General features: G+C 44.0%; 1 protein-coding gene across 2 annotated transcripts; it reads left to right on the top strand.

Annotated features, from left to right (window-relative positions):
- Positions 1 to 52,398: 52,398 nt before the first annotated feature.
- PPM1B (protein phosphatase, Mg2+/Mn2+ dependent 1B) lies at positions 52,399 to 254,141 on the top strand. Of its 2 annotated transcripts, none has more exons than XM_085612778.1 (6): positions 52,399 to 52,577; positions 113,220 to 114,079; positions 155,577 to 155,694; positions 174,122 to 174,233; positions 182,233 to 182,290; positions 206,629 to 207,777. In XM_085612778.1, exons 2-6 carry the CDS (start codon positions 113,234 to 113,236, stop codon positions 206,878 to 206,880), a joined length of 1,386 nt encoding a protein of 461 aa, XP_085468904.1. In that variant the 5' UTR covers positions 52,399 to 52,577; positions 113,220 to 113,233; the 3' UTR covers positions 206,881 to 207,777. The 2 variants fall into 2 exon arrangements, with proteins under 2 accessions (XP_085468904.1, XP_085468905.1); XM_085612779.1 differs by lacking the exon at positions 206,629 to 207,777 and adding an exon at positions 252,314 to 254,141 and having other exon boundaries at positions 52,405 to 52,577.
- Positions 254,142 to 288,358: the final 34,217 nt, after the last annotated feature.

The following is a 288,358-nucleotide window of genomic DNA, read 5'->3' as shown; positions in this document are numbered from 1 at the left end:
TGGAGTGGGAATAGTAAATTATTGATGGTCACTGTCCAGCACCTACTCTAATTTTTTATAGACTGGAGTGGGAATAGTAAATTATTTATGGTCAGTGTCCAGCACCTACTCTAATTTATTATAGACTGGAGTGGGAATAGTAAATTATTTATGGTTAGTGTCCAGCACCTACTCTAATTTATTATAGACTGGAGTGGGAATAGTAAATTATTTATGGTCACTGTCCAGCACCTACTCTAATTTTTTATATACTGGAGTGGGAATAGTAAATTATTTATGGTTAGTGTCCAGCACCTACTCTAATTTATTATAGACTGGAGTGGGAATAGTAAATTATTTATGGTCAGTGTCAAGCATCTACTTTTATTTATTATAGAGTGGAGTGGGAATAGTAAATTGTTTATGGTCAGTGTCCAGCAACTACTCTAATCTGTCTGGTATTTAATTTAATTAAATTACATTGATATAGTAGTTATAAAAATATATTTAAGTGAATATTATTTGTATTGTATGTTTATATATTGGATTTGTAGTAATTAATTCTATATTTATAGTTTAGGATAATATATACATGTAACCTTTTAATTTGATATGTTTGGAATATTTAATATTATTATTAGGAAAAATATATGAATATTTTGTATTGGAATAATGGGTAATGGCATTCTGTAATTTTATAATATTGATTGATTTGTAATTTTTTATAAAATAATTATTCTATATGTTAAATATTCATAATAGAAGATTAATATTAATAATCAGAGAAACACAATTCATAAGACAAGAACATGGTTTTTATTGTAGTTTTTTAAATTTGTTATTGTTTATTCATTTGAGTAAGATCATTCAGAAATAGTATTATTTACATTGTAATTACATTCAAACATATTGAATATAGGTCAGAACAAATTTTATGTACATTAAGTATATTTTCAAACATTTTTAAGTAAATTATAAAGATTATTAATAATGTTGTACAATGTAGTGTTTTAAATTAAAATTAACATAGCAATAGGTTTTGTAAATCTTTATACAAAACTTTTAACAAATATTTTCATATATAAACATTTTAATATTTGTAGTACAAACATGTTATACCTTTTTTATTAATATTAATATGTAAAATATTAATATTAATTATTTTTACAATGTTTTCGAAACAAACATCTTTTTAACATAAATAAAATTTTAGCATTTATGCAAAAAAAAATTTAACAATTTTTCATACATTGTTCTGTAGTATTATCTTTTTAGAAATTATAATAATAAATATTTTAAATTTTAAAATATTTATTAATATAATTTTACAAATTAGGAACATTTGTTGACAATTTGTAGGTAAATTAAAAAAATAGGTATAGTTTTTACTAAATAATATAAAATATTTGTGTGTGAATTTACTGTTTTACCTGATTTATTTAGGGCTTTTTAGTATAGTTAAATGTTTTATTATGTTTTGGACACTCTATTTTGTAACCGGGTAATGTTGTTTTGGGTCATTTGGTTTGAAGGGAAGCTCGCGGTTGGGAGTTACTTCGCGTCGTGAAAGGTAAGGTTTGTTTTATGTGTTTTAGATGGTTTTAAATTTACTTTTGAGCCTAGTTAGATAATGTTTAGTGTAGCTGTACATATATTAGTTATATTTGGAAATGTTATGTGTTAGAGTTGCGTGTTGTGTTTTTACGTGTTTTTAACGATGTGTAGGCATGTTTCGAAAGTTAGGTTTAAGGTGTTTAATGTATATTTAGAAGTGTTTTAAATCTAGTATTATTGTTAGTACGTGTTTATGTGTTGTTTTATGTGGGTGGGAATGTCAGTTGCTTTGTTTTTACTATTTCTTTTCTAGGTTATTCGTTTCGGATGGACTCTTTTTTTTTTTTAAAGAAGTGTGTGTTCGTTTTATTGAACAATATGGTTTTTACACTACTTTAAATGTTTCGGTTTTCATGGATCGTTTTTTAATATTTTTAGCTATTTTCGGGTTTTTCATGGATTTTCGAAGGATATTTGGTGAATGGCTTATGGATTTAATCGCCAGTTGTATTTTTGCATTTTTTTTTGGGAACCATTTTTTTAATGTTTGGATTGTGTAAGCAGGAAATGGATTTTTCAGACTTTGGAATAAACGTGGTAAGTTAATTTATTATTATTTCTTGTGGGTGGGTATTGTTTAATATTATTGTTCATTTTTATTTTATTACAAATATTATTAATGTGTGTTAATATATTTTTGACAATATGTATAAATATGTTACACACAGTAATTATTTTTGTAATAAGATACATATATTTTATGTGTTTGATATTATTGAAAATGGGTAATTAGTCATTTATTTGTATTTGTACTTTAAAGAAGTGTTTTAGCTATGATGTTTAGGTATTCTAGGCCTTTGGTAGTAGGGTACAATTTTACTTGTTGCTCTAGATATTTATACATTTGTTTAGTTTGTTTTGAGGTTTTTGGAGTTAGCTGAGTTATGGATTGTTCCATTCGGAACTCTTGATAACTCTGTTCTTTTTGTAGGCATGATATAAATCTTTCTAGTGTTGGTTTTGTTCTGCCTGTTGATTGTAGGAAGGCGTTATGCCATCCTTCAACTGCGTTATTAGTTTTGGATTCTCCATTTAAGGTGCTTCTGTATACGTTCCACCAGGGAATTAAGAATTTAGGGTTTCTTCTGTGGCCAGATCTATGTAGTCTGCCGACCCATGTATCTTCGAAATAGTCCAATAGTGAACTTAGTTTTTCTTCATTTTGTTTGTAGAAGGCGCTGTCTATTAAAATGTTGTAATGTTCTGTTACGTCTGTGTCAGGTACATAAGCTAGTGCTATGAGTTTTTTTATTTGATATGCAAAAGATGAATTAGTTGCATATTCAATGCTTAGGGCTGATTTTTGCATGTGTCTCCATAGGCATTGATTAAAATGATAGTAACAGCCTTGTATGGAGGTATGGGGGTGTGTTTTTAATATAGAATTAATCATTGCATGTTCAAAATCTAGGATTATTTTTTGTGGGGAAAAGTCATTTGTTTTTTGTTTTATTATATTTAATAGTTCAGTGTATGTGGAGTTATGTTTGTTTGGTAATAATGTGTAAATTAATGGTATATTGCAATTGTGATATATGACATGTATTGTATATAGTTGGAAAAATGGTTTGGGACATATGGTAAAAGTCCCATCCATCATCCAGTTATGTGATTCTTGTAGTTTACAGAGATTTTTAGCTGTTCCAAATATTATTATTCTTTTGTCATTGTTTTTATTATCAAAAATGACAAATGGTTCTTTGTTGAAAGTTATACTTTGTTCTGGACTTAGAATAACTTCACTGTATGTGTGAGGAATTGGGGTTGAAGTAGTAGTGGTTTTTTTAGTACGTGCAATAGTTCTTTTGAGTGAAGTTACAGATGGCATTTGTGTAGTAGCAGTTTTAGGAATTTTGGGAAGCTGCTCTTTTAAAATTACACTGGTAGGTTTTTGAGAACTTGTGCTAGCTTCCTTTATAGTTTCTAAAGCAGATCTGACTTCGATTTCAGTAATGTTTGGTGGGTGGTTATGTTCTCTAGTGTATAGTACTGTTGTTTGTCGTGTTGTAGCACGCCCATAGCACTTATTAGAGTAGTATTTAGTGCATTTCCAGTTAACTTTTAAACCATACACTTTTTCCTGTGTGTAAGTGTACCCCATATAGCATAGTAACATTTTTCCCTTCTGGCTTGTTATGAATTCAGCTCCTTCAGTCATTTTGATGTAGCTTTATCTATGAAAAATATATATTATAGTTATTATTTATGATGTTATATTAATTTTCAGTAGAAAAAAACAAGATTTAGTTACTATATACTTACAACGTTGGTTTTGATGTGTTTGAGTAGAATGCTCCTGATTCTTTATTTGTGGGATTTTCCTCTAGTATTTTCTTTGTCTGGAAAAGAAAAGGAAATGTGTTGTAATAATTGTTTCTATATTTTTATAGGGAATGGTTAGGGGATTTGCAATTGGGATTTAATTAGGGTGGTATTTTAATCTATTAGTTGATTTTTGGTTGTGAAATACTTACTTTTTAGTTGTATCTTTTTTGGTGCTGTTCTGTATTTTCTTAGTTTCTTTTGGAGTTTCCTGTAGTGAAAACATGAAATAGAAAGAAGACATTAATTTATTTATAGTGTATGTATATTGTAATTACAATTTATTCTATTTGAGTCTTCATGAGAATAATATAGTTAACTTACTTTTGATAGTTTTAAACATTTCCTGTATGTTGATTTTCTTATATCTGTAGTTGCAATCCAGTCGATTTTCCTCTTCATTCAATTTCGTTTTTTTGGTTTTGGACTGTGAATGAAGTTGAACTTCTTTTTATAGTGCTTTGGATGTTGTAATATGTGTTTTATTGGTCAGTTTGAATTCGGAGTGTTTTTATTGGTTAGTTCGAATTTTTTTTTTTTTTTTCTGGTAGTTAGTTTCCTAATAAGGAAAACGCTAATTAGTGGTTTTGTGGTGTATTATTCTATATGTATTTTTCTAAACATTATATTATGTATTGGATGCATGAATTGATAAAGTATAATTTAATAATATAGTTGTTTAATGTAGGAATGTTGTTAATAATGTTTTAGTAAAGAGTTAATTATTTAAATCCATTTTTAAATGTAGTAAATATATAATTGTTTAATAATAATTTTGTGTAGAGATAAAAGACATTATTTGGTGTTTATGTAGTTTGATTTTAGGTTTTCATTAAATGTTATATAGTCGATATTAGTAAAATGGAGATATTTTAGTGGTCGATATTTTAGTTTACGATATTTTGTTATGAAGTATATGTATATTATTGAGCATCGATATTTTAGGATTTCGATATTTGTGTTGCCGATATTTTGTGTACCTATATTTATGTAGTTCGAAATTGTGTGTTCGATATTTTTGTAATGTTTTAAATAAGTATATGATGTCGATAATAATGTGATCGATTATTTTGTATCGATATATTTGTAGGTCGATTTTTTGTCTTTCGATATTGTGTCAGTGATTCATTCAGAACATCTATCTAAAGGAAGTTATGTAAATATCCCCCTGTATTGAGGCCGTTCAGCATTCTAGTATCTAATGTAAGAATGTATTGTGATTCCAGCTGCAGAAATTTCTTTTCTCTATTCCCGCCTTTAACTGACTTGGGTACTGAGTCAATTACAAAGTAACTTAAGTCTTTAAGATTGTTCTGATGTACAAGTTTGAAATGGCTGGCGACAGGATAGTTCGAATCAGAATTGACTACAGCTCTGTTGCAGTATACGATTTAACACTTCAAATTTCGTGCTGCCCACATATTTCAGGTCGCATGAGCATGGCAATACGTATACTGCAAAGTCTGTTTTACATGTGAACATCCCTTTGATCTTAATGGGTCTGGGTTCACAAGCTGTAGAATATTCGGTAATGTTTTTTCCGAACTTGCACGCTCGGCATGAGCTGCATTTGAAGAAACCTGTCCTCTTTGATAACCAATTACTAGAGACTAACACTTCTGGACTGGTTTTGACAAGTGCATCCCTCATCGAGGGAGCACATCTAAATGTCAAAGAAGGTTGTTCTGGCAAGATTTGAGACAATGCCAGATCAGTCAATACTATGGGCCAAGTTTTTAGTATGATTTCCCTCACTTGTTTTTCCTGGCTACTACAAGTGGTTATCAATCTTACCGTGTCATTCATTTCGGACAGATTACCCAACCTCTCAGAGTCATTAGAGTTAATGTTGGTAGTGGTGCTCTGTAAACATTCCTCTCTGGAACGACTATTAGCCCTCTCCAAAGCAGCCTTTAGATCTTTAATTTTGTATGCTCGAGCACTAAATCTCTGGAGAGATTCTGTCTGGCATTTTTGAAGATCTGTTTCTGAACTGCAAATTCTCCTTATCCTTAAAAACTCTCCATACGGAATGCTCCTAATCAGATGCCTTGGGTGGGAGAATGCTGGCATGTAGTACAGAATTGCCAGCCGTACTTTTTCTATGGAGTTTGGTATTGATGACAGCATTCTCAACATAAAGTTCAACATCTAGAAACTGTACACATTGGTTGCTTATGTAAGCGGTGAACTGCAGATTTAGCTCATTGTTGTTAATGGTTTCTACAAAGTTTTCAGCCGATTCAACAGTACCCTTCCAAATGACAAAGACATCGTCTATAAATCGCCACCAATGACGTATATGGGCATCATACACTTCCTTATGGGTGGTCCTAAGGACATGCTCCTCCCAGCAGCCAACGTGTAGACATGCATAGCTGGGGGAGAAGCATCCCACCATCGCCACTCCTCGCAACTGTTGATGAATTTCCTTGTTGACAATAAAATAATTGTTCATAAGGCATAGCTCAATCATTCTCAACAGCATCATATTATGTTGGTAAAATTCAATATTGCATTTGTTCAAAATATGTTTCACTGCTATCAAACCATCAGGGTGACGAATGCTTGTGTAAAGGGAACAGATGTCCAATGCAATAAATAGACACTCCTCATTCCAAGTCGCATTCTGTAATTTACCCAAAAAGTGACCCGTATCTCTGATATAAGAAGGCAAGTTCTCCATAAAATCGTGTAAAAAGTAATCCACATATTTAAATGTTGGTTCTAGGATACTTTTCTGGGCTAATATTTGTCTCCCAGGAACAGGTGTAATGTTTTTATGGATTTTGGGGATAAAATAAAGTACCGGACTGATCGGGTGATCATTTAAAAAAAAAAAAAATATTCATTCTTACTCAATAAACAAGTTCTTTTCCATTGAGCTAGTTCCTTGAACACCAAATCTCTGATTACTTTGAGGTCATTAAAGGTGGCTTTTCTGTAGCACGATGCATCATTTAGGTGTTGTTCCCCTTCCTCCAGATAGAGAGCCCTAGGCCATAACACGATATTGCCCCCTTTATCAGCTTTATTGATATCACATTGCCATGATTTTGGAGTTTGCGCATTAAGTTGGTGTATGGTTTTTCTGAATATTTTCTATATTTCATTTTATTCAACACTTTGTGGTTAAGCTTTTTTAGATCTTCAATAACACAGTCACTGAAGGTATCTGTTGCGTCTTTTGGCATTAAGGGGATAAAAGTCAAAGGGGGACGAAACTGACTTGGAGAAGGACTGCTACCACGAATTCCCATCTGTTGGAGCTCATCTTGTGTGGAGCTAATGGTGTTTTCATCATTTTGGGCCAATTAATGTATCGTCTTTAATGAACTTATATCTGACATCTAAAGAGAAGCGCTTATTAACCCTATACGGCACAATGGCGGATGCAGCTTCAGTTGCTTTATTGAGTTTAAAGTGTTTGAGGAGCTTCAATATACGTATAAATTTGAAAACATCGACCCGTGTTTTCACGTATTTGAAACCATTCACTGGACAAAATGACAATCCCAGTGACAGCAATTGGATTTCTGCAGTGGTAAGTTCTATGTCAGAGAGATTAATGATGGTGTTGTCTGTCCTGCTGGAACTGTTTATTGTTGGGGCCACCTCTTTGCTCTTCCCCCTCTCCCTCTGTTGTTGCTTACTGAATTTGCGCCTTTGCTTCCTGTGTTGGTTCCTCCGTCGGTTTTCTTCGTAGGATTTTGTGGCTGCAATGTTTGGTAGCGGTCCTCAATTAAAAAAATCCAATTCCTCTGATGGTGAAAAATTAGTATGCAACTGTGCTTGCAAGGTACTTGCTGAACTATCATCCGAATCAGTACTAGTTCCTGCAGAGCTCATATCTGTGTCTGATAATAGAACCTCTGGTTGCCTAGGTGCTGCAATATCAGATGTTTTAGAAGCGAGTGCTTGTCTTTTTACTGTGTCGAATTTTCGTGAGAATATAAACACTCTGCCTGTCTCATAGTCTCGCTTATCGCGGGCAAGCTTGAACACCTTGCACGCTTTTATGGTCTCTTCGTGTTTCTTTAGGCGTACGTCTATTTCTTCTCTGACTTTTGTAATAAGTTCTTTTTGTTCATGGGCATCTAGTAACTGATTGGTTTTCTCGATTACTTTGAGGATGTCAATCCTGTCTATTTACGAGTATTTGATAAGAATAGAAACCATGTTCATTGACGCTTCTAAGTTATTCGTGGCCCATTCTTTTAACGTAAGCGGGTTGGGGTTCTCGAATGATGGTGCTATCAATACCCTCAAGCCTCGCGGTACCTGTTCCACTTCTTTGTACTTTTCTAGAGATTTTTTCTCCCACCATTTTGTAAGCTCCGTACGGAGTAGTTTCTCCAAACTTTTAAGACGTGCTTTGACAACCATATTGATGGTGATGTTGCTGTTTTGTCCTGTTTGTCCTTCCTCAACGTTTGGTAAGTTAGAAAATAAGGCATCAGCTACGGCCTCCCTGTCCCACAGCTCGTCTGTTGTAGACATAACGATTAATTGCCTTTTGCTGTATTGATATGTACTCAAGTGGCTGTTACTTTTATTCGTGCAGGCTACGACAAAATTCCAAGCACGATCCCTTCCACCCGCAAATTCATATATAGCAAGCCTGATTCCGCTTACCGCTATGGAGTTCGGTTGATCCTTCGGCGTCCTTCGACTCTGTGAATCTACCAAGACTCCGTAGGGAAACCACGGAACTCCGCTGCTTACACGTATTCACTGCGGGGGGCTGACCCAAAGAATACTCCTTCCGGGTTAAACAACATTCGCGTCTGCGATGTCGGCAGCGTGTCGGTCGGCCACTGTTTGGAGGGAGGGTCTGTAAAAACTAAGACAACCGCACTTCGTTGGAATTGATATGTACCACAAACCTGTAGCACCAAATCTTCGACGAAAAACCAGGTACGGACCTCCGTTGTGCAAAAAATAATCAAGTGCTTTATTTTTATCTTCAATGGCAAAAAAGACACATTAAATCGAAATCATGTGGCAAGTGCCCAGCATTGCGCGTTTCGACTGCGTTGCTGCAGTCTTGATCACATGACACGCCGGGGCATTTTGAAACAATATATAGTGGTTGAGTGACATTACAATACGCCCCTCCTCTTGTTCAATAGAGCTAAAAGACATACTTCATTTGTGTGGACCGACATCTATAACATTATAAGTATTAGATATACAGGTTAATAATTAAAGCATACAAGATGTTTTTGAAACCTTATACTATGTCATAACACAGGAAAAAACTCCTGATAATTAATGCTATTGCTTTGTTGAAATACATAATATACAAACAACCAATGCTTTACTACAATCTAATCACAAAACTGAGGTTATCCTGGATGTGTCTCATAAAAGGCAGAATCTAAAAAGAACATCTAAGATACAATCTACAATTCAATATTGGATATCAACATGATTAGCTCTTATTAAGGGGAGGGTCATTTAGATAAAGTGCAAGTGCAAAAATAAATAATTATTAATAAATGCTCATTTGATCACATGACCACAAAAATTAAATAATGATGGGAGCCAAAGATATGCCTTATTGACATATAAATAGATAAAGTGCGAGTGCACTGTAAACAATAGAGGAAAGTACAAATTGTATTGCAAAATATATATACAGTCACGAGTATATATATATATATATATATATATATATATATATATATATATATTTATTTATTTTTTCACCAAAAAAACCATAGGTTTCAGGCCTGATATAGTTAGGAATTAGCATTTAAAAAAACCTTAGAAATTCACTGAAAAAACAATAGGTTTTAGGGGTGTTATAGTTAGCTGGACATTTCACTCGAACAAAACCATTGAAATTCCTCCGATATAGTTAGTTGTACTAACTACATCTTGCGCGCCCGCAATCCACTGCTGATGATGTCACATATTACATAATTCATGACATGGTCAGTGACATCACTGATGACATCTCAAATGACATCACTGATGACATTACTGATGACATCATCCAGTGAATGTTGTTTGGTTCGTTATTTAAATATGTATTATATATATATATATTAACTTTAAAAACCATAGGTTTCACACATGTTATAGTTAGGTGGATATTTCACTCGGAAAAAAACAATGAAATTCCCCCGTTATAGTTAGTTCAGATAACTATAACTCGCGCGCCCGCAATCCACTGCTCATGACGTCACATATTACATCACTCATGACATGGTCAGTGGCATCACTCATGACATCGCTGATGACATCATCCTTGTGATAGAGTGGCGGTCGGGCGAGTTATAGTTATCTGAACTAACTATAACGGGGGAATTTCATTGGTTTTTTACGAGTGAAATATCCACCTAACTATAACATGTGTGAAACCTATGGTTTTTTAAGTGAATTTGCAAGGTTTTTTAAATGCTAATTCCTAACTATAACGTGTGTGAAACCTATGGTTTTTTCAGTGAATTTGTACGTTTTTTTAAATGCTAATTTATTTATGTATTATTATTTTTTTTATATATTTATTTTACAATAAACTACGTATTAAAATTTTTTTTTGGGGGGGGGTTTTCACCGCACCCCGCGAGTTAAAAAAAATAAAAAAAAATTCTGCCTTCGGGGTCCTTCAGGGACCCCCTGACAAAAGCTAGGGGGTCAGGAACTCTCTACCCTGCCCCCTTTTCACGTTCGCCACCTTCCTTTTTCACTCTCGCACTGAAAACAAACAAAATGGCGGCCGACACTTCCTGATTTCGACCGATTCGAACGTTGACTAACATGTAACCACCAATCAGAATTACGCTCACGCACGTTAGGGTGCTCGCACGGTGCGCGCACCCTGCGCGCGTATAGATATTGTTATGCTTTTAAATGCTATTTTCTCAGGCAATACTGAACAGATTTACACCAGACCTGCAAAAGGCACTTCCTTGACCTTATGGCTACCTCTCTGCCAAATTTCAAGTAATTCTGTTCAGCCGTTCGGGCTGTAGCTGCGTCTAAAGGTCCTATGGAAAAATGCATGGGGAAAACGCGTTTTGGGACCCTCCTTTTTTCTCGGCCCCCGCTTGACGAATCACCCCGAGACTTTCAGGGTAGAAGCTGAACGGAGCGCCCCATTAGTTTTGGCACATGGCGTATTGAGGAAAGACTCAATGGACACACCCGTGATATTAATATTTTCCCTGATGTACTGCTACCAGCCCACTGGGGTATGATTTTACGGACTTCCAGCCCCACAATGCATCATTGATAAAGGTACTCACCTGTGATTGATTGTCTGTTATACGGTCATATATATATATACATATAGCAATTTGCATTGAAGAATGGGTGGATATATAAATATCTGGATGGAGGATTTAGTAGCAGTGTGATTGACAGTTTACTTGACTAATTTATAGTGTCTCACTAAATATATTGGATAGTGACAAAACTGTGTGAATATCTGTATCACTTTGTCAGTTGTTGTGTAAACTGCTATTATACTATTGATTAGTTAACTGAGTATTTGTATGGGAGAGTGAATGTGTGTGTGGTTCGGTGGGGGGTGTGTGACTGCCCAAAGATGTGTGAATAGTTGATTCAGTAGGTATCTGAAGTTAAAACTACATGTTATAACAGTTTTTTTTTTTCAAAAACCTTTATTCAACAGATAAAGTCAGCACACGGCATTTTGCCTACAACCACTGCGGCCCGGCAGCATAGCATAAGAGCAGGGAGATAAAGAGGTACACAGCGAAGTGCCAACAACTCGAAAGGGCCGGCCGCGCAACAGTATATAGGGGTTTCGCATTGTATTAGAACAAAGATATTGTTAGTCAATAATAAAAAACAACAACGAAAAACCCCATCCCAAACTAACCTCACGGTAAGAGCAGTAGTCCGAGAATGGAAATCTCAAAGCGATCCAAGAAGCATCTTGGCCAATAGAACTTAGTCTCAGATTCGGAATTGCTACAGTGCATATCTCCACAGTATCATTATCAGCTCTGTAAGCGGTCTTCCTGACACACCAAAACCTCAACCGGTCACGTAAGTTCCCCCCCGTCCCATCGCCCAGCCAGCCGCTACAGGCAGCCCGGCTCCAGGTAGCCACAAGAGCAGCGGGTAGGCTCGCCAGCTCAGGATGTCTAAAGGGGCCCCTAGTCTCTCCAGCCAACAGCAGTCCCCGAGGGTCTCAAAGATCGTCCGCCCCACCCCGCGTGCTACTCAGTCTCTAATACAGTCAGGGAGGGGGGGGTCGCCTCATCAGGCAGCAGAGGGTTCAGCAATAGGTACGTCTTGAAAGGGCCCCACATGTACCGGGGTCGGAAGGAGGTCAGAGTAAAGGGCAAGCAGGTCTTGCCAAAGGATCATTGTTTCTAGCCAATCTTTAAATTTAGGTGCCCTTCCCCACCTACAGGCCACTCTCCACTTGGCGAGAAGAAAGCAAAGCGAGGCAAACCTCCTATGAAGCACTGGAAGTTTTTCCATATACCCCAAGATGCCCATCAGCGGAGTCGGCGGGAGCGTGACCCCCAGCATTTTCCCCACCGCCTCAAAGACCTGCTCCCAATATAACTGAAGGGCCGGGCAACTCCAAGCCAAGTGCAGCATATCAGCACCATCTGTCCGGCATCTATCACATCTAGCATCCTCCCGCAGCCCAAACCTATGCAATCTAGCAGGGGTGTAATAGTATCTTTGCAGGAACTTGAAGTGCGTGATGCGCAACCTGCCACTAGCAGACACCCTCTCAGTCTGTGTACAGCAGTAGTGCCATTCCAGGTCCATGATGTTCTGTTCTAATTCACTATCCCATCTAGACTGAGCAGGGCCATGCGGGGTGCCAAGCTCGACATACATAGATCTGTATAGAGTGGACACCAAGTGGGAAGCCGTTTTCGCGCCCAGCAGGGCATGTAGCTGAGGGAGCACCGGCGGTTCATGCGGGATGTCCGGCGTACAGGCCCGCATTCCTTCCGGCAGACAAGCATAAAGAAATGTCTCCATCCCAGTCGGGGGGGGGTTCAGCACACAGCTGCTGGAGGGTAGCAAATCTCCCGTCCTTGTACAGATCCCCCCACGTGCATGTCCCCCGCTGTCGCTGGAATCGTTTAAAAACACCCTCCTGTAGAAGGGTCAGCTGGGGATGAAATGCCAGCGGCAGGCGGGGGGAGTAGACCATCGGGGCCTGCGCCTTGCGCGCAATCCAATTCCACGCTCGCACCGTGCAGTCCACAGTTGTGGGATCTCGCTCGTGCCGCGCCGAATGGAGCAATATCGCCCCCTCCAGCGGGACAGGCTTCACCAGCCAGTGTTCCGTGGCCACATGGGCCGTATATTTCGGGCCATGAAACCAGTAGTGCGCATAGTGCGCCTGCGGTAAAGTTCGAAGTTAGGGAGCTCAAGCCCCCCCAGCGCATAGGGACTGGCCAGCGTCTCCCAGCTAATCCGAGGCTGTTTGCCACCCCAGACAAGGCGCAGGAGTTCCGTCCTCAATGTGGAGAAAAAAGTTCGACCCGGATGATAGGGGATGTTCAGGAAGTAGTAGAGAAATTTGGGCAACACAGTCATCTTAATCAAGGATATTCTGTCGACGATGGACAATGGCATAGCTATCCACCTTGTTATGGAATCGCGTAGTGCGTCAATGGCTCGCCCATAGTTATCTCGGATCAGCTCTTCCCGATCTAAGGTAACATTCACCCCCAGGTACCTGACGGAGGAGTCGCACCACTTCAAAGGAAAGTCAACCGCAAAGGGGACGGCAGCCGGAGTGAGGGGCAGGATCTGAGATTTTGCCCAGTTAATGTGTATGCCGGAGAGGCCTCCAAAGCGTACAAATTCCCGTAGGAGCGGGTTGAGGTTATTCAGCGGGTCTTTTACGTACAGAGTAACATCGTCCGCATACAGTGAAATCAGAATGGGGCGCAAGAGGCATCTCAGGGCTTTCTTCTGATGGTGTTGTCGTACCCTGGCCGCCAACGGCTCCACCGCAAGGGCGAACAGTAGGGGCGATAATGGGCACCCCTGTCTAGTGCCCCGCGACAGCGATATCGTCCGAGACGTGTGGCCATTAATCTGAACGCGGGCCACCGGGTCAGTGTAGAGCAGTCTAGTCAAGGCGGAGAAGCCAACCGGGAATCCCATGCATCGGAGCACCGCATGCAGGTAGTCCCACTCCAGCGAGTCGAATGCCTTGGTGGCATCTAAGAAGATAGCCGCCAACGGCAGTTGCGGGGCTACCTGCTGGATAATCGAGAAAAGAGTACGCAGGTTGTGGGATGTGGAGCGTCCGGGGATAAATCCCGCCTAATCCGGCAGGATTAGTTTATCCATCAGGAGATTCAGGCGGTTAGCTATCATTTTAGTGAGAATTTTACTATCCACGTTGATGAGGGACAGTGGCCGATAAGAGTCACATTTCCCGGTTTCAAAATGGACAGGATAAGGGCCTCTCTCATAGTGGGCGGTAGTGCCTGCGTCTCCTGCGCCTCTGCATACACTTCCCGAAGAATGGGGGCCAGCTGGTCTATGAACAATTTGTAAAAATCGCTCGGCAGCCCGTCCGGTCCAGGCGCCTTGCCAGACCGCAGTTGGAGGACTGCCTCTTTAAGTTCCTCATTCGTAAAGGGGACACATAGGAACTCTCTCTGATTATCTTCCAAATATCCCAGCGTGATTTCTCCAAAAAACTGCGGGAAATCCGCCGCGTTGATCCCCTTTGAGCGGTAAACCTCCTCGTAAAAGTCAGTGAAGGCCTGCAATATCAGAGCGCTATTCTTCTGGCAAGTGCCGTCTCCGTCCTCCACCTCTAGTATATAGTTAGCATATCGAGGCTGCCTGATGTCCTGTGCTAGGGCCTTCCCTGGTCTCCCTCCCTCTCCGTATCGACGCACCTGGGCGTACTTCCCTCGAAACCTAGCCTCACTGTCCGCCGTGTCTGTGTATTCAGTCAATAGCTCCCTCATTTTGGCCCTGCCCTCTCCATTGCCCTTCCGCCAAATATCTGCTTCAAGTTCCTTGATCTCCCTCTCCAACAGGTGTAACCTTCTGCGAATATCTCGCAGTACTCCAAAGCTCTTGGCCATGCATACCCCTCGTATGGTGACCTTGAACGCCTCCCATAGTGTGCCCACATGTGCCACCGATCCTCTATACCGTTCGAAGAAATCTGTAATTGCCTCCCCCAGTTCAGTCCTAAACACCTCGTCTAGCAACGCCTCCAGGGCAAGTCTCCAGCCTCTGAGGCCGGTAGTCAAAGTCGGGACGTCGACCGTCAAGCATACCGGGGCATGGTCAGATAGGGTTCGAGCCAGGTGAGTGATGTTCCGCACCCAAGGACATACGCCTCTGGACCCAAGCCAGTAGTCCAGCCGCGACCAAGACTCGTGCATTGTCGAATGGAATGTCCCCTCCTGTTTACCTGTATGTCTGTGCCTCCACAAATACACCAGCCCCCCCAACCTCCAGCAATCCCCTTAATGCACCCTGGCTTCTCGTATAGTGATGAGGCATGTGTGAAGAGCGGTCCATCGTCGGGTCAACGACTGTGTTAAAGTCACCCGCCCAGAGTACATGCGTGGCCCCCACCGCAAGTATCTGCCCCCACATTACATTCAAAACATCCGGGTTGTCAATGTTGGGGCCATAATAGCTGACGATAACCACTGACTGCGCGCCCAAAGCACCCCATATCATGCAAAACCTGCCCTCTCCATCACTCCGCGCACCTGAGCATCTAAAAGGGGTTCCCCTCTTAACCAAAATGGCTGTACCTCGCGCATATGTGGAGTAAGCAGAAAATATCCTATCTGAAGCCCATCTACTACCAAAGGTGGGAGGAGTTCTAGGCTCAGTGTGAGTTTCCTGTAATGCCACTATGCTGATGTCATGCCGGTCAAGGTAAGTAAGTATCTGCCGCTTCTTCCTGGGATCCCGCAACTCCCTTACATTCCATGATAAAAGCTTCAGGCTCTTTCTACGATCGCCCTCTATGAGCATGAATCAGTGCACCGGAGGCGCACCCTCCCGAACCCTCCACATGGTGCGTCAGTCTCTACAGTCTCGCGCAGTGATGGCATGTCAGTCTCTGTAATGCAATGTAGCGTCGCTTTTGAAGTTGGGCCAAGGCTACTGCTAGCGTATTACGCTCTCTCTTCCCCGTGAAACCCTCCCACCTCCCTCCCTCCCGTCATCCCCTCCCACAACGGTGCCCCAAATGCGCCGGAATACCCAAACCCTCCCTCCTTTCCCTCTTCCCAGAACATACAGCAAACAAATTCAAACAGTTGAATGCCAACAAAATAAGAGTGGTCCAATCCCTAGACTCTATCTAGTTCTAAACTTTGGAGTACAGGGGACCTCCCTCAGTGGGGCGCCAGAGTGCTTCCGAAGCCCTCGTGTCCCACCTTGCGGTAGGACTCTCTACCCCCACCCCAGTTAGGCTGGTACGGAGGAGGGTCAGAGTCGAGGGTGCCCTCCCCAATGAAGCAGACACCTTCAAGCCCAGTGCAGGCAAACAGTCAGGCAGCTGTGACAGGTACGTTCGAGGCGCAGCCCTCGCTACTGCAGGGTGACCCTCAATTCAGCATCACATATAGTCTGATAAAGAGAATTACACCATGTACTCATCTGTCGCAGACAGCTCAGGCCCAGTGCTCTCTCATCCCAGACAGGATTCCGGCAGTCCAGCGAATCTCAGCAGCTTCGTCCATACTTCGTAGCAATAGTTCTGTCCCAAGGCGCCCAGGAGATGTCCTCTCCCCCAGCTCCTCCAAGGTGCACAGCAATGGACCATTATGGCCATTCCAGATTCTCCAAGAGGTGGATGCATAATATCTAATCCTCGACCATGGGCGAGCTCGAGCCCGAGCGTCCAGCATTGTTTCCGTGTGGCGGAGACGGTCGTCGCAGGGTCTTAATGAAGTCCTCCGTCTGTTGCGGGGTAGTGCAGATTATTGTGCGGTCCCGGTGACGTATCCGCAGCTTGGCCGGGTAGAGCAGCGCATATTCAACGTTCGCCTGGCGCAATTTCTGTTTTACCGCTAAATATTTCCGCCGAGCCTCCTGGACCGCCAGGGTGAAATCCGGATAGACGGAGAACGAGTTGCCGTCGTATTGCAGATTCGGAATTTCTCTCGCCCTGCGAAGAGCCATATCTCGGTCTCTATAGTTAAGCAGTCTTGCCACTATAGGTCTCGGTGGTGCTCCAGCCGGAGAGCGCGGGCCCAGCGCCCTGTGTGCCCGCTCCACTATCAGGTGCGACGAGAAGGATTCAGCGCCCAACGAGGACACAAGCAGTCTCTCCACGTAGTCCTCCATCCTCCCCGTGGCCGTGGACTCCGGTATACCCACCAGGCGTATGTTGTTTCGTCGACTGCATGCCTCCAAATCCTCGCTTTTAGCCGCAATTGCCTTGTCACATGTGATACCCTCTAGGGGTAATGAGTAATGATACTCTGGAACAGGTGGGTCTAATTTCTTTATTGTTCCAATGTTCAAGACACACTACAGGGGGTTGCTACGACGTCTTCCTGCTTGGCTCGTAGTCTCCTGGTAGGGGTACCACTGGCTTAGTCTCCCGTCCGAATCTCCAGGGCGATAAACCAAAGGAAAAAAAAAAGAGCACGGGAACACACTGGTGAGATGAAGGACCTTATAACGGAAGCGAAGCAGGGTAAGGGGAGTGAAGGGTCACCGGGGATGCCACCACGTAGTACTCAAAATGAGAAAAGAATCTTCGTAGGTGAAGGTGAAGGGACAAGTTTGAAAGAACGCTACCGGTGTCCAACCACTCACGCCCCTGTGACCACCCCAGCTCAGCCCTACCCAGTCCCTCCCCGTGGAAAAGCAAAACCCAGGACTCGGTCCCGTACCTTTCCCAGTCACGCTCCTCCGGGAACGTGGCTGGGCGAGTCGCGTCTCCGTTGGCCTCCTGGCTTCTTCGGATGCTCGACCTCAGCTTCCTCGATCCCTCCGCTCGTTTTCTCGCCGTCTCCTCCTCTTCCTTCTCCTGTGATTCCTCTCCGCTCCTGCTTCCTCCACCGGCATTCGCGCCGTATTGGCCTTCCGGGTTCTCTATACAGGCCAGCACCTCTCCGGATTGGACTGCTGCTGTTGACGTGGTTGTTATGGGCTCCTCCCACAGGGAAGTCCAGTTCGGGTTAAAGGGCCCGCTCTCGTCCTGTGGCCGGGGTGGAAACGAACAGTCATTATCGTCTCCACCCCGTTCCTCCTCCGGAGTGACCCTGTGACAATTCCCTCCTCCTGGAGTACCCCGATCGGGGGAACAAGGGAAGCGGGAGAGAAAGTCTACATTTCCATGATGCGCCCCTTTTCGATGCCTAACGTCTATTTGAAAAGGTTGTATGGCCAGAAACCAGCGGAGAATGCGTTCATTATTGCCTCGGTTCCTTTGTAGCCATGTGAGGGGAGCGTGGTCTGCATACAGTATGAAGGGTCTGCCCTCTAGGTAGTATCAGAGTTTTTCAACCCCCCATTTGACTGCCAGACATTCCTTCTCTATGGTGGAATATGCTTGTTCCCTGGGAAATAGCTTTCTGCTGAGATAAAGAAGGGGGCGCTCATGGCCATTCTTGTCCGGTTGTGACAGGACCGCCCCTATCCCTATACCAGAGGCGTCAGTTTGTAAGATAAAGGTGTTATTAAAGTCCGGGGTCACCAGTACAGGGGAGGTTGTTAGTGCGTCTTTCAGGGATTGAAAGGCCTGGGTTTCCCGATCGGAAGGGGCTTGTAATCTGGGAGATGTGTGTGTCTTGCGCAATAGGTCTGTAAGGGGCCCTGCTATGGTAGCGAAGTGGGGAATAAACCTGCGGTAATAACCGACTAAGCCTAAAAAAGCTCTTAAGTCCCTCTTGGTTTTAGGATAGCGAACTGTATGGATGGCGGTCACTTTCTCAGTCTGGGGAGCGATGTGTCCCTCCCCCAAGAGATACCCCAAATAACGGACCTTCTGAAAGGCTACCCTTGATTTCTTTGCGTTAACATGTAACCCCGAATGTCTCAAGCTATCAAGGATGTTCCCTAAATGGAGCAAGTGTTCCTCCCAGGTCTTACTGAACACCACAATGTCATCGAGATAAGCCCCTGAATACTGTAGGTGAGGGGCCAGGAGGGTGTCCATGGCCCTTTGAAAGGTGGCCGGGGCTCCATGCAACCCAAAGGGAAGGACGGTAAAGTGGTAGTGGCCGGACGTAGTGGAAAAAGCAGTTTTTTCCTGGTCGGCTGGGGCCAGTGGTATCTGCCAATAGCCCTTGGTGAGGTCGATGGTGGTTATATACCTGGCCTCACCAAGGCGTTCTATGAGTTCATCTACCCTGGGAAGGGGATACGTGTCTTGCTTGGACACTCGATTCACCGCCCTGAAGTCAATACAAAACCGGATGCTACCATCCGGCTTGGGTACCAGGACGACAGGAGAACACCAATTGCTGCGAGAGGGGACTATAACACATGAGGCCAACATCCTCGCGACTTCTTCTTGGAACGCGGTTCGTCGGGCTTCAGGTATTCGATATGGTTTTTGCTTAACCACTACTCCGGGTGGGGTGGATATGCAGTGTTCTGCCAGGGAGGTCTTCCCCGGCTGATCGGAAAACACGTCTGAATATGTCAAAAGGAGAGAGCGTACTATAGAGAGGAGATCAGGATTGATGGGAGTCTCCATGACTGTGTGAGGTAGGGGGAAACTGCGGACACCGTATGGTCTACGGAAGGAGGGGGTCCCAACCATTTTTTGAGCAAATTAATATGGTACATTTGTGTCCTGGTCCGGGTCATCTGTAAGATGTATGTGGTTTTCCCTATCTTTCGGACTACCTTGAAAGGGCCTTGTCACTCCTTTTTTAATTTGTGGGTGGACGTGGGTAGTAGTACCAGCGTCCAGTCACCTACGCTCAGTTCTCTCCACTTAGTACCCCGGTCGTAAAAGGTTTTTTGTTTGGTCTGTGATACCAACAACTGACTATGGGCCAGTGTTCTCAATTTATGTAATCTAGTTTGCAACTGTCGTGTGTAGTCAAGGAGGGCTTCTGCCTCTTGGAGGCCTTCATGCTCCCAACTATCTTTGGTGATTTCAAGTAAGGTTCGAGGTTTGCGGCCAAAGAGTAGCTCAAAAGAGGAGGTCCCCAACCTAGATTGTTTCTGACTAGGGTGGATTGCTGGCCCTACCCTGTCCCAGGGTGACCAGAAGTTGGGCATGTCCCTCGGCGAGTTTTAACAGACTATCGGCTTGACTCTGGATTACCGAAGTGAATACTGTGCGATCCGCCTCGGCCTGACTAGAGGACTTTTCCACCGCCACTCGAGTTTGGCTTGGCCCTCCTTCATTTGATGGATAAGGGCCTCCATCCTGTTTCGGATGTTAGGTTTTACCAGCTCCTATCTGGCTCGCCACTTGTCACATGTGATACCCTCTAGGGGTAATGAGTAACGATACTCTGGAACAGGTGGGTCTAATTTCTTTATTGTTCCAATGTTCAAGACACACTACAGGGGGTTGCTATGACGTCTTCCTGCTTGGCTCGTAGTCTCCTGGTAGGGGTCCCACTGGCTTAGTCTCCCGTCCGAATCTCCAAAGCGATAAACCAAAGGAAACAAAAGAACACAGGAACACACTGGTGAGATGAAGGACCTTATAACGGAAGCGAAGCAGGGTAAGGGGAGTGAAGGGTCACCGAGGCTGCCACCACGTAGTACTCAAAATGAGAAAAGAATCTTCGTAGGTGAAGGTGAAGGGACAAGTTTGAAAGAACGCTACCGGTGTCCAACCACTCACGTCCCTGTGACCACCCCAGCTCAGCCCTACCCAGTCCCTCCCCGTGGAAAAGCAAAACCCAGGACTCGGTCCCGTACCTTTCCCTGCCACGCTCCTCCGGGAACATGGCGGGGCGAGTCGCGTCTCCGTTGGCCTCCTGGCTTCTTCGGATGCTCGACCTCAGCTTCCTCGATCCCTCCGCTCGTTTTCTCACCGTCTCCTCCTCTTCCTTGCTCCTGTGATTCCTCTCCGCTCCTGCTTCCTCCACCGGCTTTCGCGCCGTATTGGCCTTCCGGGTTCTCTATAGAGGTCAGCACCTCTCCGGATTGGACTGCTGCTGTTGACGTGGTTGTTATGGGCTCCTCCCACAGGGAAGTCCAGTTCGGGTTAAAGGGCCCGCTCTCGTCCTGTGGCCGGGGTGGAAACGAACAGTCATTATCGTCTCCACCCCGTTCCTCCTCTGGAGTGACCCCGTGACACACCTTCAGCAGTTTGTCCATTTGAGCCATTTGTCGGGCCATTTCAGTGGAGTTGTCCTCAGTGGCGGATATTCGCTTTTCCGCCTCTTTGATCTGCTCATCGTGCTTGTCCACCTTGAGCACCAGAAAATCCAGTCGGGTGTTCATAGTGTCCATTTTCCCAGAGAGGAAATTTAGGCTCTGCTGCATTGCAACAAGCATGGTTTTTAGTTCGTCACTTGGGGCGGTCGCAGGGGAGGTAGACGGCCCCGGAGCGGGCACCTCCGCCTCCTCGGTGACGGGTCGCGTGGTCGCTTTTTTCTGGTCAAAAGGGAGCCTGGACTGGCGCGCCTCCGCTTTACCCATGACGATAGCCCCTCAGGCTGCGCTCCCGGTACTGGGCCGCAGTCCACGCCCACCCAGCCTCACCTCCGCAGCGACTCCACGAATCCCCGTCCCAGTCGTTCGCCACTCACCACCGATCCGTAATGCTGCCCCACAATATGCGCTCAGTCAGTGGAGGGCCGGGGGAGACGACGCGGTGTGTACTCTTCTATATGTAGGGGGGGAGTGCAGAGGTATCCTCCAGCAACACCGTCCGCAGGCCGGTATCTCAGTTATCTCCTCTCAGCCATGTGTTGTCGCCCGGCAAGCGAGCAGCGCCTCCAGAGGTCCCCAGGGGGAGGCCGCTCTCCGCGCCGCGGGTTCTTCCTGCCCAGCATAGAGACCAAGGCCCACCGGCGCAGCGCAGGCCCGCCAGGTAGCCTCCTAGGCAATTGTTCTCCCGCAATGTGCGTTAACCTCGCCCTGCGCCGCGAGCGCCAAGCGGCTACTTCTTGTATACCAGTGCCCCACGCATATCAGTCGTGTGTTCAGGGGTTGTGGGTTTGTAGCCTCGTCTCTCAATGCACTGCTAAAAGTCCCCCGCCACCATAAATGTCCGCCGCTCAGCGCTCACCGCCCAGCCAGCATCGTCTCCCCACTACTCTCCGATCTCGGCGTCCAGACAGCGTAGAAACTCACCAGTCTCAGCCCCCGCGATCGCCAAGGCACCTCCCGGGGCATTCAGCTCCGCGCCGCCGCTCCAGCCGCGCCTCAGGAGGATTCCCCGCGCTACCATCCACCGGTGCTGTGTGTGTAGTGTTCCGTGCGCCCACAGTAAATTCAGACAGCTTAGGGTGCAACTGCGCGAGGGACATCAGCCACAGGGGGCCCGGCAGCAGCACTCAGCCCATCGCCTCTCATTACCTCCACAGTTCGTAGGCGGGCGCCTCCTCCGCGATCAATGTAACAGGCAGTTGCCGCCGGCAGGCCTACAGCCTCGTGGCCGCACCGGCACTAGAGTAGCTCACGCAGCCGCAGCAGTCATCCGCCAGTGAGGAGCGCCTCCCCCCAGGTCAGGTCCGGGCCCGCTATCTCCTTGGCAGATTAACCTGGTGCCACCAAACTTGCAGCGAGTGTTCTCACGCCTTAGGAGTCCACTTTGTCTCGCAATGTACTCGCAGGCGAGGGGTCTTAATGCGGATAATTGACGAATCTCAGGGTCGGGCGTCCAGAGCCTCACGTCAGTGCGGCCATCTTGGTTCGGCGCCACCTAGCGCCCCCCAACATGTTATAACAGTTGTTTGGGTGAGTGAATATCTTTATGGGTGTGGCGATGAGCCAATATATGTCTCAATGCTACATGTCCAACAAACTAGAAAAATAAAAGCCAGTGTATGTGTCAGTTGTTGTATATAAATAAGTATACATAAGACTCAGTGATTATAGGGATAATTGTATAGTTGTAATAGTGTTTTTATAACACACTAAGTATGAGTTATTATCTATATGAATATATGAAGTGGTGTTTTTATAAGTGTATAGCTAAGTAAAAGTAAGTATGATCCATTGTTTGCATAAGTGAGTAGGATGACTTCATAAGTGATTAGGATGTGTGCTGGTGTGTAATGTCGATATAGGTGTATAAGTATATTTGATAGTGTTCTATTGATCATTGACAGCATGTATGAGTGAATCTATAGGTAAGTGATTAGATGTGTGTATAGATCTAGGAATCACTGAGTGGGTGTTTAGAAACTTGTATTCGTGTGTCAATGGTTTTCAATCTGGCACTCTCTATTTTACAGTGAGTGATGAAAGGTTATACTAGTGTATGATGAGGTGTATCTGATTGTCACGTGGATGATGTAATTTGAGATGTCATCTGTGATGTCACTGACCATGTCATGAATTATGTAATATGTGACATCATCAGCAGTGGATTACGGGCGCGCGAGATGTAGTTAGTACAACTAACTATATCGGAAGAATTTCAATGGTTTTGTTCGAGTGAAATGTCCAGCTAACTATAACACCCCTAAAACCTATTGTTTTTTCAGTGAATTTCTAAGGTTTTTTAAATGCTCATTTCTAACTATATCAGGCCTGAAACCTATGTTTTTTTCAGTGAATTTCAAAGGTTTTTTAAATGCTAATTCCTAACTATATCAGGCCTGAAACCTATGGTTTTTTCAGTGAATTTCAAAGGTTTTGTAAATGACAATTTTTAATGTATTAATTGTTATACTGATTTTTTTTATACTGATTTACTACATTATTTAAACTGTTTCTTTTTAGATATTTTATTTTTTTAATTACATTATACATTACAATACAAAATATACTTTCTCAGAATGAATTACTTTAGTTTAAATACTTTGCAAATAGGCAATAGACTTTTAAGTACAGTAGTTACAGTTGTTGTAATGGGCAACACAATTTCAAACACAAAGCAACATTGAGCTCAATGTGACTTTCTAGTCAAATGCAATTAGTTACTTTATGGATTACTTTTCTAACCACAGGACTGGATGCTAGATTCTCCTGTAAACAGTTGAGTAAAAGTGTTTTGGTTACAGTAGTGATTTTTAAGGATTATTATTGTATTTTAAAAGTTGACACTTAGAAAATTTTTCACATAGAATCACCAATGTTATCCTATGGCGGAAAATTCACTTAGCAGGTAAGTACTGTCATCGTTACTTTTTCTTACACAGTGGTGGATCCTGGATCCAGCACAGGTGAATCTCCTGTAAACAGTTGAAAGAATGTGTTTAAGTCATACAGACGATTTTTTAGGAATATTTTTACTTTGTGAAAATAGACACTTAGAAACTTTTCTGCTGAAAACCACACAATGGATTCCTATGCAAAGAAATACAAGTTACTGGTAAGTACGCTTAGAATTACTTTTCAGGGTCAGTGCTGGGCTAAAAGATGCAGCCCTGGGTTCTCTCCTGAGAACAGGTGAGTAAATCGGAATTCGTAGTCCGGCTGATTTTAGAGGAATATTTGTACGTTTCAAAAATGGACACTTAGAAACTTTTCTGCTTAAAACCACACAATGGATTCCTATGGAAAGAAATACAAGTTACTGGTAAGTACGCTTAGAATTACTTTTCAGGGTCAGTGCTGGTCTAAAAGATACAGCACTGGGTTCTCTCCTGATAACAGGTGAGTAAATCGGAATTCGTAGTTCGGCTGATTTTAGAGGAATATTTGTACGTTTCAAAAATGGACACTTGGAAACTTTTCTTCTGAAAACCACACAATGGATTCCTATGGAAAGAAATACAAGTTACTGGTAAGTACGCTTAGAATTACTTTTCAGGGTCAGTGCTGGGCTAAAAGATGCAGCCCTGGGTTCTCTCTTGATAACAGGTGAGTTAATCGGAATTCCTAGTTCGGCTGATTTTAGAGGAATATTTGTACGTTTCAAAAATGGACACTTAGAAACTTTTCTGCTGAAAACCACACAATGGATTCCTATGGAAAGAAATACAAGTTACTGGTAAGTACGCTTAGAATTACTTTTCAGGGTCAGTGCTGGGCTAAAAGATGCAGCCCTGGGTTCTCTCTTGATAACAGGTGAGTTAATCGGAATTCGTAGTTCGGCTGATTTTAGAGGAATATTTGTACGTTTCAAAAATGGACACTTAGAAACTTTTCTGCTGAAAACCACACAATGGTTTCCTATGGAAGGAAATACAAGTTACTGGTAAGTACGCTTAGAATTACTTTTCAGGGTCAGTGCTGGTCTAAAAGATGCAGCCCTGGGTTCTCTCCTGATAACAGGTTTCCCTGCTCTCGCTTCAATGAAGCAAAGCAGTTTGCAATGGCAGGGTGGGAGTCGCGAGGCTCCCTCCCTGCCATTGCAAACAGCAGTGTCCCGGGGGTGGGCCCCCCGGGACACTGCAGAAGCCGGCCCTGGGGGCTGGCGGTCCCCAGGGCCAATACAAGGCTCCAGGAGGGGGGCCGCATGGACCCCCTCCAACATGTACAAGTTGCCCTGGGGGGTGGCGGTCCCCGGGGCTGGGGGGGCCTGAGAGCCCCCCACATCAAATCATTATAAGCCCCGGGGGTGGCAGTCCCCAGGGCTGCGAGCCCCCCTACCTATGGTAACGAAGCCCCAGGGGGGGTGACGGTCCCCGGGGCTGCGGGGGGGCCGTGAGCCCCCCCGCATATACAATCTTGGAGCCCCGGGGGGTGGCGGTCCCCGGGGCAGTGTGGGGGGGATTGGAACCCCCCACACACTTTATTTTAAATTATGCCCTCGGGATTTGGCCCTGGGGGTAAATTAGAATATTCAGTGCGGGAGCCCGCGTTGATTTTTTTTTTCGGCCGAAATTCGCGCTGGGTGCGCGACTCTCGCAGATTTTTTAAAAACTTTTTTTGGCCCTGGGGTTCCTTGTGAAACCCCCTGAGCAGGCCTAGGGGGTCAGGGTGTTTCTACCCTGCCCCCTTGTCGCATTTTTCGCATTTGGTTTTTAGGTTTCTAGTGCCTCGGTTCTACCGAGGCACAAGATGGCTGCCAACACTTCCTGATCTGGAGTGTTGACAGCCAATTAGAATACAGCTCTTTTTTCTCGGCCCCCGCTTGACGAATCACTGTGAAATTTTCAGGATAGGAGCGGACCGGAGCTGGCCAAAAGTTTGGAAAATTTTGCAAAGATTCGTCAATCGGCGCCAACGTTATTCCAAATAGAATGTTGCGGATTTCCTATGGAAAATAGGTCCTAACTAGATCTACCTACTGGCAACCGCCAGTGGGTAATATATATACACACACAAACAGAAACCTGTATGCCTAGTGGCAAACTCAATTCATATACATTGCAAGAGCAATATTAGTAATGTTGCCATCTAGTACACATGAGTACATACATATATACATACATATTTACATATACATACATACATATTTAACCTCTTCAGTGCCCATGACGAGATAGTCTCGTCATGGAGCACGGTTGCGCTGTGCCCATGACAAGACTATCTCGTCATGAACCCCACCCACTAGTGCAACGCCCGGCACAGGAGGGGGAAAGGGCGTGGCACTGAAGGAGTTAAATATACATACATATATACATATACAATACATATACATACACCTGCACATATATATATATATATACATACACACATATATACACATACCCATATATACACATACACACACACACACAAATATATATATATATACTCCAGTTCCAGTCTCCCCAATTAGAAACCGCCTCGACACAGGGGCTTAAATCGTTCATTCGTTTAAGCTGTCACACATCGGTGTGGCCCCTTGCCCAAAAACTCTGATTAGAAGGATCCCCTACGGGAAAACCTTGAGAATACAATGTAATTGCCAATATTTGGAAGAGAAAGACAGTGCCATAAAAGCTGTGAAAGCCAGATTTAGAGCAAGGGGCTACACAAATACTTGCATAGAAGAAGAAGGGCCAAGGCCAGGACGACAGCTAGAGAAAAGATACTGTTTAAGAAAAGAAAGACACAGAAATACCCGGTAAGTGACTCGCATTTTAGATTAGTCACAACATTCAGCAGACAACAAGCAAGTATATGCGCCATCTTGCATAAGTGCTAGCACCTTATCAAAAATGATCCAGTAATAGGCAAAGTTACACCACGCTGACCTGGAATTACATTTAGAAGAGCAATATCAATGTGGCAGGCATTGGTAAACTGCAACTTGGTGGGCCGTACTGAGGAAGGTGCAACATGGCTAAGCAGGGAACCAGGTTTCCTCAAATGCACAAAATGTAGAGCGTGACTATTTGGTAAAAATATCTCACCATACAAAACACGCTTATCACCATATCCTAGTAAAATCAAAGGAAAATACACATGCAAAACAGAGTTTGCAGTTTATCCTTAGGACCCTCTCACCGCCAAATCCAACCTCCACCAGGGAATTAAGGCCGTCGCAGACTGGATGGAGGATAGCCGCCTTAAACTGAACACAGACAAGACGGAGATCCTCATCCTCGGGTCCAACCCCTCAAGCATGGGACGACTCACGGTGGCCCCGACCGCCCCGGCCCCCATTGACCACGCAAGAAACCTGGGAGTCATCCTCGACTCGAAACTCACCATGACCAAACAAGTCAACGCAGTCTCCTCCACCTGCTTCAACACCCTCTGCATGCTCCGCAAGATCTACAGATGGATCTCGACAAACACAAGGAAAACAGTCACCCAGGCCCTAGTCAGCAGCAGACTCGACTACGGAAACGCCCTGTACGCCGGAGCCTCGTCCAAGCTCATCAACAGACTGCAGAGAATCCAGAACGCCTCTGCACGCCTGACCCTCAATGTACCGCGCCGTGACCACATCACCCCCCACCTGAGGAACCCTCACTGGCTCCCCGTCGACAGGAGAATCTCCTTCAAGCTCCTGATCCACGCACACAAGGCACTCCACAAGACCGGACCAGCCTATCTCAACAATCGGCTCTCCTTCTATGTACCCAACAGGAAACTCCGCTCTGCTGACCACGCCCTGGCCACGGTTCCGCGCATCCGCAGAACTACTTCCGGGGGCAGATCCTTCTCCCATTGCGCCGCCAGGACCTGGAACACCCTCCCCCTCTACCTACGACAAACCGAAGACCTGCTGTCAGGAGACAACTCAAGACCTGGCTCTTCGACCAATAGCAGCAGCAGCACCCCCCCCCTCCCCCCCCCAGCGCCTTGAAACCCTCACGGGTATGTAGTGCGCTTTACAAATGATTAATTGATTGAAAGATTAACATGGTTTTAATCCACACTTTGTTCACATAGGGCACATTTTAACACACTAGTCTCTAACACAGATACACTTCTGCCACTGGGGCTGAATCGCATGCTGATGCAATTAAGATATACTGTACTTACGACTAGGAAGCATGTTATTAACATTAAGTTTGCCAGTGTCACACAGGTCAAAATAAATGGTACTTACCACAATTACACAGGCATAACCTTAATATCGTCTTAGGCAATATTATGATTATCAGCAATTATTTACTACAAATCCAAATTGCTTCTACCACGCCATTATAAAGACTGAATTTCATACTAACCAAAACTATGGTATTTGCGTATACACAACAATGGAACGCTTACCAAATGGTTTAAATAAGATGCTTTGATTTAAAATGAACTGAAAATCACTAATCATGTTATGCAGTGCAACAATGATGGATGATTTATTGTATATTTTGTAATCACGTACTGCTCTGACAATATTGTGAAAAGAAGAAAGGCTTGTGTAATATTGTGAGTATGAGACAAAACCAGTCTGTTTTCACGTGTCACTAATTGCATGTAATGATTATAACAAACAAAAAATGGTTGCAATTGCGCCTCGGCATCAGTGAGCAAGGCTGTTTACTGCCGAAACACGTAAAATGGTAGCCAAACATAGAGGAATGCAAACAACCACATGCGTCATCGTTCTTTAAGTGTGAAGAAATATTGGGCATTTTACAGACGTTTGCTGGGTTCGAAGAGGCGCCGTACCCTTTGGTTTGGTGCGCAGCAGCAGTCAGCAAAACGTATTGGAGAAGGAACATATATATCTTACCTACTGGAAGTTAGGACCATGTTTCCATAGGTAAAGCGGTATCATTTTACTTGGGAAACTGAGGGAAACGCTGTGTGGTAGGACATTTGTGCCGGCCCAACGATCCCACAACTTTCCCACACAGAGGAAAATGTGATTTTTTTGTGTGCTAAATTTAAGGTTTGCAAGGGATTCTTGGTAGGAAAATTATGAGACCCACGCAAGCCACATCTCCCTGGACTTCCCTGGGTGTCTAGTTTTCAGAAATGTCTGGGATTGGTAGATTTCCCTAGATGGCCACCTAGCCCGGGGCCTAAAACCCAGGTGCCCCCCTATTCCAAAACCAGGTCATTTTGTGATAAGTAATTTTTATGTCTCCACAATACGTTTTGGACCCTTCCCTGCCGCGGGCACCTGGTCCACCCACAGGTGTGAGGTACCATTTGTATCGGGAGAGCTGGGGTTTCCCACACAGAAATTTGAGAAACATTTTATTTTTTTCAGCTAAATTTGAGGTTTGCATGGAATTCTGGGTAGGCAAACATTGGGGGTTCACGCAATCCATATCTCCCTGGACTCCCCCAGCTGTCAAGTTTGTGGGTTTGGTGGGTTTACCTAGATGGCTGCTGAGCCTGTGACCAAATACCAAGGTGACCCCCCTTGCAATAGGGGGGTCACCACAGTACGATTTGGACCATTTGCTGTTGTGGCCACTATGCCTACCCACACAAGTGAGGTACCATTTTTATGGGAAACCCTGGGCGAATGCTGGGTGATAGGAAATTTGTGGCAGTCCGTTGATCCCACAACTTTCCAGGGGATTCTGGGTAGAAAAATGTTGGAAGATCCAAGCAAGCCACACCGCCCTGGACTTCCCTGGGTGTCTAGTTTTTAGAAATGTCTGGGTTTGGTAGGTTTCCCTAGATGGCAGCTGAACCCGGGACCAAAAACACCGGTCACTCGTTTTGTGATAGATAGGTAGGCACCTGTGTTTTTGGTCCCGGGTTTGCAGACATCGAGGGGAACCTAAAAAACCCAGACATTTTTTACAACTAGACACCCGTGGGAGTCCAGGGAGGTGTGGCTTGCGTTGATCCCCCAACATTTTCCTTCCAAGAATCAGCTGCAAACTCCAAATTTAGCTAAAATTCATGTTTTCTCTAATATTTGTGTGGGCAAGTTGTGGGATCACCGCACGGCACAAATTTCCTACCACTCAGCGTTCCCCTCATTCTCCCGATAAAAATGATACCTCACTTGTGAGGATGGGCCAAGTGCCTATGACATGGAAGGGTCAAAAACGTATAGAGATTGAAGGGGACCCAAAGCGGGTCCAAAAGTTTATATGTTTTTAGGCTGACGCTACTTTGGGCCCCCACACAAGTGAGGTATCATTTTTCTTGGGAGACCAAGGGAATGCCGTGTAGTAGAAAATGTTATGCCTGCGCGGTGATCTTACAACTTACCCACGCAGAAATGTGAGGAAAATGTGACTCTGTAAATAAATTTGATGTTTGTGGGGGATTCTGGGAAAGAAAACGCTGGGGGATCCATGCAAGCCACACCGCCTGTCACGATCCACTGTGGTTCCTGTAGATTCGAGTGAAGCACAAGGGTTCCACCTCACGACGTCCCCGGCTCTGGCTTACAGAAACACAGAGTACCAGGGCAATCAGGCGAGGGAAAAGGAATAGGATGGGAACAGCGGGGATTGGGAGTCCTGAAATATAAAGGAACAAAAGAACATATAGAAATGACCACCAGTCAACCTACTCTCATTTAGGTCTCACTAGAATGCCTAACAAATGTGCCACATCAGTCATGCCACTGCACCTGCAGCTTAGCCTCAACAGATAGCATTAATCCCAAAACGAAAGGACACACCCCCTCCAACACCAGCAGGATAGTTTTAGTCCTTTCTCCCTCTTTCTCCCTTGTTTGCTTCCCCCAGTATCAAATGGTATTGCTGAGCGTTTCTCTGGTTACCTCTCTTTTGCCTGAACCCCACGGTTACTACTCTAGCATTATCAGCATGTAGAGGTTAGTGTTTTCCGCTTCCAGGTAAGAGCGAGAGCGAAAGTAGAAGCAAAGTCACGCAAGCCCCATCACCTCACAAGCTTTGTTTTGTTGTGCAAAATATACAGTCCCGAACAGGGCAGCCCCTCACTGATCCCGGTGATACCTGTATCCTTACGAGAGTCCCAATGAAGCTGCCTCGATGTCCGTTAGGAAGAGCTCGCTCCTAACCTCTCTTCAATCCTTAGTTCTTGAAACGCGGCGACGCTTACGTCAGCGTCCCGCTGTGGAGTTCCTGGAACACGGAACCAAATTTCCGTGTACCTCCCGTCGGCTTCCTACCATGACAGGGTACGTGCCGCTCGCAATGATGTCGTAGACGCTGGCACCAGCGTTTTCCTCGTTCCACGAGGGGCGTCTTGTCCAACTTGAATCCAATAACCAGTATTACACGCCTCGATTGGCTCTCGACCCGCGTATTTACCCGCCTTGGCCATGCCTTCTTACAGCTGGGGATTCTGGGTGTTGTAGTCCTCCTCCGGCTGTACCTTCGGTAGGAGCACTTGATCAGCACCTGACACCGCCAGCCAAGAGTCGGTACACGCACACCACCATCCACGCACACCACCAGCCAAGCACCATTGTGCACACCGCCAGCAAAGCGTCAACCATACACACCACCAAGCAAGCGCCATCCTTGCACACCGCCAGCCAAGCAGGGCTGGAAACAGCAACCAGCCCTAGCAGATTGCTCCTCGACCAGCCCATGGAGGGGCATGCTAGTAAAAAGCACCGCTCCTGATTTTGTTACTGGGGCCCGCTATTGCAGCACTGCTGCAAAACCGGCCCCCAGTGAAAAAACTTCCCCCCACGGCCATAAAACCAACACCACTTCTCTGGCCCACCGGTGAAACTCAGTGCCCGCTATGGCCAGTCCGGCCCTGCAGCCAAGCACCATCCATGCACACAGCCAACCAATCACCGGTCCACTTACACCGCCAGCCAAGCGCCACTCCACGCACACCACCATGCAAGCGACATTCCACACACACCGTCATCAAGCACGAGTCCATCCACACCATTAGCCATATGCAGATCTGCACGCGCCGCCAGCAAAATGCCAGCCAAAGGTCAGTACACACAGACCGTCAGCAAAACTTCAGTATACACACACACAAACTCTCCCTAGTTTCTAGTGGTTTTCTGCCCCCGCTTGGGTGCAGATGAGAATACAAATATCACTGAAACAGCCAAAATGTGTGCCTACAAAAAGGGAGCGACCCTTGCCTATGGGGCTTCTCACTGGCTTGCCCATAAACGTATCCCTGGTGAAGATTAGGGGCTATAGCTCCGATCTGCATTCTGGGGGGCAGAAAGCCTTTTTTGGAGGTGGGGGCATTAGCAGCCCACACCCCTATGTATAAAAGAAAAAGAGAAAAGAACCAGGTGCCTAATGGACTCCACCCCTTCCCCCCGGGGGGGTGCAGATTAGGGACTATTGCCCTAATCTGCCTCCTGGGGTAGGCAGAAAGGCTGTGGAGTTTGTTTTGGGGGGTGGGGGCATTGGCATGCCCATTTTGGGCAGCCCCTAGGTTTAAAAGAAAACCCTATCCCTGGTGCCTAGCGGGCTTTCTGCCCCCCTCGGGGGCAGATCAGGGGCTAATGCCCCCATCTGCCTACGGGGGGCAGATAGACTGGAATTTTTTTGGGAAGGGAACATTGGCATGCCCATTTTAGGCAGCCCCCACGCCTATGTAGTCAGTCAGTCAGTCAAACAAACCACTTTATTCGGTTAGTTAAAACCGTAAAAGTAAAATTCAGATAACCCAGTCCACAATAAAAACATTTAAAATCCGAATTACAACATATGAGCAATTACAAAAGAAATATTACAAATTTAATTTCATAGGCACATAAAACCCCGACAACCATTAGCATATATATAGACAAAAAGAATACTGCATTAAGGATATTTTCAAGAACAGGCAGCCAAAAAGGAAAACAACGATCATGTGTGTACAATCGGTGCTTATATAGCGTTTATCATAGGGTACCTTTTTTTCCTGAGACGAACGGCTGCTACTAAAAAGCTTGCGATATTAAATTTCTCCCGTGGATCATTCAGCATTTGGAGATAAATTAGAGCAGGTTTAACCTGTAAAAAACCTTTTTCCCTTAAAATAGGAACTAGAAACTTCCTGCGAATCACAGTGTAATGGTCGCAAAACATTATAAAATGCATAGTATCCTGTGGTGAGAAGTTGTCACAGGTACACGGACTCAAATCATCTTGCCTACTCCATCCTTGTGAGTTACCTAGAAAGAAGTGAATTAGATTAAAACGGAGCCTGGTTAAAAGCAAGCGGTGGAAGGGTTTAATAACAATTCTCAGGTAAGGTTCAATCAGAGGGGAGGTTTTCAACAAAAAAATAAGCCTTTACTGAAGGTTTCGAAAGCTCCCGCTCCTCACGCTCCACCAACAGAACATTCAAGAATTGGGTTTTAACCCAAGTCAGGTCCTCTTTTTTTATCGTATCCCCTGAATTAAAAAGATCTGGGCGCCCCAGTTTTAATAGGGTGTGCTTAACATGATAAAGCCACGGGATACTACTAGCTTTCTCCAAAGTGACGCAATCCCTAATAATCTGATGGTTCAATGTTAAGTCTAGATTAAGCCAGGTCTTGAGCCAACAGACCACCGGGGCCAACATCATCAGATCTAACCCCCAATTCTTGATGGATAATAAAAATTGAAGTTGATTGGGGGACTGACAAGAGGGTACGCAAACATTAATTTTCAACTTTCTGAACCCCCTCCATAGGCTTATAACCCCAGATGGCCGAGCCATACAAAGCAATAGCCAGGCATTTAGAACTATAGCTGTTGAGCATAGCTTCAATAGGGCTGGCCCTCAAACGCCTTGCAAAACCATAAACAGCAGCCGTTGACCTAGCCATCGCACTTATTTTAATTTACTGTTGGGGGACCCACGACTCCCTCTCATCGAATAATACGCCCAGATAGGTAAAAGAAGACACCCTGGACACCTCTGCACCGACACAATCGAAAGATTTTACTTTTCTGTTTTTCTGGCCCATAGTCATAATATGTGATTTACCTATATTGACTACTAGGTCTAAAGACTTCATATAGGCCCCAAAGGCAGCCAATAACCTCTGGAGACCTAAAGCTGTGCGGGCTAATAAAACAGCGTCGTCCGCGTAAATAAGAACAGGGATACCCCTTCCCACCTGCTCGCGGAATGTCTAAACTAGCCGAGTCTAACAATTTATCAAAATTATTAATATATAGAGTAAAAAGTAAAGGTGCCAGAATGCATCCCTGACGAACACCTCTTCCATTTTTAAAGTGCTTCGTGCATTTTCCTTCTTGGTTTACCCTGACTCTTGTAGAAAGATCCCTGTGTAAATCTGCCAAATAATAAACTAAACATGGGTCCAGGCCCATGTCTAGCAGAATAGACCACAGCTTTGATCTGTTGACCAGGTCGAAGAAAGGTCCATAAAGGCCATCTGTAATGTACCCGCTTTGGCTATAGTATATTTGCCTACAGTGAAATGTAAGTTAAGACATTGATCCAGGGTACTTCTACCTTGTCTGAAGCCATATTGAAGATTAGTTAGCACCTCATTTTCATTCGCCCATTCTGTTACCTTAGCTAAAATCACTCTCTCATAGGACTTTGACTACGGAGTCAATTAGGGATATTCGTCTATAACAGCATGGATACCCTCTCTGACCCTTTTTAAAAATTGGGATAATAGTAGATAACAACCATGAATTAGGGAAGCCCTGACGGCTAGACACATTTAAAACATTAGTCAGTATTTTGGCCCAAAACTTTGGATGAAGTTTATATAAATCAGCCGGAACGGCATCTGGGCCAGGAACTTTGTTACTGGACATTTGCAATATCGCCCTTTCTACATCCTCTTCAATAAAAACAACGGGAGAGGAAACCCTATTATCCTCTAAACTAACAACTGACTTCGTAGTAGCGGTAGGCGCATAGATTGCTTCAAAGTGGGAGAGCCACTGGGTTTCTGTAATATTAAATTCTAAAGGTGCGTTCTCCAAACCAGAAAAAAAAAGTTTATTAACAATGGCCCAGAATCTGGAACTGTCTTTAAGAACCTCAACTGATAGTAGGGCGTTCCAAGCCTCCTCCTTTATTTCATTATTACGTGTAGATACGATAAGCTTATATTGTTTTCTAAGCATGGCTATATGAACCTTGTCTCGTGGGACAATTTTCAAAGCTAATACCAGATTACGGGGCGCCCTTGACCAGTTACTATCGAACCACCTCTTAAGTCTCCTCCCTTGATCCCAAGTTCTCCCACTTTCACCCCCCATCTTATCCAGGTTCCCCAGAAGGCCACAAGCTTTATCTAGCATAAGTATAACCGAATTGTGATCACTAAAAGGGGACCGCCTGGCATTGTAGAACATAACCTGGGATAGTATACTAGGAGAGATGAATATGTAATCGATAACAGTATCCCGCTCTCGAGCTTTAAAGGTAGGAATCCTGTCAGCAGGATCACTAAAACTCAGTTCAAAGAGATCTACCACAGCCAAGAGCTCCTCCAGGCATTCCCCTTGATGTGTATGCTCAAAATGGGAAGTCTAGGAATTTGCCGGCCCTAGGGGATCATCTACTTGACAATTCAAATTGCACATATGAATATTAAAATCGCCCACAATTACAAAAGAATAAAAAGTGGTTTGCTTTAATCTATATTCTTCTAAAAAACATTTCATTTGACATAGATGTTGATTTATAAAACAACTCTCTCCAGAGTTATACAAATTAACAAATAACATTTTAGAAAGGTTAGGGGCTGTGACTTCAATTGCAAAACAATTATGGGACCCCACCTCCACCCTCCTGTAAGTGCCCATCATCATTAGTGAAAATAGCATTAAAAGACACCCCTTTGCGCTGCCTGCAGGAGAGGGACATGCTGGGATGCTGTATGATTTACATCCATCCACCCAGAAATGTCCTTCCTTGTCCCAAGTCCCCTCTAGACTAATTATATCATAATTTCTCAGAAAGCCAAGCCACCTATCGTCATCTCTTTTGTTTCTAAGTCCCGCAATGTTCCAACTAATGATCTTACAATCAAGAGCTTCGTTTAGAACTGTTTCCTGTCCATACTGAGTTTCCCTGGATAGGCTCTGTTGTCACCGGGGTGGCTCCAGTCAATCATTCTCATCTAAATTAGCTAACGGGAAGAAATCTTTTTTTTTTTTTCTGTTTTTATTAAATTTTATGCAAAACCAACCAGAGACAATGACATACTATGCATATTGATGACATTCCTGTGATAATCAATAATAACCTGCACCGTACCATGGCAACATACAAGGATGACCCATCAAACATGTACAGAACCGGAAATGCATGACCAGTTTCAACATATTATTCACCCCCCCCCCTGCTCACAAAAAGCAAAGCTCTAAGTTCAATATAGGTCTTACTGTACGGGCCCGTAACCGCGATGCGCTCGATTGGCCAGGGGAAGGAGGTTGCTGCACATCGGCGTCAGCGGCCATGTCCGGTTCAGCCAGGTTTGTCAGTCTAGTCTGATATAGGGCCCAGAAGTTCTTTGGGCGATTACGAGGTGGAATCAACTCACTATAGTTTTCCGTCTCGGTGCAGCAGTATGTCATATCTTTGGACCACTGTGTTATCGTAGGTGCGGGCCCCGAAGCCAGCATACTGCCACACATCTATTAGCTAACGGTGGCGTGTGAAGGGGAAGATAACACTGGAGAGCGTATTGGAGGTTTTAGAGTTTTTATTGCTTTATGCACACGTTTTCTTATGGGGGTGGGTCGGTAATAAGGTTGGGGAGTCTCTGTGGCCCGTTCTCGGGGTTCCTTCCTTCCCGCCGTGATCCTTCCTCTCCCGGGTCCTGGTCCAATACGGGCCGGCTTGGTCGTCTGAGGGTAGCTTATCGCCCAGGATCTCGGAAAACACAAAAAGAACCAGAGGTGCGTACTCTGTCTTTCCTTGATAGTGATAGGGAAGGGGGTGAGGGAACACTTTGTGCACAAGGGGTCAAGAAGCATGTGACTGGGTGCTCAGGGAGGGTTGTGATCGGGATTTTCACCAGCACAGCAACTGTAAGTGCCCAGACGTCCCCTTATCGCCCCCCCCCTTTATGGACGCCCACCCTTTCTCCCCACCCAGCCCGTGAAGCGCTCGCGTACCTGCGAGAGCCACGCTCCTCCGGGAACGTGGCTGGGCGGCTCACGTGTCGTTTGCCTCCTGGCTCTCGTAACAGCACCGCGTCCTCGCTCTCCGCTCTGCTGTCCGAGGCTCCCTCCTCTTTCTCTGCTCCTCTGTCCAGACTCTCTTTCTCACTCTTCGTTCCGTCGTCCTCCTCTCCTTCTCTGGTGTCCACGCACACAGGCGGTAGCGCACTTCCTGGTATATCAACCCCACCTTCTTCTTCGTCACTGCTGTGGGCGGGGCTGTACGCGAACCCTTTCCAGTTAAAGGAACGGTGTCCAGTTTCTTCCTGCATGAAGGGTGACTGCGCTCCCGAGGGGAGCCACTCAGTCTGCTGATGGGAAAAAAGAGGGGACAGCGTGTCGATCACCTTGGATGACCTGCCGGTTGTTTTCTCGTTCGGCTTCGCCCTATTACACACCTCCCCCCTAGGAATCCCCCGATTGGGGAGAGGATTGCGAGTGAGGTAATCTGCACTTTTGTTCTCCGAGCCTTTCCTATGCTGTACTGTAAATGAGAATGGCTGGAGGGAGAGGAACCAACGCATCACTCTCGGATTCAGGGAGATGTTGCGGCTCACCCACTGCAAGGGAGCGTGATCGGTGAAAAGGCTGAAGGGACGGCCCTCAAGATAATACCTCAGCTTGTCGACAGCCCATTTTATCGCCAAGCACTCTTTTTCAACAGTGTGGTATTTCAACTCTCGTGGGAACAACTTTCTGCTGATGTATAAGATGGGATGGTCGGTACCTTTCGGGTTTTGTTGGGAGAGGACAGCCCCAATGCCATAGTCAGAGGCATCGGTGTGAAGAACGAACGGGCGGGAAAAGTCAGGTGAGGACAATACGGGACTGGTGGTGATCACTCGCTTCAAGGCATTAAATGCTTTCCACATAGCGGGGGAGGGCGTTAGTAGGGTCTGGGACCTCACGTCTTGTTTGAGTGTGTCCGTGAGCGGGGTAGCTATCTCTGAAAACTGGGGAATGAAGCGATGGTAATACCCTATCAATCCTAAAAATCCTCTCATTTCTTTCTTAGTTCTGGGAAATGGGGTTTCCGCTATCGCCCTGACCTTTTCTATTTGGGGCTCTATCATGCCGTGTCCCAACACGTATCCTAGGTATCTCACCTTGTGATATCCCAACCGGGATTTTTTTGCGTTCACGTGTAATCCCGCCCGTTGTAGGGCCTCTAAAATGGTTCGGAGATGGTGCAAATATAGTTCCCAGTCGGTGCTAAAAATCACGATATCAGCGAGATAGGCGGATGAAACGACTGGTAGTCACCGAGCACGGTATTCATAAGGCGCTGGAATGTTGCGGGGGATCCGTGTAAGCCGAAGGGCAATACCGTAAACTCGTATAGTCCGTCCGGGGTGGCAAAGGCGGTTTTCTTTCGGTCTTCTTCGCGTAAGGGTACCTGCCAGTACCCTTTGGTTAGGTCTAAGGTAGTGATGAACTTGGCGTCTCCCAACTTCTCGATCACCTCATCAATACGTGGGATGGTGTAGGCGTCGAACAAGGAGATTTCATTCAGGGCTCTGAAATCCATACAAAATCGCGTACTCCCGTCCGGTTTTGGTCCCATGACGATGGGGGAGGACCACTCACTCCTCGAGGGCCTTATCACCCCCAGTTTCAGCATGGTCTCCACTTCTTTTTGTATGGCTGATCTCCTGGCCGCTGGTTTTCCCTATAGTCCTCACCACTTTATATGGCCCCTTCCATTCCGCTTGGAACTTCTTGGTGGATGAGGGAAGGAGGACCAGAGCCCAATCACCGATGTCCAATCGTCTCCACTTCTTGCCTTTGTCATAATAGGCTTTCTGGGTCTTCTGGTTTTTCTCCAAATTGGAGTAGGCTAAATCTCTCAGTTTTCCTATTTTGGACTTTAGGGCTTTCGTATATTCGAGCATCCCCCTTTCCTGTTCGCCTTCTTCCTTCTCCCAGGCCTCTTTGGTCATGTCCAGGAGCGTCCGTGGTTGTCGTCCGTACAGCATCTCGAATGAGGAGCATCCGAGACTGCTCTGTCTTTGTCCCCTTATGACGTATAGGGCCAAGGGGAGGAGTTGATCCCATTCTTTTCCGTTCACCGTCAGCATTTTCTTTAATGTGGCTTTCAGCGTCCCGTTATACCTCTCCACCAGGCCGTCGGTTTGAGGATGGTAGACTGCCGTACGGATCTGCCTTAGCTGAAGAAGCCCACACACCTCTTTCATTAAGCGGGATATGAACGGAGTCCCTTGATCCGTTAGGATCTCTTTGGGGAACCCTACTCTGGAAAAGAGTTCCAAGAAGCGCTCTGCAATGAGATGGGATGTAGGGGATTTTAAGGGGAACGCTTCGGGGAGCCTGGTAGCGTAGTCGACGAGCGCATACTGGTTTCCCCTGCGGGTTTTTGGCAGGGGTCCTATGAGGTCCATCCCTACTCGTTCAAACGGGGTTCCTATGATCGGAAGGGGCTGGAGAGGCGCCGCTGGGGGGCGATGGGTGTTTTTTTTTTACATATGTCACAAGCCTGGCAGTGGGTCTTGATATCCCTGTATACCCCAGGCCAGTAGAAGTGGCGCAGCACATTCTGTGTGGTTTTTTCGCTTCCTATGTGCCCTGCTGTTGGAAAACCACTCCCACACTTTCTGGCCAGGCTCCAACTCCACCGGGTGAGCATTGTGGTCATACCACGCCTTCATTACTGCTTGGCTGGCTTCCAAGTTGTCAGAAGCTTGCTTCCACAACTTAGCCATTTGGCTCCGGAAGGCCAGCATGTAGCTCACCACATCCTGGGGAAGCTTTCTGGGAGTTCTTTCCCATCCGTCTCTCACCAGGTTGAGAGGTCCACGTACAGGGTGCCCATACAGAAGCTCGAAGGGGCTGAAGCCCACTCCCTTCTGTGGCACTTCCCTGTAGGAAAAAAGTAAACAGGGTAGGAGGACGTCCCATTTCCTCCGCAGGCTTTCAGGCAGACTTCTGATCATGCCCTTCAAGGTTTTATTAAACCTCTCCACCAGACCATTGGTCTGGGGGTGGTAAGGAGTTGTGAACCGGTATGTCACTCCACACTCCTTCCACATTGCCCGCATATACGCTGACATGAAGTTGGTCCCCCTGTCGGACACAACTTCCTTGGGAAAACCCACTCGGGTAAAGATTCCCATCAGGGCCCTTGCCACAACAGGTGCTGTTATGGTCCTCAGAGGTATTGCCTCTGGGTACCGTGTGGCATGATCCACCAGAACCAGGATAAACCGGTGACCAGCTGTAGTTGGCGGATCTAATGGACCCACAATGTCGATGCCCACCCTTTCAAAGGGGGTGCTAACGATAGGAAGTGGTTCCAGGGGAGCTTTCAGCTTCACTCCTGTTTTCCCACTGGCTTGGCAAGACACACATGTCCGGCAGTAGGTATCGGACGACACTTTCATCTGAGGCCAATAAAAGTGTGGGACAAGACGGGCGAAGGTCTTGTCTTGCCCCAAGTGTCCTGCCAATGGTATCTCGTGAGCCAACTCCAGAAGGAAGGCTCGATAACGTTGAGGAACTACCAAGGCTCGTGACGATCCGTGTAGGGGTGCCTTGGGTTCACTGTAGAGGAGGCCATCCTCCCAGTAAACACTGTAGTTCCCTTCAACGTTCCCCGCTGCCTGGGCTTCGGCCTGTCGCCTCAGCCCCTCAAGGGTAGGGCACTCCCTCTGGCCCTGGCAGAATTCCTCCCTGGACGGGCCTCCCTCCACGTGCCACTCGGCCGGGATGGGTAGGTCCTCCAGGTTGGTAACGTCCCCCACCGCAGACTCCTGGTCCACCACCTCCGGTGGCCTATCCGTCCTACGGGGTGGGGACGCCGAGGCAGGCTCCTCCTGTCCTCGGTTCTTCCCTTGACTGGCAGCTGGCTGGGCCTTTGTTCCAGGCTCCAGTCGAAATGAACTCCCTCTTCGGGTAGTCGTGGACCTTGTGCTAACACAGGCCCAGTCAGGTGTACCCAGCATCTCGGTGTGAGTCCGGTATTCCACCTCCTTCCAAGCGTTGTGCTCCATGTCATTCCCCAGCAGACAATCGACTGGCACGGCAGGGCTTACGGCAACTCGAAGTGAACCTGCAACCCCCCCCCATTCAAAGGGAACCTCGGCCACTGGATAGTGGCCTGTTCTGCCGTCAGCCATCGCGGCTGGGTGGAGTACATCGGGAATTACCTGCTCTGGAGACACCAGTTGGCTACGCACCATAGTCATACTGGCTCCTGTGTCTCTCAGAGCCTCCCCTCTTTGGCCGTTGATGGTGACCCATTGCCCATACTTTGCGGTATTTGCGGGCACCTGGATCTTAGGAACCATCTCCCGTTCTCCCAGGGACACTAAAGTGACACCCGCCCACTCCCTTCCCTTAGTTAAGGGCATCTCCTCCCCGAGCACTACACTAGCTACTCCGGGGGTCTTTCCTCCAGTGGGAGGGGGTGGTCGTTTCAAGCACTTCGGATCTCCTTTATAGTGTCCAACGCCACCGCACTCATAGCAATGGACAACCCTTGGCTGCTGACTCTGGCCAGGATTAGGGTTTCTGGGCGGGTTAGCCTTAGGGGTGAATCCTGTTCCCTTCCCTTGGAAGTTATTTTGGGGGCCTTTGGAGAACTCCTTTTTCTTTTCCCCTCCCTCTTTCTTCTGGGGGGCGCCCTGTCCGGCCTTTTGAGTATCCCCTCCAGTCCCCCTTGTGGACACCCGGGTACTAGCCCAAATGTCCGCCTCCTCAGCAAGCTTCCGGGGACTGGTCAGCTTGCTATCCACCAGGTGTTGCCGCAGTTCAGGGAAACATTTCTCGAGCAGGTGTTCCTTCAGTACTAGGTCAAACAGCCCCCCGTAGTTCCTCACTTCACTGCCCTGAATCCAACCTTCCATTGCCTTCTTTGCATAGTCCAGGAAGTCCACCCAATTCTGCGTGCCCAGTTTGTGACTACCCCTGAACTTCTGTCTGTACTTTTCAGGTGTTAGTCCAAACTTTCTGATGAGCGCCAGTTTCATGGTGGGGTAGTGGGAGTGGGAGAAGAACATGATCTGCTCTCGAAAGGTCGTCGGGACAAGTAGCTGGTGGGGGTCTTCCCTGTTTCCTTGTCTGTATAATAGTCCCTCCTTTGTAAGAAAACGAGGGAATGATGGATTGGGGTTATCTTGATCTCGGTGAGCCTGCTCCCATGCATTGCCTAGTGAGGCATCGTTCGCCTGTGCAAACTTAAAACTCCTGTCCAATACCCAGGGCTCGGGGTGGTCAGAGTAGAGAGGGGGAAACCAGGGACCGACCTCGTGCCCCGTGATGCAGCCTGTTGTTGCAAGGTTCTAGTGAATAAGTCCAGAAACTTGGGGTTGTCTGTTCCCAGGATAAGGTCTTCCGGTAGGGACTCTAGCACTCCCACCCTGGCGGAGCAAAGTAGGCCGTCGGGCAAGCCAATGGGTATGATGGCAACTGGGTATGGTTTGATGTCTCCATGCACACATCTGACGTGTACCTGCGTGTCACAGAGGATCTGGTGGGATCGTACAAATTCTCCCTGTACAACGGACTGTCGACAACCTGAGTCTAGTAGGGCTTTTAAGGTCTTCCCATTCACCCGTACACTTACATGGAATGCACTCCCCAACTCGGCGGTATAGAGGATCGATCTGGGGACGTAGCCGACCTCCATGGGCTCCTTCGCCGTTTTCCGTTGTGGGCATAGTCGGGCGATGTGGCCCCAGGCCCCGCACTCGAAGCACTGGGGACCTCTAAACGTTGGCACTGCTGGCCGCGGAGAGGGAATCTTTGAGGGTTCTGGGCGGTTTTTCCGATCGTATCGGGTTCCGGTGGGGCGGTTTGGCTTCTCGGTTTCCCATGCCGGTTGTTTAGGCTGGGCCCGAGCATAGGTGGCAGCCATTTCCATGGCTTGTCCGGTGGTGAGACGAGGGTGTTGGCGCAACCATTTTTGGGTATTATAGGGTAAGGCTTCCAAAAACTGTTCTAGATATATCCAGTCCATTATGTCTTCTTTGGTACTAGTGGCTGGTGTCAGCCATTTATCGGCGGCCATTTTTAGTCTGAAGAACAGCGTTTTAGGGTTCTCCCCCGGTGTGCCTCGTTCTTTCCGAAACCTTAGCCTATATGCCTCGGCGTCTAGTCCTAGGTGGTCGAGGATCACCTTCTTGATCTCAGCGTAGGGAGTCACTCCTCCCGGATTGGCCACCTGATATTCCTGTGGTGTCGGGACCCCCTGTGTCCGTAATGTTTCGTGTAAGCCCTCCAATTGGGCAGTCACCGTTGTTTTGAATGTCTCTCTATCGGCTTGGGCGGATGTCAATTGCTGTTCCACGACCCAGCTCAGTTGGTCCTGGCCCTTCACCAGGTGCTGAATAAGCGAGTCCATCGTTGGGGTACAGATGGCTAGTGTGCCCGCATTCTCCACCAGTTGTGATGGGGAAGATAACACTGCAGAGCGTATTGGAGGTTTTAGAGTCTTTATTGCTTTATGCACACGTTTTCTTATGGGGGTGGGTCGGTAATAAGGTAGGGGAGTCTCTGTGGCCCGTTCTCGGGGTTCCTTCCTTCCCGCCGTGATCCTTCCTCTCCCGGGTCCTGGTCCAATACGGGCCGGCTTGGTCGTCTGAGGGTAGCTTATCGCCCAGGATCTCGGAAAACACAAAAAGAACCAGAGGTGAGTACTCTGTCTTTCCTTGATAGTGATAGGGAAGGGGGTGAGGGAACACTCTGTGCACAAGGGGTCGAGAAGCGTGTGACTGGGTGCTCAGGGAGGGTTGTGATCGGGATTTTCACCAGCACAGCAACTGTAAGTGCCCAGACGTCCCCTTATCCCCCCCCCTTTATGGACGCCCACCCTTTCTCCCCACCCAGCCCGTGAAGCGCTCGCGTCCCTGCGAGAGCCACGCTCCTCCGGGAACGTGGCTGGGCGGCTCACGGTGTCGTTGGCCTCCTGGCTCTCGTAACTCGTAGACTGCTTCCTCTCGTGGTCTCGTCCTCCGACCTTCTCTCCTCCGTCCGGCGTCCAGCACCGCGTCCTCGCTCCCCGCTGTCTGAGGCTCCCTCCTCTTTCTCTGCTCCTCTGTCCAGAATCTCTTTCTCACTCTTCGTTCCGTCGTCCTCCTCTCCTTCTCTGGTGTCCACGCACACAGGCGGTAGCGCACTTTCTGGTATATCAACCCTGCCTTCTTCTTCGTCACTGCTGTGGGCGGGGCTGTACGCGAACCTTTTCCAGTTAAAGGAACGGTGTCCAGTTTCTTCCTGCATGAAGGGGGACTACGCTCCCGAGGGGATCCACTCAGTCTGCTGATGGGAAAAAAAGAGGGGACAGCGTGTCGATCACCTTGGATGACCTGCCGGTTGTTTTCTCGTTCGGCTTCGCCCCATTACATGGCGCCATATCAATCAAGTGACGGACAGCCTTGGGGAGTGGTTTTGAATACCCAATTAGGGCCACTAATGGGTCAGGGACTAGCGCCAGCTCCGTGATATGATTGATTTCTGTGAAGACCAGACCCCAGAAGTGGGCAATCCCGGGCATGTCCAGGCCAGGTGGAAGAAATCTGCAACCTGCGCCAATCTGCAACATGCGCCAAGACACCCACGGGCAATCGCTGCGCTTAATAAATTGTAAAAAATAAATAAATAAATAAACCTGTTCACCGCACCTTTCACATATGGGCTTGTCACGTAATCCATATCGATCTAATCGTTCCGGGGTGTAGTACACCCTGTTAAGGAATTTGAAATGGACCAACCTGTGCTGGCCATTCAATGAGACCCGTTTTGTGCTCATACAACAGTAGGACCACTTGTCATCCGTAAGGTCAACCTGCAAATCGTGTTGCCAGGCCAACCTAGGTTTCGTGTAGTTACTGTCCCTGGCTGTCATAGATATATGATATATTCTAGAAACCATTCTAGCAGGTGTTTGCGCTTTAATGACGGCCGTGAGTGCCATCAACTCAGGGGGCTCCACCATATCGTCGCCCAACAAGTCCTTGAGGGCATACCTAAGCCTGTGGTATTGAAATTGAGCCAGGGGTGTGGGGGAGGCCTCATCGCTCAACATGTCAGTCCAGGTGCGTACTGTCCCATCAGTGAAGAGATCCCCTATAACCTGGACGCCTAGAGTCTGTAACGCAGCTATAACGCCCCTATCTCTGTACGGCACCAGCCACTGACACCACTCCAGACGGGCAACCGGAGACTACAGCAGATTACCCGCCTGCATAGACAGTAAACATTGCCAGGCATGTGCGACCGAGTGAAGAGATTGAGAAATCTATTTTTTTTAAACTAAACTATTTCCTTCTTAGTTCCTCTCAGTGATCCGGGGTAATAGTTGTTGGGCAATTGCTGGTCTCTGTCTAGACCTATCATGGCCGTGCTCCTGCCTAGAGCTTAGTGGGAAAGTATTGCCACCCTGGTTAGACGCTATAGGGCGAGGCCCGCAAAGCCCTGATGCCTGCCTGCCTGTCCTTCCAGCCATACCCAAAAATTCGGCAAGCTATATCTATTTGGTTGAAGTTAATGACGATACAATCGCCCTCAACCTCTTTAGGGCTATAACCAACCCACCCCACACGTCTAGCCATTATTATATGGGATGAAACCTTGGGACTGCCATTACAATACTGATCACACCAGAATTTGGTTTTCCGTAGCAGATCCATAGTGGATTCACAACGGTACTCTCCAAGTGGGGGAACCCCTGTAAGAATGGCTACCAGGGGAGTGGCTTCCGGGAGAGAGTAAGTCTACAGCTATTTGTCCTACTAATAACTTCTTGAATACCTTGCCCACCACTATTAATCAATGTCTTGCGGATGGGCAAAGGGCTTGGGTGTCTCTCTGATTGACGGCAGGTACTACCCCCCACCCTGTCTCCCCAGGGATACAACTGATTTAATTGGAGAGATAGCCCTTGCCCTCTCCATTAATTGTATTGGGCTAACGGGGCCCTCCTCTCTATTATTAGTATTAAGCTGTGTTTGCACCTGGGGAGTTGTGTTTATATTGGAGACTTCACAGGCAATTACATCCCCCCCCCCCCTAAGTGGGCTTCAAAGCGCTCAATTTTCCTCAGGATACACTTAACACAAGTACTCAATGAGACAGTAATCTCTTTCGTAATGTCTTTAACAATGTTCGTGAGTATAGACTCCAACCGCGAGCTAAGAAACTCCTCCACGAATTTCCGACCTCCAATTAAGTCCATAACTCCGACCTGGGTGAGGGTGCAATCAGTAGTTACTTGTCCAGGTTTGCTTGACCTTTTTTTCCCCCTCTTTTTCCGTGTTACTCAACTGAACCCTTTTTAATGATGCAACCACGGGGCGTATCTACCTTAGTCACTCTTTCTGCTCCCCTTTCCAATATCTCATCATGTGTGGACCCTTCCCCCTGAGGCCGACTTGGTTATCAACACACATGGCTCCAAGGGAACAGGGTTACTGGGACCGTTATTAGGTGACCCCTGACTCCCTGCGTGGTCAGGGGTCAGCTCCAGTTCAGCCTCCGCATTTTCAATATCCTTGTTCAGGGCTCTCACCACAGAAGTTAGATAAGATATGATAGAGGGAGAATTCCTTGGCATTCTGGCTTTAGCACACCCCATATCCCTACTGCAAGGTTGTTTTCGCTTACCCATAGCAACTGTCGAGAACCTCGGGGTTAGGGGGGTAGCCCAGCCCAGACTCCTTCAGGCTTTGAAGGGCCCGCGCGCGTCCCGCGCTGCGGGAGTGCCTGCCCGCAAGCTTTTCAAGCGGCGCTGTGCGCCAGGAGGGTAACGTCACCTTCCGCGCTGCGCACACGCTGGGTCTGCTGGGGGACAGAGTCCCACCCCAGCTGCGTTGTTACTTTGCTGGCTCCCCCGACTCCCGATGTAGGATGCGGCTCGTTGGCAAACTTTGTTGGGGCTCACAAGCCCTGTTCAAACACGTCCCCTATATACATTTTTTTAAAAATCCCTGGTGCCTAGTGTGCTTTCTGCAGATCTGAGGCTATTGCCCCATCTGCCTCCGGTGGGGGGCAAAAAGACTGTGGAATTTTGCAGGGATAAGGGGCATTGGCATGCCCATCTCGGGCAGCCCACACCACTAAACACAATAAAAAGAGAATCCTTGGCATCTAGTGGGCTTTCTGCCCCCCCCAGGGGGGGGGGGGAGGGGCAGATCGGGAGCTACTGCCCTATCTGCCTCCAGGCGGGGGCAGAAAGACTGTGGAATTTTGAGGGGGGGGCATTGACATGCCCCTCTCGGGCAGCCCTAACCCCTAAATACAATATCTAAAATAAATCCCTGCAATCTAGTGGGCTTTCTGCCCCCTCCGGGGGGCAGATTGGGGGCTATTGCCACGATCTGCCCCAGGCAGAAAGACTGATTTGGTGGCTCAAATTATTTTGGGGGGAGCAAATGCCCTTACCCACCTTACATCACCGAGACCGGTCTACTTGCTGCTACAGATGACATCCGCACTGTCCTCCACCTAGGCCACATCGCGGCCCTGATCCTACTCGACCTCTCTGCAGCCTTTAACACCGTGTCCCACCGCACACTCACCGGCAGACACCACGACGCCGGCACACAGGGAACCGCCCACGACTGGCTCCGCTTCTTCCTCACCGGCAGAACCCAAAGAATCAGACTTCCATCCTTCCTCTCCGAACCCACAGAGGTCAACTGCAGAGTACCCAAAGGATCATCGCTCAGCCCTGCGCTCAACATCTTCATGGCCCCCCCGCCGCCATCGTCAGACAGCACGGACTCAACATAGTATCCTCCGCCGACGACACCCAGATCATCCTCTCCCTTACCAAGGACCCAATCACCACCAGACTCCGCTTCCAGGAAGAGATGAAGGATGTTGCATCCTGGATGAGCAGCAGCTGCCTGAAGCTCAACTCGGATATTTGAAGTCCCTTTCCTTTTGACAAATACTCCCAGTCAGAAATAAATGACAAAAGATGTTAGTTATGGCCCATTACAGAGTGGCTTGCTGCTGATCATTTGATTTCAGCTTAAAACAAAGCACTTCTATCAGCATGATGCTTCTTTTAATGAAACCCTGGCACACCATCTGGGAACAGTTAAGGTCACCCTAGGGAGGGGCTTGCCCCTCACTTTGAAGATTCCTGCACCAAGGGGAATAGGATGTACTTTATGCACAATAGGTGTGGCATCTCGTTTTAAATGGAAAATATGTTCAAACCAATTAAACACTCTACCCCTGTCTTGAAATACTTCCAAGAATGTGCGCCCAATGGCCTCAACCTACCCATTTTCCTAAGAACCACATAATTGTTCACAGACAAAACAGAATGATGGGACTGTCAGCACAAGGTTTCAAAACCAAACCTAATGAGGCTAAATCTTGCCATACAGCAATATCATGGTCTTTGATGGCCACATATATCTAAGTATTAGTAGTTCTGCCAAGACAATGACTCAGTAAAATATATTAAATGCCTCAGGGTGCACATCTGTTTTACTCAAAATAATACTTGGACTCTGTAAATTAAAGTTGCAGCTGAAATTAATGTGAGGAGCGATCGTCAATCAGCCATCATCAGCAATTTTACTTGATCCAGACTTGCATCGCACCATGGTCCTTTACCTTTAGATAAGCCAGAAAGATTTGGCTGTTTCAACAGTAAATACCAATTTGGAGAGTGTTGAACTGCATGCATCTGTTTCAACATCAACAATGCTGATTTCACCTGAATGTTGTTGCTTTTGCAAATGGACTGAAAGTGACCTATTTTATTACACAAATATCAGATCTTCCTTTAAGCATGACAGTTATAATAATTTCCTAAATGAGATCTAGAACCACACCTATAGTAATTCTATATGTATTCTCTTCGTAGACTTCTGAAAGTGTTGTCTCTATGAGACAAAACACACAGCATCTGAACCCTGTAATGTATTCACTGTGGTTGAGTTCTGCTCACTATTCATCATCTTGCTAGATAATATTGACTGTGCAATACCTTCAGGTAAATCTATGACCTCTGTGAGTGATTCCTACAACTAAGCAGATGTTCCTGTATCTTCTCAGATGGACAACTAAATATGATTTGAACTCTATTATACACATCTACACGATTTTCAAATGTGCAAGTTGACGCACGTATCCCCAATGCAGAATTGTACTCTTTTGCACTTTCACCTGAAGTCTGCATTCTTCTGAAAAAATGATGTCTTTGAGCATGATGCTCGGTTTTTTGAGTACTGGTTTTGCAACCTAGAGCTTGTCTTGACATACTCATTCCACCCCCTAAACTGTATGTGCATACTATCTACCTCAGGCAGATTATCAAACCCCTGTTGTCCAGCGTGTCCCAAGTGGCTAAACATAATTGCCACCTTCCTGAGAAGTTCACATTTTATAGCATCAATTGCACCTAAGTGATTCTCAAATATATGCAATCAGTGTTTCCATTCAATCAGTGGTTTAAATTGCTTGTTGAGAAGTGGTTATGCTATTTTTGTCTTGAATACTTGGAACTCAACTGTTGACCTGAACAAAGGTTATGAAAATGTTTCAAAATTGTAGAAATTCTCCACAGTATTCATTTTGTACTGAGGAACATTTTCCAGAAAAAAATCAAAATGAGCCTTTTTTCTTCTCTTCAGGCTTGTAATGAAAACTACACGTTTTAAGCAGTATTATGCTGTGATCTGAAATTATTAATGTTAGACTCTTATCACATTTAAAGAACATTGTGTTTTTCCATGCTGCGGTATACGCTTGTACGTGGTACATGTTTTAAAATAACAGCAGTGCGCCTCTGTCACAATATTTGTAACTTGATTTCCAGGTCAGATTGGTATGATTACAAGAACACGATGGCAGACCAGACTTCACATGTTTCTTGCGTACTTGATGTGTTGCACAGAACGTATACTACGTACTGTGTAAAGGATTCCTGAAAGTGTCGGGCACTGTTGAAGCCTGTTATCTGTTGCTCATGCTGATGCTATGCAGGCAGGGGAAGCACGCCAACTGGCCGATCACAAATCAAATAAACTACTCCTAGTAGGAAGTAATTAACTTCCAAATCCTTAGGAGCAGAGTGTCTTCAGCATTTCCAAATTCTCAGCGGCAGATTGTTATAAGCAGTTCTTATTTAGGAGACAAAAGATTAGAATGTGCCACGATCCCCTGCTGAACTTTTACATCATTTATTTATTTTTCCTCCTCAGTCAATGGGTCACGGCTGCACTTTAAGCACACTGCCAACTGTAGCAAGGGATCACAGACGCAGATGTGAAAAATCCAAGTTTATTTCCAGGAACAACCACAGCTGAGCATTCAGCGGAAAGTGCCAACAGCAACTGCCGAAGCAACGTTCCTGTAGACTCTCTGCGCATAGTGTTCCTGACTCCAGAACGTGGAATCATAAACAAACAATAAACAAATAAGTATCCTACTCGGTAAACATTCTACAAATGTTCAACCATCATATCAACATTGCACTCATATCAAACAGTCTCCCACGTTGCCATATATCATTCCTAAAACTTCGGGATCATCCCTATCGTAATTACCATTACTCGTATATCCTCAGTACCTCCACGTTCAGATAAAAAAACGTTAGCCCTATCTGTTTGTAAGACGTCCCCACCCTCAGAATCCAAAGTGAATGGAACCTTACAAGTTTCTTAAAACGTATCTCATCAGATAGGTCTTCCTCATGATCGCTTGTATCTTCACAGTCCCAGTCCTCATAGCCCCATCTTTTTACCTCCTCAGACTCTGACTCCCTCTTTACGTCCACCCTAAAATCAAGCCCCTATCTCAGTCTTACCTAGCAGCCTAACCTTCAGTCTTTATTCGGACATCCAGCTTGAAAACTCTCTGTAGACACCTGTGTAAATGTTTGCCCCATGTCACCATGTATTCCACACCCACGTTATAACTTAAAAATTGGAGGGTAGGTTCATTTATATTTGACTAACGGCTTAAACAATGATTTGAAAGCCTAAGATTGGAATATGTTGTAGTAAGTAGTATTCCTGTGAGTGAGACCACACATTTCCAGTATCTTCACCCTTCGGATCGTTTTCTTTTCAGGCCACTTTAACCTTGTCCTGCGCCGTCTCCCAACTCTCAGATCACCGACCTCTAAACTCTAGGCTACGTAGCTAGTTTCTCCTTAGTCCCTCATAGCCAATTTCTCCTTAGTCCCTCATAGCCAATTTCTCCTCAGTCCCTCATTGCCAATTTCTCCTCAGTCCCTCATAGCAAATTTCAATTTCTCCTCAAGCCACCCACATAATCAGTCTCGCATTAGAGGTCCCAGTTTAATCACATACTACATACACTACGGTAACTTCTGAGACTTATACGCCCCCTCCCAAGTTTCAACATTTCCTCAGACCTCCACTCCCATCCTTTCCTTCAGCCAAGGTCAGTATTCATCTGCCATCCATGCTTCAGCGTTTTATTGGATCCACTAACTTTAGACTCTCCTGAACCCGCCGGTCTTCTCCGTACTAGGAGAAGAGTATGTGGGGGCATGGCTAAAGGTGTCAACCTTGGAACTGGAGAACCGAATTCTAGCCGCCTCAACATCTTGTGATGCTCGGTTAATGAATTAATGTCCCGGTGCCAACACAAATTAATGTCTCCTCGTGCAATGTAACTGGTGTGCTAAAATACCTTGAGTTTAAACTATATAAAAGTGCCCATAAAAACACGAGGGTTATAAACTCACAACCTATTTCTATCATCGGACATCCAACAGCTTTCATTTTCTCTGTCGGTCCCCCGTCTTACCTACGTATAGCCTTAGAAATACCCCTAAACCTCTCCTCGGCTTCCCTATCACTCCATCAGGTGTCTCAGGCAAGCACGCAGCACGCTACCAGTTGGGGGAGGGGTCATTCACTGACAGGAACGCGCTTGAGTTGCGTCACACAACAGCAAACAAGCCCCGGACGTACTCTTTGCACCCGGCAGTAGAGGTCGTTGTACCAAAACTACACTCTAGCTTTGATCTCCGCTCTATGGTTGTGTGCAGCTGTAGCCCGCCCCTCCGCCCGGTTTTTCTCCAACTGAAACCCGAAGGCTGCATGACATCATTGAATAAACAAAAAGGGGAGGGTCCGAGAACGGGGTCAGCGCGCCTGCGTTGTCCTTGACGGTTACGTACTTGTCACGTGACACAGCGTCGTCGCTAGGTCGTTTCCTGTGATGGGAACTAGTCGCGACCGCCGACCCCGCAGCCCCCGTGTGAGCGGAGCGCCGCCCGCTGCCAGGCCCACTGAGCCCGGGAGCCGCCACGAGTCACAGGTGAGCTAGAGTCCACGGATTTCCAAGGCCGAGCGATATCCGCCCCACCTTCCACCCCAGGGGAGGGGCCCACTTCATCGCTGTCACTCTGATTCCCTACACGTCGGGCCCTGCGAGGCAGCGCTGTCTCTCACTGGTGCCAAGCTCATCTACTGTCTCTCAGTACGAGTATCAGTGTCTCAGGCCTCAGGTGAATTGTCATATGTGGGAAGGTGTCAGATCCGCCCAGGCCGGGACCTCTGCCCTATCATTCTGCTTTGTCGGTTGAGGTTTGTCACTTTCCTCACACTGAAGTTCTCCCAGTCAGCAAGCAGGGTATCAACGTATATGGCAGTTGGTTAACCATACGAGCTATTATGTACCATTTCCAAAATGCTTCGTCTCTATTTGCGCCCGTAGATTGACTGCCAACATCTGATTTTACCCTGTTATTCGAGTTGACCTATGCAGTGTGAATTCAATTGATATACTCCCAAACAAGCCCGATGTTGGATGCTTTTCTTCAGTGTGTTTATCTGTACACGGACGGTCAAGTTCTATATCTAGGGAAATAATCTCAAGTGTACTGCCCTGCGCATACATCTAACTCTTCAACACGTGCTTGACCTCCTGGTTTTACCCTGGTCAGTATTTAGCACTGTGTGTGGTGGTTATCCATGTATGCCAGTTTCACATCACCAGCCACTATTGAATAAACATTAGGAAGAATTGCGGTTAGAACGGGAGTGAGACACGTTTATTTATCCACTTGTGCCAAATGTAAGAATTTTTACTATTAGCTGATGCTGTGCATTTTATTGCCAATTCGCTTCTCCCGCGGGCGCCCACTGCCTGGTCTGCCATCCAGCACCCTTCCTGTAATCACCATTTGTTAACAGTGGGCGACTTAATTGATGAAAGAAGCCCAGGGTTTTGGTGCGCTGTCACAAGCTGAAATAGTGCTAGGACTCGTGATACAGTACCGCACTGAAGTTGGCAGCAGTGTTGTCATCCTGTCGCAGCCTCTGAATACAGTTCTCTTGAGTCTGAATATGAGCTTTGTATGCAAAAAAACGCGACACCTGTTTCTTCTGTCCCTTTTGGTTTTTCTTGCTCTCATTTTGCTGAGAGTTTTTAACTTCATATTTTGGATCAGGAACTTGAACGTATACATAATGACTGGTTTACCAAAAAAGTAGTAAATCTGTACCTATACTTGTACTTTATTATTAACTGTACAATGAATTAAACTCATTACAGTAAAAGTGCTCAACATGTTGCGGCTAAAACAGATGGTTAAAAACTGTTGTTTGTAAAACAAATTTTGATAAAAGAATTTGCCTTCCCTCCCCAATTCTACCAAAGTCAATCTTCCACAGAGTTTGTTTATGGAGGTGTGGCTTTGGCAGTCCAGAATCCCGTGTTGTTCTATGAGGATGGCTAACATTATAGAGCTGTGATTCATTCCCATTGACCTCTGATCCATTAACCATGAGAGGCACTTTCCTGGAGGGGATGCTGGAAGTGTAGAAAGGCATCAATACACGGTCAAGATCACCTCAACATTCTTTCGCTGGTGTACTTCTCCAGAGTTTTATTTCGTTCATTTACTGTTTATAGAAGTATTTCTTCTTCAACATCAGAATACTTATTTCGCTTGATTAAAACCCTAAAAGTACACACAATAAAATCAAAATACACACATCATAAATAGGCACTGAATAAATACTCATTAAAATCTTACCGGTATAACATCACAACATACAAATAATAAAAACAGATCTTGCATGATACCAATTTTCTTATATATTTTTTAACTGCACGTCTCTTCCTGGCAGCAGCAACTAAAAAGATTAGCAACACTGAAGCATTCCAGGAGGCTGGTTAACATTTGGAGATAAATTAGTGACGGTCTTACTTGCAGAAAAACCTTTGTCTTTTAGTAATGTTACTATAAAACATTGACGGAGGGAGCAATAATGAGCACGCAACAGCAAAAAAATGCATTGTCCGGAGTAGAAATATATCGCATGAACAAGATTACAATCCCTCTACCTTTTGCCACCCTTGTGGTTCTGTAAGCAAGCAATGTAGGAAATTTAATCTGAACCTCTTTTGTAGGAAGCAATGATAAGGGATTGTAGTTTTTATGGCTGATTTTAGACCTTTGTACCAATTTTAAGAAAGCCTTCATAACGACCTGTGGCCCAAAAAAGCACAGTATTAACTCAATAACTTCAGGCTCCGAACATGTATTATGCACTTGCACGTTCCCATATCTGGGCATAGTATTTTCTGATAATGGCTCTTTGGCAGCTCATGCTGCCACAGCAGAAGTACATTTTTAAAAGCCACTAATTCGATCTTGAGCCTTCCACAACCCAAACAAGCTGAGGTAGTATTATCTATAATAAAAATGTATTAACAGTGTATTCCCACTGCCACATATGGCGCAGAAGTTTGGGGTTTTACAAATTGTAGCGGAATCCAGAGAGGGGAAAATAGATTTAGTCAAACTTAGGGGCCCACATTTCCTCCCCAAACTTCGGGTGTCATAAGGAATTACATTTGTATTACATAAAAGATTTTATTAGGTCCCGTCCCGCTATATTCTGGCTAAAAGTTTGGCAAAATCCAGCAGCAACCTTGACGAGGGATATTATAGCAGACTGTCTTAAATGTGACAAGGGAAGGCGTTATACCCTGGCTTGCCGCTGTTAGAAAAAGTCTAAGCAGCGTGAACCTAGAGCATATCTTTCTAAACCCAACTGACCAAGAGGGAATAAATATAAAGGTCCTTATGGGCGCACTATATGAATCTTCTAATATTGCAAGATATGCCACAGAGCTCTCAGAATCATCAGTTGCTAGGTATATGTCGTTAGTGGATGCTAATAGCCCCCGAACCTATATGCCATCCAAGTATCTTTTGAAGAATATAGGTCATTGGGAGAGAAATTTGCTCTTTCGCCTCTGGGCCGGCACTTTAAAATATTCACTTTGCTTTGGGATTTAACATCAATCTCGAGCAAATGCCTTGCCCTTGTGGCATTTGTAGCAATCAAACAATGTTACACTTTTTATTTTTCTGCAACTTTTATCAAAAATACACTAAACAGTATCTGATGTTTGAGTACATGTGGATATCTATCCAAATAAGCTTCTATTATTGAATAAAAAGTCAAGTTTATTTTGGAGCCTGTACTACTAAAACTAACATACTGGTATTCAGCCAACTAAACCGGGTCTTGTATATACATGCATCCCAAATTCTTTATTCCCCTCCTAAAGTTAATCTTTTATTTGTGCTCACTTCTGTTTTTTAAGTATCATTTTCATATTTAATTTGCTCCTTGTTATAATTGTTTGCACAGCTTTTGGATCATATCTTGCTGCTGACTTACTTTTTGTGATGTGTAAAGTACTCAGATGCCAACTATGGTCTCTTTGCACTACTCGTTTTAAGAAAAACTGAAAGTGATGACATCCCATTTGAAAGCTAACTGCATTTTTAAATCCTTTCAAAACAGATTTCCTCCCCCCCCCCATTATGTAGATATTATGGGTGAGCATTTTGCGTCTTTAAGCCTAAGTTAAAGAATGATCGGCTGTCTGAGACGGAGTCAAGAATTATGACAACTTTCTTTTTTTTAAAGAAACCGTGTCTGTCCCACCCCCATTAACCTTTAACCAGACTTGTTGAAGTGATCCCAGTCTTCTCATTTAACTTAAAAAGGCTAACTGGTCATTCAACACATTTTAAGATCTGCACATTTGTCAATATCATCATTTATCTTTATTTCGGTCACTAGGACCATAAAAGAATATAAAATAGTACAAAAGTTATAGACAATAAAATACAGACAGAATTCTAGTAATTATAAACAAAACACAGTTAAGCTAAGATCGTCACGGTAGTTCATTCAGTTGAGAGGACTTAAGGCAGTGCATACGAATGATCCACATTGATGTTAAAAATTTGGCAACAGCAAATACAGTTGGGGCAGAAAGATCTGTTTTCAGTATTCTGAAAGCTCGAACATGCTGTCTAAAACCCAGGTTTCTAAGGAGAGGGCGAAGCCAATAGTTCCTTGGTCTTTGGTATGCTGGGCAAAAAAATATAACATGGTGATCCGTCTCACACGTATGCGCGCAAGCGGGACAATGAGCTGTGTGATGGGAGTGTGGCCAAAGAACCGTGTGCGCCCTAAGGGGGAGAGTGCTATAACGCCATTGCATATATAGCTTCCTGATTATTGGCAGGCCCATGTCATCAAAGAGAAGCTCTAGGTGGTATGAGTCTTTGAAACCCAAAAAGTGACCAATTTGGGACCCCTCCCGCCGTCTCGTGAAAGCAACATTTAGGTTGTATTCATAGTAAGCCATCGATATGGATTTTCTTGAGACCCTGGGGCAAGCAGACGCTGGGTTGTACCACAATTCTGGTCTACCCAATGACTCGCAAATATGCTTGATGTATCTTAGCCATGGGATTTGTATATTTTTACAAAGACGCAGGATATCTGTCAACTCAGCTCTATATTTGGAAAGATCTGGCGAAGACCATATTTTACACCAGAAGGTTAAGGGTCTAAGACCCAGCTCCTCTGAGACCGGTCTCAGACCCAGATCCAAACTGAGTGGCAAGAGTGGGGTACTAGTTGGTAGAGCTGCCATTTGCCTGATGAAATTATTTTCCGTTACCTGCAGCTTCTGCCCAGACGTGTGACCCCATATTTCAGCTCCATAGGTCGCTGCCCCTCTAGCCTGGATTTTATAAATTTGTAGACGGGGGGCGAATGGCTTGTATGTCAATCCTTTGGTCATCCTGGCAATACCACCCACCGACTGAGTCAGTTTCATGTTTGCCTTGATTTTATGCGAATCCCACGTCATAAACTGATTAATTACTACCCCCAGATACTCAAACGTGTGAACCCGCTCCAATCTGGAGGACCCTATAGAGGGGCACGCACGCGTTGTGGAGGGCCGGTTGAAGATCATGTACTTGGTTTTTGCGGCATTAATCTCCAATCCGCGATCCACACAAACTGGCGAACCCGTCCAAAATTCGTTGTAAGCCCATGGGGGATTTGGAGAGCAGCAGGGTATCATCCGCAAACATAATAGCGGGGACCCTGCTGCCATCCAACTTGTGGGCATCAGTATTGCTCACCTCATTGAGATGGTTTATAACCCCGTTGACAAAGAGGCAGAACAATGTCGGTGCAAAGACACAGCCCTGTCTAACCCCCCTGTCAACGGGGAAGGCGTCCGAAAGGGTCCCTCCTCTTCCACATCTTACCCGGGCGAAGTTTCCCTGATGTAATCTCTTCAAGATTGATAAGATGTCAGCGGGAACCTCAAGGTCTGATAAAACAGCCCATAATTTATCCCTGGGGACTAGGTCGAAGGCGGCACGCAAATCCACGAAAACCGTGTATATGCTGCCGCCCTCAATCAACACAGTCTTCCAATATAGAAGAATCAAGCGGAAGATTTGGTCGATAGTAGAAATGCCTCTGCGGAACCCTGCTTGGTATGGACTCATGATCGCACTCGCCTCTATCCAATCCTGAAGGCGATTTAACATAAGTCTACCAAAGATCTTCTGGGGGACATCAATAAGGCTAATAGGTCTGTAATTGGCTGGGAGCAGAGGGGAACCCTTTTTGAAAATTGGGACAATCTCTGCGCCCAGCCAAGTACCCGGCACAGCCATGCCTCCCAGGATGGCATTAAAGAGAGTCATAAGGTAGGGCGCCCAAACATCCGGTTCTTGCTTGAATAGGTCACCCGGCATACCATCCAAGCCTGGTGCCTTTCCAGATGCCAGCCCAGCAACAGCCGCTCGCACCTCTTCCATTATGAACAACTCCCCATTCCCAGCGGGGCAAGACAATTGGGTAGAACTTACCCTGTCGTCCTCCGGTAATTTGTAAAGGGACTGGAAGTGCTCCTGCCATACCTTAGCTGAAATGTTAGGTTGTATGGCGGAGGCCAGCTCCTCCGAGCCTGTGTTAACACATCGCCAAAATTTGCGCGAGTCCCCCCCTAGCCAGGAAGGTGGTGAGTTTTGCCCATTTTTCGTGTTCCCATTCGCTTTTGGCATTGGAAGTCAAAGATTTGTAAGCTGATCTCCTTGCCCTAATTTCCACATTTCCCTTTCCCTCTTTGCTTGCGGCAAGCACTGTTATACCAGAGGGGGCCGGCGGTTTTACCAACAAGCCTGCGTGGTTTGTTGGTTAAGCATTCGGCAAGGGACTTGACAAGGTCACCGTGTATCTGGCCTAGTTGTGTGTGTACGTCCTGGGTGGTGTCTTTCAGCTTGAGTGCCTGGACCTTTTCGAATATGGGGATTACCTGCACATAGAGCTTAGGTATCTTCTCGGGGTGGGAGACTATTGGCTCCCATTTCACTCTACGCCTGTTGTTCTCAACAACCAGGCTCTCCTCAGAGGACACCCTTTGTTTCCCCCCTGGCCTCCGGCCCAGGATGGACATAAACTAGTTCCAGGGCATTATGATCACTATCATCCCTGGCAGTTACCCAAAAGTCTGATATGCGACCATGAGGTCAGGGGAACCAGGACAAATCGAGTCGTGATTCTCTGCCCACTCTATTGAAAGTGCATTTGGAAGGAATGTCGGAATTAAACCTTCCATTGCAGGCCCGGAGGCCATATTTCAAAGTTAGGGAAGTAATTTGTAGGGCCAGAGGAGACTACGTTCTTGGGGCCGGAGCCTGAGAGGGGGGTATGGACCAAAAAAGGTCCTCCTCCGAGGCCAGCCCTTCCAGAGTATCTGTGAGGGGCTCGAAGTGGCAATTGAAATCGCCACCTATTAAAAAGGGGGTACCCGCAGGAATTTCATTAAGGGCAAGCACAAGCTCCGCAATTTTGGGCGACTCCTGTGTAATGTTCACTGGCCTAGAATAAACATTTATCAACAGGAGGCTTTGGGAGTTAGGCCATTCCAACAGTACAAGTAGGATGTCTTCCGTATTCGACGGGAGAATAGCAGCCCTGCACCCCAGGTCAGTAGCCACCCATATTGCAAGGCCGCCATTTGTCAATAGTTAGCTGATGCATGGCTTCTGAAACTGTACTAGAAAGAGCATTGCATTCTGGTGCTCTCACATTCTGGGAAGTATTTTGGAGACTCCAGGTAGACGTTTGGCATTTTCCAAACCAATGGGCATGATGGCAACCAAAACACACATTGTTTGAACTGGCTAGATAGCGAAGCATATGAACTTTAAAACCATGGTTGATAGTGTTAACCTCTGCAACAACTAAAGGAAGATTGCAACTGGTAATATTGAGATCCCTGAGTTTGGAGGCCAGGAAGAATCCACATCTTTCAAAGGCTGTAATGATGACTGTTAACAGCAGCACACATGTTAAACTAATTTTAAAGCAGTGATATTCCCCATAATAAGTGTTCCAACATATATAGTAAAACTCTTGAGACAATAAGTGATTTGGTGCGTCTGGCCTGAAGCCTGCCTGAAAGTCACATATTGTTGTTCTTTTCAATGGGTTGCTAACAGTAGGCACTTAGTGACCTTTCTATGAACATTAACCAATTAGAAATTTGCTTGACATTTGATACTTTATTAGTTTTCTAAATGTTTCCAATGTCCCTTTCAAAATTCATCAGCAATAAGTATCTCAGTAATGCCCATTTTTTTTTGTCCATGAACATTGTGGCAAAAAGTGAGGCAAATGAAGGACTATTAGTACAGAAGTTCAAACCTCAGTTTTCGCTCACTCACAATCACTTGTTCGGATCAGCTTTAGACCAGCTCAAGGTGTAAAGAGAAATATCATGAAAGCTTGCATAGAGAGATGTTATCAATCCAGTGAGAGCTTACCAAGGCAGTAGTAGTGGGGAGAGGGAGGGAGGAGGTCTTTTTGGGAGTATATATTTTGTAGTTGCTTTAGTTGATAAATGTGGGCCAGTGACTTATCTGACATTTGTGCAGAAAGTGTTAATTTACAAGCATTAACCCAAGTTGTTCAGCAAGTCCTGTGCAAACACTAATCCCTGTTTCCAAAAAGCGTGTCCTCACTTGTTGAGAGACTAAACATGACTATCTCATATGAAGAATGGATGAAAAGCTTCTTTTTGGTATAATCTGGATTCTATTACCCTCTGTCATGGCTTTCTTGTTCCGTGATAAACTCCGTAACACTTGAGGTTTACTGTGGAGGAAATAATGACTCCCGGTCCTGAAAGAGTTAACTTTTTGATAGGTAACCCATCAAATTGTTAAGTTGTTTAATGGGTCTGGCACCATTCTTTCCCTAACCTTAAACCTAAAATATGTTGGTGCATATGTAATTAATTAATAAACAAAACACTGCTAAAACAGAGGTATGGTTCTGGATAAAACTCTCAATCGGTGTACTTCAGCAGTTATTATACACAACTTTTGCATATTTTTGGATTTTAATAGGCTTGAGTACTTCAAACCTCTGCACAGACACGCCAAAGAAATCTGGGACCTCCTCGACACACTCTCTCCAGACATTGCCTTCCTCACGGAGACCTGGACTAACGCTGCCTACGTCCCCTACATCGCCACCGCCATCCCCGACGGCTACAAGATCGAGACGTGCCCAAGAAAGACCCTCCGCGTCGCCCTCGCCTACAGACCCCCAGGACCCTGTGCCCATTTCACCAACACCATTGCTGACCTCATCGCACCCCACGACATTGACTCCACGGACTAAATACTCACCAGAGACCTGAACTTCTATCTCAACAACTGCAGCGACCCAGACTCCACCACCCTCCTGGACAACCACGACAACCTCGGACTGAAGCAGCTCGTTACCACCCACACACACCCTAAACCCCATCTCTGCAGGAGGGACAAAAATCCACTTTAGCCACACCTCGCAGCCCCTATGGACAGACCATCACTGTGTACACTTCTGTCAGCACCACTGCCGCACACAAGGTCGCCCCCCCCCCCTGCCCGACAAGAATGAACTGGAGCAAGGTCACAGAGGAGCACCTCAACTCTGCCCACGAGCACCCCCCCCCCCCCCCCCCCCCCACCACGACCGACGGCAACTCTGCAGCCATGGAACTACACTGCTGGATCACCAGCTGCGTTGACCAGCTCGCTCCCCTCCGCCGCTCGGCAGACCACGCCCTCCTGAAGGCGGCTTGGTTCTCCACCACCTCCGAGAAACAAGACGCTCCTGCTGACGGCTCGAGAAACGTTGAAGAAACACCGAAGACCAATCCACCTACAAACTCTCCATGACCGAATACCACCAACTTATAAGAACCAGCAAGAGGACCTTCATCAGAAACAAAATCCTCAACGCCAGCAACTCAAAGGAACTCTTCAACATAATCCAACAGTCCACCCCCCCCCCCTCCCCCCCCCCCCCCCCCCAGCGACGTCATGGACATCACACCATGCCAGCCTCCCCCCTCCAGCAACGACAGCCAGCCCACCATCACCACCTGGACACCACCACGGCCTTTAAGAGCACTCACTCGGGAGCCCCCACAGACAGACCCCTGCCTGCCTCACATCTTTCACAGAGCCGCTGTCACCAGCGCACCCGAACTACGCCGCACCATCAACGCCACCTTCCTAGCCGGCAACTTCCCTGACGACTGGAAGCGGGCTGAGGTCAAGCCCCTCTGCAATAAGCCCTCGGCAGACCGACAGACCTGAAAAACTATCGGTCAGTCTCCCCCCCCACCCCCACCTTTCACTGCCATAGTAGCCTTGAGATTTTTCAAAACTGAGCTGACCAATTTTATTGAAGACAAAACCATCTTCGACTCCTCCCAGTCCTAATTCCGCAGCACCGAGACCGCCCTCCTCGCCGCCACAGGCGACATCTGCATGCTACTCGACCAAGAGCACACCCGGCCCTCATCCTGCTCGAGCTCTCTGCTGCCTTCGACACAATCTCCCACCTCACTCTTGCAACCAGAATCCACGACGTCGGGATATTTGGATCCGCACTCTACTGGATCAGCTCCTTTCTCGCTGGCAGAACCCAAAGAATCAGACTCCCTCCCCATCTCTCCAAACCCACAGAGATAAACTGCGGAGTACCCCAAGTATCATCACTCAGCCCCACACTCTTCAACATCTACATGGCCCCCCTCACCACCATCCTCAGCTTAGTATCCTACGCCGAACTACACCCAGCTCATCCTCTTCCTCACGAAGAACCCCGAAGACTCCAGACTCCGCTTCCAAGAAGGAATGAAAGACGTTGCAGCCTGGATGAGTGACAGCTGCCTGAAACTGAACTCTGAGAAGAGAGATGTCCTCATCCTTGGACCCTCCCCCACCGCATGGGACAGCTCATGGTGGCCCTTGGAACCGCCCCCCCCTCTCCTCCCCACCCTGACGGACCACGCCTGGAACCTCTGCATCATTCTAGACTCCTCCCTCACCATGACTCGCCAGACCAACGCCATCGCCTCCACCTGTTTCAACACCCTCCGGATCCTCCGCAAGACCTTCAAGTGGGTCCCACCCGAAACCATAAAGACCGTCACTCGCGCACTCATTACCAGCAGACTGGACTACGGAAACGCCCTCTATGTGGGAATCAGCAAAGCCCTGTTACAGAAGCTCCAGACCATCCAAAACACCGCAGCCAGACCTGCCCTCTGCATCGCACGAAATGAGCACATGACCCAACACCTGCAAGACCTCCACTGGCTCCCTGTCGAGAAGAGAGTAACCTTCAAGCTACTCGCCCACGCCTACAAATCCCTGTACAACACCAGACCCAAATACTTAAACAATGGAATCTCCTTCCACACACCCAAGAGAAACCGCTGACCTTGCACTAGCCGTGACCCCTGCGCATCCACAGAACCAGAGCAGGGGGAAGATCCTTCTCCTCTGTCGCAGCCAAAGCCTGGAACAAACTCCCAGTCAACATCACACTCTTCCCCCCCCCCCCCCCCCCCCTCTCCTCAATGCACACCTTCATGAAGAACCTCAACCTGGCTTTTTGGCCGAACCAGAGCTGCACCCTCCCATGCCCCTACCTCCCCAGCGCCTTGAGACCCTCACGGGTGAATAGCGCGCTTTACAAACCCCTGATTGATTGAAACCATAACTTGCCTCTAGCGTAATTGTTTTTTTGTTCCGGCTGATTTCTTTGTGGTTCTTTTATAATGCACTTTAGTCACATGCTGTAAGATCAGATTATTCATAGCTGGGCTTGACTGCTGCTCCTAACTCTTGGTACTTGTGGCCTTTGGCTCTCCCTTTCTTGTGATTTTTTTTCCCCCTCTTGTTTCTCTATTTCTAAATGCCTCATATCATTATACATATTACTTATGGACCTAGTTCTATACCAGAATTCCACCGTAAAATTCCAAAAGATTTGATGGACCTAGCAGCAAAGGTCTCTCTTTCCAATAACAGATGGGGCGAGCGACTATGCAATGGACAAGAAAAATCTAGAGCAGGGTTCTCCAACCTTTTTGGTAATAAGAGCTACTTATGGTCAGTGAGAACAATCGTGTGTTACTAATATTAGTGTTGTAATATTGACATCTAACAAGATTAGTTTATTAGCCACCATATGGAGAATTGCCAGCAGTAGTCACCTCAGTGCATCTGGCACTATTGCCAGCAGTAATGTAAAAATGCTTTTATCTATGTGGAATAAATGAAAAAACATTTAGAGTGCAGGGCTACTCCGGAGAGTGACCTGGTGCGGTAATACGTAACAGCCATTGCTGGAACTCCCCGTAACCAAGTTATTAATAGTAATTTAAAAGGCAGAACTGCACAGAGGAGACCTACTTCCAGGTAGGTGGAGAGCTACCAGAAGCTGACAAGCTACTCGTTGGAGAAGCCTGATCTAGATGTCCTTTTTAGGTCTCGCATGGTGTCTGAAGCGAGAGATAACGGGGGGGGGGAAGGAGTGTGAGCAGTGGCATAAGGAAACTTGAGCCCGTACCCCTTGCTCCCAGCCGCCGCCCATGCACAGTGCCAGGGGGGAGGGGCCTGGAGCGCGGGGGCTATTGCCACGCCACTGTGTATGGGGGGCAACTGGACAACAGCAGTGTGGGCTGGAAACAAAAAACAGCCGATGCTGGGCAAGTCTGACCACTTGTGTTTCTTGGTGGGGTGGTCAAAGTGGACAGTGGCAATTTCGCGGCCAGCGTTGTCCAGGTCATAGCACTTTTTTGTTGTTGTGAGGGAATTACAGACGAAGGAAGGCAGGTGAGGGGGCATTGTGCACAACGGGAGGAGGGCGGCATGGCGGCTTTGGGGCATCACGGACACAGAAACGAGGACAAGGCTGGTGTGTGGGGGCACCACAAACAACGGAAGGTGCGAGAGGCCATCGACATCACCACAAGAAGGGCGGGTGGGGGCACAGCAAATGCGCAAGAATCACAGAAAACAGCAGGAGGGAGGGCGTGTGGGGGCAAGCATCTTGGAGGGCAAAGGGGGGGGGCATAGTTCGCGAGCAGGTGTGAGCAAGCATCGGGAACAAGGGAAGGCCAGAAGGTCGGGAAGAACACGAGGAGCCAGTTTGGAAAAGAAAAGAAAACCACACACACTGGTAGAGTTAGTTAAACACAAAGAGCAAGCATTGAAAATGCAATAGGTCTCGCCTTTAAGATAAAGCCATCTGCTTTGCTAATGGTATTGTATAGCAAAGCAAATGGCTTTAACTTAATAAAAGGCGAGACCAATTGCATTTTTGATGCTTGTTTTCTAGTGCCAGTAAGGAGAATTTGTTTTTAACCTTTCATTTGTAATCTCATGATAAGGACCACACTAATATTAACATGGACTATAAAGGTGCCTACAGGAATATAAATAACAATGGCTTGACAAATGCACCATGTTCACTGAAGCATGTGTTTAGAGTGTACTGAAATTTGTGATATACATATTAGCTCAGTTATAGCTTTCCCTACATAACTAACTGAACCCAGCTCTCCAAAAACCGATGCTGCAAATGCATATCCTATATTGACCACCAGAAAATGAGTAGATTGATTGCTCCAAATAAGAGAAATAATAAACTTGGTGATCGATCAATTCATCAAGTTAAATTTGAGCCCAAGGGAAAGCAATTTGACAGCAAAGTGAAGATCTCCCCCACACAGGACACAGTATGACGTTCTGATCAAATCAACCTATCCACCTCTTCCACTACTACCTCAGTACTTTATCCTCTTGACAGTTCTTTCTGCAATACGTTCATGGATGCTACTGGAGCATTGGGAATTAGCACAGCAACAGCTCTTGGACCACCCAGTTAACATGCATAATATTGAATCCCGTTTATTGTTTTATAGACTTTATTGATTATTTTTTTCTTATCCCCAGATCCCTCGAAGAAGCTGTGTTGAATAGATTGCACATCATAGACATGTATGTGTTGCAACTATTACATTACTTAACTCCTAAAACATGTACTTTGGGAATCCCATGATTACATAGGATGTTGACAGACTAGTCCTTATTATTTCTTGTGTTGCATTTGCTGGCTGCAGTGTAGTAAGAATAGTTATTGATAATGCTGACAAGCTATGAGTAATAGATATTGATGTAGTCGCCTGTGCCCTAGGAAAGTTTGTAAATCACCTGAGGCTTTACCTGCTCATGCCCATGGTTCAGGAACAGCCAGCTCCCGACCTATAAGAAATTTCAGACTGCTCAGTAGGCTCGTAGTAGATGCTAAACAGATAGTTGGGACAAAAACTGAGTTAGGGATGATAATTAGTGACTGGTCTAAACAGGAAAAGGACAAGCAAACCATTGCACTACAAACAGCAGGCCTTGGTTACCTTCTGAGTTTGCTGATTCCCCCTCAACCTGAACGTCGATGGTTGAGGGAAGAGAAATGAGTTTTCAATACAGGACCTATTTTATACCAGCAGGAAGCACCCCACAGCATTCATAGAAGGGCAGCTAGTAATAGTATGGCTCAGAATGCAACTTCGTTGACAGTAGTTATCTGGATTATCTATGGGTTGAAATAATAATAGATCTAGCGTGGCAACCATTTTATTTCACAAAATATTTGATGTTTCCAAGAGACATGGGCCATCACTGATGACATTATGAATGGGTATATTATATATTAACGTTTTGTAGGTGTGCACAGACTCAAAAGGATATTCTAACCATGCAACTATCGCTTCTCAATACTTTCAGCTGCAGTATGTAGGTTTGCAAAAAGTTGTAAAAATTAGGGCATTGCTAGAATACAAACCCTGCTATGAGTCAGGGCATAACCAGTCTCTATTTTCAGAGCTCTGGTTCAGTGAGAATGTTGCTATAATTTGTCACCTAACTGCATGATGCCAAAGGGACAGGACAAGTTCATTTATGAAGCCTCATGTCTCATGGGCAAGCAGATATTTTATAAAATTTCAAAAACCATGAATCCTTCTATTTGTCACCTTGAAGCAGGTCTCGCACTGCATTCATCAGCTGCAGCCTGGCATTTAAAGGAACTTGAACACTATAACATGTAAACAAGTAGATTTTTTGGCGGCCTGCATAATCTGCATTTTCTTTTAATATCTCCCCATGGAACCTTAGCCACAGTAGCGCCCTGCCAGAAACAGTGCTGATTTTGATGTATGAAAAAAGTAAGAATAACATTTTTCACTGCTCGAATGATGGCCTGTGGCCTAAGATTCCTGAATGGTCATACTTGTTCCGATGGTCTGGCTAAATTGACCTATAGAGTGGCCATGTTTTCTAGTACTGTCGATTTGGTTAATGTAGAAGCCTGAGCAATGATTCAGGATATTATAATTATAACTCTTTCCAACAGTGATTATAATTAGGGCTCCCGGTTTTATGGTATTTATTCTTTTGCCATTTCCGTCTGTATTTATCCATATTTATTTTTTGGGCACTTTTTCTGTATTTATCCACATTTATTTTTGCCACAAGTAAAAGACGACGCTACAGCTAGTATTTTTCCACATTTATTTAAATTAACAATGCATACATGCGCTCACTTAAACTAGTGATTTGTTGTGGCTTTAGCAGTGCTATAAATGGCCAGGTACTGAGTAATTTCAAAAGGAGAGTACCTGTGCTTCTCAGTTCTGCTATAAAAACACTTTAGGATAGAGTACAAGCACTTATCAGGAGTAAACATGTGCCAGCGCTTCTGTATTTCCATCTAAAGCCAGCTAGAAATCTGCCTTCAAGTGTCTATGGTTTTCACACAAAGTACGCAAGGTTACCTATATTGCTGTTTGTGTGTAGATAGACAGATAGATAGATCCCAAGCTACACGCCATGTCCTTTTGATACATATATATGTATCAATTAAAGACGTGGCATGTTGTTTGGGAGCGCTCTGCTGCCAACAGCTCTTTTCAAAACCCCGGAAGGGGAGCGTCTGCTCCTTCTCTGCTCATAGCTGCCAAGGTTTCAGATTGGACTATCTCTACCTGCCGGCCTTCTTATCGCCTCACACCTGGCCGTGAAACCAAGCACCCTGCAGCTATGCCCCTTCTACCAAACTCCCGCCTAAACATTCGAAGTCCATACAATGACCACCATGACTATCTGGATAATCATTAAAGTGGCAGGACTCAATTCATTCTGTGAGGTGGCAATACATTTGATTTACAGTATGTTACTGAACTGTGTATTTCTTCTGAATATAGCAGTTAAATGTTATTAGGTTAAAGCTTATAAACACAAGTTAAACGACCTCACGTGATATCGGCTCTGACCTGTAGATCAAGTCTTTAATAGCCAGCATGGGCAATTCAGCCTTCATCCTTCCCAGGTCGTCTAATTACGTACATTTAAATTTAGTATCATTACACTGGGCTACGATATAACCATGCATTTAGAGCGCTTGAAGGAGCAACTATCTCGTATGAAGATGCATCAAAAAGAAGTTGTTTTTTTATATATATTCGAATCAAATCCTTACTCCGTATCCAGCATTGCTTTACTTCTTTTTTTTATTTTTTATTCTTTAAAAGCTACATACCGCTGGCAAACTGGTTGGGGAGGGGGGGGTGATGCATCCATTTTATATCCCTATCCATAGGAGATGTTTATAAAACCCACATCAATGGTATTATTTTTTTAGCGACTCTGGAATGATGAAAGACTGAGCTGACCCCGCTGGGGTGCAAAAGTTTATCCTGCAGTCTTTAAAAATAGTGAAATATCCCGATATATCCTACTGTGCCATTACTTCTTGAATTAGTTCATTTCACATTTTTAAGCATTTTTCCCTTACCTAGCAAAAATTACCTCCTACAACAACTGTTTCTTCTTTTCCTGTATTGAAACTAGCCCTCCCTAGGAAACGGGAAGAAGTGGTACAACCTCATGTTACCAACCTACTTAAACCTGCGCTTGCCTTTAATATTTCTTGTTGCTAAGCCTACAAACCCTTCACTGGATCCATAAAATCTTTCAGGGATGAGAAGTTGGCCAACTGTATGTCCAGGCCACAATCACACAACACATTCTGGGATGCTCTGATAATTACAAGGTGACTGATGGAAAATAAAAGACTAGAAACACCGTTTTTAAAGATAAATGTTGAGTCCTTATAAAAAGGTACAAAAAAAAGATGTTCAGCCAGAATAGGAAGTTTACTGAGACCAGGAAATCAAACACGCTTCCACCCACCCTTCTTCTCTTTTCCGACTTGTCAGATCTGCTTTGACTAATGCTAGCAATTTTACCAAAGGTAGGCCATTGCAAGATTTTTGTGACCGCCTGAACCATTCCTTTTATGCTCCTGTTCGAAGAGCTGGGCTTGACCTCTTTAACAGATTCAACCTATGGCTTCCTCAATATCAGTACGATTATTTGGAGGAAACGGTGGGCCTTTAGTATTGCCTCAAAAACACCTAAATCAGAAGGGCAGACATTTGTGATTGTGCGGTTGCTATTGCGTAGTTCCCATGATGCATGTGCCTGCTTTAGGAGCAGTCCCGTGGACAAGACTCTGACAGTCTGCTTTAAGCGCAGGCCTGCGTGTTGTTTCCTGTGTCTGTTTTTAAAGCGGGCCTGTGTGCGTGGTTCCCTGTCTGTGCCCGGGGTCCGCCCCCTCGGAGGGCCCTCCTTTGTCCTTGATCTCTGTGTGTGGGAGTGACGGCGGCGGTGGTATTAAGTTTTTTAGTGACCCTGGAATGATGAAAGACTGAGTTGACCCCGCTGGGGTGCAAAAGTTTATCCTGCAGGCTACATCCAGTGTTATGCCCCATAATAGCACCTTTCTTCTGTCTCCTCCTCCTATCTTTAGACGCCTGGTGCTGAGCGTGAATCAGATGCACAGCTATGTCGGTCCAAAGCTCTCACGCTGCCACGTGAAATGTATGGGTGTGAAAGAACAAAGCCTCGTTAACAAGTAAATGGTCTTTCAAAAGACCTGTGAAGTACTCTGGTGCGGCTGTGTGCGTGCCTGGGAAGGAATTTCCAGCAGTAGGAAGGGGGCGTTGCTGGATTCGAGCACGGCAGTGTGGCAACATTTTTTTAGTATTTTGCCGTTTCTAAATATAAATACAGACAAAGGAAATATAGATTTCCGTCTGTATTTATATGTAGAAATCCGTAAAAACGGAAAACCGGGAGCCCTAATTATAATCCCCTTATCACTTTCTTTACTGACTTAAATTTTGCCTCACCTAGTAGTAAGCTCACAAGGTCTCTTATCCCTGCATCTAGGATGATTAGGAGGCCGCTTAAATAGTAATTAGAGATAATTTCCACTCTTACATCATTGGAGATGATTAATATTCATATTCAAAGCTTGCTAACTGTCAAGGATGCAACTCTGTAACCAGTTTGAAGTAAAACATCTTGAAGGTTGTTAGGTGAGGACCAATCCCATCGCTCTCATGTTGACTAAAAAGGATTTAAGTGCAGTGGCACCCTCTGCTGATTTAGCACCAGAAGTGAAGATATCCACCTCTGCCTCCAGTGTCATCCATCATACTCCTCTTGCAGTGGTTGTGGACAACACAGGTCTGAAATGCTTTCTGCTGGAGATCAGCAACTGCTTGGTCACTGGGATGTGAAGACCTCTGTCCTCTCCCCCTACTCCTTAATGTATCCCAACGAAACACAATCTGAGGTTGTCTGAGATGGTAAAAAGATCGATCACGTATTGGTCTGAGATAAACATCCTGCCTGAAAAGTCCAATGTTTAGACATCTGAAACTTAGTGAGAAAATGTCAAACAAAAATTAAATCTTCAGGTTTACTTGACCTCCTTTTGGGAGAGGGAATTGTCTTGGCAGGACGTACAAATATTCAGCACTGAGTTACTTGTAAAATTTGGAATAATTTTGGGGGTAGAGGGGTGCAGCGCGAGCGGCAGCTTGTTTCTTACTAATTTACTTATCATTAAGTGTCCTTCACTGGCATAACATTCACTGGCAAATGCCCTTATGAAATCTCTAACCATGAGGTGTTGACCATTCTGAATGCCAAACCTCCCCTGGCTGGCTTAGACAGATTAATCAAAATATGGATGCTTACCCCATGGATTCAATTCTAATGCCTCAATTCACTGTAACCACCACCGCTTAGCTGATCGATACCATTTAGCCATGTTCTCAACCAGGATATGTCTTTTGTGTAAAAGCCTTGGACCTACCCATGTTCACTGTAATCCTCCAAGTCACCAACTTCAGTGAGCCATCCAAAATCAGCTGAGGGGAGACTGAATTTCTCTCGGAATGCTCTGGAATTGGGGCAGAGGGATTGGAAAATCTCCGGATATGTCCAGAAGATCCGTTTTGGCTCCATGGTGGCATTTGCTCACAGTTATTAACTTTGGATAGATCTTCCATTTTCTTAAGTGAGACACCTTAGTCTCTTCAGGGCCTTTAGTAGCCTTAGAAATATTGTCTGTTTTGAGCAGACCATGAGTCCCATGTACCTGGCGACCTCGCAATAAGACCTGTCCATGAGGAGCATTTTCTTTAGTTCCATCTATATTTGCTACCTTTCTTGCTGATCGTTGAAATGTCTCTGCTTTGGAATCCATCATGAATCCCAATAGACTGACTAGAGACTTTCTACAATTAATCTAATTTATCATGAAACCAAAGTTTTCAAGAAGGCAGATTGTGGTGGTCATGTAAACAAGACATATTTTAGTCCACCAGAATGTTATCATTTAAGTAAACTATTAGACGGATTTCCCTGGCTCTGAAAACCCCATTACTGGTGAAACACCAATGAGGCGTAACAGGACGACCATGAATTTGAAGATCGTATCCCTCCATGCGATGTGGAGGAATCTGTAGTAAGAGGAAAAAAATGTGAACAGAGGTATGGAAATTGTCCCCAAGGAGGTGGATGCCACCAGTTTTAAATTGTTGGTAGGTCAACCATCTGTTGAATTTTTATTAGTCCCCAGGCTGCAAACCTTGCCCCTTTTTGCTAGTAGAAAGATATTGCTCAAAATCCTTTGGGATGCAAAACCATTCATACTATGGCTCATTTTCTTTGCATCTCCTATAGAAAGATATTGCTCAAAATCCTTTGGGATGCAAAACCATTCATACTATGGCTCATTTTCTTTGCATCTCCTATTTCCTGCTTGTCTCCATCATCTCCGCTTCGGAGAATGACTGGTGTAGGGCCCTACTCTTTTTCAGAGCTGTAAAATTGAGGAAACCCAGTTTTCAGAACCCAAGTATCTCTGGTAAGGAATTTCCATATTCCCTGAAGAAGGCTTCCTAGACCTGTCTCCAGCGTCTCAGAAGAGAAAAATGCATAATTCTTACTGTTGTAACCTCTTGGGATATTTGCTGGTTCTATGAATGGTCCCCAGAATCAACAACCTTTGCTGGAGTTCTCCAATAGAAAGAGTCCGCCAAATCACCTTTTAATCTTAAAACTTGCTACCTCTCCTCTCGCTCTGTCCATATTAAGAACATTAGTTGGCCACCCAGCCATTCCACAGCCCCTACCTCAACTTGTGAAAACCTTAGTGCGCAAGATCTTTTTCATGTTGGCCTGGGGCTTGCCCACTAAAGTAGCTATGAATTTCCCTCCAAGAAAGAAACCTCAAAGACGCTGCCCTGATCCACATGTCCCGCTGCAGACCGGTAGCATGTCACACAAATTCTGTTCGATCTTTTTAAGAAGAGAGCACCCATGCTTAATAGACAGTGCAACATTTGATTTACCTGAGAAATAGTGTGTTGTGCTCACCCTGATAATATTTTAATGCAGTGAAACTCCTGGTAGTATTGGCCATCTCCAGGATCATGTTTGGAGGATCCAGGATGTTCATGAGTTTGTGCTTGCGTTCTCCAATGACCTGTCCAGGCTGCCAGTGTCCTTTCCTGTGAACCAGTGCTAGAAGTCATACACAAACTCCCTTTGTGCAGTGTTCTTATAGCTGGTTGTCCAAAGAAGCTGTTGCTATAGTCTTCTGGGCCAGGCATTCTCATCAAACACATATGGGGAATCCCGTCTTCTGTCTAGGCTTGGCTGAAATTTTAATTACGCCAGAGTAATTTTGCCTTACTCTTCTGTTGTAATAGCACAGTTGTGGCAGTTTGCAGAATTAGGACTGATTTGGCACACACATCCTACAGCAGGAGCACAGGGACAATAAAATTACTGAGCGCAAATGGTTGCTTGGGTTCATGTTGCATTTAGAGCAATTTTATTAAACTCAAAATGGATCTTCGGGTCCATTTTGCAAAATAGGGTTTAATGCTGGGTTATACTCCTCGTGTTATATCACATATTTACACAACTGCAAATTAGGCAAGCTATGCCCACCTATACTTCTGTCCCCTCGTTTGTACTAGTGGCCTCCCCATCAGGCACAACTTTGTTTGCAGTTGCCAGAATCTCTAGATGCCCTCTCCTCCTGGTTTGTAGCATAGGGCATAATGATATGGAGCTCCTGAGGAATGCTGCTCAAAGGCATATACATTATCCATAGGACCCCTTTTTGACCTTGGCCTGTACTGAAGTCTGCTGCCGCCCTGGGAATTAGGGGGCCTCCTGGCCCAATAATTTGTTTTTTCTCTTGCAGAGCTGTCCAGGCAAGCGAGCCACTATCAGTAAGAGCTTGCAGGCCCAATGGTTTCCGGCCCTCATAGATGGTCTTATGATTGGATGTGTTAGGGGTCTCTGAAAGACCTGGCAGGCACCATTGATACATTGCTTTCCTGCTCTTTGTCCTTAAACTAAGCCTAGGAGAATCAAAGTCAACCATGGGCCATTTCCACTGTGCATGAAGAAATAGGACACCCTTTTGCTGCTTGGGTAGGTTGCTTCCAAGTGCCTAAATCTTACCATACTGACTGCCTTGGGCAACACAGGGACCTCTTATAAATGTGGCTAATAACCTTTAACCAAAAATAGCTAATTCATACCGTGCCTCAAGAACCAACATTTCCTGAAGTAGCTCTTTGGCAAATCAGTAGACCTGCACCAAATGTGATGTACTGGTTCACACTAATGAGTGCTCCCAAAACAAAAAACTGAATGCTTCATGTGGAGGAGTAGCACCACCCCACTGTCCGGCCCAACACCTCACCCACTTTGAACAAAGGATCTCTACCTCATTGGATGCACTGAAGACGAATCGGATGACCATTGTGACAATTGATCGGGCACACCAAGCAAGGCATAGGAATAAAATGCAGAAACACAATAAGTTATATAAATTGTGCCCTACCCTGAGACCTCTCGATCCCTCTTGCACGGCTTTCCCACAAGGGGTGTATTCAGAGAGAAACTGGAACAATTGCAGAAGTGTTGGCCTAATCAGGAATAATTCAGAAGAGGCAATAATTTATCTGGCCGATAAGCAATGAAGAAAGAAGCACTGCCTTTTCTAGGGGATAATGTACATTGACAGGGTCATTGATTAGTTGATGTTTTTCTGTTAAGTGGACTTTTTGGAATTGAATATTATTGTTATGACTGCAGAGTTAATAAAGGAGAGATAAACGCATAATCCTTGCCTACTACCCAGACAGAATTTTGCAGCTCATAGTTAATTCAGCATGAGAAATTGACCTGCAGGGTTAGATTTTGATTAGTTGTAATGTTGGCCTGTTTTAAATTATTAAACCCATCCTCCTGAAGGTCAGGTGCAGTGTGTAGCTAGAGACCTTCCATATTCCTGGTTGCCCTTCTTTTGTTCATACCTGATCTCTCCGTGGGCTAAAAAGCCTAGAAGTTGGTATTTTAAAGGAAGGGAGTGAAAATCACCTTCTACGGTCTGTCTTCCATTTCCTTTGAACTGGGAGTACATGTTTTAGACAAGTGGAGCGAACGCCAGTTTGGGGATTATCATAAATTTGATTGGGATGCATCAAAGATGGGGATGTTGTAATGAAAATGCTTGTAGTTGAGGAAGTTACTATCATTCAGTGCATTATACTAGGTATTCAGATAAACATTGATACATGGTGAGTGGATGAACCTGATGATTGGGGGGGGGGGGGGGGAGTTGATGATCATTCTCCCTGGTAAATCAAAATTTAAAGCAAAATACATACACACCTTATAGAGATTTTATTCGTCTCCCTTCACAAAACCAACTTGCTGCATCTTTTACTTTTTCAAATCCATCTTGATGTGATATCTTTTGTTGGCTCCTGGTTGCCAAACAAGTACATACATAATTTTCATACGATTAAGGTTTCAATCCATGTGTTTAGCATTTCTGAGACCCCCACAGAAGTATACGCAAAACCCCATGGTGCACATTTTTGTTTAAGTATCATGGAGTCAAAGATACAGCATTTTATATTATCTGGCTGGCTAAGTCAAATTGGCAAAATTAAAGCTAGACTTGGATCTTCTCCTCACCTTGGTGTCGACCATGTGTTTAAAAAAAAAAAAAAAAAAAAGTTTTAATAACTTTATTTAGCGTTTTCTAGAAAAATAATAGTACAATACAGTGAAATATATGCAGTCATCTTGCAACAAAGTAATATGGAAGGTACAATCTAGGTAGATAGGCATATCAATATAAGCCATCAGTGCGAGATATCAAAAAATAAAAACAAAACTTTCCTGCCCCTTGTCGGTTTTAATCTCCGGCGATGGGTAGATACCTCTCATTAAACCTTTCGCCCTACTTTGTGGCCTGATCCCACCCAGGTTCAACCTGTAATCCAAAAAGCACAACTATGCGGTATAATGAAAACATTCAACAAACGTGCTGGCGAGGTTTACCCCACTCCCGTAGGTACTATGCCTTGTACCATGTCTACCATGTTAATCTTATCAATTGTATAATTTTGGACAAGTACAAACACTTTGACAAACTAGTTTTAATGAGATTATTTGTAGTTCTAGGATGGTCTTATACCTCATTTCATTCAGTTTGCATGTAAGATTTTTTCATAAGGATTAAACTGACAAAAAGGAATTTTTGCTGTTTTGTTTAAAAAACAAATAGTTATGTAAGTGACTCTCCAATGCCATATTCGTAAGGCTAAAAAAGAATTAAAGAATTTGCCTCAACTTGCTTCTGCAGCAATTTGCCCAAATTTGAGTTGTGCACCCACATGAGGAATGCTACTGCTCAACTTAAAACCTTCCTTCACTGAATGTATTTCCAGTTTTTTAGCAGCTTAGTACATACACCACTGAACCATATCCATTTAAGTCTGATATTGTTAGACTGTTCCGTTTGTATTACAAAATCCTCTAATTTCACCAATGACCCTCAAAACATTTTGATTTAAATGTCTTCATCTGAATCGTCTAATTCAGTCCTATGTCTATAGCTCATCCTAAATATAAGTACATGACCCATTCTATTCCCCCCCTCCTCCCACTGCTTCACTCCTTATGCATAACAATTAACATTTGCCAAAGATCTTTACCTTTTTTTTTTTTTGTTCGATTGGTTTTCACAAAGCTATCTCTGTTGAAATCTTCCAGCCTAAACAAGTCTCTGAAGTGTAATTGCAGTACTATCTAAAAGAACAAGGTTGTATGTGTACATCAGTATGTTGCCAAATCAGGATCCAGTTGTGGGGCAAAATGCTGAATCCCTGTCGGAGCCATTGAGAGATCGGAGATGTACAAAGTGAACAGCAAGAGGGACAGAATACACCCTTGTCGTAAATCATTGTATGTCAGAGTTTTTCCTGAACAGTTTCTTCGTCCACGTAACTAAACTTTCACCCAAGTATTTGGGTGAAAACCTTACAGCAGTCAGAGAAGGTTGGGGCTATTCTTCAGTCTCACCTAAAGCCAATAAAGTAAAACTACTTTTAAATTTCAAAGTTGACCCTTGTTAGTTATTCCTTCTATAGTATAGTTATATGGCTTGTCTATTATGCTAAACTAACCTTCAAATCTGCCACTACATTTAATTGTTTTACGAAGAAAGTGCAGGTAGCCCCACTTAGACTCTTTATATTCCTTGTTAAGTGGTACTCTGAGTTCTGATATTTTTCTTGAACTTTTAGTTCCAGTGGAAATCATTCGAAGGGTGTATCTTTATATTTTTGTTAACCCCTTTACACTTTTTTCTTAAAATTCTACCTGTATTAAAACCTTCTCGGCTGCACCTCTTTGTGACCCAAGTAGAAATGCCAGGAAAGCAATCTAGAATCTCAAATTGGGTCTCAATTTTTGCTGTGCAGGAGAGAGAAGAATTAGTCCATTTTAGGCTGATTTGCTAGGAATGTTGCTACCTATCTGTACTGGTTTCACCCCCAAAACTACTCTGCTTGATGCACTCCCAGTCAAGAGAAGTCAGAATCCCAACAATAACGTGGAACTTTTCAGCTTGCTGCATTGAAAAATGTCTGGTTATTCAAGAGGCTTGGAAGAAGTTTGCCCCCTCTGTGCTTGAAAGGGTGTTCTGAGAGCTTGTTGCGTTTTAGTTTCTTGTTCACCATCTGCTGGATGTCCATCCCTCTTACCTTGGTGTAGCTTGCTTGCATCTGTGGGGCGTGAAAGAAATCCAGGTGACCAGCTGCATCTGGACATTTCTACAGCCTGTTTTTGTAGAGTTTTTCTAATGTGCCCACGGGGTGCTGCAAGTCCTCAGGACAAAGAACAAGCATTTACAATGCAATGGTCTCGGCATTGGTAAAGTTAGAGCTATTGGCATTGCTCATGACATTATTTTTGTTTATGTTTTTGTTTTTAAAACATTTAAAGTAACGGCATTGTCATGAGCAATGCCTATAGCTCTAACTTTAACAATGCCGAGACCGTTGCGGACAGGCTCCTGCCTGGGTAAAGGGCTGGCGTGCCAGGTGTCAGAGGGGCCCCTCCGAGTAGGGACTCTGCTCTTGCTGGACGCCGAGGCCCTGATATGTGGCTGGCCAGGCCTTGCCAAGCTCCGCACCAGTGCTTACAGTCTGCAAGAGGGCGATGCGAGTTAAACGCTCGCTGCTGACATCTTCAGTGAGCTTAACTTGTGATTTTGCGCCTCAAAAATGCCAACTCAACTTTTCTTCATCCCGATGTCCTGTAAATTGAGGCTCATGATACTGGAAAATAGAAACCTCTTCTATTTAAATCACGAATGTCCTCGCTACGAGTGGTCCGGTGTTTGAGACATTAATAACTGTATCCATAAATTCCAATATCAAGTTTTTTTCGATTTATTGGATGCCAGGACTAACGCCCGTTACGAGTTTTGCCCCGAAATGTAACAGAATGTCGGTGACTCTTTCTGCAACAACATGTTAAGTGGATGAAACATTTATGGAAGCAGTGAGTATGTAACGGGTGCGAAAAGAGAGAGGAAAGTCATAACTCCGGCATGTGCGAGAACAGGATTTACCACGTCTGTAGTAATTATCCACTCGTCTATGAAGCGCTATATGAAAACAGGGTGTCATGTAGGCGCACCAGCCTGGCAGGGCTTTTCCTGCAGGTCAAAGTGCGTGCGGATTTCTGATGCTTCCAAGCGCATGCCTGGCTCTCAGCTCTGCCTCTCGCAACCCATATTGTCCCAGAAAACAAACATTTCTCCTTGGAGATTATAATGTTTATTTTACACTTGGCCTTCTCTACCCCCCCCCCTCCCCCCTCAGTCTGACTCGCTCCTTTACCACGCTCTGCGAAATGTTAACTTTAATTGCGCGCGCCCGGGATCGCAGCCCTTCATTTTAAAGTTCTACGCTTCGAAAAACGTGGCTGCGTTTAAATAAGATTAAACATCTCTGCGAGAGCGTTGTGAATTGGATCAGAAACGGCTGAACGGGTGGGAGCCGGGGTGGGGGAGGTGCCTGCTGGAGCGGGGAGCGGAGCATCTCTGCGGTGGGGGGCGCGGATCAAGGAAAGTGTCGAAGAGTGGGGGGTGGGTGTGTGGTGGCGCCAGGACTTTGCAAGGCACGAATGAATTGCTAACCCATCCATGCAGTTGGAACCCCCACAATGAACGCCTGCTATTCATTTAAATCAATTATTTTCGAATTTGGCACCTCTTCCATAAATGGTGTACATAAAAACATCAGTGTTAAAAGAGTTCACCCAGACTGTCCGTGTAAAAAGCAGATGTTTCCCACACCGCGTCGGCGTGATTTTTCCCTTTTTAAAATTGGATTAAATCAATGCGTCGGTGTTTTCCATTAATCTAGTTACGGCTTGTTTGGCTGTTCTTCCGCGCATGTGATATAGACGTTTACACTGTGTTCCGAAGTGACATTAGCAGCAACAAAAACTCGCCAGAATTCAGCGCGTCCAGTAAATTAAACTGTTTAACACATGTGGTTAAAAATAGAGAGCGTTGCAATGTTTTTCCTTCTTGTAAGAGAACCATGTGTCTAACATTTTGCCGGGTTAAATATAACAAGGCAGAGCAAAAGGCACACCACTGCCTTTCTCCGAGGCAGAGCAGAGCAGAAATGCCTCGGAGAAAGGCAGCCTCCTTTTCGGATTCGGGGGCGTGTTTTGCTGTTGTCTCCTCCCTGAGACTTTTCGCAAAAAAGACGCCCCCCGATCCGAAAAGGACGGGGCATGATTGGAGTGACGGGACCTCTTCTCCAATGGCTGGCCAGCATTTACGAGGCCAGCCAATGGAGAATAGGGCAGAAGAGGGGCGGGTTCAAGCCCCTCTTCTCCCAAGTCATTAAATCTCCGGACTTCCGGTCTGCCGACCGGATGGTCCCGAGACCTAAAAAAGGAAGATAAATGTTTGCCTATTTCTGTAGACCTAAACTGATGTTCTGGAAAGCTTTTCTGCTACTTGAACCGAAGATCTAGTGCCTGAGGAAACTGTCTTAAAGTTTCAAGACTTAGCATCAAGCAAAACGACCCTAACCAGGATTAAAAAAGAAAAAATCTCTGGAGGAGTGGATCCGGATATCTAAACTTCTAGAGAAATATGCTTTACTTATGTGGCTTAATCTTAAGAACGTTATCTGTCTGGCCTTTTACTGTGACAACTCATTCGATCTTGTGAAGTCTTACTCTGCTGGTGTTTGCAAGCTTTTAGGAAACTGGGTCAGTGTGTATTTTTGTGGGCAGAGGTTTCTTCCCTGTGATTAGATCTTTGAAGGTTTCATCTATTTCATGCATCTTCTGTAATTTGGAGGGTGTGGGGGCTGAATAGTATTCATTTGACTCTACGTTTTGGGATGAATCTTTTGCTTTAGGTTGTTTGGTACAAATAAAAGGTAAACAAATTGCTAATTGTGGTTACTTTGTTCCAAACTTTTTACGATGAATTTCTTAACCAGGAAGGAAATCGGAAAGCATATGAATGAAGTAATGAAATGTGTATAAAGTAATAAACCTAAATAAGAGACAATAGACATGTATAATGTTTATGGTTGATTCAACTTTTATTTCAACCTAATGTGTAAGGTTTGTGCCATTTTCAATTTTTTTTTATCCCACCCCCAACCTCCCACTGACTCATAACGAAGGTATCTATTCCACTGAAGAAAACATCCCATAAAGACATGCCAATCTCCTGTTAGCAGAACATGAGCCAGCCTAAACCTTTAACAATAATTAACCCCTTCACTGTTGGCTTTTGTTTTTTAACATGCCTATTGGTTGCCTTATTTGGGGCATTGCATCAATGAGTCAATCAGTACTTCTTTAGTACCGTTTATAATTGATCGCATGCCATTGAAGAGAGTGAAGAAAAAGTAGTGGTCACACTTGTACAGTACTTTGTTTACAGTTGGGTCATCAGCTCTTTTTTTAAAATTAAAGAGAGAGAGCAGTTAATATAATAGAAAACCGTTTTTCTTGACTGAATCTCCAGGCATATTATCTGTTTACTGTGTAACAGGCATAGGTCATCATTCAATTTGTGGCTTAGCGAGGGAGTAGAGTCGAGGCAGACTTTATTGAAAACAAGTCCTCAAACCTAGGGCTTTGTGCAAGGTGGCAGTGACAATACAACTCCCTAAAAATTGGGCAAGTGTTTTGAAAATGTTCATGTCCTGTAGCAAACAAGTGGCTACATTTAATGTTTTTTTTTTAATACTAAGCAAATAAAATTGAAGCCGATCAGAAGAATATGAAAACTATTGCATTTGTTTTAATTGTTTGTAGCGGACTGGGTTGTTTTCCAGATGCACCATTGCAGGGTTAGAGTGGCATCAAGAGGGGAAAAATTGTGATTTTCAGCTGTGACATAAATGTGGTATAGTTTGCTATACCACATTTACTAAGACTTTTTGTTTAGAGAAAGAAGGAACGTCTGTACAAAAAAAATCACTTTTGCACGCATGCCTTTACTCGTAGTAATATATATTTTAAATAATTTGTACATAGAGGTAATTTTAGGCTAAGTTTCAAAGTTTAGGGGCAGTGGTATAGGGAGGTAATGGTAAATGTAGGGTGTAAGGATAGATAGTGGTAAGGGAGGTATGGGTAATTCTAGGGTTTGCGACTTAATATTGGTAAAGGAAAGCCCCCAACTAAGAGAACCTGAAATATAAAAATGTATATATACTTGTTTAACTTATCTTTCATATACTTTTATTGCGTGGTAAGAGCAGCTTGGTAATGGCCAACATTCTGCCTCTTTCTAGTTCTGTATTAATAATGCTGGGACAACTAACATTGCCATTAAAACGAATGTGCTCTCTCGTTCACACATCCACCTGCATACAAAGATCAATCAAATAGATGGGGTTGGACACCTGTGCTTCCTTCCAAAATTGGGTTAATCAGCCTATTTTTTTCATATATGGACCGGTCCAAGCAATATGCAGCTGGCCTCCTGTATTGTAAATGTTTTTAATCTGAAGTTTATTAGATTTGGATGTCCTAATGTATTGTGCAGTTGTACAATAAAGCACCCAAATAGAATAAAATTACATGTGCCTTGAGTTAGTGCTGCCCCTGAGGAAGGAAAATAGAAAATGATAGATTTTTGCTCGCCAAGAAGGTGTAATTAATATTCCTGCTTTGCTGTTTTTAAGCCTCGCCTACTAGACAGCTCATGCAGTGTCTGTTGCGAGACGTATAATCAGATTGCCTTGGCCTTGAAGCAAATTCCTTGGTTACCATTGGTTGACTTCATTGCTACTGCACCCTGACGGTGTTGTTCCTCCCACCTACTTTGCCCCCCATGTTCTCTCCCCCATCCCCCAATGCTCGTGTTGCTTTCACTACCACCTGATTTCCCCCCAAAACACTTCAAATGTTTAGAAAATATTTGTATTTGCCAATGCAAGTTGGATTGGCACATAAAAAGGCCATGTCACTTTATAGGCACGTGCCTGCAGATTGATGTAATAGTTTAAAAATATATATATATTAGTCATGTTGTATTCTCTGCACTACATCCAGGAATGCTGTATGGCTGAAAACCATCAACAAAGCCAATAGGTGCCAAGGATAAGACCAATTGGCTTTGCCAAAGCTTGTTCCATAATGTAATTAAGTGGTTTCACTTTAATTGATGAAAGATACGAATGTGCTTGTTTACTCCTCCATTCCCAGCAATAAACAGTTGATTATTAGAAAAAAGGTTACCCATTGTTTCTCGTGAGTCTCCCATGTCCCTTATGGATTGGCATCTAATATAATTTAAGATTTGATAATGTGATGAGACTTGTCCTGCTTGGCCATCGTTTTCTTTCACAGTATCCAATACTGGAGTTTAGTCAAACATAAAATCTTTGACGGAACTCTTATTGACTGCATATACTTTGCCTTAACTGTTTTTGTGCGTGTTTTTTAAATTTAATCAAGCGGTAGGCCAAACTCTGTACAGTTAATTCCAGTTCTCATCTGCTTGAATGCTAGCTATGTTATATAATTTCACAACGCTTCTATTATTTTTAGTGCGCCATCCAAACGTTCTCACTTGATGGATTTTGTCCCTTTTGGCGAAGGGAATATATTTAGGTATGCAGCTCTTCAAATGTAAGTGTTAACTTATCACAACAGTGCTTTTCATCTTGGATGAAATTCTGTACAGTACAAGTCTTCATAAAAACATCTTAAATTGAGTACAGCTAATCGTACAGCTATCCCTGCCTCACTAGTAGGCATGTACTAATTGTTTAAACTAATCCGTGTTTTGGTTTCCTGTGGCAAATAAAATTATAAATAGTGCTGTCTCGTACTGAAATATTTTGCCTGTAGATAGCAGTGGGTGGTCTAAAATGAGACAAAATTGGAACTAGCTAGCTCATAATAGGGTTTGGAAGCTGTCCCCATTTTTTTAAGACCACCCTCTGCCATCCTGTGTAATGGGATATAGTTTTATATAGAGCTCTAATTTTATCAGAGAACCAGATTCCTAAAAATCACTTGGGGTGTTGCAAATAGCTCACCTGCTTCTTATCTAGAAGTATGGCCAAAGAGGATTTACTTAAAACCTAGGACTTCTTGATATCACTCCGATAGTCACCTTTAATAAAATTGGGGAAGGAGTTGACATTTCCATGATCGAGCTTTAGGGACCTACCCATGTTTTCTACGTAATTTGTTTTGCCATACAGTGGGACAGGGAGAATTTAAGCCAAATACATGCCAATGACGAGAAGTTCTCTGAATGTGTGGAAAGGAACAGGTGATAGTGGTCACGTTTTGAAGGTCTTTCTGGTTCACCTTTTGAAACAGCAGGTTTGATTAATATTACCAATGTGGAGTGATCTATATACCTGAGATGGGAAGGCACACCCATCCTTTACCAAATAACAAATGGGTGTTCTCACCCCACTGTGGAAATATGGATTTTTCTGATCAGTTATGTCCCCTATCTTGGACCCCAACGGTTTCATGTATGAATCACAAGTACATGTATGCTCCCTCCAGTTCCAGTTATGAAGACGCAAACCCATGTGCGTCCACCGTCAACATGTCCTCTTTCAGATCCGCCATGAATAGGCCGGATATTCCATTCCTAAGTATGAAAGGCCACCGGCTTTATATGGTTCACTTATGCCATTTTACAGTCCAGGCAAGTAGGCCCTGATTCTGTCATCAAGCTTTTCTTGCTTTCTGCCTCTGAAGCTCCAGTCTGAGCCTACATCTGTGACCATGAACTTTGTCTCATTCCCTGCGCGGCTCACGAAGCCTGACATCAGCCTGTTGCCTGCCAAGAAACTGTATTTCACCTTCGAAATTATCTGCTCCGTTCCCTGCCCAATGCATTCCTGTCTAGTAGTTTCAGTAAACATTCTTCCAGCTACCGAGCAAAGGCCCGGCTTCTCTGTCTTCATGCAAGTAATTCATAGCCCTGTTACTATGGAAGATTCCTGCCCTCGCATCTAGTGTAGACACTTAGACGCTTGTACACGCACTAACAGTCAGTATAGTCAGTATAGAATAAGATTCTACTCTAAGAGACCTCTCTTCTGGATAACATAGTTCTTTAAACATAGGATGTTAGATATGATTTGGGATTAGGTTGACTTGACCCTCCAGACTTCTGTCGCCACATGTGGAGCTAAATGTCAAGTCCCCTCTACCCCCTAGTTGCACGTCAATCCCACGTCATACTGCTGCGCGCGCATCCCTGCCAAGTATTTTTGCTGACATTGCGAAATAATTTCATAGGTCCACCCATATGTGACATCATAACCAATGACGTTTTCCTTGTTACACCCAATTACGCCTCCTTCAGCTACGCATGTGAAATGTTATCTTTGCTATCAATTGTTACGCCTCTTGCATTGGCCTCACTGTAATGCCTATTGTATAAAAGTGAATAATTATCAATAAGGTATGTACTTCACTTCCTGAACCTTCGAGGTGATGGAACCTGGAGCAACCGATTATAATCGACCATTGGAATAAAGCCCATTCCGAACCTCTAATACCACGGATTCTGCCTCTTATTTACTGAGCTATTTTATTATGTTTCTGTATCAAATTAAGTCCCGGTAATTAAATTATTTACCACATGAATGGCGCCCGAACAGGGACACTTTCTCATCTCACGCGCCGGTGGTGCGTTGCAGGCCCGGTCTCCTGCCACAGCTGGACGGACAACAACGCGTACCAGCAGGATTTCCTGTATCTCCCTCCGGTCAAGCGGGGGCGACTGAGGCTGCGATCAACACCCAGACGAGGCGGTGAGAAGTGCGAAGTATCCCGACCAGAGCCTAGCTGAGAGAGCAAGATCCGAGGTATACAGAGGCCCACCAGTTTCCGAAGTCCCGAGTCGAGTCCAGTTTCCGAAGTGTTCGAGTCGAGTCCAGTCCGGTTCAAATTCAGTTCAGTTCCGTTCCGAGGCCTTCCGTTCCGAGCTACCCGGTGAGTACCATTACTGGGGAGGCGTTCTGGCGTGCACATAAGTTGTGCCGGTCCAGACGGGTTTGGGTACACAAATCCGGTCTGCACTGTTTTAGCAGTGTATCTGTACTGTTTAGCAGTACATCTAGTATATCTAGTATATAAATTCAGAATAATTCAGTTAATGCCGAGTATTATGTTCAGTAATTAAGTTTCCTTAGATCGTATCATCATTGTTGCTCAGTTAAATGTTAAATGTTAAATGTTTTTAGTACGTTCTGCATATTGTGGTATGAATGACTGTTCATTATTGTGATTACTGTATTAAGTTTGTTCAAGATCAAGTATCAGATCAGTTCTCAATATGCCGCTCTTTTCGAAATTAAGACAGATCACAACTAGAAAAGGGGTACTCGAAGAAGCTGTTCCTATTTCTCCTAGGGACACTCCAGGGTACTTCATGTATCATAAACACGGCTTAGACGCTATATTATTTCTTGATTTATGGGTAGACTACACTAAGGAATTACCAGAAAGTCAGAGGTGGCCCGTGGCTGGGACCTGGGATGCAGAGTGCATCGTGAAAGTAGAGGAAGAATTATGGAAAAAGAAAGCTAGACAATCACAGAAAGACGCCATTGAATTATGGCGTAAAGAATCGTATAGACGTACAGAAAAAGCACGTAGACAGGAAGAGAAGAGTAAAGAGAATTCAAATGAAGTCCGAGAAAATCTATTAATTGAAGAAGGTGCACGAGTGAAATCAGAACAAGTAGACAGACAAAGACATGCCCTTATGAAGGGTATGTATCCCCTTCTGGCCGAGGGATTACCTAAGGCTACTGCGGGGATACCAAAAGACTTGCCACCCCCATTATTTCCAATAAAGGTACATCCCAAGGGGCATCCTAGAACCGCAGAAGATGTTTTTCTTTCCTCATATTTAGATGACGCAGCTCCCGAGTACGCTAATTCCGCCCCACATAGACCACCTGCCAGGGAGGTTCAACATCGAGATCCAGTATCTATATCTCTACAGCAACAATTTCCGACACAAGTTCCGGCAAGCACATCTGTTTCCACATCTGTTCCTACAGCTACTTCCATAGCTGTGTCCACGCCTATAGTTGCTGTATCGCGTTCAACGAATCCTTTCATGCCCGATACCCCAGATGGGGCTACGGGAGGTGCTACCAACATTTTTTCTACGCCACCCAGAATAAATAAACTTACCTTTCAAGAGTCAGCACATTCACGTACCCCCAAACTCATAAATGCCCGTACGCTTAAGGAACTTCTTATAGATTGTAGATATGACCCTGTGCCCGGAAAAGAGGACGAAATGACCCTGGCATCATTACGTATCAGACGAGCTGCGGTGTATTTAGGGAAGTTACCAGGAATGACTATGCATCTAGATAATATATACCATTTTGTCCAAACAGGGCGAGATTCTGAATGTATTAACAGAGCTATGGAATACCAGAAAGTGGAAATACAGGGGGAACTGTTACGTTTCCTCATAAATTGTGTGATCAGAAATCAAGACTGACCGGGGGTAGACCCGGAAGCAATGCAAATTCTTACCAGATGGAGCCAGAATATATCAGAAGGGAGACATGATAAGCAAAACTGTATAATAGCCATGTGCCGAAAGATCCGTAAAGAAATAGAACGCCTACACGAAGAGAGATTAGCGGTAGACCAGTTTGAACAAAATGAGGAGGAGGAAGGATCAGGACTGCCCACAGGACAGTCAGAAACCATAGCCTATGTAGGTAGAGGAAGATCTTGTAATAGTACCAGATGTCTTACTGACCCGATACGTCCGATATGTCTAGAAAATAACAGGAATTTTCAAACACCTATAATAAATATAAGGTCCCCCGAGCATTCGTTCCAAGCCGCTGACAAATTACTGCGAGAACGAAGGGGTTATCGTTTTCTCGATTCTATGGATGAACAAGAATTAGCCAGGTCAGCCGTTCATTGGGTTGACAGTCCCGGAAAGTATGATGATGATACAGTAGCACACACATTCTTGAATCTCACCCCAGATGAACAGCGTTTAGCTGGGATTTATATGATTCAACAACTTCTTATACTATATAAAAGCCAACATTCAGATCCTGGTCCCTTACCTGATATATTGACTGAATTACTCACGAATAGATGGAGAGGTTCAGGTACTAAGCTAATTAAAGAAATACTAGAATCAAGAAAGCAGTACATTCTTTTCGTATGTCCAGAACATGTTTCACTGCCCATCAAGGAAAGAACCACGTATTACATGGACAGACAGAATCCCTTACGAGAAGTACACCCAATAAAAGGCGAGGACAATGAGTTTAAACGTGTATTTGTATATACGCCCATATCGAAAATAGAATTGTTAGAAATGAAGAAAGTGGTACCCAGTCATGACAAAGACCCAGCGGGTTTCCACCGAGAAATTAAAGACATGTTACTCATGGGAGAGTATACCTATCCCGACATTATGACCATATTAAAGGTATTGATGCCTGCTGGCATTTATGAAAAACTCAAGGAAAAAGAGTGGGAGGTGGGAGACCAAAAGATAGACTGGACAGCATTAGAAAATGAAGAAAAGGCCCGAGGTCCAGGTTCGGGGCTTGGGGACAAAACTAAAGCACTACCAGGTTTACTAGTACAGGTACTGCCACGTTTATTAACCACGAAAAAGGAAGACTGGGGTGCAATTTCAGCCTGTAAACAAAAGCAAGATGAAGACACTAGTGATTTCTATGCACGATTTGAAAAATGTTTTGGTATAAATAGTGGCATAAAAGCAAGTAGCGAATCATACCCACATCTGTTTGTGACAAAATTAGTTGAAAATTCCTTGCCCCAAGTGAAGAATAGAGTATTAAAATTCGAGAGTACCTGGCAAGGTAACACCCCATCACAAATGTTACAAATGTTACAGTATCATCACAATAGAATTAGAGAGGAACAAGATCATGAACAAAGACGCATGAAAGACACGAAAATGAAAATGCTAGTCTCCCAGACAGTTCCAGCTGAAGGACATAAAAAGGGTACGGCACATTCCGGTGATTCAGCAGGACCTGTAAAAGGGACATGCAACTATTGTAAACAACCAGGTCATTATGTACACGATTGTCCAGTCCTGAAGCGTAATATCGCCACAGGTATTACAAAAGAAAGACCACGGCCATTTAGACAGGATCAGAATGAACAAGGAGCCTCGCAGCATGCACAGTCCATGCCAGCTCCACAACAGTCTATACAGTTTGTGCCAGCTGCACCTGCGCTGCCTGTTGCTGCCACACAAACCACGACACGACAGCTGTACCAGACCGCACAGTATGACTATCCTGATTATCAACGATATGCATGAAACAGCCTAGAGAGGGAAGTTGACTTACCCCTTATCGAGATCCCTGTAGACCAAGAAGGACCTTATGTACATAGTGAATTATTAGGTCAAGACAGAAAATTTTTACTCGATACAGGGGCAAGTCGAACAACCATAAAACGTAGTGAAGTTCCAGGGGCACCCCTCTCAGGCTCACAGAATATTTCCCTTGGTTTTTCAGGAAAACCTATTGTTAATGAAGTATCACAGCCTCTTCCACTTACGATAGGACCCTTGACCAGAACTACAGATTTATTGCTTACTAAATCATGTCCAGAAAACTTGTTAGGTATAAAAACACTGAAAGCTCTAGGAGCTATAATATGTTGTTCTCCGGAAGGAGTAAGGTTGTTTTTACGTGATTTCAAAGGTCACTATGTGTCTCGAGACATGGATCCCCGACTACAGACTTTACCTACCCATCTATGGGCACAAGGCCCTACGGATGTTGGTTGCATGAATATTACACCATATCGAGTTACACTAAAGGCAGGAGTGGTACTACCACGAATGCGGCAATACAAGTTACCACCAGATGCTGTAGTGGCTTTACTACAAATCCTTGACGAGCTCATTGCCCAAGGAGTGGTTGTAGAAACAGACTCCAACGTATGTAATTCACCGATAATTCCGATTCTTAAACGAACAGATCCGAAGGCCCCGCCAGTATATCGATTGGTTATTGATTTGCGCGAATTGAACAAATGCATTGTGCCACAATTCCCTGTGGTCCCAGATATCTCGTCATTACTGACAGCTATTGATTCCGAAGCAACATTCTTTACTGTAATTGATCTCAAAAATGCCTTTTTCAGCGTCCCAATAGATCCGGAAAGCCAATATTTGTTCGGATTTAGTTTAAATGGACGTAGCTTCAAATTCTCACGCGCACCTCAAGGATTTACAGAAAGCCCCAGCATCTATAGCCAAGCACTGAAACGAGAACTCGACAGTATCCACATGCCAGTTAACACTGCCTTGCTTCAATATGTCGATGATCTGCTGATCACCGCTAGAAGCGAACCCGAATGTGAGAAAGCATCACTGACAGTTTTACAATTTCTAGCCGAAAAGGGGCACAAGGTGTCCCCTTCTAAGCTGCAATTCTGTGTCCAGCGAGTTGTTTATCTTGGACACTCGCTGTCCAAGGAGGGAAGGCAGCTTACACCCGACCGCATTCAGTTAATAGCTAACATGCCAATACCCAAGACACAAAAGGAGGTACGGGCTTTCATAGGCCTCACTTCATATTGTAGGCAATGGATCACTCAGTATGCATTTCTAGCAAAACCACTCATTCAATTGACAACACAGGAGGCAGCCACATTGACTGTTCTCCCTTGGACTCAGGAACATACACAAGCTTTTGAAAGCTTAAAGACAGCCTTATGTCAAGCACCTGTTTTAGCAACACCATGTTACAGTAAACAGTTTACACTCTTTGTTACAGAACGCGAAGGCACTGCCTTGTCAGTACTCACACAGGAACAAGCAGGAGCACACAAAGCATGTGCTTATTTTTCTAGTACATTAGATCCAGTAGCTCAGGCTTTGCCTGCATGCCTAAAATCAGTGGCAGCAACCGCTTTAGCAATCAGACAAAGCGATGCCATAGTGTTAGGACATCCATTGACAGTACAAGTACCACATGCAGTGGAGGTTCTTGTGAATCGAACGCAAACACAACATTTGACTATAGCAAGACTTACAGGGTACGAACTAACACTGTTTCAGCCACATATAGAAATCAGACGTTTTAACACATTGAATCCTGCCACACTTTTACCTGTAAATGGAACAGACCCACTAGCTCATGACTGTATTGATGTTATTACAATCACGACGAAACCCAGACAATACTTGACAGATGTCCCATTGTCAGACCCAGACCTGACGTTGTATGTAGATGGTTCATGTATGAGAAAAGGTACAGGAGAACTAGTGGCCGCTTACGCAGTCACAACAGACACTGAAATCATTGAAACAAATTGCATAAATACCTTGTCCGCTCAAGCAGCAGAGCTTGTCGCTCTGACACAAGCCTGTATTCAAGCCACAAATAAAAAAGTCAACATATACACTGATTCACGTTATGCATTCGGAGTTGTACATGACTTCGGCGTGCTGTGGCGAGAGAGAGGTTATTTAACTTCTCACGGTGCCCACATTCAGCACGGACCCCTCATTCATGCTTTATTAGATGCAATACATCTACCCACTGCAATATCAATTATGAAATGTAAAGCTCATACGAAAGTTACTGATATCATTTCTCAAGGCAATGATCTAGCTGACAGAACAGCTAAACAGACTGCTCAAACTCAAACATCCAACATGACAAAAACAATAGTCCCGACGCCAACACATTGTATGACGGTTAAAGATCCTACTCTTGACGTAATTGATATACAGACACATGCTACACCAGACGAAATAAAGAAATGGACTGAATTAGGAGGGATCCAAACGGATCAAGGTTGGTTGATGAAGGAAAAGTCTGTGTGGTTCCTTCCTGATTCAATGGTCCAGGTTATAATTAACACTGTACATAGTCCAGCACATCTAGGAGAAAAAGCTATGCTAGACAGCATTCAACACATTTGGTTCAATAAACATTTACGAGCTGCAGCCAAACAAAAAGTTCGTACCTGTATGATCTGTTGTCAGTTCAACCCAGGAAAAAGCGTTCCCGTAGAACAGGGTGGATTTCAGCCTCCTGATCACCCTTTTGAAGGCCTCCAGATGGATTATATCCAGATGGAACGATGTCGAGGATTCAAATATGTTCTCGTAGTTGTTTGTGCTCTTTCCCGTTGGACGGAGGCATACCCGGTTTCAGATTACACGGCCCCGACTACTGCCAAACAGTTGGTTCGAGAATTCTTCCCACGATACGGTTTGCCACGTGTTGTCTACTCAGATAACGGCCAGCCGTTCTCATCCGAACTAATGAAACACGTTTCACTTTTGTTAGGCTATCAGTGGAAATTCCACTGTGTCTGACACCCCGAAGCAGCAGGTCTCGTAGAAAGACATAATCAGACCCTGAAAATTAGATTGTCCAAAATATGCAGAGAGAAAGGTGTCGACTGGGTAGTAGCGTTACCAGTTGCACTCTTTTACACAAGAATGGTAGCACACTCTCGAACAGGGCTATCCCCGTATGAAGTGATCTTCGGCAGACCACCAAATATGTGGGGGACGCCTATACCACGCAAAATAACTGATATTGACTGTAATATGCTGACAGATTACTTGGCTTCCTTGATGTCTGCACTACAATCTTGTCGTTCACAGGTAGCTGCAGCTTTTCCTGACAACACTGAGGTGAAACCCCATGACGTAATTCCGGGGGATCTCGTTTTAGTGAGGAACTTTGATCGAAAGACTCAGCTGGATCCTAGGTGGAAGTCACCGAAATTGGTCTTGCTCACCACAAGGACAGCCGTGAAGATCGAGGGCAGAAAAGGCTGGATACATTCAAGTCATATCAAGAAATTTCATGGACTACCATCGGACGTAAACATCACACCTTGTGTGTCTTCACCCATTGACTCAAAACTTCCTTTTGTTGAAAAGAGTAATTCCGAACTTTATAAACTAAAACTCAGGTCCAATCAGTCAAGCAATTTGATTGTTTAAGTCCTCTCCGAGGTGAAGCGGTTGAATTGTCTCTGACATGTATCCCTTGGACCTGAATAGAGAATGCACCCGAAAAATGTTGAAACGACAGGCGTACTGTAAATCACTGCGTAGTCATTGTACAGTGACGTTATTAATTTTGTTTTCCTTAAGTCTTTTAATAATTACTGCAAGTATATTGTTGCATATATATTATCCTATTTTTAGACACGTTTATAATGTTACTGCTGAACATTCTTTTAGTGAATTACCTCCGCTTGAGTTGTCTTATAGATTTGCGCTGCGCAATAACACGTTTATTAGTATGTTACATCATTCCCATCAGGTTAGCAATGCTACAAATTGTTGGATATGTGGCCGACTCCCTCCCTATCAGAATTATAAAGAAATTCTACCTCTCTTTCCATACCCGTTCACACACAACGGCTCCTGTGGAGCATGGTTTAGCTTAATCAATTCCCTAGATTCGAATTCTGCAGTTTATCAAGATAACTGGGTATGGGGAAATTTGAATTTAGTTTTACTTAAGGTCTGCTATCCTAACAAGGAGGGATTTCCCCAGAGAACAGGAACTGATCTAGAAAATGAAGTGTATGGATTAGGTAATTTTACGCTTAATCTTATGATCCTAAATGTCGAATCCGAAGCTACTCCAATTTTGCCCGCTATGTCAATATTTCCAGTAAAAGGTGAATTATGTGTAAAAAAGAATGGTTCCATACATATGGGCCATAGTAGATGCACCACTGTAGTAGAATTTAGTGATCAAGGCAAGTCTACATTTAGAGCTTCCCGCCATTCCTATTTCATATGTGGTCAGACGGCATATGTACGTTTGCCTCTAGATTGGGATGGTACCTGCTACATTGGATTTCTTTTGCCGCCTGTTTTTCTAGCTCCTCCTGATTATCACAGAAATACTCATTTCGTATATACTAGAGTAAGGAGAGATCTCCCGATAGTCGATTACACTGAAACAGCATGGGAAAAATACACAGATTTCAATAAAGGTCTCTTTCCCTATATAGGTACAGTTACTAATAGTAAGCTGATACGTAGATTAACCAGAACCCTTGAAGCAGTAGTGAACGAAACTATTTCCGCCTTAGGCAATTTAACAGAAGAGCAGTCTGCTATGCGGATTGTTGTGCTTCAAAATCGTCTTGTCCTTGACGTCATCCTGGCCGATAGGGGCGGAGCTTGTAGGGTCATCGGATCAAGCTGTTGCATTTTCATACCAGAAAATTCGCCATCTGTATATAAAGCCATAACTCGCCTTCATAAGATTGTAAGCCAGATACACCAGAATCCAGGCACCTGGACTTGGTCCGGTTGGTTTTGGAATGTATTATCTACCTTTGGATGGAAGGTCCTATCCTTCCTAGGTATTGGCTTTCTCATACTATTCAGTTGCTGTCTATGCCTACAATGTGGACCAGCGATTTGTGGTCTGTGTGCCACATCGTGTGTCCCATCACCAAGATTTCATTCGTCCCAGAAGAAAAAAGAAGAACAAATGATGCTATATGAACAGATCAATGGATTGATGAAGATTGATATCTCTTGACGGGCAAGTAGGGGACAAGGAGGGAATGTGGAAATATGGATTTTTCTGATCAGTTATGTCCCCTATCTTGGACCCCAACGGTTTCATGTATGAATCACAAGTACATGTATGCTCCCTCCAGTTCTAGTTATGAAGACGCAAACCCATGTGCGTCCACCGTCAACATGTCCTCTTTCAGATCCGCCATGAATAGGCCGGATATTCCATTCCTAAGTATGAAAGGCCACCGGCTTTATATGGTTCACTTATGCCATTTTACAGTCCAGGCAAGTAGGCCCTGATTCTGTCATCAAGCTTTTCTTGCTTTCTGCCTCTGAAGCTCCAGTCTGAGCCTACATCTGTGACCATGAACTTTGTCTCATTCCCTGCGCGGCTCACGAAGCCTGACATCAGCCTGTTGCCTGCCAAGAAACTGTATTTCACCTTCGAAATTATCTGCTCCGTTCCCTGCCCAATGCATTCCTGTCTAGTAGTTTCAGTAAACATTCTTCCAGCTACCGAGCAAAGGCCCGGCTTCTCTGTCTTCATGCAAGTAATTCATAGCCCTGTTACTATGGAAGATTCCTGCCCTCGCATCTAGTGTAGACACTTAGACGCTTGTACACGCACTAACAGTCAGTATAGTCCGTATAGAATAAGATTCTACTCTAAGAGACCTCTCTTCTGGATAACATAGTTCTTTAAACATAGGATGTTAGATATGATTTGGGATTAGGTTGACTTGACCCTCCAGACTTCTGTCGCCACATGTGGAGCTAAATGTCAAGTCCCCTCTACCCCCTAGTTGCACGTCAATCACACGTCATACTGCTGCGCGCGCATCCCTGCCAAGTATTTTTGCTGACATTGCGAAATAATTTCATAGGTCCACCCATATGTGACATCATAACCAATGACGTTTTCCTTGTTACACCCAATTACGCCTCCTTCAGCTACGCATGTGAAATGTTATCTTTGCTATCAATTGTTACGCCTCTTGCATTGGCCTCACTGTAATGCCTATTGTATAAAAGTGAATAATTATCAATAAGGTATGTACTTCACTTCCTGAACCTTCGAGGTGATGGAACCTGGAGCAACCGATTATAATCGACCATTGGAATAAAGCCCATTCCGAACCTCTAATACCACGGATTCTGCCTCTTATTTACTGAGCTATTTTATTATGTTTCTGTATCAAATTAAGTCCCGGTAATTAAATTATTTACCACACCACAAGGGCAATCAATCGTGTTTGCTAAGTGCGACTACTCACCCGTTACGGTCTCAAGGCACTGGAGAGGTGAGGAGGTGCAGGTTCCAGTCCATCAAGGAGGCGGTGTGTCGAAGAGCCAAGTTTTGAGGTTTCTCGTGAAGATGGAGAGTGATGTCTGTCTGAGGCGGAGTGGTAGGGCGTTCCAGGCTTTGGCCGTGAGGAAGGAGAAGGAGCGGTCTCCTGATCAGGTGTTTCTGGCGTGGGGGACCACGGCGTAGGAGAGCTGGGATGATCGTAGGGTCCTTTAAGGTTCATGGAATTTGAGTCGGCTGGTCCCGTGTTGTGGAGGGCTTTGTGTGCGTGGGTGAGGATCTTGAAGGTGATTCTAGTCTTGATGGGGAGCCACTGGAGTGTACGCAGGTGCTGGGATATGTGGCAGTGTCTTGGCAGTTTGAGGACCAGTCTTGCGGTGGTGTTCTGGATGTTGTGTAGCTTGCGGTGAGGTTTTTGTTTATTCCGGCGTAGAGTGCCTTGCCGTAGTAGAGTCTGCTGGTGACTAGGGCGTGAGTGACGGTCCTTCTGTGCTCTAGGGGGATCCATTTGAAGGTCTTGCGTAGGAGGCGGAGGGTGTGGAAGCGGAAGGATGCAACGGAGTTGATCTGGCGGTCCATTTTGAGCTTTGAGTCCAGGATGATTCCAAGGTTGCGTGTGTGGTCCGTGGGGGTAGGTGGGCTTCCGAGAGCGTGGTCCACCAAGTGTCGTTCCAGGCGTCGGGGTGTGGGCCCATGATGAGTACTTCTGTTTTGTCGGTGTTGAGTTGTATTATATTAGTTGTAGGCAGCTGCTTTTCATCCATTTGGCGACCGCTTCCATGCCTTCTTAAAAGTTGCGTTTTGGCTGCGTTTGGTTCGTTGGATAGGGAGAGGATGAGTGTGGTGTCGTCTGCGTATGAAACCATGTTGAGTCCGTGGGTTCTGACGATGGGGGCGAGCGGAGCCATGTAGGCATTGAAGAGCATGGGGCTGAGAGAGGACCCCTTGGGGACTCCGCAGGTGGTTGGTGTAGGGTCCGAGAGGAAGGGAGGGAGTCTGACCCGCTACATTCTGCTGGAGAGGAAAGAGTGGATCCAGTCGAGGGCCTTGTCCTAGATCCCTGCGTCGTGGAGTCTGCGTGTTAGGGTGCGGTGGGAGACTGTGTCGAAGGCTGATGAGGTCGAGGAGGATGAGGGCTACTGTTTCTCCTTTGTCCAGTAGGGCGAGGATGTTTTCTGTTGCGGCGAGGAGGGCGGTTTCTGTGCTGTTTTTTTCCTGAAGCAGTATTGGGAGGAGTCTAGGATGTTGTGCTCTTCGTTGAAGGTGGTGAGTTGGCGGCTGATGTCTTTCTCAATGAATTTTGGTGGGAACGGGAGCAGGGAGATGGGTTTGTAGTTTTTGAGGTCGGTGGGGTCTGCTGAGGGCTTCTTCGGGAGGGGGTTGACCTCTGCGTGTTTCCAGTCGTCTGGGAAGGACGCGGTTGATGGTGTGGCGAAGCATGGGTGCGATGGTGTCGGTGGCTCTGTTGAAGATGGGGTGCGGACAGGGGTCTGTGGGGGCCCCGGAGTGGTTTGACCTTATCGTCTCCAGTGTGTCTTCGGGGATGAGGGCTGTCCAGCTGCCAATCGTTGGTTTCAGGGTGTCGAGTGGGGGGGGGGGGGTGACTGGTGTGGGTCCAGTGTGTTGGTTGTCTCTGTCGAAGTTGTAGATGTTCTTGATTTTGTGGTGGAAGAAGGCGCTGAGTTTGTTGCAGAGGTCTTGTGAGGGAGGAATGGCAGGTGAAATGCTTTCTCTGCCTCCAGTAGCAGAATAACTACTGTTATCTTATTCATGTAGTGATAATTTACCACTTTCAAAACTCATTCTGGCCTGCATGGATGAGTGTGAGAACCTGAGATGCAAGCTTGTTAGCTAAAATGCTTGCCAATGTTTTATAATCGCGGTTTAATAATTCTAGAGGCCAGATTGTTTCTCGTTTTTTCAGCTTTTGGGAAGGTAAACAGTACCCAGATTTAATTGAAAGAGAAATGTCGCCACCTGCTACTAGATGATTTGGCCATTTGTTTAAAGGGCCGGCCATTTGTTTAAAGGGCCAACCATTTGTTGAAAATGTTATAAAAAATTCTAGGGCAATCCAACATTTCACATGTCTTTCCACTTTGAAGACTAGCTATTATTTCTGAAATGTCTTTGTCAATGAGAGATTGAGGATGTCATGTTTTCGGAAAAGTAGGAGATGGTGAAGCAAAACTTTAATTTATTAATTCGAAAGTGGGAAATGATCTGATCTGCGTAGTGAACATCTTACTTATTAAAACATTTCTTTTGTCTTCTGCATTGCTGAACCTCTTGTAAGATCAATTCTTTCCTGGACCTTGTTTCTTGCTTTCTTTTGCTGACCATGCTATTGGTTTTCCCGCATGTTCTTCCTCTTCATACTGTTTCTCGTCTGTGGTAGCAGAATTAACAATATTCTGGTGGACTCACGCCAGGGCTCCTCCAAAAGCTTTGTCCCTTCATTCGAAGCGCCCCCTGAGCCTCCAAACTTTGCAGAAGCTCACAGGACGGGACTGCCTATTTTGTTTGCATGGGGCAGGCACTGACTGCTCTTTAAAGTGACTGTCGCCGGCTCCCTCATGAAGCAGAGTAGCTGGTGCCCCAGGACCAGATCATCCTCTGGACTGTTGCACCCTGCCTTCAGCGCATTTGGACTTGTGCATGGGTGACCCCCCCCCCCCCTCCCCCCCCCCAACCACTGAGTGACTTGTGGGTCTGTGAGCTGGGAGGAAGCTGCAGTGAATGCAAGAGAGCTAGCCAGAGTTGCAGCAATTGGAGTTGTAGGCAGTGCTGTTTTTCAAAATAGCCATGGCTGTGCAGCCAATTGTAGCCAAGCAGTTAGTGCACTAAATGCCTGGCGGAAAACAGAAGAGGCCGGGGTTAGGCCAAGGTGCCTTGTTCCTGCAGCGGAGCCTACTGTTTACCGGTTTTACTCCTTACTGGGGCAGGACTACAGCTGGAGGCTGTAAGGAAGGAGCTCACTACAGAGACCAACAACCTCTGGGCAAGAGATGGTCCTGCCACTTAGCTGTACACAATCACTGTTGGTGCTACAGGAGGAGCTTACTGCAAGGACCAACAGCTGCAGGTCGAGAGGTGGGTCCTGCTGTTTTGCGCCACTTGGGCACATGTAAATCATTGCTGGTGCTGCCCGCAGCGCTGCCAGGTTGAGGCTAAGCCAGCCCCCCCCCCTTTTTATTTTTATTTTTTAGTCCTTGTTTTTCTTGTAACTGGAAAATGTACTTTAAGGTACTGTCAGTCCTATGGTCTATGCAAAAAATATGATCTATATATTTTGGTACTGTTTTACTTCTTTACTTTGCTTTTGAGCATATTGATCATCTCTTAATAATCACCAAGCATGATTGAATGAGATTCTCTAGGTTGCTATAACTAGGGACAGAGGGCCTTATAAAAGCTCAAATCTACAACCAGCAATTTGTTCTAGAGATTTCATAATGCATGATTAGCAAAGTAGTTGCCTTACATTTCTTTAACTGGTAAGTATATATTTTTAAATGGGACTGTCTGTCCCGCACTAGTGTATTGTAAACGTTTTATTAGATGTCACTATAATGTTTGTATTGTGTTTCTCAATAACCAATTAAGTAACAAAATACCCGTAGCTGAATTAGTTTAAAAATAAAAAAATAAATTCTAAGTTGCCTGTTTAGTAGGCCAGAAGTTGTGTCTAGACCCAGAACTAGACCGTGTACTCTACTGCCTGCTGCAGAGGTAGGGTAAATTGTACCAATCCAAAATTAATGAATCCCAATTAGTCTAGCCAATAGGTTGATCAGAAAATAGGCAAAAGGAAGGTAGGCGACAAACCAGCGGGAGGACTCGTAGTACAAAAAATATAAATAAAAGGCACTGGTCTACAGAATAATTGCACCTTACATGAAATGGGTAACTTAATTGAAGTGGTCGAACAAATACTCCATGATATTCCCACTTGCTCACAACCTACAAACAAAAAAAAACTAAGATCACAAAGCTATTTCAAAAACTCTGGTGCTAAAATTAAATCACTTAATTCCCCACTCTTCAAGAAAGTAGTAGCACTGATGCAGATGGCAGGGGCTGTAGTGCATCCTAATTCCCAGGGATCACATTCCAGTTGTATACCACAAGAACCCCCAATTATCTGCTCTGATTAGTATATCTGAAGCGAAACCAGCAACCCAAAGCGAAATCTCAAATCATCCCGGCCCCTCAATGGGGATGTCAACGAGTTATGAGAAACGATCAATATGTAAAAATCTGAGATCAAAGAGTTGAAATCTACACTAAATGTACCACTCAAATATTGTCCCCAAGAAACTCAATGGAAGAAGTAGCCTCATCCCCATCGATGGTGAACTTCTTTAATGGAGGAAGGTGTCAGAGCTAGAAAAGAACACGCAAACAGGAGATAGGAGGGCAAAGATTAATGCACGCAGAACACCCACTTGTTGGACAAAGTACAGAAGCTATTGTAAGTCGAGGATCTCCTACTAGCAGTTACGCAATCACTCATAAAGTCACCAAATATTCCACAGGCGATGTCCCCAGTATTGAAAAGGCCCACCGCCACTCGTGGTCCTTCACAACACTCTCCAATCTCAACAATCTAGGATACCACCACAAGATACCCCTTCTGCAGCTTAGCCTCAGGACAAACTTGAGGATGGCAGATACAGGTTAAATTCTATCTTCCTCAGAATAGCTTATAACCGGTCGGATGCTCAGTAAGTTCGAAAACTTCCACGCCTGTCCAGAGAAAAAGGGAGATTTCCTTGATTAACAAAGCAATTCACTGGATAAGAGGGTCTTAATTTCAAGGATTTAATTAATCCCGATGTGCATAAAGCTGCACGCCTTCCATTGCTACAAGACAACACATGGTACTTTTAATATTGAAATCAGTCACACTGTCCAATAGGCTTCCGAGTGGGACGGGTATGCTCAGACCTGAGTCCCGTGCTCTCCATGCCACTGGAATCAAGCTATCCTGGCTGAAGAGGGGCGAAACCCCGAAACCGGTCCTAGGATGCTTGTTTCCAGTCCAGGGAGGACCTGGCCTGTCAGTTCGGGCTGGACTGTTCCCATGGGGCACAGGGTCAAGACTGATTTGCATATGGCTGGGTCCAAACTGGAATGGCATGGTGAGCAAAAAAACGATGGATTTAGGCCCAGATCTCTGTACTGGGGTGAATGTATGACATTGCTCTGCATTCTGTCCATCAATAGTTCTTTTTACTTCTGGCACTAGACGCCTGTACTAGCCCAACACCAACTTCAGATATTCAAAGTCAAAGCAAGCTTTATTCGGTGCAAAATATACCACCATAAAAGCATTCTAAAAACAAAACCACCATCACAATTTGAAAAGGAAAATATAGAGGCGAATTTGAAACAGCATAAGATCATACTCTATGAATAGAGCAAAATACAGTACAGGTTTGCATGATATAATGCTAATAAGCAAGATAGCCTATAACTTTTATATACAAAAAGTGCTAGTGCATATCCCAATATGGGGTACAGTGCAAATTGGTCGGGGTACCCTGTATCGTATAGGTACAGAAAGTGCGTTGTGCCATCATGTCCCTGTAAACAATACATAAGATAACTACATAGTCTAAAATGAATGTGGACAGTGCAAGATATTAGGTGCCCCGGTGTAATGCACTGGACATAAACATAAAGTGCATTGTGCTGTCGTAAATCCTAATGGGCAATACATGAAATAACTACATACATTCTTCTGGCTTGTGGAGTAACAATGCTTCTAGATATAATTCTCCTTCTTGTTGCCATTAGTATAACATTTTAAAATTAAAAATTAAAAAATTGATTTGTTAGATAAAATTTCAAAAAAGATTCATTCTGCATCTTTGATCACAAAACACAACAATTGTATCGAGGAACAAGGAATTAAGTGTAAGTTTAACAAGCATGTTCAATGCAATAGGTCTCACATTTGCGAGAGTTTAAGCTATTGGCATTGTAAATGACAATGCCTTTTATTTACCTGTTTTGATAATGAACACATAAATAAAAGGCTTTGTCATTTACAATGCCAATAGCTCAAACCCTTGTAAATACGAGACCTATTGCTTAGAAAGTGAAAGCGTGCATGGCGCGCTGAATGTTGAAGGAAAGCATGCCGTGCCTGCAGTCGTAGAAACTCATTAAAGAAAATAGTGCTTACAGACCAGGTGCTTTCACGTTCTTTGTTAAGATAAAGCTCTATAAAGGTTTATATGATCAGCCACAGATCAGGTAAGTATGAGTTATTACCAGCCTGTGTTCAGTTTTGTGTTAAATGCCAGGTGGGTTATTGGTGACTGAGGGCCAGAGAGAAAAGTGGGGAGAACTCCACCCTCAAATGCCATGCGTGAGTAAATTCAACGTAAATGGGTTGGACGTTGGTCCAGGGTTAGGGGGTATACATGAATTGGCGGCATAAACAATTGGCGGTTGAAGTTTGTGAACTAGTACCTGTATTATAACACTAGCAGCGGTTAGACGATAGGGGAGAATCAACAGATGCCAGATTCCGAGATTAGGCTTTGGTGGTGTTGAGTGATGTTGAGGTGGTGGTGGTGGTGGTGACTGGTGCTGAGATGAAGCTGAGGTGATGCTGATTGATACTTAGGTTTTGCTGAGTGATGATGTGGTTGTGTACTATTGCAAATACGATGTTGAGTGATACTGATGTGGTGTTGAGTGATGATGTGGTGCCGAGTGATGCTGTGGTGTTGCTGAGTGATGCTGTGGTGTTGCCGAGTGATGCTGTGGTGTTGCCGAGTGATGCTGCGGTGGTCTTGAGTGATATATTATAACTGCACAGTACTGTAATGAGACCGCTGGAGAGTCTCCTTGTTTCCTGTGTAGTTTTTACATTCTGCAGGCCAAATAGGAGGAAAATGGAGGATCAAAAACGAAAGAGAAACAATGGAATAAGGAATGGCAGATGAATGTCAAGTGAGAAAGTGATTGAAAGAGAAGAGAGAGTGAGAGGATAGAGGAGAGAGAGATAAAGAAAGGGAGAGAAAGTGACTAAAGGAGAGAGAGAGAGAAAGGGTGTACATAGAATGAAGGGTGCTTATGTCGCCTTGTCCTGTATTAGCTGCTTGTTTCAGGAGACCGCAGTGCACGAGGGAATAACAAATGCTGTCGTTTTAAAATACCCCCATGTAACATAGAATGCGTGAGAATAGATAGCTTTTAAAAAAAGTTTGCTAAATAGATTACTGCCTTGAGCAACTACAAAAAACTGTTATTTAATGATTATAACTATACAGCGCTGTAATAAGACCGCTTGAGAGACTCCTTGTCTGGTGTGTAAATGTTTACAACCTGCAGTCTAAAGAGGATGAAAGCGGAGGAGCAAATACGAGCGAGAGAGAGCATGGAAGAGGGAATGGCAAGTGGAGCTCAAGTGCGAGAGTGAGTAAGAGAGAAGAGAGCGAGAGGAGAGAGAATAAAGGGGATAGAGAGATAAAGAAGGGGGAGAGAGTGAATGAAGGGGTGAGAAAGAGAAAGGGGTGAGAGAGAGAATGATGGTCTAAAAAAGAGAGACAGGAGAGTTAATGAAGAAGAGAGAATTAGAGAGAGGAGAGGGACAAAAAGAGTGGGGGGTTGAAATAGAGTGAAGAAGTAACGCGGCAAAAGTAACATCCAATTTTGCTTTGTCCTTTGCTTGATTAATCCCCCCCCCCCCCCCCCCCAAAAAAAACAGGGTGAGACAAAAATACAGTTAATTAAAGATGACCATTGTTTGTAATGCAATAATCAATGTAAAATCTGCACTGCACACTGACATTTTCTGTTACAAAATTGAGCCATCAATGCAGCAAAGTCTTTGTAAAGGGCTACTACAGGAGTCTAGCGGCCCACGCTCTCTTCTCACTGCTGACTAACAGACTGGACTGCACAGCAAGCCAAGCCTCTTCCAGCAGCTGTTCACTCGAACGCAATGTGTAGACCAAGAACCCCATCTGACTTAAGGCCCTGCTCGATCAACTGGTAGAAAATAGCTCGAATGAATGAGTACTGCCTAAATCTGCAATTTACTGAGACAGAAAACCCACTCAAACAGCCCCACAAAACTTTTACTGGTCCAGAAACACCGCTTATGTAGAGCCTACACAATTCTTTTACGAATCGCAAGAACACCGTCTGTGTCTACAGACAGATCAGGCTAGCTCAGAACTAGGATTAAAACCAATTTGCGATTGGGACGAGTTCAAATTTGTGATTGGGACGAGTTCAATACTGCGTGAAAAAAACAACCTACTAAGTAAGAAGCACACGGTCACTTCCACGCCCAATCTCAAACAAGTTGAAAATGTGCAGGATTTTCTACCAATTCTGTTGCCGGTGCAAATAAATATTCTTTGCCATCCTAGCGACTGCAGGCCATGTGGGGAAAATAGTGGCAACTTGATAAAATAATGCTTTTGACACAGTTGCGACTATGCAATTGTCAAGAAGGATAGCAATGTATTCAATTTGCGATGGGGGCATAACTGTTGGAGGGAAAATTAAGGCTTTTTTTTCATCTCATGGGAAAAACGGTACGCTCTGGGTTATTCCGCGGTTGCTAGGCAGAGCTAGAAATTTTCAAAAATAGAATGTATGAATTCGATTCTCTGTGCTTTTGGAAACCAAGGGGTTCATCCAAGTAGATAGTTTTAAAATCCAAATGACTCAGATACAATATATATTTAGCACAAGCACGAACAAACATGTACATGTATTTCCTATTATGGAAGTGGGGTTATTTTACCAGGTTTTAAGAAGATGCACACTTACCCAGGTAGCAGGACCTCTGATAGGGTGGGCGACACTCCCCCCATAGTCTCTGTCCAGGCTGCGGGCGCCGAGTTGCGTCAACATGGTGGGCGACTCGTCGATGTAAGGCATAGTCTCCCCGACCCTTCCTGCGCCAGCTTCTGCTCCTTGGGCCCATATGCGTTGTAACCCTTGGTGCCGTAGTTGAAATTTGCGAGGCGGAACAAGAGAGGCCCGTGAGCGCCTTCGATGAATACCGGCAAGGAGGGACAGGAGGCAGGCGCTGGGCGCCGTTGGTGGGCAGACATGGTGCTTGTGTAGGGGGGTGGATGAGTAGAAGAAAAGGGATGAGAGGGAGAAGAAAGAAGGCTAACGAGAAAAGAAGAATCGTAGAGAAAAGAAGCAGAGAATGAGATAGAGCATAGCAAAGAAGCCGGGGGCAGAAGTAGATAGAACGGTGTTAAGGGAGAGGCACGAGGAGAAAGACAGCTGGGGGGAAGAGAACAGCAAGAAAGAATGAAGGGAGAAAGCGAAAGTGAGGGGGACGCGAAAGTGATTGCGTGCTGCGGAGGAAAGACACACGGCGCTGCGCTCGTGCACGTTTACTGAAGCTTTAGGCCACGGCAGCACTTTGAAAAGCCCGTATACAAAATGTCTCGGCCAGACCAGCGCATGCGCTGGATCAGGCGAGACCTAGAAATTATTAGCCAGATTACTTCATCTGTAAGCATTACATCACAAAATAGTAAAACCGCACATTCTAATAATTCCAGTTTAGCAATAAGACAATCACTTCACAGAGCTTTTTTTTAATGATTTTGTTTTGGCGTTTATTCCATGCACAGCCTAAGAACTTTGCCACCCCACAGACCAGCGATGGAGTACCGTCTGTTTTTAAAATTCGGAGGGCGACTAGATGCTTTGTTGTCCCAAGGTTTCTGCAAACTGGTTTTAACTATCTGGCCCTTGCCAATTTATATGCGGGGCAGGTAAAAAGGAAATGGGCAATACTTTCCTCTGGGGCAGGGCAGCATGGGCATGATTTTGAGGGGGATTTTGATGTATTCCATTTAGCTATGAACGAGTTTAAGGGTAGGGAACCTAGTCTGAATTGGATATACAAGGTTCTATCTCTTGGCACTTGAATGAAGTCCATGTATGGTTCAAGACAGCTATATTGTTTGTGTGAGAGGTACTCCTCAGTTAGTTTCCCCTGATGGAGGGTTCTCAGTTCAAGCCAACCGCCCTGACCACCTCCGTGCCAAAAGAAGATGAAGAATCCCCTTTGGTGTGGAAACTGACTAGACAACCTATCCTTCAGAGTATGACCAACAATGACAATGTAGACATTCTGGCCACTGAAGGCATTACAACAAGTAGTGATTGTTCAACCATATCCCAAGAAATGCCTCTTAATGAGGCAATTGAAATTAGTATTTATCAAGGTTCCCAGAGAATGGGTACTCGTACTCCTGATTAAAATAATTACAACCTTGTGGAATATATGGAGGACTAAACTAAACTCTAGGACCCCAAATGTTTATTGACTCTACAGGTATTATTCTGCTTCAGTAAACCTGGTCATTTTAACCAGTTGATTCACCAACATTAAAACTTTCAGATTACCATTCTGAGACTTCCACAGAGTACTCCACTCATCCCAATAAGAATGGCCCTCAAACTGAAACCTATAGGAGCCCAGATTAAAATAAAGCACATCCTTTATTGGCTCCGGCTGTGGTCATAAGAAGAGTTTTAAAGCTATAGGATTAGTCTCCAGGATATACCAAATTGTTGAGGTGCTTCTAGATTACCATGGTTAACCTATATTAAAACATGTCTGACCGATCTAGGGTTTAGCAACCTGTGCAATAAATAACACTAGAGCCATTACCATGTCTTCATGCAAGTTGGTCAAGCTCTGCTTTTGGGCATCTGTATTGGGGAAAATGCTTCAATCTGCAAGGCACATTGACCTCTTAATTCTTTGCAACGAAACCTGACTCCAAAGTCCATCTCGTTTTGGATTATATTAATCACTTATTTTCTGTGTCGCTTTTCTTAAAGTTTAGACAAAGGACACTGCCCATAACTGGCACCTGGAGAGAGCCTCCACCTAATTCAAAACAATGTCTTGTCTGCAATGATGTCATTGAAACAGAGAAACATCTTCTGTTCTTTTGCACAGCGTACATGATGCAAAGGATCAGTAGATCTTCGAGAGTCCACAATTACAGAATTGCTCTAATGATATGCACATACAACAATGGAATTCATATTGTCTTTTGTTTCTGAATACCTTGAATCAGTCTGGTACATAAGGAAAAGGACAGTTGAACAGGCCCAACAGATTCAACTCCGATATGACAGGACGGTGATCAGAATTTATTGGTTGATTCGTTTTGCGATTGCATTCTTTAAAGTTAGCATCATAGTAGGAGTTTCACTTGTGAGTATATTGTCTTATAATCCTTCTGTTTACCAGTAATTTAAGTCTGTACTAAAGATCAATTGGGATTTACACTTATAACAGCCAATACAATTTCATCCTACTCGTTTTTTGTATTCAACCGAAGCCTTAGCCTTTTTGTTTTATTGTAAAATTGCTGCATAAGGCATGTTGTCTGTCTATGGGTTTTGTATACGTCCACTTTTTAATTAACTGTCCATGGAGTGTATACGACATGACATTGTGACGTTGACAGTATTCTGTTTTTATGTAGCTGCTTTTCGGGTCCCTCATGACCCTTTCCCATTTTAGTTTATCCTTGGATTTATGGGTTTAAAAAAAAGCATGTTTACGAGATGACAGTCACGTTCTTAAAGAGGAAAGATGTGAATCTTGAATTCATGTTTTGTCAAAATACCACCTCTGAGATGAAGTTATAATTCGGGGAGAGCTCAGCCTAACAATGGATTGATTGGCCATGCACCTTCAGTCGTTCACATTTCAGGGAGTGTACACAGTCACTCTCTAAAGTGAGAGGTTTTGTAACTGTTCGGTGGGATCACAGGATACAGAGTCCCAAATCACTAGATGTCAACCAGAAATATCCTGTACCCTCATTACTGGAAGAGTATCTAGGTTTTCTCTCACTAGTCTCCAAGGTGATGCTCTAAATGGGTTCTTTTGTGACCGCACACACCCTGTTGGTGTCCTGATTCATTATGGGGTCTCCTCCTGATCATTATAAACCTGGATGGGCTCAATCGTATTTGAGGAAGCACTTTTGATACTTTCACCTTGCTTTTGTGAGATCAAACCTAAGAGCACCCTGGTTTCCGTTTAATGTTGGGTGCCTCCGATAGGTTTAAAAAAACTAGTTGATGTGGGTGTTTCAATGGGGATGTAATGTCCTCACACCCCATTATGCGTCTGCATGTTTCAGTTCACTTCAGATGGGCACTCCGTCAGTACAGTTAGTCCTAGGTACTGAAAATGCACATCACCAGTGGCTGAGACTATTCAAACATTGTTTTCTTTTCTCTCAATGTTTTCAACTGTGGTCAAAGCAGTTGTGCCTGTTGTGACAGCAGATGTTGTTGTTTTTCCCTGCTGTGTGGTTTTATTTGTGGTCAGAGCTGTTCTGTACCTTGCTAGCAACTGTTGTTGTTGCTGCTATTCTGGTCATTGTGGCAGCTGTGGTCCCCTGTTGCTGCTGAGATCCCTGCTTAGGTTAAAGCGGTTGCTTCTGTAATGGCAGATGTTGCTGCTGCAGTCCCTTTCTATCGGTTTCTGCTGTCGACCCTGATGTGGTCATTGCTGTTGTCCCCGTTGTTTTGGCAGCTTTGTTTATTATACTTTTCCCTGTTGATGTCAGTGATTTTGGAAGCTTAACTCACTGCTGTGCTTTTATTTGTTCTATAGTTGTTGAAACTATTATTGACTGATCACAGCTGTTGCTGTTTTGTGTACATCCAAGGTACCTGTTGGCCCTGCCTTGTTAGCAGCGGCTGCAGGGGTTGTCTCTGCCATGGTGGCAGCTAGGGTTGCTGCTGACAATACATGCTGTTATGACTGATGTGGTGTAAACAGTGGTCTGTGTTGTGGTTACAGCTTGGTTACTATTCTTGCACCTGCTGTTGTCCTAACTTTATCTAAGTGGTTCCTGCTGCTGTTGCTGTTGCTATGCTGTCGCTCTTGCTATGCTGTCGCTCTTGCTATGCTGTCAGCTATGGTTGCCCTTGCCATGGTGGCTGCTGTGCTTGGTACTTATGTAACAAAATGTTACTGCATCTGTAGAACCGGCTGTTGTGCGAAACATCACTGGTGGCTGCTTCTGTAATGTGGCAGGTTCTGTAGTGCAGACGTTGAGAGGAATTATTTTTTAACCCCTTCCCCGCTCATGACGGAACCGTTCCGTCATGAGCCACAGTTGCCGTGTGCTCATGACTGAACGGTTCCGTCATGACACGCCCGTTGGCGGCCGCTCCGCCTACGTGGCGCTGTTTCCCCGCCTGTGCGGGGGGACAACGCAAATGGGCGGAGTCATGACGGAACCGTTCCGTCATGAGCACAGCTCAACTGTGGCTCATGACGGAGCGGCTCCGTCATGAGCACCGGCCCACCGCGCTGCCCCCCCTGCCCCCCCAGCGCTGCAGCGGAATGTCCGCAGCAGCGAAGGGGTTAAACCTCCTTTGCTAGAACAAAAAAAGCAATGCAAATTGAATAGCTGCTCAAATTGACACTTTTTTGCTAGTATGTAAGTTCTGGCAGAGAACTAAAGCGGACTCTAGCAAGACCTCAAAAGTAGCAGTTTAACACAGCAATTTATTAAAACAATAGCTGCAAAGTAAGCGGAGCTTCTAAATCATTTAAATTACATGCCTGAAAAGTTAGCTGAATTTTAAAAGGATGTACAGTTGATTTACTTGTGAGGTATATTGATTGAATAAAAAATGTAATGCATGTAAAAGGTGGAGTAGAAGCATGCCCATATGCTTTGGAGGGCCATCTTTTGAACCATTGAGGCAAATGATATAAATTTATTACCAGCCTAGATACTTTTAATTTTAACATTCGGTATCAAATACAAATTGAGGGAAGATACCATCACTTCTCTACAAACAGCTGCATTTTTATACTTCTCAATCGATTCTGTTGTGTAAATGATAAGGTCTTACTTTGGTTCAATGATCTTGGAATTGACTGTTGGTTTTCTGAAGACTTCTATTGGCATTCAATAGACCCGCCGTGACTCCATCTACAATAGAGCGCTCCTCTGTACAGGCACATCGACGTTTCTACTCGATCTATACCCTACTCTCTCCACTCCACGTGAAAGGCAGATTAAGCCCTAGACTGACTGGAGATTCATGTATTTAGGGACAGATTTGAACATTTTTAGATACCTTTTGTACTGTATATAGTTCACTCACAGCACCGTGTCACTTTTAGATCACCTAATCTCCTGCAAGTTATTCATGTACCGTTTTTAGGTCTCGCTGAGCACGCGCTGCTCTGCGAGACATTTAGTAAGTGGCTTTTGAAAGTGCCACCGCAGGCTTTTGGTGGCCTCAGGCTTGCGTGCACCCGAGCGTGCACGCGCGCAGCCGCCATCTGTCTTTCCTCCGTCACACAACTCTTTGCTTCTCCCCCTCCACAGATCGCTTCTCGCTGCCGCTCGCGAGTGGCCAATGCTTGCATCACGCGCGACCGTGTCACTTTCGCGGCCGTGCGGCCAATGCTTGTTTCTCCTGTGCCACTGCTGGTATGTGTTGCCTCAGTCCGCTGCTGCAGCAATGGCCAACCGATTCCATTAGCAGATGTTATATCAACTCACCCTCCTGGAATGTGTTGGGAAGAACTTAAAACTTGCCACATGCTTGTATTTGATGATTTTTGGATCTGATGTCTGTTTTGCATTCAGTGTATGTGTTGTGCGGTGGGTTAGGTGCAATGCATGGCTTTTGTTGCGTCACCAGTGCTGCTTAACCATCCGCTCTGCTGACACCACCTAAAATTCTGGCTTTGGAGTCATTTCTCTTGCTTCATTTAGCAAGTGTAATCTGTTTGTCGCGGGCTATTGGGTTTTTATGCATTGGGGATGGTAGATTGCCGCTTATGAGCACTTTCCACAGCTTCTTACGCTGGTCCTAGTTATCCCCTTTGTTCGCCATAAGTTGGCAGGGTAGGCGCAGACGTGAGTCCCTTGCTCGCTTTGCCACTGGATTCAAGCAAGCCTGGCTGAAGACGGCTGAAATGCCAGAAACCGGTCCTAGGAAGCTTGTTTCCGGTCCAGGGAAGACATGGCTTGGCAGTTCGGGCTGGACTGTTCCCATGAGGCACAGGGTCAGACTGATTTGCATATGGCCATGTCTGAACTGGGGTGGCAGAGTGGGCTAAAGAATGGTGATGGATTAAACCCAGATCAGTTGACTGGGGGTGAGTGCTTGCAATGTTCAACACTCCGTCCATCATTTCCTTTGGTTTTTGCTTTGTTCGCCATAAGTTGGCAGGGTATGCTCAGACGTGAGTCCCTTGCTCACTTTGCCACTGGATTCAAGCAAGCCTGGCTGAAGACGGCTGAAATGCCAGAAACCGGTCCTAGGAAGCTTGTTTCCGGTCCAGTGAAGACCTGGCTTGGCAGTTCGGGCTGGACTGTTCCCATGAGGCACAGGGTCAGACTGATTTGCATATGGCCATGTCTGAACTCGGGTGGCAGAGTGGGCTAAAGAATGGTGATGGATTAAACCCAGATCAGTTGACTGGGGGGGAGTGCTTGCAATGTTCAACACTCCGTCCATCATTTCCTTTGGTTTTTGCCTAGTTATCCCCTTGAGGGCCATGAACGGCGAGCAGTGAGGCAGCATTACTGTATATGGGTGCCGGAGGCTTCCACTATCAGCACTTGTCAAAATGCTGTTATTCATACGAAGCGTGTTTCCCACTGTTGCGACGTAGCTATGTTCAATCGTGAAACTGGCGCGTGCCCTCTCGGCCCCTGTTTATTTCTCTGTTTGATTGTTCACGTTATGGACGGATCACAACCCATCATCAACATAAAACAGCAGAAGGCTAACTGTGAGTAAGGGGATGTTTTTCACTTAAGGGATCATTACAAACACCTGGTGCTTCACTGTATTTCATGCCACTCAGAACCCCTTGGTGAAAAACGCTGCTTTTTTCACAGTGAACCGTCTAAAATTCTATATATTTATGGAGCTGGGGATCATCACTAACAATGTGCCAGGTCTTTGAGGGCACCTTTAAGGGGCCCCAAGTCGCTTCCAAAAGAACGTTAACAAATCCATACTCTTCGCAGTAAAAAGCATTCCTGGGTGATTATTGAAATGAGATGACTAAGCAACGCGTGCAGCTGAAATAAAGCGCCCCGGGGGCTGCATTATTTAGATCTGTCAAAATACTGTAAGTTGTCTCCATTATTTCTGGAGAGTTGAAAAAAAAGTAATTCTTAATTAAATCGTTTAGTTTGGTTTTATCAAGCTGTCGTGTGGCCCTTATCAAGCTCTGCAAGTGGCAGTAGCATATTGCAGGCCTCTCTGCCAGCAGTGTTTATCTTAATTAAGGCTGTTCGTGGAAATGGGTTCGAATTTTTGAGAGAGTGGACAACTGCGACCATTATTAACCGCCATTCTCAGCTCCACGCGAGCTTCATTCAGAAGTAAGCATGCAAAAATGTACGTGAGAACAAAGTGAATATTGAACATGTAGTAGCAGGGAACCTTCAATAGATGTTACGTTGTGACATGATATAACATTGATTGGTTACTACGTCAAACGACCACTCTAAAGTTACGAACTACAGGTCACAGTCCGGTGTCAGCAGCAAACGATTAACTAATTGGCTGACCCGGAGGTTTTTTTCCTTCTACCCCGCCCCCCAAAACACTTGCTTGAAAAAGAGACACACCTGCAAAGCACTTTTCGACCCCCCCCCCCCCCGTCCTGTTTGTTTCTTTTAACTGTGTCATTTCGCCCGACTTTTTTTTTTTTTTTCTTTTTTCTGTTTGCAGGCAAGCATCACACGTTTGTTGTGCTGTCCATTACTTTTAGCATGCTGAAAAAGTCAATGTTTCGGTTCATAATGTTCGTTTTTAAAAAAAGTTTTATTGGTAAAGGTTTACCCAATTACAAAGCATTATTCTTCCAGTGACAGCACTAAGTATAACCACTGTGGTACAACAACGCCCGAAATGTGTGTTGGTAATCCATGTACAACATTAATTACTTCACTGTGTAATAAAAAAACCTTGTCTTGCACAAATCATTACACTGGTCCACAGTAATCTTTGTGCAATACCATTGGAATTTAACAATGATGTTAATTGGAATCAGACTCCATATCCAAATTTGGTTAGAAACGTAGACCTAAAAGCACACACAAGTCACATCACAAATATGCACACAACAATCCATTGCACTACATTTGAAAAAAGCACCCGCAAATGCACATCACTATTAAAACAAGCATTGGCATAGCCAATAGGTCTCGCTTTTGGGACCTTCTAAGTATTTAGTTATGCAGCACAATATCCTTGGTGCAACAACATAAACTGTTGCATGGCTAAACACTTATAAGGTTCCAACGGCGAGACCTATTGGCTATGCCAATCCTTGTTCAATAAGTTTTTGATTGCTTGTGACAGCCATACTATATCACCACACTAACTGTAAATTGGAAATAGAAAAAGGTGATAAAGCTGTCAATATATTGTCTTTTTTGATTAATTCTCAACAGGTGTGTTCTTTCTTTGAGTTCATTTTTGCTGAAGTGTTAAAGCAATTGTACCCGACAGAACCAACATTACTATATACACTGTTGGTGTTCTGTAGCAGCAATAATTTTGTTATTGGAAAGTAGTACATTGTTTTCTAATGGATGTTTAGACTTGGTTTGTAATTGTAAGATGCAGTTAAAATGAATATTGTCCATTGCTTTAACTGCTCTTTCAACACTTTTACTTGTTTCTGGTCTTGTAGTTACTTGGCAGAGGAGTCCAGTAGTGCATAATCAGCTGGTTCGAGAGTTGTTTTTTTAATTTAGTACACTATATGAAAACCTTTATGGGAAGGCTGCCATGCGTGAACTAGATGCTCATCAGCCATCTTGAAATGTTTTTTCCTAAAGCTTAAGAAAAACCATTACTAGATCGCGTTTGTGCAAGCTTGCGTACACTGTGGCCATGTGGGGAAAATAAGAATAGCAAAGATAATAGTCTGGCACTGGGTATGAAAGGTGAGACACATTGGCTCTGCCAGTACATGTTAATTGTTTATCTAAAGTTATCAATGGTGCTTAATGTTTGTGGTGTTAACTTTAGTTCTTCTTTGTGTTTGAAACTTTCATGCTAAACCAGAGTTCTAATTGTTTGTTTCAGATTTAATATTGAACATGGGGGCATTCCTGGACAAACCAAAAACTGAGAAACACAATGCCCATGGTGGAGGAAATGGTTTGCAGTATGGCCTCAGCAGTATGCAAGGGTGGAGAGTGGAAATGGAGGATGCTCACACTGCTGTTGTTGGTATTCCACATGGCCTGAAAGACTGGTCATTTTTTGCAGTATATGATGGTCATGCAGGGTCTCGAGTGGCAAATTATTGCTCTACGCATTTATTAGACCACATCACCGACAATGAAGATTTTAGGGCAGCACAAAAGCCTGGATCTACTCTTGAACCTTCTATTGAGAATGTCAAGAGTGGTATTAGAACTGGATTCCTAAAAATTGATGAGTACATGCGCAATTTTGCAGACCTCAGAAATGGCATGGACAGAAGTGGCTCTACAGCAGTTGCAGTTATGATTTCACCCGATCATATCTACTTCATCAATTGTGGGGATTCAAGGGCTGTTCTTTATAGGAATGGACAAGTCTGCTTTTCAACCCAGGATCATAAACCCTGCAATCCCAGGGAGAAGGAGAGAATCCAGAATGCTGGGGGCAGTGTAATGATTCAGCGTGTTAATGGCTCCTTAGCAGTTTCTCGAGCTTTGGGAGACTATGATTACAAGTGTGTTGATGGCAAGGGTCCCACCGAACAGCTTGTCTCTCCAGAACCTGAAGTTTATGAAATATTAAGGGCAGAAGAAGATGAATTTATAATATTGGCTTGTGATGGAATTTGGGATGTAATGAGCAACGAGGAGCTCTGTGAATTTGTCAAGTCCAGACTTGAAGTAAGTGATGACCTGGAGAAAGTGTGCAACTGGGTAGTGGACACCTGTTTACATAAGGTAAGACTCTATAAATATTATTCGTTTTTATGAATTGAAGAACGTATTGTGAACTTGTCCTCAATTCATCCTTGTAAATATGTATTATTTCTGTTGCACGGGATACTGCAGAGACTCCTGTAATCTGAAATGTTCTTGCTAACAGTTCAACTACCAGTCACATCCTCACACACAAGTAACTTCCAACAAAAACACACTTGGGTTGCCAAATGTGTACATACTAATGCCCACAAGGGAACTCTGATCAAAAGCTTGGCATTGGTCATAAGTAAGGCTCCTAGTTCATTACTTTTAAGAATACATACAGGCAGAAAACAGTATTTAGTATTTAAATATGGATACAAACAGATTTAGTTTTTTAGTTTCCTAGGTGATAGTCATCACTGCTAGGATAATGGCTCACATTGTCAGGTTACAAGTTCAGAGAAAAGAAGAAAGTTTGCAAATGAAGCTTAAAGAGCACAGATGTGCACATTTGTATGTACTACAGCTCATGTTTTCTTGATTGTGTTGATCTAGCGAGGGTGCTTGCAACAAAAAAAGTCATTCATATATTGGTGTACATTTATCAATTAGATAGATGTGAATACTAGTTTGCAGCTTTGTTTTTTGCAATCCCCAACTCAAATGTGGATAAACCCACATGAAATGAGTGAAAATAAATATGGATAAATTGACTGAAATAACAAACTAATATCACAAATTTAGCACAGGTCTTGGTTCCCTAATAGCCAGTAGTATGATTTTATCAATGTTTTTCATATTTGTATTGACATCGCATTGGCACTCAAATTCCCTTTCTGTCGTACTTTACAAAGTAATTTATTTGAAATAATTGTGTGTCAAGAAATGAATGACTATGGATTGCAAGTGAAATGTCTCATTTACACTAGTATGAATACCCGAACATACATCTGGATACTATTCCTGTGCCAGGAATCTGCTACCTCGCCTGGGACTATGACGTCAACTGCACTTTGTCTCAAGCCTGTATTCGCTCCACAATACAGACATCTACCAGAGAACAAGTGCCATGTGAGGAGTCCTTTGTGCTACATGTTTGGCTCTTTATAAAACAACTCAAACAAACTGATACATTTCAGAGTATTCTGACAGTTGTGAGAATTACACTTTGTAGGATTGTTGTGGTTGACCCAGTTTGTCAAATGTATGTGGCTGGATGGAAGCTGGTTGGGCAATTAGTTCTTGGTTCCTCAAGCAGTATTTCTGTCCACCCAAGATCCACTTAACCTCTCTGGGCTTTTATTTTTTCAAGTATTATTGCTCCTTTAGTTACTATGTAGCTGAAACTCCATGGTGCTTAAACATTGTTCTGGTGTGGAATCTGTTGTCCTTTCCACCTGCCCCTTTGGTAGAACATCTTTTTCCTTCCATTTCTGCATCAAACATTTTGTAAAACTGAAATTGAAGATATCTCAAAGGTGCAGTTCTTCTTCCTGCAGTATAACGAAAATAAAAATACTTCAGTGGCAGATTGGGGGGTGGTATTGAGCTTAAAACAGTTATCAGAATATCATTATTGAAGAAGTGAATTGCTAGTATTCTGAAGCTTACTTTGTTCTCTTTAGGTAGGATAATTCATGCACGCTTGTAAGATTTTCAGTGTTGGCTGAAGCGTTTTATTCTAAGAGTTTGGGTACAATTAAGTGTGGATGATCTATTTCGCTTCGCCAGCGGAATTTGCGGAATTTTGGGTACTCGGAGTTAAGCCTGTAACATGGAGTTTTGGCCAAATTCTGCCAACCACCGCATGGCTCAAACCGTAAGTTGGCAAGCGTGATTTGGTGCCCCCTAGTGCGATTTCTCAGTCACTCAGCAAGATTTCTCCAACGCAGGCAGCTGCAACCGTTTGCAGTCAAAAAGCTGCAGATCAAGTAGAATATCTACTCTAGCAACAGCAAAATCAACTGGAGAAGCTGTGCCCTCTGGCGCGCTGCATGGCACCGAGAAAAATCACTGCAGGATGAGTTTCTAGTGTTAAATCGCAGCACTAAGTGCCGATTTCCACCCGTTCACGGAATCTCGCTGAGATTTATTTTTATTGAGCTCTGTGGAGTGAAATTGCCAGAGTTCCACCCAGGTCTAGTACAAATCAGTAGAGGTAGGTTTTAAGCAGCATTTGGTTGCTCATATTGCAGACTGGTAGATTAGCCTTGTCCCATTACGGCTATTTAAATCTGTCCCCATAAATGATAGCGTTCCATGGTTACTTTGAGGGGAAGCTGCATCATGCCCCTTTCCAAATTTGAATGTACATGCTTGTGGTTTATGATTTTACATAAAACTGACAGTCGCATATGATACAAATTTGGCTTGGAGTAGAAGTAGCACATAAGGATTTCATTTATTTATTTGCACTTTATTTAGGAATTTGAAGTTTTTTTTTCAATATAAATTGAAATCTGATCTGGATACAATTGTGTGCACAAAACTGACCGGTGGTTTATGGAGCACTTACCTATAAAACTGAAATACATAATATCTATATCAATGTTTCTCTAGCAGATTGTGTCTTAGTGGTGCGTGCAAGGAAAGAAATGAATGTGCAAGTCAAAAGTCTTAGGGCAGAACATTTCAGAATTTTGAAAAGTAATCTAGAGATATTTGGAACTATTACAGGCTTAACTTCTATTTGGTTTTCCAGAAGTATACTTGCTTGCTCATTGTTTTGCAAGGATTATGAGTTTGAGTAGGTGAGATAATTGGCTGAGAATTAAAACTTTAAAAACAATGTAGCTAACTTTGGCTGATATTCTTGCTTCCAAAGGTAGCTAGTGAATTTAGGTTTTTAAATCGGTTGAGTCTCAGCTGGCTTACAGTACTTCTCAATATTTTGCCAGTATATTCTCGCAAGTTCGTTATTGTTGTTGAATTGGATGGATCTAACGTTGGAACAGGAGTATGAGATTCCTTGCAATTAGGATTGCTGAAGCAACGGGGTGTTTTAACTCCTTCGTGTACAAGAACGAGTTCATGTAGAATGAAGCAATCTGTTTTTTCTAGGTATGTGAACACGCCCCCTGCTGTGTGACTAAGTAACATCTGCATACTGTTTAACCCCTGCGGCGCAGATTACCGCGCTGTGCTAAAGGTTCTATTGCGTGGGCGGGGCCATGGCGGAGCGGTTCCGTCATACGCACAGTGCAACCAATGCGCATGACGGAACAGCTCCGTCATGCGCATCGAAGGAGCTAATAGTTATTCTGTTTCCTTGTGTGATCAGTGTCTTAAGCAGCATCACATACTGAAAGCAGTGATTGAACGTTGACCTCCTGAGGTATGCAGTGAATCAGCAGAAAGTTCTGTGATCTCTGTATGTATTGGACCTTCTTTCAAGGAGGCGGAAGTCTTTTCACTTCAGCCAGCTAATTATATGTTGCTTTAAGATCTTAACTGTGATTTGGATTGTCTGTATTTGCAAATGCTGATGAAACTAAGTAGGACTAAGAGGCAGGTGTCCGAACTATTGATACTAGGCACCCACCTTCCAGAATTTGCAAGATGGCTGTTGCTGAATTAGGATTTATCAAACCGCTTCAGTGGTAGCTGCATCGAGGTTTGTGTTGGAAGATGTGCTACTGCTATAGGAAGTAACATAGTAGCATAAAATCATAAATATTCCATGAACACATTTCACACCTGTACCGGATAAAGAGGAGTTACATTTTTTTTTTTTTATATGCTTTAAAGTTTTGCCATTCAGCATTGCATAATAGCCAAGATACCTTACTAGTTTTTGCAGTCTAAACTTACTTTAGCTTGGGACCTTATCTTAACGCTGGCCAGTGAAAGGCTCCCCTTCATGGTAAATAAGATGCAAGTGCAGCATCATCTTTAGCTCCTCTAGAGTTTGCAATCTCTAAAATACATAATCGTGACCAAGTAAGAAATGTATGTTAAGATGGCTACATTGCCCCTCACATGGACAAAGCATTTGCTCCTTAAACTTGTTAAGCTACTGTGCTCATCAAAATTACTAACCTATGAAAAATAGCTTTCAGAGCCCATGTCCATTCTTGGAGATAAATGTATTCTGAGTTAAGTCATCTGAATTTGGAGAGAGCAACTAATCACCCGAAAGGGTACCCAGGTGCGCAATCCTAAATGTGAATGACATGCCAACCAACCAATGGATGAAGAAGGTTGACTGAAAGCCTCGAAGTATGTATGTATACATGTAGTTTTTAGGTCGAGGACCGTCCGGTCTGCCGAAGCCAGAACCGGAAGTCGGAGATTTAATGTTTCTGAGAGTGGCTCCTTAGCCCGCCTCTTTTTGCCTCTCCTCCATTGGCTGGCTTCCTAAACGGAGGCCAGCCATTGGAGGAGAGAGGCGTCCCTCCAAATAGGCTCCGTCTTTTTCAGATTCGGGGGCGTGTTTCGTGCTGTTCTTTCCACTTTTTAGCAACGCCCTTTTTTTTAGGTGTGTTTTTCTCTCCTCCTGCCAATGTCAAGAGGAGAGAAAAAGAAACACGCCCCCGAATCTGAAAACGCCACCGCGTTTCTCCGAGGCATTTCTGCTTTGCCTCGGAGAAAGGCAGTGGTGTGCTTGCCTTTTGCTCTGCCTTTGTTCCTGTATGTTCCTTCAATAAATAAAGGTATTATACTGTAAAAGACTATGGATATCCTGCCCATCACAACAGTAGACCTATTTTCCGTATTGACTGAGAACATATTAGTCAGTCACTTAGCAGGGCGAGGTAGTCTAACTTTTTGTGTGCTTAAGTCAGAATGAACATTATGAACACTACCGTCTTGACATGCGACCAAACTCTATCGTCTGAAAACATGTTCCTCCTAACAAGGTATTTCTTCTTTTTAGCTCTTCCAGGCTTTAGCCACTCAGGTTCACTCTTTCAGCCAGCAATAAATCTCACAAATAAAGTCTGCTTGCAATTTACGGGCCACGCCGTGCCAGAATCAATTGCCGTAAATTCACCAACTCAAAGCATCAATACTTACCTACCGTCTCGCGACGGAGGATCTTCCATAAAAAGATCCGATATCTCCGCTTTGCTTTGTCGACTCAAAAGTACTTAACCAATTGAAGGCAGAGGAAGCCAATCACAAAGCTCGCTCGTATTGAGTGACCGGCAATGGGCAGTAGTGGAACGGGCAGCATATCTGCACCGCCCCATGAAGCCAGCAATTGGTTCAAAGAGAAAGATACGGACTCATTGAAGACGGCCCACTTTCCCAGTAAGAGTACCGCCCCCTCCGACAGGAAGTGACCTCTAAGTCGCTGGTGCACGAGGGAACCATTCCAGGCTGCGTGCGCTGCCGGTAGTGCAGAAGGGGTTCTCTGATAGGCTGACATCGGGGAAGTCAAACCTCTGGCAGGTTTTAGGGTGGGGCGTTCAGTCTTATGAAGCTCCGTGTATCTTGATGCCTTATTTCCCTGTAAGCGCATGTGCATGATGATATGCATGCGCACTAAAATATTCTCTTTAAAACCTGTTTTTCACAACTCCCCAGTCGCTCGGCAGCGGAAGGTTAGCAAATAACTTCAGCATTCGATAGCTCTGTTTTGATGCTGGGAAGCTGAGAGGCCAGACATGTATGTCTGGGGGATACACTTTGTATATGTGTGGCTCTGTGTGGGTGGTTCTGTATGTGTGTGGGGTTGGCTCTCACTACGTCACTCTTTCTCCCTAACTCTCTCTCTCCCTAACTCTCTCTCACTACCTCACTATCTCTCACTATACTACACTCTCTCTCACTAACTCTCTACCTCACTCTCTAACTCACTACTCAACTCTTTCTCACAGCAACACAATATCACTACCACAGTAACTATCTCTCACTCTAACACACTACTTAGAAACTTCACTCTCTCTCGATCTCACTACCTCACTCTCTATCACTACGTCACTATCTATTTCTATCTCACTCTCACTATCTCACTATCACAACACACTCTCTCAAAACTTCACTACATCACTCTCACTACCTCGCAAATTCACTCTCTCTTTCTAACTCACTAATTCACTCTATCTCACTACCTCTCTCTCTCAAATACACTAAGTCACTTACACTCACTCTTTCACTACATCACTCTCTGTTTCTATCTTAATACCTCACAACATCCCTCACTACCTCACTCTCTCTTTCACTACCTCAATCTTTCGCTATCTCACAACATCACTCACTGTTTCTATCTCACTACGTCAGAAAATACCTCACTCACTAACTCCCTCTTTCACTACCTCACTCTCTTTCAATACCTCACTCTCTCTCTATCTCACTACCTCACTCTCTCTCTGCTAATGCAATAGGTATCACATATGCAAAAAAATAACTAATGCCAATAGAAATGACAATGCCATTTATTTAGGGATACAAAAATGATTTAAAAAAATGAGTAATACCAATAGCTCTACCTATAATATTGCCGAGACCATTGCATTGTAAATGCTTGTTTATTACAAAGTCTGAGCTATCGCTAGACCTGCAAATTGAAACATCAGTTTGCAAATTACAACAGAGGGGCATGTGCTGAAAACCAGGACACTGGTGAAAGGCAGCACGGGACAACTCCGAGATATTGCTGGATTGATACTTTTCATATGCGCCTGCTGCATCTCTGTTGCAAATTGCAACTCTGCAAATAGATATTGTTGAACTCAAGGGAGCCGTGGAGGGGGTGGGAGGGCCACACCACGGAAACCATGAAATTCTACGGAGGAGACCCCACTTAAACTCGGTGGCCACAGCCCTTGCACTAATGCTCTGAGCTACTTTACCAGCAGTAGGATCCTGTGATCACAGCCCGCAGGGCACCTCCACTAAAGTCCCAGGCTCCCACTGCTTTCTCGGTTGATTTGGAGCGGGTTAGTGCTTTTTATTAGTCTGTTTCATTGCCAGCAATTTTTTTTTGTAGTTTTGAAATCAATGAGTGGAGTTACGAGAATAGATTACTTGTCATTCATGGAATAGGAGCAGAATTAATGTTTTCATATAGTCCATCCCCATTTGATGCTAGTGAGATACATTTTGCACGATCAACTTATAGTACCAAGTGCTTAAAGTGTATGACTAACTTTTATGGCACACCTAAATGCAGCAAACAGTGCCTGGACAGATCATGTGTACCTCTGAGTTATCAGTTGTTGCCATTGCATATCTTGAAGATCAGGCACAGGTTTCTAAAAGCATTCACACTTTTTATAAAGGAGTATCCAGTACCTTCGTAATCTTCCTTCATAATCTGACATTTCACTGACTTCTTTTTTCATGGCTTCTAATTCTGCATTATCTGCTCAAAGGCTGGACAAGGTCTTGTCCGCTTCATTGTCTAATTCTTGACTGATTCCATTATTCTTGCCTGACAGCCTTTGATGGGAATGGAAACAAGAGTAGGCTGTCTCTTGCCTTATACCTCTAAGCAAATACAAATAGACTTATAACGTAAATGAGGAATTAATTCCATCTGTACTGCATTCTGCAAGTTCAGATACTGTCTCCCACATTTTGGACAGTATTATAACGTGTATCTTTTTACTTGGTCAGTGGTTCTGCTCAAGTCTTTATACTCAATGTTTTGTAATGTACGAGGTATTGATCTATCAAAAGAGAAAATTGGCAACCTCATTAAGGCATCACAATTTTTGACATGAACCGCACTGTATGTCCTGCAAGACATAATTTTTACCTTCTCACTCCTGTATCCTGTTCATAAGTACCCACATAATTCCATAGAAGAATTTATCATTAAAATGAATTGGTAGAATACAGTGGGACTGTTTAATCTTCTTGTAGTAACTGGGAGTGATAATAGATTTATACGATGAAAGTGGCAGGTCACAATTTGGTTATCATAAGAACTCTGTTAAGCAGTCAGATGAAATGACCTATTCTTGGGGACACTGTCCGGAATGAGAGATCTAGGTGCTGGGCTTGATTTGATGGCTGACACAGCCTCATTAAGTGAAGGGATGAGGCCACAATTGAGATCAGCATACCATGATTGGACGTGTACAAACCTTTGGTAACCCAGGACTTTTGGCTTCTTAGAAAGAAAAACAAGCATTTGCAATGCAATAGGTCTCGCATTTGTAAAAGTCTGAGCTATTGGCATTGCTACAAATAATGCAACGCCAATAGTGCAAACATTTAGTAATGTGAGACCTATTGCTTTGCAAATGTTTTTTTTTTTTCTCCCCTCGCAGTTTTTATACAGCGCAGACTTGACCCGAAGGTATGAGAGCGCTATGGAGTGGGCTGGCAGTTAACGGCAGCCTCCAGTTAAACCTAATAAATTGTAAAACAACCCCCTTTTTAATAATAAATAAAAGCCAGAAAACTGAGGAAAGAAGGAAGCAACAGACCTTTGAAAGAGTGGGGGAGTGAACACTTGGGGGGAGAGAGGAGCAATGGGGAGCGGACACAGGAGTAACAGAGGAGAAAGACATTTTAACTAAATGAACAAGCAGCACATAGGACACTGAGGGGGTCGGGGCGGCAATGGAAGAAGCATCCAAGGAGATTTACCTCATTAGCACAGTGCCAGTTTCCCACAACGTCTGTGCAAGGGGGCACGGGGGCATATTTACCATGTGAAACAGGCTCATGGTAACTAAATATTTTTGAACAAAGTTAATTAACTCGACCTAAATAAAAAAAAAAAAATACCTGTTATGCATGCAAAAGTCTTCAGTGTTTACTTTCTAGTTTATTCACTTTGTGACCGCCCCTCGGGGAGGCTCACCGATCCTTCCTCTTCGATATGAAAGTGGTGAAGGAGGGTGTTGGTCAGCTGCAGGAGTACTGGCTGAAACCGGAGGAGAGGCAATGCTGTGCGTGTGAGGGCTGCCACAGTATGGTAAACAATGTAAACGCCATGAAGTGGAAACTGCGTATGTACAATAAATTACCTAGGTGCCTCAAAGAAGATCTCAAACTGGCAGTGGGAGTTGAAACTCAAGCGGCATGGGATGACGTCCATCGAGCTTTGAAACGAGTTCCCACTCAACCGTAACTGCAGTTTTTCCTCCCTCCTCAACTACTAACCGCAGTCCCAAGGAAGGGGGTCTGTACTTATGCTGGGATTTATATAACTTTAGGTACCCCCGTCACTCACCTTGCTCCCAATCAACTCAGCCTTTAAGAGGGAGCACGGCCCCGATCTCACCCTGCAGCATAGTTCACCCGAGACGTGTCTGTTTCACCAGCCTCGTGCAGAACTGCAAAACCAGCGTGCGACCGCGGCCACGTTTCAACACTTCCTCCAGTCTCGCGCCTGACTGAAAGCCCTAGACAGCTGCGCAGTGAAAGCTATCGCGAAAGCGATCGCTATTGTAAAAAAAAAAAAAAACCACGCCCGTGAGTTGTGTGTATGTGTGCGCGCGCGCGCCACAGCGGAACATGTGCTTTCAATTATCGCGTCCGTGTCTGGACACGATAACTGAAACCACATGGCCTTTGGTACGTGTAATAGACACCAATAGGCCATGGGCGGAGCAATGCACCCGCCTTTGGCCAAGTGCGTGCTGTCTTTAATAGAAAGACGCACGCAGAGGCCAATAGCGAGCCACAAAAGGAAAAGCACGAGCGTGTGCGATTCCTGGCTCGATTTCTGAACTCCGCACAAGAGGTCTCTCGCTGCGCGAGCAGTGCTTTGCACTGCAGCACGAGGCCAAAAAAGGTAGCCAATTAAGTAGCATTAGAACTCCCGACTACCTCTTACCAACGTTTTTTACATTCCCGATAGAGACAAGCTCTCGTTAAATCTTCACACTCTCTTATATCTGAAATAACTTTATTCTCATGGTTGTGGAATTTGTCAATCTCTACTTGAACAAGGGGATGAGATGCTTCAGAAACCTACGTACCGGGTAAACACATGTACTGTATAGTGCCAAGCAGTGAGGTGACCTATCAATACAATGTTCTCATTAAATCGTATAAGTTGTAAGACTGGCTTCTCCGTTAAGCCAGTGTTCATATTTAAGTAAGGGGTTGATTTAGAACAAGGGTCGGATTATGTTAACATTTTGATTATTTTAAGCATTTAAATATTCATAGACTCCAGGGGCTCTGCTTGGGAGTAGGATCTGTTTAGGTCAGCTTTCTGACCACTACAGGGCTCCAAAATGCAAGCATGTTCATTCTGCCAGAATTTGGATTCTTGCAGAGTTCAGGCTATTACTTTGTCCAAATAGTATCAATGCTTTCTTACTTTAGTTTTTGATAAAGTGTCTTACAAATGTTTCTGGCAAATTTACTTGTAATCATTTGCTTGTGTTTAAAAAAAAAAAAAAAAAAAATTAAAACAAGTGTTCATATCTAGATTTCCAACCAAGTATCAGTTTGGCCGCTTAATCTGACCTGATCTACTTGACAACCTTATTTAATTCTTGGGCACATCACTTCATCTCTCCATTACTCCGTACCCATCGTTGCCATTATTGTGAGCACAGGCTTGGCATTATATCAAGGACAGGACACTTAGATTTTATTAAGAGATGAACTCTGCAAAGACAGTCAAAATGTTAAGGACCTAAGTTCTCAAAGATATCTAGATGTGCAAGTTTGGCATACATGCATACGAAATGTACTCATGGGGGCTAGAAGCAGGCGGTAGGTGGTTGTTTCCAGGCTAGAATGCCTTGCAAGTTTTGTGAAATACTCAAAAAGCTACATGTTTAGGGTATTTACCTACTCTTCAGTCCATTTCTGTGCTGGAAAAGGCCATTCATTTACTCCTGACAAGCATAGGAGTAACCCTTTACTCGAAGTCTAAAAGGACCTGACCTTCTCCAAAAACAAAAGTGGGGGTGGGGCGTGTGTATCAAAGAACCTCTCCATATGGGGAGGGGTGAGCGGTAGGGAGAGACCAGTAAATTTGGCCTTAATTAGTAGATCTTCATGTGATCAAATGTACGTCTCTCCAGTATCCATGGAAAGCTGCAACTGTTTTGTAAACTCTTGAATTCCTTAGTTGTAAACCTACACCCTTGCAAGGTTACAGATCTGTGGGTTGATTTTGTGAATTTCTGGCATCACCAATTTATTTCTTTTTGTTTTGTACTTAAGAGCACAGCTATTGCAGCATTCTTACCAGTGCTTTAAAATACATGAAGTGGGCTTAGGCTCCAACCAGTGGTGTATTTCTCTAACCTCATGCTAATGGCTGTTTGATATATCACGGTCTGCTATGGGGTGTGTGCTTTGCAAGGTATAAAGGTATGTTTTACATATCAAAAGTACACTGAATCCTCACACGTTTTTTTTTATTTAAATTTTTTTTTTTTTTAAGGGTTTGCCTACACTTGCACCGTGCTTATGAAAGCTCATCTAGCGGAAAAAGAACATTATTAACGGGGCCATTGAGCTTGCCCATTACTCATTTTACTTGGCTCCCAGGTCACTAGTTTCCTTTCTTCCTGTTGGCCAGAATCTCCCCCTGCCTCCAGCTTCCTGCACAGCTTCACATCTTTATCCTTGCCGTGGAGCTTGGCCCAAGTACTGCTTCCAGCAGCCAGTGTCCTTCTATTGTCCGCACACTTGTAGTATTAATTTTTTTTTACTTTCCAGTGTCTCTGCTTGCCTCTTCACCCATCCTGCCGCTAGTTGCTTCCCTCCTACCTCCATCATAGCTTGTTGTATCGAGAGCAAAGTCGACCAAAAGGACTTGGTTCGCAGTACGTGAGTGCCAGTTACATTACATAAGGGCACATTATTTTTACAGGCACGGGGTGATTAAGTGGTTTACCCAGAATCGTGAGATGTTGAGCTGCCACTGAGACTATGGCCTGGTTCCCAGGCTCCAAAGTCAGCAGCTCTGGCCTTAATGCCACAGCCTCTTAATGCTCAGTGTTTCAACTAACTACACTTTGACATGCTGCTAACTGCAATGGGCATTTGTTAAAGAAACTAAACTGCATATTAAATATAGGGAAAATAACAATTATAACTTGTGTACGTGCATAGCTTAAAGTACAAAAAAAAAACACAGTATGCCGCGGTTTGGCCACACCAGATCACTTTTTTTTTTTTTTTTTTTAACAATCTATGTAGCACAGCTCACACCACTGTGCAAATTTATTTTAAACAAATGACCATGCCAATAGATTGTATTGTAATTGCATTTGTATGGCGCTTACTACCCCTGATGAGACGTCAAAGCACTTTTTCGACCAGTAGCGCGCTACTCCGGGACCCGTAGATGATTAGTGTTGAATTAGTATAGTGAAACATACATTTTAAGTGGTGTATAGGTTAGTCAGTTATTTGGATTCGGAAGGATGGAAGAGAAAAAAAGGTTTGTATTTATATAGCGCTTGTTACCCGTGATGGGGGTGTTGAAGCACGCTACTCTGGAAACCCATAAAGGATTAGTGGTGAATAAGTATGGTGAAATATGAAAGTAATTTGAGTGGTGGATATTAGTCGGTTATTTGGAGTGAGAAGGATAGCGGACGGATCGAAGGGGAAGAAAGGTTTGCATTCATATAGCACCCGTCACCCCTCATGGGTGTTGAAGCGCTTTTCTGGCGAGTAGCACGCTACTCCGGAACCCATAAGGGATTAGTGGTGAAAATTAGTATAGTGAAATATGAAGCCATTTGACTTTTGGATATGCTTTTCAGTTATTTGGATAGAGAAGGGTAGGTGGCGAAAAACAAGGAAAGAGGATTGTTTTTATATAGCACTTGCTACCCCTGATGGGATTTTGAAGTGCTTTTTTGGTGAGTAGCACGCTACTCTGGAACCCATAAGGATTAGTGTTGAATTAGTATGGTGAAACATGAAATTAATTTGAGTTGTGGATATGTCAATCAGTTATTTGGACTGAGGAGGGGTAGAAAAGGGAAAGGTTTGCATTTATATAGCCCTTGTAACCCTGATGGGGTATTAAAACTCTTTATTGGCGAGTAGCACGCTACTCTGGAACCCATTAAGGATTAGTGGTGAATTAGTATAGTGGAATATGGAATTTGAGAAGTGAACATCTAAGTCTGTTATTTTGATTTGAAAAGGATAGAGGAGAGATAGTGGAGGGTTTTTGGAGGGGAAGATTCAGAGGGAAGAGTTTAGAAAGGTGTGTTTTGGGGATCGGTATAGTAAAAGAGGTGTCAGATGATGCAAGGAGGGGTAGAGTAGGAGAGAGCCTAGCAACGGTTATTTTGGGGATCATAGTGGTGGTATGGGGTTTGGGATAAAAGAGTTGATGTAGAGGATATATTGATATATAGGGTAGTGCATTGGACAGAGTAGTAGAAAGAAGTTTGAGATGAGTCAGAAAGTTGGGCTAGAAGAGAAGTATAGGCTGAGAAATAGGGTAGTGCATTGGAAATGCCAAATTAGAGGAAAGTGATAAATATATAGATCCATAAGTACATTGAAGGTATATAGATGCATAAAGGAGGTAAGAATATGTAGATTAAAGATATTGAGAGAGGTACAGGATGAGAAATAGGGTAGTGCATTGGATATGATTTTTGAGGAGAAAAGTAACAGACCCACAGATCCAAGTACATTGATGCACAATGGAAGTAAGTACATATAGACCAAAGATGATTTTTTTTAAACATAATTATTCTATATGTTTATACAAAGTAATACACAAAGATAGGTACATATCTATAGTGAAAATAAATGCTTATATACAGAGGGATATGCTGTAAATTTCTGTTTGCAAATGGTGCTTATGTGGGGAAGAGCCAATTCTTGAGTCGTTTTCTGAATATAAGGTGGTTGTTGGTGGATCTTATGTTGGGGGTAAAAAATTCCATAGTTTGGCTGCTTGAACACAGAAGGATGTGCCACTCATGGTTTTTTTTCTTGTATTTTGGGATTTTGAGGCGAGATGCCCCTTTAGAGCAGAGGTTCCTTTGTTGAATGTGTTTGGTGATTTTATTCCAGATGAGCGGTCCCATTCCATGGATCGCTTTGTGGGTGATACAAAGTAGCTTGAATGTGGATCTGCTGGCATTCGGTAACCAATGCAGGGATTTCAAAGCAGGTGAGATGTGGTTTCGTGGTTTGATATGCAAGAGTAGTCTGGCAGCAGAGTTCTGAATCTGTTGTAGTCTTTTCATGGTCGTTAAAAGTGATCCGTGGTAGAGGCTATTGGTGTAATAGTTTGGACAGAACAAGCCTATTGTGGTAGCTTGGACTTTGTGTGGAAATCCCAAATGAGGGAAAATTTGTTGCAGCGTTTTTATAGTGACACAGCTTGATCTAGCTAGTTTGTCCACTTGGGCATTCATCACCCGTTTTGAGTCCATGGTTATTCCGATGTTTCTTACTTCCTACTTAGGCGGTGATCCCAGTTAATCAGGCCAGGCGGCAAGCGGGTCATAATGTTTCCAATCGCCACACGTGAGTATTTCCGTTTTGGAAGCATTCAATTTGAGATGGCTCAAAGTCATCCATGACTCTGAGACAACTGAAAATTGGGGATTTTCCAATGTCTTTGGGGCTTTCCAGTTGGAGTATTTGCGTGTCCTCTGCCTAGTTGTAGCGCGTGAGATGAAATTGATTGATCAGTTCCGGTAATGACTTCATGTAGATGTTGAAAAGCATGGGCGAGATGATAGCCTTGAGGGACCCCTGCTTTTGTGGAGTATGGTTTGGATGAGAAAGGTGGGGTATGGATGACATTAGTTTTGTTTCGAAGGTAGGACGCGATCAAGGCTAGAGCAGTTCCCTCATAGAGTCTTTGTTTCAGAGCGTCATGGTCAACCGTGTCAAAGGCAGCCGAAAGATCCAAGAGGAGTAGCCTTGCAACCCCGTTGCGGTCTACTGTATTCTTCAGGTCATCCCAGATGGCAAGGAGGGCAGATTCAGTGCCTCTTCCCGGACAGAATCCTGTTTGGAAGTCTGAAAGTATGTAATTCTCTTCAATGAATTGTGACATCTGGGCAAACGCTGCTCTTTCTATCAGTTTGCCCAGGAAAGGTCCATTTGTAATGGGTCTGTAGTTGTCCGGGTTCAGGGAGTCCAAGTTTTGCTTTAGTAAAGGGCGTATGTTTGACTTTTTGAGTTTTTATGGAAATATTTTGGTAGTTAAGGAATCGTTGATTCTTCTTACTGGAGTGGCAGCAGCGGTTGTTAAAAGAATTGTCTTGAAAGTTTGGGGTGGACAGGGGTCAGAAGGGCTGCCGGCAGGCCTGCTTGCTTTGACCAGGTCCATAAATTCATCGTGTGAGATGTGTTGGAAGGAACGGAGAGGCTGGGTTCGAGTATTCTTGGATTGTTGTTGTGTACAAGGGTTAGTGCTGGTGCTTTTGTTTCGGTTTTAAGTACGAGTCCAATGTGTCTGCTTTGTCTGTGTAATGGTTTGCCAGTTTGTCTGTGAAATCTTGAGTAACAGGATGAGTTCCTTCTAGGCAATTTGATTAGCAAAATTCATTGAGTATTTGATAGAATTCTTTATTTGCACAATTAGTACCTTTTGTTGGCTTTTTTGATAGCTGACTTGTATAATCTGTTAATTTTATGTAGGTGAATTTTGTCTTGTTGGCGTTTGTTTTGAGCCAGGTATGTTGCAGGTTTCTAATTTGTTGTTTTGTGTCTTTTATTTCTATGTTCCTCCAAGGCCCTTTTTTTCTTATGTTCTGTTGTGTGGTTTTGAGTGGTATCAGGATGTCAAAAGCTTCCTGTAGCCACTCCATATAAATTTTGACCAGAATTTGTTTCCAGATTTGTACTGGATGTTGTTTTGAGCTAAACCTATTGGCTTTGCCAGTGCTTGTTTGTATCCATTTTTATTTGTTTTTGCTTGCAGCCGTTTTTTTATTTTTAATGATTTACAGAGTACTGAAATGCAAACCAGGACTATTGGTTTTGTCAGTGCTTATTTTACATGCTGCCCATCATGGTTTCTCACGCTGCTGCTCCATTTCTTAGGTCTTGCCTGGCGTAGGCTGCGCGCAAGCGCAGTCTCGCTGGCGAGATTTAATGAGATGTGGTATTTTCTGTAAGGGGCATTAAACCCTGCCCCTCTTTTCCATTGGCTGGCGTCACCGTTTATGCTAAACGGTGGCCAGCCATTGGAAAAGAGGTGTCGGTGACGTATTTGCTTGGCTTTCTGAGCCGTCCCATTTGGAAGGCCTCGCCTGCTTTGCGTTTGTCGCAAAAGGTTTCTTATCTTTATGGGGCCAAACACATGGCCCCATAAAAACAAAAAACCTTTTGGCAGGCGAGGCCGTCCAAGTGGGACGGCAGATAAAGCCAAGCAAAATACGTCTTCAGTCACCGAGAAGATAGATTTCTGATGAACTGAAGTCTGCTACAGTTTAGCGATATTTGTAACTAAATCCAGAGAGTGGCCTCTGCGCGGTGCTGATTCCCTTCAAGCGAGTTGTAAATAACACGAAGGCGCTGGTGATTGACAATCTGTCATCTGACAGAGCCACCATGAGAGTGGAACTGGGAGTCCCTTTACCCTGGGTATCGGCGGCTCGCTTTAATCCGGAGTGGTACCGTGCACACACATGCGCAACGATGCCCCCGAGCTGTTGGGCGCACACACTGGGCCAGGCTAGCTTGATGCAGATCTTCCTTACAACACGTGCCAGGCTGAAGACAGCAGACAGGAGGAGACACCCCCCCCCCCCCCAAAGTGAGTCACTTTCATGCACCCCAAACCTCATCTACCTCACTACACCGTAAATTACCTCTGTCGTGATCGAAAACGCAATTTCATGAACTCTGTAAGGCTAAACAGAACTTTTTTTTTTCTGACGTAAATCTCATTTTCGGTTATTGGTGGGTTACTTCTTTATCTTGTACGGGTGTGAAAAACAAGCAAGGAGGGACCATTCGGTGAACAGTAAAGTGGTCCGTGCTTTTGCAGTACTCCATAGACGGACTGCGAAGTCGGGCCTTGTATGATTTTTAGATATATTCAATAGATTCGGCGTGGCTTACTGTACCTGGAGAGGGGGGGATGCATGCAAAAACTAAGTATAAAACCATAGCTTTTTCAGTGAATGACTACATATATGTATTTATATAAAAGCTCCTCTCACGGAGGTCTCTATAAATACATCCAGTAATAAATAAATGCCTGGCCTTCTCTGGATCCAGGGAACAAGCTGAACCGGATTTTGAACGACTCCTCTGGAGCGTTCCTCGGCCCTCGCCCTCCTTACGGCCCGGTACCACACACGGACTCCCATTGTCACCTCTCTGTCATTTACAGCTTTGGTCCTTTTCTATTAGACATTTTTGGGAGAGTTTTGGCGTGTGGGGGGAATGAATGAGACAGTGGTTATTTTGGAAAAGACCACCCTCTAATCCCAAGCATTTCCTGCCGTTCATGCCCCCCATCCCCTTAGTTTCACCTCCACCCTTGCCCGTGCCATTAAATGGGTGCTTTGTTTGCCAATCAGGGAGACAGGGGAGCAGGAAATTACGTGGTCCGTTTACAAATGCCCCTACACACCTCTCGCGTGTTTTTTTCGAGCACAGGGGCAATTCATGTGGCAGTGAGGTCCCGAGGTAACCTCGCTCATGCCCCTCCACTGGAGGAAGGGGCCGCTACAAATAAGGAGGGTAGGTGGTGCTAATCTCGCACTTCAGCCTCCTCCCCCTTACTACAGCCCTCCGCTCAGATATTCCAAGCAGTATTGATCTGTGCCTGGGCACTCCGAGCCGGAGTGCTTCTGGGCTGCGCCTGACGCTCCTGCGCTGAGGAGGAGCTGCACCCGCCGCCCACCCGCTGGCTGCCCAAGTTTCCAGGGTGGCAGGAAGGAGTGCAGGCAGAGGCTGAACTCTCTGAACGTTGGGAGCCGCCTGCGCGGACGGCCGACCTAAGTTTTGGGAGCAGAGTGAGGTGAAGAGAAAGAAGATGTGAACAGACTTGGCACTGCTGGGCACTGCCTGGCACAGCCTTCTTGTGCGTGGCAGGACCCCATGTCCGTGAAGCTTCCTGCCTCGCCGTGGAGAGAAGGTCTGCGGGGATGCCGTTCCGTGGGGCAGCTCTGGTAACTGTTTACTCCTGAGGAGGGTGGGGCACTGCACTTCTCAAAAGGGCTTCCCCGGGGATCACTATCCATGTTTGACCAGAATATGAGCGATGGGGTGTCCGAGGAGAACAGGAGTCCGCAGTGCGGATCTGGGGGTGAGGGATTGTGCTCGGAGCATGGCCCCGCCCCCCCCCCCCCCACCAGGGCTGAACTGGAGTGCGCCTTGCGCAGTCACCGCGGGCTGAAGGAACTGCCAGGAAGCTCCAAGGAGGGAGTAGGAGTAGGAGGGCAGCACCGGGACATGGACGAGAGCCCGACTGGGGGGGATTCCGGCTACTGCCGCCAGATCCTGGTCAGAGGTAAGGTGCACGTGTGCTACCGCATCCTACCTCAGGAGTAAATACACCCTCCTCTAAACTTCCCTACGGAACCCTCAAATCCTGACCGCTCGCACGGGTGTTTGTGGACACAGGAGTCCTGACAGCTCACACGGGCATTTGTGGGGGCAGGGGGCCCCTGGCAGCCCACACGAGCATGTTGGAGGAAGGGGCCCTGACAGCACTGTGCCGCACCCGTGGGTCAGCATCAGAAGCGGAGGTCTGCAGAGACCAGGCAGCCCTTTTATGACGGACTGTTGGAGATGGAACATGTGGCTTGGCTTCCCTGGGACACCTGCAGCCTATTGCAGCTTAGGGGTCCCATGGGGGGTGGGGGCGGGTGAGAGGGGTCCTAGGTGCTGTCTCCACATGCAGGCAGCAGATGAGCGGCTGCATTTCTGTGCCATTTTAGCAGGGCTGAGTAGCCCCACAGCCTCATTCCAGGTCAGAAACAAGCATTTGGTCTCGCATGTACGCGAGTTTGAGCTATTGACATTGTAAACAAAAATAAAAGCCATTATCATTTTGCAATGTCAATAGCTCAAACTTGCGTAAATGCAAGACCAATTGCATTGCAAATGCTTGTTTTCTTTCTTTTTTAAATAATGGCAAACACCAAATGTGCTCTATTAAACAATGCCTTAAAGAAATGCTACCATAGTTTAGCAAAATTGGCTGTAAACATGTTTTTCCCAAGTTGATTTTTAACTTCCTTATTTAGGCTATTTTATTTGGTAAGCTCACAATATGCACTATAATTTAGCAAATCTGTCTGCAACCATCCCATTTTCTATTTGTAAATATTGTTTTTTCTTAAATTATAAATGTACACAAGCCTCATTCTTGTTTTCAATCATTTGCATATATTGGCGAACAATTAAGGAGCATTTTAAGAAGCATTATAAATGCATTTTGGAAGCATTCTAAATAGCTCCCTACTAGTTACATATTGCAAACTTGCAACTGTCTGAAAAGTAAGCTAAATTTAAATGTATTTTTGTATTTACTTAGAGCACTAGCTCTAATGTTTTGCATTAATTAATTGTGATCATATGTTTATCTTATACACCAGGATACATCTATCTTTGCAGTAGCTGGCAATACTTTCCTCCAGACTCGTACTGTGGCAATGTGAACATTTTCAGTCAAAGGCCTTATGCTGGCGAGAGTGGGGTTTACTAGTTAGGACCAACAAAAAAACATGACCATAGGTTTACCTCAAACAATGCGTCATGGCCATTGTGCGATAGGAATTCCTTACTGTAGGAAAAGTCCACTTTTTGAATGGCCACCCCCCCATTTTTAGGTCTCGCCTGGCGTTAGCAGCGCACATGTGCTGCTCTCGCCATTGCGTGGGCCTTTTTTGTAATCGATTCAGCCAAAACTGAATATTCACGCGCACGGATGGACAAATATGTGCATGTGCACGCCGATGTGGACAGGCCGACGCTATTTTGTTTAAATTCCGGCCCAGAGTTTACTTGAATGCAGCTTAACTTATGATGTGCTGCCCTCTAGTGGACTCATGGCAATCTTCAGGGCAGCAGCAGCACCTGACTTAATTAACACATTTTCAATGCTTGTCTTCGCTCTCTCCTCTCCTGTCTCTTCTCCTGTCTCTTCCTTCTCGTCTGTCTCCCTGTTCTCGTTATCTGCCTCTTTCTCGTATCCTTTGCCTCCCAATCTTCCTATCGACTCTCCCTTTCAACAGCTGTCAAGGTCTTCCTTCTTTCCCTGCCGTGTCTGGGTCTCCTCCCTTCACCCTTTATCTACTCATGCTTATCCGGCACTGTCGCATCTTTCTTAACCTTCCCCTCTCGCTTGGACTCTCTCTTCCATGGTCTCCTGTCTCCTCTACCCCCACCCTTCGGGATCTCAGCGTTCCCAAGTCTGTCTCCCTCTCTCAGTAACAACTCCATGCTTGTTGCATTATAGGTGTTATCATTTTATAATACGAGACATTAAACAATCTACAGGCCCTAAAATGCAAAAACTTGGACTGAATGAGCTCCTCGAAATCAGGGCAGTGGACAGTGTAGCTTAACTCTTGGGAACTGCATTGAGTCTCGGGAAGGACTCTGCAAAAGTGGAGAGCGTTGTATCTACAATATTCTTAATCCAAGGGGCAGCAGTTACTAGAACACTTGTGTCACCTCTTTTTAATTCTTAGGCTTTCGCTGGGTTGTTTTGTCTAAATTAAGACTACAACTCCCAGAACATAGCCCGCGACTGGAAATATGGTGTCCCGGAGACATGGGGTCATGTGGTGCTTCCTTCGCCCCACTGGTTGAACAGGTAACTAACAACGTCCCTGCCGCCCAAGTGACCTATCACCAACCAGAAAGGGCCAGTAACATTTCGCTTTAACTGGGGCGCCAAATCCTACTTAGTCAGCTTTTCTACCTTCAGTTATATACATTATTTTTTAAGAATTTTGATACTTTCGGTTTGAAACACAACTAGAAAATGAACCAATAATGATTCTTTTAGCCCAGTTCTATATTTAAAAACAGCCTTTATCATCACAGATGTGTCACCTGGCAACGGACCAGAACTTCACAGAAAAATTGTGATTTGTTATGAATGAAGGTGTGCTGAGAGTCCCCTTGCACAACGTTATCTCGTTCTTCTGGAGTTTTATCTAGCGTGAACTCTGCCCGAAGGCATCCGAGCGCTTTTTTACGTGCTCCAGTTGCATTATAGACGGACACAATCAGTTTGTTATGCACTGTCAGATTTAGTGATTTGCCCAGCATCACGGGATGTTGAGCGTCCCTGACGAGACTAGAGCCCAGTTCCCCAGCTTCGAGGTCAACCGCTCTAGCTGTTAGGCCATATCCTTTCTCTCTTTTGAAGTAACTTGTATTTTTTGGAAGGATTTGTATTTTTTCATTTAATAGGATTGCTAACCACTGGTTTCATCTTGCAGCTTAAACGGCACAGGAGAAGCAAAATGAATTTAGAATGGTCATTATGACCGCCGGCTAATTAAAAGGAAGAGGAATCGCCGCCCACACTTCATTGTGTGGAGCTGTTTACTATCATTTTAAGGCCTCCCCGGTGTGTCCTGTGTGCTAATGTTTGCCGTGGATTCCTTTTGATCTCTGCTTAGCGGTGGGTAAAGTGCGGGACACTTTGAACTCCAGTAACGCCAATTTCGGTCTGAAGCTGCACCCCCCCAACGCTGAGCTCTGCCAATGAGGTGTTAATTTACTGCGGATCCCGGGGCAGAGTCGCAACCGGCTATTGGATGTGTTTACAGCTACTACATTCCACCTCAGACCACAACAAATACAGGAAAACCAAGTTATTTGCCCCTGCATGTTATCAGACACACTCCCCAGGCTTAAACTGAAACAAGGTACGTGTTCCTGTGGAAAGTAACATTGTCCATGTGAAGGGCTGGTTCCTCTATATTCCTTTTGTTTATGTGCAAAATTCCAGGTGAGTATGTTTTAGCACGGTTTGTCTATATATTGGATTCTGATTGTTCAGGAAACATAGCACTTAATTTTTCTAGGTGCATACTTCAGTAGTTTGTTTGCAGTCTGAGACTGATAGTTCTGCTTATGCGGTTATAAAATTGGGGCTTCAAATTTCCAGAGTGCAAAGCAAAAACCGGACTGGACGAGTTACTCGCGCACAGACCTGAGGAATCTGGGAGCTATGGAAAATGGCCTGTTCTGATGCATTGCACATTGAGACCTTTTTAAAAGTCTGGCATTTGAAGTGCAGATGGTTTAAAGATAACGCGCGCGATGGAAACCAACCTGCAAAAAAAGATTTTTGGTTTACTGTGCGTTTCACTATTAGTGTTTGACACACGGTGTGGTTGTGCAGCAGAGGCGCTTGTGGAAGCTGGAAAAGCAAATTTACTATTTTAATTATAGTACTAGATTATTTGAGGACAGTGCAACTTTAACCAAAAAAGTCCAAGAGGCATATGTACTAGTCTGACTTAAATTCTGGAATATTATGAGGAATGTTAGAAAAAATTCCTCCAGTATTTTAAAGCAAGCATTAAAAATGCAATAGGTCTCGCCTTTCATTAAGTTAAAGCCATTTGCTTTGCTATACAATACCATTAGCAAAGCAAATGGCTTTAACTTAAAGGTGAGACCTATTGCATTTTCAATGCTTGTTGGTTCTTGCCTAGGCAGCGCTTGTGCTGTCTCTTCGAGACGTGTTCTCAGAATAGGAGCTTTAAGATCAGTCTTTGTTCCGCCCATGTTTTTAATTGGCTTTCTTTGGAAATGCTTTTTTTTCTCCTTTGGTTAAAGTTTCTCCTGTTGTAACCTCCCATGAGGACTGCCCCTGCTACATGTGACTTTACTCAGTATGTTTTATTTTCAGTTTCTTAATTTCTTCATTGCTAAAGTTGCAGGCAGGACAGCTGAGCACTTCCTCGGCATGCCCTCTTTGGCCTGCAGCTGCCTCTTTCTCCTCCCTCCTCCTTTTTAGGTCGAGCCAAGCACAGCGCGCATGCACTGCTTTAGGAGCGAGCCTCTTGGAATCATTCCGGACTTTCCACAAGCTTGTGCATGTGGCTTTTTTTACAGCATTATTTCTATTGGGCTTTGCGTGCGTTGTAAAAAAAAGACCTCACGCAATTGGGTAAAGGCATGTGCGTGTCCCACCTTTCCCAGTAAATGTATCCGTCCACGTCCTACAGCTGCAGAAGTGAGCAGCGGTGCCATTTGTTTGTGATTGTTTGCAATTAGCGCGGTTGCCGCGCTGCCGCGCTTGTTTTACGCCCCCTTCCTCTGCATTTACCTCTCCTTGCTCTTTTTTTTTTCTAAACTGCCTTACTTCCTGTGGGGCCTAAAATCCAGGTTCTTATTTTCTCATGTAAATGCGACAGTTGTTCTTTTGCAGCCACCTTTCTTTTGACTTCTACCCGCTTTCAACAATCAATCTATATTTACATGTCGTAAGCCGGGGGAGCTGCGGATGCACAAAATAAAATCCGTTTGTTCCCCCGGTGCAGAGTCCTCTTTTGCCTGCAAGCTCTGCATTAGCCTCCCCCCAAGGCCCCCCCCGCCCCTAATGCCAGTGAATCTCAATCTGTTTTGCCCTTGAAAAGGGAAAAACTAAACACCACGTTTTGGCCAAGGAAATGCCTCACTGAGAGCAGAATTGCCCTATTTGAAAACCCATGGGGGCAGTTTGTGTCGCATTAACTGATAAATTTCAGTGCAGAGACCGCAATGTGTATTTGGAACAGAGCAAAGGCCGCACACAGAGTGGAAGCCAACCCACCAAGCTTTCCACGTCGTTATGTGAGATATGACACTGCTCCGGCTGTAACTGGCCTGAAGTGAGAGGACTTCCTTGCTGTCTGTGCACGTGTTGTACTGTCACTGTACAATACCATACCCTGACCTCGCATAGCATAACCTAACATTTGATAACACATCACAGAACATTACATCGTAGAATAACATATCATTACATTCCACTGCGTAATTTTTCCCAGTAAATATATCTGCCCACGGCCTGCAGCTTGCGGGAGCGAGCAGCGGCGCCATCTGTTAGTGATTGTTTCCAATTGGCGTGGTTGCCACACTGCCCCGCTTGTTTGGTATGTTTTACGCCTCCTTCCTCAGCATTTACCTCTCGTCTCTCTCTTGGTCTAAACTGCCTTGCTTCCCGCAGTGCCTAAAATCCGGGCTCGTCTTTTCTTGTGTAAATGCTACAGTTGTTCTTTTGCAACCACCTTTCTTAATTTGTTTCGACTGGAGTTTTTGTTCTTCCTCTCAGCGAGCTGTCTTTTAGGGGGGAAAAAACAAGCCTTTAATCCCTGTGATTTGTCTGATAGACACACTACTCGCCAAACAGTTAAGTTCCTCAGTAAACCTTGGCAGTGCACTCCAATCCGTTTGCTTAGTCATTGGAAAGATGACAACTTTTCAGACATGTGCATTTTCACACAGGGGATTGAGGAAGGGTACCCTTCATCTGCGTTTGTTGACCTGATGCACTGGGCAGTCGGTGTCCAGATAGCGACATGACAACACTAGCCTTTGCTTTTACATATAGTTATCAGGCAGGTTGGTCAATTAGTTAATTTAAAATGAAGCAAGACTAAAAATCAAGAATGCACTGATTTGAAAAGACGTACTCCAGGCATGGAAGAGTTTTGTCCTGTTGACGTGCAGTCACGCAAGGGAACATTGACTGTATCCATGACAGGTTTTTTGGTTTTTTCTTTTTACACATTTTTCTCTGTAGGACATAACAGTCCTCATCCATGTCCTCTTCAAAGTCTCACCTTTTTAGTTCATGGCCGGGGTGTCAAAGTGTTTACCAAGTGTCTAAGATCGGATAAAAGGCGATCGGAGGAGAAAATTCGCTGGGTGGTTGCGACAGGTGCTGGCAGGTCTCGCCCTGCTTCCTTAAGGGGCATGTGAATTAAAACGCACAACCAGTGTGCAGAATGCGCTTTGTGTCAAAACTAATCCAGTGGGCGTCGTTGGACAGAATTCACGAGATCTGCAATGAAATTGTGTGACAAGATAGTTGTTTTTTAACCTACTTTTTTTCCCGCTTTGTTCTCCACGGATGACCCCGGAGTGGTTGCCATAGAGTTTAGGCCAGTAGAAAGACAGATGAACTGTGTCTCTTAAACACCTCCTTTTATGTGCTAGTCTGAGCTGTGGTTTACATCTGTTTAGTTTCTTGGGATAAATGAAGTTTAAGACCATACATCTTTTTGTATGTGTTACTCAGGCTCGGCCTCTCTGCAATAGTTACCGTTTGTGTTTTACTTCCTGTTAACGACTTCTTTACCAGCCTAGTTTAATTGGTCTCTCAAATTGTTTTAGTACTGTCCCTGCAGAATTGTTTGCCCTGTGGGGGTGTAGGAAGAGGAAGTAACATCTGTTTTCGCCAGCAGATTCATAATTAGGACACTTCCCCATTATGAAATCATTCAAGGTTTATTTTGTCTATAATGTGCTGCATGGCTAAACACTTATGCGGTCCCAAAGGCGAGACCTATTGGCTATGCCAATGCTTGTTATTTGTTTCCTGCTCGCTCTTAGGTGTGGTTTACCTTCCTCTCCATCTGCAACATCCCCCCCCCCGCCGCCACCACCACCACCACCCCCGCCCGTCTAGTATTTCGGACCGTTTTATTATATTCTGCACAACGGCGGCAAGGTTTGTTTATTTGAAATGCTGCTCTGCTGTTGATTATAATATACAAAAAAAAAGTCTTTCCAAAACCTGAAACGTAGATTACAGCCCCTCCCACTCCTTGTGCCTGGTGCTGCCGTCCTCCACAGCAAGGCCACCGCAGCCACCATTCAGGGATGGGTGGGTAACGGCTGACTCTGTGCCCCGTTGTCTTTCACTGGAACACCGTGCATATCGTTTAGCAGGTATGTGTATTTTCCACGGACTAAGTGAATCACACACACATTAGCGCCACTTTACAGAGTTTGCCAGTGAAGCTTTACTTTAATTTTCTCTTCTTCCTTTGAACATTATTTTCCCTGGGTGGGGAAGTGCCTTTCCTGGAGGTACTTCAATACCTGGTTGATGGTTACAGTGGAAAATGTTTAATGTGATCCTTAACAGCTGTTTTCCTTTGCTGTGAGTTTAAATGCTTGTTACATCTTGCTTGCTTAATGATCCCTGCTGTTCTGCACATGCTTGAAGCCCTGACCACCCTCGTGCTGCATATAGGCCAGTAATCTCCTTGCTTTGAAACACAAAGATGAGTTTTAGGCACTGCTTCAAAAGCACTGCAAAAGTGAGGATGCATGCTCTCTGCTGCCCTGACCCACTTCGCTTACAGTAGGGCCCATAAGCTCATTTAAAAACATGTATGGTTAATCCTGGGAACCTTTTCCCTATTGGTCAGGGAGGGACACGAGTCTCCCCCACCCACAGGCTTGTGCCAGGCATCAATATGATGCCCCTTAGCAACTCGATCAGAACACTACCGGACTTGTGTAGGACAAAAGAACTACTCCTGCTGATGAGACCTCTGAGGAAAACCTGAAGGCCTGAACCTCCTCCCACCTATACCCAGGACTAAAGTGGATTCAAAGGGTCAGTTGGCGGACCTGCTAAGCTACAGGGGCGCAAAAGCTGCAAGAAGCCCAGTTGACTAGTTTCAACTCGGCTTGCCCTTGACTCCGCTGGTGGCTTCTGTGAAGTGACTCCTATCCCCCAAGTGCTGTTCCTGAGGTCCTCTTGCCCATTCTTAAAACCTGGGACTTAAAAACCTTTTCAGAGTTTGTTTGCTTGGAGAACAGACAGAAGACCAGGACAAACCTGCCAAGTCCATCCAACGAATGTGCGTTGCCGCTGGGCCAAAGATTCAGGTTTCTCTCGCTCGGAGCTTTCCATAAAAAGTCAACGGCTTCACCTGGACGTTGTCTGATGGCTATCCAGCCTTGTGGAACCCATTTCTGCCACCACTTGCTATCTTGTCCCGCTGATGATTTTTGTCTTCAGTTTCTGTCTAGGTAACAAACATTCAACATGGCCCTAGCAGGTTAGATACTTGGAATTAGAGTAGGTCAACTTATTTGTAGCCTCAGTGGTGGTCGTATCAACTGAAGGAATTGAATCTTGAGTATTCTTTTGGACAGCGTTCTATATGGATTAGTCACTGTTGTGTTGCAGTCAGTGTGTCAAGCTGATGTCCATATTGAGGGGGTTCTTCCTACCAGCAGAATCTCAGTATTGTTGGCATTTGATTTTAGACAATTGTCAGTCCTCCATGAGGCAACATCCAATAAACTGGTTATAAAAAGTTCAGCTGAGATAGAGGTGGGTTCGGACAGATTTACTATAAGTTGTCTTGTCATACAACACCACTTGAACATTGTGTCTTTTAATGTCTTAACGTCTGTCAGAGGTCTCATGTACACATTGAACAAAGTAGGGCTCAAGATAGCGCCCTGAGGGACTCCTTTAGTAGAGCAGAACAGGTCAGAGACACATGATTAGAAAGTTACTTGAAATGACCGATCCTGAAGGAAGGATCTGAACCGTTTAAGGGCATTGCCACTGATCCCAAAATTCTGAAGCCTTTGAATTAGTATGTCATAAAACAACTTGTCAAAGGCTGCACTAGGGTCAAGTAGTATCGGGGCAGAAGTTAGGCCCATGTCTGCATTCTGTCTAAGTGTTTCCTTTGATAGGTGGAGTGCAGTCTCCGTGGAGTACATTGCCTTAAAGCCGGATTGGATTGGGTCCAATAACTCTTGATTCCAGGAAACTGGTCATACAATTATTTACATGTTTCTCCATTATTTCTGCCCCAAACGGAAGGTGAGAAATTGGGCTAAGGTTTTCCAAGATTTAAGCCTCCAAGGAGAGATTTTTCCTAATGGGGATTACCGTGGGGTACTTCGACGGTCTAAACACTGATCCTGATGTGATGGATAGCCAAAGAAGTTCTCGCAAGAGGTGGACGATCGCAGTTATTCCTAGCTGCAGAATTCTTGGTGGGGCTGGGCCTAAAGAAGAGCCCGATTTAATGGATAAGAAAATGGAGCTCACTTTTGATATAGAAGAAATAGCAAGTTCAGTCACGTCACCTGGTTGTTCACTAATTGTTTTGTCTTCCTTTATTACAGAATCAGTTATGTTTTCACAAATTTTGGTCACTTTGTCAGAAAACAAAGTCGCAATGTTATTACAATAAGTCTCGAAGGGTTAATATTCGCTGAAATTCTTTCCGAGGCTGTAAGTGACTTAAATAAGGAGACTAATTCCTTAGTAGAGTTTCTGGCTGAATCTATCTTCTGTGCATAGTAATCCTTGCGTTCTGCTCATATACGCTTATCATGCACGTTCAAGGCATCTTTTCGCCTGGCACGGCTGGAAGTACTGTAATCCTTTCTCCATTCGTGTTCAAGGCATTTACATTGTTTTTTCAAAGAGGCAAGATGGTCATTTTACCAGGGGGCAGATGGAGTAGATCTAACATTGTCTGGAATACAGAGGTTCCATAATATCAATGGTTTTTGTCAACCATGCCTCATACTTTAGTGTTGCATCCGAAATCTGATCTTCTGGTTCAATATTAGGTTTTGTCTGACAAAACGGCCATAATTTGATCAGGTGCCTCTCTGGCCCAATTCCTTGTCAGGACAGGAGAGGACGAGGGAGTAACTGTGAGTCTAGTGAGCGGGAGAGAGCAAGGGACCAAAAAATAGCCAGTCCAAGGTACTCTAATGGAATCTTTGACCTGAATAGAGGGGTCGTTCGAAAAAAAATAGGATCAAGTGTGTCCCTTTTCATGCGTGGGACCCACCACTAACTGAGATAATTGAAGGGTTTTCAGGTCTCTAATTAGAGATGGGGCTGTCTGATAGACATCTGACTTTAGATGAAGATTTAGATCCCCAGTTTTTTTGTGCCGAGGAGACAGTTGAGTAGAACATTCCATAAACTTGGAGATTAAATTATTCACTTGACCCGGAGGGCGATACACCAAAAGGCCTACTAGAGATTGATTGGACAGGTTTATCGACAGTGCGCCACTTTACTATCGAAAATCGATCTTGCTTAGGGAGCAGTTCCAGGTAAGCTTGAAAATAATTGCTATGTCTCCCCCTCTTTGCCCTAGGCAGTCACATTTCACTATACCATGTCCAGGTGGCAGGGCATCGAATGTCTGCTCTAGAGTATTCTTTTAGCCAAGTTTCAGATAGGAAAAAGTGCATCCGTGGTTTATTCACCAAGTATACTGCAAATTTGTGTTTTGGGAGGGAGCAACAGTTCAGCATTATGCCTTTAAAGGATATGGTCTGGGAGTTTGGGCTCACACTCTGTCTAATGTCGTTTATCCTAATGGGAGCAATCAGGAAGTTACAGTGGCTACATTGAATCCGGTCATCACCTACCTGTACGGCACCCATGCAGACCTTTTGCATCGGGAAGGGGCCAGGTTCTAGAGCTCATTAGAAGAAAATTCTCATTTGGCTGTTAAAACGGGAAGGGGGACTGGCCGCAGACTGGCTTGCCTTTGGCGCGCTAGTGGCGTGTCTGTACATCTGCCATGTTGAAGTAGCCTCATCAGAGGAGGTGTTCAGAATCTGGCCTATCGGGAGGGAGAGAGGCTGGGCAAGAACACAGAGGCGGGCACCTTCCAGACATCTGGAGAGAAAGTCCCCTGACGTCCGAGATCATCCAGAGCGGTATGGCAGAGAAAATAGGGTTTTAAAGAGAAGGGGAGCCAGGCACTTAGCATCACCGTAAGTTCTACAAGGAAATAAAATCAGGGTTTTAAAGAGCAAAACAAACACGGAGCCAGGCACTTCCCACACTGAAGGTGTTACAAGGAAACCAAAGTAAGTTAAAAGCTTGTACACAGAAGGGTAAATTCAATACATTCCTGAACAAGTAGAAAGCACACTCTGACAGGAGTGGGATTACATTTTAAGGAAAACGAGGATCTCTCCTCCGATATTGGTTCCGATGAGTCCTTCAGTTCACTTATTCTATCTTCCATTTACATTCTTCAGTGGACCTGTGTTTATTTGTTTTAACCAATTCATGTTCTGTATTCTCACGGTGGTTCTTTACCTTTTGACTTCTGTACACTCCCACTTAATCATTAGTGGAATACGGGGAGAACTACTAAATCATTACTGGAAGCCAGGGACCCTGGTTTAAAAAAAAAAAAAAATGATGATTAAAACCTCATCGCAATAGACAAATAGAGAAAAAAGCATTTGGCAAACAAAACTGCAATATGAAACTGAAGCACTATGCAACAAGTAGTATCTATTGTATTGAGGAACTTATCTAGATTTTCATTTGTGTTCCATTTTTATTGTCCGTTCTTCCAGTTTCCAAATAAGTGCAAACAGCCATCTCATGCTTCGTCTGAAACAGACTTTTTCAAGGATTAATCAGTCATTAGAACTTCACTGAAGTACTGGATGAGATTATGCCATGGAGTCGCAAGAAATTTTCAAGTCCTAGAAATGACACCATGGTAAAGAGCTTTAAAAGTGGCGAATTAAAGAGTTCTTAATGTTCAGAATTATAAAGCGCAGTACATGCAGTAATCATATTTAAGTCACAAATTTAAGGCCCAAATAACATTCATAGATCATTACTGAACAAAAATGCCTGTTTTGAATTACATTACTAACCTGAAAAGTGCATGGTCATATGCCGTTAGAATTGAACTTGAAAACTGCTATATTAGACATGCGCATGAAAAATGCTGCCTTTGAAATTCTAGATTAAGAGGGACCAACGTAAAATACAACTGGAACTCGGTATAAGGAGTGTCGGTTTTTAAGCCAGCGTAGCCAATCCATCAGTAACCTGCAACCAAAAACCTTGATAAGCTTAATCACATAACCCGGATCCCGGGGGTGAGGGGGGGGGGGGGTGTTCATCCTGATTAAATAATTTTACTTCATTCACAAACAAATCTAGAAATAATAATTTAGTTTTTAATGGAAAAGTTGGGGCGTTTCTAAATTCAACCAAGGCCACCCATAATGTATTCTGTTTACTTTTGCACTGTTCCCCCGATTCTGAGAACACAACAGCCTCCAATTTCGTATTTCTTCACATTTACGGAAGGCTTTAACATTTTCACTTGCTTTTTTTTTCATATATACTTTATTCTGTTAATATTTGCGTTTATAAGCAGTTGCAGACCTCAGTAGGCGTTTCAAACCTGCAGGAGTCCCAGGACGTAGGCTGAGGACCACTGTATTAACGGATTTATACAGCACGCCACGGAAAATCTTTTAAACAATGGAAAATGTTGTCTGTAAATCAAAGTGCACTACTTTAGTAATTTATTTATTAAAAGTGAGTTTTTAAATGTGATTGGAGACATTCCTGCCCTGCCACGATGACTATACTATTTGTGAATTAAGAAAGCAAGTCAGGGGTTCATGTGTATTCCATGTGGGCTAGATTATTATTATCCATTGTGCAAATGTTTAGTCTATTAAATCAAAAGTGTTTTATATACAGCAGACCTGCTGAACTATTCTATTTAAAGGTGCTCTTGTGGTAATAAAATATTTGCCTAGGATCACACGATTTGAGACCAATTTATGAGTAAATCACACTATAGTTGGGTCAAGTAGATTATTCAGGTCACTAGACCTGCATGTCTGGTAGGATTATCATTTCTTTAGAGGCCTGTACAACACAAAGTTGATTCGGTGCCAAAGCGGTTTACATTGGTTTTTTACATGAGAAAATGCAACATAAAATACTGTTAAATTGATTTAATATTTTGGTGTAAAACACATGGTATCATGTAACATACAAAAGAGGTGAAAACAGTTGACCATATCTAAAAAAAAAATAAACATTTACCAGAAAGTGGTAAAAATTTCAGTTAAGAACAATTTGAGATCCAAATCAGTTTTGTTTACAGTTAGAAATGGCCCTGAAAAACGTGACTCTTTTAATTGTTTCACAGGACAGGGTTTTTTCCCAAATCATCTTTTTATTGGTTAGAATTCCAATCATAAAAGACATTGACAGGTTGAAGTGTCCTTTCTTCAATAGAGTTGTGCAGCATATAACATAGACCAGTAGTCTTCACTCTTTTTTAATGGATTTATTGTAGATAACAGGATACACTGGAGTGCAGATGTAGATGTGGTAGCTTCAACTGCGTGTCAAGCCATTCCAGTCCCTGGCCCAAACATTCTAATCAAATATTACATAGAATACATTGACAAGCACAAAGTAACATTCCAACATTTTTATTTTAATGAAGTGCACCGAGAAATAGTGCACAGACTCGACATATCTCCCTCTCCCACACAGTGAACAATATGCTTACTGAACATACTTACTAGGAATCCTCTTAACTCTTGAACTCCTAACATCAGAAACTCTGACCAACATTTACAACTGATTTATGAGCAGAATTGATTCTGGCCAAACGGTCAAAATTCCACCACTGTCCTTTCTCTAATTTTGCACTGTTGCCTTTAATTGTGATTATACGTGCAGGATCCCTGAATTTTGATTTACCTTTTTGTAGCATCAAAGGATCCTTGACACGAACTAGATCACCAACAACAAATTTGACTTCTTTTTTGAAACGGGCAAATCTAGTTTATTACATCTAACACTGGCTTCATCACTACGATTTTTAGCAATGGAAGAATTTTTTGCAACATCATATTTATTGTCGAAACAGTTCAACTTCCAGACGGATTGAGTGTGGACACCACTTTCCTCCCTCATCAATTTAAAAGGAACACAACCCGATACAGAGTGAGGAGTGGTTCTATATGGCCATACCACATCTCTGATGGCAGACTCACAATCTACTTTAGCAGCACTCTGAATACATTCGACTAGAACCCTGTTGAATCTTTCAACTTTTCCGTTCGCCTGAGAAATACAATGGAGTGCGTAGATGTTTGATACCCATCTTTGATAAAAAAATCTTGCATGAGTTGAGAGGTAAACTGAACCCCATTATCTGTAAGTAATTCCTCAGGAGTGCCTTCTCTGCTGAATACGTGCTGGAGAAATCGAATGACAGATTTTGTATTTGGCTCATAGACACCTCTGACCTCCACCCACCTGGATAAGTGGTCAATTAAAACTATGAAATATTTCATGCAATTAGGGAGAACATGAAATGGCCCAAGAAAATCTATAGCTGCCTTTTGCCATACTTTGTTAGGGGAAATTGAGGGTTTGGGAGATGGAGAATTCGTAACCAAGTGTTTGTCACTGTATGAACATTGAGTACAGTTATTATTAATTTGCCTTCTCTAACTAGAAGTTTACCTTAAATCTATAGTTCATTTGCAATCTTACAGAATGGTTGTAGATTATACTCAATGGATCTTCCTTTAGGCCAACCTTTTACTACAAAATCCATCACCTGTTTGAGCAGGGAATTATTCTCTAATGTTTTACACCATTCTGCCATGTCCTGACAAATTACAGTGTCATCAATGCTTGCAATAATGCATTCTTCAATATCATCTAATAGCTCAGCAAACTTCTCCTCATGTGCAGGATGTCTGGATAGAAAGTCAGCTTTTTGATATTTTTTCCTCCAGCTATGTGATGGACATTGAAATTAAATCTAAAAGTTTGGTGGCTAACCAAGCTGTAGCTTTTTTTTATTTTGTTACCAGATAGTATATCGACTAATGGTTTGTGATCAGTCCTCAAACAAAATTTTCTCCCCCACAAATTTGGTCTGAATTTCTCAATGCCCCAGATACAAGCCAACATTTATTTCTCAATAACTGAATATCTCAGTTCAACATCCTTCATGCGTCTCGAAGCAAACCTAATTGTGAGTTTGTTGTTTTGCAGCGTGAATCTTTCTGGATTCACTATGCTGTGCATTATTCCGCGATCTTGTGGTTGGGTCCGGATTCGTAGTCTTTTCTTTGTTTTTTTTTTTTTTTCGTAGCCCAGGTAGGCGTCGACGTACACCATTTGGTGCACCTCCCGTGACGTCGTCGTGCTTCCTGCGGAAGTCCCACCTTCGGGGCGCCATCTTCAGAATCTTTTTTCCGCCGTTGGGTCTGGATCGTCATCGGGAAGCTCCAGAATTACACTCGAAGGAAGAAGGAAGAAAAGCGAGTTTCGTCGATAGAAACACTAGAAGATATCAGGAAAGGAAAAGATTTCATCAGGAGCGCGAAGAAAGGAGGACCAGCGCCCTTTTTCTTCGACGGCCTTGGAGAATGCACGCTCAGAGACCCTGAGCGCAATGGACAAGACGCCATTCAAGTTCTGCCCAAACTGCCACCACAAGTTCGCGCAGAGAGACCAGCATCCGGTCTGCAACCTCTGCCTACCGGTCGATCACCAGAGTATCGACTGCAACGCCTGCTCCGCCTTCGCGCCGAAGACACTCAGGGTGAGAGAGCGGCAGAGAAGGGCCAACGCCAGCATGGATGGCAAGGGGAAGCCCCCGACGCTCTACGCTCTGGGCCTCTCCTCGGACGACGAGGACAACGTCGCCGAGACAGCTGAAAACTTCACGGTCGTAGAGACCGACAAGAAAAAAGAAGATGAGGTAAGAATCGTCGAGCGCAAAACAGAAAGTACCTCGACAACACGAGGGTGACTCGAGAAAATCTGAGTCAAAGTCCACGAAGGGAGCCCCGGCGCCGAAAACTTCGACGTCCAAAGGGGGGACCACGGACAAGAGGCCGAGCGGATCCTTAGATAAGGACTCCCTGGTGCCGAAAGACGCCGAAAGGCAAGGGTCGTCGAAAGCATCCCATGAAACGGGCCGATCGACGCAGAAAGAACGTTCGACGTCGACGCAAGGTTCATCGAAAAGACCCGCGGTCGACGCCGAAAGCATCTCCGAGATGGAGAAAAAGAAGAGGCGGCTCGAGGCCGAAATGGAGAACATCCTTCAAAGAAAGAAGGAGTTCGACGCCAGAATGAAGGAATTCAAGATTCCAACGGTTCCATCAGCGGACGTCGAGGAGGTCGAAGACGAGTTCGACGCCGAAGGGCTGACAAGGGAACTCGAAGAAGAGCCCTATTATGAGGGAGAAGCCGAAGAAGAAAACCAACGGTCGTTCTACGAATCGGAGGCATCTACCAGCAACGACGTCGAATGGCACGATCTCGACACCGAAAACCCGGAGGAGCCCGTGGACACGTACCCTTCGAGGCCTTCGCCACCCGACGACATCGGGGTCTACAATATGGTGGTCAGGAGCGCAGCAATGGCCTTCGGCGTCCAACTCGACGAGGAGAAACCGAAAGCCGATTTTCTCGTCGAGACACTGCTCCCCATCCAGACAAGGAGCCAGTTCCTCCCCATGCTACAAAGCGTGATGAATCAGGGGAGAGAAGCCTTCAAGGAACCTGCGACCTGCCGGTCGATCACGCCCAGGACAGAGAAGAAATATAAGCACTCCTCCCTGGACCCCCCTTACATCAAGGGTAGCGTGACCGCGGACTCCATCATAGCCTCCACGGCCAGGAGAAGGGCCAACGTACCAGCAACTTCGGGCCCACCCCCGGATAAGGAGAGCAGGAGGATTGACCTCACAGGAAGAAAGGTCGAGAGGAACGCCGCAATGCACTGGCGCATGGCGAATTCAAATGCACTCCTCAATAGACACCAATACCAGCACTGGGATGAGATGGGGGAGTTAGTAAAGCACCTCCCCGAAGAATACCGGCAGAGAGCCTCTCACCTGATAGATGAAGGCAAAAACATCGCCAACTCCTGTATAAAGACGGCGTTGGATGGGGCAGAGACTTCAGCAAGACTCCTGGCCATAGGGGTCACAGAGAGGAGGCATGCATGGCTAAGAATCTCGGGATTCAAACCGGAAGTGCAGAACAACATCCTTGGCACCCCCTTCAATGGAGAGACACTGTTCGGAGCAACAGTGGACGACAAGCTCACCCAGCTGAAAAAAGAAAACGAGACGGCGAGGTCCATGGGGGCCCTACAGCTGAGGGGAATGAGGCGAGGAAATCCCTCGAAGACCCTACGGTAGGGGAGGAAGCCAGCAGGGGACGTCGCACCAGGCGTTCCAACAAAGTCAGCAGGGTGAAGGTCACGGACAAGGTCAGCAGAAGCAAAACTGGCAATATCAACCTCTGGGCCAGTCCTTTCGCGGGAGAGGGAACGGACGTGGCCAAAGGAGGAGAGGGGGCGAACAGCCCTCGACGAAGTGACTCAGCACACAAGAGGACGCCTACCCTCGTCAGGACCCCAAGGGTGAGGCGCAAAAAAGTGTCATCAGGGGGAAGAGAAAATTCAAGAGCCTACGAGCATACGACACCAGTAGGCGGAAGACTGAGGTTCTACCTTCAGGAGTGGCGGCGTATAACCACAGACAAGTGGATACGGAACGTTGTGCAGTACGGGTACTGCGTAGATTTGGAGAAAAGACCTCCAAACAGGAAACCAAGGGGAAGACTGAGATCGGCCCAAGAACTGGCAATACTCAGAGAAGAAACGCGGAAACTCCTGCAAAAGGGAGCCATAGAGACAGTGCCGTGCAGAGAACGCAACAAAGGGGTCTACTCAAACTACTTCGTGGTTCCGAAGGTAGACGGAGACCTCAGACCCATACTAGACCTCCGTTACCTAAACAAGTTCATCAGAACGCAAAGGTTCAAAATGACTTCACTGCAGGAGGTTCTGCCACAGATAAGAGAAGGGGACTTCATGGTCACCGTGGACCTCAAGGATGCCTATCTTCACATCCCAATAAACAGAAGGCACAAGGGCCTTCTAAGATTCAACATCGAACAAGAACACTACCAGTTCACGACCCTGGCCTTCGGATTAAAATCAGCACCAAGGGTCTTTACAAAATGCCTGTCGGCGGTAGCGGCGCACCTACGAAGGCAGGGAATACATGTCTACCCCTACTTGGACGACTGGCTGGTCAAGGCAAACTCACGCGGAAAGTGCGAGAGGCACGCAAAACGCGTAACAGACACCCTCACAAATCTGGGATTCTCGATCCACTGGGGAAAATCATCGATGGAACCGGAGCAGGTGAAGATTTTCCTGGGGGCAAAGATCAACTCCCGCAACAGTACAGTAGTGCCCAGCGAGAGGAGGACAGAGGCTCTACTGAAGGAGGCGAAGCTCTACCAGAAGGGGCGAGCTCTGACAGTGAGGGCTGTGAGCAAGATGATGGGGATGATGGCGTCCTGTATCCAGCTGGTGCCGAATGTACGCCTGCACATGAGACCATTCCAGGAATGGCTACAACAACAATGGTCACAAGCAAACGGAAGTTGGGAGGATCTAGTGGTTGTTACGCACGCAGTGCAGGAGGAGATAACTTGGTGGAACAGAGACAACATAACAGCAGGGAGAAGCCTGACACCACCAATCCCAACAGTGACCATTACCACGGACGCATCGCAGAAGGGATGGGGAGCGCACATGGACAACCTCAGAGTGAGGGGTCTATGGGCCCCAGCAGATGCGGTCCGCCATATCAACTACCTCGAGTTGAAAACAATCCTGCTAGCCCTGAAGGCATTCCAGAGGCACCTGTTCAACAAGAGGGTGTTGGTCCAAACAGACAACACCACGGCGATGTTCTACATCAACAAACAAGGGGGGGGACACAGTCGTTCCCGCTCTCATCCCTAGCTCAGGAGATTTGGAGATGGGCCATACCTCTCAGGATAGATCTACTGGCAATTCACCTACCGGGGAAGGACAATGTGGAGGCAGACTGGCTAAGCAGGCAGACCTCAGCATCACACGAGTGGGAGCTCAATGGCCAGGAAACGGAGAAACTCTTCCGGAGATGGGGGACTCCCACAATAGACCTTTTTGAAACACGCCACAATGCAAAATGCCAAAGCTTCGCGTCCAGGCAACCAGATCAGCAATCCAAGGGAAATGCCCTATGGATAAGCTGGTCGAGGACATTTGCCTACGCCTTTCCACCGATACCCCTGTTGCACAGAGTGCTCGACAAGTGCAGAACCAGCAACATGACCCTGATCCTGGTGGCTCCGCAGTGGGCGAGGCAGACATGGTTCTCACAAATTCAAGAAATGGCACAAGGCGACCCATACAGGTTCGAGAGGAGGAAGGACCTGCTCTCAATGCAAAACGGAGAGGTCCTGCACCCAGAGCCAGAGACCCTCAACCTGGCGGCATGGCTCCTGAAGACCTAGAGTTCGCACACCTAAGATTGCCGCCGAGCACGATGCGAGTGCTACGGGAGGCGAGGAAACCAACTACACGAAAATGCTACAGCGCAAAATGGAAGAGGTTCACTGTGTGGTGCCGGAAAAAGGGCCTGCAAAACAGAATGACTAGAGACTCAACAGTACTGAGGTACCTCACACACCTTCTAAAGAGTAACCTCTGCTCGAGCTCACTAAGGGTACACCTAGCAGCCATCGTGGCCTACACCAGAGGTGAAAAAGGTGGAAGTTTCTTCAGCTCGCAGGTGGTGAGGAGATTCATGGAAGGAGCCAAAAGGATGGCCCCCCCGAAAAGGTTGCCGCCGCCGGCATGGAATCTGAATGTGGTCCTGACGGAGCTCATGAAGGCACCGTTTGAACCCATTCACAAGGCCACACTGCAGATGTTGACTATGAAAACAGCCTTTCTGGTGGCCATAACCTCACTACGCAGGGTAAGCGAGCTTCGAGCACTAACGCTGCAGGAACCCTACATTCAGATTCACAAAGATAGAATAGTCCTGAGAACGGACCCACACTTCATGCCCAAGGTAGTGTCGGCGTTCCACATAAATCAGACTATCCAGATACCAAGTTTCTTCCAAAACCCGACTACAAACGCAGAAAAGGCACTGCACACCCTCGATGCCAGAAGAGCGGTGATGCACTACATTGAGAGAACCAAGGAACTCAGGAAGTCGAAACAGCTGTTTGTGTCCTTTGCTACTAGCTTCATGGGTAGACCAGTGACTAAAGGCACCATCGCAAGGTGGATTGCCCTCACTATTCAATTCTGCCACAAACAGGCTGGACAGGAGCTAGCGGAGGGGCCGCAGGCTCACTCCACAAGGAAGAAAGGGGCCACCGTGGCCTTCCTGGCGAACACGCCCATCCAGGACATATGCCTCGCGGCAACTTGGGCGTCTGTGCACACGTTCACGAAACACTACTGCGTGGACATTCAGATGAACAAGGAAGCACAGGTTGGACAGAAGGTGCTTCAGCACATTTTCAACGACCAACGCTCATCTACCACCCAGCCGCCACAGAACTAGGAAAACCGCTACAAAATCTATGCACAGCATAGTGAATCCAGAAAGATTCACGCTGCAAAACGAATAGTTTCTTACCGGTCGGTGTAGTTTTGCAGCTTGAAGATCTTTCTGGATTCACTAGCGAACCCACCCACCTCCGCCAGGAAGATGAGGCTGGAGGAAGAGGGGGTAAAATGGAAAAGATCAAAGAAATACAAACATACAGATAAAGGGACAAGAAGGATTAATCAATCGCCTAGGGTTAAAAAAAAAAAAAAAAAAAAAGGAAAGGAAAAAAGAACCCGAAGATGGCGCCCCAAAGGTGGGACTTCCGCAGGAAGCACGACGACGTCACGGGAGGTGCACCAAATGGTGTACGTCGACGCCCACCTGGGCTACGAAAAAAAAAAAAAGAAGAGACTACGAATCCGGACCCAACCACAAGATCGCGGAATAATGCACAGCATAGTGAATCCAGAAAGATCTTCAAGCTGCAAAACTACACCGACAGGTAAGAAACTATTCGGTACCTGCCATTTGTGATAATATAGCACCCATTCCATAAGAACTGGTATCCACAGTAATAAATGTATCTCTACCCCCTCTATATGCCTGGAGGGCAGGTGCAGAAAGAATACTTTCTTTGATGTGTTGAAAGTGATCTTGACAGGTGGCTGTCCAAATAAAAACAGAATTCTTTTCAAAGAATTCTTCTAAAATATTCAGTGAGACTTGCAAAATTCTTTATGAACTTTGAATAAAATTCACAAAGCCCAATGAACAAACAAAGTTGGTCTTTGTCAATTGGATGGGAAGCATTGACCATGCCATCCACAATGCTAGGCTTAGGTTTGACACCATCTTTAGAAAGAACATGTCCTAAATATTCAATCTCCTTAACAGAAAATATGCATTTGTCATCTCTTACTGTGACATGATTGTCTTGTAGAATAGTGAGTACCTGTTCAAGTACAACATTATGTTCATCTTTTGAAACAGTGTGCACCAAAATATCTTGAAAAATGACTACATTGGAAATGTCCTTAAACATGTTGGTCATGACTTTCTGAAATACAGACGCAGCTGATGCCAAACCAAATAGCATCCTACGGAATTGGAATGTACCATCAGGTGTAACGAATGCAGTCAGATGTCTAGAAGACTCATCCAGTTCCACCTGATGGTAAGCAGAACGTAAATCCAACTTGGAAAACCATTTGGATTCACCAACTGCAGTAATGAGATCCTCAATGCGAGGTAACGGAAAGCTTTCCACCCAGATTGCATTGTTGACAGAGCGCAAGTCAATGCATAAACGCAATTCGCCATTTTATTTTTAGACAAAAAAATGGGAGAAAGCCACAGGAAGCATCAACCTTCTCTATAATCCCATTGTCTTGCATGTTTTTTAACATTCAAGAAAGTTCATTCCTAATACTATGAGGAACATTACGTAGCCTGTGTTTAACAGTTTGTACACCCTCTTTAATTTTAATAGTGTGAATTTTTTTATTTCAATTTTGTCAGAAAACACCTCTTTGAATTTCTCTTTCCAAGAAGTGTAATCAGAAACAGAATTGGTAAGAGAAACAGGATGTTTATGACCAGGCTTGATCATGCCAAACTCCGCCTGATGCCACCGACCTAGTACATTGATGCCTTTATAGGCCACATAAACCTTACCATGGATAGTCTTGGTCTCAAAAGTAATATTGGCACAAAAATAACCAGTTAAATCAATTCTGCTGCCTTCAAACGCTGTGGTGATGACATCTGGAGGTAAAAGCATTTTATGTGCCCAATTTTGCTTGTATTTGTCAATGGAAATAATTGTGATTCTTGCACCAGAATCTATAAGTAGAGGAATGTTGACATTGTCAATAAAAATCTGAACAAGCGGATCTGAGATAGTATCGTCAGAATGTACATTATTGATATCAATAGAATCTACAGCTAACATAAGTTCTTCCAATTTGTTTTCTATGGAAACTTGTTCACCGTCAGCTTGAACATCAGCATTTTGAACAAATTTAACGGGATGACGTTTGCCTCCTCTACAAACGTTGCCAAAGTGACCAATCTTTTTGCATTTCCAGCACTCTTGTGCTGTAGCAGGACATTTTTTAAATTTTTAGGACAGTTGTGTTAGTTTCATAGCCCTGATAGTCTCCTGGTTCCCTGTTAAATTTACAAAAGTTGCATATCTGTCTTCAATGTTAGTGGATATTAAATTACTTGTGCTGGTAAAATCAAAACCTGGCCAAAGACTGATGTTCCTAGGTAGTTGATGTCTTCTTTGTATTTAAAGCAAATTGTCTTTATTTAAACTCAATTTAAAAAGTATGTGTGTGTGTGTGTGTATATATATAGATATAGATATCTATAGATAGATAGAGATGTATAGATAGAGATGTATAGATAGAGATGTATAGATAGAGATGTATAGATAGAGATGTATTCCTATTCTTGATACAATTAAATTGTTTATTTTCTATCTCTTCCTTATTACTTGCAGGGGAGCCGAGATAACATGAGCATTGTACTAGTCTGTTTCTCAAATGCCCCAAAGGTCTTGGACGAAGCAGTGAAAAAAGATGCAGAATTAGATAAACATCTGGAATCAAGAGTTGAAGGTAAGCTTTCTATAATTTTCTGAGCAATTGTTTCCAACAGCAATTATTGTATCGGTTATCGCCCAAGAATGCATTTTTATCATAAATGAACTCCTAAATCTAAATGATGGGGACAGGATTCACATTCTTTCTCTTAGCTCTCTCATTTGGCTCTTCGATGTCCATCCGTTCATGCCTATCAATGTAAAGCAGTTGGTCTCATAAAATCTCTTGTCCTCAATTATTGCACGATTGTAGTCTCAACCAAAGTAGCTTCTTTTTTGCTCACTGTCATTCTAAAAGTAGACACTTCCACAAATATGGAAAACTCGGGTGAGCTGCTGGGAGTCCTTTTCAGCTGGTCATTTCAATGCAGATGCTCCATTGTTCAAATCGCCATCATCCGATGGCTTTGACTAGATTCCTGTAGGGTTTAGTGAGAGGCCTATATTTTGAATCTTGCAATCCGGGACCTTTAATAGCCAAAACATTCAAATATAGGTATTCCCATTTCAAAGGTATTAACAGTTGACCTTGCTGTACAAGCTTTATAAAGTCAGGCAACGGACTGTTGACCCTGAAAGAGAATTCCAAAGTGCCGCACCGCTTGACCAACTGCAGCAAAGAAGACATGCTCTGGAATACCCAGTTCTCCATTATTATGATCTTCATTTGCTATGGCAAGCAAATGGTAAGAATAAGTAGCAGAGTAAAATACTCACTTGTTCGACTGACATACCTTTTTGTAATCATTCCTGCAATGGCTATAGCAAAAAAAATAAATTCTGCCAGCCAGTTGTATTGCCTGGATTTTCGAACCCTCCAATGGTCTGCAGATTCCACTTGAGATAAAGGGGAAATGTACCCTCTTCTATTTAGATTTGTTCTTCAAATCTTTTATCCTTGGAGGATTCTAAGCTCTGGATCTGCCAATAAGAGCACCATGTATTCCTAAAATCAGTGTATTCGCGCAAAACCAAGCTTGCTCTAATTCTGTTCTACATTTTTGTTGTTGTAGTGGAGTGAAATGTTTCGTATGGCAGTTAAAATAGAAAATCTATTTTTTGGACCCGACTCATTGCTCTCCAGGTCGGTTAGAACGAAACTTAGCATGCTGAAGCCTTGCCACTTAAACTTTTTTTTAGGAAGTTTTCTACAGAATTGTTAAATTAGGAGCATTTCAAAAACCTGTTTTTCAGTGTGCAGACACTGTTTCTATCACTGTTAATGATGACTGTAATGTGTGTGTGTGTGTATATGCATAATCTGAAAGACACACACTAAATAATGTCTCTTACAGATATATCATTACACAAGTAGTAATTTGTGCTTTATGTATGTCTGTTTGTCTTTTTACTGTCGCTGAAAATAAGCAAGAAAGTTATGGCTAGTTTTTCTTATGACACAAAAAAACCTGAAATTCAATAAATAAAATAGTTACAGTGGATTTGTAGTTAAAATAAACTAAACACTAGAAAAATTCCCCAGTAATGGTTAGGCCCACAAACTATAGATCACATGCCTGTCTTGTAAACCATAACTTGTACACCAGATGCAATTATTAATTATTTATTTTAATTAATGTAGAAAGTTAGGTTAGTGGCTGCGGGAGGGGAAACTTTCTCAAGCAGCAACCACAATTCCTGTCCGGTTGAAGTCTGAAACAAACTCTGGTATGTTGGCACAATAGCAGTTAGGCTTAACTTGGAGGCAATATGTAAAGTATTTATGCAGCTCTAGAAACAGAAATAAAGTGAAAACACTAGAAAAAATCCACACCAATTTCGAAAATAATAGTCAAATGTAATAAATTATTTGAGACAATGATAAAAATCCAATCCGTAGAACCAGAGATTAGCTGTTTTAAAGATTTAAGTCAATATAGTGCCTAGAAACACAAAGCATCAACGTGGTTATATCGTTATTTCGGACTGGGATAAAGTCACAAGTTCAGGCCGACTACGATGGAGTGCAAGCCGGATACAGGGATCCAGTTAGGCCCGCTGAACAAAGTGCATTAAATCCTGGTTGCGGCGTGTTGTGGGATCTCACAAGGAGGACCCAATTGGCTGCAATATGAAGTCCTGTGGCATGCAGCGGTGGTTCCAACGAGTTGGGGGGAGGGGGGCTGCGAGGCGATGCATTCATACTGCGTCTGTTCGGACCAAAGCTGGGCTGGCAAAGCACCTTCAGGCCCACTTTCAAGGGTCTAGGATTGGGATGGCACCACTGGGGGAGGGGAGGGGGGACAAGACTCGCAGCAGGCAGAGTTCAGGTGTTGGGTTCAAGGTGTTTAGAGCCTTTTCTGTCCTGAGGCTGTAATCAGGAAGCCAGAGAATTAGCCCTTGCTGTCACTTTGGTGGTCCTGCGTTCAAGATGCGGGCCCATTCTTTTCACTCCGGCAGCAGTCTGTGGTTCTTGCTGCCTAGGCATGGAACTCCGTAATGTCACTGGAGAGCTGGCTCAGGCGATGGAATTTGCGTGCTTTGAACGGGAACAGGAGTTGCTGCTGTCGCTGGTCTTAATTCGATTAAAAGTGCTTGCCAGCTTTTCAACCCTTGAATAATTCCCTTCTTGGGTGGTGTGTTGCCAGTTGCTGTTTCTCCTTACCTCAATGCCTGTGCTAGCGCATTGTTTCACTGGTGCGCACACTGCGGTATTCCACCTCCTGTCCTTCTGCTCAAGCACACTGTTTCAGTGTGCGCACACTAGTGCTGAAGGTTCGCCTGCGCAGCGCACTTTTTCAGTGGTGCACACACTGGTGCTGAAGTTGTGCATTGCCTGAACCTAGTTGCTACTTGTTACGTTTTGTGCTGTACTTTATTTTCACTTTGTGTCTTTGCATTTGCGCTGTGGGGCTTGGCTCTGACTCGGTTTAGCATTTTTGTTTTTTACCTTTTTAGTTTTTTACCTGCTGCACATAGTATTTCCGTTGTACATTATGCTCCAGGTACTCTTCAGTTAGGTGGCAAAAGTGGAAGAAAGTCTTAGAAAGGTATGACAAGGTGTGTGGAGCTACCTTGAGCGCTGAGGGAAAGGCCTCATTTTTTTGCATTGTTTGGGGCCGGAAGGGCAAGAAATATTCTATCATCTGCCCTCGCAATCTGACTTGGAAGATCTAAATAAATATGAGTTATGTCTTAAACTTGATACTAGTTTTCTACTGAAAGTTGGTACCATTCTTAAACGTTACCGCTTAGCCATGAGATTCCAAAATCCTGAGGAGTCTGTTGAAGAGTATGTTCTAAATTTACACAAACTAGCTTCGACATGCAAATTTGACGATTTATCTGATGAACGAGTCTGGGATCAGTTTATGGTGGGTTGTGGCATTGATAAGGTGAGCGAAGAGCTTTGGTTAAAAGATGAACCTACCTTGGACAAGGTCCTCTTAGTTGGAAAATGCACTGAATATTCCATAGTGTATTGGCGTGATAAAGAAAAGGAAAAGAGTCAGACTGTCAATTTGATTAGAAAAAAGGGAAAGAAAATTCCTGTTAAACCTTATGTAGGGGATCACAAAGCCATCACTACGACAGTGCATAAATGTTGCCGGTGCAACTCAGCTACTCATCTCGCTAATGATCAGAAGTGCCCTGCTCTTAAATTAACTTGCTCTAAATGCAATAAGAAAGGTCATTTAGCCTCTGTTTGTGAAGCAAAGGGGGCTTCTGTGAAAGATGTGTGAGTGAAGATTCTCGGCCTGAGGGCAACAATTTCATGTGGTCAAATTATGCTTCAGGTGTGTGACCATAGCAAACACAGCCCTGTTAATCATTTCTGTAGAAGGGGAGACAACTGATGTTTTGCAGCGTGAATCTTTCTGGATTCACTATGCTGTGCATTATTCCGCGATCTTGTGGTTGGGTCCGGATTCGTAGTCTCCTTTGTGTTTTTTTTTTTTTTTTTTTTTTTTTTTTTGTAGCCCAGGTGGGCGACGACCCACCATTTGGTGCACCTCTCGTGACGTCGTCGTGCTTCCTGCGGAAGTCCCACCTTTGGGGCGCCATCTTCAGATTCTATTTTCCGCCCTTGGGTCTGGATCGTCATCGGGAAGCTCCAGAGATACAATCGAAGGAAGAAGGAAAAGCGAGTTTCGTCGATAAATAACTACGAAGACATCACAGGAAAGGAATATTGAACATCAGGAGCGCGAAGAAGGAAGTGTTCCACCCCTTTCTTCGACGCCCTTGGAGAATGCGCACTCAGAGGCCCTGAGCGCAATGGACAAGACGCCATTCAAGTTCTGCCCTAACTGCCACCACAAGTTCACGCAGAAGGACCAGCATCCGGTCTGCAACCTCTGCCTACCGGTCGACCACCAGAGCAAGGACTGCAACGCCTGCTCAGCCTTCGCGCCGAAGACGCTCCGGGTGAGAGAACGTCAGCGAAGAGCCAGCGCCAGCATGGATGGCAAGGGTAAGGCCCCGTCGCTCTACGATCTGGGCCTCTCCACAGACGATGAGGACAACGTCGCCGAGGGACCCGAAAACTTCACGGTCGTAGAGACCGACAAGAAAAACGAAGACTAGGTAAGAGTCGTCGAGCTCAAAACACACGAAAGTGCCTCGAAAACCCGAGGGTGACTCGAGAAAATCGGAGTCAAAGTCCACGAAGGGAGCCCCGGCGCCGAAAACTTCGACGACCAAGGGCGGGACCATGGACAAGAGGCCGAGCGGATCCTTCGAGAAGGACTCCCTGGTGCCGAAAGGCAAGGTTCGTCGAAGACAACCCATGAAACGGGGCGCTCGACGCAAGTTACGTCGAAGAGGCCCGCGGTCGACGCCGAAAGCATCTCCGAGCTGGAGAAGAAGAAGAGGCGGCTCGAGGCCGAAATGGAGAACATCCTTCAGAGGAAGAAGGAGTTCGACGACAAGATGAAGGAATACAAAATTCCAACAGCTCCGCTGACGAACGTCGTCGAAATCGAGGACGAATTCGACACAGAGTGGCTGGGGAGAGATCTTGAAGAGGAAGACGAGACCTATTATGAAGGCGAACCCGAGGAAGAAGACCAGCAGTCGTTCTACAGCTCGGCGCCATCAACCAGCCACGACGTCGAATGGCAGGATCACGACACCGAGAACCCCGAGGAGCCCGTGGACACGTACCCTTCGAGGCCTTCTCCACCCGACGACATCTGGGTGTACAATATGGTGGTCAGGAGCGCAGCAACGGCCTTCGGCGTGAAGCTGGACGAGGAGAGGCCGAAAGCAGATTTCCTCCTCGAGACCCTGCTCCCCATCCAGACGAGGAGCCAATTCCTTCCCATGCTACAAAGTGTGATGAATCAGGGGAGAGAGGCCTTTAAAGAACCAGCGACCTGCCGTTCAATCACGCCCAGGACGGAGAAGATGTATAAGCACTCTTCTCTGGACCCCCCCTTACATCAAGGGTAGTATCACGGCCGACTCATCATAGCTTCCACGGCCAGGAGAAGGGCCAACGTGCCAGCAACTTCGGGGCCACCACCAGATAAAGAAAGCAGGAGGATAGACCTCACGGGAAGAAAGGTCGAGAGGAACGCTGCAATGCACTGGCGCATGGCGAATTCCAATGCACTTCTCAATAGGCACCAGTACCAGCACTGGGACAAGATGGGGGAGCTAGTAAAACACCTCCCCGAAGAATACCGCCAAAGAGCCTCCCACCTGGTGGAGGAAGGTAAAAACATCGCCAACTCTTGTATAAAGACTGCGCTGGATGGGGCAGAGACTTCGGCAAGACTAATGGCCATAGGGGTCACCGAGAGAAGACATGCATGGATAAGAATCTCGGGATTCAAACCGGAGGTGCAGAACCACATCCTTCGCACCCCCTTCAACGGAGAGACACTGTTCGGAGCAACAGTAGACGAGAAACTCACCCAGCTGAAAAAAGAAAATGAAACAGCGAGGTCCATGGGGGCCCTACAGCTAAGGGGGATGAGGAGAGGCAATCCCTCTAGGAGACCCTACGGTTGGGGAGGAAGCCAGCAGGGTGCGTCGCACCAGGCGTTCCAGCAGGGTGATGGTCACGGACAACAAGGTCAACAGAAGCAAAACTGGCAGTACCAGCCTCGGGGCCAGTCCTTTCGCGGGAGAGGGAACGGACGTGGCCAGAGGAGGAGAGGGGGGTGACCAACCCTCATCAAAGTGACTCAGCACGCAGGAGGATGCCTACCCTCGACATGCCCCCAAGGGTGAGGCGCAATACAGTAACATCAAGGGGGGGAGAGAGGAATCAAAAGCCTACGAGCATCCAACACCAGTAGGCGGAAGGCTGAGGTTCTACCTTCAGGAGTGGTGGCGTATAACCACAGACAAGTGGATACTGAACATCATGCAATACGGATATTGCGTGGATTTGGAGAAAAGACCTCCAAACAAAAGACCAAGGGGAAGACCGAGATCAGCTCAAGAACTAGCCCTACTCAGAGAAGAAACCCTGAAACTACTAGAAAAAAGAGCCATAGAGGCAGTGCCGTTCAGAGAACGCAACAAGGGGGTCTACTCAAACTATTTCGTGGTCCCGAAAGTAGACGGAAACGTCAGACCCATCCTGGACCTCAGATACCTAAACAAGTTCATCAGAACGCAGAAGTTCAAAATGACTTCACTGCAGGAGGTGCTTCCCCAAATAAGAGACGGGGACTTCATGGTCACCGTGGACCTCAAGGATGCCTACCTACACATCCCAATAAACAGAAGGCACAAGGGCCTTGTAAGGTTCAACATCGACCAGGAACACTACCAGTTCACAACCATGGCCTTCGGACTAAAATCGGCGCCAAGGGTTTTCACAAAATGCCTGTCGGCGGTTGCGGCCCACCTACGAAGGCAGGGGATCCATGTCTACCCCTACCTAGACGACTGGCTGGTCAAGGCAAACACACGCGAAAAGTGCGAGAGGCACGCAACACGCGTGACAGACACTCTGTCGAACCTGGGGTTCTCGATACACTGAGGGAAGTCATCGCTGGAACCGGAACAGGTGAAGATTTTCCTGGGAGCAAAAATCCACTCCCTGAACAGCACAGTGGTGCCCAGCGACAGGAGAACAGAAGCCCTACTGAAGGAGACGCGTCTCTACCAGAAGGGGCGAGCTCTGACAGTGAGGTCAGTGAGCAAGATGATGGGGATGATGGCGTCCTGTATCCAGCTGGTGCCGAATGTACGCCTGCACATGAGACCATTCCAAGAATGGCTACAACAGCAATGGTCACAAGCAAGCGGCAGTTGGGAAGATCTAGTGGTTGTTACGCACGCAGTGCAGGAGGAGATGACTTGGTGGAACAGAGACAACATGACAGCAGGGAGAAGCCTGACACCACCAAACCCAACAATGACCATTACCACGGACGCATCGCAAAAGGGATGGGGAGCGCACATGGACAACCTCAGAGTGAGGGGTCTGTGGGCTCCGGCAGATGCGGTACGCCATATCAATTACCTCGAATTGAAAACCATCCTGCTAGCCCTGAAGGCATTCCAGAGGCACACGTACAACCAGAGGGTGTTGCTTCAAACAGACAACACCACGGCAATGTTCTACATCAACAAGCAGGGGGGGGACACAGTCGTTCCCTCTCTCCTCTCTGGCACAGGAGATTTGGAGATGGGCCATACCTCTCAGGATAGATCTACTGGCAATTCACCTTCCAGGGAAGGACAATGTGGAGGCAGACTGGCTAAGCAGGCAGACCTCGGCATCACACGAGTGGGAGCTCAATGGCCAGGAAACGGAGAAGCTTTTCCAGAGATGGGGAACTCCCACAATAGACCTGTTTGCAACACGCCAAAATGCAAAATGCCAAGCTTCGCGTCCAGGCAACCAGATCAGCAATCCCAAGGAAATGCCCTATGGATAAGCTGGTCGAGGACATTTGCCTACGCCTTTCCACCGATACCCCTGTTGCACAGAGTGCTCGACAAGTGCAGAACCAGCAACATGACTCTGATCCTAGTGGCTCCGCAGTGGGCAAGGCAGACATGGTTCTCACAAATTCAGGAAATGGCGCAGGGCAATCCCCACAGGTTCGAGAGAAGAAGGGACCTGCTCTCCATGCAAAACGGAGAGGTCCTGCATCCGGAGCCAGAGAGCCTCAACCTGGCGGCATGGCTCCTGAAGACCTAGAGTTCGCTCACCTTAAATTGCCTCCTAGCACTATGCGGGTGCTGCGGGAGGCAAGGAAACCAACTACACGAAAATGCTACAGCGCAAAATGGAAGAGATTCACTGTGTGGTGCAGGAAAAAGGGCCTGCAAAACAGAATGACTAGAGACTCAACAGTACTGAGGTACCTCACACACCTTCTAAAGAGTAACCTCTGCTCGAGCTCCCTAAGGGTACACCTAGCGGCGATCGTAGCCTACACCAGAGGTGAGAAGGGTGGAAGTTTCTTCACTTCGCAGGTGGTGAGGAGATTCATGGAAGGAGCCAAAAGAATTGCCCCTCCTAAACGGTTGCCGCCGCCAGCATGGAATCTCAACGTGGTACTGACGGAGCTCATGAAGGCACCGTTTGAACCCATTCACAAGGCCACACTGCAAATGTTGACGATTAACTGCCTTTCTGGTGGCCATAACCTCACTACGCAGGGTGAGCGAGCTTCAAGCGCTAACGCTACAGGAACCCTACATTCAGATTCACAAGGACAGGATAGTCCTGAGAACAGACCCACACTTTATGCCCAAGGTGGTGTCGGCGTTCCACATGAACCAGAGTATTCAGATACCGAGTTTCTTCCAAAACCCGACTTCAAACGCAGAAAGGGCTCTGCACACCCTCGACGCTAGAAGAGCGGTGATGCACTACATTGAGAGAACCAAGGAACTCAGGAAATCAAAGCAGTTGTTTGTGTCCTTTGCTACTAGCTTCATGGGTAGACCAGTGACTAAGGGCACCATCGCTAGATGGATTGCCCTCACAATTCAATTCTGCCACAAACAGGCTGGACAGGAGCTAGCAGAGGGGCCTCAGGCTCACTCCACAAGGAAGAAGGGGGCCACCGTAGCCTTCCTGGCAAACACTCCCATTCAGGACATATGTCTAGCGGCAACTTGGGCATCTGTGCACACGTTCACGAAACACTACTGCGTGGACATTCAGATGAACAAGGAAGCACAGGTTGGACAGAAGGTGCTTCAGCACATTTTCAACGACCAACGCTCATCTACCACCCAGCCGCCACAAAATTAGGAAAACCGCTACAAAGTCTATGCACAGCATAGTGAATCCAGAAAGATTCACGCTGCAAAGCGAATAGTTTCTTACCTGTCGGTGTAGTTTTGCAGCTTGAAGATCTTTCTGGATTCACTAGCGAACCCACCCACCTCCGCCAGTAAGATGAGGCTGGAGAAAGAGGGGGTGAAATGAAAACATCAGAAGGAATAAAAAGGTACAGAAAATGGACTAATCAATCGCCTAGGGTTTAAAAAAAAAAAAAAAGGAAAAAGGGAAAAAGAACCCGAAGATGGCGCCCCAAAGGTGGGACTTCCGCAGGAAGCACGACGACGTCACGAGAGGTGCACCAAATGGAGGGTCGTCGCCGCCCACCTGGGCTACAAAAAAAAAAATAAACCAAGGAAAGACTACGAATCCGGACCCAACCACAAGATCGCGGAATAATGCACAGCATAGTGAATCCAGAAAGATCTTCAAGCTGCAAAACTACACCGACGGGTAAGAAACTATTCGTTCTCTTTGATTCAGGGGCAAAAATCATCATAATTTCCAATGAATTCTTTTCCAATAAGTTGGATCACAAAGTCAAGTTACTCCAACCTGAAATCAATCCATGTGCTTACGGTGGGGTGCCTATAAAATTACGCAGCTATTTCACTGGGGTTATTGATTATAAACAACGCCTCACTTGCGGCAAAGTGTATGTTTCTCAAGGGTAACAGCATAATTAGTTGGACACACCAAGGCAATCTCTGTGTGATGCTTGATCCTGGCAGCACCACACCCATGAAACTTAAAGATTGCCCCACCCTGGATGCCATTTCTGTTTCTGAGCCTCTTTTGTTGTCACAGCACAAATCAGATTTTCCGAAGGTCTTCAGGGATGGCTTAGGTTGCTTGAAATCCCATAAGCATGAGATAGGTCTTGCTTAGTCAAGCAAGACTATGTGTTGCAAGGTTAGAAATGTTTCCATTGCCATTCGTGAGGAGGTGAAGGAAGAAATATGAAACTTTAAGCTGGTGGCATAATTAACAAAGTTGAGGGTACCCAGTGGCTTTTCCCCATAGTCGCTGCAAGGAAGGCCAATGGCAAGTTATGCCTCTGTGGACCGCCGGCATCCCTACAAGTGCGTTGTGGTGGATGGGTATCCCCTCCCTAATATCACTGAGTTGATTGTTGTTGGGTGGTGCTACTGTCTTCAGTTATATTGACTTAACTAGTACATACCACCAAATTGAGCTGAAGGAATTCTCAAGGGACCGTACCACATTTATAAAATCCTTTGGTACCTTTTGATTTGTTTGCTTGCCTTTTGTGCTTGTATCCACCTCTTCTGTCTTTCAGCGTGTCATCGAAAAAGTTATTGATGACACTACTGGTGTTTGTGTTTATCAAGACGACATCTTGGTGTTTGGGAAAGCTTCTGTGGAGCACGAAACCAGACTAAGGGAGGTGTTGAGCAGGCTATCTGATTGGAATCACACTGAAAGCTAAAAAGGGCAAGTTGGTACCAAGTACATAACTTATCTTTGTCAAATAGTGTCCAGAGAGGCCATTGTTCTCAAAGATGAGTTAACACAATTGTGCATATGAGCTCTCCCACTTCTTGTGAGGAGGTAATGACATTTTTGGGAATGATTGAGTTTTATTCCAAGTTCATGAAAGGAATTTGCTGAACTCGGTGCCAACATGAGATCTCGTTTAAGGAAGGGTGCTTTCACGGGAATCCCTCTGCGAAGACTAATTCCAGTTGCTCAGACTTCATCTCAGTTTGGCTCCCAAGCTTAGGAACTTTGATCCTCAGTGGAGGTCATTTGTCAACACTTAGTCTCAAAGGTTTGGGTGCTGTCCTCCAGCAGGAAGGAGAGTTTGGTACGGAGGCAAACCTGTTTCTGACTAGAGCATTAAAAGACTCTGAGGCCAAGTACTCTGTTATTGAAAGGGTGGCTTTGGCCGTGTTCTGGGCTGTGAGGAAACTTAAAGTTCTTTTGCGCGTCTTAATTTGTCATACGGACTGATCACAAACCCCTTTTGGACACTTTCACAAAGAGCAGTGTGGACTTGATATCCAGTCGCATTACCAAGTGGATCATTGCTTTACAGGAGAATGACTTGATTGTGGAGTACCTACCAGGTGTTTGTACCACTGTTTCTTATGCTCTTTCCAGGTTGGTTCCCAGTGTTGAGTGTGGTTCTGATTCGGATGGGCTTGCAGACGATAAAAGACTGTCTGTGTGGTCAGCACGTGTTCTGAAGATAGATGGTCTGAAGAATTGGTTAAGGACGATGTGCTGGTTGAGGTGAAGAGGTGCATGACTGAGGGTTGGAGCAAGAAGTAGTATGCCTCGGACATGTGTCAAAATTACTGAGTGGTGCGTGATGAGTTGTCTGTTAACTATGGCTTGTTCAGGGGGGCCAAACTTATTCCTCCGTCCAACCTCAGGAGTGAAATATTGGATCTTACTCATGAAACGCACTGAATCATGACCAAATGTAAAGAGCGTGTGCGAATTTCATATTGGTGGCCTGGCATGGACAAGCACATTGAGCGCTTGGTACGTGATTGTTTCATATGTGCCTGGAGTGACAAGTCAAAGCAACCAAGGGTTCAACCCATGGTGTTTAGGGATTTGCCTTCCGGTCCTTGGCAGGATATTGTGGGTCCCATCCATGATCAAGGAAGGCGATCCTAACTGATTGTAGTGCTGGATATGTTCGCTAGATGGTCAGAAATTTTCTTCACCTACTTACTCTGGAGAAATCAGAGATGTAATTAACATTCTTAACTGTTTCTTTGGTAGAGAAGGGTTTCCTCACTCAATCCTAACTGATAATGGGGTGCAATTATCTAGAGGAACAACTCAAAATAAAAAGTGTGCATTGTACCATCCTGAAATCAATGGAATGGTTGAACGGCTCAACAGAGTTATAAGAGACTGGCAAAATCCAGTGCTATGGATTGGAAGGCTGAGATTTGTGAAATGATCGAAATGTACAGGGTAACTGCACCACCGGGAAATCCCGATTTTGACCTTTTGTGAGGAAGGCTTCCCAACACTTTGATTGAACCTTCCTGGGTGAATGCATATACTTTGCAGTCTGGCCGTTGTGTGGGTGGTCTCAATTGACGTGAACGTGAGGAACGTAAAATTTGTTCAAGAAAGTTTGACATTGATGGGCTGTGAAGGTAACAACGGTGCATGTGGGGGGACATTATGATTAAAAATCCCAGGGAGAGCAGCATCCCAACGTTTTTCCAAGCCCATTAGTGTCATAAATGTTTTTACCAATGCTGTGAAAACTCAAGACCACAGATAATGGAATCTTAATCGTGTGGTGGTTTGTAGTGGCACCATGGGTTGGGATGACACAGAGCGGGTGGAGTCCACCGAATCTTTTGGTGACAGTGGTGACGAAGGCTGCAGCATATCTACTGGTGCATTACGTAGTGTTATCAAAAGACCTGGTTATCTGAAAGATTATGTTTAGACTATTGTGTTCCCTGTGTGTTTTTCTTTTTTTTCTTTTCATTTTTGATAAGTGGGGGAGGTGTGTGGTATTCCCTGCCTGAGCCTGGAACTCTGTGATGTCACTGGAGAGCTGGCTCGGGCCATGGAATGTGCGTGCTTTGAACTGGACTGGCAGTTGCTGCTGTCGCTGATCTGTGATGTTGGACGGGATTCTCTCCGTCCAAAAAAGTAACTTAAATTCGACACAACACAGATCTCCTTCTCGTCATTTCGCTGTGTTCAAGTGTCACACAGTCCTTCTTGTAGAACAACACTGCAGTCCTTCTAAGTCTTCCACAGGTACAGAGGCTTACTGACGAGTTGGGTCTGAGGGTCTAATATTTATACCTGGTACCCACTTTGAAGTAAGAGTAGGTTCAGGAGGATTTTAGCCGCAAAGATGTTTGGTATTTCTCAATCAAGTCAGAGATGGCCCATCCTGCCAATACCTAATCCCCCCCTCTGTCTCACGGTCTGCGAGAAATACACAAAGACCATCTGGCAGCTACACCTAGTCATGTGACCCAGGCTACAGGCACCAAATGGTTAAGACAAGAAAATGCCAGCTTTCTAAAAGTGGCATTTCAGAATTGTGACTTAAAATGTGACTACTTTTAATGAAGGTTTAAATTGCAATTCTTTAGACCCCAAACTTGACCTGCATACACTCGCCTAATTCAAAGCTGGAACTCATTAAATGTAATAAGGTAATCCACTGTTATCTTATTGTAGAGGTAGACCTGGTAGTAGTGAAAAACGAATTTGGGAGTTTTTAACTACCAGGACAAAAAACCTAAACGTACATGTACAATTTCTTTTAAATATAATGCACCCTGTCCTCTGGGTTGCTCAGAGCCTACCCTAGGAGTGACTTTTATGTATTAAAAAGGAAGGTTTATGCCATGCAAAATAAACCTTTTTCTAAATTGGCACTTTGAAATCGTACACACAGGCTGCAGTGGCACGCTTGAGACACGTTTTAAAGGCTACTTATGTGGGTGGCACAATAAGTGCTGGAGGCTTACTAGGAACATTTAATTTACAGTTCCTGGGTACATGTAATACCACTTTCCTGAGGACTTGCAAGTAAAATAAAGGTTCCAATTGGGTGTAAGGCAGTTTCTCCACCTTTAACGGAGAGACCACAAGCCCTTTTTAGGTCTCGCCTAGGCAGCGCTTGCGCTGTCTCTTCAAGACCTGCTGTATTGAGGTATTTTTTGGAAGCTGCATCCACTCTCCACCCCTATTTTGTATTGGCTTTTGTGACTGTCCTTTGTAAATGTGGGGTTTTGATTTGTTAATAGGCTTATTAGTCCCTCCTTAGTTACCTCCCTGTTACTTCCCATGAGGACTGGCCCTTTTACATATGTCCTCACTCTGGAGCTTTCATTAGCAGTCCTGAGAACTATTTACTTAATGTACACACCTTGGAAGGAAGGCAGCTGCTTGGACTGCACTTTACCCTCCCATGTTATGTTTACGTTGTGGCCGGTGTATTTACATTGAATTGCTCTGGCACGAATGCCTCAACTGTGTCTTTTTAAATTTTATCTGTCTCGCTCCTCCACGTGTGTATGTGTTTTTTTTTTTAAACATTTTTTTTTTTGTTTCCTCCACCCCCCTCCGAGATCGCTGTTTATGTACGATAAGTGATACAACCCACGCCGAGGCTCAAGCCCTGTTCTCCAGCTCCAAAGTTGGCAGCTTTATATGTTAAGCCACCTCCTCGATTCAAGACAAGCCCCTTAAAGGGGGTTATCTCTGTTTCCCTCACGGAGTCACCCTTCCACCATGCACCCGCCCTTAACCCCTTCCTCCCTTATGCTTTCCCTGAGCTCCCCCGTAAGCGCCTGAGAAGTGTGTTTCCTTCATTGCACAGAAGGGTACAATCGCTTTCACTTTAAATGTTAACAGCCTCAGAGCCTGACTCTTTCTTCCAGAGACCCTCTCTGCCAGCCCTCACAACATCCACGCACGGTGCATTAGAAGAGGTAATTTTTGGAATGCCGGCCTTAGCAGTGCCGTGCGCCGGCCACGCAGTATCTAAAGACCAGACCAGTTGTTCACACTGAAGGAACACATGATCTCCCAACTGCTGGCCTCTGGAGGTGGAGAGCTAAGCCACTGTCTGACAGATTTCTGGGCTTCACAGCACACTTCTGTCCTTACATATAGCAAGTAGAGCAAACAGTAATGTCCTGTGAATTCAAATGCATACGAGTCTGTATTAAGACCTGTCACGAGTGGGTGAATCATCGCTTCAGGCGAGTATATACCACATAGTTTCACTAATGGAAAAAAACCCACTGTTGGTAAACAATATTAAGCATGACTTGGATGCGTAAAAATGAAGAAAACAAAACTAAGTTGCAAGCTTTGAGTGCACCTCTTTACCCTCCCATAGGTGCGGTACAACTGGGACATCAAATCAGAGCAAGTAGATAGCTGCCGGTAAGGTGCAGGACACAGGCAGTTTTCTTGATAGTTTCTGAAAAAATGTGCCTAACGTATCGACCCTCAAAACGGCTGTGATGGAGCAGTGCACAAAGTTGGTAATGCTCGTTTTACATGCAGAGAAAATATCCTCGGTACTGTGCCAGCCTCTGAATTGCACAGGATATTACATTTTCCACTGCATTAGGACATTTGTTGTGTAAAATGGTTTGTGTGTGGGTGTTTTTTTTTCTTTTTTTAAGGTTTTTTTTTTTTAAGGCTTGTCTGAAGACCACACCTCTGCCACAAGAAATTCTTGTAGTGAATGTCTGTCTTGCCTTAGATGGGATCCGTGTGGAGATGAAATGTAAACATTTTTATAGACCAGGTTTCGCTCCCATTCTACTTCAACTTCTGGAAGGGGGATGAGAACCACTCTTTTTGTCTTGCCTACTAGAAAGCATGTGTTGCGAAATGTATTGTTGGCTTACAGTGGGCATCGAGTCCACTCATTGCTTGCCTATTCGATAGCTGCTGTGGACTTTACTTCATTTTTTGTGTTTCTGCCTTCCCAGGAGCATAGATGCATTACTTGTGACCTTCCACTGCTCCTTTTTCATTCACTACTTTTTAGGTCGAGCCTAGCGACACCGCGCATGGGCTGCTCGCTCTGTTGGGCATGCTGTAGTCAAGTATGCTGTGTAAGACTCCCCTTCTCTCCGCCCATATTTTTGATTGACTGGTGTCATTGTCCTTGGTAAATGCTGGCTTCCGATTCATTGAGGCTTGTTAGTCCCTCCTTGTAACCGCCCCGTCTCCATCTGTGACCGCCCATGGCGACTGGATCTTTTACTTGGCTCAGTACTCGGTCGGCTTTATCTAGGGGGTGAGCACTATTTTTGTTTATGGGTACTTATGAGGACAATGGCGGCTGCTATATTTTTTGTATTTGTATCCTGAACTCGGCGCCCACTTTACGGACACAGCGCTCAATTTATTTGAATTTAATACTGAATGCGGCGTCCACTTCTGGGACACCACGCTCTGTTCAATTTTTATTTTTTATCTTTTATAGTGAGCGCGGTGCCTGCTTCAGGAACACCGCACTGTGTGTTTTTTTTATTTTAACTTTAACACCGAGCGTGGCGCCCACTTAAAGGACACCGCGCTCAGTATTAGTTTGGAGATAAAAAAAGAAAAGAAACTGAGCTCGGTGTCCTTGGCGCGGCGCTCAGTGTCCTTGGCGCGGCGCTCAGTTTTAAATTTAAACAAGTAGTTGCAATGCATTAGGTCTCACATTTACGCGAGTTTAAGGTATTAGCATTGTGAACGACACTGCCTTTTATTTACGTAAAAAAAAAATAGGCAAAGTCATTTACAATGCCAATAGCTTAAACTCGCACAAATGCGAAACCTATTGCATTGCAAATGCTTGTTACTTTTTGTAAACCCTTAAAAAAAACTAATGAATGGGATTCTATCACACAAATGAAAGCACACTTTCTGAGTCAAGTCCTGATTTCAAGCCAAGTTTGCTATAAAGCTATCTAGCGGTTTTGATTGTAGACCCAACAAATATGTCCTATGGGAGTTAAAATCGCGAAAAATACATCACCCACCCCTTGTTTGCATGCTGAGCCTTGGCTGAGTACACAAAATTTGGTGCAGATCCATCCATGGAGTTAGTTATAGGCAAATAAAAAAAAAAAAAAAAGCCTTTACAATTCAAAGCACATCTGAAACTTGGTATATTGTGACGACTGCCACTGTTTAAGATTCGCAAATCTGGGGGTGTGCTAGAAACAAAATCTTGCCTAATGCCTAGGCATTCTGGGACAGCGCTTATGCACAACTGGGGTTTGCCATACAATCCCTCCCTGCTGCCTAAGGCCGCTGGCTGTGTACAGAGGGGGTTACCTACCTGTTGCCAGATGGGTTTAAGACCTGGCCACTGCCAGAGCCCTGCAGTCAGCCTTTGTGCACATCCTTGTGCAGTGTGGTTGGCCTCCCAAGGAATAAGGCGTGGGGCCTGACTGGTAATACATATGTCAATTAAAAAAAAAACCTGAAATTTACTGAAAATTGTTAAAATGGAGTTATGGTTGTGGCTCAAACATATGAAACCACTGAAATTTGCCTTATATGGTTTCGGAGGCATATGCCACACAACTCACACCACCATTCCGCCGCCCACCATGCTCATACCACCAATATGCCAATAGCACAAAAACAAACAAAAAAAGCCATCAATGGAGCAACATAGTGGCCCGCACCAGTTATGACATCTGTGGTATGCGTTGCAAAGCAGAAATGGCTAATTTCAGTGGTTTTGCACATTTGTGCAAGAGCCCTAACTCAATTTCCAATTATTTTTTTTTTAGTGAACGTAGAGTACAGAAATGTGCATAGTGCAATATGCCAGTTATTGGCATTTTTCTGTGTGTGAAGGAACCTTGATTCACAAGACGAAATCTCAAGTGCATTTTGAGGACCCTCGCGTCCTGAAACAACAATTGCAAAGTGCACATTATACTTTGCAAGGCATAAACCATACATTCAGTTGTGCAGTTATTTCAAGCAAACTAGTTTAGCGAAAGCCTATAATTTTAACAGCAGCACTAGGGGTTAAATCACTACAGTGAGAAAGAACCTCACGAACTGGCCCTTGTGAGTATCCCCCATGTTTATTCTATAAATGATTCTAGAAATGGATTCTGTGTTCTATTGTTTTCTCAAGTCACTTTACTGTGTTAACATGGAATGTAACCTTTTTACTTTTGGAATGAATGTTTAATAATACACTTGCTCCAAATAACTTATTTGCTGCAGTTGTTTTTAGTGGAATGTCATTCATTTTTTTGTATGTTGCACACACAGCTATGTATGTGTGTGAATAGCTGCTTATTTTATTGTCTTGTGTTTATATATGATGTACTTGGCACTGGCGGACAGCTGATCACTTTACATAGTAAGGCAAAACATATGTCCAAGCTTTCCAAAGATACTTTTCTCCCCTAAACTGTTTGTTTGGTGGTCTGTTATGGGATAGTTGACTGTTAAATACAGTTGTTGAATTGAAATACCGATGCTTCAAACGTACACCATTTTGTGGAATCTTTTTCTGCGAAGGGGTTGCCTAGTGAGAAATAAGCGGTTCTATATGATAATGTTTCTAAGGTGCTAGATTAGATAGCAAGGATGATAGGCACTTCTTAGGAGCCAAGTATATTCGGGAAGAAAGTACAATCTGAGTTGTTCTTTTTCACAGTATTGCAAATAGTAGATAAAAGCATTAGTTTAAAAAAAAAAGTTGTAATTAATCTTTTTTTCATCTAAATAGAAATTATGGAAGGCGCTAGTGAAGAAGGCATGCCAGATCTTGCTCATGTAATGCGCATCTTATCTGCAGAAAATATCTCCAATTTACCACCTGGAGGTGGTCTAGCTGGCAAGTAAGTGAAAAATATAGTAATTCCTTGACTTTCTTTTTTTAATTCACGATTTGTTTTAAATAAATCTTTCAGATAACTATTAGTCAAATATTTGCATTTTCAGTGCCTAAGAACCATAACTGAGCTGTCCCTTCTAAATGATCATGGGAATGCCTCTTGAAGTCCACTCGGCACCTCATCTTAAAATGTACTGATCATTGGCAATCTAGGACTTTAAATAGTAAATTCTCACTTTGGTTTAAATCACTGTGATGCTTGTGGTACTATAGCTTTGGTGCACTGCTGCCCCCTGCAAAATTAAGTCCAGTAGCCCGAGCATGCAAATCTCTGAATTCTCTGAATTAGGTCTTCTCTCATGGCAATATTTGTTACACAATGAAATGCACAAAACAAGGATCTAAAGGGATTTTAACTCTAACTAACCATTTGGCAGCAGAAGGTTAATCGTTGTTTTACAATACAGAACACACCCAAGTATTGTGAGACATTTCTTGGTTTTGCTTTTGATACCAAGTGCTCCAGCTGCTGAAATAAGTCTTGCTAAACTTTAAAAAGGAGCTTCACTGGACTTTGTAGCAGTTTTTGTTGGTGTCCTCTTCAGGGAACTTGAGTAGATCGACAGAGCAGTCAGTGTCTGAGCCATGGGTTCCACCTTATTATGCAGCTACTCCTAATCCTGCTGCAAGCTCCAATGCGCTGACGCGTTGTCTTCCGCAAAGGTAAAGTGTTTTTTTTTCCCCCACCATCATGCACCTGCACAGGAAGTTACATCACTACTGCCATCTTTATGCAACTCTTCAGGGTGTCCCATCGCCCAGGCATTTCCAGCAAAGAGCAGACTCATATAAAGGTATTGCCTATTTGCTTGCATGAGCACCAGAACCGCTGTCCATTGAAACTTACAAGATTAGATCTACATGTGTGCCTCAGCAAGCTCCCTATATTTTGCAATCTCCACAATCACACCCAGATCTAGATGACCCCGACACACTCACTTGCACAACCCATAGACCCATCTCTACTACACATGCCCTCATGCTACAGAACACATATTCTCCAGCATTGAATCTTTCATAGATTCACATCTATTGAATCTTCCCCGTCGAGTTGGGAGTCCCCTTCTAGTCGCAAAAAGTAGAAAGCCAAGCATTGCACAGTAAAGTCGTAAGGAGTGATATTGTTAGCCAATTCACATCATTTTAGTAAGAACCAAACTTAAACCAGTCAGAACAGTTCTTGTATACTCCTTCCCCTCAAGACTCACCACACCTTAAATTTCTAACAGCACGTCGTGTGACGGGAGTCTTCTGAGCTCTACTCAGTTCTTTGAGACGCTGTTGCTTTGAACTGTTCCTGCCCTTTAAATGCCACATTACAGTGGATCTGTGATTTTTCCCTGACCATTTTACACCATGTCAAAAGGGTTCAAAAAGAGGTTATTTCCAGACTTTGATGGACCTGTGGAAAACAGGCTTTTCTCAGAGGACCCTCACAAAGACCCTCACCTTCAGAAGACTTCTCAAGACCTGGCTCTTCGAACAGTAGCAGCTCCCCCCCCCCCCCCCCCCCCCCCCCCCCCCCCCCAGCGCCTTGAGACCCTCACGGGTATGTAGTGCGCTTTACAAATGCTATGATTGATTGAAAGAATGTCTGTATTGCCTACATCATAGTCACAGGCAAAGGACTAAGTATAGCAGAACATTTTCTGCAAAAAACCTAAAGAAGAAGGAGGCAAGACTTCTTCGGTGGCTACAGAAGAAATAATTAGACACTGCGGTCTCTGGAGAGGATGAGCCAGAAATGTTAACTCCAACCAAGAAAAGTTAGGAAGGTTTGATACCTAATCCTGTAAACAGCCACCTAAGAAGCTGGCAAATGTGAAAGAAAATGGAGACCACCGCAGGCGTCCACAGCACTGATCTAGCCATCTATAATCTCTCCTGGGTCTTCTAAAACCAGGAAAATAAGGTCAGAACCTTTTAATGTTACTTTGGCTTCTTCAGATATAAAAACAAAAAATCTGCCTCCGGATCTGTTAATAGACCTCGCGTGTCAAAGACAAAGCTGTCAGTGAGAACATTGATTGCAGTGGTATAGCCTATGCCAACTGCACTTACCACCACTATATCAGTGGCATTATAGACCTCTTTCTTGATATTGACTTCTTTATCGACAAGGCAATTTGTCCATTCAGGTGTCAAATGTTGACGACTGCTTCATCTACAAAACAGTTGAGGATTACTTCATCAACTGAACCGTTGACAGCTGCTCGGTAAACTACTGTGGCCCCATTGACAATCCTCATTAAGGTTGCACCGCAGCAAATTACATCCCTTCCCACAAGGCCAGCACCATTGACGGGCACGTTGAAGAGCATAACAAGCTCTGAAACCATACCAAACTCACCAAGCAAGGTCTCACCTTTGTTGCCTGCCTGTCTTCTTGAGTTAGGGGGCACTGATGATGATTGCGACGACTGGGGATCTTTTGGGGAGTTTCAGAGCAATATCAATATGACGATACGCTTGAAGATCAGTCCTATCAAGATCCAGTGAGGCAGGTTCCTATAGCTTTAAAATCTGATCTTCACTAGATGCTTAATGACTACTACAAAAGATTTCCGGAACACGAAAATCCAAATCCGTAACAGCAGTATGCAACAAAACCTTGTGCTGGTATTTCCCATCTATTCTCGACTTCTAGGGCAAGAGAGAAGCTCCGCTGTACAGCAACGTTTTGTGCCATGGCAGCTATACCCTATTACTATCCATGATGATTATGTTGGAGAAGGAGATGATGATCCTGAGAACGAAATACCTAATGATTAGGCTACTACAACTGAAACTTAACAGGGTGATTATATTGCACCTGTGTCAGATCTTTCAATGCCGCCGGTTACCAGTTCTCCATTTGATGGCATTGGGCTTTTCCAAGTGAAACCTCTCCAGCTTGTGTGATTGGACATTCTAAGCCGGATTTTGTGATAATGCAAGTGGTGAAAAAAATCCCACTACATGTTCCATGCCTCTTGATAAGGCGGGCAGGAGGTTAGATAATATTTGTAAGCATTTCTCCATTATGCTGTGATAAGACCCTCTAACGCCCTTACAGTATTGGGCAGATATGACTGGCAAATGTCAGACTTAAAGCTGTTCATTGACCAAGAGGCAATAGATCTCCTTCAAGGAGAAAGATCATCTTTAGAGATTATTTATAAGTTTTAGGCAGCTGGATGGATCAGTAGTCCTAAACCAGGGCAGGCTGAAGGCAACCTCTTCTAAGGTACTAGATATGCCTTACAATAACAAAGAACTTTCAGAAGCACGTGGATGATGTGCACCAATCAATTAAGACCAATCCAGAAACATCAAGGTATCTAGGGGTCCTTTAACAATGGTTCCAAACGTTTTGTAGTGCAAGGGGCAGAGGACAGTACCCTTTTAGGGGAGTTTACCAAACCAACAGGTATCAACCCTATGTGCAATTTTAGCAAGGATATTGCCAACCGATTGCACATCAATAAAGACTGCTACCGGCTTACAATAGACCAACCTCCAGAAGAAAATATACTGGTACAGGAAGAGGGAATGAGCCTTCCAGAAGACAGGAACAGTCTTATGACTCTGGTCTATGGTCGCCCTTGAATGTTAGCAGTCCTCTTTCCGACTGTTAAAAGCTCTGGAGAAACATCTCTTCAGATCATTACTAGACTTTACTCGGAAACCTCCGAAATCTACCTCACAAGAGGTCACATGAACACCTCCATCTATTACGTGAGGAAATAAAGTTGCTAATACTCAAGGGGGCAATAGCAGAAGTCTTATGAGAATATTGAAACGCAGGTTTCTACTCCCAACTTCTTTCTTGTACAGACAAAACAGGAAGTGGAGGCAGGTGTTGGAGCTGAGACAGCTCTACAGATACCTGAAAAGATAATTGTTCAGGATGGTTACACTTCAGGATATACTCCAACTTCTTCAGCCAGCAGATTGTATGGCTTCTTTACACCAATGTGATGCCTACTTTCCCATTCCCATCTATGTCGGACACAGGAGGCATCTCCTGTGCCCGGATGTCCCTACCAATTCAAAGTTCTCCTTTTCGGCTTAGTCTGCCCCAAGAATATTAGGCAAATGTATGCCTCTGGTAGCAGTATACCTTAGAAGAAAGGGGCACCAGATGTAACCCATATTTTAGATGACTGGCTGATTAAGGCTCCATCATATCAGGATGCACTTTCTTCAACAGAAGCTTGCCTCCAAAAAATTAGTCCTGAAACTAAACTAAGAGAAATCATATCTTGTCCCGATCCCTTGATTACTTTCCTAGGAGCAAATCTGGATACGAAACTGAGCAGGCCTTTCCCAAAAGGAAATGATTACCAAGCTACTGTTGATGGCTTATGTGCCCTCAAGAAAGAAGTCCACTTCAGTTTTGAGATGCAAATCGTTCCTGGGGATGATGTAGTCTTGTATTCCTTTAATTCCCAACTGTTCATGAGACCACTGCAGGAACAAATCGACAAGCAATGAAGCAGGTAATTGGATCATTTGAGGACGTTATCACCTTAACGTCAAGAATGAAAGCAGCAGTCAAATGGTGGATGGAGAAGAAAAACACTTATAGGATTTTAACATTCCTCGTCATCCCACCACACTTGACGACAGATGCCACCATGGAGGAATAGGGGGGCCTCATCTCCAAGTTTTATAAGTGAATAGGAAATAGTCGACCTCGTAGAAGAAAAAACGCATACATTTCCTGGAATTAAGGGCAGGGGCTTTGGGACTGCACGCCTTTCTGCCAAGGAATGAAGGTTCGGCATCCTAGCATGCAAAGACCATACACCCAAAACTTTTTTACCTAAATAAACGGAGTAACAAAATTGTGCCTCCTATCCAGGAAGCACAATATTTGAAGTTGGATTCTGCATCACAGAATTTGCTTGAAGGTAGAATATGAACAGGGGATGAACAATCTGTGGGCAGATGATCTAAGCAGTTCTTCAAAGCAATTCTACAAATTGGGCGGTCCCATACTCCTCTGTCAACACTTTTTCACAAATGGCGATAAGAAAAAAGAACTGTTGAATCCCTTTAATAGCCGAAGCATGGCCACCTCTATTTTGGTTCACAGAACTTCTCCTTCTGTCAGAACAGCAACACATTACACTTTGACCAGTCCTAGGAATGCTCTCCAGGAACAATGGCCAGGTTATTCACCCACATCCTGAATCACTCACCACATCTTTGCCAAGGCAAGAGCAGACTCTATGAACAAATCGTACAGAGCAAAATGGCTTAGATTTTGCAATTGGTGTTCCATTAAAAATTGCCATCCTCTTTCTTCAACCTCAGGGCAGATGCTACCATTTTTTCCTCAATTTTGCTCAGTCTGGCCATTGCATAGCTGAACTACACTTCACCTGGCAGTGATTTCAAGGTTCAGACATTCCTGCAATCAGAGGTCCTTATGATTTGACAGGCTGATAAAGTAATTTTTGAGAGGACTGTTTAGAGCTTACACTCTGATCAATAAGCCTCCGCTTGCATGACTGCTCAATACACAGCTGGCTGAGTTAATGAGAAGACTTTTCTAACCAGTTCATAACTCGGCTATTGAGTATCTCTCATGGAAGGATGCCCCTTCTAGCATCAACGTCAGCGTGGCGAATAAGCAAAATACAGGCCTTTACAATTCAGAAACCTTGGGTGGTTTCCTCCCACTCCTTTTATCATGCATCAGTGAGATTTGAGTTTGGTTCTTAAATTTTTGATGGGTTCATCCTGTGAACCTTTGCATGGTTGTCCTTTTAAGGTTTCTATCATTTAAAACTAGATTTTTAGTTGCAATCACTTCCGCTAGGAGGGTGAGTGAATTGCAGGTTATTGGTTCTAAATCTTCTTTTACATAATTCCATGCAGAAAAGATGGTTCTTAGAACCAGTGCTGCTTTCCTGCCTAAGGTGGTCACTCCTTTGCACTTGGGGCAGTCCATGATCTGACCCCCTTTCTATCCTGACCCTTCTAAGAAGGAGAGACTTTATTGTCTGGACCCAGATAGCGCAGCCAGCTTCTAATTGGACATAACCAAGGACTTCAGGTTTGACGATCAACACTTCATTGGTTAAGTGGGCATGGCTGTCCACAAGAGAACAGTGTCCTAGTGGATTATCCTGTGCATCAAGATCTGCTATGCCTTGGCCAAGAAGGAGCCTCCTGAAGGTATTCATGCTCAGTCTACCAGATCCAAGTCTGCTTCGGCTAGAGGTGTCCCTGTGGTCGACATCTGCAAGGCGGCAACTTAAGCCTCCCTCCACTCTTTTGCAAAGCATTATTGCTTGGATTCGGAAGTGAGGAGGGACAGCCGTTTTGCACGTTCTGTGTTTGAGAATTTTTTGGTATAGGCGGGCTGGCACCCTCCTCCGAGAGCGGGGCTGTTTTGGGTATCCATTCAAAAGGTGAGAAATCCACAGGCTGATGTATCCATCAGAAGACCAAGTTACTTACCTTCTGTAACATTATTTTCTGGTGGATACAGTATCTGCCTGTGGATTCCACACTGACCCATCCGCCTCCCAATTTCCTGTTGGCCTATACTGAAAATTAATTGATTTATATTTTATGTGAATAATGACTTGAACCATGGATTTAATTGGTATTAGGAAATGTCTGATATGGAATTTCCACGATTGGTTTTGTTTGATATACCTGTGAAAAGGTTGTTAGTTCACCCGTTTCGCCTCGAAGGCACAGAAAAATTGGGTGGAACGGATTTCAGCATGCCGACTAGTTCTTCTGGCTCCGATGACATCACGCAGAGTCGCATGCTTAGCCATTCTATTGTGACGTCGACGTAGGAGAGCTGATGAGAAGTTTCAGTGGAATGCTGCACATTGCGGTAATTCAAAAGATGAGGAATCTCCATACCGATACTGTATCCACTGGAAAATGTGTACCGAAGGTAAGTAACTTGTTATCTTTTTGTTGAGATTTCTAGGTTTTTGCTATTGCAAACATGGCTCTTTAGGTAGTACCTGTAAGCATGTAGGGCCTAGTAGTCAGGGGATTATTTTAAGTGTTAATTTTCTGTATATGTTTGATTGTTAAACTTGTCTTCTATTGAACTTAATTTTCCTCTTTCAATGAACGGTTCGTTTTAAATATTTGTATTTTACTGCTTTGGGGTGATCTTCGGTAGCTAGTTTGTGCCTTATGTAAGATAACGATATGCTTATTACTTGTATTATGGGGGGACGGGTGGGAAGGCAGCAGATATTTCCGAGAGTTGCTTTCTTACTATTCCTGTTTCACTTTCTTTGATATATCCTGCAATCCTTTTAATTATTTTCATCACTACTTCTCCTGGCCTGAAAGTTGGAAACTAAATGTAAAATGCTGCAGGCAAAGGTGAACCTGCCCTCTATTAACTGCTTCGCTGCAGCGCACATTCCCCCGCTGTGCGGGCAAATTCCAAGCGGGTGCAAATTGGATGGCCCCCTGCCGTCCCACGCCCACCGTGACATCGGACGGGCAGGGGCCGTCCAACGCATGGAAGAGGTTAAAATTGAATTCTAGATTTAGATGAAAGGGGCACTGAAAGTTGCACTGCGGCTGTGTATGATGGCTGTTATCAAGCCAAGGCTTTCAAGCCAAAGAGCCTTACAAACCTCACCTTCACCACAGCGTACACATTACATCTGCACTGCAGTCCTTTCCCTCTTAAGCTCATAGAGTTTACAAGCTTATAATATAAACCTCCTAAGCCATGTCTGCTGTGCAGAAAGATATTTAACTCTTGCTACTACATAGTATATTAACTTATTTGCCTATGTAATTAGACATGGACTCCTGTTCACATTTAGTACTCTGCTAAAGTAATAAACTTAACCCATGAATGCCACGGACAGAAGAGGGTTTTATACCTTCCAAGGTATAGATACATAATTCGGTTTATAAAGAACAAAAAGTTAACATTTTCTTTCTGTTTGCGTTTTTAGACGGAACATTATTGAAACAGTTTATAATCGGCTGAATCCACACAGAGAAAATGATGGGGTAAGTCATTATATTTAAATCAGGTGTACTTTAAATAATTCAATCACTAGGGATATGAGTATGGAATTGTATAAAATATCTACAGGATGCTTCAGAACTCTACTTGTCCTGTTAAGTCTACTTGTCTCTTTTGGTGAGATGCAGTGAGGTGAAAACTTGTGGCAGTTTTTATTGTATCAGAGCTCTGATAAAAGACTCAGATTATGTCAGTCTTTGTATTTTATCAGGGTTTGGATTTTAGCGAGGCTATAATTTTCTTATCTTTCTGGAATCTACATAAAGGAGTTGGAAGTAGGTGGGAAGCTGTATTCCCAAAATTGCACTACACAAGTGAGTCTGTGTACACCAACCAGCTTACATATTTCAGCGCATTTTCCAACCCCTGTAATCTTGTTCCCCCAATGGAAAATGTTGGCGATTTACTTTAGACAAGGAAAGACAAAGGGTTTTCATAGACCGGAAAAAAGGGGGTGGGGGTGTAGAATCTGCTATCCCTTAGCAGATATTTGCATGAGGAAATAAATACATGAAAATGAAATACACAAGTTTCCTGAGAGTATGGTTTTCATGCCTGTCTTTTAACTTTTGAGTTACTTAAAATTGTAAATCTTTGGTGTTTTTCTTCAAGAATTGGGTCCCTACTTCAGAATGTTGCTGGTGGTCATTTTAGGCTCGTTCTCGATCTTCTTTTTTTTTTTTTTTTTTTTTTTTTTAATTTTGTGACACATACACATTTTACTGAAAACATAAATTCATGAAACGCTATGTAAAAGTGCACAATAATTTATGTGTTTTTTTCAAGGAACACATTTTTGTGTTGACATTTTATTTTGAAAGCAAACCAAACCAGTCTTGCTTTCAAGCTTATTCAAGAATATATATACACATAATCAGGAAGCGTTCTGAGGCATTGCAAGGAACCTCAAATTCTTACGTCTGCAAACATTTGTACAAGTTTCAACACTGGTGCCACTTTTAGCATTGCAAGCTGAGGTCACTGCCTTTCCTTAAAATGGTCACCCTAGATGTAAAGATGTGTTTGAGGCATGTGTGCTGTAGATACACATGCTTTGCTTACACTTACCATCTTGTGTTGGGTGCAAATGTTTGCAAGTTTTTTTCCGAAGAAGTCTTTTCCAGTCACAAGTGAAGGTGACTCCTCCTTTCGGTGATTGTGCGCATGGTTATTGCCTCTATTGTTAGATTTTCCTTTGGCCATTCGGTTCGGACGTGGTTTGCTGTGCTCCGGGTCGAGAGCGATCGTCGCAATCCCTTCGGTTCGCAACCCACTGTACCCTTGTCTGTGTTTTTAAAGCGCGTTTTCCCATCCTCCGCATTTCCAAAATCGGAAAATTATCATAGTTGTATCGACTAAACTCCCACTGGAGCATTCAGGCCTAGCCTGTTCTTTCACTTCCATTAGAGAGCTCAACATCAAGTAAATCTGCAGATGGGACGCACTCAGTTCCAATTCTGCCCCCTGTGCCACTCCAAATATCCGCGGACCGACCTTCACAAAGTCTAACTTGTGTTTATCTTCGAAGCACAAGGAAAAAGACTGTGACGCTTGTTGCTCATTCTGATCGAAAAAGACCCACTGGACTCGACGGGAAGAAGTGCAGCAACAAAACACAGATGAGACCCCCAATATCTTCAGAGGAGATATCAAACAGGAAGAAATGGAATTGTTGGCAGCGGAGGAAAAAAAGGATTTTTGCATTGTGAATCTTTCTGGATTCACTATGCTGTGCATTATTCCGCCATCTAGTGGTTGGGTCCGGAATTGTAGAATGTCTTCTCAGGTGGGTGTTGACATACCACCATTTGGTGTCCTTCGTGATGTCGACACGCTTCCTCCGGAAGCTCCCACCTTTGGTCGCCATCTTTTAATTATTTTTTCCGCCGTTGGCTCTGGATCGACTGTAAAGGAGCTCCAAAACTTTGGAGAGAAGAATCGAGGAAAATCTACCAAAACAACAAAAGATCACTGGAGTACATACCGGATTAGGAGTCGCATACAGAGGACGACGAAAGGGGAGAAAGAACATAGAAAACTTCGACGTTTCTTCAGAGAATGCGCACCCGGGGCTCCCTGGGCAAGGTGATGGACAAAATTCCCTTTTAAATTCTGCGCAAACTGACACCACGAGTACGCACAGAAGGACCAACACGCAGTTTGCAACATCTGCCTGCCGCTCGACCATCGTAGCGAAGACTGCAACGCCTGCCCGGCTTTCACCCCGAAGACCCTCAGAGTAAGAGAGGCAAAGAAGAGCATACTACAGCATGCAGGGGACACCTCCCATCGTTCCGAGATTTGGGACTCTCCAGTGGAGAGGAAGACGACATGGGCGAAGGACCAGAGGACGCCTTAGTAGGTTGAGAAGAAAGCGCCGGAGGTAAGAGTCATCGATCCCCAAACACTCCACTGATACTCGCAGAAGTGAGTCAAAGTCCTCGAAAGGAGCATTGCCGTCGAAACACTCGACGCCTGCAACTGAATCCAAGTACAAACAGCCCCTGGTTCCTTCGAAAAGGACTCCCAGACGGCGAAAACCCAAGAAAAGGGGAAGGCGGCGCAGAGCAGCCACGAAAGGGAGGCTTCGACATCGAGAAATGAAGGCCTGAAAGCGGCTACAACTTCAACAACCGCGAAAAGGAAAGCCGAAACCCTCCGCCGAACACACGACCTAGATGGGAAGGAAGAAAAGGCTTGAGGTCAAGATGGCAAGCATCTTGCAATGCAAGAAAGACTTCGACGTGAAAATGAAGATATATAGCATTCCGTTGAAGGCCGAGGCCGAAAAGTGTGTGGAGGAGATTCAACCACTGACCACACCAGAACCTGGCGAGGAACAGGAGGAGGAAGAGCTGTACTACAGCGACACCGAAGGGGAGGAAGACTAGCAAACTTACCAGGGCTTGACATCCTCTTAGGCGCAGGACTTGCAGTGGCAGGACCTTGACGCCTCATCACCGGAAGAAGGTGTAGAATCGTATCCTTCGAGGCCTTCACCGCCGGACGACATATGGATCTACAATCAGGTCATCAAAAGAGCTGCAAAGACATAAGGAGTGCAGCTAGAGGAAGAGAAACCCCAATCTTGCTTCCTCTTGGAGACATTGTTACCATCACAGACTAGAAGCCAGTTCCTGCCCATGCTCCCTAGTGTGCTGGATCAGGGAAAGGAAGCCTTCAAGTAACCTGCTAAGTGTAAAGCAGTAACCCCAAGAACAGAGAAGAAATATAAACATTATTCAAAGGACCCTATGTATATTAGGGGATCAGTACCATCCGGCTCAATTATCACATCCACGGCTAGGAAGACGGCAAATCTACCCACAAACACAGGACCACCTCCAGATAAGAAGAGCAGGAGAATGGACCTAATGGGGAGGAAAATGGAAAGAAGTGCGGCGATCCAAAGGCGCATCGCCAATTCAAATACCAGCACTGGGATGAAGTGGGCGAACTCCTAAAACACATGCCAGAGCAATACCAGAGAAGGGCGCGAGCCACCTGGTAGAAGAGGGAAAGAACATGGCAAATACATGTTTGAAGTCTGCCCTAGATGCAGCGGAGACATCAAGCAGGCAGATGATGCTTGGAATAAGAGGAGGCATGCCTGGCTAAGGATCTCAGGCTTTAAGAATGAAGTTCAGAACAACATTCTCAACACACCCTTCAACGGTGAGCAGCTGTTTGGAGCACCAGTTGATGATAAAATTGAATCCACTCAAACGGGACAACGAAACAGCTAGGTCCATGGGGGCGCTGCAGTTCAGAGGTATGAGAAGGGGGACACCATCAAGGAGGCCAGCGGGTAGGGGGAGCCACCAACCTGTGGCACCACACCAAACCTAACAAGGAGGTAACCAGGGACAGCAGCAGCAAAGCATACCTGAGGACCATCCTTTCGAGGGCGCGCACGAGGAAGAGGAAACGGACAGAGAGGGTGTCATCAACCCACATCCAAGTGACTACTTAGTAGAACCAACGCACACCCAGCCAACATCTCTAGGGGTCCGGAGAGACCACACAAAGGCAAAGACAAAATCAATATCAACAGTTCCTCCAGCACACAACACCAGTAGGAGGCAGGATAAAACACTTCCTCCAGGAATGGAGGAACATCCGACAAATGGATACTAAACCTCATACAATACGGCTACTGTATAGATCTAGAAAAACCACCTCCAAACAAAAGGCCAAGAGCCAGAGCACACTCTGCAAAGGAGCGAGCGCATTTTCTGCAGGAAGTTCTTTTGTTCAGAACTTCTAAACATGAGCCATAGAAATAGTACCATACAAGTAATGGAACAAGTGGGTCTACTCCACCTACTTCCTCATGCCAAAGGTGGACTGAACCTTACGGCCAATTCTGGAAGATTCTTGAACAGGTTCATAAAAACTCAGATTGAAAATGACATCACTACAAGAAGGGGTATTACATGGCAACCATCGACTAAAAGGACGCTTCCTTGCACATTCCCATCAACAGCAAACACAAACATCTACTAAGGTTTATGATCAACATCTCACTACCAGTTCACAGTTCTGCTATTCGGACTCAAATCCGCACCAAGGGATTTTACAAAATGCCTGGCAGCAGTACTAGCACACTTAAGGAGGCAAGGTATACATGTATACTTGTACCAAGACGACTGGGTGGTAAAAGCAAACTCGTACAACAAGTGCAAGCAGCACATGGAAGAAGTCATACAAACATTAGCCCAACTAGGGTTTTCAATCCATTGGGGAAAATCATCAATAGAACCAGAACAAGTGAAGATATTTTTAGGTGCAGAGATCAACACCATACAGAGCAAGGTGATTGCAAGTGCAAAGAGAACATTGGCAATATTGAAGGAGACATGTCTGTACCACAAGGGGTAAGCTCTGACAGTCAGCAAACTGATGGGAATTATGGCGTCATGCATACATTTGGTCCCTAATATCCACCTACACATGAGGCCATTCCAAGAATGGATCAAACTATGGTCACTAACAGGGAGTTGGGAAGATCTAGTGGTTGTCACACAAGCAATACAGCACGAAATAGCGTGGTGGAACAAAAGGAATATTACATGAGGGAAACCTTTCACATAACCACCTCCAACGGTGACCATCGCAACAGATTCCTCCCTAATGGGGTGGGGAGCACACACAAGCACTCTCAAGGTAAGGGGATTGTGGTCACAACAGGATGCGATAAAGCACATCAACTACCTAAAGCTAAAGACAGTGTTCCTAGCCTTAAAAGCCTTTCAGAAACAAATTTAGGAACACAGGGTACTAATCCAAACGAACAATACAACCGCAATGTTGTACATCCGCAAGCAAGGAGGGACACAGTCAGTTACACTATCATTACTGGCCCAGGACATATGGAGATGGGCAATTCCAAGACAAATAGACTTGCTAGCAATACATCTACCAGGGAAGGACAATGTGGAATCCGACAGGCTCAGCAGACGGATGTCGGCATCCCACAAATGGGAAATCAATCAACAAGAAATCCAAAAGATATTCCACAAATGGGGAACCCCGCAAATAGACCTATTTGCAACTCATCAAAATGCCAAAAGTTCGCATCCAGGCAACCGTGCAAACGGTCCCTAGCAAATGCGCTATGGATAAGCTGGTCAGGGACATTTGCCTATGCTTTTCCACCAATACCACTGCTGCACAGGGTACTAAACAAATGCAGAATCAGCAACATGACGCTATTACTAATAGAACCTCAGTAGGCCAGACAAACCTGGTTCTCACTGATCATGGAGATTGCACAAGTGCCCGCACACAGGTTCCCCACAAGTGAGGACCTGTTAACAATGCAGAACGGAAGGGTTCTACACCCAGAGAGAAGAGAAGAAATACTACAATTCCAGACCCAGCCACTAGATGACGGAATAATGCACAGAATAGTGAATCCAGAAAGTCTTCAAGCTGCAAAAATACACCGACGGGTAAACTATACATTCTCCATCCAAGATCCAGATTCTGAGCTGGAGATAGAATTGGAGTCCCAAGACGGTCCAGCCGGTCAATGTGCCGTGAATGCCAAAGCCACTTTACCCACAAATCGCGCTTCCATCAAACATAAGGCTTCTGGGCCGTCACTGCTATCCGGCCATGGTAGGCAACGAGACTGGTCTTCTAATGCCCCACTCTCCAGTACTGCACCGGAAGCACAAGGTAAGCCCTTGGCCCAGAGTCGAGATAGTTCGGCACCTAAAGATTAGGCTTCGGAAGACAAATGACAAATTCAGCTTGGCATCGAACATTTTGGCATTGAAACAAAGACCATATTCAAAAGCCTCCAGAGCCAATTTTGGGGCTCATGCAGCAAAAGCTCTCCATGCCACTGGAGCCAAGCTATCCTGGCTGACGAGAGCTGAAAGCCCGAAACTGGTCCTAGGATGCTTGTTTCCAGTCCAGGGAGGACCTGGCCTGGCAGTTCGGGTTGGACTGTTCCCATTTGGCGCAGGGTCAACACTGATTAGCATATAGCTGGGTCAGAACTGAAGTGGCGAAGTGTGTCAAAGAACCATTATGGATTCAACCCAGATCTGTGACGGGGGTGAGTGTCTGAAAAGTTTCAGCGCCCTGCCCATCATCTCCTTGTTTGCTTGGGTAAAAGTGCCTGCACAATCAGCCAGCCACTGGCGTATAGCCAGTACACCAGGTCTTTTGGCTAGATACGACCGGGCCCACTGTAACGCAATGGAAGACTTACTCCAATATCTCCCAGAAGAACACAGAAAGAGGGCAGCAATTAATACAAGAGGGAAAACTAATTTCTAAATCCTGTTAGATGTGCAGCTAGAGGAGTCAACAATTGTATTCTCCTTAGATGATGGTTACGAATCTCTAGTTTTAAACCAGAAGTGCAACAAACCATAATAAATTCTCCAGTCGACCAACATCTATTTGGTCCTTAGGTGGATGATTAACTTGAGAAAGATACAGAAGTATCAGTCTGTGGGGGCACTACAGTCACCCTCTAACTCCCTTTTCCACTCATTTTTATAGTGGAGGCTCCAAAAATACCTTACAGATGCCAACACATCTTTCTATAAACCACAGAATCAGTATTTCCCCTCTAAAGGATTTTACAAAGGCGGTTACAAAGGGAACAATTTTAACGGCAGAAGTAAACGTACCCTAACACGTTCTCTCCATCTTCTAACAAACAGTGACTTCATAACAATTGCCCACCCACCCCCCCGATCATCATACACCTGTCCGGGAGAAGACCATCAATTTTTTCCCATTTGGCAGTCAATAATAGACGAATGGGTGTTGGATATTATCCAACATGATTATTGCCTGGAGCTCGCAAGCAATCCTCCCAATATTACACCTTGCATTCACAAGCTCTCTAGTGCGCCAACAACTGCTCAAACAAGAGGTACAAGCTCTTCTAACAAAAGGAGCTGTAGAACCAGTTCTAACACCAAGGGCCAGCTGTTTACTCACTTTACTTCCTAATCCCCAAAAAGACCAATTTTGGATCTCAGGCTTCTAAATGTATACATACTATCAGAACACTTTCATATGGTCACACTACAACAGGTGCTTCCCCTTTTACAACAAACTACTTTGTCAGCACTAGACTTAAAGGACGCGTAGGCTCACATCCCTATTCACCCAGCACATTGCAAATACCTCAGATTTGTGGTAGCATGAAAGCATCAATTCAAAGTGCTCCCACTTGGAGTAACTGCAGCACCCAGAGTATTCACCAAATGTCTAGCAGTAGTAGCAGCTCATCTAAAAAGACAACAAATTAATGTCTTCCCATATCTAGACGATTGGCTCATCAAAGCCAACACACATCTCGAGTGTTTACAACACAGTCAAATTACAATAAATCTTCCTCAATTGGGATTCACAATCAATGTACAAAAATCCCATCTTGAACCTACAAAGCTGCAACCCTATCTCTGAGCCATCCTAAACACTTGAGCAGTTTTAGCCTATCTCACTGACGCCCAAATTCACAATTTTAAAACACTGCTACTACAATTTGAAAGCAACCAATATAGAACAGTAAGAACTTTCATTCAACTTTCAGGGATGATGGCGTCCTGCATTGCCATAGTACCTCATGCAAGATTAAACATGTGTCCTCTACAGGAATGCTTAGCACAACAATGGAATCAAGGACCGGGTCGACTAAAAGATCTACTGTTGGCAGACAGCCGCAGCCATCGCTCTCTTCAGTGGTTGAACACCCAAAACTTGTCAAAATAGCAGCCCTTTATCAACCCTGTTCCACAAGTTGCCCTCACAGCGGACGCATCCCTTACAGGGCTGGGTGCCTATCAACAACATCTAACAGTTCAGGGTCTCTTGAACACCAAACACAAGTCTCCACATCAACTACGTAGAGCAGAGGTCTCCAACCTTTTGTGTAGTGAGAGCTACTCCTGGTCAGTGAAAATCGTTGTGAGCTACTAAACCCCAAGCAACTCGCACATTTTTCCGAGAGACCCCCACGCCCAATTTAATTGATTTTAAGCCTAATTTCTTCAGAGCCCATACTGTGGTTTGAACAAAATACTAAAGAGTTCCCGTCTAGATTGGTCTTGGGGCCTTCTAAGGTCTAGCATGGGAATGTGCTCCCTCAGTAGAGTGGTCTCGTGAACTGGTCATGAAGGCTGAACCCAGTTCCAAATTCGACAGCTCTGGCCATAGTGCCACATCCTCTCCCCACTGAACACCATACTTCCCCACTGAGAGAAACTAGCACTGCCTTTGGATGTGGCTCAATTCAAATTATGCACTTGATAAGAGTAATATGCTGCCTAAAAAAAAAAAGTTAAAGCAACCACTCATAGAGAATGCAAGATTAAGTAAATAAAGCATGTGAAATGTAAGCAGAAACAACATGGTTACCTTAATGATCTCTCACTCACTATTCAGAAATAAGCGAGTGGTTTTACCTGAAAAGTTAAGGACATGACTAGAGGGCCTTGAAGGGAATTGTTTCAACGTCCATTGCTTATATCCTTACAAAACGTAAGCAGTATGGTTTAAAGACCACATCCATAAACACAGAGCCATGGTACACATTGTGTCAACCAGATATTGCAGTACCTCCAGGAATGGTACACGTTCCCACCTGGGGACAACAATGCTGTTCAAACAAAGACGAGAAAACAAAAGTAGCGCTTCACTGGCAAACTCTGTAAAGTGATGCTGATGTATTTGGATGTAAATAAAACCAATCTGGCCACTTTGCAACCCCTCTGTCTTGCTTTATTTAGTTATGTATTTATTTTTCACATTAAAAGCATTCTTTTTCTCTCCATCCCTCTGCACTTTGGAATAGAAAAATGTCAGAAAAAGGGCATTTCTCGCAAGAGTGTTTTTCTTTTATGGATCCATTTCACAGAGAAGCAACTAAATGAAAGAGGTTGTGAACCGTTTCTTCAAGTCACGGTTTTCAGTAAGTGAGAAGCAAGACAGAAAGAGGGAATAATAGGAAGAGAGGGTGGGGACAGCTGCAGCACAAAAAAGAGGACATTGCCAGAGTCCTATTCCTTCTTTGCCCGTCCCTGAACGTCCACGAAAGCAAGCCAAGCCTCATCTGAATGCCTTTGACCGCCCCCAAAATTGGGCCGCCTGGGGTGGACCGCCCCACCCCAGCTACGCCACTGAATATCGGCCCAGCCCAAGTCAGTACCTGAAAGGACTTTTTAATTTTAAACGTTGCCTGCCACTGCGCTCTTTTTACTGAAGGCAGATCTAAAGTGCAGTGGCAGACAACGCTAAAATCAAAAGGCCTTGCAAGCACTGAGTGCTTTTACCCGGCGACTCAGCTCATGCAGGGTCAGGGGCCCCTCTTACCTCAGAGCTTCACCGGTAGGCCCAAGTGAAGTCCGTGGAGTGGAAGATGATGGGAAGCGCGGTGCCAGCCTGGAAAAGGCAGGTGGCGTGTTAGTAGGAGGAAAAACGTTACGGTCTTCAGCCCGCCCGCCCCAGATAAGCTCACTATAGCCAATCAGAGCAGCTGGTTTGTGTGAGGATGGGCAAGGGCTGTTTAGTTGTGGAAAAGGGCTGAAAGTTGTGAATGAAAATGACGGGATACAAAATAAAATTGTAAATGACGTCTCAAACTAAATAGCAGCGCAAGCTACTCTCAGAGGGTCGGCGAGATAACGGTAGCTCGCGATCGACCTGTTGGAGACCCCTGACCTAGAGCTTCAGGTTCCCACACCCTCTATCCAAAGGCAATGCCCTATGGATGAATTGGTTAGGGATTTTTGCTTATGCTTTTCTGCCTCTCCCTCTACTTCCATTTCTGGTTCGGAAGCTCAGACTAACATCCCTCACCCTTATTCTAGTGGATCCCACATGGACTTGTCGACCATGGTTTACCACACTTCTAGAACTCCATAGATCCACATCAGAAACTTCACCTCACTCCCACCTTTTTAGTCAGAACCATGGAGAAATCGGACATCCAAACCCCGGGGAGCCCAACCTAGCGATTTGGCTCCTGATGTCTTAGTTTGGATACCTAAATTTGCCACCAGATTGTATGACAGTTCTTAAAGAAGCAAGAAACCCTACTACTAGAGCAAGCTATGCAGCCAAATGAAATGTTATTTATTGTAATAACCAAACCATTGCTATAATAGATGCTTCTATACAACAAATCATTTATTTACTTCATCTACAACATATTTGGGTACATATCCATATATCTACACCTTGCGGCAGTAGTGGCAAATCTTCAAAACTGGCAACAGTTATTTCTATTAAAAGTACCAGTTGTTAAAGCCTTTATGGAAGGCCTTAAGAGTAATACCAACAAAAGTGCACCTGCATGGGACCTAATATTATTCTTACAAGATGTTTGGGTGCACCTTTTGAACCATTGTACAATTGTCCACTGCAATTTCTTTCTTGGAAAGTTGCTTTCTTGATTCTATCACTTAACTAAGACGTTTAAGTGAGCTTCAGGCACTCACTTTAGAAGGACCATTCTTCCAATCCATTAAGACAGAGTGGTTCTTCAAACTAACCGAAAGTTACTTCCAAAAGTAGTCTCTGCTTTTCATTTTAACCAATCGATTCAGTTATCTGTTTTTTTTTTTTTTTTCCCCTCAACCTGATTCAGTAGCAGAAAGGGCACTACATACGCATGATGTCAAAAGAACATTAGTGTATTATATTGATAGAACAAAAGATTTTCAAAAACTGTTTATTGCTTCTCCTCATAAAGGAAAACCCAGCTCTGTATCTGGCATTTCGAGATGGATTGTTAAATGTATTCAAAAATGCTATATTAAAGCTAAAAGAACTCTATACCTCCCAGAGCACATATTACTCGTAAAATAGGAGCATCTAGGGCCTTCTTGAGTAACCTACCTATAGCTGACATTTGTAAAGCAGCTACATGGTCTACACCACACACATTTACCAAACATTGTGTGGATGTATTGGCACGTCAACAAGCCAATGTTGGACAAGCAGTGGTAAAAACACTTATTCAAACAACTGCAACACCCACTCATTAGCTACTGCTTTTGGAGGATACTGCTACACATTATAAGTAAATCGCACCTGCCTCGAACGGATGATCTTACTAACTCTGTAAGCATCGGTTCTTGGCATGCGTCCTCACTCCTCCCCGGACACCTATGGTTGTTGCTGTTCTTATTACTTACATTGCACATGCATCTCCTACTACGCTTACTCCATTCTCTCCCTCTTGCGGGAAAGCAATCTAACAGTGGAGTTGATGCCCATGTGCACTGTCACAGAAAGGAGCAGTCACCGTCCCTCGTGACTGGAGAAGACTTCGAAGAAAAACAACTTGCAAACATCCAGACCCAACACTAGATGGCATGAGTCTGCAAAGCATGTGAATCTACAGCTCAGCATGCCAAGAACAGATGCTTACAGGGTAAGTAACATAAGCCTTCTAGTAGTGAGTCATATTCAGGTATGAACAACTTGCGTATATATAGATAAAAATCTTGCCTCCGTTGTAGACAACCCTCTTTCACAGAGGCATAGTGTGGTACTGTAATTTGGCAGTCAAAGGGGTTGTACTGCATGGTGTTGAGTCTGTTGTCCAGTGGACAAAAAAAACAACTAAAATCTAGTTTCCCTAAACCCCAAAAAGTACATCCAAGGGTGGGTGTTAGCAATTCCACATCCCTGTAGGGATGCATTTTGTTTTTCTTCAATTCATTTTGTATTGAATGTTGCAGTCTTTCAATAGCTGGTACTTTAAACCTCCTGCTACAAAGACTCATACGATGTCAACAGCCATAAACTTGGATTACCTAATTGCATTTATCATTTTAACAATTGTTACTTTTGAAGCCTGGGCTCTCCTTGCTAGAGCCCAAACAATCCCTTCTCACAATGTCTAGTCCTCTTTGCACTATTTACAGGTTTTTGCCCACTCTGAATTTTATCAAACTTAATCAATTTGGAACTTGTGAACTGTTCAAGCAGCCAGGAGTTCATTCTCCACTTGGCTCCTTGACCTGCTTCTAGTCCATTCTGTGTCACCTGATTGGCTTAGGATTTTCCTGAGTGTTTGGGTTCTCAGTAGTCTATCTTGTTCTTATCCATTCAATTTTCTTTCATGGTAGACATTAAAAGATCTCCTTAGTAAGCATGGTGGCATTTTAATCTTGGCTTCACAAGACTTCCTCACCAGAAGTCTGGTGAAAGTTTAGTTCTTTGTGGACAGGCCACCATGCTTGCTGTGCTATGTGAATATCCTCCCCACCATGGATATCTTTACTTACCTTGTGGTATTTGGTCAAAGGCTTGTATACCGTAATGATACAGAAACTGCCATAGCATGCGATCTCTTATGGAACTGTCCACAATGTTTTGTATTACTGAAGTATATCACTGCAAGCTCCAAGGTGCCTTCAAGTCTTATTCCATAAATACACACTCAAAGGAATCCCATATCACAAAAAATACAGGTGGCCCTGTTGTGGTGTCTCAGTTTTGCACAAAAACTCAATTTCAGTTAAATAAATAACTTAAAGGTCAGGCATTGACCAGAGGACCAGTACAAGCCAGTAAATACAATGGGGAAACACCTTATGAGTCTGGATAAGAGCACATGCAGAGGCCATTCCTGAATACTTGTGCTGTCTCTTCTCCCCCGTCTGGCTTTTATTTGTTGAAAATGTTTCACACATCTCATGCTGAGAAGTGCCATCCAATGGTGTACACATCTCTTACTAGTTGGATCCACTGCCGTTATTCTTTCCAGTTCAACCTGTGCAGCAGTAAAGCAGAACAAGGATTGTATTTGTCTCCTGAGGAGGATAAGCATTGCACTTTTGTGTATTGTTGAACGTGTTCAACAGCCAAATTGAACTTTTACCGGTTGTACAATGCACTAGCCTTTCCAGGTTCAAGGGACAATTTCTCTAAAATAAAAAAACCTCCCATATTACCTCTTTCATAATGCCTGCCAACAAAGAATTTCAAAAGCTCATCAAACCTAAGCAACCCTGCTGGAATACCAACAGAGCCTGTTCATGCAAAACTGTTCAAAAACATCCTCCTGAATGTGCTGGATCATTGGCTAGCATTATTTTGATTAATTAGATCAGGGATCTTTCGCACCAGCTGTGAAGGCAACCTACTTCAAATTATCAAAAATAATCTTGATCCATCTATCCCTGCCTATTGCAGGTGCCAATATCAAATTGCCCTACTGCTGGATAGGTTAATTGAAAAAGTGATTTCTCTAACTTTGTTTAAGTTAACTTTTGGATAAACAATGTGAATTCCAGCCAGGTAGAGGTATGCAGTCTGCATTAACTATCTGATGACTTAAAACTAACCCTCAATCAGGTGTTTGTTAAGCGCGATTACTCACCCGTGCGGGTCTCAAGGCGCTGAGGGAGGGGTGTTTTGCAGGTTCCAGTCCATCAAGGAGGGGGTCTGCCGAAGAGCCAGGTTTTGAGGTTTCTTGTGAAGATGGGGAGAGATGTCTGTCTGAGGTGGAGAGGGAGGGCGTTCGAGGAAGGAGAAGGAGTGACAGCTTGATCTGGTCTTTCTGGTGCGGGAGACCACAGCGTAGGAGAGCTGGGCTGATCGTAGGGTCCTTTGGGGTGCGTGGAATTTGAGTCGGCGGTTCAGGTATGCTGGTCCGGTGTCCTGGAGGGCCTTGTGAGCGTTGAGCATCTTGAAGGTGACTCTAGCTTCGATGGGGAGCCAGTGGAGTGTGCGCAGGTGCTGGGAGATGTGGCAGTGTCTTGGCAGGTTGAGGACAAGTCTTGTGGCGTTTTGGATGTTCTGTAGCTTGTGGGTGAGGTTTTTAGGTCTCGCTGAGCCCCAGCGCTTGCGCTGGCTCGGAGAGACATTTTATAGTTGGGATTTTCAAAGTGCTGCCGTGGCCTAAAGCTTCAGTGCACGTGAACGTGCACGCGCGCAGCGCCATGTGTCTTTCCTCGGCAGCGCGATCACTTTCACTTTCGTGGCCGAGGAAAGTGGCGAAAGCTTGTTCTCTCTCTGCCCCCCTCGCATCCTGAAGCTCATGTCCTTCTTCGTTTTATTGCATTCACCCCTACTTCTTTCCTATCTCTGCTTACCTCTTAGGCACTACCTTTCCTTACCGCCCTTCCCCTGCTCTCACTCGCCTTCCCTTCCTTCTTCGTCTTCCTCCTCTTCTCTCTCTTGTTTTCTTGCACTTTCATTTCTTCCCCTCTCTTCCTCCCTTTCACGTCCCCCTTTCCCTGCCTGTGCGTACATTCACCTCTCCTTGCCCTGACTGCTCCCTCTCTCCACATCTGCCTCCTCCCCCACGCCCTCGCCTTACATCTCCCCTCCGTGTCTTCATACTCCCTCTCCCACGCCCTCCGCTTCTCCTGCCCCTGACCCGGGCTGCTCTCCTCCCGCCGACCACAGACAGGATCCTCGGCGCCGCTTCCCCCGGCCTTACCTGCGGGAGGGGGTCGGGACAGTCCGCCAGCCTCAAGCTATCCAGTGGTCCCGGGTGTTGTTCCTCATGTGGGACGGAGAGGGGGGTTCCCGGCCGCACAGCCTCCCCCTGTGTGGATGCAGCGATTGATCAGTCCCAGACACAAACGCGAATAAATGGCAGATTGCTGGGGGCATTTGGTGCAGATGCAGCCCTGAGTAGCCCCTGGCCAGTGCAGGCCCAGTTTTACTGCTGGCTGAATGCCACATCAACACCCAGCAGCACTCACGGACAGCGGAATGGCACACGCCATATCGCCCCCTTCTCTTACCAGCACTGCACAGCCCAGAGCAAGCAGGTAAGTGATGACGAGGGCACGGATGTGTCCATGGTGGCATGGCTGTCCCAGAGTTTCTTCATTTTCAGGCTCCTCAAGCCGAGGTCTCCACTCTGGGCCTCCTCCCAACCCAATTGCGCTACGCTTTATTAACAGTACTTTGGGCCACACCGGGGGTGTGCTACAGACTAACAGGCAGCGTGCTTTCTATCCACTTCCACTTACCACGCTGGTGTGCCCTTAGCCTGCTTCACTATCGGTGCCATCCTTTTACCTACCCACGTGGGCACTTCATGTACGGGGGAGGCCTCTCGCCTCTTGCAGGAGGGTCAGCATAGGCTGCAGGGCCTTAACTTGCGGGCACCATCAGTCATGCTTCTCTCCCGCTGCACTCTCCTTTCTTTAACCTTCCTAGCCACAACGCATCGGCGCCCGGCCTTTGTGCGGGCTATCTTGCGATCCCTTCTTCCTGCTTGTAGGCGTCACCAGGGGGTGCGCGATTCCCTTTCGCCGAGCTTTCACTCCAGCAGTGCTTCCCCCGCACTCAACCAGGCATTGTACTGTGTTTTTGTCTGTGTGGGCACTTTAGGTACATGTGTGTCACGCTTCATGCTGTGTGGGTTTCTTTTGTCTGCTGCTGCACTCCACCCCCTCACCCCTTTCAAATACCATCCCGGCTTCGCTCAGTTGGACCCATGGGCTCACCTTATGCCCTAGAATCTGCATGTTATGCCGCATTTTGCAGGGTTAAACTTGTAATAGGCAATAATTATTGCAGACCATATATTCTGATCTCTGGAGTATCGAATCTTATGTGCTGAGTTAATGTAAGTATCCAGTGATGTGAGAGGCCTGTTGTACCCCTGGTTTGTTGCTGGGTGCTGAGTGTGCATTGTGTCTTCATGTTTTTGAGGGGATTGTTAGTCATGAGTGGTGTTGATGTGCAAATGTTGTGCTTTAGTGTCTGGCATTGAGATGCATCACTTGTAATCCCCAAGGACTGTTCAAGAGATGCTCCTCCTTGCCCCCTGAATGGCTCAGTTGTAGGCGTCAAAAGTGCAGGAATGCTCTGTAAGCTTCTCCTTAGCACCTCCATACTATGTAGCACTGTGGTGCATTGGGTGATACCCCCATAGCTGCCAAGTTTCTCAGGTCCATGCGCTGCACCAGTCCATGTTTTCTGGCTTGGAATTCTGGGACTTGTAGTTCTGTTTTATAATGGAATAAACAATACTACAAGTCCCACAATTCAAAGCCAAAAGACATCACTCATGCATGGACCTGGGAGACTTGGCAAGGAATTTACCCTACAATATTGGATGGAATCATGACTTGTTGAGTGCCACCCCTTGCTCATTTAACAGGCCCTATGGGATCTTTGAGTGCCACCTTTTGCTCATTTAACAGGCCCTATGGGATCTTTGAGTGGCACCCCTGGCAAATTGTGCAGCACCTTAGTGCTAGTGTCACTGTGGTGATGAGCACAACCTTGGGGTATTTAGCCACACCCTGGCACAACGTGACAGCAATAGTTTTATTTTAGGTATTTGCGACAGATCAGACATTGCACCTAGAAGCAGCCAAGAACTTTAAAGCGTACATTTTTATTGCAGCAGGAACAGCATCTCAGACATGAGGTCTTGTACCAACAACAGTAGCACAATAGATTGTATAAACCAGGATGTAGTGTGAGGGACATTCGGAAGCAGTCAGTGCAGTGCGCTAACTAGTGCTGCGACAATTTCGTGTTATGTTAGTTTTTTACGAGGCATAGTTGTACAGTTTTCTTTATTTTGTTTTACTTTTTATGAAATTCCAGACATTAGTCCAACTTGAGGCACAGAAAGATACAGTGAGCTGCCCACAAATACATAGCTGTTGGTTCAGTGGAAGAAGGCAGGATTTGAACCCTCCAGTCAAGGTTCAAGTTAGGCCTGGGCGGAGTTTGCTGAATCGCACTATGCAGAGCTCAGCGAAGTGTCGAAAAACTCTGCCTCGCTACGCGGAGTTCTGCGAGCAGCGGAGTGTGCTACGTCGTGCTATTTGCGCTGATTTTTAGCACCAGGAGTTTCTCCTGCGTTGTAAAATAGCATGAACAGCATCATGCGTAGCATCAGAGGGTACTGCTTCTATCTGAATCTTGAGTAGATTTTCTACACGAATTACAGCTTCCTCAACACGAGCGGCAGCTTTCTCCACGCGAGCGGTAGCAACCTGCCGCGACCGCCCGCGTTTAGAAATCTCTCCGGGAGGTGGTCTAGCATGCAATTTCTCTCTCTTTTGCGCGAGAAAAAAACGGCAAAACTCCGCTTGCGGAACAGAATTGTTTGCCCACCCCTAGTTCAAGTGCAGAATGTTACGGAAATTTCTCCCAGTGGGTGTTCACTTGCTTTGTTTATTCACTACAATATAGCACAGCTCAGAGGCGTGTGGTTGAGATGCAGGGGCCAATTTGGTCTGAGGTTGCAACAGACTAAGATAAGAGCAAGAGAAAGAACAAGCATTGGCATAGCCAATAGATCTCGCCTTTGAGACATTATAAGTGTTTAGCCATGCAACAGTTAATGTTGTTGCAGTAAGGATATTGTGCTGCATAACTAAATACTTATAGGGTGAAGAGCTCGGTTCAGTCACAAAGCTCTCTGCCTGCAGCTTCCAGACAGTCTGCTTGTTGCGTCCACCCTGCCCGTCCTCCTCCCATTCCCTCTCCCAGCAGCTTGTTCTTTGATCTTCTGATAGCGCTCCTACTCTCCATGACCCCCATTGCTCTGGGTCTCTGACAGTCCGTAGTCCGCGAATATGATCTGTGCCCCCAGCCCCCACAGGCACTACTGCAAACAGTTTTATAACAAACGAATTTCGGAGGAAAAAAAGTAAGATATTTAATTTACTGGATCGAGTTGGTTGTTGCATTTGGTGGATATTTTATTTGCACAGGATTTAAAGGCTAGAGCGTTTCTTCTGTCCATTCATTTACAGCGCTTCATGGCTGCCGCAGTGCTGTTAGACACTGGGCGCTGCAGCAGGGGCTGTGACGCCGTCAGACTTCAGATTTAAGATCAGGATGGGCCCCCCTCTGACACATGCGGTCGAGGGTTCCAGTATTGTCCTGCTATATCTTAATTGCATGATATAGCGCTTAGTACCCCTGACGAGGATTCAGCTGTGTCCTCATTTTCCGGGCTCACAGAAGAGGTTTGTTGCCTGCATCTCGGATATCAGATATGCCCTTTTCAGGTGCTCGTCTTATCAAGCATTTGCAATGCAATAGGTCTCGCATTTACGCGAGTTTGAGCTATTAACAATGGAAATAACAATGCTTTTTATTTTTGTTTTTAAAACATAAATAAAAGGCGGAGTCATTTACAATGCCAATAGCTTAAACTTGCGTAATTGCGAGACCTATTGCATTGCAAATGCTTGTTGTTTATTCCAGCATAGTGCTTTGCCATAGTCGAGCCTGCTGGGGACCAGGGCGTGAGTGACGGTCTTTCTGTTAGAGGGGGATCCATATGAAGGTCTTACTTAGGAGACGGAGATTGTGGAAGCAGGAGGATGAGACTGAGTTGATCTGGCGGTCCATTTTGAGCTCTGAGTTCAGGATGATTCACAGGATGCGTGCGTGTTCCATGGGGGTGGGCGGGCTTCTGAGGGTGGGGGGCCATCAGGTGTCGTTCCAGGCGTCGGGGTTTGGGCCCATGATGAGTACTTCCATTTTGTTGGCGTATAGTTGTAGGCAGCTGTTTTTCATCCATTTGGCAACGGCTTCCATGCCTTCTCGAAAGTTGTGTCTGGCGGTGTTGGGTTTGTTGGATAGGGAGAGGATGAGTTGGGTGTCCTCTGAGTATGACACAATGTTGAGTCCGTATGTTCTGACGATGGGGGCGAGCGGAGCCATGTAGACGTTGATGAGCGCAGGGCTGAGGGAGGACCCCTGGGGGACTCCGCATGTGGTAAGTGTAGGGTCCGAGAGGATATGGGGTTGGTGGGAGAGAGTCTGACCCTCTGCCGGAGAGGAAGGAGCGGATCCAGGGCCTTGTCTTGGATCCCTGCGTCGTGGAGTCTGCGTACTAGGGTGCGGTAGGAGACTGTCTAACGCCGCTGAGAGATCGAGGAGGACGAGGGCTACTGTTTCTCCTTTGACCAGCAAGGTGCGGATGGAGTCTGTTGCGGCGAGAAGGGCGTTTTCCGTACTGTTTTTTTCTGAAGCCGGATTGGGAGGAGTCGAGGATGTTGTGCTCTTCGATGAATGAATGTGGAGAGTTGGCTGTTGATGGCTTTCTCGATTACTTTAGCTGGGAACGAGAGCAGGGAGATGGGTCTGTAGTTTTTGAGGTTGGTGGGGTCCGGCGAGGGTTTCTTCAGGAGGGGGTTGATCTCCACGTGTTTCCAGTCGTCGGGGAATGAGGCCGTTGCCGGGGTGCGGTTGATGGTGTGGCAGAGCATGGGTGCGATGGTGTTGGCGGCTCTGTTGAAAATGTGGTGGGGGCAGGGGTCTGTGGGGGACCCTGGATTGGTTTGACTTCTTAGTCTTCAGTGTGCCTTCGGTGATGAGGGCTGTCTAGTTGTCGATCGCTGGCTTCAGGGTGTCGGGGTGGTTGGTGGGAGGGTTCAGTGTGTTGGTTATCTTCGTCAAAGTTGTCGTAGATGCTCTTGACCAATATAATCCTCCTGCACTGCTACTGCTGGGCTTAACAATAGCTTTTGATCCTGTTAACCTTCAAACACAACAGCACAGATTCAAACTTGGCCAATGCATTAAAGTAATACATTGGTAACCTGCTAAGCAGCATGGACATTCAAACCAAATATGGTTTGCTGCATCTTGGAAGACTTACACTCTTCTAATCAGGACTGGCACCAAAACATTCAAACATGCTAATTGCCCTACCAAAGGAACTAAGCAACTATGGGTTAGCACAGATGACTGTAAACAGTGCAGGCTGCATATAAAACACACATTAGCAGGACAGTGTACTGTCTTAGTCTGTCATAACAGAGCTCCTGTTATCCTACTTTATACCATACATAACCAAATATCAATCCATCTCTGCCAACATCATACTTCCAAACTATCAGTCAATAGCTGGAGAGATCTGCCACATTGCTGGCATCGGTAAACTGTAATAGACATACCCAAGGTCCCAACTGTTCAGTTATTGTGGGTAATGTATAGACAACCCATTATCAGAATGTTATATCGGATAGCCTCAACAAAGATCACCCAGGCAGATTTGTAAATATTTAATTTCTCCTAGCCCTTTGTCTGTCGCGCTTCTGACCCACAAGATCTTCGTGTAACGTAGCTACACTGACAGTGGGTGTAAATGTTCTGAACTGATAACATAAACAGTCCTCATGGGACAGGAGGTGCAGAGCTACCAAAATATGGTTACTTATCATGCACAGCACCAAAGCGTTTTTCTTTTAGGCTTCTAACTAAACAATACTCTTACACTGAATGAATGAATTGAAATGGAACTCAAATGCTCAAATAGAGATGGTGACCTAGCTAAGGAAAGAAATATTGTAACAAATACAGATGGGGGACAGCAATTTGCACAAGAAATCCAGATGGTGCCCTTGTGGAGGAATAGTCAATCGTCCTTTAGGTCTTGGCCTTTTAATGTTTTCTTCAAAGTGCGCCAGCATTTTTAATTTTGCAACAGGGTGATATGATTGAGGATTTTGATTGCAATAAGGTGCAAGTGAACGAACTATGTATTGCAAGCAATGCACCAATTAAGTGTTTCAAGGAATTAAGAAAACATTATGGAAAGTCTTGTAGAAAAACTGAAGATGACATACAGAAACTACAAGAATGTAAGGTGATGGAAAGCCAACAAACATTGAAACAACAATGTGGAATGATCATGGGCATCAAGACAAACTTCTCAATTTCTGCTTTAACATTGTCTGGATTTGTCAAACTGTTCCAAAGTTATTAGCAAATGGAGATTTGCGCGGCCCCTCCCCCATTGCCCCTATCCCCTTTAACCGATCGGCATGAAATTGAAAGCATATGTAGTCCATTAAACGTACTGTTTGCTATCTTTTGTCCATATCTGCCAAACAACACACATTCTGAATCAATAACTGGCAGGACAGCGCTGTAATTAACTCTCTGAAGCTCACTCTAGACTTTTTTGTATAGTAAACATCTGAAAGCCTAATGTACAGATTTTCACCACACCAACTACACACTTTGAGGAATGTTCTTCTTTGATTCCAGATTTGGTGTAATTCCATTCAGCAGTTTCTGCTGCTGCAAAGAGCAATTCTTCTAATTTAATATGGATAATGTTTTTTTTTTTTTCTAACCCATCCCTTTTAATGTCTTGCCTACCAGATTGCACAAGATCTCTGTCCTTTGAAAAGACCAATTGTCCACTTACAGTGAGCTTATCACTGTAGTCTGTCACTCATTTACTTGCTTTCAGTTTGTTAGCTTGTGGGGACTTCTTGTGTCACTCCCCGGGAGCATATCCTTATTGCTTGTGTCCTTCCACTGCCTACTTTGCAGGCACAGTTTTTTTTTTTTCTTTTTGGTTAAGCACTTCATGAGACTGCATGTGTTTTTCAGCTGTCTACTTAGTGTACTTTCCTTCCCCTGCGGCACTCCATGTTGCTCTCACTTGCCCTTCTCCCTGCCCCCTCGTTGTTGCGTTAGCCCTCGTGTGCTGCTCCCACCCACCCCCTAACATTGCTATCTCAATTGTATGCTTCTCTGTCGAGTGTTGCTTGCCACCAGCTCTTCTACTGTTGCTGCCCATCCTCACACCTACCCTCCTTCCATTGCTGCCTCACCCTCACACCTCCCCTTGTTGCCCCACCCCTGCCGTACTCTCCCACACACCCACACACTCCCATTTATGTCTCCTGCCGCCGCCGCCGCCACCACCACCACCAACAGTCTATTTTTTTGCAGAGAGCTTGCCTCTGTGCCTTGAAAGTGCTTTTTATTATTTTAATTTTTTTATTAAATTACGAATCCAATAGTGTGCACCTACAAAATGACAGAGCTGCATCATCGCGCATTTTTTGTTTGATCTGTTACCCTTTACCCATACTGCAGAGTATCATGCCGATGCTGTACAGCACGGCTTGAAGGCATTGGCAAAGACGAGACCTTTTGACTTTGCCAATGCTTATTTTTTTCTTCTCCTCGTGTATGTCTTGCCATGAAATTTGGCATCAGAAACGTAGCCAGAAGCGCTATTTGTTTAGTGAGTTTTGGGCAGATTTATTAAGCAATATTAAGCAAAGCCTAAATATTTGTAATAGAAAATTAGACCTTATGTAAAAGTAAAATACAGAATCTATGCATGCAGCAGCATGTATTACCCTAATACCATTAATGGTTAGAGAGAGGCCGTGACTCGCAAGAGGAAAAACCTCGAGTGGTTAACGATGCCAGTTCCTTCCCTAAAATTGGAAATACATGGCATAATACTCATTGAATCTGCCTGTACAGTTTGTGACGCCGTTTTTACATGTGCAGAATTTATAAACCGATATTTATTCCTAAACCGAGTATAAACGGGTTAAATCAGTTTTTAAAATGTCAAACGTTTGCCCCTAGTTTGTAGAGTGATTCTTCAATTGAATGGAAGGTGAGGTATTGAAGGAGTGTTGTCCTAAGTCAGTTGATTGGCACTAACGTATTAAAATTATAAATTAAGTTTTCTCTGTACTAATGAGTGAGTCTGTATTTTACTACACTAGTTCAAGTAACAAACAATTGGAGGTGTTAATTTGTGTTGCCATCGGTAGAAGTGTATCTGTTTGTTACCTATGTGTAATATGCAGTTTATCATTGAGTGTGGTTTCAGTTGTGTTCTTAAATATTATTTTTTTTATCTGAAGCCATGCATAGGTGGCTTTAAACTCTATAGTATTATAAAATCTAATTAAATGGTCCATCGTAGTATTACCCAATGGTTTTTCTCTGAAGTGATTGTAACATGGAATCCATCAGCCAGGCAGCTGTAAACGTATTTAGTTACTTATGCTGGGTTCTCTATTGCGCTGTATCAATAAACTTACATTTATTACTAATTTGTAATAGTGTAGCATACTCTGCACATCTCAATAGCATGGAATTAGACTATTTTTATGTCTTAAATCAAAGTGTGATTATGTTAGTATTTAACATGTTTTTGGGCTGGGCTCATTTTTACAGTAATGTCATATGTTTGTATAGTGTAAATAAAGATATCCAGATGGTGTTGTGTATGGGGAGTGGCATTAGCTGGAGAAGCAAAGGTATCAAATATTTTGAGGGTTTTTAGTGATAGGCCACCATCTCAGCTAAAGCAACTAATGTATTCATTCAGGGCAGTGGCTGAGTTATGACCAGGTCTTTCGCACAGCATCCTCCCAACAAACTCAGCTGCACATTCTCTTTGGCTGTGCACAGTGGACTCTTGGAGCAAGCCTGGACACCGTCCTCTTTAACCTGCTACACGTAGTAGCCTATAGTTGTGGCTACAGGCTCTCCACACAAGGTCGTTCCACCCGACTTGCGGCACGTTTTTAGGCCGTGGACAGAGGCCTGTGTCCACAGGATTTTAGGTATGGCCTGTTAATGTGCTCCCCCACTTGTCCACAGTGTTCTGTGGATTTACCGGTTTATTTTTTTTGTTAATTTACCAGGCTACGTCCGTGTAAAGAAACTAAGTTCTAGTAAGGGATCTGTGAACAGAGTAGCCTGATGTCTTTAGTTTTGTCCAAAGCTTCATACAGAAACCCTCAGATGTCGCTGTAGGTCATATCCTGATCTTTTCGCAGTCTGGAAATAGCATGATAAACAGTGTGTATGTTTGGTATTTTAAGTCTTTGAGTTTTTATATCGCCATGTATGACCAAGTTATTTGAGGATAGTTTTTCAGAACTCGGCTAAGTCTTTCAATGCACTAGGAGATTGCATACTTGTTTACATTTACCAGTGTTTATTAAGCCGATTTGAGCTTTTAAAATTGTACATGATATTGTAATGCAGTGTTCTTTGAAGTTTGTTAATCTTTGTGAGGCTATCAAAGTGCATTTACTTACACCGGGATCTTCAATCTCAAAAGGACCCAAGCGGAGCAGAGAAAAATGGAGTGCGAGGGACACTTTTGGAAGCTCTCAGAGAACTGAGAGTTAATCATAGGGGAAACTACCGTCAACTTCTGGAAGAGATGCTGACTAGTTACAGGCTAGATAAAATACAAGGACACGAAAGCACTGGCGGACCATCTTCTGCTGCGCCAGTCAATTCAGCTGGCACATCAACGGCAGGCAGTGATGCTGAATCGAAAAGTCCTCTTGCTGAGAAAAAGAGTTGAACTGAGGACTCCGACACTCATTAAATGAGTGACATGTTTTTGTACTGCATTTTAAGTTCATGGTCTTTTTACATCTGTTCATTATAGTGATATTTATATGCTTGGTTTAAATTTTTGCCACAAATTACTACTTGGCAAAGAAAGAATAAAGATTTTAAATAGTTTTGAAATGTTATTCATTTGTTGACCTGTTAACGAAAACCTTCCTGTTGCAATAATAATCATGACTATTTACAGTAACTGGAATGTTAAATTCTTACATAGCATGATGTGTGACTTAATGCACGTTGTTTTTAAAAAAAATATCAATTTTTTCACTCTGTTTTAATGGACTGGCAAGTCAACATTTCCATATCGTAAAGGATATGCACTCCGATGTGTTGAACTGTATCTATATTTTTAAAAAAAAAACTATGTTGTGAAAACTGATAAATGGGGAAACCCTGCGAAGATTTTCCGTTCTAGTAACAATTCTGTCCATAATATACTTGTAAAACTTCAAGTAAGTGTTCAGATTGAGTTTTAAATTGTGTTTAAACCATAAATTTAAGCAGGTTTAATATAGATAGACCTCATGCTTATTGTATTGATGTGATAACTGTTAGCTTGATTGTGCCATTTACTTCTGTTCGAGAACTTTTTTGCTTACTATTTTTTGATTTGTAAGTTATATTAAGTGGGTCGAGTAATGACTAATCTGTAAGCTAGCGAGATTTTATCTGTACCTATTAAATCCTAGGAGCCTTATCTAAGACGTGCGCAAGTGATGTCAGGCATCCACTGAGTCATGTTTGAAAAGCTAGTCTGAATTTGTATCACCTACCAAAACTTGTGACTTTTGTTAAACCGATGTGTACTTTGTTGGTTAGATTTTCTGAAATAAAGAATTGATTATGGGAGATTGACTTCCTTGGTACGTCTTTTGTAGTGACATATGCATTTGTGTGTATGCACCACCACTGTAATTTAGAAATGCAGTAATATTTACAGCATTAAACTGATGTCACAGTATTATTGCAATTCACTTTCCTGAGTGCCATGCATTTGACTGTGTTGATTCAATGCGGCAGGGAAGTAACGCAGCACAGTTTATTTTGAAATGACAGTCTTAATACGAATTTATAGGTGATGTAATGTCCATGAACCGCAATTTATCCTTTGATCAACAAGTGAAGAACCAGCAATAGAGCCCAACAATAGAGAACTTTTAGGGAGAAGACACATCTTCAAAGTTTCTAGGATTTAGCTCTTTGCAATGGAGCAGTGACCCAAATTGCAACTAACCAGAGAATAACCATAAAAAATGGTTTAGAGACGGAAAGCCTACAGTGAGATTCTTTTGTTATAATACATATTTGAAGAACATTAAGCTTTTGAACATGTGTTTGGAGATGCCTTAATTAGTTTGCAGGCCAATCACAAGTCCCAAAATTGCATTGTGCAAGAGCTGGAATTTGATTGATACCTCTAGTATGTCCAATGAAAATGTAAACACTCAATCTAGCTCTCGTGTAGCTTTCACAGTTCCACATGGAACCTCTTACTTGAAAAAGTTTAGTTTTGAGAAGCTTGGGGATATTACGGATTAGACTTTATTTTGAAGGCTGCTTATTTGCATTCTGTACATAGAACAAATGTATCTTTTGATGGTGTTTTTGTTTTTTAGGAAGATTAATTTGTGCTTTCTTGGATCTTACGTTTTCAGTAGGGTAAGATACTGTGTACTATTCACCAAACTGCGCTAGGAACAGATACTTATTTTTACTGAAATTAGAAGATATTTTTTAAACAAATGCTCTCAAATCTGTATCAAATTAAGACTTTTTTTTTTGAGGTGCACCGCACTTGTACACAACTTAACCTCTTCGATGCCGATGACGGAACGGTTCCGTCATGCACGCCGGTTGGGCTGTGCTTATGACGGAACCGTTCCGTCATGGCCCCGCCCGCGCTCATATCTTTCAGCACTGCGCGGGAATCCGCGCAGCGCTGAAGAGGTTAAAGCTGGACAGAAGCAGTGCACCCGCTGCCATTTTGAAGAGCTTGGAGGAGAGTATGCTTTAGAATCTAGGCTACACATGATGCTGGACTATTTTTCACTGATGTAAAGTCTGAATTGGAGATAGACTAGAGTATACCTTATTGGTGCTCTTTCTGTAGTAGTAAATGTATTTTGAATCTGTGCATGCACCTTTTCCTGACATAGTAGGAGTAACTACCACTTTGCTTGAGTTGATAGGACTTGACCTGGGCCAAAGTACCATTTAGTACCGAGATTAGGGCTTTCTCCAGATTTGTGCTGGCATGCAAGCGTCCTCCTTTTTACCAGGATAACGCTATATGTAAACTTACATTTGTCACTGCATCTATGGGAAAGAATTGTTGGCTTAGAGACCGGGATGATCATGGAATGGAAAATTGGAGAGTAAATTTATGCAGACCTTGACCTCAGTGGAAGAAGTAGGTTCATTATGGATTACTGAGTCGGTGCAGGTTTGTTGTGTTCTGGAAAGATGTACCCACTCTAAGGAACTGCACAACCTTTCCTTTTGTCAAGCGATCAAGGAATATAAAGACCCCAAAGCTTGAGCCAAACAAGGGTCTTTAATGGCAGTGATTATGAAGGACCAGCATAGGTGCCCCAGTCTTCTGCCTCTTGCTTGAAAGCACGTATGTGAAAGTTGCCCTTGGAAGTCAATAGTCAGCCATGACATTCTGTTACCATTGGTACGTATCTGTGTTAAGTTGTGTACTTTTTTTTTTTTACTGACCGTTTGAGATGGAATATATGTGGGTTTGTCTAATAAAGATTTAGTACTCTAATTAGGCTATCATTTATTAGTAAATTGTGTACTACATTACCCTGCTTCAGTTTTCACCGAAGAAATCAAAATAGGACCAGGATTTTGTCTAGAAAGCTATGTTTCTGATACTGGTACGTGGAGACAGACTGGATTTTAATCCCAGTATAATCACCCAACAAACATCTTTGTTTGAGGTCAAATCACTATCTCAATATGCCTCAAACTGTAAATGTGTATTGGGAAGCAACAAGTGCAAAGCGATTTCTGGTACTGATAGAATTATTGTTCCACCCTCCGCATCTCGAAGTTTCTGTAACATGGTCTTTGCCCATCACCTCTGCATGAGTTGTGTGAAGCATTTTCTATTTGCCATGCTCTTGCTCTAATATAAAGTATTACTCCGTATTTAACTGTTACTTGTAAGTTAACGCACTTTGCACAGAAAGTTCAAATTTGTTTCCATTACAGATGTTCATCTCCATGGCCGTGCCATATTTTTTGCTCCACTTTTACTTTCTACTCTTACTTCTCTCCTGTCCATTCATGTTCTTTTTCGTGTTTATAGAAGTTATAGTTAGGACCGAGTTCCCATAGGAAATCTGAAAATGTTATTTTGAATAACTTTGGCGCCGGATGACTTATCTTCGTGAAATTTTCAAAACTAATGGGGCGCTCCGGTCAGCTCCTACCCTGAAATTCTCTGGGGTGATTCGTCAAGCGGGGGCTGAGAAAAAAGGGGGGTCCCAAAACGTGTTTTCCCCATGCATTTTCCCATAGGACCTTTAGTCGAAGGTACAGCCCGAACGGCTGAACAGAATTATTTGAAATTTGGCAAAGAGGTAGTCCTCAGGTCAGGCATGTGCCTTTTGCTTAAATGGTGTAAATCCGTTCAGTAGTTCCTGAGAAAATCAAAAGTAAAATCACATATCTGGCCGGAGCCTAACCACACATCTCATCGTGAGATCTGATTGGCTGTCAGCACTTCATCCAAAAAGTGTTGGCAGCCATCTTGGGACCAATATACATGATAGCACCTCATTAAAAAGCATTGCAGTTAATAGAAGGTTTTAAGACTTTAGTTACATTATAAATCATTTGTTGATGGTACCATGCTCATTTTAGGAATTGTGGTGTGTTCCAAGGTGATTTTACCATGTGAAAAAGCCTTCTGCTGTGATATCATAAATCATGTTTGAGAGAACTATTTTCCCATGCTTTTCCCACAGAGGTTTGGAAGGTGATCTATAAGCTAACAGACTATATTTTCTGTAAATTCACATTATCTTTCTCAGTCATGTGAGAATGAAGTCTGACATTCTCAGTAAAACATGTACATCCAACAAGGGCAGCGACTGTCAGTTGATTCCTTTGTGTTCTACTGCAGCTTCCCAGAGTGTTCTAAAGAACAACTAGAGCGCTAACAGTCCTACTCATGACAAACATATGGCACGCCTGAAGCCATCTTGGTTGGAATAAAGTGGTAATTCTTAAAACATTTAATTTAAAAAGGAACAAAATGAGGGGGTTCATTTTGCCATAGAAAGTATGATTAGTGCTGCAGAAAGAAAAATTAGGGCACGTTTTGAGTGACTTCTGAAATCCTCTTCTATTTCATTAAAAAATTCTGACATGCAGACTGAAACATGCACTTTCAATACCAGCAGCAGACTTCCCTGGTGAGCAGTAGCTTTACTACAGTGATCTAATGAGCAACTAGAGTGCTAACATTCAGAATTTATGGCAAATGTGTGACACATCTGAATGCCTTCTTGATGGAATCAAAGTAAACTGAAAGCACTTCCTACTGAGGAGACTGTAGTAAATGAGGAAATTAGGAAACATCAGAACACACAAGTCTCCCAAAATGGCCACCAGAGCCCAAATGTAGCCCAAATATCACCCAGATGTAGCCCAAGTATAGCCCAATGACAGAATGTCCCAGAGTGTTCTAACGAACAACTAGAGCGCTAACAGTCTTACTTATGACAAAAGTATGGCACACCTGAAGCCATCTTGATTGGAATAAAGTGGTAACACTTGAAACATTTAATTTACAAAGGAACAAAATGAGGGGGTTCATTTTGCCATAGAAATTATTAGTTCTGCAGAAAGAAAAATTAAGGCACATTTTGACTTCTCAAATCCTCTTCTATTTCATAAACAAATTCTGACATGCAGACTGAAACATGCACTTTTAATTCCAGCAGCAGACTTCCGTGGTGAGCAGTAGCTTTACTACAGTGATCTAATGAGCAACTAGAGTGCTAACCTTCAGAATTCATGGCAAATGTGTGACATATCTGAATACCTTCTTGATGGAATCAAAGTAAAAAACTGAAAGCATTTCCTACTGAGGAGACTGCAGTAAATGAGGAAATTAGGAAACTTCATAACAAATAAATCTCCCAAGATGGCCACCAGACACAAAAGAGCCTAAATGCAGCACAAATATCACCCAGATGTAGCCCACATGTAGCCCAATGACAGAAGTGTGCAAAACACTTATTTTCTGTGTATTTGCAGTTTTATATAGTACAGACTTGTCAGGTATTGGAATGCTTTACATGAGCATTGGTTACATCACACAAGATCAAATTCATTTTGGTTGTAGACATGGGGAGATTAAGTGATTTGACCACAATCACAGAATGTTGGGCTGAAGCAGAAACTCCAACCTGGTTCCCCAGTTGCAAAGTCTGCAGCTCTGGAAGGAACACCACATCCTCTCGCCAAGGTGCAACATTTAATCAAGTGGTCAACTGGATAAAAAAAACATAGATTACAAATAATTTAAAAGTTCTTTGTCGCTATTTGAAAACTCAGAAAATATGTCCTCATTTTAGTTTTTTAGAGCACTAACCATAATTTTGATGCAAATAAGACCCTCTCATATATGTAATTTCTAAAGGAAATACTCTAGGTATTAGTTTTGATTACACCAAGATGACATCAGGCGTTCCACACTTTTGTAATAAATATAGAATGTTAGCAATCTAGTTGTTCATTGGGATACTGTTGAGAGGCAGAGGCCAGGGGCACGGACTCTGAAAATTGAAGGCAGGTAGGAGAGTGCAGAGGCAACAATTTGACCACACTGGGCAGGCAGGAAGGGCAGTGGCAGCACATGAGACTATGGAGGGCAGTGGAAAGGGGGGCAGGGGCAACAAACCAACAAAAAGGACTGGCAAGAGAGGCTGTGGCAATGTAATAGACCATTGTGGGCAGAAGGAAGAGGCAGTGGTAGTACAACCATACATGCCAACAGACCCGTTTCAGCCAGGAAACGTCCAATGTTTTTAAGCTCAAATGGGCTTTATTTGATCTGTCTCCTGTCTACAATCTCCTCTTTTTCAATGTAACTCAAAAGGGGAAAATCAATACCCCAGGTTTTTTTTCCAAAATCTCCCTCTTACCAAGTTCAAAATGTTCGCAAGTATGGTACATTGAATCATGGTAGGCAGGAGGAATTGGGGTAGGGACATGGACTCGGATAACAGAGAACAGGAGGGACATGGAGAGGAGCACCAAACTGACCCTACTGGGCAGGCATCAGGGTTTGCAGCAGCACAATACACCACACAGCGCATGCGGGACGGGAGTGCAGCACAACAATCCATAGAAAGCAATAGGGAGGGGACAGGACCATGCACATGGACAACAGAGAACAGATGGGAAAGAGGCAATGGTAGCTAGCTGACCATAATGGACAGACAGGAGAGAAAGCTGCAGCATAACAGACCATAAAGGGCAGGAGGGACGGATCAGGGGCATTACAATGGAACAGACAAGCTAGGAGGGAGGGAATAGGGAGTCTGCACATGGAAACAGAGGGCTGGGGGCAAGGTGGCAGGGCAGGAGCAGCAAGATGACCATGGAGGTCAGGCAGGATGGGCACTAGAAACAAGACCCACCATGGAGAGCGACAATGAGACTATGGTGGCATACACACAGACCATGGAGGGAAGGTGGGAGGGGGTCAGGGGCAGCTTGCTGACCACACAGGGAAGGTGGGAGGGGCCATGGCAGCACAGAAGACCATGCATGGCAAGCGGGAGGGTTAGTGGCAGCACAATGGCTATGATGGGCAAGAAGGAGGGTGTAGGGGCATGCACAAAGGACCATGGAGGATAGAAGGGAGGGTCCGGACCTGGGCACAGACAGAGTTCAGGGGAAGGGGCTCTCACAACAGACCGCGCGGGGCTGGCAGGAGGAGCAGTTGCAGCACAACAGATCAGGGAGGCCAGAAGGGTGTGGCAGTAAAATGGACCATGGAGGACAGGAGGAAGGGGATAGGGGCATGGCATGTGGACATGCAGGGTGGCAGGGACAGGTTACAGTCATCTGACAATGCTAGGCAGGTGGGAGGGGAGTGGCAGCTCAACAGAACACTCAGAGTAGATAGGAGTAGCAGGTCCATGGAACATGGTGGGCAAAAAGGATGGAGCAGGGGCATGCACAAAGACATCAGAGGGCAGGGGGAAGGAGAATAGGGGCAGCAAGATAAGCACAGAGGCTAAGCAGGAGGTCAATGATGGGCCATAGAATTGGGCAATGGAGGGCAGGAGGAATGGACTGGTACATCATGCTAAATGGAGGGCAGTGGCAGCACATTAGACCATGCATGGGAGGAGGCTAGTCCATGGATTCACACAACAGAGGATAGGGAGGAGGGGGATGGGGCAGCAAGCTAACTGTTCAGAGAAGGTGGGTATTAGGAACTTTAATGTTTTTAAAATGTGTGTATGTGCGAACTACTTAAAATATGAACAAGTATGCAGCATAATCTCACTTTTATTCAGGAAGAAGAGGACGTTTGTGACTGACTCCAGGCTCACTTGGCAGAAACACCCCCTGACCCTCCACCCCATCGCAAAATGTAATGCCCGTGAAAAGGGTAGGTGGACGCAGTGTTATATAGAACATAGTCCTGAGAGCACGATTGAAAATGAAAACTAGATATAGTATATGGTATAAACTATGCACCAAAAAGTGTGATATAAGATGAACCGGGGCGTGAAATATAATATGCAATACATTGTGCGCAATGACAGATTCATTGGAGAGCGCGAGATAGCACAGGCACTAGCGCGTGCTGTGCGATATGCGCCTTGGAGTGTAATATGCACAGGGCAGTGGTTGTGTAACATAACTAGTCTCTAAAGTTGTAATATAAAATATGTGCTGGGGAGTATAACGTTGCATATGCACTGTGACAAAGATATGGATCCCAGATTGTAATATGTATGGCATAGCGCTGTGCGTTATAACCTACACATCGAGGAAGGCATGTTAGATGGGGCAATATAACCCGTGCAAAGGCAAGTGTGGCATGACATATTCACGGTGTGGTGTTACAGTGCACATGGGCTAGAGAGTGTCATAGCATACGCACTAGCTGGTGGAATACAACACAGATGTGTGAGGCAATCGGCGGGCACTGGTGGGTGTAACACAGCATTGGGCTCAGCCAGGAGCACGCTGTGACTCTCTCGTGAGGTTCGTCTCCTTTCCAGAGAGTAAAATATAAAGTATTACACATCCGGCGGTGGATGTGTTTTTTTATTAACTGTGAGGGGGGTTTCTTGCATAGTTTGGTCGCATTTTTGTCGAATCCCCTTTGAATGGCTTGGTGTGCGTGTATATTAAATGTGCCCGTCATTAGCTACCCATGTTTGTATAAATAAATGACAAGGGCGTCTACTTGGAGAGTACCCACCTGCGGGGGCGCCGGTATTAGGCACGGTAGGGCGTCAGACACGTCAGAGCTTCACTAGCGGTGTAAATGCATTCCATGTGGATTCATTCTATGCATAGTCTCCTTTTAATGAATATCACGCAAATCGTCATGATAGGTACATACGGTTTGTCCAGCATGTCCTAGGTGTGTCTATAAATATATATATATTTTTAAAATAATAAACAAAGGCCGGCCCCGGGGGATGGGGTCCCCGGAGCCATAAGTGGCCTGGGGAGGGGGCAACGCAGCCCCCCTCCTAAAGAATTTAAATTTAAAAAAGGCCATGACCTGGGGGTTGGGGTCCCCGGGGCCGATTAAGGCCTTGGGAGGGCCAAATTTATTTTTTTCAACAAAACAAATTAGGGTGCAGGCCCTGGGGGATGGGGTCCCCAGGGCCAGTAAATTAGAAAAGGGGGGGCCACACAGCCCTCCTTCTTAATAAAATAAATAAAAGACCGGCATCGCGCTGGAGGCCATGCCCCCACCTTGCAGCACTCTGCAAACGCGCCCCCTGGCCAGTTGTAAGTTGGGGAATTAATTCCCCTTCAATACTGAGGGTCCCTGAGGGCCAACTAGCCCAACAGGTATCTCCAGTGTGCGCCAGGGAGCTGCGTTGCAGACAGGTGGTCTGAGACCACGCCCCTTTTTACACCTCTATGCAACGCAGCTCTGTGGCGCTTACTGGAAGTACCTAGTGGGCTAGTTGGACCCTAGGGATCCTCCGGATTTAAGGGGACTTGATCTACCAACTTAAAACTGCCACAGGGCGTGTTTACACAGTGGGTAAGTGAGGGGACGGGGCCTGAGGTGACATGTGCAATCACGCCCTGTGGCGCGTTTTAAGAGGTAGTTTTAATCCCCTGCTCTATTATATACTAGGGGCTTACAGAGGAGGTCATGCTGATCACAGGGGAACCCCAACGCATAGTGTTCCCTAGTGTATGTAGGTATTTTCACTGTATTCTGAGTGTTTTTTAACATCGCACTGGCTCTAGGACTGGTTAGTCAGACTCCGTTACCACCAGTATCCGTCTGAAAAAGTTGAGGGTACAGGATGATTTTGCAACAAGGCTTCTTTTTGCTCTTCTGTTTGTTCTTTCTGCACGTTATCCTTCTTCCTGCACTTTTCTTAGTCTTTGAGGACTTCTGTTGCTTCTTTCTGCACTTCTTTTTTTCTTTGTGCGTTTTTTCTTCTTTCTTCACATGTCCTATCTCTGTAGGCATAGTTAGAAATTAGCATTTAAAAAACCTTTGAAATTCACAGAAAAAACCATAGGTTTCAGGCACGTTACAGTTAGGAATTAGCATTTAAAAAACCTTAGAAATTAGCTGAAAAACCCATAGGTTTCAGGTGCTTTATAGTGAGCTGGACTTTTCACTCGTACAAAACCATTGAAATTCCCCCGTTATAGTTAGTTCAGCTAACTATAACTCGCGCGCCCGCAATGCACTGCTGATGACGTCACATATTACATCACTCATGACATGGTCAGTGACATCACTGATGACATCATCCTTGTGATAGTGGCAGACCTCCTCTTCTCCTAATATAACCTTTGATACACACATTCAAAAATAGAAACTACAATGTTCAAAACAATGGACATACCAATACCAGTTACAACAACCTATTCAGTTATTCTAAGATCCACATACACATCCACTCATTTACCAACAGTCCTATACAGTCACTCATACATGTACTCACTCATCATATGTACTCACACACCTATACATCCTGTTACACAACTCCACTCATCCATAGTTACTCACACACATAGTCACTCATGGTAATAAAGAACCAAACATCCATTTACTTGCATATACAGTTATACACACACCACCACACTTACTACTACAGAAACTTACACATACTTAGTCTTTTAAACAATCACTTATAGAAACACATACTTATTCATACAGGAACTCTTTCAATCTCTCGCTCTCAAATATACTCACTTATATACACCAATATTCACATACACTAGTTTAAAACATATGTAGTTACTCATAAAGACACTATTGAGACAGTCTATCACTCACTAACACACCCATGCACACACACATCCACCCATACAGTCCTGCACACATGCTGTCTTCAACACATACAAACAGTGAGTCACTCATTCATGCACCTATGCACTACATAATACCCCCACCGAACCATACAGACACTCAGACACTCGTACTGATACTCAAAAAACCAACTAATAACCTATATAGACACTCATGTAGCTACTCACCAACCCATGCAGCACTTATACACAAAGTGAGAGACTGATACAGATATTTACACATTTAAACATTACTCACTAAGCCATGTATTCACTAAGCTGCACTAAATCCGTCAGTTATACAATCAATCATCCATTTAGACACTTGTATACCCATTTATTCTTCCATCGACCTTGAGATATACATTTATAAAACATATGTAATTTTCAGAAAAACACACATTCACTGGATGATGTCATCAGTGATGTCATTTGAGATGTAATCAGTGATGTCACTGACCATGTTATGAGTGATGTAATATGTGAGGTCATCAGCAGTGCATTGCGGGCGCGCGAGTTATAGTAAGCTGAACTAACTATAACTGGGTAATTTCAATGGTTTTGTACGAGTGAAAAGTCCAGCTAACTAGAACGCCCCTGAAACCTATGGTTTATTCAGTGAATTTCTAAGGTTTTGAAATGCTAATTCCGAACGATAACGTGCCTGAAACCTATGGTTTTTTCAGTGAATATATATATATTCACACAAAGCGCGCGCACGGTGAAAAACCTTAAAAAAAAAAAAAATATATATATATATTAATAAATAAATTACTTATCATTTAAAAAAACGTACAAATTCATTTAAAAAACCATAGGTTTCACACACGTTATAGTTAGGAATTAGCATTTAAAAAACCTTGCAAATTCACTTAAACCATAGGTTTCACACAGGTTATAGTTAGGTGGACATTTCACTCGTAAAAAAACTATGAAATTCCCCCGTTATAGTTAGTTCAGAACTATAACTCACGCGACCGCCACTCTATCACAAGGATGATGTCATCAGTGATGTCATGAGCGATGCCACTGACCATGTCATGAGTGATGTAATATGTGACGTCATGAGCAGTGGATTGCGGGCGCGCGAGTTATAGTTATCTGAACTAACTATAACGGCGGAATTTCAATGGTTTTTTATGAGTGAAATGTCCACCTAACTATAACCTGTGTGAAATCCTATGGTTTTTTTTAAGTGAATTTGCAAGGTTTTTTAAATGCTAATTCCTAACTATAACGTGTGTGAAACCTATGGTTTTTTAAGTGAATATATATATATATATATTGTATGTGTATATACACACACATACATATGTTACCTAGTGGCAGTCGCCACTAGTCAGTTAATACAGCTGTTCCATAGGGAAATGTTTGTTGTGTTGTATTAACTTGGGCACTGTTAGACGAATCCCCACAAAACGTTCCAAAAAGGTGCTACTTTTTGACTAGTTTGTGCATGGACAGTTTCGAAGTGATCCGTCAAGCGGGGGCTGAGAAAAAAGGGCAGGGGTCCCGAAACGCAACCCCCCCTCCTTGCATTTTCCTTAGACTGCTTTAAGACTGGCTTCCACAAACTTGTCTGAACGTAGTTACAACAAATTTGGTAGAAAGTTAAATCTTGGTCCGCTGATTGTGCTTTTCATAATCTGATGTAAATCTGTAACATTTATGGGAAATTAAGGGAAATAATTGTATCTGGACCATTGGATTCCACCAGAAGCTCAAGACACTCTAGCGGGAGCACCAATTTAAAAATGAAGCGTTCTAATTGGCCTAGGGAGCTTTATTTCCCTTGGGCCATCTCGCTCCCGTGGGAGCAAGTGCTCCGATTGGCTGCCCGCACCATGAGAAGAATGGTGCTGGCAATCATTGCATGACTCGAGGACTTAGTCCCCTGTCCTGAAATAACCCAGACTGGGCCAAAATTATAAAAAATGAAAAGCGGGCAATTACTTTAAGGGGGGGGGGGGGGGGGGCGGGGCACACAGCCTCCTACCGGAGCTGTTAATGGCCTGGGGCCGGCTCACATGTTTTGTCCCGCGGAGCCCACCACTGGGACATTGCGGTTTCCCTGCCTGGTCCAGCACAGGCATGGAAACCTGTGTTTGCTTTCACTTGGCGGGAGCATTTATGAATCTCTCGCCAAGCGTTGGCAAACACCAGGTCCATTCCCAGCAGGCAGGAACTTTAAAAAATGCTCCAGCCTGCTGGAAGCAGACTTTTGATCTGTTTCCTTGCTCACACTGATGCGGGCAGGGAAACAGATCAATGTATTGCTCCCGCCCAGAGAGACCAACATTAAAAGCTGCTCCCTGCGGGTAGGCGCAGTGGTGGCGACCGCAGCACGCGGGGAGCCGGCTGGAGCTGCAAGGGCCTTGGATTTCCCCCGTGACCCCCAGTAAGAGTAAGGTGGGTGCCCTGGGTGGGCACAGGAGCACACACCTATGAATGATAAGGTCCCAAGGGATTGGGACACCGGGCCGATAACTGCTCAGGGAGGGGGGGGGGAGGATTTCTTGAAAAGGAAAAAAAGCCCTTTGGGGGGGGGGGGGGGGATGGGGTTCTGGAGGTGGGCAATTTGGCCCACCTCTCCTCTTTTAAGGCCCTAGGGTACCCAGGGCCTAATCCACTTAATTAGGCTCAGGGAGAGGGCCACGTGGACACCCCTTCCCCTTAAAAAAAAGTCCTGTGGCCAACCCCTGTGACTTGATGATGACTTTACATATGGTAATAAAATGTCTGTTTTAAAAAACCTACAAATTCACTGAAAAAAACAAAGGTTAAAGTAATGTTATAGTTAGGTGTGATGAAAATATCTTTTTGTTCTAAAACAAAAAAAGCAGAAATTCACTGGAAAAAAACCAAAGGTTGAGTAACGTTATAATTAGGTACATTTGTAAGTGACCACATTAACATTTTGAACTTTAAAAAAAAACCCACAGAAATCCACCAGTTGTACTTAGCAGAGCTAAATATAACTTGCCCCCCCCACCATGCCCGCTTATAACCTCACATATTACATAACTCATGACATGTTCTATGACATCACTGACCTCGCAAATTACATCGCTGATGACCTCATCCAAGCTTCTATTGTCCAAATTGCTCTATTAACGGGTATAGTATAGCATCAGAGCTCTGAAAATAAGTACAAAATAGCTCAAAAGAATATGAGGCATCATTAATGCCATCATAGAAACAACTCCCTTAAGTGTAGAAAATGAGGTAATTAGCACTGCATGGCGGGGACACAAGTTATAGTTGGCTCTACTAACCTTAACTGGGGAATTTCTGTGGTTTTAGTTCAAAACCTTAATGTTGTCACTGGCAAATTTACCCAACTATAATGTTGCTTTACCCTTTGGTGTTTTCAGTGAATATAGATATATATAAATATTTGTATTCTAGTTTACAGCTGGTTTCCATTTGTAGTTTATCCACATTAGACGTTGGCGGTCCTACAAAGTGTATCTACATATTGAGCATGTATGGTCCCCAGGAAATGTAATTTACTTTCAAGGTAGTCCCGTTTACACAGATATCTGATATAGTTCTGCCTGCCGATTCCACGCTTTTTGAATACCCCTAGGTGTCCGCCTCAATCCAGATGTTTTCCCAATAGTCCTATGGCAAGACATTGCAATCAGCTTTGTCACTCGTTTGTTTACTGGCCAGACATACTACTGAGCCAGGAAGCCCAACCCCGGAACTCGAACATCTGTTCCTTTTTTTCTGCACCCTTTGCTATGGATCCTTAGCTGCTCAGCCTTTTAGCATTGCGAGGCAATTTCACTTCAGCTAAAAAGCTAGGATTCAAACCCTGCCGCTCCTGCCATGGACAGATCCATTTCTGATTCCCCACGTGGGGAGGCTCTAAATCAGGATGCTTGTCTCCATTCAGAGGTAGATCTCTATAGCCCCCCCCCCCCCCCTCCCCTCTCCTCAAGCAGATCCTTCTTCAGAGCTGTAACCGTTATTCTTACTCCAGCAGAAGAGACTTCTCTACCCTAATGCTTCTCTCGGCTATCTGGAGTTTCTGGTTGGCGACCCAGTGCAAGTTATTGCCTTTACACAATTCATGCTGGTACTTTTTTGTGGCACTGGGTTGCATCCATGAGTTCCATGGAACAGACGGTGGCTCCATCTAGGATCTGGCTGACGGGTGTTTCTCTCCACGACCACTGGGGGCACTCCTCCAACCATAGCAGGAACTGCGCTGATGCAGAGAACCCAACTGATTGCATCTTTGCTGACACTGGCGCTGATTCTTTAGTCTGTGCCTAAACCAAAAGCAATTTTGCAGCATTTCGAGGGAACCATAGACCGGTAAAGGAGGCTCAATATAGGGAGTAATTCCCAGACTAAACCTTAAGCCAGAGACTCCTATTGACAGATTTTGGATAACCTCTTTGTTTCCGATTCGTGAGACATCGAAACCCCCCTTGTAACACTTCATGGCTGCGACTGCAGTGAGGTGGCCAGTTTGCTACCCCCTGCCTACACAGATTCAGCATATTCTGTAGCACTGTAGAATGCAAATGGCCCGAATGGCTCTCTAGAGGTGAACTCCGCACAGGGCAGCCATAAAGGGTACACAAAGGTTCAACTCTTGACTGCAGCACTCTGAAATAGAGTGGTGGTACTAAAGCTGCCTCTCCCAGAAATAAATGTAAACCTCTAAACAGTTGTTCTTGCGTCCCCCCCGTCCCCCCCCGCCACGTTTGAGCTTTTGCGTTCATTTATTGAGGCCCTATTTTGAGCCAATTATTGCAGTTTGGGCTACAACTACTTTAGCACGCTCACTGAGCTGGCCCGGACGAAATTGGGAGACTTATTTTCTATCCTCCACTAGAGCCTTTTACTACAGGCATCTTGTTATGATCAAAACACTGGCTTGTTTCCCCAGTATGCACTCCCAGATCGAAAAAGCAAGAAGCCATGGGCAAAAACATTTTTTTCTCATAGTTTAGCCTGGAGGTCCATGAATGTCGTGTGACTTTTCTTGTGGTATACTCTCACACTGTGAAATGGCAGTGAAATGGAACCAAGTCTCTCAGACTTCCTAAAGGACCGCTTTGCAGAGGTTGTGGAGAACTGACAGTATGCAGTAAAACAGATCCTGCGGGTGGGTCTGGACACTGTAGATTCAATGGACAGTCATGAGGTCTTTCTTTTCCGTCAGATGCCACCCTTGACTCTGTTAAACAGACTTTTCATGGGATGTCCAAGCAAATGTGATGGATTTGCCATTCGATGGATCTCACCTGTTTTGGGGCAAGCCTACTGTGCCCTATGAAAGTTCAAACCCGACTGGGCTACAGTTCAATCATTTTGGTTGGCATCCCCTGTCCAAGACTTTGATAGGCAGTGGCAGCAGATTTGTGGCTGTTCCAGGGGGCTGCCATTTCATCAGTGCCAACGTTCGCAGAACATCAAGCAGCAGAATCAAGTTGTTGGGGGAAACCGAGGACAAGGCAAATGGCAGGCAGACCTAGCAGCCCTTGTCCTGCTCCCTGGCACCACTTAGAAAGTTGTTTTAGTTGTCCTTTCAGGGTAGATGAAAGGGAGTCCTTTAATCTACAGGTTTGGCTGATCATTACAACAAACCAATGATCTTACACATTTTAGTAAAGCCCTTTGCTTCCAACAGGAATGTTCTTCCAGTACGCTCTTCCCAGTTAGAAGAACACATTCTCATTCCCCAGCAGCAGGTAAGAACTCGTGCATAAAGGTAGGTATAACTTGAAATCCAATATCACAGGAAAATCTTTTTAAAAGTTTTAAGCCATTGTTATTCTCTCCAGGGGGTACAGGTGCGAAAAGGAGCCTTTGGTCCAAGTGAATTTAACATTCAAAAAAGATTTTTTCTGAAAATGCACTTTGAATTGACATCTGGATGACAATGCACCTTTGACAAAACATCACAACACCCCAAAAACAATTGGGACTGCCTACCTTTAAGCTCTAGCAAGCACCAAAAACAGATCTGAAAGTAGGTCCCCCAGTTCAATAGCCGTATCCTCCAATCCCCTTCCTTTGACTTCCTGTTATTTCAAGAGACCTGGTGGGAGTCATCTTTCCCATTAATTTGGTATATTGAATACCAAACGCAAGCCACAAGGTAATTTGACAGTCCACAGGTTGAGGACTTGTCATATATATCGCATCAAACTTGGCTTAACAAATAAACCAACTAAAACATCTGTTTCCCGTGGTTGATAGGAATAATACTTTTCAATTAGCAGGATCATCACTGTAATTATCTTCCCTCGTTAATCATTTATATCAATCCACAAAGAAACCACAAAAAAATTATTTTTGAAAAAGCAGACTAAATTATTGCAAACCTTAAAATGAACCTTCCTGTGTGTCCCGTGGTTTCTAACTAGAAACTTTAACATTAATAACTGGGATAGAAGGGAGTGATCATGTAAACTTACAAGACCAACTGAATATACCCAATTAAATTTAGAGATCAGACACGTACCATACCGGGAGAATTAGTTGTCTCTTTTGCATTTCACAGGACTGAGATCATTGAATGGCTTATTTTCTAAGGACCACCCATCATTACCAACCCATATTTCAGCTAGTACAAAATCCACTTTGGAATATACTTTTAGGTCAAAATATATTTTCCAATATTAAGGACGTACATTTTATTTTTATTTTTTAAATCTGAGCGTAATTATTTAGCCTAACTTCTGTTTATCCAACCTCAAAAAAGGTTTGCAAACCACAAGTCATCTATTTACTTAACAAGATGCATCTAAAATGGGAAGATTCGATTATCGAACCAATATCTTTATTTGATACATAAAGTCTACAGTTTTTGTACCATACAAAAGAACTTACACTGTAGACAAACGGTCGCAATTGCGTTTTTAGAATGATTAATTTTTGCAGTCCACTTGGTTGCAGAATTTGGCACCCCAAACAGTTACTTGGGCTCAAAACTGGGAACCCTACACCACACGTCTCAATCTGCTCACTAGCAGACAAGAGTACTGAATTAAGGCAACTAAAAAAGATACAAAAGCACAATTCATTCCATATAATAAATTTTGTGGGTTTTTTGTGCGTTTTAATAAAAGATTATAAGGAAGCAGTCTGGCAAAAATATCAAGTAAAAATTTAATTTGGTAATTTTATTCATAGATTGCCAGGATTACGAATAAAAGGGCTTTTGGACCAGTATTAACATCTTGCCCTATGGATATGAGGGCAAATAATGCGAACATTAGCAAGCTTACTTTGAGAAGTCGTATAGAAAAGTTCTACTGTACCATGTCAGAACATCAGCCTCATTTGAGCAAGGCAACTATCTGGAAGTTCTGAATACTCTCATTTACAACAGTAAGCGATTGCAGCCGATCATAAAAAGAAAAACAAGCGTTGGCATAGCAAATAGGTCTTGCCTTTGGGACCTTATAAGTGTTTAGCCATGCAACAGTTGATGTTGTTGAATCAAGGATATTGTGCTCGATAACTAAATACTTGTATGGTCCCAAAGGCGAGACCCATTTGCTAAAGCCGGCCTTGCACCACAACATGCTGTAGGGGTAAAGTCTCAACTCGTCTGCTCCTTCACGCCTAAGCATTAATCCCAAATGTATGCATGGCCTATTCCCCCCCCTCAGACTCTGGCTCAATGCAGATGGTTGGCAAAGGTCTTGGCTGATGGCTATAGAGCATGGCTGTTTTTCAATTCGGTTCAGTCGGGGCCACTGGAAATTTGAGGCAAGAGAGGCCACATTGTGAAAAGCCATTCCGAGTTATATGCCCTAGATGAAGCACCCCACTTTTGTACGTTGATGCCCAGTGTTATTCTAATTAAGGTGTTGAAAAAAACAACCCACAGGATCTGCCTCTGTCATAATTAGAGAGAAAGCAAGTGGCAAAAGAGAAGAATAGAGAAACCAAAAGAGAAAAACAGAACAGGATAGTTAGTGAGAGACAAAATCAGGAAAGAATGAAAAGAGGAGGATAAACGAAAAAGGGAGAGATGCCACTATACTTACACCTCAAAAAAGTGTGCCTTCACCAAAGAATCCCAAGTGATGTTTTAAACCTAAACTGTATTCAAAAATCTATTGCGGAAATATACATGCTTTAAGAGGATTGAAGAAGATATGGTGTAAGGGCTGGAGCTGCACTTTGATGCTGGGGAACCTGGATCGAGCCAGCAGTCTGCTAGCTTCGGGTTGTAAAAAAGTCAACAAGTTAATGGGGAAAATGCGAGGCTCTTCTGTGCAGCTACGGAAGAGTGACAAATAAAAAGAGGGGGTGGCGGTGCGCAAGCACGAAAGTGAAAGCGCATTACAATGGCCATTGCGCGCGCAGCTGCTCACAAAAAAAAGTTAAAGGGGAAAATGTGAGACTCTTCTGTGGGGCTGGAGCGGCACTTTGATGCTGGGGAACCCAGTTAGAGCCAGAGGTTTCAGAGGGCGTGGGGGTACAAAAGTCAACAACCAAAAAAAGTTTGACTCTTGTGCGGACCTGCTGTAAAGAAACAAATAAAAAGACTTGGTGGGGGTGCCGATTGAAGCCTGCCACTGGCCAAAAGGAATATTTAAACCAGCACGAAAGTGAACGCTCATTACAAAACAGATGCCCCCTGCGTGCGCAGCTGATCACTAAAAAAAGTTGAAGGGGAAAATGCGAGCTCCGAAAAGCACGACCGTGAAAGCTAATTAGACAAGCCTAGTCAATCGCTTGTGCTGGCATCCACGAGAGTGAGCAGCGGCGCGCAGGGCATCTGTTTTCAATTAGCACGCGTGCCGCTGCTGGCTCCCGCAAGGTGGATGCCAGCACAAGCACGAGTGCTTGAAAAGAGCTGACCAATTTCTTAAGGTCCTCTCCTAGAGCAGCGCATGCACGCTGCCTAGGCGAGACCTAAAAATTAGGCAGTACTCCTGGCCCCAATGTTTTTCCTACCAGTCTAAGTCAAACATACCACTGGGCTAAGTTTGTGTCCTCTGTACAGCTACTGTTTGGAAAGGAATATGATCTGTATTTGTTGAGTGGGTCTGCCCTCTGCTCAATTTATAAATGCGGCTCCTCACGTGATCGGATGAACTACATACAGGTTGATAGCCCTCTTTGATGTTAAATCCATAATCTTTGCAGGTCTATTACTGCATGGCATGGGCAGAGGGGTATAAACGTTGTTCATTTTAATCTGACAAGCTTTCTTCCTGGAGTTAATAACCCTTCCAACATTATAGCCCTATCCATTCTAAATAGGGAATTCCTAAACTCAGAAATTCTTCTATTCGCTTATTTCCTCAACTTAAAATCTGTTTTTGATAGAATATCACAGCAAATTTTATGATCAAAACTGAACCACTGGGGGCATTCTATCAAGACTATTACGAGCTATAAAACCATTTTATTCCAGCACATGGGTGCAAATTAAGTGGATGATGGCAATATTTTATTGTAGAGAATATTCACAGCTGATGGATTTAATCGGGGATGCATACTGCTTTTTAATCTGTCCATCACAGACTTAAACCCTGCAATTAACGAAGAGAATTCTCATTCACCAAGGCATGCCCTCCAACCATTAACAAGTTTGCAATACACAGATGATCTTATTGCGTAAAACCCCGATTGGCTTCCAGAGGGTAATTGTAGCGTTGCAGGTGTACAGCCTAACTGACAGAATAGAGATCAGCCTTAGGGAATTAAAGGTGATCATATTTGAAGAAAGGAGGCAGTTGGGTTGCCCAAGAAAAAATAACCGCAGTACAGATGTACTCTTACCTTGGGGTAATTTTGGATGATAAAAAAAGGAAATGTCAAGGATCTACTATTGTCTGAGTCAAGGCACAGATGCATGTGCCATACAAAAACCATAAATTGTAAACACCAGTCCGTCATTTGAACCCCATTTATTTTTTTAATTTATAACATTGTTTATACATTTTTCCGTTAACAACAATGTGCAGCTTAATATATGTCAGTGTATAACCATTCTGAAACATTACTTCAATTTGATAGTGGATGTTTACAGATAATCAATTCTCTTATGGTAGTCCCACCATTGGCCCCGTACCCTGTGGTACTTCAGCGGGCATCCCCTTGATTCATACACATTCCTAGGCTTTTGCGCAATAGTCCATTCCTTGTGTGCCTTCACTCGTAGAAGGAGCCAAATATTCCTATTGCCACAAAGTCTTGCACTTCTAGGGCCTCCCCATTCATTCATCAAGCCCAGTTATGCTATCCTTGGATCCGGAACAACTGTTTTGCCTATTCTGAACAGTTTGTGATGCGTTTGGGACTAGTGCTTCTGTAATACAGGACATTCCCTTATTGTGTGGTAAATGTGAGATAATGAGGGTCTAATCCCTTCTTGATAATACTCAATCTAGTTGGACTGAAGTACACCTTATGAAGGTACTTCATTTGGGTGAGTCAGAGATACATGAAGATACTAAATACTCGAGGTGCCGTCCTTGCCTCAGCCTAGTCCGTTGTCTAAGAGACTGACGTCTTTAATCCATTTATTTCGTTGGTGTCACAGGGTCTGGGATGTTTACCAGGGTATCGTACATTCTACATCTACCCTTCTTCCCATGCTCTGAGGTCATGAGGTTGGATTCTTATGGGCTATGTTCCGCATGGGTGCCAATGTCTTTAGCTTGGGCACATCCAGGGCATGGCATAGCAGTTGGTTGTTATAAAATTGAGACTTATGCATGTTGTAAGATTCCATTAGTTGCCTGAATTGACTTAATGTGGTGTCTATCCCAAACGTCACCCAACTTGGAGATGCCAGTTATGTCCCAGTATTGTAAGCCGTGGAGGCCCACTGCATGGTGCAACCACATATCCAGCCACGGGGAAGGGGGGGGCGGGGAGGTTGCACTCAGGACTTTGACACCCATCCATCATCACTCTGCCAGCACCGCTGCATCGTCCCAGCAAATTCTATACACCAACATGTTCAAGGTACTCCAGCTTAGAAGTAAGGCACGGGATGTGCCTATCTGCGAAAAGCTAATCATTCACAGGTATAGGTATCAGCTGCTGGCTAGGTAATACATCTAACATCTACCAATCCTATCCCCTCTTCATAGGGTGAGAGTGCACATTTGCGTTGTGCAATGCAGGCTTGTTCCACCTGGCCATAAGAAGGTTGTAATTGCCGCTTGCAGTGATTAAATAACAACTTTTGGGATTTCATGAGTAATTTTGAAATGTATGTATAGCACACAAGGAAGCACAGTCCTCCTAAACAATGCGTCTCTGCCAGCAATGTTAAATTTGACCTGCTTCTTCAAGTTGTTAAATCAAAACTATTACCCACTTTAACATACGGTACAAAAACTCTCTCTGGGGGAAAAAAAAACATTGGATACTATACAAGCTAATGCATTCAGACCTGTATTCATGCTTAGTAAAAACACAACACATGCATACATTTGCCTAGAATTTGGATTAACTAAAGAACAGTTAGCCCGGCAAGGGGCATTTATCAAACTCTTAATATTTGAGAGACACTCCAAAAGATACACTAAGCCATATAATTTATTATGAAATAACTAAAGTCAAATGACACATCGTATACACATTTAATGACCCCCCCCCCTCCCCCGAGACACTTTAGTTAAGTAATCTGTATAATCTGTAGATGACCATTACCACAGAATTCAAAAGACTAGTAAATAAAACAATAATTCAGTTGTGCCTTCAACAAGTTTTTAAAAATGAGGTGTGTGTGTGTGTGTGTGTGTGTGTATATATATATATATATTCACTGAAAAAACCATAGGTTTCACACATGTTATAGTTAGCGGAAATTTTACTGGTAAACCAATGAAATTCCCCCGTTATAGTTAGTGCAGGAAACTATAACTCACGCGACCGCAATCCTCTGCTGATGCTAATACTGTATTTAGACACTTATTTGCCCATGTCTTCTTCCATAAATTTTTAGCTATACATATACATATATTACAAATATTTATTTTTCATAAAGACACATATGCTAAGTTACTTTACGCCATTCGCGGCGTGCGCGCCCACTTAACGCAGTTCGTTCCGTGCGCGCACCGTGCGCACACAGTGAGCACGCGGTGCGCTTCTCGCACCGCGCGCCCACTTTACGCAGTTAGTGCCGTGCACGCACGGTGGGCACGCGGTGCGCTATGCGCACCGCGTGCCCACGTTACGCTAGATGGGCCATGTACGCACGATGCGCTTCGCGCACCGTGCGCACATGGAGGACATATTATGCGCTTCCTTGTGATAGGTAATCTGAAATTTTTTGGGGAAATGCTGTGCTCTTATATGCCATGCACAAATGGTGGCCTTCGGCCACCATTTGCACACGGGGTGGAGAGAGTGGGGTTTTTTTTTTTAAATAATTTTTTACCGTACGCGTAATCGGCGACATTTTCGAAAAATAAAAAATTACCGTTTTTTGCCTTGGGGGATCTTTGAAGACTCAACTAACATGGTTATGTGCATGGGCGCTGTCTAAACAGCCCCTTTATATGTTTTTGGCATTTGTTTATCAGCTCCCCCCTCAGAGTGCGAGAGAGATATATATATTGATTTAAAGGCTATTTTCTCAGAATCTACTGAACAGATTTACACCAAACCTACAAAAGGCACTTCCTTGACCTGAGGACTACCTCTCTGCCAAATTTCAAGTAATTCTGTTCAGCCGTTCGGGCTGTAGCTGTGTCTAAAGGTCCTATGGAAAAATGCATGGGAAAAACGCATTTCGGGACCCCCCTTTTATCTCAGCCCCCGCTTGACGAATCCCCCCGAGACTTTCAGGGTAGGAGCGGAGCGTAGCGCCCCACCTATTTTGAAAAATTCGCAAGGATTCGTCGACCGGCGCAAAAGTTATTCAAAATAGAATGTTGCGGATTTCCTATGGAAACGTGGTCCTAACTATAACTACCTACTGGCGACCGCCAGTAGGTAATATATATCAGTGAAAAAACCATAGGTTTCACACACGTTATAGTTAGCTGGACATTTCACTCGTAAAAAACCAATGAAATTTCCCCGTCATTGTTAGTTAAGCTAACTATAACTCGCGCGCCCGCAATGCACTGCTGATGACGTCACATATTACATCACTCATGACATGGTCAGTGACATCACTGATGACATCTCAAATGACATCACTGATTACATCACTGCTGACATCATCCAGTGAATGTGTGTTTTTCTGAAAATTACATATGTTTTATATATGTATATCTCAAGGTCGATGGAAGAATAAATGAGTATATAAGTGTCTAAATGGATGATTTTGTTTTTGAAAAATTGAATGTATTACTGACTGATTAAGTGTATCTTATTGAATACATGGCTAAGTGAGTAATGTTTAAATGTGTAAATACCTGTATCAGTCTCTCACTTTGTGTATAAGTGGCTGCATTGGTTGGTGACTAGCTACATGAGTGTCTATATAGGTTATTAGTTGGTTTTTTGAGTATCAGTGTCTATATGGTTCGGTGGGGGGTATTACGTAGTGCATAGGTGCATGAATGAGTGACTCACTGTATGTGTTGAAGACAGCATATGTGCAGGACTGTATGGGTGGAAGAGTGTGTGTATGGGTGTGTTAGTGAACGGCTGTCTCAATAGTGTCTTTATGAGTAACTACATATGTTTTAAACTAGTATATGTGACTATTGGTGTATATAAGTGAGTATATGTGAGAGTGAGAGATTGAGAGTTCCTGTATGAATAAGTATGTGTTTCTATAAGTGATTGTTTAAAAGACGAAGTATGTGTAAGTTTCTGTAGAAGTAAGTGTGTTGGTGTGTGTATAACTGTATATGCAAGTAAATGTATGTTTCTTTCTTTATTTTCATGAGTGACTGTGTGTCAGTAACTCTGTGGATGAGTGGCATTGTGTAACAGGATGTATTGGTGTATGAGTACATATGATGTGTGAGTACACGAATGAGTGACTGTACAGGACTGTTGGTGAATGAGTGGATGTTTATGTGGTTCTTAGAATTATTGAAGAGGTTGTTGTAATTGGTATTGGTATGTCCATTTTTTTGAAAATTTCAGTCTCTATTTTTGAATGTGTGTATCAATGGTTATATTAGGGTGAGAGGAGATCTGCCACTCCATCACATGGATGATGTCATCAGTGATGCCATCAGTGATGTCACTGACCATGTCATGAGTGATGTAATATGTGACGTCATCAGCAGTGCATTGCGGGCGCGCGAGTTATAGTTAGCTGAACTAACTATAACGGGGAAATTTCATTGTTTTTTTACGAGTAAAATGTCCAGCTAACTATAACGTGTGTGAAACCTATGGTTTTTTCACTGAATTTGCAAGGTTTTTTAAATGCTAATTCCTAACTATAACATGTGTGAAACCTATGGTTTTTTCAGTGAATTTGCAAGGTTTTTTAAATGCTAATCCCTAACTATAACATGTGTGAAACCTATGGTTTTTTCACTGAATTTGCAAGGTTTTTTAAATGCTAATTCCTAACTATAACATGTGTGAAACCTATGGTTTTTACAGTGAATTTGCAAGGTTTTTTAAATGCTAATCCCTAACTATAACATGTGTGAAACCTATGGTTTTTTCAGTGAATTTGCAAGGTTTTTTAAATGCTAATTTCTAACTATAACGTGTGTGAAACCCATGGTTTTTTCAGTGAATTTGTATGGTTTTTTAAATGCTAATTCTTACCTATAACATATGTGATTCCCATATTTTTTTATTGATTTTGTATGATTTTTTTATTATAAATTCTTATCTTAAATGTTTTTTTTTTTAAAAAACAAGTTTTTTTAAAAACTTTTTATTCTCTTAAAACACTGTTTTTTTAAATAAAAATATGCAATATATCAAGTTCTCTTTTTTTTTTTACCAAACAGGTAAAATATATTAGTATAACATAGAAAATATTTTTTTTTTTAGTGCGCGTACGGTAAGCGTACGGTTTACGCAATGTCCGTAATTTATCTACTCTGTTTGCGTATAGTTACGCAATTTGCGTAGCCGCGCGTACTGTGCATGGGGCGCGTAGGCGTGTACGCTACACGCGCACGTTACGCGGAAGTGTTGTCGAGTGACTGTTTTACGCATGCGCGCGAGCGCGTGTCTTTTTTACGCGCATGCGCACTTTTACCGTAAGCGCACCGTAAGCGTAACGTAAGCGTAACGTACGCGCACGGTGGGTCATGTGATCATGAAACACAACTTTTGATTGGTTGAAACTACTTTCAGTTCTAGAACTCTCCTACACCTCACCCATTCCCCTCATTTCTGCTTGTGATCCCTTAGGAGAAGGAGCTGACTTGTCTTTGTGATACGATGGCACACCAGAACTCTTCTGCTGAGAGTGAGGCTAGCAGCACCACCATCAGGCAGAGAAAGAGGAAACAGAAGAGCTCTTTCATATGGGAGTATTTCAGTTTTCCAGAGGGTGAGAAAAAAGTCAATGCTGCCTTGGTGAGTTGCAAGCTGTGCCAGCGTGTACTTTCGCGAGGTAATCCCAACAAGTATTCCTTTGGGAATCACACTATGTTGAGACACCTTGAGGATGTGCATCCTAGGACACATGCACGACATACTAGGGGCAACCCTTCAGTAAGTCGAGCAAGCACATCCACAGCAGCACAGCCGAGTCCTTCTTCGGAAGCTCAGCTGAGCCCTTCATCTGTGGGGGCACAATCACCTTTTTCTGAACCTCTGGAAATGAACCCTCGGTTTGGTAGGGTTACTATGCGGTGTTCATTTCGCCATGATCTAATTGTTCATAGGGAGACCAGTGTTCCCTCATTAACAGAATAGATCAGCACAAATGTCCAACCAGCTAATGTTCCCATACTTCCTTTCCTCTGTCCCTGCATGAACACAACGGCTCTTTTAAGAGCCAACCTTACCTCTCAACTTTTTTTTATTTTTTCTTTAAGACTTTTTTTTTTTTACCGTACGCGTACGGTAAGCGTATTTTTTTTTTTTTTTTTAAACACTAAAAATCAATTACCACATCTCAAGATCCTTGAGGAATTAATAACTAAATACTAAAAATCTTTTTGAGATAAAGTGGAAGAAAGAGACCTAATTTCTCAGTTACCTGTCCCACCCAACAATTTAATTTTTAATTAAAATGTAATTGAAATTACTTGAAAAAATGGTTGGTTTTTTTGAAAATTTTCTTTCACAATCTGAAAAAAAAGAAAAATATTAATATTTAATAAATCAATATATTACACAGTACACGTATTTACATATTTTTCCCAAAAATTGTTTTGCCTTTTTTTTGCTGTTTTCAGAATATATTGCATTTCACTATAAATTGTGAAAGCAATTGCATTCATCTAACAGCGGGCAAAAAAAATATAACAATCTCAAAGATTGTATAAAAAAAGCCCAGAATCTCTTTTAACTTAAACATAACATTATAGAAATGCATAATATTCTAAAAAAATATTAACTAATATCAATACTTATTTCTTCAAAATACCGTCTGACATTTTTGTTTCAGAAGTATAATCACAAAAATATATCTCTAACTCCACAATACATCTGGTTCCATTTCCTTTAGGCCAAATAGTAATTTTAAAATTCTTTTTTGATTAAATTTCCAATGGTAATCCAATAAAATTCTAAAGGTTTAAATTGTACAGATCTCACCGATTCTCTGTAACATTTTGGTTTCCGAAAGATTAAATAATAATTAAATAAGTTCACAATACAATTGTTTACTTTTCCTCATGGCCAAATAGTAATTTTAAAAATCTTTTTTGAATAAATTTCCAATGGCAATCCAATAACATTCCAAAATTTAAATTGTGCAGATGTTACCGATTTTGTCTAAATTTTTGGTTTTCCAAAGTTTCATTAAAAATTTAAAAAGTCCACATTACAATTGGTTACCTTTCCATTAGGCCAACTGATAATTTGAAAAATCATTTTTTAAGAAAATTCCAATGGTAATCCAATAAAATGGTACAATTGTTTTGTACACATCTTGCCAAGTCTCTCTAAAATTTAGGTTTCAGGAAGATTAGATAGGAATTTGCTAAATCAAAAGGCAAACGTTGCTTGAAAATCAATTGGGAATCATTACACAGTGTCCAGCCTTTTTCACATTTAAGATAAACTGTGTAATGTCCAGAAGTAACAGTAGGTCCTTCATGGAAAATTATTGCAACTGTTACAAAAGTTTTTCCTGAAATTGATAATTGCTGTCCTGTAAACTTCTTTATTAAAGTATCTAATTTTGAACCATCAGCTTTACATCGTTGCATCATTAAAATTACATATTGTCCGTATTCCTTTAAAATTAACGTTGAAAACATTTCAGATTGACACTCACTGCATTCCATGTTATGATTAGCATCTTTAACTAATTTAGCAAAAGTGACTGTTTTACTTTCTGGCAATGTTAAATAAATAAACCTTTCAGAATCAACATTAGAGCCACATGTATTGTAACAGTTTTCACAACTATGTTCCCATTTATAAGAGAGACCAAACAAATTTTCAATGGGAACCCCTTCTTCTTCCAGTACCTGAAGAAAAAACATCAAGAATTCCTGTGCGTCTTGCTGTACATTTTGAGAAAACTGTGTTCGTCCTGAACATACATCTAAAAGTTTTCTAATTTCAGTAGCACTTTCTATTTGAGTTTTATCATTACTCAGCTTTTGAACAAGGAGACTCAAGTCATAACAATCTTTTTCTCTGATTTACTATTATCTGCTCTTGCACACTTTCCAGATAAAATGCAACATTCAGCACTACATTAGCGTAGCAGTTGACACCAGAGCTATTTTCAAAATGACATCCTACAACCTCTTCTTCATTTTCCTTTTTCTTTTTGCTTGCAATTACATCACTCCTCTTTTTTTTCCTCCTCTCTACATCTTCATTACAGATATTCTCATTTCTCCTTTTACGAGAAACTACACGTTTCTCCAACACAGGATACTGACCTAAATGAGGAGCATAGGTTCTTCTTAATCTATTATACTCCTTTACACAATTTGTATCAGCACTAACTTTTGAGTCATCAAAGTCTATCATGAATAAACCAGATAATGTTTTCACTCGTGACAAAGCTACATAAGCCATACCTTCTTTGAACACAGTTGAACCAATGTTCACGAAAGCACAATCTACAGTCAATCCTTGAGACTTGTGAATGGTTACATCATATGCTAGCGAAAACGGAAACTGCTTCCTACGTACATATGTCTTTCACAAGCATGAAACGAACTGTACAACGACAAATGTCTTTAACTTCTTCTATCTGATCAAATTTTATTTTTAAACATTCAATTCCATCTTTTTTCTGATAATTAATAAAACCCACAACTCTTCCCATAGCTCCATTAACTAAACCTTTTTTCAACATCCAAATTTCTCCTTAAAAATACTCTACAGTTCATGCAAACATATAGATTTTTTTCTAATCCAGCTGTTTTGGAAATGTTCTTCTCTAGTGAATCCAATTTATTTTTCAGTGTGCCTGTTAATGTGATAGTAATTCTTCCATCTTCAATTTTGTCCACTGCTTCCAATTTCCTGATATCTTCCTTTTCCAATTTTAAAAGCTCCTCCTTGAATATTGAGCATTCACGTAGAGTTGGCTTTAAGCAGATGACACTTTTCTTTTCTGCAATGTTCTTGTATATCTTCTCTGCAAATATTTCTTCCTTTGGAAATAAATTATGTAGCAGCCGACTCTGTAATGCTTTTTTGCCAACTTCTGTGAGTAGTCCAATTCTGATATCTTTCAGAATACTTCCATATTCTTAATCGTTTGCTTGCCTCATATTAGTAGTAAGTTCCTTGTACTCCAAGAAGGACCAAATATTTGCATTACTGATGCTTCCCAATGACTTCTTTGTGTCTTCATGTGTCACAGTATTAAACACTGGTTGTCCTTTAACTGGAGTAAGTTGTAGAAGATCCCCAAAAACTATGACATGTTTTCCACCAAGTAACACGTCATAGTCTGTCCTTAGAATTTGCTGCATTCTTAAATGCACAAAGGCAAGCATTAAGTTTGATACCATGCTCACCTCATCAATAATGAGAACTTGCATCTTCTTCAATACTCTTGAAACTTCCAAGCATGCTTCTCCAGTTAGCTTGTTGTATTGTATTTTGTTCTCATGCTCCACTGGTAACATTAGCAAACGATGTAAGGTGATTCCTTTTATGTTATAGGCTGCTAACCCAGTTGGAGCAGTAACCACACAAGACAAAGTAGAATCCGTTTTTTGCTGTAGGTAGCTTCTGATGACTTTTATTAGGAAACTTTTTCCAGTTCCAGCTTGTCCACTTACATACATCCTGATTGGATGAAATGATGTGCATGAGCACTCTTTTTTTTCATGTAGAAATCCGTGATCAATTTTGCTTCTGATCTCTTCATAAATTTGTTGCTGCTCTTCATTCAGTTGTCTTTCCAAATTTTGTAAGTCTATAAATTCTTCTTGAGCTTGATTCATAGCCGTTTCCACTTCATTCATGGCTATTGATGCTTCATTTTCAACGATTGGTTGTCCATGGGGATCTTGACTGAGTGTTCCTGAACTTTGGCTGTCTTGAGAACTGTCTCTAGCTACTTCAGCTGCAATTGTAGTTTCCTGTTCAATTTCTTCATTTAACATTTGCAGATAAGTTGAGAATGTACTGCATTGTATGCTGTCTTTGCAAGCATTAAAAGAATCTTCATAGCTTTGAAATTCTCCCAGTAGTTCATCCTCTGTACGCCACGGTTTAAACAGCTGTAAAAGTGCCAAGTAGTAAAATTCCTTTTTGTCAGTAGTGTCGCAACTCAGCTTCCTGTGATTTATCAAACTTCCTTTTGTTTGCTTCACCAAACATCCTCACCAATGACTTTATATTTTCCATTGTTGATGTCTTCTGCGGCTTTCCGTGAATAAATGTAGTTATGCAGCACTTCATAGAGACACATGTTCTCCAGATGATGACTTCTTTGTGGATAATATGTGTCCATGTTTGATTTCAAAATATCTGTACTTTCTGGGTCATTCTCGGCCAAATATTCAATTTCTCCAACAGATTTCAGTACCCGATTTCTCATTGCTGCAAGGCCTTAACTTGCCCAAATTATTCTTCTTGATTTCGAGTAGAGACTTGCAGAAGATAACCTATCTGAACATTCGTAGGATCCAATTTCTCGATGCGATAACATCTTTAAACTGAAACTGTACAGCTTCTTACTGACAGTCTTCTCGTGAGAAATCTCTTCCCACATTTCTTTCAATTCAGTTTTTTCAGATTTAGTAATGTAAGACGTTGCATATCGAGCAACAGCAATGGAATTGTCCGCTACATACTGTATATCCATGTTAGCATTCCACATGGATAAAATGACTGGGTTGTAGTCATTTATATTTTTTGATTCTTCTTTTCTTTTTAGGTTGTAGGTATTCTTAGGTGATTTTCTTGTGATAGTATGTCTCACAGATGACATAAAACTGTTTACTCTTCCATTTGAAAGAACAGGTCTAGGAAATCCAAATCGACATTTAGTGTAGTATTTTTCTTTGCTCTTGTATTTCCGTCGACAGTATTTTCCACACCGATGACTTTGGAAACGTAAAACTTGCTCCTTTAACTTTTTCTCTTCTGTGCTTTTTGGTATAGCACATGTTGCATATTCTTCAATGTAAGATAACACTGCTTCATCAGTATCTGTTCCAAACTTTGGGGCATCCTTGATCCACAACAGCATATGAATATGAGGAGCACCTCTTGCCTGGTACTCTTTTCTCCAAAAGAAATCCACTACTTCTCCTAGAGGTGGATTTTTTTTATTGCAGATGAAGGACATCATAGCCTCAAATCTATGATTGAAATATCTGCAAACATTAACCGGATCCAATCAGCACAGTTCTCCTGCTGTCTTGTATTCGATGTTTTTAATGTTTGAATTTGCCTATCGTAGAAAATCCAGTAAATCATCCCAAGCGTACTCAGCACAGCTTAGGGTAAGGAACCATGTTGGTGTTCCTAAATTCCGTAACATGCATTTTAATTCACCATGGCGTCGGTACCAATATTCATTTGTCCCACGCTGACAAGCCATCAGATTGATCAGTTGTGTTTCCAAATGATCATCTCGGTGCTGCACTTTCTCCATAAAATCCTTAGACACATTTTGTAAATGTACTCCACTTTTTAAAATGTGATTTACTGCATAAGATAGTGCAGACAAGTCGCTTTCAAATAAAAGATGGAATAAATAAGGAATACTTTGTCGAAATCTTGGATCTTCTGCATATAGTCTTGTAGTCCGATACTCAGAAGCTGGAATCTGTTCTGGACGTTCATCGTATCGTCCTCCTTTTCCTTTAGGAAACAGCTGGGGAAAACATCGAGCTTCCAAGCTCTCCTCCCATACACTCACGGGAGTTCCTTTTGCTTTCTTCATCTGAAACAGATCAATATTGTCTCCCATAACTTCTTTTGAATGAAGAGGATGTATGCTAAAATGTTCATAAATTTCTTCTTCCTTTGACTTGTCCACTTTTTCAATTTGTCCAGTTGATGATTCTGTGTCTAATTGTAAATCTTCTTCTTCTTCTTCTATATAAAGTGATTCATACCATTTGTTATTCCTTTTCAAATACAAATTTGCTCTTTGTACTTTCCGTACATCTACCAGCTCCTGCCAAATCTTCTTATTCTTTGTAGGTACACCATTAACCAGAATAACTAATGGTTCAGTTTCCAAAGTATCCGCATCAATAGTTTCCATATTTTTTTTCAAATCCAAGGGCAAATACACCACTCTACCTTTTAAACCTCTCAGTAAATCTGAAGGAGGTAATTTACCAGTTTTGGGCTCCATACGTACTATGGTCTGGAACGGATGAACACATTGTATAAGTATAGACTCATATGTATTTAATTCAGAAAGTTCAGCAGGAATAGCATCCAATTCTAAATTATTATGTACAGCTCTGGTCGGCATTCTATTTTCCTCTAACTTGTTGTAACAGTATTTACAAATACGCTGATCTTCACCCAATTCAAAACAATTTTCTAGAAATATATATGTGGCAAAATCTTTCCACTTATAATTATCTTCATTTTCACTCTTTCTGTAGAGGTCAACATTCCTAGTTTGTTTTCTATGAGTTCTGCGGCAACAAATACAAGTAATATTTGGTCTTTCATTAGAGATTTTTTCAAATTTTGTTATGTGATCATTAAATGTCTTACTTACAGAGGGTTCTACATTCTCTTCCACTTCTTCCTCATTTACTGTGTCCTTTTCTGCACTGTTTTGTTCAGGACCAAAGTAACAAAACTGAATTTCATCAACAACCTTCTCTACATCTGATACCGATCCACGGAACAGAGCCCTATTCAATTCATCTAACTTTATTGCTGGACTTTTAGCAAAATACAACCGTCTCACAAACTTTCTCATTTCAGTATGATGAACAGCCAGCATCCTAAAATGATGGAAAACTCTATTACACACTTTTCTAGATAGACAAGCCAGAGAATGACCCTGCAAACCAGTATTCTCTCTCACTCTGCATGGATCTAGACTTTGAAGCACCTTAATCTTCTGTTTTACACTTTTTTTACTATATTCTCTTAGAAACTCACGAAATTTATCAATAGATTCCTGACGCACAGTGCAAATACTACTACAATTCCAAGTGTACACTGGGGCTTTTGGACGTCTCCCCATAGCCTCATCCGCCATCACTTGTACCTCATCTCTTGGAACCATTATCTCCTTCTCCATTATGCAACCATTTTTCACTTCATAAGCACGACCTCTGGTGTCAACTGCATGCAGCAAACTATTACTTTGAAAATAACTTCATTAAAAAAAGGTTCACTACTTGAACTATGCATCCATTTTCCTAAAAACACTTTACAAAAGTTTGTTCTGTTCACTACTCTTTTCCTTTTGCTTTGTGATTTCAGTACATTAACCATTTTATCTAATGTACGCATCCTATTCAAAATTAAAATGAATAGTTTCCTTTTTAATTCTAATGCCTTTGCTGCAATGGCTTCAATTTCTTTTTTTCTCTTGTAATATTTTGCCTTTTGCTTATATTTCTTGACATCCTTTATCAAATTGGACATAACACTTCTCCGAAACATTTTTCTACGTATCTCTTTAAACGCTGTTTTTCTGTTTAAGTTAATCTTTTTAGTTGCAGAAGGTATATTTGCATTAACTAAATTCTCAATTTTTTCCAGTTTTTTTCTATTGAAAACATTCTTTCCAGTACAGACATTTTGTACATTTTTCCTTTTTTTGAAGATGTTCTTTAAAAAACCTTTTGTCTGCTTACCAGAAGATTTGTTCTTTTTCCCAACATGAGCATCTCCAACTAACTTAGGTCCTCCAGTTGTCTTCAAATATAGGTTTTTTTTGTGGTCTTTCTTTAGTCTGGATTTTGTAGGCATCTTAAATTTTGTTCACTGCTCTTCAGCAATACCTGAAAAAAACTAAAAAAAAAATTCCTTTATTTTATTTAAATATATTACTACATTTTTTATGATCTTTTCAAATCTTAAAATACTATGTACCCCTTTCCTACAAGTGAAAATCACAACACCATCACAAATTAAATATCTAAAAACAATTCCTGTGTGCACACAGAGTCATGGTTTGAAATTAAGCTGAAAACGAAATTTCTTTGCCAATTGCAAAGCATACTTTCTACTACTTTTTTGGCAAGTGATAAGTACTTTTACAGTCTGACACATTTTGAATCCACTTTTCAGATTCTGAAAACAGCACATGTCCAAACAGCTTTTTCAGACCAGCAACATGTGTAACCTGGGTGACTGACTACACTCCAGCAAGGGCAACCAGCCTTAGTGATGCTGAATGTATTTGCATTACTGACTGAAACCTCAAACCCCACTCGGTTGTGAATACTATCCATGATTCCACAGGATAACCAGCTGCCTGTGTACTAAGAGTCTGCTTCTGCATAAAAAAACCTCCCCCTTTCCATCTAATGCAAATGTAAAATCACCAGAGCAATACCAAACAGCTTTCGGAGACCAGCAACATGTGTAACCTGGGTGACTCACTACACTCCAGCAAGGGCAACCAGCCTCACTGATGCTGAATGTATTTGCATTACTGAGTGCAACCTCAAACCCTTAAAGTGTTCCTTATTTTTACCAGTACACCTTAAATTTTCGTGAAAACATAGTCCATATTATTTTACATGTTCCTCACATTTAAATTTCTCCCAAAACAGAAAATAATAAACACAACTTCAACAAAAGGAATTCCAATTCTATTATTCATTTCTTAATTTACCATATACATCCCCTCTCAAACTCTAAACTCACCTTTAAAATTAGTTAATTGTAAAAGAAATGTGGCACTCAAACAGCAGATTATCAGAGCCAGGATCTCTGTTCTGTTCACCTCTCTCCTCTCAGCAGAACCAGATAATGGCGAACTTTCCCTCTCTTTTTCCACACATACATGTTAATTTCAAATCTCAGTGCTTCCCCCCCTTTTTTTCAAATGTAATCACACATTTCTATTGGTTGAAAACCAACCCTTTTCCAAAAGTACCCTTCCCCCAACTTGACTTCTGCCTAGTACCCTTCCCCCAACTTGACTTCTGCCTGCTACCATAGCAACAGCTCATGGAACACTGCTGTGTGGAGTTAGGTCAGAAGTTCAGCAGACAATGTTTCATTTTCAAAGTGCAAGAGTGCTTGACTTTTCAAACCTAACAGCAAATCCATAGTACTGTTCTTTGGTAACACATTTTTCTGTACCAATACAAAACATGCTTCTATAAATTTACACATACAGCCTAGTTTTTATTCTAGAATGGTATGAAACAGCCAATCAGTTCTTTTTTTTATAAAAAAAATATGTATGCCCCCATTTCCAAACTGTCTTTCATTTCTTTTTACCATTCTACTGAATTACACCTCCTGAGTGCATCCAGTTCTCCTTTGAAGATGTTCACAGTGTGGATTGTAGGGCACAGCTATGTCTTCTGGAGTGAAAAGTATGCAGAGAAAACAGATATGGTGAGAGACCTTGCTTTGCCAAATGTAGACATTAAATGGATTGGTCAGAGAGGGTTAAAGTGGCACCAATTGATGCCATTGGTGAAATCCTTCATGCAAATCCAACACCCTGACCTCATAATAGTGCACTGTGGTGGCAATGACCTAGGCACTTTGACTGGGGTAGGTCTGGAAATGCTTATGAAGGTCACCTTTGCACAACTGTTTTCACTTTTCCCTAAAACTGCCTTTGTGTTTTCTAACATATGCCAAAGGCAAAAATGGAACTGGTCCAATCATTTTTGTCCACAGATTGACAAAGCAAGAAAGCACTTCAACAAATCTGTTTCTGCTTTCCTCCGTGACTATGGTATGGGTTCCATTTACCACAACAACTTGCGTTACGACATGCAAGACATTTATAGAGGAGATGGTGTACACTTCACTGATGAAGGGAACAGAGTCTTCCTCTTGAACCTTAGACTCTGCATCGGTACTTACTTGTAGGTACCAATAAAAAATCACTTCATAAACACAACGGCTCTTTTTAGAGCCCCCTAATATCTAAACACTTAAATCTGCATTTCATTTTTTTTTTTTTTTTTTTTTTTTCTTTTTTTACCGTACGCGTACGGTGAGCCTACCGTACGCGTACCCCGCGATTTTTTTTAAAATCAATAAATGTTTTCTTTGTACTTTTCTGTCCTTCTTTGACCCCCTTACAAATGTTAGGGGGTCTGTAACTCTCTTCCTTGCCCCCTTTTCAAGTTATTAACCTTATTTTTCTGAGTGAAATACACAAAATGGCGGCCGCCGCTTCCTGGTTTCGACCGATTCGAATGTTTACTAAGATCTAAGAGCCAATCAGAATCGCGCTTGCGCACGTCACCGTACGCGTACGGTAAGCGCACCGTAAGCTGGCTCAGATATATATATTGATTTAAAGGCTATTTTCTCAGAATCTACTGAACAGATTTACACCAAACCTACAAAAGGCACTTCCTTGACCTGAGGACTACCTCTCTGCCAAATTTCACGTAATTCTGTTCAGCCGTTCGGGCTGTAGCTGTGTCTAAAGGTCCTATGGAAAAATGCATGGGAAAAACGCATTTTGGGACCCCCCTTTTATCTCAGCCCCCGCTTGACGAATCCCCCCGAGACTTTCAGGGTAGGAGCGGAGCGTAGCGCCCCACCTATTTTGAAAATTTCGCGAGGATTCGTAGACCGGCGCCAAAGTTATTCCAAATAGAATGTTGCGGATTTCCTATGGAAACAGGGTCCTAACTATAACTACCTACTGGCGACCGCCAGTAGGATATATATATATATATATATATAGATATAGATATATATATATATATAGATATAGATATAGATATAGATATATAGAGATATAGAGATATAGAGATATAGAGATAGAGAGATAGAGAGAGAGATAGAGAGAGAGATAGAGAGAGAGATAGAGAGAGAGATAGAGAGAGAGATAGAGAGAGAGATAGAGAGAGAGATAGAGAGAGAGATAGAGAGAGAGATAGAGAGAGAGATAGAGAGAGAGATAGAGAGAGAGATAGAGAGAGAGATAGAGAGAGAGATAGAGAGAGATAGAGAGAGATAGAGAGATAGAGAGATAGAGAGAGATAGAGAGATAGAGAGATAGAGAGATAGAGAGATAGAGAGATAGAGAGATAGAGAGATATAGAGAGATATATAGAGATATATAGAGAGAGATATAGAGATATATAGAGAGAGATATAGAGAGATATAGAGATATATAGAGATATATAGAGATATATAGAGATATCACATATATAGATATCACATATATAGATATCACATATATAGATATCACATATATAGATATCACATATATAGATATCACATATATATATTTCACATATATATATTTCACATATATATATTTCACATATATATATTTCACATATATATATTTCACATATATATATTTCACATATATATATTTCACATATATATATTTCACATATATATATTCACTGAAAAAACCATAGGTTTCACACATGTTATAGTTAGCGGAAATTTTACTGATAAACCAATGAAATTCCCCCGTTATAGTTAGTGCAGGCAACTATCACGCGACCGCAATCCTCTGCTGATGCTAATACTGTATTTAGACACTTATTTGCCCATGTCTTCTTCCATACATTTTTAGCTATACATATATTACAAATATTTTTTTTTCATAAAGACACATATGTCATCAGCAGAAGATTGCGGTCGCGTGAGTTATAGTTGCCTGCACTAACTATAACGGGGGAATTTCATTGGTTTTTTATCAGTAAAATTTCCGCTAACTATAACGTGTGTGAAACCTATGGTTTTTTCAGTGAATTTGTACGGTTTTTTAAATGCTAAGTTACTTTACGCCATTCGTGGCGTGCGCGCCCACTTAACGCAGTTCGTTCCGTGCGTGCACGGTGCGCTTCGCGCACCGTGCGCGCACAGTGAGCACGCGGTGCGCTTCGCGCACCGCGCGCCCACTTTACGCAGTTAGTGCCGTGCACGCACGGTGGGCACGCGGTGCGCTACGCGCACCGCGTGCCCACGTTACGCTAGATGGGCGATGTACGCACGATGCGCTTCGCGCACCGTGCGCACATGGAGGACATATGATGCACTTCGTTTTGAAAGGTAATATTTTAATTTTTTGTATATTTCATAAGCCATGCACAAATGGTGCCCTTCGGGCACGATTTGCACACGGGGTGGAGAGAGTGTGGATAATTTTTTTTATTATTATTTTTTTATATTTTAGTTTATCAGGTGTAATAAGCCATGCACAATTGGTGCCCTTCGGGCGCCAATTGCACACGGGGTGGAGAGAGTGTGGATAATTTTTTTTTTAAACAAATTTTTTACCGTACGCGTACGGTAAGCGTAATCGGCAAAATTACAGAAATACAAATTCCGTTTTTGGCCTTGGGGGATCTTTGGGGACTCCCTCAACATGGCTATGTGTGTGGGAGCTGTCTAAACAGCCCCTTTACATGTTTTTGGGCTTTATATTTTAAAAATCACTCTCCGTGCGAGAGAGAAAATGGCGGCCGCCGCTTCCTGGTTTCGGCCGATTCGAATGTTTACTTAGATCTAAGAGCCAATCAGAATCGCGCACGCCACCGTACGCGTACGGTAAGCGTACCGTAAGCGCACCGTAAGCTGGCTCAGATATATATATTGATTTAAAGGCTATTTTCTCAGAATCTACTGAACAGATTTACACCAAACCTACAAAAGGCACTTCCTTGACCTGAGGACTACCTCTCTGCCAAATTTCTAGTAATTCTGTTCAGCCGTTCGGGCTGTAGCCCTGTCTAAAGGTCCTATGGAAAAATGCATGGGGAAAACGCGTTTTGGGACCCCCCTTTATCTCAGCCCCCGCTTGACGAATCCCCCGAGACTTTCAGGGTAGGAGCGGAGCGTAGCGCCCCACCTATTTTGAAAAATTCGCGAGGATTCGTCGACCGGCGCCAAAGTTATTCAAAATAGAATGTTGCGGATTTCCTATGGAAACGTGGTCCTAACTATAACTACCTACTGGCGACCGCCAGTAGGTAATACATATATATATATCTATATATCTATATATCTATATATATATCTATATATCTATATATATCTATATATCTATCTATCTATATATCTATCTATATATATATATATATATATATATATATATATATAATATATATATCCAAACAACGAGCCTCCGAGCAAAGGAGCCCTGACCCTACAGGGCGGCCTCTGTAAATGGGCACGGAGCAGCCCATCAAATAACCATCTGTTAAACACCACGTAGAGGCCCAATAATGGAGTAAAAAGCATTTATTCACAGGCTCAGCAGCACTTTCCATTCCCCATTTCCTTACGCGTTTCGGCGTCAGTTGCCTTGCTCACAGGTGGGGACCATTGAATGAGTAGTTCTATGCATGCCTTTTGAATCAAATGGTCACATGGCCGGCACTTGCAAAATACAGTTACCATGGTGCATTTCACTGATAGTCGAAAGCCTGTTGCACAGAGTCTTGGAATATTTGTGTAGTACGATATTTTTAAAAGTTCCTCTTTCAGTGCATGCATCCAATTGTCAAATTAGGTCATTTATTTACACAGCCAAGTGAAAGTATTTATACACCTCCACCCGAAATCCTAAAACCTCCCTTGCCATCCAAGTCAGTTAAACAGGTGTATGGGGGGGGGGGGGTGTTAATCCTGCACATTTTTAGTAGCTGCTAACAAAAAGGCAGACACATACTCTGTATTGATCAGCTGTTACATTTGGTGTGATCTTTAATGTAAGCAGTACCCTACTTTGTTTCTATAAAGAATTGATTTAAGCCTTACCACTCAGTAATGTACACTTCAAATAATCTATAGAAGTCCTCTTCACTTCAGAAAGCTAGCTTTTGCCATTTCCTTTCTGTCTCAAAAATGGTTATGTATGGAATAAAAAGCACTATTTGTTGTGATCATGTTATGATAGGTTTAAAATATATGTTCATTGTAAAATAAAATCTGTAGGGCAATAAGGATTCAATTTCCAATGGTAAATTCGGTTATAAACAAACTTACCAATGGTGCCTTTTGTATGGAATTCCCACTCAGAGGGTCGGAAGTGGGTGTTCCAAGGAATGGTTTGCTTTGGATGTTGGGGACACCACAAATATGTAGGTTTGTGAGCATTTCCAAACTCCCCTCCAAACGCTTCGCACCCTACGCACCCTAGAAATGGTTGGAGGTTACTCCAGAGAAGGGCTGAAGTAACTTCCCTTGAAGGATGGGAAGGACAACAGATTGGTAGGAATGTAGCAGAAAGGCTTAACCACAGGGAAGGATGGTTTCCCCGTGGAGAAGTGCATATTTGCATATTGGGCTCCATTCTCCTGCGTAGACTTCTCCTCTATGAGAACTCAACCCATGCAAAAAGCTGTTCAGGCCTACTAGTGGAAATCTTGGCTGAATAACAGTTAGTAGTAAAACTGCACTCTGTCAACTTAAATGTACAGCTGCAGCTTGGCTGTTTTTCATACATTGGGCCTCAAAGGATGAATATTCAGGATGGTTAATACAAATGTTAAACTACTTGGAAAGCAATGTGCAAGTTGAAGCAAGGTCCTGCTGTGACTTCACTATGGCATTGCTTATTTAAGGTGTTTCGGATGTAGAAACTGTCTATAATGTTGTGTTACAGTTGTTGAGATGGAGAAGTAACGGTACCAGTGACACCATCAATGATTTAATGATATTTCCTTTCTGTCGCTGTCATTTATACATTGGGATGCCAGAAATTGGCTGCCTAGCTGATGCAGTACATATTGTGGCAGTTATTCCTACAACTCAGGTTACTTCAATAATTGAACTATCTATAGTATGAAGCGGATTCAGTGCATGCACGTTTTAATGATATAATTAACATTTAAGTCTAATCATAATGTTACAATGTATACGTTATGGTTTCCTTTTTTTCCTAAGCTGTAGCATGTTTATAAGGTGGACTGAATTTGCTTTTGTAGTACTATATCATAGTTAGCTTCAATATATTCTGGGCTAGTGACTGGCAAAAATATTTGCCAATATAGTGAATTGTCCTCTTCGTTTCGTTTTAATTTGCCTGCTTAGCATGGTCTTGTTTAAAAATAAATGTTGTAAAATGTGAAAACTGCTAGTGTTCGACATCCTGTGCTTTCCCAGAGAGCATATCTAGCCAAGGCAGTGCAAACTACGCATGGCTATTCTGAATGGCTGCTTAACAGTAAATAGAATTGAAATAACTGGCTATACCCATTCTGGTGTGTTGAGGGCAGCCAGTCAGAGCTTCTGAAACAGGCTTCAGCACTTGTTAGCTGCTCTCGGGCATTCAAAAATTGGGCTGTACCAGCTTGCTGGTCTTGCAGCACACCATGGGTGTAGGCACAGATGGACTGACAATCTCAGTTGTTCTTGACCTATGTGATATACTACAGGTACAGAAGCAAATCTTGGCATGTTCACCTGGAAATCTGATTTTCTTTTTTTTGTTTTTTTCAGGGGCAGGTCACGATGACTTGCATATAAATACTCCGCTCGAGGGGAAGTGACTTATTCTGTTTTGACTTGATTTCTTAATTTCACTGAAAGTATATTTAAGACCAGCCACTCTGATTTAAGTAACTATACCGCCAATGTTTTGAGTGTTCTGGGACTCCTGGTTGGAGGTCACCTTCGTTGAACAGAAGTGGCAAGAAGAACCCCAAGGTTGTGAAAGTACACATTCGACTCACATTTCAGTCAGTACAGTTGTGCCTGTCAATGTTACGGGCTTCCAGGAGCAGAGATCATCAGGGACCAAGCTATCCTGATTTGGAAACTCTTCTGCTTAAAGTTAAAATCTACACCCTGACCGGTACCGAGGTCCATAACAAATGATGCTCCAGGAAATATGCTTTATGCTAGACACAAGTGATAGTTCTGGCCCTTCTAATTAAGAACTAAGTTTGATTGGCCTCCATGTTGAGTTTGGAGCTTACAATCAGTGCCAGGCTGAAAACCTGTGTGATCTGTCCTGCTGTTTCGTGACCAGCTTCTTCCAGATGATAGTAAGACAGACGTGGTGTCAGGCCCCTGATATCTTGCCTCACTGTGCTCCTTAGGAGTTAGCAGTCTTTGTGGTCCCCATGGCTCTGCCCTCAAAGCTTTGCCATGGTTCGTTCAATTTCTCAATGGCTGTTGATACTCTTGCATTTGCATGAGTGAATCAGATCTATTTCTAGCCCTTGCTTGATTTCAGGCACTAAGTTTGTAAGTAGTCTGCAGAATGGAAGACACTACATGCTGTGCCTGCAAGCTCAAAGTCTCTAGACAAGTATTTGGTACCTAGACATACTGTGGAGCTTACAGAGGCCATTATGGCCCTACTCTTCTCCCAAACCCATGTGTGACCGTGGCACCCCTCCCAACCCATGTGTGACAGTGGCAGCCATCTGACTGAAAGTTGGCCATTTCTTTCTGAACGTACTATGTCAATTGATGGTTCCAGGAACTTCTGAGGTGACAATCATGATTTTCGGATAATTGGGTCTTCATGCAAAACGTTACCTTACAGAACACTTTGATAAATCTCTGCTGTGTAAGTTCTAGCCCCCTCTCAGTTCAGTCATCTTAGTTCAATTTCTCCATTGGATCCATACTTTATCTAGTTGAAAGCCTATTTTACCCAGCTGAGGGGACAAGGGCCCTTCTTCAAGGGTGCTACCAGCCCTTCATTTATTCCCCATTTGAAAGTAGGTTCTCCTTTGTGGCAAAGGTTTGTGGCTCTTGATTCTAGCTGCTGATATTGGGCTCGCTATAGACTGCTTTGGTGTTCCCAGAGTTTGGAGAAACCATTGACTGGTCTGCCCACATGGTAGGCTTGGCGGGTGGGGTGAGGTGAGGTACCTCACTGCCACCTTGACACTTTATTGCGCAGCTTGATCAACCACTGGCTGGCGGCAATGTCATTTTTTAGGTCGAGCCTAGAGCAGCGCATGCGCTGCTGCTCGACTTTTAGTAAGGGGCTTTTCAAAGTGCTACACTGTGACCTAGAGCTTGCGTGCATGTGCGCAGGCACGCGCTTACGAGCAGAGGCGCCATATGGCTTACCTCTCTCGTCATGGGTCATCCGCTTTTAAGATACGAGAGCTTTCTTTCACATTCCTGAAGTCGATAGCTTCCTCGTTGCTCTTTGTTACTACAACTGTCAACAAGGTGCTGGTGTTCCCACATAGTATATGGAAGCTACTTAATATAGACAACATAGAAGTTAATACGGCATAGTGTTGCTTCCTGGCCAGTATTGTATCGACACGGCTGGTGTTTGTATGTCACAACCGTTTAAAAAAAAAAAAAAACTGGAAAATACGCAGATGGCACTCGTTTTTCCAATTTCAAGCATGAATTGAAATTTGCACAAACAAAGTCACAGCATAGGTATTTTAGAGAGGCAGAAATACATTGATCACATAAAATGCATAGAATTTTAGTCGAGCAGCGGCTTTCCTCCCTCGTTTCTAAGTTGTTTCCAGAAACAGTTTGGGGTTTTTCCATGGCAACGCGGCCATAGCTGGGCCTTTACTCGCTTATGAAATGTTGTCAATTAGTTTCAAATAAGAAATTTCTTGTCTCTCACAGAAGTCTCGTTTCAAAACCCTGGCTTGCTCAGACTTTAGAATCCCCGTTTACACCTTATGTCCGTCTCCTCTTACCATCTGCAGAGACTAACCACACAGACTGGCCGAAACAACACAACACTTCCACGCCCGAAGGAGACAAGCAACCCTCGCTCCCGCAGGGAGAGGGGATTCTTCATTAAGCGCCTCGGAACCGAACCCTTCGCAAGGAAACTACCATTATTTGACTAAATGCGGCTAAAACTCCTCGGCGTAAATTGCTTTTGTGAGCAAAATGCAGAGTTCTAGAGAATCGAACATTACAGGACATGTGCGGAGCTGTCAAATAAATGAGCTCTTTGAATATCTTTTCAAGTCCGCTTCTGGCAGGCCGGCAGCCCTTTTCAATCCCTGCCGCCACGCACTGACTTCACCCTTGTCTCCTCGAATCCAGGGAACTGAGTGACTCGAAGCAGCCTTCTGAAGCCTGTTGTGACCCACAAAACCCGAATCTGTTTTCCTTTCGGTTATTTCAGCTGTGTGGAATGTCCGCCTCGTCGACAGGTGCTGATGGCAGGGCTTTCATTCCATAGCGAAGTCACCCAGATGTAATATCTGACGTCATCAGCAGAGGATTGCGGTCGCGTGAGTTATAGTTGCCTGCACTAACTATAACGGGGGAATTTCATTGGTTTTTTACGAGGGAAATGCCCAGCTAACTATAACATGTGTGAAACCTATGGTTTTTTTAAGTGAATTTGCAAGGTTTTTTAAATGCTAATTCCTAACTATAACGTGTGTGAAACCTATGTTTTTTTCAGTGTGTATATATATATATATATATATATATATATATATATATATATATATATATATGTGTGTGTGTATATATGTGTGTGTATGTGTGTGTGTGTATACATGTGTATATATACATGTGTATATATACATGTGTGTATATATACATGTGTGTGTATATATATATATGTATATATATATATACACACTCTATAATTTTACATCACTGGCTGCACCGTTTATGTAGTACCTTGAATTTTTATGAAGAGCACATCCAGCAAGAAAAAACTGATTGAATGCTATTCTGAGATAGGCTCCCAAAATAGAGATTAACAGTACTCACAAGTTATGTTGTGGAGGGTCGCCTCTTATTAATTTGAAAATATTAACTCAAAAGGTAAGGAGGAAAGAGCAAACCGCATTTGCAGAACTGTATGATAAACTGTGCGAATGGCAAACCTTTTCAATTGTAGAGTATCTATAGAACCAAGAGTATGTGGTTGACTGCTTGTAAAAAATTTCAAGCAGTCACCGACATACTCTGGAGACAAGCAGCAAATTAATTCAGAAAGATGTGACCAGACACTGGACCACATGTATGGAGTAGAAAGGGTAAAACTGATGCTGGCTTTGTGTCTTCTAGGCAGGGAAATGGGTAGATTGGATCAGCCTTGTATCATCTCCCTTCCTCACTCTGGTTCGATGTTCTGTAACAATAAATGAATACTGCTTGTTAGGCGACATTCATTCTATACTGCTAAAGTGTTGTGTATTCTCACAGTGATGTTCTACTTTTACACTTGAGTTTTGTTTTAGAGGTTTTTTGCTATAGCGAGATTTTAAATGTGTTCTTCTTTTTCTTTTTAGGGTGGTGGAGATCTAGAAGATCCGTGGTAGCCTTACAAAATCTACTAAGATGTTTTTGATTCTGACAAATGGGGGAGGGGTAAAAACTTTAATCACAGTTTTCTTAAATACAAGGGAAACATTCTGGTGGATCTGCAACATTATAATGTAATGAGCAGAACAAAATGATTAGAATTTTCCTTCCTTTGTTCATTTTTGTGTTTCCTAATAATGCCACTCTTAGCATTGCCTTACTGCAGTATTTTTTTCCAGCCTCGGTCTTTAGGGTTACATCTGTATCGACCTTCAGTCTTTGAAAACCACAGGAAGCTATACTTGGGCAGATGGCAAAAAGTGTACCTGAGATGCATGGAATTGTACAGTAGTTGTACTCTTAAGATGCATCATAGTTTTTAACCAAATCTGCAACATAAGCATGTAAATGGACAGAACAGATGATTGTATGAGACATTGTGTATTTCACTGTACTGAGTTGGAAGGTTTTGGCAGCTACATGGCTTGGAGGCCATTTAAATTGGGCAATATGCTGTAGGATGTGCATTCTTTTCCCTTTTCCTTTTACAGTATCACCTGCCTCACCAGACTGATTTTCCTCTATGGTGTCTAAATTGTGATATGTTGCCTACTGCTTTGCCTGATAACTGCATATGGCAATAACATGAAGATTTAAGGCATATACAACCACATAAATTTTACGCATGATGTACAAGTCCTTCAACCCCTGCTAGACAGAATCTTTTCATACTGAAACGATTAATTTATGGTTACTTGTAATTTGCTTTTGACATCTCACTACTGCAGTTTTTTTAAAAAAACAAAGCTAAAACTTGCCTTTATTATAATGTAAATTGTGATTTTGTTCTAAATGTGGTTTTGTATAGTTTCCTCTTGATTTTTCAGCCCAAGACTGACTGGTCTTGTGTGATATGGGTATCATTTTTAATTGTATGCATTATTTCAGAGCTTAAATTATCACATTGAGATTACTATAAATACAGTTAAAATGATCTATTTTAAATCTTAGAAAATACTACAGAGATATTTTCATGGGTTCAGTAACCTTTCATTTTATAAGCAATGGGCATGGTACAGAGTGGCCGTCACGTATGGTACTTGAAGATTCTGAGTTTAATTCTATTTTTGCAATAACCTTTTATTTTTAATTATTCTTTTTGAGTTGTGCATGTATTGAGCCCCGTTACTGCTGACAATGGAGAAGAGTAAAGTATTTATCTAAAAGAAGCTATTTGGGAGGGGTAGCAATGAATGTATCCATCTGTACATGATTTACATGATGTGGATGCCTTGTAATCATTTTCCAATTTGTTTATACTGTTTTCAGTGAGGATGTTATTGCCCTTGTGTGTAGATTATGATGAGTCATCAGCTGGTTTTGTGTGAAATTGAATTCATTATATTCCTCTTTAACTTTATCTTCCTGCTGAGTTTGTAAAACGACTTTTTTTCTTTCTTTTTTTTTTTTACAAACTGGTACGCAAACCAGCTTTCCCAATCATTTTTCCTTGTGTATTTGATTTCTTTTTCTGTCAAACGAAGATTGCCACAATATATTTTATTTATTCATTAGATTTTAGCCTTGTAAGTTAAAAGTGTTCTAAATGATAATGTTAACAGGTATTTGTCCCGTTACTGGGTTTTTGGGTTGTTAAAAGATTGGGAATGAAGAATGCAAAATGGTTTGTTCAGACTGTCTGCTCTTGTCCAACCCTGTACTGATAGAACCTTCTCAGTATGATATTGTGATGTTTCATACAATACAGTGAACATAACCAACTTGTTATCTTCAATAAAGGATTGCTAAAACATTGTGGATGCTCATATCCTCTATAAACATGTTTCGGAGATTGTCTATGTATTGTGTTCATTCATTTCAAAAGGTATTTCAATTTAAACTCCCGAAATAATCAACTTGTATATAGATGGCCTTGAATCATTTTAGATCTCAAATTGCTCTATTACTGGCAGATGTTAGTACCTATGCTTTCATTTTCAACACTGCCCACCACCTGCCATCACTCCAAACATCTCTTTAATAGCCACTGAGATTGATAGAGCTGCAAACATAATAAAATAATAAAATAAACACCATTTTAGGTCTCGCCTGAGCCAGCGCATACGCTGTCTCAGGCGAGTCATTTAGTAAGTGGGTTTTCAAATTGCTTCCCACCGGCTTTTGCTGGCCTAAATCTTGCGTTCACGTGAGCGTGCACAGCTGCCAGCTTTCAGCGCCCGAGGCGCCATCTGGAGCATGAACACTTTCACTTTTGGCTCTGCTGCGCGCGCACCATTTGCGTGTTTGCCAGCGCGCACGCACCCCTGCTTTCACTTTTGCCATCTTGTCTTTCATTTTAAGCAAGCCATGAGACTGCATTTTAGCCAATTAGAACTTGCTAAGCACTATGCCGCATTTATTCTCATCCCGGTACACTTGTGACTTCTATCCTCTGCTCGCGTTGCAGGAGGAGACTTTTACCTACCTGAGCCTCGACACCATTCGCCAATGTTATCACCTGACATTTATTTATAGTATTTTTTTCGTCTACTTGATCCTTGATGCTATTTGCCGATGCCGTCACCCAGTGCTTAATTTGTGCCGGTGCTTTCCGGTGCTTAGCACCAGCACTTATTTGTCAGGGCCGGGTCTACACCGCTACTGCCAACTTGAACTCACATCCAGCAGGAAGCTACTGAACTCACTGCATGTGCCGTCATACAAAGTAAATAAGTGACTCACTGCAGTGTTCAAACTAGTCATCCTGTTGAGTGTTGCTATGCCGCTCATTCAGAGAGTTCGATAGTGCCGATAATAAATCCTCTGCGTCATCCATTTGTATTTGCCTGGTCTGCTTCGGTTCAGTGTTGCTGGTGGGCGGGCCAGGCTGTATTTGGTCATATGGTGGTAGTGGCGAGTCACTGCGGCCAGAGTTCAGCACGACGTCAAGGCGGGCACTGTTATTGAAGCAGCAGCAGCATTTAGCAGGCCTCTTAAAAAGAAAGGCAGTGCCACCAGCAGAGTAAACCTGTAAGTAAAAATTAGAAACCAAACCATGCAGCGCTGCTTTTTCTCGAGCGTTGTGACTTTACTGCAGTGGTCGTGATCGGCAGGGCACAGCGTGCCCCTACTTCTTTAATTCTATACATTCCGTTCCCCTACTTTTTTATTTTGAACATGCGTCCCTGGACCTCAGATATCCAAGGCCTGCAGAGCGGGCTCGGCATTAGTGGGTGTTCAGGGACGGGCAGGGAGCAGAGAAGGAAAAGAAAGGTCTCTGTCTCTTGCTTCCTGCCCAGACAAGACAAGGACAGTGTCCCCTTCAGCTCGGACGCTAACAGCGCCCCTCTTTCTTACTCTTATTCCCTCTCTTTCTGTCTAGCCCCTCCTCACTTACCGAATCCGTGGCTCAAGAAATGGTTCTCACCCTTTCTTCTTGTCGTTCATTTGTACCCCAGTGAAATGGATGCAAAAAAAAAAAAACTTTCCTGGCAATGCCGTTTTTGACATTTTTATACTCCAACGTGCAGCCTCGGAAATAAACGGTTCGAAATATGAAAATAAATAACTAAAAGCAAGACAGTTTTCTTAAAGTGGCCAGATTGGTTTTATTCACACCAAAACCCATTAGTGTCACTTTAGAGTTTGCCAGTGAATTGCTACTTGTCTTTCTTTTAACAGCATTGTTTTCCCTGGGTGGAGAAGTGCACCAGTGCTGGAAGTACTGCAATACCTCGTTGATGGGGAGGATTGGAAAACAAAATGTGCCCGGCGGCTTTGTGTTCACTAATTTGGTCTTTTCAAACCATACTGCTAATGTTTTGTAAGCATATGAGCAGTGGACATTGAAATGGGTCCTTTCTGGGCCCTGTAGTTATGTCCTTAACTTTTCAGGCAAAAATACTCGTTGATTTCTGAATAATGAGTGTAAAAGCGTTAAGTTCACAATGTTGTTCCTGCTTACATTTCACATGCTTTATTTAATCTTTCATACCCTATGAGTGTTTGCTTTTTCCAGGATCTTGTTACTTTTTTCTTTTAGGCAGCATATTGCTCTTGCCTAGTGCGTAATTTGAATTGACTTGCATCCAGTTGTTTATAGCAGGTCAAATTGGATTGTAGTTGAAGGCAGTGTGATTATCTCTCAGTGGGGCAGTATGGTGTTCAGCAGGGTAACGGATGTAGGACTGTGGTCAGAGCTGCCGAATTTAGAACTGGGGGAACCAGGCTCGGCCTTTATGACCAGTCCCCCAGACCATTCTCCTGAGGGAGCACATTTCTGTGCTAGACCATAGAAGGCCTCGCAAGACTTTAGATGCTCAGGTGTCTTAGCACCAGCAGCTTGACCCTAGTGGTGGCAAGTGTGGGTCAACCTTGAAGGCCTGTCCACCACAATCCATACTGAAGCTTACCTCCAGTCTTGCGGACAGGCCTAGGAAGCAGCAGTGACTCTGCACCGCCCTAGAGCCGCCCTGCTCAAAGGTCCTGTGACCTCAGTGACAATCGTACTGGGCGCTGACTTCGGATGGAACCATCATGTTTGCAAGTATATTATGGTTTTAAATGCACTGGCTGCTTATTTCCTGGCCTCCAGCAATTTTCGGCAATAATAAAAATGTCATGATGACTCCAGTGAATAAACTTCTTCCTAGAGCGAGATCGGAGTTTTGTCCAGTGGAAGTTTTGACTCATGGAAAGATAGCGAAGAGGGTTAATGTGCCTGCTGCAAAAATAAGTACCATGCCCATCACAAAGTACACAGAATGTAAATAGGTCAGTGGGTTACTGCTTTTGTCAGTGAGATCCTTTTGTTACTTGCAGTTTAAAGTTAAAATCCTAACAAAAAACAGTGAGCTATTGACTGTCATCTAAGAGCTTCATACAAACTGCAAGGTATAAACTAGAGCGTTATGTTTTTTTACCCAAGCCTTTGTTTATCCTAATGTTGCAAAAAGTGTTCTTTGGATAGAAATCGATTATGATTATTAAAGAGAACCCCCAATCATGGTATTTAAGTTTTAAATTCTGAGTTTGTTTCTCCAGATCAATCACTATTAAACTATACTGTCTACTAGTATGGTTGTCATGTGACTCCTACACCTTGTAGTCCTTGGTCTTATGTAACATTTCCTATACAGTGATTTACACACGTAAAATTGATTGTCTCTGTGTATATTGCTGATGACAGAAATTCCATGGCTCGGAAACAAATGGGTTGTGCTTCCACTTTTAAGCATATTTGGGACATTCTGTATTTAGAAACATATCCCACTTTGTCAATTTATTTTAATGTCAATAACTCATATTAATCGTTAAATAATCACGTGTATCCATTGGTTGAATTAAATAACATAATAAGCTGTAACTGGTCAGTGAACTGCCAAACAAATACTAAAGATTGGGATGTTTTGCGCATCCTGGCCACACCTCACTCCACCCCCTGATCCAATCCTCCGGTTATTCCCGCCCTCTGAATCTCCACCCACAGTTCCCGTACTTTTTTTTCCCCCCCACTTCGACCAATGCTTTACTGTATGTATTATTATGAGGAAGATCTGAACTGAGACCCGAGCAAGAATGCAACCGGCGCTGGGCAAGACAAGAAACATTGTGTGTGCCGGGCTACTTCAGGAGTGGTGCTAAAATGAACCCTTTCGTGTTTACGTGCTGACAAGTGCGCCTTTCCATTCCGAGCTTACAGCGCAGTGGGTGGCTTGTGAAATATGTTTGCACTTGCAGTGCACATAGCGCTTTACTGAGACCCCAGTGTAAAGTGTGAGTGCAAAAACTGGCACAAATCACACTTTATAGCAGGTACCAGGTGGTGAGCAATTTGTTGCCAATTAGGCGCCAGGGCTAATAATGGGGAATAATGTCCATCAGTGGTACCGGCACTGTTTCAATTTACATTTTTTTCAAAAGTTTTACTGTCACTGCTTGATCACCTGATCAAAGTTGGTGGGAGCGGAGAACCTAAAACACGAGCGAGCACCATTTCAGCTTAGTTTCTAGTCGGGAGTAGTGCAAAAAAAAAAAACGGGAAATACTAACTAGCATAACCCGTAGAGTCTAAATGACCGCTGTTAACTCTCTCCCTTGTGAAAATAGCTTGCTGCTGCTAAATGTCTCTGCAGGAGGCTACTTCGATTTCTTGCATCAAATGGTGCCAGCACAGATGCCAGTCTAATGCCTGTCTGTTCCAGGGTTAGCCATGCACCACCCCCCTCCCCCCCCCCTCCCTCCCCCCCCTCCCTCCCCCGGTTTTGCGCCTTTATTGCAATTTGGCACCACTTAATGGTGCGCGGTAAGGATGCTGCCTTAGCCTCACTTTACTATATGTATGCACTGCTGAACCCTGAGCAGTGAACCGGATATCCGTCGAGTGGTGAGATGGAAAGAAGGCCTCTCTCTCCAAGTTGACCTGAACCTTCACGGTCACGGACGCCTCCTCAGAGCCGGAACTTCTGCATGGTGGCACTAGAAGAAGTGATTATTTTTCTCCGTGAAACGAATGGCATGGTAAGGCTGTGCATGACCACTTTTGAGAGATTGCATTTTACAACTGAGTTTTAAAATGACGTTCAGAAGCCCCAACCTTTCACTTCTGAAGGATATTGAGTAATTTGAGACAAAAAAAATACTGACGGTAGCACAGAAGTGTGTTTTCACAACAAAGAACGGACGTTGCTTGTTTCAGCACTGTAGTTTTGCAGCAAAATGTAGTTTGCGATGCACTCACTATTTTAGAGAGTTCCCCCACAAAAGCAAAAAAGCTATGTTAGTGCAGAAACTGTGGCTGTAAAATTAGCATGTTGTTCACCCCACTCACCCACACTCTTCAACTTTTAGGAGGAAAAATGTACTAGAAACCATTCCTCATTAAAACATGAACTCCAACCAGCAATGTGGCGGCAGATGGGAAGGCAAAGTGTGGACTACAAGATTACTGACATGGCAGGCACAAATGATGCGTAAGTCTTTGCACATGCATACCTAGCAGATCATCTTGCCCTACCTTTAAAACCAGTGTTGGTCGGAGAATTCCAAATGATAGCAAATCTGAAAGACTGTCATTTTAATGCTGGCTTTAAATACATAGAATAAAGCCTGCGCTGAAAAAAGTAAAGCAATAATTCCTGTCAGATAAGCAGCTTTTAAGGGTGCCATAAGCAGTTGTGTGCGCGCAACAGTTAGCGTTAGGTTCTATTGTAATGCTGGGGACTGTTTTAAGTTTAGCACTGGTCAAGTTTGGGGAGAGTGACTGAAATATGTTTTCAGTGTAAAGGAATTTGTTGCAGCAGTTTTGCTTTAGGGATCTTTCTGATGTTACCTAATTGTTTAGGTTTCTATTCAGATATTTATCTGCGATAGTATTTCTCTAACCAGTTTTTTCTCTATAATAGTGTCTCTCTGAAAGTATTATTTATAGTGATAGTGAGTGAGCCATATAGGTAGGCTGGGCCATGAGAAAATTAGGCTGCCCTGCAGAAGGTGGGTGGACAGATGACAACATTTAACCTTGCTTTGAAATCATTCTTCATAAAAAATACCCTAGCAAATGTTTGGCTTAGCTAAGTCCTAGAACTCCCTATCTGTTCCAGAGCAGAAGAGCATGCAGGATGCAAGTTTGTCGCACCCATGCTATGGTTCCTCCTGGTTGGTGTTTGGTCTGTCAAGCTTTTCAGTCTTGAGCGTCTTTAGTGAACTGTTGTCTGAAGCATTGTCAGGGCACTTTTCTCCTGCATTGCACCAACTCAGCTGGTGCTCTTATGAGGACTTGCAGTACCATTAAACATAAGCAAATGCAAATACAGATTTACATTGACTATAAATTGAGCTTGAGCCCTCAGTTTCATTTGAACCCCCTTCTGCATTTGATGATTGGTGTAAACTGAGCTCATCCCCACGCCGATGCACCTGCACTGTTAAACAGTTCAGCATTAACAATAAAGTGAGCTTGATCACCTGGACACTCCTGCACACCCTCTGCTGTTTAGGATTTGTCTAAACTGAGATTAAACCTCCAGATGCACCTGTGCTCTTCACTAGGGCTGGTATTGACCATTAGCTGACTTTGAGCTCCCACATTCATGTGTATGTATTCCTCGCCACAGACTTGCTTTGACCATTGGGTCTTCTTGACCCCTAGATGCATCTGCACCTGTTTGACCTTTCAGTCCTCTTGTTTCCCAGATGCTTTCAGATCTTTTGTTAAGGGCTAGCATTAAATACTCTTTGATTAACACAGACCATAAGCTGATCTTGAGCCCCCGATGGGTGTGTATTCCTTGGTATGGGCTAGCACTGACCATACGCTGATCTTAAAACCCAGAAACATCTGAAATCCCACCAGCAGACTAGCATTGACATTAACTGATTTGGCTTCACTTGCAGCTGTTGACAGATATGGCAGATCCTGTGATGAAGGGACAATCTAGGAGAAAGTCTTTAGACACTACAGGAACAGCGAGCAACATCTAGTACTCTGTGGGATCGGGTGATTCTTGAATGTAAGACCGCTAGGGATCCTCAAGTTGAGTTCTCCCATCCACAGGAGGGATTTTGGGTCAGCCAAGCTATCTAGAGTGTACAATATAGAGCTGATGCTCGGTTAATGCGCAATACAAGGAACAGACACACAATAGAGAGCCAAGCTGTTCCAAACAGAACCAAAAAACAAATATCTGTAGATCTGAGGGAATGGGACAAAAAAAACTGATATTTTTTCCATAAAAGAATGTTTTCCTGGGGGAAGGGGAGGCCCCATTACAATCATGGGGGCATATGTACACGCCCCGGCTGGATGCCTATGTGACATTTCCACGGTTTATGGCCTGGATAATGGATGCCTATGCTATGTGTGACATTTCCACGGTTTATGGCGAAGCCCTAGCCTGGATGCTTATGTGTGACATTTCCACGGATAATTGCATGGGTGCTTATGTGTGACATTTCCATGCTTTTATGTGTGATATTTCCATTCTTTCTGGCCTGAGGGCTTGTGTGACTTTTCCCCGGTTTAGGGCTTGAGTGCTTGCTTAACTCATGACACACAATTAGACTAGTTAAAAATGGCTTACCCCAGAATTGTTCTTTCCCCAAATCTGCACATAGAGCACTGGAATATTTCACGTGTCCCATTTCAATGCATTAGTCATTTTAGCTAATTTATTCCAAAATTGTGCTTTAAATGCACTTTTGATTTACTCTTTTTCAAACATTTTACAGGTCAGGAGAAGGCTCCCTTGCTGAAATTCAGATTGGGTATTACATCTGACTTTCAGCAGTGCCAGTTGAGGATGTGGGTGGAGCTAGTGAAGGAAGTTGGTGGAGCCGGAGGAAGTGGGTGTGGCCTCCAACAAACATTTGAGCACCTGGACTTCATATTTTACAAATTAAGCACTGCCATCAATTTAAAGCCCCTCTTTTATTTCGCTCTCAACGTGTGGAGCCACCGTTTTGCTAACTGCTATCCTGCCGATCTCTGACACATATTTCCTTTATCAGGTGAGTAGATTTTTGGACCGCTTTGCGTGACCGCTCACCACGATCCTTCCAAGTTAGAGGTTCACTCTTTCTTTGCTTTCCCTTTCACAGACTTAGGAGCATCTTGTTTACAACTGTGCCCGCTGCGTTACTTTTATGGGATTCGGCTATATTCGCCCAACTGGCTGCTCTGCTGCCGTTCCGATATTAATCTCTCTATCTTCTGTTTAAGAGCACGCATCTTTTCATTTCGACCTTGTTTTTTAGTTACTATTCCCAAGCGCACAAGTAAGCCTTTGCATGTACTTTTAATGTAAATTACCTTATTTAGGTAGCATCTTTCTTCTCTTTAAGAGTAGTCCAGGATAGGTTGAACCTCAGGGGACTGTCAAAATCCACACATTCATTACTGCTCTATGAAGAGAATTAACTTTTCCATTTGTTAAAACATGTTGCCTTGAGGCACTTCATGGCGACTTCAAGGTACTTAGTAGTGCCACAAAAAAGGAAGAATTACATATTTCATTGGCATTTAATTGTTTAATTTGGTATTTTTAGGGTGTGGAGCAATATCATAAAAGTGCGCGCTGGAACAGAGCAGAGATGTGAACCTTTTTTCAAAACATTTTACTATCTAAAGCACACGCACTCAGTGCATGAGCTGCCGGTACTAAACTCAAACAAGCATTGGCATTGCCACTAGGTCTCGCCTTTGGGACCTTATAAGTGTTTAGAAATGCAACAGTTGATGTTGTTGCACCAAGGATATTATGCTGCATAACTGAATACTTATAAGATCCCAAAAGCGAGACCTATTGGGTATGCCAATGCTTGTTCTAAACTGCCTTCAGTTCCAGCAATTTACAGAAATCACACTTTATTATCTTAAAGCCTTTGGACAAACCAGTGCAGCATTCTCCAGTTGTGTCTTTCCCACTTTCTAATCATTGCTTTGGCCCCTGCAGTGCATGTTGTGCACAATAATGTGTTTTCTTTAGATTTCTGGTTGACATGCACATAGTTCAAGAGCTTCAGGCAACTCCTCTCTAGTTTGAGGCTTAAGAGGAGTGGATTGAAGGTTGAATGAATGAATGAAAACAATTCTAACATACAAACAAATGTCCGGAGGCGTCCTGGCGCTAGTTGCCATTGGAAGGTGTGAATTAGTCTCCGCTAACTGAATGATTAGTTTAGGAATGCAGAAAAGCCAGCTAGGTTAGTGCAAAGAGCCAGGTTTTTACAACCTTCCTGAACCTAGTCAGGGATGGGGCTGTTCTGAGATTGAGGCACGCTGTTCCACAGAAGGGCTGTTGACCTAAAAAAGCTTTTTCCTCCCCATGTGGTTTTCAGAAAGGCAGGTACCACCAAATGTTTAATGGAGGCAGAACGGAGTGGCCTATTGGGGATATACAGTCTCAAATGTTTCCAGAAATAGAGGGGTCCCTGTCCATGAAGGGTTATGCAAGCCCAGCAAAGGGCCTTGAAGGCAATCCGTTGTCTAAATCGGTAGCCAGTGTAGGTTTCTTTATGGCCACTTTAGCTAACTGGGACTTGGGAATGTTTAGTAAGAAGTGAGCTGCAGCATTTTGCAGCATCTGAAGTTTCTTGAAAGGAGACCCAAAAATTAGAGTAGAGGCTGTTACAATAGTCCAGTCTCCCCAATACCAACAAGATGACCACTGTTTTCTAAAGCTCAAAACGAAGTAATTTTTCAATCTTTCACAAGCCTTGAGAAGAAATAGGAGGCTGTTCGTTGAGCTTCAGTTTACTGTCTTTCATTATTCCCAGATTTGTGACCGTTCTCACGGGGGAGCCTTGAAGTTGTGCAAAAAGAAAGGTTATTTCCAAATATCACTTTTTTCTTAAAGGATTTAAGCTTTAAGCAATTCCCATCCATATCACTTAATGACCTCATTCATACAATTCTTGAAGGCATTTCCAGATTTAGCCCTGTTTTTGGCAAGTGACACCACAATTTGGGTGTCATCCGCATAACATGCTAAGACAGGCCAAATTATTTAATAAGTGTGGCTAATGAAGTTACATAGAGGCTGAACATTGTTGGGCTCAAGGATGATCCATGCGGAACTCCACAAGGCAGGTGGAATGCTTTTGGCTTCAACTCTCCCATTGCCACCATTTTCTGCCTATCAGATAGAAACGATTGGAGCAAGACGAGGGCGAGACTTTAGATCGCTAGCCCCTTCAAAACGTGTAGCAACATGTCATGATTGACCATGTTGAAATCCACAGATTGGTCCAGCAGGACCAGTGCGGAGTTAGCTCTCCATCCAGGGATTCTCTCATCTCTGTTGCCACAACCAGAGCAGATTCGGTGCTGTGATCCTTTCAAAACCCAAATTGGGTGTCCTCTAGAAGATGATTGTTGTCAATGTAGAATGTGAGCTGCTTATTCATAACCTTTTCTGCTATTTTGGCAGGAAAGGGGTGTCTCCCATTTGGTATGTAACTATTCTGGACAAGTAAGTTGAGATTAGTTTTTTTCCGAAAGGGGTAGAACCGAGACTGATTTGCATTGAGACGGAAAAACCCAGATTTACACATTACTGTAAATATATTAGCTAGCTGAAGTGGTACTGGTTTGCAGGCCATATGCGTGATTCTTGATGGGCAGTGGTCTAGAGGGGAACCTGATTTAATTTTGGAGATGAGTTAGTAGTTGTTCAGAAGTAAGTGCTTCAAAGGACTTGAGGTGGGACAATCTGGTTTAAAACCAGGTTGTTCGCTTATGTAATTGCAGCAGGCAAATTTATTACAAATTGCCACCTTGTCTTGAAAGAAATCGGCTAAAGACTGACAGAACTGTTGATTTTGGCTGCTGAGTTACTGGATGAGGGCGCAGTCAATTTTTGGAAAGTCTGAAAGTTTTATTAGAATCATTTGCAGATCTAATTTTCACAGCGTAAAATTGTTTTTGCACCCGTCATCAGTTTTTAATGTTCAGCCAGCTTGGTTTTGTAAATCTTTTCAGAGGTTTCGTAGTTGTCACGCCACTTTTGCTCTTGCCTACAGCAAATTTGCATTGAGAATCTAAAGGTATCGTTATACAAAGGTTGGGATATTCTTTTAATTTTTATTTTTAAGGGAGGCCACTCCATCCAAGGCGTTTACATTCTGATGGATACATCTGCCAGTGGATTCCTCACCTTGTGAATATCCCCTGCGCCAGCATTCCACGGAATTTTTCTTCCCCAGCACTCCATGTCGACGTGGGCGACATCATAATACATCGGCTCCGCTCGCGACTCCGTATGACGTCACCGGAGCCATAAGAGGCCCGCGTCGGCGTGATGACGTCAGGTCCCTTTTATCCGCGCCGTCGACGCGCAACTGTTTTTTCCAGTAATCCTGCTACTTTGTAGTGTTAAGGTGCTTCTGTTACAAAATCCGGTGATGTCTTCGACGAGGAAGTCGGGCTTTAAGCCCTGTAGGTAATGTGGCGGACATATGTCCATGACGGATCCACATGAAGACTGTTTGTGGTGTCTCTCTTCAGACCACGATGTCGAAGACTGGGAATGCTGTAGGAGAATGAACCCTAAAGCTTTAAAGGAAAGGAAGGCCAAATTGTTTATGGCGAAGATCGGTAAGGAGAAGAGAGGGAGAAAGAAAGAAGTCGAGGCCGGGGTCGTCGACTTAGAGGTCGTCTAATTCAAGACATCATAAGAAGAGGAAACACTCTTCACGACGCCGGTCCTCGAAGAGCAGGAAGTCTAGGTCGACTTCACCTCGGCGTCGTCTGAGTAAGGACATTTCACCTTCTCCTTCTCCCTCTAAGACTCCGAGATTCTCCGTCGCCGAAGCGGGCTCCGGCGCATTCACCGGCGCAGTCCCTGGCGCCGTCTCCCGCGTCTTCTCCGGATCAGGTGCCTGTTTCGGATCCGGAACGAGAGGAAGAACCGACTCCAGAAGAATCTATGGCTCTGGTGGAGGACACTAGGGCGCCTCAGCCAAGTACTCCGCAGAGGGATACGGGTTCAGTGCCTTATCCTCAGTTTCCTGCTCCAGGTACTGATTCGTCTCAGTTCTTGAATGTCATGTATGGTATTTTCAATAGGGCGGCCTTCCCATCCGGAGCACCAACTGGTCCCGTGCGCCCTATGGCTTATACGTTGGGGGTGCCGCAGCATTATGCTCAGGGCCCCTTCATGCCCTTTCTGCCGATGGCGCCTTCGTGGCAGTTTCCGGCGCCGTCTGGGGATCCGACACGACTTCGGATGGAAGATCAGACCATCAGACTTCAGAGCCTTCCTCGACGCCGCTGCCGACTCCATCGGCACCGCGTCTGGCGCCGCCGACTCCCATCTATGGCGCTGCCGACTCCAACACCTCTGGATCCACCTACGGCGCGTACGACGTCGACTCCTCGGATTCGATAGAGAAGGGAGGCCCAGAGAGTATTGGAAGAAGGAAGGTACAGAGAAGAGGTAGAGGAAGGTGAGGTGGACACATCCTCTGATCATTTTGAGGGCATACAAGAGGCTAGTGGCCTGGACACTACCCCAGAATGGGAGCACACATCGGCAAGATCCTCTCCGCCTCAGGAATTGGCTCCATACCATACTGTGATCAAAAAGGCTGCAGAGCTGTTAGATTTACAGTTGCCCACGGCAGAGTATAAATCTAACTTGTTGACGGAGGTTCTGCACTCTCCTACGACCACTTCAGAGCCTTTACTGCCCTTTAATGAGGCCATCTTGGAGCCTGTTTTGAATATATGGCGGAAACCTCTTTCTTCTCCGGCGGTTTCCAGACAGGTGGCAAGAAGGTATAGGGTGGCGCCTGGGGATCCGGACTTTCTATCAATACACCCGTCTCCAGAGAGCCTAGTTGTGCAGGCATCCTGCTCAAAGCATGCTTCGGGTGCTTTCCCTCAGTCTCCCGCAGATAGGGAGTCTAAGAAGGTGGACCAGGCTGCTAAAAAGTCCTTCTCTTCAGAGAGTATGGCATTAAAGTCCTCTAATGCCACGTGCTTGCGGGGGCGTTACATACATGCATTGATGGACTCAATGAAGACTTTGGCCCCTAAGCTGCCTGAGAGCGATAAGGCATCCTTCTTGGAGGTGGTTACGGACACTCGGGCCGCTGCCAGACGGGTCATCCAGTCAGGATTGGATACGGCGGATTCGGTGGCGAGGATTATGGGCTCCTCCATAGCTGCAAGAAGGCAGGCATGGCTCCGTTCGTCGGGATTCTCCTCAGATGTCCAAGCCACATTAGTGGATTTGCCATTTGATGGGCAGAAATTGTTTGGTGAGAAGGCTGGCTCTGCACTGCAAAGATTCAAGGACAGCAGGTTAACAGCAAAGTCTCTGGGTCTGCAGGCTCCTGCAAAGGGTTCTAGTTTTAGAAAATTTAGGGGCTTTGGAAGATCGTTTTTTCGCTCCTACTGGCAGCTTCAGCAACATCAGCAGCAGCAACAGCAACAGCAGAATCCCCTATATAAATCCTATAGAGGGAGGCAAAGGGGTCGGAGAGGTTCAGGACGCAACCCCTCTTCTTCCTCCTCTGCTCCCAATGAGGCTGCAGGGAAGCAGCCCTAGATCCCCCATCCCGGATCATGTAAGACCTGTGGGGGGTCGGGTGTCCTACTTTCTACGGGGTTGGAAATCTGTTACGACAGACCTTTGGGTTTTGAACCTCGTAGAGACTGGGTACGCCCTTCCCTTTCGGGTGTTTCCTCCCCCTTACCCTCCTTGTCAAGGTTACTGCTCAGAGGACCATCTGCTTCTCCTGCAGAAAAAGGTTCTGGCTTTTCTCCAAAAGGGTGCAATAGAGGTGGTTCCGGAGCACGAAAGGGGTCAGGGATGCTACTCCCGGTATTTTCTGATTCCCAAGAAGGACGGCAGATTGCGTCCGATATTGGACCTCAGAATCTTGAACTTTTACCTGAAACAGGAGAAATTCAAGATGCTGACCCTTGCGCAGGTTCTTCAAGCGTTGCAGCAAGGAGACTGGATGGTGTCGCTCGACTTGCAGGACGTGTACTTCCACGTCCCAATCCTGAAGTCGCACAGGAAGTATCTCCGTTTTACGGTTGGGTCGCAACATTACCAGTTTGCGGTCCTACCGTTCGGTCTTACTACCGCACCTCGAGTCTTCACAAAGGTGATGGCAGTGGTGGCTGCTCATCTCAGGAGTTCAGGGATTCCGGTTTTTCCCTACCTGGACGACTGGCTTCTGAAGGCAGAGTCCCCAGAGATGGTGCAGCGTCATCTGCAGGTAACATCTCAGCTGTTATTCGACTTGGGTTTTTCGATCAATGTGCCCAAATCTCACCTGGTGCCCTCTAACGCAACCTGTTCATAGGGGCGGTACTGGACACTACTGTGTGTAGAGCATTCCCTCCTCCTCAAAGGATTCTCGACATTCAGGAGATGGTCCCTTTATTCCACAATGGAGCGGTTGTTCCAGTTCTGAAGGTCCTTCGCCTGCTCGGTCTGTTCGCTTCCTGCATTCTGTTGGTCAGCCATGCACGCTGGCACATGAGGGCGCTCCAGTGGTGCCTCCGCAAGCAGTGGTATCGGCACAACCGAGATCTCAGGGAGTCGATCAGGATCTCCAAAGAAGCTGCAGCGGAACTATCTTGGTGGAGCGTGGAGGGCAATCTGTCGCAGAGAAAGCCCTTCCATCTGCCTCCATTGGTGGCCACAGTGATAACGGATGCATCCACCTTAGGGTGGGGTGCTCATCTGGGGGATCTGGAGATCAAGGGTCTTTGGTCTCCAGAGGAAAGGTTGCTTCACATCAACCTTCTGGAATTGCGGGCGATTCGTTTGGCGCTCAAGGCCTTCCTCCCTTCCCTTCGCGGTCGGTCAATTCAAGTCCTGACGGACAACACTACCGCGATGTGGTATGTCAACAAGCAAGGAGGAGTGGGGTATCTTTGTCTGTGCAGAGAGGCCCTACGTCTATGGTCCAGGGCTCAGACCATCAGATTTGTCTGATGGCAAATCATCTGCCCAGTGTGTTGCACGTGCGGACAGTCTCAGTCGGCAGTTCTCCGCCGACCACGAGTGGAGGCTCCATCCGGAGGTGGTTCGGCACGTCTTTTGGACGTGGGGGACCCCTCGGGTGGACCTGTTTGCCACCCGCAAGAACGCGCACTGCCCGTCGTTTTGCAGTCTCCAGTTTCCGATGCAGGGCGCGTTGGGAGACGTGTTTCAGTTGAGTTGGAGCTCACGACTCCTTTACGCGTTTCCTCCCATACCCTTGATTCCTCGGGTTCTGAGGAAGATTCGCCAAGACCGGGCCCAAGTCATATTGGTCGCCCCGGACTGGCCAAGAAGGGTGTGGTATACAGATCTTCTCCACCTCCACCTCCACAGCTTACACCTTCATGCCTGGAGATTGAACGGGGCAACCTGAGTTCTTTCTCTCTTCCACCTGATGTGGTGGACGTTATTTTATCGGCCAGGCGACACTCCACCAAGTCCATTTACTCTTACAGGTGGTCTAAGTTTGTAAAATGGTGTGGAGAGAGATCCATTGACCCTTTAAAAGCCCATCTTTCTAATGTGCTCCAGTTTGCTCTTTCCTTGGCTCAGCAGGGCTGTGCTGTGGCCACGGTCAAGGGCTATCTTTCGGCCTTATCGGCTTTTCTATGCCTTCCAGATCAACCGTCACTTTTTAAATCTCTGGTTGTTCTGAGGTTTATCAAGGGCCTTACGAACATGTTTCCTCCCACTCCCTTTTTAATGCCTCAGTGGGACCTTAATCTTGTTTTAACCTTTCTAATGGGTTCCCCATTTGAGCCTCTACATAGCTGTCCTTTGAGGCTGTTGTCCTTTAAGGTGGTCTTTCTTGTAGCCATAACTTCGGCAAGGAGGGTGAGTGAGCTTCAAAACCTCCTTTTCTTACCTTACATGCTGAAAGGATGGTTCTCGGGACCAGGGCTGCCTTCCTGCCAAAAGTTGTTACTCCATTTCATTTGGGGCAGTCTATTACACTCCCTGTTTTCTATCCACCTCCTCATCCTTCCAAAGAGGAGGAAAGACTCCATCGTCTGGTACCCGAAGAGGGCTGTGAGTTTTTATCTGGACAGGACTAAAGACTTTCGTCTTGATGATCAACTCTTCATTGGCTACGTTGGTCGTTCGAAGGGTAGAGCGGTGCACAAGCGCACACTATCGAGATGGATCATCCTTGCCAACAAGATCTGCTACGCCCTGGCTGGTAAGACTCCCCCTGAGGGCATTAGAGCTCATTCGACTAGAGCAAAGTCGTCTACATCTGCTTTGGCCCGGGGGTGTTCATGTGGCAGATCTTTGTAAGGCCGCGACTTGGGCCTCCCTCCATACTTTCGCAAAGCATTATTGCTTGGACTCTGAGATGAGGAGGGAGGGCCACTTCGCGCACTCTGTCTTGCAAGACTTTCTGGTATAAGAAGGTGGACACCCTCCTCTGGGAGTGGGGACTGCTGTGGGAATCTATTCACAAGGTGAGGAATCCACTGGCAGATGTATCCATCAGAAGAACAAGTTACTTACCTTCGGTAATGCTTTTTCTGGTGGATATAGTATCTGCCTGTGGATTCCTCACTGACCCACCCGCCTCCCCGTTGTCCACCTTTGTATACCATGAAAAAGGTTTTGTTGATATGTTTATACTTTCTTGTATATTTGTAGGAAATGCTTGTTTATTTAGCATTCCTTTCCTTTGTATACGTGTATATGTGTTGGTATATTGTATACTGTGTATACTTTGAGTCTGTCGTTGGTCCACCTGTTCGCCTCGAAGGCACGGAAAAAATGGGTGGAACTGATGTCATCACGCCGACGTGGGCCTCTTATGGCTCCGGTGACGTCCTACGGAGTCGCGAGCGGAGCCGATGTATTATGACGTCGCCCACGTCGACGTGGAGTGCTGGGGAAGAAAAATTCCGTGGAATGCTGGCGCAGGGGATATTCACAAGGTGAGGAACCCACAGGCAGATACTGTATCCACCAGAAAAAGCGTTACCGAAGGTAACTTGTTCATCCAGTCTTTGTACCTATCCACCATTTGCTCTACAGTAACGGTAGCCTTGGGTCGTGTCTCCATGAGAGCGAAGGGTTGAATTTTCTGTAGATCGAGTTATGATCCACTAATGCTCTCAATTGTTCCCCCATCCCCCCCCCCCACCCCGAGTCTGTTTGGCAGTTAACCGCAAAATGATCCGTCCATGTTAGTCAGGCCATTAAAATGGGGGTCATTAGAAAAGATCCCATCCAGCATGTGACCTGCTTGATGGGTGGAGTTGTTGGTTCTTAGTGATTCTTCATGATGTGATATTGCCAGAGGAAGACTCTGGAGGTGTATGCTCTCCTGTAGTAAATCTTTCATAGATTCACATGCTTGAATCTTCCCTGATGTCGAAGTGGGAGTCCCACAGCAGTTCTAACAAGCAGTATAAAGAAAAGCATTGCACATCATAGCTTTAAAGGCGAATAAGGATCAAACTCTTCAGCCGCTTCTGAAGCACTCTTCCCTAAAGTGCTGCCATAACTCCGATTTCAAACTGCATGTCATGTGAAGGGTGCTTCCCTGAGCTCTGCTCAGTTTTTCTGCTTTACAGCAAATATTGTCAACTTTTAACCTTTTCCTTCAGCTTTATTTGACGTAGCCCTGGGATTACATCTACTAGGTTAAAATCGGACAGGAAGATGTCATAAGTCTAAAAAGTGTATTTTGCAAGCCTTGTGAAATGTGATGTCTCTGGTTATATTCTGGGGTCTCACAAAAAAGAACCATGTACAATGTTACACCGTCTCTGCAAAGACTCTCAAAAACAGGGAGGGCAGACTCCTGCTTTGGCTCCAGAAGACAGTCCAAGAAAGATTCAGAGTCAGAAGATGAAGGTGAGGGAACTTCATAGGAGGGCCGAGAAGGAGGGATCTGGAAAAGGAGAATCCTCTCAGGAACCTCCAAAAAAGATCCATAAAGGGTCTGCTGACAAAAGCTCTGCTTCAAAAATGGGTAGGAAATGAGAAAACAACCATCCTTCTACCTCTGTAAGACCAGGATGTGAGCAGTCTACTCTTATGGTATTATTAGCCTCTGAGGTAAACTAATCGGAGGTTACTTTACCTAATGAGGAAGACTATTCAAGTGTTTACGAAGAAATTGAGACTGCCACGTAAGACTGACATTTACATTAACAGTAAATACGGCGACAACAGTATTGCGGTCTAAGACATTGACCTTCTTGTCCACAGATAAAAGTACAGACGACAAAAACAGCATCCACAGCAGACAAGAGGTTTGATGACCTAAGTCATGAACATACTGCTTCCAGCCTACTCCAGACATCCCCAAAGTAAAAAATAAATTAAAAAATTACACAATCAAGCCAGGAAAATGAGAGCCTTGTAGAACTGGTCACCTGTTACTCCGCCACCCCACCACACCCTCCAGTGGGGGGGGGGGGGCGTTGTTGGAGGGAGGAAGGCTCTCAAATTACTTGGAGAGCTGGAGATGTATTACAGCAGATCAGTGGGTGCTGGATCAAATTCAGTATGGCGATATGCTAGAATTTCTACATAAACCTCAAACTCCACCTCTGAGGTATTCCCCTCAATATCTTTGTTGAAATTGGAGTTTCTTTCACTCCCATGACAAGGTTCACACTCTATCAAATTTTCTCCAATGTTGAGATTCAAACAGATGAGCCTGTCACTTTAACGTGTATGGACCACCATTTGTTAAGCTTCTGGGTGTGCAAATTGGCAAGATGCCCTCAATCCCATGATGAGCACCGTTTCTCCACATCAAGACCCTTCTACTGAATTACTGCAGAAACCCTGAGCGCTGAGCTTGTCTTGCACCCGCTTTCACTCGGTGGCAACACAGAGAGTGATGCCCTCTGTCTAGAGAATTGGGTACAGCAAACCACGCAACCTCTTAAATCTGCTCGACAATCCTCTCCATGGTTAAATGAAGCCCTCAGGCAGAGCAAAAGTGCATGAAAACATCTGGAAAGAACATGGAGAAAAAAAATAATACGGAGGACATAGAAATTGACAAAGCAGCCTTAAAGGCCTACCATAATATTTACGAGGAAAAGAAAAATTTATTTTCATCCAAAATTGAGTCATCTGGAATTAAAAGTAAGGACTTTTTTAAAATTGTATGAGACTTTACCTCCCTAAGTGTAGTAGCCATACCCTTCACCCTGACTTCAGAATGGACAAATCAGCTTGCGCCGTTCTTTCATAGGAAAATTCGAACTATTCAAAACTCTTTTGTGGAGTCACTTCCGGAAGAGGAAAGGGACACTCTCTTTACCCTCTGGCACTCCTGCAATAGGTTCCTCCTTCACACAGTTTCCCCTCCACCCCCCATCCACTTGAGACGTCCTTGAAGATCATGAGGGGCCTAAAGTCAGGTTCACCTACCGACTCATGTCCGGCTAAAACACTGCCATCGGTGGCAGAGATCATAAATCCAATTGTCAATACTGTTTTGAATTTGTCACTAAGTAACAGCCAGGTGCTTCCAAACTGGAAGAGTGCAAAAATCCTCCCACTGCTGAAAAAGCCTTCGGCCAACACACTGGTAGCATCTAACTATAGACCAGTGGTCTTCAAACTTTTTGATTCCGAGACCACCCACCAAAAACTTTTAGGCGTATGGACCCCCCACCCGAAAACAAAACTCTAGAACCTGGTACTCCTTATCATTGACAACCATAAATGTTCTCCAAAGAAACTGTCAATCTGTGGTTGCACCTCATTAGTACCAGTTTAACACCCAAATATAGCAATAAGCAACAAAAAGGTAACCAGAGCAGCTTTACAAAGGGCCTTCTACAGAGCGGCAACACCTGTTGCTGCTTTTTAGTAACTTTTAAACTTTTTGAGTAAATACATTTTTTGGTGTTAAAATCAGCAGATTATGCGGCAGATGATGGATTATGTGGCAAATGTGGCCAATCTATAATTATGCTAAAATTGCTGCGGCCGAACAATCACATAATTCCAGTGGCCCTTGCTATAATAGCTGTAATGCATGGGCTGCAACTTTATTGCAGGGCATTAGAGGAAAACCATACTGTATTTCATGGGATGCTGACAGCTTGGAATTTACAGCTGCATGTAACTGGAGGTAGCTGAACATCATTCATTATAATTAAATCATACCTACGTTTTTTCATGTCTTTCACCGTCAGGTAGCTACATAAAAGATAACGGGCGGCTTCTATGAATAATAAATACATTCAAAAAGTTGTTCCTCAGTGGGAAATGCAATATAATAAATTAGGAAGCCTCTATTAGTTAATGCATTGCAGTAGTCTGTGTGAAAGGAGAGAGCCACAGAATTAAATCGTGGTTGGTGCAGTGGAGAATAGTGACTTGTGTATTTTTAGTGCTATGAGGTCACTGCCTGTGAATATTTAAGTCTTTATTTTATACTTGCATTACACACCGTATAAGATAGACCGTTAGAAAATGTTTTACGATAAAAGGGTGCTTCCAAAATATTCGGGTTGCTTCCAAAATATAGGGGCTTATTTATAAGCCCCTTGCGCTGCTGGTGCGTAGTTTATTATGACGCTCTGGTTGCGCAAAGAGCAGACCCATACCTACGAGGTCCTGCAAAGTCCCTTTGCGTGGCTTTTCGTGGCCTAGATATGGTGTAAGGCAACGCAGTGCACGTCGTTGAAATGCCTTGCATTGCTGGGGGGGGGGGGGGGGGCGTTCCATGGGCATTACGGTGGGTTTTCCCATGGATTTTGACACATTTCCAGCTTTCCAAGGATCTGTAAATCTGAGGATGGGTCAAAACTGTATGCTGCCCCAGTGGATGCGTAACAAGGAGAAATATCTTTATTTCTCCTCAATTGTTTCCTCTTTCTATGTGTAGCACACATAGAAAGAGTAAAGGCCTCCATAGGTTGTTTTTGTGCAGGAAGGCCTGCCTTCTTGCACAAAAACAACCCTGCCAACAATGCAGACAACCTTGCACTATGGTGGAAGGGTGCCTGCATTAGTGCTAGGCCCCAAATTGTGCGCCGGCAGAAAGAGCAGAAGTGCACCGTATTTTAAAAATACAGTCCATTCCTGTACTTTTGAATTGGCATAGGGCAGCACAGCAAAACTAGTTGCAGAGATGCCCTACACCATTTCGTTGGAAATGAGACCCATAGATTTTAGTATTAACCAGACCCTATGTAATGCACTTTTCTTGACATAAATGTCCCTTCAACACATTCTCAGGGATAGTAAGCACTAGGTAAATACAATGACTATTAAATATAAGCATTTGACAGCTCAGTAAACTGTGCACTATCACTCAAAAAGTAATTTGATCAGTTAACTGTAGCAGAACTTTCCTGTCCAGGGAAATCAAAGCCAGGCAGACAGCTAAACACACCTTTCTGCCAGTGTGCTGCTGGCCTTAAGGAAATGCAAATGTACACAACGAGTTTATCTGCAAATCCTTCAGAATTGCAGGTTAACTAGTTGTGTACATTTGCATTTCTTTCAGGCCAGCAACACACTGGTAGAAAGGCGTGTTTAGCTGTCTGTCTGGCTTTGATTTCCCAGTACAGGAGTCCCTGAACAACACTCTAGGGAAAACATGTTAACTACCAGAATCAACCGTCTGGGCCGTTTTCTTTAGCAAAAGAAGAGCGCGACCCCCTTCCCATACCTCCAGGGCCCCCCTGGGGGTCACGCCCCACAGATTGAATACCCCTGCTATAGACCAATCTCACTTCTCCCTTTTTTCTCAAACCCTAGAGAAATATGTAAACTCAGTGATCACGGACTACGTAGAATCTAATAAATTTCTCCACCAGAGCCAGTCTGGCTTCAGCCCTAATTTCAGCACGGAGACTGCTTTGCTGGAAATCTCGTAGTCCATAAAGGAGAAACTAGATAAAGGAGGGAAAGCTGTGTTGATCCTTCTGGACCTTTCTGTGGCTTTTGACACCGTGCCCCATGATCTACTCCTGCATAGACTGCAGGAATGCGGCCTGGTAAACTTGGTGTTTAAATCTTCACCCCACCCCCCCTTTGTTTGAAGCATGTGTCACAAAAATAATTTCCTATGCTGATGATTCGCAGCTTCTGTTCACATGTGAGAAGGGTGAGGATTTCGTAGGGGAGAAGATAAAAAATTGCCTGACTGGAGTCTTTACGTGGCTTAGACAAAAACAATTTAAATGCAACCCTGAGGAATCTGAAATCATCTTCTTTGGTTCTCCTTCTCGGGATGAGTGGAAACAATGGTGGCCCCCCAATCTTCGGTAAATACGGTAAAAAATGTGGGTGTAAAGTTGGATGTCTGAATTTGGGCTTTCATGGATAGTCGCAGGATCCTGTTTTGGCCTCTTGCGAATGCTCAGGAAATTCCTCCCCCTGCCATCTCTCTCGCACAGAAAGACTCTGGTCCAGGCCCTTGATGCCTCCAGGTTGGACTATGTAAATGTTCTGTACCTGGGCCTCCCAGAGTACTTATTAAACAGACTTCAGGTGGTCCAGAATGATGCCGCCAGGGCAGTTCTCATGCTTGGACCCAGAACACTGATTTCTCCTCATCTGAAGGCCTTTCACTGGCTGCCTGTCCGAAATAGAATTTGCTTCAAAGCCCTAGTCTTGGCTTTCAAGGCTCTACACGGCACGGGAGCCCACTACATCACAAAGAGTCCTACACTATGCCCCAGGCAGAGCCCTGAGATCATCCTCTCGACAGCAGGTGGCCATTCCCAAATTTTCTTGTATTTGGATTGGCCGCCGCTATTTTCAAGTGCAGATTGCGCGTGCTTGGAACCTTTTGTCGGTGCCACTCAGACAGGTGCCTGATTTACTGACTTTCAGGAGGCAACTTAAAACCTGGCTGTTTCATCAACCACTTTAGGTCCCTCCCCTCTTTGTACGACAGCAGCAGACTAGCCATATGGTTCTCTTAGCACCGGCACACTCTGAGTAGCTGTGCGCTCTATAAGTACCTTATAACATAACTTCTATGGAATGAAGCAATGAAGGAGGTTCCTTTCTGATAGTAAAATACAGGCTGCTACTCACCATCTTCCTCATAAGGAAAAAAATCAGGCCATTAGAGGCAGATTCTACATCGGCTGAACAAATTCCTAAAGCAATCGTCCCAGATGGCTAGACTTCAAGAAATACTGTAGTTGCTAAATTGGGGAGATCTTCTAGCATCACAATACCTCCAGGGGGTTTATTTTCATATCCCAATTCACTCAAAATATTGAAAATATGGAAGGTTTGAGTTTAGATGCAATTGTCAGTGCAAAGCTTTACTCTTTGGCCTCAAGACTACTCTGTGAAATTTTACCGAATCATTTGTAGCTGATTTGAAGAGAAAGGTTCATCAGATTTTCCTGTGTCTGGGCGACTGGCTTCTGAAGGGTCCTTCATTTCAAAATGTAGAAACATAGTCAATAGATCTCTGAATAACTGAAGCCATGCTGAGTTTAACCTTAAACAGAGAGAAATCTTGCCTTCAACCCAACAAGACTATAGCATTTTCTAGAAGCACTTCTAGATACTGTCTCATTAAAAGCCTTCCCATGAGAGGAAATAATATAAAGGATAATAGAATGAGAAAATTCCATTTAGTTAAAGACTGTTTTAGCTTGGGAATACAAATCATTCCTAGGAATGATGTCCTGCATTCCTCTCCAACTGTCCCCTCCAAATAGAGCAGTTTTAGGAGTAAAAACTGTGAAACAAGCCAGGGTTTGTTTCGAGGACAGCATACAGAACACTCCCAGAAAGAAAACCGCTATGCTTTGGTGAATACTGAGAACCAATATATCATCAGGTCAGACATTTCTAAATCCACCTCTTCAATTTGTGATGAACACGGATGCATCTCTAGCAGAATGGGGAGGGAATTTACAGGAAGTGGAAATGGTCAGCCCAAGAATCCATTGGAGCTAAGAGCACTGGCCCTTGCACTTCAGTCTTTTCTTCCAAGGTTAAAATGTTCATTGGTGCTGATTTCAGAAATCTTTCAAATGCAGCGAAGAAAGCACTTCATACTCTTGACGAAAAGTATTGTTTCAGATTCTATCTGGACAGAACTAAAAGTTCAAAAAATCATCTAATAGCTTACAGACCTCGGAGAAGGCAGCTTTCAAGAAATAGAATGTCCATGGGTGTTTGCTCTTATAGTTTGCTGCCACCTAAAGGTTGGACGTCCTTTGGATGGCAAGGTCAGACAGCACATTCCAACAGAGAAGTATACACGTCTGCTGTCCTATTTGCTTAAGTGCCTTTACCAGATCACTTCAGAGCCACCACAAGGTGTAACAGGTATAGGTTGGCGCATCATTTTTACCTGGATGACGGACTAAACAATGATGCAGCAGTGGGTCAAGCAGTCCTTCACCATCTATTACAATGAGGTGCGCTCCTCTGTGTATTTTAGGATTTACCTTCAAGGCCTGGTTCTCACCTCCTCTGTTTACAGGTTTGTTACATTAATAACTGCTTGCTATTCAGTCAAGCATGTGAATCTTTGAAAGATTAAATACTAGGTTACAGTAAAGGTAAGTAATCAAACCATTGGATTCTAGAGCTTGGCGGTGAACAGAAAAAACAAGTTACCTCTACACTGTGACACTCCAAGATTGACATCTTTCAGGTTTAGGTGACTCTCCCTCTTACCTGATAGCTAACCTCAGTTATACCTCATTTATATTCACTGTATACTTGTGCTGTGAAATCTGGGGTATGGTGGTCCTGAGGTGGAAGAGTGCCTCAGGAGCGGCTTCCTGATTGACTGGAGTGTGGTTCCTTTTGAAATTATGTTAATTGGTTAACAATGTCAATACTTAAGCTATGCTTTGCAGTACTTTTCTTTATACTGCTTCTTATAATTACCACGGGACCCCCACCTCTACAATGGGGAACATTCAAGCATGTTACTCAATGAACACTATCAACACTGGAGAACCACAGTATACAGGCAAGTAATTTATTTTTTCTGGTCTACCACCAATCTCTGGAATCTATGTACCCTTATAAGCTGCATCATATTAAGTGGCCTATTTATTTTTAAGGGCAGTTTTCCCTTTTCATTGTTTCTCAGTTTTTAATCTTTGTCCACTTGTAAGCTGGACTGGTTGAGCATGATGAGTGTACAGTTAACTGTACTTATGTCAGCTTTTTAGATAAGTTACATCCTCAAATCATGGATTTTTGATACTATTCTTGACAGTATTGCTCATGATGCTTTTGTGATGCTCTCAATGATCCTTATTCCAAACTCTTGACTGGGTTGTTAAGAATAGAATGTTCGCTTGATTACTGATGACTGTATTACTATTTAGAATATATAGTGATTGCCATTTAATATTACACTTTCAATAAATACCCAATTGTTTTACTCTGTTAACAAATGTCTTGCTGTATCTAAAACAAAATGTTACTTGAACTTCATTGATTTCATGCTTGAATGAAAAGATTGTTTCTTAGAGGAAAGGGTGACAGAAAACTCATTTCTATATAATGCTCCTTCATATACATGTTCTTCAGCAACTGTAGGTGTTCTTTCCCCTCCTCCAAGCAGGTTCATTAACAAGTGTTCGACCTGGCTTTTTCACTGGGTTTATCCCTAGACTTTTTTCTTTTTGACCTCCTGCTTCTGACCTGTTTTTGTTGGTTTTATGACTGGGCATTTTACCACTGCTGGTCAGTGCTAAAGTGCATATGCTCTCCCTGTAAATTGTGTTCATGGATTGGCGTTTCCACGATTGGCTTATTTGATTTACTTCTAAGTAACTTGTACAGTGCATTGTGTGTGCCCAGGGCATGTAAATCAAATGCTGCTAGTGGGCCTGCAGCACTGGTTGTGCTTCCCAAACAAGCAGCCTTTCAGAGGTGTCTCAGACCTGTCTGTGCGCACTCTATTACCATGTCGACCTGCCAAGTGCACCCATTTGCCAGACCCTAACCTTCCCTTTTTTTTAACATGTGAGTCACCCCTAAGATAGGTCAAAGGTACCCCTGTGGGCAGGTTGCATTGTATGTGAAATGTTGGACGTGTATTGGTGTGTGACACATGTCCTGATAGTGCAATACAGTGTATAATGTTTTTCACTATTGAAAGGCTATCTGTCCAGTAGGATAATATGGAGTTTAGTATACCTGAACTCCGATTGTAAAAATGCGTCTTTTAGTAAAGATGATGTTTATATTGTGTTTAAAAATGCCACTTTTAGAAAGTGGGTAATTTTCTTGCTTAGTCATCCTGTGTGCCTCTGCTGGTTTGTGGATTGACTGTCTGACTTTGGAGTGACAGGGGCTGGGGATGTGCATTCTCTGACAGCCATGGGGGGGGGGGGAAGAGAGATTTGAGGTGTCCTGCTTTTCCTAAATGATTCTGGGCTGGGCTGAATAGACCTGGGCTGCTTTTAGAGTAGTGGGAGGAGATTTCCCTGCACCTGAATAGGCCTGGTCTGCCTTACACAATGCTTTCTCTACCTCCTGCCAGGAAGCTGGCCAAGAGAGGACAGAACTGGTCTTAACTGCCACAGGAGAACAAAGAGAAATTCTGTATAAATTTTGGGGCACAGATCCCAGCACTTCAGAATACTTCTGGACTCAAGAGGAACCTCTGCCAAGGAGAAGAGCTGGTAAAGCTGAAGGAGAAGTACTGTCCCTTTGCTGTGTGCTGTTTGGGGTGGGCCTTCTGTGGCTGTTTCTGCCAAGGAGAGGACAAGGAATTCGCTGTGAGCTATATATCCTGCTTGAAGAAGGTCTCCAAGGGCTTGAAGTAGAGCTTACCTCCTGTTCTTAAGTCTCAGGTACACAGAACTCTATTGCTGGGAGTTCTGACCTGCCAAGAGGTGCCTGTCCCGTGCTGGACCTCTGGAGGATGTTCCTGCTGCTGGGAGCTGAGAAAAGAGAAGCAGCTAAGCGTGACGCATGTGCACCCATTTCTGACGCAACACCTCTGCTGCTGCTGAAGAAACAGACGCAGCACCTGCCCCTGCCTGGAGAAATTGCTGCACGCTGAGTCTCGAGCACCAATCTCCGAAGTCTGAGATCACCACACCAACTCCAACGCAGGCCCTGCTGTGCAACTGCAAGAACCGACACATCAGGGGGACTGCGGCTGGAGAGATCAACGCAACGTCACTGCCCCTGCGAGAGCAGACTCCTCCTGAATCCCCTTGCATCGCACCGGGGAGACAAGTCAACAGCAATGCTTGAGGCCACAGTAAGAAACCAACACATCAGCTCCCGCGCAGCAAGAAACAGATGCATCGCCTCCTCTGTGTGGCAGTAAGGAACCGACGCATGCATCATCTCCCATGAGCAAGGAACCGACGCATCACCTTCCCTGTGAATAAGGAACCAACACATCACCTTCCCTCCGGCTGTTTTTGCATATGATTTTGATGCATCGAAGGTACTTTTTGCTGAAAGTGTTGCGTTTATAGTTTGCTATGAACAGAACTGTTTTTACCTTTTGAAAGTCCTATCTTGCTAACTTTATGTTGGCTTTTTGTCATTTTGGTCTCGTTTGGTTTAGAAGATAAAGATTACTTATTTTTCTAAACTGGTGTGGTGTGCATTTGTAGTGTTTTCACTTTATTACTGTATGTGTGCACAAATGATTTACACAGTTCCTCTGAGAAGAGCCTGTCTGCTGGTGCCAAGCTACCATGGGGGTGAGCAGGGGTTGTCTAAGGACATAACTCCCTTACTAGAAGCAAGGGTCCCTACTTGGACAAAGGTGCAAACCATTGCCAACGAGAGACCCCCATTTCTAACAACCGGTTATGCTGTATGTATCCCTGGGATGCCTTTCAAATGGAAAATGATGGTCCATCTGGTATGGCCAGTGTAGAGTAGCTTGGCTAAATGGTGACCACTATTCTAGCATCTGGATGATCCAGCAGAGCCACTTTTTCTTGACTGTTTTCAATGGCAGTCACTCTTGCCATTCGAGACAGTAAGATTTGTTTTTATTTATTTATATAGCGCAGCACCCTGAAATGCTACAGATCATGTTATACAATTCAAAGTAACAAAACAGTTAACCAAAATAGGGCAATAAAACACCACGTATTATTTTCTAGTATATAGAGCTTATCTATGCAAGTTCCTTGAAAGTAATTAGTAATGGACAGCTTATAGTGTAAAAAAGTAAAGACCATGAAATATCAGGAGTGCTATAAAACCTTCCAGTTCAAACTCCAGCACCATTAAAACCAGGAGCAGCTTAAGTGAGAGATGTGCCCAACCTGGAGATATCTGGGCTAGAATGCATTCAGAAAATGGAATTCATAAATGCATTGAGTTGCCAAACAAGTGCAACTCAAAGCAATCAGACTGCAAGATTTTAAATGTAAGCTTGTAGGTAGAGGTGAGATTCAGGAGTGAACCGTGGGTGACGGATAGAGCAACTGAGATACAAGAAACATTAGTAGATGGACAAAAACTAAGGAAGCAATCGGTTTTGAAGGCAGTTGTACCTTTTTGAAAGGCATATCTTTCAAGTCATCAAGGGAACTGTGAGTCTGACAACATCTGCCATTCATGACATTCTAAACTATTTTCAACACACTAGTGGGCGGAATGCCATGCCTGAGTACAAGTTCTGCCAGTTTCCATTTAGATGTTACAAAGTGTTGAAGACTGAATCAACTATGAAGGCTCCCCACAAAGCGTAAGGGAGGAGAGTGGAGAAGTCTGCCCTGAAAGATCCCATCTCGATCACAGGGAAAGAGAGCTACTTCACGGCAGACTTACCAATACTCATGGCAACTGCTAGAAGAGCAATTAGAAAAATAGGATTGGGCGGTTGCACTCACTGGTAGATAAAGTTAGTTAGGTTGTATCAATATGAATTAAAAAGTACAAATTCACGAAACGTCGTTTACATCACTTTATTAAAGCGGCTCCGCCGCCACAGAGTGCTATTGTGAGGTCGTCTTTCCCAGAGACGCTTATTCTTCTAACTGCTAGAAGAGCCTCATGACTGACTAAAGATGCTGAGAACTCTAAAGATCAATAATCAGACTGACCCACTTTTCATCCAGCATACTCATGCTATCGTCTATCAGCTGAATGAATAGTAGTTTTCTCAGCATCGCAGAAGATTCTTGTCACGTGCAATTCATATTTTTTTTAAACCATGGTAAACCTTCACCAAACTTAAGAGAAAAACCTACCAGAAACTATGTAGGAAATGACTTGGCAAAGAATAATTCGCAAGGAGGGTATGTTTTTGAAATCTAAGCAGCAATTGGTCTTTGGCAGTTGCTTCATGAATGTTAATAAAGTAGTCTTCAGGTAGTTGAGTGCAAGATTATTGAGAGGTTTATTGTGAATCCCATAAAATGTGAAGGGAAAACCTTGTCTTCAAAAAATGCCTTATTGACCACAACAGGGGGAACCTGATTAATAATGTGTTGACTGTACCCCACACCCTCCCCAAATAATTGCAAGAAATGCTTTAAAAAAAAAAAAAAAAGATTTTATGTTGCCCATATGATTGCTTAACAGTTGAATCACCGAGATCCTCAAAGCTGATATTTTGTAATTATGCTGTCTTAAATTTCTTGATGTTTGTGAAGGGAGCAGGAAAGCTCAAGCAAAATAGAAAACAGAAGTGTACAATTCTGATTACATGACCAGGGTTTTAAAGATGAAACTTTTAACAGCATCAGAAATGTAGGCTACATCGTCATGGAAATTGGCTACTAATATTGGTTGAAGACAAAACCTCAGCTATCTGGTTCAGAAGTTGAGTTAATATTGCTAGAGTGTATTGCAGGTCCTGGGGGGAAGCAGCATTTGAAGACCTGAGCAAATGAGTTAAAGAACTTTAGGAGGGAATTACAACATGTTCAATCAAGTGTACAAATGTTGAGCATTCACGTAGACTATTACATAGAAGATATTCCCTGCAAAGTGAGTGACTACAGTGAATGAGAAGAGTAGGTTGAAAAGAAAAGGTTATTGAGTCCTTTGGATGTACAGGCATGTTCCAGTGGAGAGCATAAACCCCTTAGTAAATATTTAATATAGTTTGAGTGTATTAATGCTGGCATGGGCCAGAAATTAAATAAAATGGGAAGTAATTTTAGGAAAGTAAAATTAAATGTTGGAATGGGGTTGCCTGTAATGACGGCAGAAAGTAACTGCTGTAGGAGACAAAAGTACCTTATATTTCGGATATTAATTTTACTGCTGCTTTTCCTTGTGATGTACTGTATAATCATGCTTCAAGATGACCTAGCCTGACTGGGCGAACAGATCCTTAAGTGTGTGTGTTCTGGGCGGGTACTTCGCCGCTGCAAGGATTTTGTTTTTTTAAAACTTCATCAGACAAAATGACATTCTACAAGTCTAACTACTTTTTGAAGGCCTAGTAGCTAATTAATAGGCATAATGTAGATGAGTAGTATAAAATGTTAGTGTTTGTATAGAAGTCAAAGCTAGATGAATGATATACTCTAGTCAATGGGGCATAGTCGTTTAAATAAGTTCGACTGGCCTCTACTAGAATTCTGATAATTGGTGTGGAGATGTCCCTTGAAGAGATGAATCTAAAATGGTGTAAGAGAGACTGCATAGCAGGAGAAGACCTCTCATGTCCTCTCTCGCTTATGCACTTGTCTTATGCCTGTTGTTATAGCGGTAGTTGTAAGGAAGATTACCAGTAATTTGAATCTTGCTTTTTTGGGTATTATCGAGTGTAAAGTCTCCCTCATTGAAGATGAAGCAGCTGAACTTTGAAGATGATGGATGCAGTGATAACCATCGGACTGAATAGAAGATTGATTCTGAGGATTCCTCTAACCAAAGATTCCTGAACTTTAGAATAATACCATTCACCAGACTGGATCTGGATTATGAACAGCAATTGCTGGCAGGTGGTGCTATCTGATTTCATGGTGGCCTCACACCACCCTGAATGTTAAGGCAAAGAGTCACATATGGGCATCATCGATGTGTGCTCTGGTTAATTCCTTTTAATGCCTTTTGATACTGAGCCAAAACTCAGCTCCCAACTTCACCAGTTGAGCCAGTGGCACATTTCAACAATAGACTATGTATCAGCGGAAGTGTCTCCCACCAAGACTGAAGGATTTAAACTGTGGCGACTGCAGGAAGCAGAGGTCTGTGACAAGTCTCCACAATGTTTGTTTATGGTACCTAGGTTCTGGTCACTGTTTTAGGTTATGTGACAAATGTACCCTGAAAGGTGAGCATTGACATAAAGAGAACCTCAGAATAACAATCCCTCTCCAATTTTAGGGCTCTTCCTGCTCTAAAATGTAGGGCCGCTCAATTGTTAAGTCCTGATCTCGATCCAAGCCTTTGGTTAAGTCTATGTCAAACTTTCATCATAAATAAAAGTAACCTGGTGGGATTTGTCCTACCTCTTGCCACTGTTGAACAGATGGGAAGCTGCACAGTCTGCATTCAAAGGGCCTGACTTCACACTCACCTTCCGAATCAGAGCCCATTCCCACGCTGGGCCCAGTGGGTCCTAAGTTTCCTGGACCATAGTCGCCCCTACATCACAAAGGCTTGTAAAGAAGCCGGCTGCCTTTGACCTGGCTTTGGGCCTGTCACAGGCAGGGCAGACCACCAGGTAAACTTCTACTGGCAGGTCCTTCCCTGGTGCTGACTGACCCCATCAGGTGGTCTTGTGGTTCCATGCTGGTGCTTATTGTGGTTCTGTGCTTGTCAACACACAAATGGTGATGGAAGGAATGCTTGCAATTTGTCTATCCACTAGCAGTCACTCAAGGTGGTATTCACACCCATTGTTCTTTTACCCACCATGCCACCCCAGATTAAATCCAGCCTTATGCAAATCAGCCATTGTCCTGCTCCAAAACCAAAAGCCCGGACGAACTTCCAAGACAAGTGGTCTTGGGTTGCTTGTGTTCCGGTTCAGGGAGGATCTGGTCTGACAATTCGGAATGGACTGTTCTTATTTTAGCAGGGTAAATACCGATTTGCTAATTGCTGGTCCAAACTGAGGTAGCATGGTGGTCAAAAGAACGGTGGGTTGGAATGCTACCCTGAGCAATTGCCAGTGGTTAGAATAATTGCAAGCATACCTCCCATTACTTTTTGTATGTTTGCTATTTTAAGTTATGGACATAACTGATGTTAGACACTTTCCCTGAGACTAAATTTAGGATATTGACCAAGTCCGCCCACAGAGGAAAGTACCTCCTTTGCAATTAGTTGATGGTAATCTTGCAGCCTGAACCTGCTACTCCAGAGACCGTGCGCCCTTTCCGAGATGCTCTAATAGATACTTTATTGGCTGCTTGTATAAAGCTGTGCTTAACTCCATGAGTTGTCCAGTAGCTTAATTACATGGATCTGCCCCTGGTGGCCTAGCCTTTCTTAACCATAATCTCCCAGAAAGTTTAGTGCGCAAGTGTCACTAACTGCACCGTCCGATAGGAAACCATAGTGCACTGACTCATTCGGGAGAATAATATTTTCCTCTGCCAGTTTTGCTTCATGTCCCCTATGAATATGGTCTGTTATACGCATGTTTTTTGGGATGTGGCAAACGAGATCTTGCCAGCTGTCCCTAACAAATTGATTGCAGACTTTGAGCAAACAATTCAGGATCCTGACAAATGTGTTCAGGGGTGCCCTGGATGCAATGGACTGTGGGTTATGCGGTGGGCACCAGTGTCATGATTACGCATCATCCTTGGATGTAAGCTACTGACGTTTTTGGTGATGTTCAGCTATCCTTAATGGGCTCTCCCCTTGATGGATTCAGACTCATTGGGAAAAAAAGCTGCCTCGGCGCTTGATTTCATTGGCCTGACAGTTTAACCAACAATAAATATATAGTCAGAGGCTACTCACTGAGTCTAGCGTATCGGCATCCCTCACAACAAATTCACAGCTATCCTGGAAGTTTTGCTGGTCCAGAGGTTGTGGTCATGGCAGGGTTCGCACATACCGCAAATTACAGCAATTGCCACTTCTCCCAGACCTGCTAGAGTGGCTTCCAAGCCAATTTGAGTTCCCCTTGGAGGCCCATGCACAGACTATATGGAGCAGATTCAGATTTTTCCTACCATGCAGTAAATCCCTCATTTTAGATCAGGGAGCGCTGCAACTTGTTCAAAATTCCTATCATTCCCCTATATATATATAACCATACTCCGCTGATCATATATATTTTTTTATGGAGTTTTTCTATAGCGCGAACTAGACCAGAGGATATGAGGTATCAGAGCGCTTTACATTAGCACCAGTTTTGCTACAGAAGGACACATTCATTTTTAGGTCTCGCCTGAGCTAGCGCATGCGTTGCTCGGAGAGACATTTAGTAGGGGCTTTAAAAAGTGCTACCACAAGCTGCTTTGGCTGGCCTAGTGCTTGCGTTCACGCGCGCAACCGCCAGCTTTATCTGTCTTTCCTCTTACTAGATTGCTTCCTCAACGCCCCTCCCCGTCGCGCTGCTTTCACTTTCGTGCGTGGCCAGTGCTTGTTATGCTTGAATACTCCACCATTGTTAGGTCGAGCCTAGAGCAGTGTGTCGGCGTCCATTTAAAAACAGTCAACAAGGGAAGGCTTGCATCCTTGGAATGCCAACACTGCACAGGGACAGTGTGTTCTAGATTAATCTACCCTCTCCTGCAGTACGAATCGGGCCCCTGCTCAAAACGCAATGTGCATCGGCAACAGGACACTATACTGGATAAAAGAATAAGATGTGCTTTCTCGTTCTTTCCTGGTAGCTTCGTGGTGCTAGCCTAAAGCAGACTTTCAACAACAGAAGCAAGCAAATATAGCAAAACACGCAGGTGTGCGAGTCTGTAGAATAACCCCTTGCCTATTACACCCTCTCAGCTCTACTTCAATACAGACATTTTCAGGTGAAATCCATATGCAACGCTAAACCGACAAGCAGCAGGACGGAGACTCTTAAGTTTATGTATTTTTTAATGGACCGTCTCATCACTACTTACCCTGCAGCGCCCTCGGGAGGCAGACGTGCGCATTACTGCTTTGGCAGCACCAAGTCTGCTGGGACACACTCCTTCCTACTACATAAACACTGTAGCATCTATAGAGCACACATTACCCCTTGTGGGAGCGCTGAGCAGCCATAAGCCCTCCCACAGACAGCAATGTACTCTGGGCAGGGCGTGTCCCTGGAAGGCGTGCTTTCGTTTTGAACCTATATGAGCAGGCCTGTTATGTCGTGTGTGATGCCCAACGAGGTGAGGGGGGCGTGTGGCGGGACCATCAAATCATTACACACACCTCGCGACACACCCAACGTCTGATCTGCAATCAGTGGCTCTCATCGGACCTAAAGATCACCTTCGACCCAACACTTCCTATAGAGCGCCTTTCTATTACACGTAGAAGTTGCCTTACTAACCGCCTATGCTATAATGCCCCCCTGCCTTTCCCCGCAGCCTCGTGCACACACCTCCGCATCGAAGCCACGTGGCTGTCAGAGTGCTGCCAACACAGTTCCCCGACATAGGCCTGGCTTCAGTTAGGGGTGTGTTGAATAATAGACGGTAACTATCGGTGCGTTCCTACAACCAGACA

The sequence above is a fragment of the Triturus cristatus genome, chromosome 6 (genome assembly GCF_964204655.1).
Source record: "Triturus cristatus chromosome 6, aTriCri1.1, whole genome shotgun sequence".
In the NCBI taxonomy this organism is placed as follows: domain Eukaryota; kingdom Metazoa; phylum Chordata; class Amphibia; order Caudata; family Salamandridae; genus Triturus; species Triturus cristatus.
The sequence above is the reverse complement of the archived record's forward strand: the minus strand, read 5'-3'. Positions and strand labels throughout refer to the sequence as shown.

What these genes read in the sequence shown, in the direction of transcription:
- PPM1B (XM_085612778.1), top strand. Translation starts at nt 113,234, where the DNA reads ATGGGGGCATTCCTGGACAAACCAAAAACTGAGAAACACAATGCCCAT. An exon ending in GGAGGTGGTCTAGCTGGCAA is followed by an intron (nt 174,234 to 182,232) that starts GTAAGTGAAAAA and finishes TTGCGTTTTTAG; the next exon opens with ACGGAACATTATTGAAACAG. An exon ending in CACACAGAGAAAATGATGGG is followed by an intron (nt 182,291 to 206,628) that starts GTAAGTCATTAT and finishes CAATCTCAAAAG; the next exon opens with GACCCAAGCGGAGCAGAGAA.